At 41.4% G+C, this 282,481-nt stretch overlaps 3 protein-coding genes and 1 pseudogene across 4 annotated transcripts; 2 read left to right on the top strand and 2 right to left on the bottom strand.

Moving 5' to 3' along the window:
- Nucleotides 1-17,673: 17,673 nt before the first annotated feature.
- EQTN (equatorin) lies at nucleotides 17,674-18,749 on the bottom strand (the record flags this gene model as incomplete). Its single annotated transcript, XM_004600370.2, has 2 exons — nucleotides 17,674-18,103; nucleotides 18,577-18,749. Coding segments are annotated over 2 exons (456 nt in total), but the record flags the coding sequence as incomplete, so codon positions are not given.
- Nucleotides 18,750-51,535: 32,786 nt separating this feature from the next.
- MOB3B (MOB kinase activator 3B) lies at nucleotides 51,536-274,154 on the bottom strand. Of its 2 annotated transcripts, none has more exons than XM_055147183.1 (4): nucleotides 273,884-274,154; nucleotides 201,962-202,577; nucleotides 93,095-93,297; nucleotides 51,536-56,980 (listed from the first exon to the last, which is right to left on the bottom strand). In XM_055147183.1, the coding sequence occupies exons 2-4, from the start codon at nucleotides 202,377-202,379 to the stop codon at nucleotides 56,951-56,953; spliced, it is 651 nt and encodes a 216-aa protein (XP_055003158.1). In that variant the 5' UTR covers nucleotides 202,380-202,577; nucleotides 273,884-274,154; the 3' UTR covers nucleotides 51,536-56,950. The 2 variants fall into 2 exon arrangements, with proteins under 2 accessions (XP_055003158.1, XP_055003167.1); XM_055147192.1 differs by having other exon boundaries at nucleotides 273,898-274,154.
- On the top strand, nucleotides 246,883-246,978 carry LOC129401456 (U6 spliceosomal RNA; annotated as a pseudogene).
- Nucleotides 262,542-268,510, top strand: IFNK (interferon kappa). The gene is made up of 2 exons (XM_055125425.1): nucleotides 262,542-262,620; nucleotides 267,945-268,510. Exons 1-2 carry the CDS (start codon nucleotides 262,542-262,544, stop codon nucleotides 268,508-268,510), a joined length of 645 nt encoding a protein of 214 aa, XP_054981400.1.
- Nucleotides 274,155-282,481: the final 8,327 nt, after the last annotated feature.

Raw genomic sequence — 282,481 nt, 5'->3', positions numbered from 1 at the left:
GTTACAGCGCTTTCAGGATCAAGTCTCAGTCATACAATGATCAAACACCCATCCCTTCACCAGTGCACATGATCCACCACTAAGAACCTCAGACAGCCTCCCTCCCTCTCCCCCTCTGCCTGTGTGGCAGATGATTTTCAAATAACTCTCTCATTGCTATGAAAACATTCAACTTCCGACCGAAAACTGTCAGAATGGCATCATTAGATCGTATGTTTTTAGAAATTTTAAATTTTAAATTCTGAAAAATAGCTGAAGAGATAGTACAGCAGGTAAGCTGCTTGCCTTGCATACGGCCGACCTGGTTTTGATCTCCGGTATCCCATTGGTCCTATAAGCACCACCAGGAGAAATTCCTGAGCATAGAGTCAGAGTAACCCCTCTGGTGGAGCTATTTTGGAGGAACCAAAAAAAACAAATAAAAATAAATAAAACAAAGTCTGCAAAATGCTTTAATTAGCTAATTATCAAGCTTTTTGCTTTTTTAGCATTCCATTATTAACCAGAAGCATCAGAAAATATATATTATATATTCATGTCATTATATATAAAAGTCATTATATAGGTTATATGTCATTATTTATAAATTAGTATATAGAGAGAATGTGTTTTTGATAAAAAACTCACATTTTGGAAAAGGATAAAAAGCAACAACAAACTTAGTAGTCAGTTCCTTAAAAGCATCATTTTCAATGAACTCATAGAAATTTTGAAGACATTCCCTCCCACTATAATCAGAACCTGAGGGAGTGTTATGTTTAGTATAATTTTTTCATCAAAATAAAATTCAACTTCTTGTTATCTTTAAAAATAATGATGCCGGGGCTAGAGCAATAGCACAGTGGGTAGAGCGTTTGCCTTGCACACGGCCGACTCAGATTCGATTCCCAGTATCCCATATGGTCCCCTGAGCACTGCCGGGAGTAATTCCTGAGTGCAGAGCCAGGAGTAACCCTGAGCATCACTAGGTGTGACCCACAAAGAAAAATAATAATAATAATAATAATGATGATGATGCCTTGATGACTATCTTATATTCTCACTTTGTCTTTTACTTGAGCATCTGAATATAAGCTTTAGGTTTGACTTGGTGAGTACAAACATTAATTTTTTTCCTTTTGAGTACCATAAATTTTTTACATGTTTTTAATCCTGTTGATAATGTTCATTATAATTTTCAATCTATATATCATTATCATTAAGAAGTGCACATGATGAGCATTCTTCTGAACTGTACAATCCTTTTACTTGTCACTAAAACCTCCCATAGTAGAAAGGTTGATTGTTTTTCTATTGCTGTTTTTGGTTTATTGTTTGGTTTTGATTTGGTTGGGGGACCACACCAGGCAGTGCTCTGGGCTTATTTCACTCTGCACTCAGCAATGACTCCTGGTGGGCTGAGGGGATCATATGGGGTACCAATGATTGAACCACATCATTTGTGTGCAATGCAAGAATCTTAACCTTTGTACTCTCTCTTGCCCTGAGAAAGATTGTTCTTCTAAACACAATTTACATTATCTTTTGTTATTCAGTATGGTTTTCATGGAAAATTTAAACTAAATCTAATTTCATTTCTGATCTGTTACTTTTGTCATCTATTTGTTCATTGATTTTTTTTTCCTTTTCTGTGTCACTAATTTGATTATTTCCCTTTTCCAGGAATATCACATTTGTCATATTAACTATACTTTGGTACCTGAATCCTTTAACTGGTTTAGATTTCTTAGAAGTAGGCATGATTGGAAGTGCATTGATTATAAGGTCATCTTCATAAGATTCTTGGAGATTAAAATTCTTATTGGTGACACATAAGGTTTTTGACTCTCCCAGCACTGAGGGCAATTTTCATCTACTCTTTGCTTTTTTTAAGCTTCAGGAAGCTTTATTTCATTCATATCCTGCTTTGCTTTAGAATCCCCAAGCAGTGCTGCAAAGTATCTGAGCAAGGGGTCACAAGTTTATGGCCATTTGTGGTCTGCATTACATACCTTAGAGACTCTCTTTGTTTGGTAATCCATTACACTTTTCTTTTGGGAATGGGCTATTCGCAGGAAAATCTTACCTCCTGTTTCTATTACTCAAGGAGCCCAGCGGGCCTTTTGCTAGCACTAGGGCTAAAGTAAACTTGGGAGAGTCTCTTCTGCTTTTCCTCAATCTCAGTCTTGATGGACTCATTTCCTTTGTAGTTTCTTTCCAAGTCTTTAACAGTTGTGCTCAGTGTGGCTGATGAAAGATGAGTTTTGTTTTACCTTTAAAATGATTGAAGATGAACCGCAGATTTCAAAATACTCTAAACAAGTATTTTCCCATGGGAAGTCCATTAACTCAGTCATAAATGCAAAGAATTATTCCCTAACTGATCACTCTGTGGAAGGAGAATGAGAACTTAATAACTATCACTGTTTAAGTCTTTTCATACCCATGATTGATTAAAAGACATTCAAGACTTATTATTAGAGTGACTACATCAAAGGCATAGAATAGCCTCAGACATAATTACCAAATTGTTTCAAAGCTGACATGGTTTGGATATATATTATTTCCATTATTATTTATAACAAGCAACATTTGGGGGAAATTGAATGGCTGAATGCCACTTACACAGAATCATATGCAGTTTTTATATACTATCACATCTCTTCTAGCATATTCTATTAAGCAGTAGTATTAACTTAGCATGCCTCAAAATTCTCACCAAGGTCAGTCATGTGTTCTATAGAATGTCTCAAACATAAAACAAACCGCAGTGAAAACCATAAAATGCATAAAAAAATTAATGGAGTAAAACCTCAAAGCATCTGGATCTACATTTCTGAAGATATCCAGGATGGTGACAAAAAATAAAGCTTGCAAAAGGCTATTCACAATACCTGACAACTCATTCCTGACTTTTTACAAGGGAATTACAACATTTTCTTCTTCCAAAGATACACTTTTTGGGGGGGTGGAGCGATAGCACAGCAGGTTGGGGTCTGCCTTGCATGTGGCCGACCGGGATTTGATCCCATATGGTCCCCCAAGCACCGCCAGGAGTAATTCCTGAGTGCAGAGCCAGGAGTAACCTCTGAGCATCGCTGGGTGTGATGGAAAAAAAATAAAGATACACTTTATTTTTTGCTTTTTAGGTCACATCCAGCGAATACTGGGTTACTTCTGGCTCTAGCTCTGCACTCAGGAATTACTCCTGGCGGTGCTCAAGGGACCATATAGGATGATGGGAATGGAACCCGGGTCAGCCGCGTGCAAGGCAAATGCCCTCCCTGCTATGCTTTGCTTCAGCCCCAAAGATTCACTTTCTTGTATCAGTTACGGGATATAGGATCACTTTTCCCCTCTGTTGGTATACAACTTCCCATAATCTCAGGCCTAGCTAGGCTTGGATGTAAATATCGTTTTTCTGTTACTGTTACTTTAACTGACTATACTTCCCATGTAACTGACTTTGATACTGTTTTTGTTGACTAAGTTAATTTGCATATTCTGCATATGTGGCTGAATATCATTGGTTAAAACATCAACCTAGTTAATAAAAGGGGGCTGAACAGGCTACTCTCCTGCAGGCCACAGCACAAAAAACTCTGGAGACGGTTACATGATCCTTCCAGAAAACATAAATTTCTTTCCCATACATATCTTAAATGCCTCAGACTGTCTAACCAAATCTTACTGCAACATTGTTGCAACATCCTCTCTGAAACATAAGATTGTAAGTCTGAGATGTGATCAAAATAATGCTTCTTGTGGCTGGAGCAATAGCACAGCCGGTAGGGCGTTTGCCTTGCACACAGCTGACCCTATTCAATTCCTAGCATCCCATATGGTCCCCTGAGCACTGACAAGGGTGATTCCTGAGTGTGTAGAGACAGGAGTATAACCCCTGTGCATCGCCAGTTGTGACCCAAAAAAGCAAAAAAATAAATAAACAAGTGCTGCTACTTAAAAAAAAAATAACGCTTCTTCTGAAACTTTGAGATTTTAGACCACCTTGTGTTTTGATAGCATGCCATACTTCCTTTTTACACACATGGCTTTCCTTTAGCTCAGTTAGTCTTTCACTTTGCCATTCATTTCTATCAAAAAACTGACTATTGAACGTCAAAATGTGTAGGTGGGTGGGTGATTACATATGTATGTGTGTGATAAAGGGATGTGAGATTTTGGTGAAGGCAGGGATTAGGGAGCAACCAGCACAGAATTGAAAATTATCCCAATGTCCAAATGTAAATGCTGGGTGGAAAATAAAATAAATAAATAAATATAGGCACAGTAAACCAATCTTACCCCACTGAGTAGAGATGATTAGTAACAGTGTCTCTCGTTTTAAAAATACTTCTTGCGTGGGTCTCACCATTCTTTCATCCTTAATAATAATTCCACACTACAGATGGGTGGCAAAGGAGATGGGTGGCAGTGAGGTCTTGTGTGAACAACAACAAACATGTATTTTACAAAAAACAAACCTGTGCACATCTCCCAAAGATCATTTGCAGGAACTGGCAGCCATAGGTCCTTCTACTTGTCTTTCACCCCTTTGACCATAGAACCTTGGCTCTGGCCCACAGACTGTGAGGTGACACATAAGCATAAAGTGGGGCGAAGTGCACAGTTGTTAGCATCGTGCATAGATGTCTTCTTCCAACCAATGGTGGAGACATTCTTGGGACTGGTGGTTCCTGGCAACCATGTCCTGGGTTATCATTGGCAACCCCCCTGCTGGAACCTCTCAAAGTGACAGGATCAGTGTTACCATCTGAAAGACTGCCCCCCCCCAAACATAAAATAAGCACTAAAGGGGCTACTATAAGACAAGAAAAAGCCCATACAAGCACAACAAACTCTTACAGAAAGATGGCAAAAAAACCCATAACAATAATCTCTCTCAATGATAATTGTCTAAATTCACCAATTAAGAGACACAAAGTGGCAAAACGAATTCAGAGACTGAACCAAACATTTTACTACCTACAAGAAACACATCTGAACAGTCAGAACAAACATAATCTCAAAGTCAAAGGATGGAAAACAATCTTCCAAACAAACAACTCCCTCAAAAAAGCTGGGGTGGCCTTAAGTATCTGACAATATAGATTTCAGGCTGAACAAGATTAGATGGGTCAGTGAAGGCCATTTTTTATTAATCAAGGGATATGTACAGCAGGAAGAAATCACACTCCTAAATGTGTATGCACCCAATGAGGGAACAGCTAAATACCTACAACAACTGCTAACAGACCTTAAGAAATACATTGAGGGGCCGGAGTGCTAGCACATCGGGTAGGGCGTTTGCCTTGCACGCGGCCGACCCGGGTTCAATCCCCGGCATCCCATATGGTCCCCCAAGCACCGCCAGGAATAATTCCTGAGTGCAAAGCCAGGAGTAACCCCTGAGCATCACTGGGTGTGACCCAAAAAGAAAAAAAAAACAACAACAACAAAAAAAGAAAGACATTGAGAGCAACACAATAGTAGTTGGAGACTTCAACAACACCCTATCACTTCTGGATAGATCAAGAAGATTAAAACTCATCAAGGAAATACTGGCTTTGAAGGAAGAAATGGAAGAGAGGGCGAATAGATCTATACAGGACTTTATATCCCCCTTAAAATACACATTCTTTTCCAGTGCACATGGAACATTTTCCAGAATAGACCATATGCTGGGCCACAAAACATACCTCAACAGAATCTGGAAGATAAACATTGTATCAGCTATCTTTTCATACCATGATGCACTGAAGATAGAAGTTAATCATGTACAGATGCAGAAAAAGAAATCAAACACCTGGAAATTAAACAACTCAATGTTGAACAATGAGTAGGTCAGAAGGGAAATCAAGGAAGAAATCAAAAGGTACCTGAAAACAAATGAGAATGAAGACACGAGCTACCAGAACCTGTAGAATGCAGCTAAGGGCAAGTTAAGGGGAAAATTTATAGCCCTGCAAGCATTTCTCAGGAAGGAAGAAATTGCCCACATAAATAACTTGACCTCACAGCTCAAGATTTTAGAAAAGAACCAACAAAAGGAGCCCAAACCAAGCAGAAGGAAAGAGATAATAAAACTTAGAGCAGAAATCAATGAAATGCAAACCCAAAAGATAATCTGAAAGATCAATGAAACCAAGAGCTATTTCTTTGAGAAAATAAACAAGATTGATAAACTAGCAAGACTCACAGAGAAAGAGAGAACCCTAATAAACCAATCAAATGAAAAGGGGGATATCACAACAGAAAACAAAGAAATTCAAAAGATCAACAGAGACTACTTTGAAAGTCTGTATGCCACAAAACAAGAGAACCTAGAAGAAATGGATAAATTTCTGGATTCCTGTAATCTCCCAAGGCTGAATCAAGAAGACCTGGAATATCTGAATAGTCCTATTAATATCAAGGAAATTGAAACTGTAATCAAAAGTCTTCCCCAAAACAAAAGCCCAGGTCCAGATGGATTCACGAGCAAATTCTTCCAAACATTTAAAGAGGATCTATTGCCAGTTCATCTCAAGCTTTTCCAGGAAATTTAAGAAACAAAAACTCTCTCAAAGAGTTTCTATGAGGCTCATATCTCCCTAATACCAAAAGCAAGCAAAGACACCGCAAAAAAAGAACACTACAGGCCAATATCCCTGATGAATACGGATGTAAAGATTCTCAACAAAATATTAGCAAATAGAATTCAACAACTCATCAAAAAGATCATACACCACAACCAAATGGGATTCATCCCAGGGATGCAAGGATGGTTTAACATTCAAAAATCAATCAACATAATCCATGATATCAACAAAAGAAAATATAAAAACTATATGATCATATCAATAGATTCAGAGAAAGCATTTGACAAGATCCAGCACCCGTTTGCGATGAAAACTCTCGTCAAAATGGGTATAGAAGGGACGTTCTTCAATATAGTCAAAGCTATCTACTACAAGCCTATGGCAAGCATCATCCTCAATGGGGAAAAGCTAAGAGCCTTCCCTTTAAGATCACAGACGAGAGAAGGATGCCACTCTCTCCACTTCTGTTCAATATAGTACTGGAAGTACTTGCACTAGTGGTTAGGCAAGAAAAAGATATTAAGGTCATGCTGGTAGGAAAGGAAGAAATCAAGTTCTCACTATTCACAAATGACATGACACTATACTTAGAGAACCCTAAAGCCTCTTTCAAGAAACTCCTAGAAACAATAGACTTTGTATAGTAAAGTTGCAGACTATAAAATCAATACCCAAAAGTCCATGACTTTCCTATGTGTAAATAATGAGAAGAAAGTTACATGAAAAAAGCAATCCCGTTCACAATCGTACCTCAGAAAATCAAGTACCTCGAATCAGCTTAACTAAGGAAAAGAAAACTACAAAACGCTACTTCAAGAAATAAAAGAGGACAAGAGGAAGTGGAAAGATATCCCCTGCTCATGGATTGGGAGAATAAACATTGTCAAAATGGCAATACTCCCCAAAGCATTGTACAAATTCAATGCGATTCCCATAAGGATACCTATGACAGTCTTCAAGGAAATGGAACAAACACTCCTGCAATTCATATGGAACAGTAAGCCTCCACGAATATCTAAAGCAATTCTTGGGAAAATGAAGATGGGAGGAATCACCCTCCCCAACCTCAATCTCTACTACAAAGCGGTAATAATTAAAACAGCATGGTACTGGAATAAAGGCAGGGCAGCAGACCAATGGAACAGGGTGGAATATCCTGACACACATCCTCAAATAATGATCATTTAATCTTTGATAAAGGAGCAAGAAATGTGAAATGGAGTAAGGAAATTCTCTTCAACAATTGGTGCTGGCAAAACTACACAGCTACATGCAAAAAAAAATGGGCTCAGATCTCTACCTAATACCATGTACAAAAGTCAGGTCAAGGTGGATTATGATCTCAAGATAAGACCAGAATCCATAAGGTACATGGAAGGCAAAGTTGGCAAAACCCTCCACAATATTGAAGCTAAAGATATTTTCAAAGATGACACACCACTGATCAAGCAAGTGAAAACAGAGATAAACAAAGGGGACTATCTTAAAGAAGCTTCTCCACCTCAAAAGAAACAGTGACCAAAATAAAAAGACAGTCTACAGAATGGGAAAGGATATTCACCCAATGCCCATCTGATAAGGGACTGATATCTAGGATATACAAGGCACTGTTTGAACTCTATAAGAAGAAAACATACAACCCCATCAGAAAATGTAGGGTGTAAATGAACAGAAATTTTCTCAAAGAAGAAATCCTAATGGCTAAAGAACACATGAGAAAATGCCCTACATCACTAATCATCAGGGAGATGCAGATTAAAGCAACGATGAGATATCATATCACACCACAGAGACTGGCCCACATCCAAAAGAACAACAGCAACCAGTGTTGGCACGGATGTGGGGAGAAAGGGACTCTCCTTCACTGCTGGTGGGAATGCCGACTAGTTCAGCCCTTTTGGAAAACAATATGGACAATTCTCAAAAAATTAGAAATTGTGCTCCCATTTGACCCAGCAATACCACTCCTGGGAATATATCCCATAAAGGCAAAAAGGTATAGTAGAAATGACATCTGCAGTTGTATGTTCATTGCAGCACTGTTTACAATAGCCAAAATCTGGAAAAAACCAGAGTGCCCTAAAACAGATGACTGGTTAAAGAAACTTTGGTGCATCTACACAATGGAATACTATGCAGCTGTTAGAAAAGTGAAGTCATAAAATTTACGTATAAGTGGATCAACATGAAAGTATCATGTTAAATGAAATGAGTCAGAAAGAGAGAGACAGACATAGAAAGAGCGCACTCATCTGTGGAATATAAAGTAACAGAATGGGAGACTAACACCCAAGAGTGGTAGAGATAAGGATCAGGAGGTCTGCCCCACAGCTTGGAAACTGGCCTCACATGCTGGTGGAAAAGGCAACTGAGATAGAGAAGGGAACACCAAGTAGAGGATGTTGGGAGGACCCATTCAGGTTGAAAGTTGCGAGCTGAAAGTAGAGTATAGACCGAACATGATGGACACTCAATATCTCTATTGCAAACTACAACACCCAAAAGGAGAGAGAACACAAAGGAATACCCTGCTGCAGAGTCACGGTAAGGTGGTAGGGGATGGGGTGGGGGTGGTGTGAGTGATACTGGGAACACTGGTGGAGGAGAATGGGCACTGGTGAAGGGATGGGTAAACTGTCACTGTATGACTGAAATGCAAACACGAAAGTTCATAAGTTTGTATCTGTACCTCACAGTGATTCACTAGTAAAATTTTTTTTTAAAAAAAAAGAAATAAAAGAGGACACTAGGAAACGGAGAGACATTCCCTCCTCATGGATAGGGAGAATTAACATTATCAAAATGGCAATACTGCCCAAAACACTATACAAATTTAATGTGGTCCCTATCAAGATACCCATGATATTTTTTAAAGAAATAGACAAAACATGCCTGAAATTCATATGAAACAATAAACCCCCATGAATAGCTGAAGCAATCCTTGGGAAAAAGAAGATGGGTGGTGTCACCGTCCCCAACTTCGAACTCTATTACAAAGCAGTAATAATTAAAACAGCATGGTCCCAGAGGCACACAAACCAATTTCAGAAATCAGCAGCTGCTGGCAGAAATGCTCCTGGACTTTGAACAGCCTCATGCAGCCTCATGCAGACCGGAGGGGAAGGGTTTTTGTCCCTCGGCCCTTTCCCCTATGCGGCAGCATGACAACTGCCACATTTCAGAGTCAATTGGACAGAGAGCTAGGAGCTTGCAGTGATGGGGCACGTGGAAAATCTTGTGATGGAGGGGGTGCAGAACCGGCCCTGCTCCCCATCCAAATGGGATCCCGAGGGGCCACCCACGAATTAGCTCCTTTGCTCCTGAACAGCCATGATCCCAGAGACACACAAACCAATCTCGGAATGCAGAGGCTCCTGGCAGAAATACCTCTGGACTTAATTACTAAAATACCAGAATTCCAAAACCATGTGGCTGCTGTCGTGGCTGTGTGACATCATATGCTCTTCATTATCAGCAATAGAGAACAAACATCACATGAGGCTGACACCCAAGGACAGTAGATACAAGGGCCAGGAGGATTGCCCCATAGCTGGAAGCCTGCATCATGAGTGAAGAGGAGAAGGAAGATGGAATAGAGAAGGGATCACTAAGAAAATGATGACTGGAGGAATCAGTCGGGATGGGAGTTGCGTGCCGAAAGTAGATAATGGACCAAACATGTGGACCTCTCAGTGTCTGTGTTGCAAGTTATAATGCCCAAAAGTAGAGAGAATATAGGGAATATTGTCTGCCATGGAGGCAGGGGGAGGGTGGAAACGGGGGGGTTTATTCCGGGGATATTGGTGGTGGGGAATGTGCACTGGTGGAGGGATGGGTGTTTGATCATTGTGTGATTGTAACCCAAACATGAAAGCTTGTAACTATCTCACAGTGATTCAGTGAAATTTAAAAAATTAAAAGGAGCCCAAAACAGGCAGGATGGGAGAAATAATAAAACTTAGAGCAGAAATCAACGAGCTGGATTCCCAAAAACTATCCGAAACATCAATGAAACCAAGAGCTGGTTCTTTAAAAAAAAATTTTTTTTAATTGACAAAACAAGATTGATAAACCACTAGCAAGACTCACAAAGAGAGAGTGAACTCTAACGAATTGAATCAGAAATGAAAAGGGGACCATCATAAAAGAAACCTAGAAACCACAGAAATTAAAAAAATTATCAGAGATTACTTTGAGAGTTTGTATGCCATGAAACAAGAGAACCTAGAATAAATGGCTAAATTCCTGGATTTCTATAATCTCCCAAGGCTGAACCAAAAAGATTTAGAATAGCTGAATAGACCTATCTCTATTGAGGAAATTGAAATGGTAATAAAAAGTCTTCCCCAAAACAAAAGCCCAGTCCTGATGGATTTACTAGTGAATTATTTTAAACCTTTAAAGAGGACCTATTTACAGTCCTTTTCATGTTCTTCCAGAAAATTAAAGAAACAGAAACACTGCCAAACAATTTCTAATATTCACATATCACCCTGATACTTCAGAGACACCACAAAAAAAGAAAATTATAGGAGATTTCCCTGATGAACACAAATGCAAACCTAGCAAATAGAATCCAATGACTTATGAAAACGGTCATGCACCATGACCAAGTGGGATTCATCCCAAAGATGTAAAGATGGTTTAACATTTGCAAGCCAATAAACATAATTCATCTTATCAATATGATATAAACCATATGATCATATTAATAGATACAGAGAAAACATTTGACAAGGTCCAGCACCCGTTTATGATGAAAACTCTCAATAAAATGGGAATTGAAAGAACTTTCTTCAATATAGTCAAAACCATGTACCACAAGCTCACGGCTAGCATTATTCTCAACAGGAAAATTACTAAAAGCCTCCCCTCTAAGATCAAGGACAAGACGAGGATGCCCACTATCGCCACCTCTCTTCCATATAGTACTGGAAATTACTACAGCCATAGAAGTTAGGGAAGAAAAATATATTAAAGGCATCCAGATAGGAAAGGAAGGAATCAAGTTCTCACTATTTGATACTATGCAGCTGTTAGGAAAAAGGAGGTCATGAATTTTGCATTTAAGTGGATCAGCATGGAAAGTATCATGCTAAGTGAAATGAGTCAGAAAGAGAGAGAGACAGACATAGAAAGATTGCACTCATCTGTGGAATATAGAATAACAGAGTAGGAGACCAAAACCCAAGAATGGTAGAAATAAGTACCAGGAGGTTGGCTCCATGGCTTGGAGGCTGGCCTCACATTCTGGGGAGAGGGCAACTCAGAGAAGGGAACACCAAGTAAAATGTGGTCGGAGGCCATGCGGGGGAAGGGTGATGCATGCCGAATGTAGACTAGAGACCGAACACAATGGCCACTCAACACCTTTATTGCAAACCACAACACCTATTTAGAGAGAGAGAGAACAAAAGGGAATACCCTGCCACAGTGGCAGGGTGGGGTGGGGGGAGATGGGACTGGGGAGGGTGGGAGGGATGCTGGGTTTACTGGTGGTGGAGAATGGACACTGGTGAAGGGATGGGTTCTCGAACTTTGTTTGAGGGAAACATGAGCACAAAAATGTATAAATCTGTAACTGTACCCTCACCGTGATTCACTAATTAAAAATAAATAAATTTTTTAAAAGTTCTCACTATTTGTAGATGACATACTATACTTAGAAAACCCTGAAGCCTCTATCAAGAAAGTCCTAGAAACAATAGATTTATGTAGTAAAGTGGCAGGTTACAAAATCAATACCCAAAAGTCCATGGCTTTCCTATATGCAAATAATGAAGAGAAGAAAGCGATATTTAAAATAAAAGCAATCATTCACAATTCTCACTGTCACTGTCACTGTCATTCCGTTGATAATCGATTTGCTTGAGCAGGCCCAGTAATGTCTCCATTCATCTTAGTCCTGAGATTTTAGCAGCCTCTCTTTACTCATCTTTCTGAATGGTGCCGCCTTAGAGGCTCTTCAGGGTCAGGAGAATGAAACCCATCATTGTTACTGTTTTTGGCGTATGAATACACCACAGGTAGCTTGCCAGGCTCTCCCCCCATGTGGGCAGTAAATTTTAGGTAGCTTGCCAGGTTCTCCAAGAGGGAGAACTAGGCTATCAGATGTCATGTGGCCACATTGCAACTGTGCGCTTCAGGGAGCTTGGTTTTATAGTCTCCGGATGTTGGCCATTGATGGAATTACATGGCACCAGGGGCAGTTTCTGGGTGTGACCGCCTAACTACTGGAAAATGGGAAATCTCTGTGGAAGAGGCCCAGTCCCGATCCAAGCAGCCTTGGAGTTCTCGGCCCCGGGTCCCACACACCTGGGTTCCTCTGCCAGTTCCTTCATGTGTGAGGCTCGTCCAAACATGTTCCAATCCCAGGTAAGAAAATACCTCAATTAATAGATACTTAAATATTCACACACATTGTAGTATCTTCATGGTTATACCATTGCCCTGAGAAAGGTGTAGTAAATGCAAGTCAATAGCGTGGCTTTTGTTTCATGATTTTTACAAAAAGTATAATTTTTTGTACTTTTATATTATACCTTATATCTATATAAGGTGGTTCTCTTATATCCACCTTGTTCATTTTATGAGTAATAACGTGCATTAATGTGATATATTTTTCATAATTCATGGGCATGAAAAAACCAGCAGAGGAACCCAGGTGTGTGGGACCCGGGGCCGAGATCTCCAAGGCTGCTTGGATCGGGACTGGGCCTCTTCTACCCAGATTCCCCATTTTTCAGTAGCTAGGCAGTCACATCCAGAAATTTCCCCTGGCGCTGTGTAATCCCTTCAATGGCCAACATCCAGAGACTATAAAACCAAGATCCCAGAAGAGAGCGACACAGAGTCTCTTGCCCCTGCACCTGGCTGTTTTCATCAGGGCTCTCGGAGGGGGCAGGTTGAGTTTCTCTCCCCATCCTGAGCAGAGCCCCGTCAATTGAAGACCTCCAGAAACCAGCCACAGCCATGCTCATTCACAATTATTCTTCAGAAAATCAAGTACCTTGGAATTAGCTTAACTAGGGAGGTAAAGGACCTATACAAAAAAAAACTACAAAACACTACTTCAAGAAATAAAAGACATAAGGAAAAGGAGACACATCCCCTGCTCATGGACTGAGAGAATTAACATTGTCAAAATGACAACACTCCCCAAAGCATTAAACAGATTCAGTGTGGTCCCTATAAGGATCCCCATGACATTTTTCAAATAAATTCATCAAAAATTCCTGAAATTTATATGCAACAATAAACCCTCGTGAATAGCTAAAACAATTATTTGAAAAAAGAAGATGGGAGGCACTACCTTCCCCAACATCAAACTGTACTACAAAGTGGTAGTGATTAAAACAGCATGGTATTGGAATAAAGACAGACCCACAGACCAATGGAATAGGGTTGAATATCTTGACACAACCCTCAAATATATGATGATTGAATCTTTGGTAAGGGCACAGGAAATATAAAGTAAAGCAAGAAAAGTCTCTTTAACAAGCGGTGATGGTACCACTGGACAGGTACATGCAAAAATATGTACTCAGACCTCTATCTAATGCCATGCACAGAAGTCAGATAGAAGTAAATTAAAGACCTCTACATTAGACCCGAATCATTAAGGTAAATGAAAGAAAATGTAGGCAAAACCCCCACTATATTGAAGCTAAAGGTATCTTCAAAGATGAAACACCACTGACCAAGCAAGTGCAAACAGACATAAACAAATGGTACTACATTAAGCTAAGAAGCTACTGCACCTCAAAGAAACAGTGATCAAGATACAATGACAGCCTACAGAATGGGAAAGTTTATTTACCCAATAGCCTTCTGATCAGGGGTTAATATCAAAGATATACAAAGCACTGGTTGAACACTACAGGAAAATATGCCCAACTTCATCCAAAAGTAGTGAGAAGAACAGAAACTCTCTCAAAGAAGAAATTTGAATAGCCAAAAAGCACATGAAAAAATGTTTTTATCACTAATCATCAGGGAGATGCAAATCAAAACAATGAGATATCATCTCACACCAGAGACTGGCACACAGCTAGAAAAACAAAAGCAATCATTGCTGATGCAGATGGGTGGAGAAAAAGACATTGTTGGTGGCAATGTCGATACAACCCAGCAATACCACTTCTGGGAATATATTCTGGGGCCCCCAAAACACACTACAGAAATGCTATCTGCACTTCTATGTTTATCGCAGCTCTATTCACAATTGCCAGATTCTAGAAACAATCCATGTGTTCGAGAACAGATAACTGGTTAAAGAAACTATAGTATGGTTACACAATGGAATACTATACAGCAGTTAGGAAAAATTAAATCAAGAAATTCGCTGATAAATGCATGGACAAGGGTAGGGCATTTGCCTTGCACGTGGCCAACCCGGGTTCGATTCCCAGCATTCCATATGGTCCGAGCACCGTCAGGAGTGATTCCTGAGTGCAGAGCCAGGAGTCAGCCCTGAGCATTGCCAGGCGTGACCCTAAAAGCCAAAAAAAAAAAATGGATGGACATGGAGAGTTGTAGGATAACATACCTTCAGGTAGTTTAGGTTTATTGGGTTACTCCCATCACAGTGCTCCCATTTCTCTTTGTTTATTTGTAGCTTTTTCTTAGTGTTCTGTTGACTTGTAAACATTGTTTTTCTCTTCTCCTTGATTCCTTTGCATAGTTTATTCAGAGCAATGTTCTTTTTGTATGGATACAGGAAGACTTAGCAAATGTTATGCTTTTGTAACCTGGGAGTCATTTGACTCTACGTGATATTTTCCTCCTGGGCATCTGTTCTCTCGACCTAAGCCTCAGCTGCCCTTACTTCCTAGCACCCCCAAAAGCAGGGTGCCGACGAGGGACAAGACGGACCAAGGGCAAGCGGTGAGTTGTGTGCTACCCTGGCATCGAGATGGGTCTGGCCAAGGTGCCTAATACTTAACTATAAGTTAAGAGCTTGATCATGGACAAATGTTGTTATGATTCAAACAGTGATAACTAGATTTGGACCATGCTAGGGTGAGGAATGATTAATCTAGCCTGAGTGCTGTGGTCTGAGTCTGTGGCAAGATGTTGCCAGGAGAGCTGCCTTGCAAGCCTCAATGTATCTCTTACTATGTCCATACAAAAATAACTAGTATTAAGATGTTATTAAGTGTTTGGACTAAGGAAAGAAAAAAAACCTTAAGAGTCAGGAAGGGCTTTGGAGTGCCCTGCCCTCAGGAATAGCTTTCTTATGTTGATTTTGCTACCTGGCTGGGTGTAGCCTAGAGGGCAAGGTGGGAGAGAGAAGGAGGAGGAGAGATGAGAGAAGCGAGAGAGGCTGCAGTTGATCCAGAGAGAGGACGGAGCTGCGAGTGCGGGAGATGAGAAAGATGGAAGATTGAATAAACGGTAACTAATCAGCAACCAGCTTGGTCCTCGTTCTTCCTTCTCCTGTCCTTGGCCATCGGCCGTCCTGATCCAATCCACACACAGCGGTTCCAGAGCATCGAACGCGGGCGGTGAGACAGAGCTGCCCGGAGAGGCCTTGAGTGCACGCGCCAGTCGGCAAGCCTTATTTTTTTTCAGAGAGTATCATGCTAAGTGAAATGAATGAGAAGGAGAGGGACATACATATAATGATTGCATTCGTCTTGGGCATGTGAGTTCATGTTTACTCACATGTTTACTCTCCTGGTCCTTGTTACTACTGCCATTGATTATTAGTCTCATGTTTGACTAATAATCAATGGCAGTAGTAACAAGGACCAGGAGAATTGATCCACAGTTGGAAGCCTGTTTCAAATGGTTGGGGGAAAGGCAGTTGGGATAGAGAATGGACCACTACAACAAAGATAGTTGGAAATGATCAGTCTGATAAGAACTGCATGCTGAAAATAGGTAAAGGAACAAACATCATAATCTCTCAGTATCTGTATTACAAATCATAATGCCCAAAAGGAGAATAAAAGGGATAAAGAAAGAGGGGGATGGGATGTTGAGAAGGAGAGAGAAGGAAAGAGAGGAAGAGAGGGAGAGAGAAGGAAAATACCTGCCATAGAGACAGGATGAGGTGGTGGGTGGTGGAAAGAGGAAAATTGGGATAATTGGTGGTGGCAAATGTACAGCGGTGGAGGTATAGGTGTTGGAATGTTGTATGACTGAAACCTAATCATGAACAGCTTTGTAACTGTGTATCTCCTGGTGACTCAATTAAAAAACAAAACAAAACCCTTATCCATTGCTTTAAATAATTTATCATCTCTTTATTGAGAATTGTAATTGAGTATAAACAGTGAAACCGAATCCTTATGATGTGTTAATAATACATATGTTAAATAAATAATTTTTAAAAAATAGAATCATGGATCCACCCATGTAGGAAGTTACATATTGGGATACTGGGATTGCCTTTTCTTCTGAAGTGTCAGAAATTGTTATGATACTTTAGAATTGTTAATGGTCTGTTTTCCTTTTTGTTTGCCCCGATAGCACTGATGACTATTATTGCAAGAGTGCTGTGACTCTCTAGCACTAATTTTATCTCTTGATGACAGCAAACAGATTTGCCAGTAAAACATAAACAGGTGGTTGGTTCTTGCTTGGTTTTGCTTTGGTGGTATAGAGGGACATTGGTAGAAGTGATTAGCTTAAAAGTTCTCAAAATACCCCACATAAAATGGATATCTAGACTTTGTCACTTTAAAATAAAGTAGCTGGGACTAGAGCAATAAATACTACAGTGGGTAGGACACTTGCCCACTTGCCTTGTAGGTGACAAGCAGGGTTGGATCCCTTGCACCCCACATGGTCCTCCAGGCCCCCCCAGGAACAATCTCTTAGTGTGGAGCCAGGAGTAAGCTCCAAGCACCTCTGGGTGTGATCCCCTAAAATGAAAAAATAGGGGGAAAAGGAACCAGCTTAAGTGTTTGCTTATTTTCTTTCCTTTTATCTTCCACTTGAGTGAGGGGATGTTGTATTTGTCTTTCTCCACATGGCTTTTTTCCACTTAGCATAGAAGTCTATGTTATAAGCCAGTGTTACATCAATAAAGAAATAATTTTATCACTTTCCAGAATTATTTCAACTTGATGAAATTCCCACACCTTATATTATATCCTTTATTTTTTTCCCATTACATGGTCTAACTGAGAAAAAATATCCTCCTCTTCACACAGCAGAAAAATTAAAGTTCTCTGAATCATGGTATTAATGTAAGCCACAGAGGTTTTTATGACCAAAAATAAATAACTGAGTAAAAAAGCTTTTTAGTCATCTATTTATTAGTGCGAGTTCCTTCACTGAGTTCCTCACTCTGAGGTATGTCTGACTCCTCAATCAAGCCTGTTTCATCTGATTCTAGGGAAGTGTCCTTCGAGATGGTTTTTATCTCTATTGTCTCTGATTTTCTCATTTCTGAAGAAGTGTTTCCCCAATACGTGCTGCTCTCGCCACTCTTAGAAAAGGATGTATCCGATATGCCTTCTGATGGATGGAAGTATGATATTTCAGCCAGTTCAGGGTTGACGGTGTATTCACTGGCACTTGCCTTATTATAACTAAAAGAGAAAACATATGTATCAACATTGTTTGTGTACTTTGTTAGTCAACTCAGAATAGCAACACAAAAGTGAAAATAATATATGAATTCTATCAGTGATTTTGTAACTTCAGTAATGTTATATGAATGAATGGAAAATGTTAGACCCTCCCCACATCTATTTAATATTTAGAACAGAATTCATAGCCCTTTTATTCCAAAACTATCCAAAAAAAGGATACATGTTTAGACTATCTTTTCCAATTGACTACGTTTATTTCTACTTCTAAATAACTATATAAATTGTTGTAAGAAAGTTCAAAGGGAATGCTCCCAAAGAGTTTAATTCTCCTTTCTAAAAAAGAGGTATGGTGTCAGAATGAATGTCTTATAAATTTCAGTGTCCTGCATCCCAGCTAAGAATTGTACACTGTACATTGCAAAGAATATACACTGCACATTGTAAAGACTCCAGAGGTGTTGTAGACTTACTTTGCTGCCTTCATTTTGTACAAAAGGGCACTACAGATTGCCAAGAAGAGGACAAAAAGTAAGAGGGTCAGCAATGAGACAACAAGCATTAACTTTAACTTGATGTCTTCTATATCTTCTGGGTTTACTTGGTATCCACTAGTCACATCTATGTCTAAGAGGAAAGAAAGAAATTACAATAGATAAAGCACCTGTGTTCCACATGTAATTTTTACTGAAGAAATGAGAATTGCAATCCCCTCCACCTTGGGAATACTTACTGCCTGCTTCACTCCCCTCAATCTTCACACACCACGCAGAAAGCTATAGTTTATTTTTTACAGACAAGCACGCTAAACTTTTCTGTTAAACCTTCTGGAAAATCCTGGAGGAGCTGTCCTTAGTTCTGTTTTATAAAATCTCCAGTTTATGAATTTTCCCAGGGCACCTTGCTAATCAGTGGTGAAATCGGGTTTACACATATTAAAATGTTTACGTAGAAAAATTCCTCTCAATCTGACAAAAACCAGTTTAAAGCTCTGAAAAGATTACTATATAAAATGTGATGTATCTACACACAAGTGACTAAATAGAATTCTATTGTTGAGATACATATTTAGTTTCCTCCAGTGATAAAATGATGGTGTTCTGGATGCTTTCTCCATTGCCTTGCACATAGCTGACCTGGGTTCAATCCCGAGCACCACCAGTAGTGATCCCTGAGTGCAGAGACAGGGGTAAGCCTTGAGCACCACTGTGATTGTGTGTGTGTATGTTGGGGGGTGGGGTGGGGTTGTGGCAATCAACAAAATACGGTGTTATGGAGATAAAACCTAGTGTCACTGAAATTTTTTTTAAAGGCTGGGGTATAGGATTTACTTAACTTTCTAATCAAGTTATATAGTCAAAAAATCATGTTGGGTCAAGAAGTGCTAAAAGTTTTTTTGTTTTTACTAACCTACTAATGCAAATTAAAAAATTAAAATAAATTATTTTCCTAAGTAAATATGACTTAATAGATATTTTATGGTGATCTTAGGTGATTATGTTGATGTTGCTTTAAGTGTCAACTTGCCCCACTCAGAAGGTCCATTGATTTTCATTCTCTTCTGGGTAGTCATGTTTTGGAAGTAAGAAATGACAAGATCCCATATCTATATTTTATGTTTTAAAACTACAGTCATCAAATCATAATTCTAAACCAAGTGAAGTAGAATGTGTACAGTTGTCAGTCAGTGACTTAAAATCTTGAGTTTGAGGCAGATTTGGTAATAACAAAAAATAAACTGTGTTCCTGAATTGCTTTGCTATTCTTAAATAGTTTTTTATAAATAAATATGCTTTAGTATGTTTTTTAAAATCAAGTTTAACACTATTGTTGTGACCATCTTACCTATCATTTAAATTAAATAAATAAAATTTATTTATTTATTTATTTATTTATTGGTTTTTGGATCACACCTGGTGATGCACAGGGGTTACTCCTGGCTCATGCACTCAGGAATTACTCCTGGCTGTGCTCAGGAGCCCATATGGCAAATGCCCTACCCGCTGTGCTATCACTACAGCCCCAAACAAATAAAATTTAAATGATAAAATCAAGGTGATAAAATTAAAATGATATTCCAAATTAGGGAGAAGGGATTTCTAACTGCTGAATGTTATTAAGAAGCTAATTACAAGTTTGGGCAGCTTTTTTTCCTTTCTATCTCTATATCTTATCCATTAAAAATTGAGAGAATACCAAATTCATGAAGTTGCTATGAAGATTGATGCAATAATTTTTGCAAAGCACTTTGAATGTACTAAAACATGATAGAAAATCAAACATACTCACTTAGATTTAAAAAGATAAAATGTTTCTAAAGTAATCCAGCCTTTGTAATTTCTATGTATTTTTCCTAGACAAAAATAACAAACTTCAATTTCTTGAGGGACTGCAAGTCAAAGTGACTGTACTTGTCAAATAATTTTGCACAAAAGTGAGGTTACAAACCTAAGACATGTTATCAAATACTATTCCTTTTAAAGTCAGGTTTATTTATATGAATTACAGGTTTGGGGGGGCAGTGAATATATTAACTCGTCATGAAACTTTCCTGACTTTTTAAGTCAGGATTTTTTTTTTACTCAAATAAAATTTATTGATATAAACCTCCACATTTAGCAATAGGATTTTTCTCATTCATGTCTGGTAGGAACGCAAAATGACATAGCCACTTTAGAGAACAATCTGGTGTAGTCTTTTACAAAGTTAAACATAATCTTATAGTGTGAATGATCCCTTATTCAAGTAGATTGAAAATTTATTCCACACAAAACCTACATATTAATATTTATAGCAACTTTAATAATTTCTAAAGGTTCAAATCAATAAAGATATCAAGTAGGTGAGTAGATAATTAAACTGTTTTATACAGACTATGGTTATTTAATGATTTAAAAAATAAATGTAATACCAAGCCATGAACATATAACTAAATGCACATTACTACGTTAAAGAAGCCAATCTTAAAGGTTACATATTGAATGTTTCTTACTAAATGACACTCTGTGAAAGACTAACTATGGAAACTGTAAAAAGACCAGTGGTTGCCAATACTTGGGGAAGAAGGAAGGCTATTGAAGCATATAAGTATTATTGTAATGATAGACATATCACACTATACATTTGTCCCATAAAATTGTATAACACAAAGAGGATCTCTATGTGAACTGTGGGTTTTAGCTGTTATATATATAATTATAACAATACCATAACCATGTCACTGTCACTGTCACTGTCACTGTCATCCCATTGATCATCGATTTGCTCAAGCAGGCCCAGTGACATCTTCATTCATCCTAGCCCTGGGATTTTAGCAGCCTCTCTTTACTCATCCTTCCAAATGGTGCCACACTAGAGGTTCTTCAGGGTCAGGGGAATGAGACCCATCATTGTTACTGTATTTGGCATATGAATACACTACTGAGAGTTTGCCAGGCTCTCCCCTGTGTGGGCAGTAAACTTTAGGTAGCTTGCAAGGTTCTCCAAGAGGGAGAACTAGGCTATTAGATGTCATGCAGCCGCATTGCGGCTGTGTACTTCAGGGAGCTTGGTTTTATAGTCTCTGGATGTTAGCCGTTAATGGGATTACATGGCACTTATGGGATTACATGGTGCCAGGGGCAGTTTCTGGGTGTGACCACCTAACTACTGGAAAATGGGAAATCTGGGTAGAAGAGGCCCAGTCCCGATCCAAGCAGCCTTGGAGTTCTTGGCCCCGGGTCCCACACACCTGGGTTCCTCTGCTGGTTCCTTCATGCGTGAGGCTCATCTAAACATGTTGAGAGTGGCCTTGAGCATGGCTGTGGCTAGGTTCCAAAAGTCTTCAACTGCTCAGGGTGGGGAGGGAAACTCAACCCACTCCTCTGAGAGCCCCAGTGTAAACGGCCAGGTGCAGGGGCAAGAGACTCTGTGTCCTTCTCTTCCGGAAGCTTTGTTTTATAGTCTCTGGATGTTGGCCGTTGAAGGGATTACACGGTGCCGGGGCAGTTTCTGGGTATGACTGTCTAGCTACTGGAAGATGAGGAATCTGGGTGGAAGAGGCCCAGTCCTGATCCAAGCAGCCTTGGAGATCTCGGCCCCGGGTCCCGCACACCTGGGTTCCTCTGCTGACTCCTTCATGCCCACGAATTATGAAAAATATATCACATTAATGCACGTTATTACTAATAAAATAAATAAGAGAACCCTGTACTTTTTATATAGTTTTTCTTTAAATCTAAAACTGCTCTAAAAATAAAGTCTCAATTTTTATAAAAATCATGCTCTACATATAATTCAATTTTCTCTCTCAAATTTATGTATCAGGAACAAAAGTCATGAAACAAAAGCCATGCTATTGTCTTGCATTTACTACACCTTTCTCAGGGCAATGGTATAACATGAACATATTACAATGTGTGTGAGTATTTAAGTATTCATTAATTGAGGTATTTTCTTACCTGGAATTGGTTGAAATAATTGTTCTTTGTCACCTGGGTTCCCATTTTTTGTACTTATAGCTGTTAAAAACAACAAATTGGTGTTATGGTAAACAAAAGTACCTCGCTAAAATTATTTGTTTTATATGAGTGAACCCAAGTAATGCGGAACTTAGTGATCTTGGACTCTGGGCTCAAAGGGACTCAGGAGCAGAGATCTTCTGCCTGCTTCCCCCAGTCTCCAGTGACCCAGGGGTCATACCTATAAGCCACCTCCTGCCAGCACCAAGTATTCTCCTCATCGCCACCCTCCAGAACTCACAGCTGCTTCTCCCAGAAGGGAACATAAAATGAGGCCCCGATAACCATGCCACTGGACTCCGCATCAGGGATGCCCCAGAGGGGGACAGGTGAGAGCCCTCCCCACCCCAATGGACCCAGCCCCGACAGCTGACCTCCACTACCCCACCGCTGCCACGCTCCAGGCTGCTTTCCACATGCTCGGGCCAAGCCTTACACATGAGTGAACATATTCCTGGACCACACAGACGCAACACATCATCACAAAGGGGAATATATATATACGTATACGTATATTAATATATATTTATATAAAATATAAATATTTATAAATACACATACACATACACATACATATACATATACATATACATATACATATACATATACATACATATGCCTGGCAAGCTCCCCATGGCGTGTTCAATATGCCAAATACAGTGACAATAACAGGTCTCATTCCCCTGATCCTGAAAGGAGCCTCCAACCATTGGGAAAAACGAGGAAGGAGAGACTGCTAAAATCTTAGGGCTGGGATGAATGGAGACATTACTGGCACCCACTGAAGTAAATCAATGAATAATGGGATGACAGTGATACAGTGATACAGTGAAACGTGTGAACACATTTTATTGTCATTATTCATGAGTTATTATTCTACAAACTCACCATGAACCCTGAATTAGTAAATACTAAACTGCTGCTCTTAGGCAAAGTATAGGATTAAGTTCCTGTAAGTATTACATCGCATCCATCATTTTCAGCAAGCATATCATACATAACCTTTGTTTAATATGTGTATCTGTCTAAAGATACTTTATTTAGATATTGCTGATTAATTAGCCTTGAACTCATGGTCAACAGCATTAAACCTCATGCCTGAACAAAGCTTATCTAAACATATTTTCAAAGAACGATCCCAGTCCTCTCGTGCTTACATTTAATAGCCTTATTGTATGAAGCACACTGGCCAACACTTTTAACTACATTGAAGGAGGCATTTAAGCAGAAAAATCACTATTGGAAAGCAAAATAATACAAAACATGTAACACTGAAAAACACCACACCTTGAGAGCTGAAAAAGAGGCAGTATTGTACTACTCAGTCGGAAACTCAAGTGTGAGGCAATTAAAATATTTTGTTGCTCTGTGCATCTGTGTATATTTATAAATGACCACAAAAGTGCAGCAATCATTGCATTGGGGGATTCCGAACACATTTTGACATTCAGATAAATTCACAAGCATAGAGTACAGAAATAGTGAGGTTCAAATGAATATGTGTGTAAGAAATTTATAATATGTGCTCCTGTGTGAGAAATAATGATATTTATTTTATATATTATACTTCTGCATGCATACATATATATGCAGCATATATACAAAAATATTTTGAGTATTTTTGATTTATAAATTTTGTGCATGCATATATTTCAATACTTTGCATTTTTTGTATCTTTTATCTGATTCGTGTGTTTACTACTCTAAACCCAGAAAGGAATGTTGAAAAAAAACCTTGTTTAAAATGTTTAAGCCTAAATAAATTTAATGATTAGGTTTCAACATTCATAGAGTAAGAATTTTGGGAAGAGAATGAAATTGTGTGACACTCAACAGCTGTAGGGTTTGTTTTGTGCTTACTGTTACATGAAATGATGGCAGCAAAATATTAACTTAGTGACTATGCCAATCTTGGTTTTCTTACACAGTATTTTAGAAAGGCAAAACATTCCAACTTTTTATGAGTTTACCGTTAGCTATCATTGTCCAAAATTCAGTGTCATTTGGACCCTCGGTTGGTTCTGTTTAGAAAGAAAACAAAAACAGGAAAAGAAAACATGATTATTCAGTTTTAGTAAATCTGTGACAGAACATTTACTTCTTAGCTTATTCATTTAACAGCTACATCTTCAGCTCCTACCATGTGTCAAACTATGTCAAACTATGGTCAAACTAAAGTTATGTAAATTATGTAATTATGTTACATACTTTAGTGTATGTAAATTATTTACACAAACAAAGCAATTATGTTCAGGGAACACAATTTTGAAGGCAGATAAGAATCAACTATGTTGAAGTATGTTGAGAGTGTTAATAGACATGTACAGATGGTATGAAATGAAAGGTCTAATTCTACTTGCAAATGATGGAAACCCTTCACAAAGGGAGCTGATGCTCCAGTTAAAGGTTTAGAGGACTGGATCTGAAGCGATAGCACAGCGGGTAGGGCATTTGCCTTGCAAGCGCCCAACCCGGGGTTTGATATGGTTCCCCATTCCATATGGACCAACATTCCATATGGTCCCCAAAGCACCGCCAGGAGTGATCCCTGAGCATCACTGGGTGTGACCCAAAAAGAAAAAAAAAGGTTTAGAGGACTAGAATTTTTTACCAGATAAACAAGGTGAGGTAGAGGTCATTCTTGTGAGCACATTATTCAGAATCATGAGTGTGTTTGGTAAACTCTGGGAGCTTGAGATTGTCTGGAGAAAAGAATTTGGAGGGAAAATGTGGCCAGAGATATGACTGTAAAATTCTTCAGTGGTCATGCGTGTTCCTTCATGCGTGAAGGAACTTGAAGATCTAGTTAAGTTAAAAATGAAACAAACAAAATAAAGAAACACCAAACCTAATAATAAGTTCACCATCATCATCATCATCATCCCGTTGATCGTTGAATTTCTCGAGCTGTCTCAGTAACGTCTCCATTCGTACTAGCCCTGAGATTTTAGCAGTCTCTCTTTACTCATCCTTTCCAATAGTGCCTCATTGGAGGCTCTTTTAGGGTCAGGGGAATAAGACTCATCATTGCTACTGGTTTTGGCATATGAATATGCCATGGGGAGTTTGCAAAGCTCTCCCATATGGGCAGGAAACTCTCGGTAGCTTGCCAGTTTATCCCAGAGGGATAACTCCAATATAAGATGTCGCTTCTGGGAGCTTGATTTTATAGTCTCTGGATGTTGGCCCATTGGTAGGATTACACGGCGCTGGGGGCAGTCCCTGGGTGTGACTGCCTAGCTACTGGAAAATGGGGAATCTGAGTGGAAGAAGCCCAGTCCAGATCCAAGCAGACTTGGAGGTCTCAGCCCCAGGTTCCACATACCTGGGTTCCTCTGCCGGTTCCTTCATGCGTGAGGCACGTCCGAATGTGTGGAGAGGGGCCTTGAGCATGGCTGTGGCTAGGCTCTGGAGGTCTAGGCTCGGGAACTCTGCTTGGGGCGGGGAGGAAAGCTGAAATCCACCCCCTCCGAGAGGCCCCAGGGAAGACAGCCAGGCTCGGGAGCAAGAGAGATCACTCCAGATTACTAGGAGATCCACTCAAGGGTGGGATCCAAACAAGGATGTGTCACTTTCTTCCTTCCTCAGCTAGTAATCCACTTAATTACTTGTAGTAAATCTACTTCTAATATTTTTAGCAATGTCATTCTGTATGAGCACAGTAAGAGATATATCAAACTTAAAGTTTGGTTCTTCCTGAGGACATTCACTATATATTCCAGACCACAGTCCTCAGGTCAGGTTAATCTTCCTAACCCCAGCAGGGTCCTAGTCTCATCTAGGATCATCACCTTTGGATCATAACAGCATTTGTCTATGACCATGCTTTCAACTTATAGTTGAGTATTGTGGCACTTTGACCTGGCCCATTTCAATGCCAGGGTAGCTCACAGCTTGCCCTGGGTCCATTCTGTCCCTCGTCAGGACCCTAGTTTTCGGGTGCTAGGAACTAAGGGCAACTGAGTCGAGAAAGCAGATGCTCAGGAGTAAATATTATTAGAATCAATCAACTCCTAGGTTACAAAGCATAGTATTAACTGTCTTCCTTTGTCCATACAGAAAGGACATTGCTTTAAGGTAAACTAAGTTCCCTGTGGTAAGACTGAAAGGACAAACTCAATGTTATCCTACAATCCATAAAATAAATAAGATATTGAGAAACTTTAAAGACCAAATTATTTAATATGTATAAGCACAGAAAACTTGCATCAGATAACCATCACATTATTAACAGCTTTTTGAAACTCTAAAAAACTGGAACAACGGTTATATAATGCCCACAATATAAACAAAGAAAAACTCTAGTCATAAAAAATGCTACAGATAGGGCCAGATTGATAGTACAATGGGTAGGGCTCTTGCCTTGTACATCCCCAGCATCCCATATGGTCCCAAGCACTGTCAGTAGTAATTACTAAGTGCAGAACCAGTTGTAATCCTTGAGTATTGCTGGGTGTGAACCCCTGCCCAAAAAAGTTGCATATTTAGTAACAAGTCTCTCAATGAGAGATGTTACTGGTGTCCACTCGAACAAATTGATGAGCAATGGGATGACAGTGACAGACAAGTAACATTTGAACTCAGTAAACATGAATGATTCCATCTTTCTCTAATATCTTATAAGTAATAAAGTTAAAATATATTTACTATATTTATATAATATATGTGTTTATATATAAATATACAAAAGATTATGTACATATTTATATGTATAATTATATAGTGGTAAAAGGCATTAAATAATTTTAATTACATATACTATATATTAGTTATGAAAGTTAAAATTCAAATTTTGTGAGTATCTTCTTAATTGGCCTAATATAAAATTCAAATATATGAATACAAGATAGTTTGTTTATATGACTGATTTTCTTTAACTTAAAATATCAATGTCAAGTGCCTTACATATGATAAAAGCAAATTTAAACTTAGTTATCTGATGCAATAAGCAAAATCTTCCCTTTATTTTACATGTATTCATTTGAAAAACATAATATATTCTTCTTTGCCAAAAAAGTAACTCTTTAAATGTCTTTTATTTTTCTGGAAAATTGTCTAATTATTGGTTCAATTTATATATTTTTTCAATATACTTAATATACTTTTTCAAATATACTTAATAATAAGTTACTAAATCTATTTAACAAGGGGGTCAAAAACTTCTCTTTTTAATGTCATCTAAAAAAGAATTTAAAATATATAGTAGCATTATTAAAGATGCAGAAAAAATTTAGAGTAATATTAGAAACATTTGAATTGCCTGAATTAGAGAACATTGTTTTTATATTACAACAGGCTCATAGTCTTCAATTAAACCATAAATTCAAGATCTTAGGCTAGAGTCATTCTAGACTTTTAGGATTTTGCAAAGATTTTATAAGGAGAAATGTTCTAGGCAGGGAAGTAAAATTTTGCTTTTGCAAACACTTGCTCCCCAAAATGTCCCCCTCATGATAATCTTAGAAAATATTAATAATGTATTTAAACAGAAGTAAGCTTATTTCTCAAGAAGATAAAAGCTTTTGATATTTTAAAACTGAAATACAATTTTATGTATTTATATTTATGATTTATGGATTTATGATTATTTAAAGAAATACAAATGTAATGCACTTTATTAAAATATTTAACAGTTTATGTCCTATATCTTGTCATGCAAATGTGAAAGTTTACTCTGATTTTGCCATTATAATGATTTGATTGAATTTAAACTGCAACTATACAAATTCTTAAAGCATGCTATTACATTCTTTTCTTTCTTCTTCTTCTTCTTTTTCTAAATTGCAACTACAACCAGTGGTGCCAGTGCTCTGCGAGCAGGACTCACTCCTAGCTGGGCCAGAGACCAAATGTGTTGCTGGGGATAAAATCTGGGTCCTCTGTGTCCAAGGCAAGCATCCTATCTGCTGCATTATTGCTATGGGCCCATGCTATTACTTTTTGAAATTAAGTTATATAAAGTTATAGTCCAGGTATGAATACAGTATATTAATTTTAATACTTGGAATATTTTTTTCAAGGCGTTGTTGAATATTTTCTTCAGTAGGCTTTCCAGAAGGCTGAGTTTTATTCATGATTTTATCTAGGAAAAGGGATAGTCAATAATTAGCATGTAAAATGTTGAATCAACATCTGTGATTAGGCATATTTTTAAAGCTAAAAGTACAACAAGTAGAGAATAAGGAGAAAGATGAAGGAAAAGGATGAATAAGTTTTTCAGATGGTGGACTGCCCAAAGGAGTGGGAAAGGGAACCGGCATCACTGGTGGTAGGAAATGTACATTGGTGAAAGGAAGGGTCTGTTAAAACATTGTATGACAAATCATGACAATCATGAACAACTTTGTAGCTATATCACACAATGATTCAACTAAAAAAAAAAAGACAAATGAGAGAAAGAGAAGAGAGATAAGTAAAGTGGGTAGGGTGCATGTCTTGTGCAGCCTACTCAGGTTCAATCCTCAGCATTACATATGGTACCCTGGAAACCACTAGGAGTGATCCATTAGTAAAGAGTCAGGAGTAAGCCCTGAACACAGCTAGGGGAGGCCCCCAAGTAAAATAAACCAAAAATGACAGCAATCCTTATCCCAACATAACTTTTTGACAAAATTTGGGAAACAATACATGGAAATATTAGGATTTTTAAAATTTCACATGGTCCCTGTAGTCCTCACTCTATCTCCATTGGAAATTGTGAGGTGCCTGGTGCATTTAAGGGATAGTTCTCTGGGATCTTGTCTCCAAAAGTCAAGATATTGTTTGTTATATACAAGCAAAACTCCTAAAAGCAATTTGTCTCATTAATACATGCTCTTGGAGGTATGAACTTGCAACAGCAGGACGCGCGGGTGATCTCGGGACAGGGGCAATACCGGCTCGCTCTCCACCGAGATGCAACCTGGGTGGCTGCACGTGTGTGTGGCCGCTCCGCTGTTGATCGACCATAATCCGGAGGCCAGCTAGACTACTTTTGGTACCAGCAGCTTCTTGCAGAAATGTCTCTAGACTGTGAACTAAGCCATAGCCCCATGTTTCTCCAGGAAGGGAACTGATGCAATTTCTAACATAAATTTCCTGGACTTAGTTACTAAAATATTAAAATACAGAAATCCCAAAAATAAAGGCTTCATATCTCTTCATTCTCAACAATGGAAAAGTAATTATCAAATGCTTCCAATTCAGCAGGGCTGTTTATTGTGGGGAAACTCCAACAACAATAGTGAGTTTTGTGTTGAAATATGGAATGTAATCAAGGTAAAGAGAAAGTGAAGTGAAATTTATCAGCTACGCAGAGGGGTGGAGGGGTGGGGGGGGTGGGAGGTATACTGGGGTTTTTGGTGATGGAATATGTGCACTGGTGAAGGGACGGGTGTTTTAGCATTGTATAACTGAGACATAAGCCTGAAGGCTCTGTAACTTTACACATGGTGATTCAAATATATATATATATAGATTGATAGATATAGATATATATGATCTTGAAATATCCCTATCTAAATCCAAATTATTAGAATTACTCAAAGATTTCCATTAATGAATAGTCATGTTATTAATGATTAAGGATTGCTGAATTTTGCTTTTCACTAATTGAAATGTTGGTACCCAGAAACATCCTTCTTGTCTAGTAATTTTCATGATATTTTTATTCCTCTGTTCTAGGCTTATATGTTTCATAGAGCTGTTGACATTTCAGGCAGGGTGAAAGACATGGTATAAAGTATATACTTTAGAGACAATTTTTATTGCTACCAAAATCACATGCTGCCAACAGCTTTAATCTATCAGATAGTTATGTTTAGTGGAACAGTGCAAAATGGAAATAAGCACATTTGAAGCTGAAAGTATGGAGCAGAAAGGAGTGTAAATGTGGGTTAAGAAAAATAAAATTTTCTAGAGAGTATTAATAGAAAGAGATATTTTTCTTTCCATCAATACCCAAACTAGAAGAAAAATAAGAACCTTTGGCTTTTGGATGCCATCAATATAATAGAAATGGAGAAACAAGTATATTGGTGTCAAATGAAGTGTGAGCAAAAACCTAGGGAATGACCCATAATTCAACGTGGCTTTGAGTTATAGAATTTACTTCACAGGAAAAACTTCACAGGAAAGTCTTATTTAGAAACTAAGACTTTCTGACTTTGTCTCCACTAAGACCTTTCCCTACCCAATTCTCTGTTGCTGTTTTGAAATTGTGCTTTAAGGGCTTCTCATACTTAATAAAGGAGCCTTTCAGTACTTACAGTTTTTTAGTGTGAATTGTAGATGAGTTGTTGCTTTCACAGATATTTCAGTACCATTTGAATCTTGAGTGGTGAATGAATCTAAAAAGAGAAGTTTAAATTTTCAGCAGGAGCTGGAGGAAGAGCACAAAGGGACTAGAGTATATGCTTTTCAAGTGGGTAACTCTGAGCATTGAGAAGAGTGACCATCCCCCCACCTCCACTCCATCCCTAGCAATGTGCTGGAAGTAGTCTCTGAGTACTACTGGGTATGGCCCCAAAACAACAGCAAAGAGATTTCAATAGTTAATTAAATTATTTCTTGTTCCTTTACATTTTCCCTCATCTGATTTTTTTCCTTTAAAACATGCAGACTAATTCCCATAAAAGAATAGTGAAGAATTCTTCATCTGTAAAGTAAGAAAGTAGAGAAAGGACAAAAAAAAAGCTCTACAAGCAAAATGGTCAAGAATTACCCTTATGATCACTAAGAAAATGATGGCTGGAGGAGCCAGTTGGGATGGGAGATGCATGCCGAAAGTAGATAATGGACCAAACATGATGACCTCTCGGTGTCTGTGTTGCAAGCTACAATGCCCAAAAGTAGAGAGTATGGGGAATATTTTCTGCCATAGAGGCAGAGGGAGGGTGGGAAAGGGGGGGTATTCCTGGGATATTGGTGGTGGGGAATGTGAACTGGTGGAGGGATGGGTGTTTGATCATTGTGAGATTGTAACCCAAACATGAAAGCTTGTAACTATCTCATGGTGATTCAATAAAATTTTTAATTTTTTTAAAAAAAGAATTACCCTTATGTCAAATGATTCATTTACTGAGATTTTTGCGATAATGGAAAACATGTAAATGCATAATCAGACTGAATTAGATTTATAGATGTATAATAAATATAATAACATTATGAGTTAAGTAAAAAGCATTCATTTTTCCTTGAATCTTCTGTTATGAATGTAAAACTCCTCAGTTTTAAGTTTCAATAAAAACCAAGATCTCCCATATACACTCATATTTACATATGTACATCATAAATAATTCTTCCCTTAAAAGTGAAAGTTGCTAGTAAGTTGGGTTATTTTTAGATCTAATGGACATATTCACCTAATCAGAAACAAAATTAACTGGATCAAAATTATATATTGGTGGATCAATAAAATTATACAGTAGGTAGGGAATTTGCTTTGCATGTTGCTAAACCAGATTCAATCCCTGAGACCCCATATGATTCCTTGAACATTATCAGAAGTGATCCTTGAGCTTAAAGCCAAGAATACCTCATTCAAAGTACATCCTGAGACATATATTTTTCTTATTTCCAAAAATCCATGAAGTAACAGAAAATTATGTATCTCTTTGTGTGTATACACATATATATATATGAATGTATAGGTATGTCTAATACATATCTCTATATTTGCTATCTCATTATTTGCATTTGCAACACTTCAGATGGTGAAATTAATGGGTTTAAGAACTTCTGAGCTGTAGCTACAGGGGAAAAAATGAAATAATAGTTCAAAACTCATGTTGAGAGATGAGAAAATATAACTGAAAACACCACGGTATTTTTTCAGAGTCTGTCACTGTTGGTGTCATCCCATTGCTTATCGATTTGCTCTATCGGGCACCAGTATCATCTCCATCGTGAGACTTCTTGTTACTGTTTTTGGCATATTGAATACGCCACGAATAGCTTGCCAGGCTCTGCCGTGCTGGCGAGATACTCTAAGTAGCTTGCTGGGCTCTTTGAGAGGGGTGGAGGAATCGAACCCGAGTCATCCGTGTGCAAGGCAAACACCTACTACTGTGCTATCGCTCCAGCCCTTTTTCAGAGATAGATCAACAAAATAATAAAGTGACAACTGACCCATTTCAAATAGAAATTTAGATCATGTTAAATGTGTGTTATATGGTTCAAGAATTGCTGCTAGGCATTTAGTGATCTTTATCAACAAATACAAAATATTACTATGCCTATTTTATGCACAACCAGAAATATTTTGATTTAAGGTTTAAGAGTTTAAAACAAAAAATATGAAATTATTAAAAAATTGGGGGATAATTCAATATCTTGGATTAGGTAAAGGGTTATTTAAGCAAGATACTAAAGAGTACTAATCATAAAGAATAATGAAAATTGATCTTATAAAACTTAAAATTTTCTTTGTGATTAGGTGCTTAAACAAGAGTTGGAGAGGGGGCTGGAATGATAGCACAGAGGGTAGGGCATTTGCCTTGCACATAGCCGATCCAGGTTCGATTCCCAGCATCCCATATGGTCCCCATGCACTGCCAGGAGTAATTCCTGAGTGTAGAGCCAGAAGCAACCCCTAAGCATCGCCAGGTGTGACCCAAAAGGAAAAAAAAAGAAGTTGGAAAGACTACTCAAATGTCCAAAATACATATTTTGTAGGCAGAAGTCATGGCACAGTTCTCAAGACACAGCCACCAATGGCCACCAACTCCCCCATTCTCCCATAAAACTTAAAGAGGTTTCAAGATAATCGCCCTGGACAAAATACTTATTACATTTTCATGAAGAAAAAATTTTAGTATTTATATATAAAATAATCCTGTAGATAAGCCAAAATACAACTTAATGGAAAATCATGTCAAGGATATGTACAGGCAAATGACAGCAGTAGAAATAAAAATTAAATGTTTTTAATTACCAAGAGTTTCTTGTAAACTTTAACTATTTAGAGTAGTGTACCTTTTTAAGAACTTGGAAAGAAAAAAATCATATAAGGAATGGTGAATAAACTACATTTTGATGAACCTTCTAGATATCTTATGATATTATACAATGGGTTTTGTACCATTATCCCACCCCAGAGGATATATTGATATTCTAACTCTGTACCCAAGTACCTCAGAATGTGACCTAATTTGGTAGTAGGGTCATTGAAGATTGTAATTAGATGCATGAAATCTCACTGGAAAATGATGGGTTCCTAATCCAATATAACTGAACCCTTAAGAGGGAAATTTGAACACAGAGGGAAAATGACATTTGGAGACAGAAGTAGAAACTATGATTTTTCAACTATAAGTCAAGACTGTCTGGGGCCATCCAAAGTTGTGGGAGGCAATAAAAAGACCCTCCCCCATACGCTTTGGAGACATTCTGGCATGGACTAACTTTTTATTTTGGATTTTTAACATCTGGAATTGTTGAAGAATAAATTTCTTTTGTTTTGAGCTACCTAGTTTAGGATATCAATGTTGTTTTAGTAGCACCAATAAAATGATACACATCTCTGAATAAATTTTGGTTTACTCAACACAGAATTAGATCAATTCTTAAAGGGACTAAGTAACCATGATGAATGCTATGTTTATAAAATATTATCGAGAAAAACTTGTCAAACTTTGTAACATCTCATTTAAAAGGTTGAAAGAGAAAAGAATTTCATTGTACACAGAATGGTTTATAAAGTAAATTAGAATATCAGAACATTGAATGACTGTAGGGATTTTTAAATAGTTAAACTAAACCTAGTATATGTATTGCTATTTATGTCAGGATCTTACATTGTTTTGAATCTTTAAAACCTTGGTTATTTTTGTCCCTAGCTTCTGCTTCTGGGTTTTGTACTTGACTCTGTTTTTCATCTTGTTCCTGATTTTGTACTTGATTCTGTTTTTCATCTTGTTCCTGGTCTTGTACTTGATCCTGCTTTTCATCTTGTTCCTGGTTTTGTACTTCATCCTGTTTATCTAGTGGCTTTTTTGCAGGTTTTTGCTCCATGTTAGGTGTGTTCTCAGCTGCTGGTGACTCCTCTGGAAGGGCTGATGGGTCCACTGGTTGGGCTGCTTGGTCCTCAGGTACTTGATCCACTGCAGGTGGTAGCTCTGTTGCAGATGGTAGCTCTGTTGCAGGTGGTAGCTCTGTTGCAGGTGGTAGGTCTGTTGCAGGTGCTGGGTCCTCTACAGTTGCTTCCTCTTCTGCCTGTATTTCTTCTTTATCTTGCATTTCACTGGATTCAGGCATTAAATCAGCGTCTAAATAAAGGATGACATGTGACAGATCAGAAGTAAGCTAATGTCTTGGACTTCTTTCTTATTCTAACTGCATTTTTATTTCTCCACAAAAACATTGGGGGGGGAGATTCAGAAATCAAAATGATATATTTCCAACAATAAACATTACACCTAGCTGTAGATTGACACATACCAATTTTCTAAAACAGATATTCTCTCTTATCTGCTTTATCTAAGAAAGTTTTTGATGCTTACCTTCGTCAGACATTCTCACATCAATAATTCCTGAGGCAAAAACCCCAGATAAAAAAATAAGTGATATAAAATTCATTGATAAAATAATGTGATTTATCTAGCAGTGTACTGTGTCTCCTCAGTTCCCTTTTGGTTGTTTGGATCCTACAACTAGGTAGGACACTATGACATCACTGCCAAGCGGAGGTTAGAATGCTGAGGAGTTTTCAAAACCTTTGTGACTTGGACTGATGTCTATTTTATCTTCAGTTCCAGTACGGCTTTTTTTAAAAAAATACAAAGCATCATAAGATTTTCCTTGAAAATTAAGGGAGATGTTCTCATAAAATAATATAAATAATTATTAAGAGTTGAGGGGAAGCAGAGAGGATTACCCTAAAGGCAATCAGCCAATATCGTCATGATCAAAGCCTTTCATGCAAAGGGAGAAGGTCCTGTGAGTAGCCCTGTTTTTCTTTTAGATCCTTTAGCCCAGTGTTTTGACCATTTTCTGGCCCCATTTTCCCACCCCTGCCATCCTACCAACTGGCACCTTAGTCTTTTTATTTTTTTATTTGTTTATTTATTTTATAAAGAAGTTCACAATATTTGATTAAATTTAATATTTGAACACCAATCCCACCACCATTACACTTTCCCACTACCATATTTTGGATGTTTCCATCCTGAACACCAACCCCTGCCCTAAGGCAGAATCAAAATAATTTATTTTATACTCTTTGTTGTTCGATTCCTCTGTCCCTCTCAGAGAGCCCGGCAAGCTACCGAGAGTATCCTACCCACATGGCAGAGCCTGGCAAACTCCCCATGGCATATTCGATATGCCAAAAACAATAACAACAAGTTTTACAATGGAGTCTTACTGGTGCCAGCTTGAGCAAATCGATGAACAAGTGGAAGAGAATGCTACAGTGCTACTGTTTGTTATGAAAAACTGCCAACAATGCCACAAAAAAGTTTCCTTAGAGGAAAGAGCATGAAGATTGTTGTATTTCACCCAGGGGCCATTAAGCCCTTCTATACAAGATCACTTCTCAGGAACATAATCTCAATTTATGTTCCTCAGCTACTGGAATTATTTTATCCAAAGACAAAATACCAATCCTATTTTTTTAAGCTGTGTGGTTTTTTTAATTGGAACATCAGCATCTTAATTTTTTATTTTAAAATTTGTGTGTAATAAGAGAAAATTCAAGAGAATTTTTGACATAGATAAAAAATTCAGTACTAATATGAGTAACATTAAAAATGGTTTCTTTTCATAATTAATTTTCTGTATCACTGTCATCCTGTTGTTCATCGATTTACTCGAGCGGGTACCAGTAACGTCTCTATTCCTCCAAGTCCTGAGATTTTTAGCAGCTTCTCCTTACTCGTCTTTCCCAATGATTGGAGGCTCTTTCAGAGCGAGGGGAATAAAACCTATTGTTACCTTTTTTGGCATATCGAATACTGGACTCAATGGGACCCAGAAGCAGAGATCCTCATAATTAATGAATGAATCAAATTATCTTATGAATATTGATTAACTGAATAAGAAGACATAATAATTTTATGTTGGAAAGAAGACTTTTTAGTATGGGTCCAGGGAACTGAGTTGAGTATAGCCAGACAATGAAATCTTTGGTTTGCTATCAGTTTCTGAAATTGTGTTGTCAAACTCTCCATTATTTATCTTGTCTTATGTAAAAATTTGCCTGTGGAATTCTTTGTCCTTACATTAAAAATTCTTTGTAAGGACAAAGAATTAATCTGTTCTTAACATAAACTAAATAGCAGCTGTATTAAATATCATTAGCTAATAACTATTTTCTTGTTCCTGACAGCATTTGTGCTATAAAACAGTTCCCACATTTCCTCTCATTAATAGGCAAGCCTGGCAAGCTACCCATGATGTATTCGACATGCCAAAAACAGTAACAATAACAGGTCTCATTCCTCTGACCCCAAACGAGTCTCCAACACGGCAATATTGGGAAAGGCAAGTAAGGAGAGACTACTAAAATCTCAGGGCTTGGACGAATAAAGACATTATTGGCGCCCACTAGAGCAATGATCAACGGGATAACAGTGATGACAGTAATACAAGATCACTAACTGTGCATATATATGTGTGTATATATATATATGTACATATATATATATTTCCCTCTAAGATTGATTGTCTCCTACTTTAAACCCCATCAAATGTGGTGCAGTACTCTTGGAGTATGGGATACCCTAGTCTTACGCTACAACCTCTCATATAGACAATTTTCATCTATGACCAACCCTCCCCCCACCCCGGGGGAATGTCCTGGGGACCCACTGGCAGGCCTCCAGTTGAGATGTACTGCTATAGCCCAAAGTTTCTTAACCTGAGTGGTGACTCCATAACTTAAAATGAAGTGCATGAAGTTTTGGCAATAGTAAAAGGTTTCTTAGCACACACAGATTAATTCAGTATCAAAAGAGTAATGAATCTGAGGTGTTTCTGGCAACTCTTTCTCACCTGTTGTGCATTGTAGCCAGGGTCTCCAGTGGAAAAGGTTAAGAATCGATACTTATGTTAGTGCTGGGAGGGAGAGAAGAGGAAGCATGTGAAGAAAAGTCTCTCCGCCTCCCCCTTTCCAGCAGAATGCAACCTGGAAAAACTGAAAGAGAAACTGTGAATAAGCATGCCCTAGGTCGCTGCTTGTTAAGCAATCTGTTAAGACACATGTCATATCCTTTTAGATACATTTTTAGGATCCAGGTGGTGAAGCATGTTTACCAACGTCTGGCAGAATGCTTTTCAAAGAATAGGTGCTTTAAAAATGAGGGAATAAAAACACTCTATTTAACTGAGGAAGCACTTAGCTGCCAGAAATCCACTATGCATTTTAAATAGCATAGGTTTAGAATTTTCTTCATTGTTTTATCACATATCCTCATTGCTGAATTTTTCTTTAATCCTAGGGTGGTTGTTTTATATTCCAGAGTGACACAGCACGTACCAGAATAGTTAGAAGGCAGAGATAATTCATTTTTTCTCTCTTCTGAACGTTATTATTTTTTAATTTTATTTTATTTTTATAAAGTTGTTCACAATTTCTCTACAAGAAGAAAACATCCAACCCCATCAAAAAATGGGGTGAAGAAATGAACAGAAACTTTACCAAAGAAGAAATACGAATGGCCAAAAGGCACATGAAAAAGTGCTCTACATCACTAATCATCAGAGAGATGCAGATCAAAACAACCACAAGATACCACCTCACACCACAGAGACTAGCGCACATCCAAAAGAACAAAAGCAACCGCTGTTGGAGAGGATGTGGCGAGAAAGGGACCCTTCTACACTGCTGGTGGGAATGCCCACTGGTTCAGCCCTTCTGGAAAACAATATGGACGATTCTCAAAAAATTAGAAATTGAGCTCCCATTTGACCCAGCAATACCACTGCTGGGAATATATCCCAGAGAGGCAAAAAAGTATAATCGAAATGGCATCTGCACATGTATGTTCATCGCAGCACTGTTTACAATAGCCAGAATCTGGAAAAAACCCGAATGCCCTAGAACGGATGACTGGTTGAGGAAACTTTGGTACATCTATACAATGTAATACTATGCAGCTGTTAGAAAAAAGGAGGTCACAAATTTTTTATTTAAGTGGATCGGCATGAAAAGTTTCATGCTAAGTGAAATGAGTCAGAAAGAGAGAGACAGACATAGAAAGATTGCACTCATCTATGACATATAGAATAACAGAGTGGGAGACTAACACCCAAGAATTGTAGAAACAACTACCAGGAGGTTGACTCCATGGCTAGGAGGCTGGCCTCACATTCTGGGGAAAGGGCAACTCAGAGAAGGGATCACCAACTATAATGTAGTCGAAGGCCATGTGGGAGAAGGGAGTTGCGGGCTGAATGAGGGCTAGAGACTGAGCACAGCGGCCACTCAACACCTTTATTGCAAACCACAATAGCTAATTAGAGGGAGAGAACAGAAGGGAATGCCCTGCCACAGTGACAGGGTGGGGTGGGGGGGAGATGGGATTGGGGAGGATGGGAGGGATGCTGAGTTTACTGGTGGTGGAATATGGGCACTGGTGAAGGGATGGGTTCCCGAACTTTGTATGGGGGAAGCATAAGCACAGATGTGTATAAATCTGTAACTGTACCCTCATGGTGATTCATTAATTAAAAATAAATAAATTTATTTATAAAAAAATTAAATATGACTTAGAAAATCCAAAAAAAAAAAGTTGTTCACAATTTGATTACATTTAATATTCTAACACCAATACCACCACCATTACACCTTCCCACCACCATATTTGGAATGTTTCCATCCCAAACCCCAAACCCTGCACCCAAAGCAGAACTTAAATAGTTTATTTTGTATTGCTTTTATGACTGGAATGATAGCACAGCGGGTAGGGCATTTGCCTTGCATGCAGCCGACCCCAGTTCGATTCCTCTGTCTCTCTTGGAGAGCCTGGCAAGCTACCGAGAGTATCGCACCCGCATGGCAAAGTCTGATAAGCTACACGTGGCATATTCTATATGCCAAAAACAGTAACAATAAGTCTCACAATGGAGACATTACTGGTACCCGCTCAAGCAAATCAATGGGATGTCAGTGCTACAGTGTTATGAATAATCTGCTACAAATAATACAAAAAGAATGTTTCTTAGAGGAAAATGTGTGAAGATTGTTGGAATTCACGCAGGAGACATTAAGCCCTTCTATAAGAGATTAGTAAGATATTGTTAAAGGTTGAATCTTGTGTGCTTGAATATGTGTGTATATGTATATATATATATATATCTGTATAAATATATTTTCCCCTAAGATTGGTTTCCTTCTACTTTAAACCCCATAAAGTGTGGTGCAGTATGTTGGTATGTTGGTAACTCTTGGTATGTTGGTGATGTAAATTATGAAATGTCCAGGAATATACTCATGGGTGCGGCTCATTCCAGCATGTGGAGAGCGGCCGTGAGCATGGCAACAGTTGAGTTCTGGAGGTTTGGGAGCCAGGGCAGGCTCCTTTGGGGTGGGGAGGGGATCTAACCTGCCCCCCTCTGGGTTGTCCCGAATGAAACAGCCTGACATGGGGTCCAGCAGCATGGCTATGGCGTATCGTTTTGTGCTCTCTTCAGAGAGATTGATTGGTAAGTCTGTGGTTCATGGCCCTTAATGAGAATATAATTCATTTTTAAAGGGTTTCATGAACTTAATTTGTTAAAACCTGATTCCAATTTGTCCTTGCCCCATGATCAGTACCCTTTTGTGTAGATATCAGACAGATATAATTTGTTGAATTGTGTCCCTCCTCAGTTCACATGTTGAAGTTCTAACTCCCCCATCCCCACCCGTACACATTAGATTCTGGCCATTCCAAAAATGGCCTGAAACTCATTGCAGATAGGATTATGGACGTTGAATTAATCCCTAATACCATATAATATCTCCACTATCCAGATACCGCCATGCTCCAGGCAGCTTTTCAGACCTCTTCGCAGCCACTTGACACAGCATAAGACACTTAATACCCGTTTTCCATAATTTTCACACCATATTTGATGGGCTTAAAATATGGTATGAATCATGGGAACACCTGTAAGGGCAATTGGAGGCCGCCCTAAAAGCCTCCATCCCTCTTGGAGAGCCCAGCAAACTACCGAAAGTACCCTGTCCACACAGCAGAGCCTGTCAAGCTATCTGTCACGTATTCGATATGCCAAAAACAGTAACAACAAAGGGCCTCATTTGCCTCACACCGAAAGAGCCCCCAATACGGCATCGTTAAGAAGGATGATCAAGGAGAGGGTGATAAAATCTTAGGGACAAACTAGACTGCCAAAACGAAGAAAGGCTAAAATGACTGTCTGTACTTTCAAAGCACATACGCTGGTATCAGAAGCATCCACTGAGGACTTGATGGTGCAAGTGCAGAAGATCAAGTATGACATCATTGGTCTGACTGAAATGAGAAGGGGTCAATCACATCATGCCATTTTTGACACTGGAGAAGAATCGTTCCTTGGAACATGCAACAAAAGAGGCATCGGTGGCATTGGTATCCTTGTCAACACGAACTTGGCCATGAGCATTGATTCATTCAAATGTCTAACAACCCAAATCAGATGATTATGCTTGAATAGATGTGGCTCACTGCCAGCACTTTCTATCTTCGTCGTCTCTGCACCAACATCCAACTATGATGAAGAAGAAATTGAGAAGTTCTACATGGAGCTAGAGAAGTTCTATAAAGAAAACCACACCTTCTACAAGATCATTGTTGGTAATTTTAATATCAAAATAGGACAAAGAAGGTTGCCTGAAGAACTCCATATTGGGTCCCATGGCCTAGAATGGAACGAACAGGGTGAGAGACTGTCTGAGTTCATTATGTCGACCAAGATCATCTATGGTAACTCTCAGTTCCAGAAGGCCAAATCTAAATGTTGGACATGAGAGTCTCCCAGTGAACAGTTCCACAATGAAATTCACCACATCATATTCAATTTAAGGTTTTGCCTGAACGATGTCACTGTTGTCCCCAAATTCCAAACTACCATCTCCTTCGTACTTCACAGAGCAGAGAGAAAGGACTGCAAAGTTTAAGTTTAAGAAGAGAACTCCCAGAATGACCAGCAACTGGGAGCTCTTTGGCACTATTGTGGCCATGTGGGAAGATGCCATTGTTGACAACATCAACGAGGAATATGATCAACTGGTTCAGCACATCCATGATTGCCCGAAGAATGCCAAGAGTGGGAAAGCCACAAACAGATGCCTGTCTTTGGAAACTCTCGAGCTCATTCGCCAGCGTGGTTTGGCATGAGCCTCAGACAACCACAAGCTAATGTCCGAGCTCAAAAAGCTGTGCAGAGAAGTGATAAAGGAAGACCTTAAAAAGAGAAGAGCAGCACTGTTAGCCGATGCAGCAGAAGCCAGGAAAAGTATTCGCAATGCTCGCCTGTCCTTTGCCAAAGCAAAACCAAGATGACTGCCTTCTGACATTCTGGATCTATCACATCTTCCAGAAGTGCAATGGAGAGGATTATTCACGACTTCCACTCAGATCTCTTCGACAGCCACATCCACCAGCCCACATACCAAATTGCGCAGGATGGGTATGTCATTCACAATGTCCTCCTGAAATCCAACACACCATTTCTTCAGTAAGATGTGTACAGCACCCGGTCCAGACAAGGTCAGACCTAAACACCCGAAGAATCTGCCACTAGTATTCATCAATACACTGGCTTGGCTCTTCCACATTACCTGTCCTAATGTAACGTTCCATCCCAATGGAAAATCAGCAGGACCGTTCTGTTGTACAAGAAGGGAGACATCCACGATATTGGCAACTATTGCCCAATTTACCTGTTATCTGTCATCTACAAGTTGTTCACTTGAGTCATCCTGAATAGAATAGGCAGAACACTAGATGAAGGACAACCATGGGGGCAAGCCAGGTTCTGAAAAGGATTCAGCATGATCGACCATATCCACACAGTGACCAAACTCATTGAAGTTTCGCGAGAGTTCAAGATGCCGCTCTGTCTAACGTTCATTGATTTAAAGAAAGCCTTTGATTCTGTTGAGACTGAAGCAGTTATTGAAGCCCTAGCCAAACAGGGCATTCAAACTCAGTACATCAAGATCCTCTGCAAGCTGTATCATGGATTCACCACCAGGATCTCACCATTCTACAAGGAAGTGATCAATGACGTAAAGAGAGGGGTTCGGCAGGGTGATACCATTTCACCGAAACTCTTCACTGCCACCCTCAAGAACATCATGCGATGACTGGAATGGGAAAAAATGGGAGTGAAGATAGATGGTCAGCAACTACACCACCTCCACTTCGCTGATGACATCGTTCTCATAACACCAAACATTAGCAAGTGGCACAAGTGCTGCTTCGACTCTGAGTGTGGACAGGTCAGATTGCAGCTGAATCTCAGCAAAATGATGTTCATGAAAAACGAACTAGTCCCTGAAGCTCCATTTGCTCTCAATGGAGTGAACATCTCTGAATGCAGCAGCTATGTGTACCTGGGTTGAGAACTCAACATGATGAACGACTTGGTGCCAGAACTGTGCAGGAGGAAGAGAGCAGCTTGGAACGCCTTCAAGCGTGTCGAAGAAGTGGTTAAGAGGATAAAGAACCTCTGGCTCCCAGCACATCTTTTTGATTCCACCAGTCTTCCTGCAGTAACGTATGCCTCAGAGACCTGGGTCCTACACAAACAGGATGAGGACGCTATTCAGGTATCCCAAAGAGGTATAGAAAGAGCTATGCTAGTAGATTCATGTTTCACTCAAGTGAGAGAAGTAATCTGGAGTTCTGACCTCCATCAATGGTCAAGAATCAGGGACGCTATCTCATTTGCAAGGCGTCGAAAATCAGATGGGCCAGACACGTAATGTGATTCAGAGACGACCGCTGAACTAGAGCTGTTACTGACTGGATTCCATGGGATGTCAAAAGACTGTATGGCCACCCACCAACGAGATGGTCAGACTTCTTCGTCAAAACCCTGAATGAACGGTTTGAGGCTTTCCTGTTCCTGAAGCGAGCAGATATCATTGGGCTACACTAGCAAGCGGCAGGGACAAATGGAGACATTACTGGCACCCGCTCGAGCAAATCAAAGATCAACGGGATGACAAGTGATAGAAGTTACACCATATAAGTGGTAGTTTTAAAAAGGGAGAGTTGTAAATACATACACACAGGGAGAATGCCATGTGAAGTTGAAGGTAGAAATGAAGTAACATAGCAGAACACAAGTCAAGCTTCAGATTGATGATAAATCAGTAAGAAAATGAGACAGGGTCAGATTTTCCCTAGAATTCTAAGAAGAAACTCACCCTGATCTCATTTTGATTCTGGATTTCTAGACTCAAAAACTATAACTTTTTGGGGGGTGGGGTAGGGATATGCCTTTATTTTGCAATATCAAAAGTATTGCTTTAGGTGGAATTATTTACAGTAGGGGCTGGTAGAATAACATTTCAAGGCTGAAACAGTGAAGTATGATCATGAATTCTAAGAACATGACTTTAGAGTGGTGAATTTGATTAGCAGGGAAGACCATTGGCATTGGGGCACCAAATAAACTAAGGAACATCGGTCTCGGCTATGCACTTTCCATGTGGCCACTGAAATTCCCATAGGAAGTCTGTAGCACTGTTGTCCCGTTGTTCATAGATTTGCTCGACCAAACACCAGTAACGTCTCCATTGTGAGATTTGTTATTACTGTTTTTGGCATATTGAATATGCCACGGTAGTTTGCCAGGCTCTGCCATGCAGACGAAATACTCTCGGTAGCTTGCTGGGCCCTCCGAGAGGGACAGAGGAATCACACCAGGATTGGCCACGTGCAAGGCAAATGCCCTGCCGCTGTGCTATAGCTCCAGTCCCATAGGAAGTCTAAACTTGGAAATGAGAATAATAGTAGGATAAAAAGTTCCAAAGTCCTCAATTAATTAGGGAAGGTTCAGAGGACAGAACATGACAGAGGTGGGTGTGTGCTGGTAGAGAGTGGTATGTATGGCTTGAAGGACAGAGTTAACCTTCAGATTAACTGGAGGAAGAGCATACAGGTGGGGGAAAGGCCTCTGCAAAGGCTGCTAAACTTGAGTATATCCAGTGTTTAGAAGACCAGAAAGGAGTCTGTGGATGGGGTTGGGAGTGAGGGTATGGGTGGGGAGCTAAAGTGGAGGAAGAAAGCTGGAGCTCAGTGTAGAATGGAGACTTGCAGGGCTTTGAGTAGAGAAGGGAGCACACTCGCTTTCACAAAGCTTTGGTTTGCAGCCTCATTTCCTCATTTTCAGCTAACATTAACTTTTCCCACTAGACTTTATCATGATTTAAAAGCCTCAGATCTTTACCAAGGTTTTGTCTTAACAAACTCATGAGATTTTACCTCACAATTGTACCATCATATGAATAGACTTCTGATTAAGTGAAACAATTAAACTTGAGACATAATAAGCAAGTTTCTAGATACTGCTTCGTCTTACGGGTTGCAATGTATAGCTTTATTTTTTTTTCTTTTTGGGTTACACCTGGCGATGCACAAGGGTTACTCCTGGCTCTGCACTCAGGAATTACTCCTGGCGGTGCTCAGGGGACCATATGGGATGCTGGGAATCGAACCTGAGTCAGCCGTGTGCAAGGCAAATGCCCTGCCTGCTGTGCTATTGCTCCAGTCCCTGCAGTGTATAGCTTTTGGCAATACCAAATACATCATTGTAGTGACATGAGCACAGACAGAGTAATTATTCTGTTGGTTCCTTTCCTCCTCTGTGTAATATATTCATTTGCAAATGTTTAGACTCTTCTACTTTACTGAGTGGATAACATATGAGGTCATTTCACAAATATAATTTCCCCTGCAGCAGGTATTAAGCATAATCTAGGGGCCAGAGAGATAGTATGGCCATTAAGGAGCTTGACTTACATGGCTGTCTTTGGTTTGACCCCCAGCACTGCATATAGTCCCCTGAGCATACCAGGAGTGATCTCTGAGCACAGTTTAGAGTAAGCCCTGATCACAGCTAGTGTGCCTCCCCTCCCCTGCCTGACCAAAAAAAAAAAGAATCTGTTTGCAGAAATATCACTATAAACTCAAACATTAATTCAGTTGAATTGGTTTTCCTCATTTGGTTTTTAATGATTTAGTACTAGGGTTTTTACTTGTTTTCTTCATGATACCTCCGATAATACATGCTGCATTAAAATAGTAAATTTCCATTAAAAGATTCTCAGAGCCAGATAGGGTGCTTGCATTGCATGTGGTTAATCCCCAGTTGATGGATCCCAGGACAATGTGGTCCCCGAAGCACTGCTGGGAGTGATTCCTGAGTACAGAGTTAGAAGTAAGACCCTAGTACAAAAACTGTGGCAAACCTCCTACAAAGGAAGCTCTGTTAAAATATGCTTTTACGTGAATCCAGACCCAGCAACACCTCTTTCGGCATGGGCAACTCCTCGCAGAATGTCTCCAGCCTGAGAAGCAAGCCTCGGCCCCGTGCCCGCCCAGGAGGAGAAAGGTATTAAGGTATTTCTCTCTCTCTCTCTCTCTCTCTCTCTCTCTTTCTCTCTTTCTCTCTCTCTCTCTCTCTCTCTCTCTCTCTCTCTCTCTCTCTCTCTCTCTCTCTCTCTCTCTCTCTCTCTCTCTCTCTCTCTCTCTCTCTCTCTCGCCTCTTTCTCTCAGGGGATGAAGGGCGCGGTGTCCGCCATATTATGACGACCACAGATTGGATTTTCAAGCCTGCAATGATCCAATATCTGGAAGAAATCTCCCTGGACTTAGTTGTTAAAGTATGGAAATTCAAAACCGCGCAGCTGCACTAGCGGGCGCGCGACCTCATCTGTCTTCACAGTAGGTCTGAATCTAGTGGGGTACTCCTAACAACAATAGTGAGGTTTGTGTTAAAATATGGAATTTAACCAAAGTAAACAGAAAGTAAAATGAAACTTATCAGTTACAAGGCGGGGGTGGGGGGCGGGATGGGAGGTGTACTGTGTGTGTGTTTGGTTTTTTTTTTTTGGTGGTGGTATATGGGTGCTGGTGAAGGGATGGTTGTTTCGCCTGAAAGCATTGTAATCTTCCACATGGTGTTTTAATAAAATTTTTATTAAAAAAAATAAAAAAATAAAGTACTGATACCTGTAAAAAAATGCTTTTAGCTTAAAAATAAAAATCAGTTATACACATATTATATATCTAATTGTTATAAATGATACTATCCATTGCTTTCCAATGACATTTCTTTATTGTTTTGTCAGAGTAGCAGTAGTGGAATTTCTTTGGAAACACAGACAGTTTTTTTGTTTGTTTTGTTTTGTTTTTATTGTGGAGTAACCACTCCCAGTGGTGTTCAGAGCATATTCCTGGCTCTGCACTCAGGAATCACTCCTGGTGGGGCTCAGGGGGTCCATATGGGGTGCTGGGGATTCAACCCACCTCAGCTGCATGCAAGTTAAGAGGACTACTCACTGTTTTATCCGACCAGCTCCAACACCAATTATCTTTATAATTTATCCTAAATTAAAAAATTTAGAATAATGGAAAAACTGAATAGATTAAATAATTTAATTTCTGAGAAGAGAGCTTATAGGATATTGACTCTTAATGGATACAAATACTGAAGACATCTTGAGTGAATTTATTGTCTTTGAGATTATTTTGCATTACAATGAATGGCAGGCTATCAGAAAAATACAATAGCAGAATTTTCATAATGAGTGGGGACAAATTAAAAAATATGAAAATTAAAATAGTAGTTTTCTCAGTGGCTTCTCTGGTCACAATTTGGAAGTAGTTTCAACTTGGAATGCCTTTAGAGGACTCAGAGTGTAAGTGAGTAAAGAACCCAGTAAAAAGATAAAAGTAATAGTGAACTGTGGTAAATTGGAGATAATATATTTCATCTAAAAGTGCTGAGCACTTCTCATGCTAATTTCTGCCAACTGAAAACAAAATCTATATTATCAGATCTTGGGATTTGACAACAGAAAGCAGACATTTTAATTTTTATCTGTCAAATTTCTCAATTTATATTTTTTTCCTTTTGTTTTGATTTTGTTTTGGAGTAATTCATGGTGGTTCTCTGGGTGTTACTCCCTGGGGACTCAGGGAACCATGTGGTGTTGGGGAATTAACACAGGCCTACTACATACAAAACATGCATTCAACACATTAAGATCTCTCTGCACCCAAATTTCTTAATTTTTAAATGTTGGTAACTATTTTTAAGTTAAAAATACTATCGAGATAAGAGACCACTATGACAATAACAGCTGGGAATGATCACGCTGGACAAGAGCTGAGGGTTAGAAGTAGGTAAGGGATATTCTGGATAACCTTTCAGTAACAATATTGCAAACCCAAAGGAGAAAGAGAAAGAGAAAGAAGGAAAGAAAGAAATAATAAGAAAGAAAGAATGAAAGAAAGAAAGAAAGAAAGAAAGAAAGAAAGAAAGAAAGAAGAAAGAAAGAAAGAAAGAAAGAAAGAAGAAAGAGAAAGGAAGGAAGGAAGGAAGGAAGGAAGGAAGGAAGGAAGAAGGAAAGAAGGAAAGAAAGAAAGAAAGAAAGAAAGAAAGAAAGAAAGAAAGAAAGAAAGAAAGAAAGAAAGAAAGAAAGAAAGAAAGAAAGAAAGAAGAAAGAAAGAAAGAAGGAAAGAAAGAAAGAAAGAAAGAAAGAAAGAAAGAAAGAAAGAAAGAAAGAAAGAAAGAAAGAAAGAAGGAAAGAAGGAAAGAAAGAAAGAAAGAAAGAAAGAAAGAAAGAAAGAAAGAAAGAAAGAAAGAAAGAAAGAAAGAAAGAAAGAAAGAAAAAGAAAGAAAGAAAGAAAGAAAGAAAGAAGAAAGAAGGAAAGAAAGGAAGAAAGAAAGACAGAAAGAAAGAAAGAAAGAAAGAAGAAAGAAAGAAAGAAAGAAAGAAAGAAGAAGAAGGAAAGAAGGAAGAAAGAAAGAGAAAGAAAGAAAGAAAGAAAGAAAGAAAGAAAGAAAGAAAGAAAGAAAGAAAGAAAGAAAGAAAGAAAGAAGAAAGAAAGAAAGAAGAAAGAAAGAAAGAAAGAAAGAAAGAAAGAAAGAAAAGTGCCTGCCATAGAGGCAGGCTGGGGGTGGGGGTGATGGGAGGGAACCTGGGGACACTGGTGGAGGGATGGGTGTTAGAATACTGTATGACTGAAATCTAATAATGAACAGCTTTGTAAAAATAAATAAATAAAATTTTAAAAAAATTAAGAAGATCTAAAACCATAAAAAAAATTTTAAAAACTTATCTGGGCCAACAAATATGCCTGCAGCTCAAGTTTGGCAAGAGACTACCTCTTTGTCACATAATGTTAGACTTTTAGATAGTGAAACTGTGGAGCAGAGGGTCTTTTTATATATGTTTTTTGTTTTTTTCTTGTTATGTTTCTGTTAGTTTTTTGAGCCACACCCAGAGGTGCTCCTGGCTCTGAGTTCAGGGATCACTCCTGGGGAACTCAAGTTATTGTGTATACTGCCCAGGATCAAACAGAAATTGGCAACGTGCAAAACAAGCACCCTACCTGCTCTGGACCCCTATATTGTATTTTTGGGGAGCCCTTCATATTTGTTATTTGGTTCCAGAAGCCTCATTCCTCACTACCCTATGTTTAGAAACCATCTTGTCATAGATAGCTTTTGTGAGATAGCATTGTATTGTTGCTGTTGGCAACAATGGATGGCTATTATTAAGACAGGAGAATGGCTAGCATAAATATGTTTGAGATGGAAAGGAATCAGAATACTTTTCCTCTTGGAAAACATTCCCTTGTGTATCACTGCAAGCTTAACAACTAGAACATTCTGCTGTTTCCTTCAGCAAACATCTATATGCTTATATATGTATAAAATATACAAGCATATATACATATATATGTTTATATATAAACATACATCACCGTCACTGTCATCCCATTGCTCATTGATTTGCTCGAGCGGGCACCAGTAACATACATATATTTATATATTTATATATATATATATATAAAACAATAATGGTTCCATCCTGTCTTTTAACATGTCGATCACTTCCCTTTCCCATTCTTGATTAATTCTCATTTTTATCAGGTTTTCTTACAACTCAGGCAACAAAACTCAGAAGCCTGGTATGTTTCTGCCAACAAAGTTAAATGAGTTACAAATGATGAAAACAGTAAGGCTTAAGACAGTTAAAATCAGATTAAAGGACCAAGTGACAGATAAAACCTCCAACTTCATTATGCACCATTTTAGTATATTTACATTTTAGTATATTTAAATTTACATATAAATATTCTGTCTCGTTTGCCAAGGCATCAAAAATCAGATGGGCCGGTCATGTAATGCGATTCAGAGATGACCGCTGGATTAGAGCTATTACCGACTGGATTCCACGGGACGTCAGAAGACCTCGTGGCCGCCCACCAACTAGATGATCAGATTTCTTCGTCAAATCTCTGAATGAATTATTTGAGGCTCTTTATGTTCCTGGAGCAAGCAGATATCATTGGGCTGCATTAGCATGCGACAGGGACAGGTGGAGACGTTACTGGCACCTGCTCGAGCAAATTGATGATCAACAGGACTACAAGTGATAAATGTAAGTGGGCTGGAGCAATAGCACAGTGGGTAGGGCATTTGCCTTGCACTCAGCCCACCCCAGTTAGATTCCTTCGCCCCTCTCAGAGAGCTCGGCAAGCTACCAAGAGTATCTCGCCTGCATGGCAGAGCCTGGCAAGCTACCCATGGTGTATTTGATATGCCAAAAACAGTAACAACAAGTCTCACAATGGAGACAGTTACAGGTGCCTGCTCGAGCTAATGGATGAGCAATGGGAATACAATGATACAGTGATAAATGTAAATATATAACTGCCCCCCCCCTCCCCGCAACACCTCATGGTCTCTGGCATTGCATGGTCCTTGGGAGTAACCTCTACGAACCACCAGGTGTGACCCCCAACCCCCCAAATAAAGAGTGGATAGTGCTTGTTTTCAGAAAATCTCCAGAATAGGAAATTTTCAAATCCCCTATTCTTTAAATATCACTCCTCAGGAGTGATACTTGAGTAGAGGCAAAACTGATATCAAAACTTAGATATATATTTAACATGGGTAATCATATTCTTCTAAAATGTAGATTTTTAAAAATGCATTTTCACGCCAACTTGTTGCCAAATTTAATAGTGAAACTTATCGTAAGAAAAATGTATGCCTAATACCCATGGTTTTCCTCCTAGGAACTTCTGTAAGATATAATAGTGAGTTTTTTGTCGAAATATTGAAGGTAATCAAAGTAAAGTGAAAGTAAAGTGAAATTTATCAGCTATACAGGCGGGGTGGGGGGCTGGGGAGGTGGGGAGGTGGGGGGAGGTATACTGTGATTCTTGGTGGTGGAATATGTGCACTGGTGAAGGGATGGGTGTTCGAGCATTGTATAACTGAGACTTAAACCTAAAAGTTTTGTAACTTTCCACATGGTGATTCAATTAAAAAATAAATTAATTTTAAAAATTAAAAAATAAAGTTATTATATGATAAAAAAGATAAAAAGAATTGGTAAAGTAGCAATGTGTGCATATGATTCTCAGGTAAACCTTTTTTTTTTTTTTAAATAGGGAACACACCCAGTGTTGCTGGGGAATTGGAGGCCACTTCTGGCAACCCAGTAGTGTGGGCATGAGTGTCTGGTGATGCAGTGCTTTTCCAGAGGGTGGCGCTAGGATGGTTATCAGAGCTACAGTCAATGGCGCTGGGGCATGGATTAATGAGGATCGAGCCTGGGGTCTCAACACATGAGACACTTGAGCCACAGCCCCAGTCACTCAAATAAACTTTAAACTGGTTTTAAGAATTAACAATTTTCTTTTCACCTGTTTCAGGACAACCACAAGGCACAGAATATATTTGTTGAAGAAATAAATCGAGACAAAATAGATGATAGTTACATATCTTTTATTTGTGACATCTGAATTCCTAATCTCACATAGAAATGATTTCATAAATATCCTGTGATATTTTTTATCTTGCTTTTCTCATTAGTTTTATTGAATTATTCTATTCTTATAATTATTCTATTCTTTTAATCACAAATGGAACTAAAATATAGTAACTATTTTTTCTGGTGCATGTATTTAGAAAAGATACTGAAAAATTTAAAATTATGGTAATTAAAGCTATTAAAGCAGTTTAGCAGATTAGAAATGGGCTCTTCACCATAAAAGTTATAAAAACATTATTTATTTGTTGAAAACATCCTACCCAGAATTACTAACTGCCCAGAAGTAATCGGCAAATCATAAAAAGCTTTTTGTTGTTAATTTAATTTTTTAGAAATCTGGAAAATTCCCCACATTATTTTCAAAACACGTTTTAGCTAATTCTAGGAGCAAATTCCATTTCATCCAGGACCAAAATGATCGTAGCACAAATGACAATAGTATTTCCCAAGTGATACATCATTTTTTTTTCTTTTTGGGTCACATCCGCCGATGTACAGGGATTATTCCTGGCTCTGCATTCAGGAATTACCCCTGGCAGTGCTCAGGGGACCATATGGGATGCTGGGAAGTGAACCCGGGTCAGCCGAGTGCAAGGCAAACGCCCTACCTGCTGTGCTATTGCTCCAGCCCAATACATCAATTTTTTTAAGTGATTTTTCCTTTATCCATATTTCTTGACATGGCCATGTATTTTTCTACCCCACTTATTTTTCTTATTGTATGACACCCACAGTGTATGGAAATAATTTAAGACTAGGGAGCATTAGAAATAATGTGTGACCACCAGTGATCAGAATGACCAACTGGCACAAATTACTATGAAAGGATGAAGTAACTCACCTAACGCTTTGCCTATTAGAGGTGATTAAAACAAAAGGAAACTAATTTTATGAGGAATGATAAATGTAGAAAAGAAGGACTTTCAGGAAGATAAACCAAAAGGATCAAGTATAATTTAGAATAAAACCTCGATAAGGCTTTGTAAGTGGGAAACTATCATAAGAAAGAAAATTTATGAATATTAAGAAAAATTTCTGGAGAAAGCATGCATCATTTCTTCTATTGCAAGAGAGAAAGAAAAGAAATTATGCATGCTGGTTATATCCATGATGCACAGCCACAGGGAAAGCTTTGGAAACTATTCATTTCAAGCTCTCAGAAATGTTAGCAATAGGTGGTGCAGACTACCAAGAGAATTCTGTCAGCAAGAGAACTCTAAAGAAGCTGAAGATTAAGGTTATCTTATATGTTATGTTTTAACTTGTCCTGGCTCTCTAGAGTTAAAAAACACACCAGGAAGAGAGAATTCATGTAAGAACCAGAACTGATACTAGATGAGTATTTCTTATTTTTTAGATGAGTATTTCTTGACCAGTTAAAAACATTATCATCTCCCTAAGGAGTCTTTTCAGACATTTTATTCTTAATCATCTCCCTAACACCATGAAATTTTGGTGGCACTCATATACTTCACATTTCTTTATATGGACTGTCACCCTCTGAAGGGATATAGTCACATTATAGTATCTAAGATCCTTGTCACCCAAATAAATTTTGTGTTTGTGGGCATTCTCCTTCAATGAAAATGTATGCTCCCTAAAATAAACCCAGGCTCTAAATCCAAGTTCAATAAGGATGGGAAGAAAAGTTATATGTATTTGAATTGTGGTTACAGGGACCATGCAGATTTTCACTGGGAAGCATAATTGTGCATGCACAGCCCTTTATTGCTTTGCATATCCTCATTCCCCCTTGTCTCTGTTAAATGGGAAATATTAATTCTTTGCCACTGCTATACCAAACTGATAGTTGTAATCTTTTGAAAGTTTTGGATATTTCTGAGGATATCAAGGAAAAAATGTTTATATATGTAGACTCATTCTTTAAAATTCATGTACTTGAAAAATTTCATATCTTTATTATGAATTCTAGGCCTTTATAATAAAGTAATCAGGCTGACAGCACCTGAACTCACCTGGCCAAATTTAATATCCTTAAAAAAAGACAACTATGCATTATATGCTAACATCCCATGTGTAGTGTTCTAACAAAGCTTAACCTGAATATAATGAGGAAACAATCAAAAGAAAAATCCGGGTTGTGGGACATTCTATACACAAACTGCCCTGAACTCTTCTCTCTGTCTTTCTGTCTGTCTGTCTCTCTTTCACTCAACACACACACACACACACACACACAGACTGAGAACTTTAATCTACAAAAAAGACAACTAAATGCCATGTGTAATACTTGATGAGGTCTTGGATGGGGTATATAAAAGAGGCAAGTGACATTTTAGGACTATGATAATAAAGTATCTTAAAGTTTTACAACATCTTCAACCTATTTTGAAATTCTTAAGCAGTAAGAACATATACTTATGTTCTTATGTTGACAGTTCGAAAACATTAACAATTGTGTAGAAGTGAAAGGTTTATTGGTGTTCATTTTATCTTCCAGAAATTTTTACTTTGAAATTTCTCAAAACTAAAAAGAAGGAATAGAAAATGAAGCGAACAATCCTATCTGGTTAGGAGGAAAAAGCAGGGTTTCATTTTTTTAGATCCTAAGAACAATAGATGTCTAAAGAAAGGACTTCAGGATCTGAAAGACCTCATTTGCAAGAGACTTATTTATAATGTAGTCAGGCCCAAGAGATAAAAATGCCTACAATGATTTTGTTTGGAACTTTCCAGAGTTCTGTGCAAATAGGAATATTCTGTAATTAAACAAGAGTGTGTTTTTTTTTTTTTAATTAAGAAGTTATCCAAAGTAAAATGGGCCAGGAGGACTGGTCAATTGTTGGTCAATATTGTGGGGGATGGAGGATAGTTAAGATAGAGGAGGTCTCATTATGACAATACTAGTTGGAAATGATCACTCTGGACAAGAGCCGAGTGTTGAAAGCAGGTAAAGGGATATAGATGATAACCTTTCAACATCTGTAACCCAAATTATAATGTCTAAAATGAGAAAGAGAAAGAGAGAGAGAGAGAGAGAGAGAGAGAGAGAGAGAGAGAGAGAGAGAGAGAGAGAGAGAGAGAGAGAGAGAGAGAAGAGAGGTGCCTGCCATAGAGGCAGACTGGGGTGGGGAGTGGCTTGAAGGAGTGGGAGGGAAACTGGGGACACTGGTGCTGGAAAATTACACTAGTGGAGGAATGGGTGTTAGAACGTTGTATGACTGAAATGCAATCATAACAAATTTGTAATGCTCTATCTCATGGTGAGTCAATAAATTTTAAAAAAAAAAGAAGAGGTTATCCCAAAGAGTGGATTAGTCCAGTCAACAAAATACCAGGAGGAAATTATTTTATGAAGTTTAAAAAATATTTGGATTTTTAGGATTGAGTGGAAGTTCAGATGCATAAATAGGGAATAGAAAATAAGCTCTAAAAGCATTTTAAAATCTGATCAGTATCCTGTTTGACTAGGCATTATTGAAATGTAGGAGCACAGCCAGGTTTTTAATGTGAAATTCTGGTGGTTTCCTATGGGTCAGAGTGCCAGAGTTCTTCCTCGTGCAAGGGCCTCATGTTGTCAACCATGCATGTTCAACACTTCCAAGTGGTGCTTGCTGTATATTGCATATGTCAAGAATAGGGGCATTTATTTCTGAATCTTTAGGACAGTTAATTATTCTTCTAGTCACAAATGATACTGAGAAAAATATTATCCTCTCAAATGAGGATAATGGGGGGGGGGTAAAAATATATATACATGCTGTGGACCGAAGTGCAACAATATGGAAAGAGGTAGCAGCATTTGGGTTCCACAGACAAGGGTCAGTTAGCCTGTTGGGTTAGGTCCATGCAGAGAGTCACCATATTTAGACCATCAGCTTTTTTCCTTAGTTCGCTCAAAGAAAAATTTCATGTTTGCCAGACTGTTGTTACACCCACAATTTAACTAACACATTCCACATAATAAAACAAAATCAGAGTTGCTTAGTTATACTTTAATCAATATCACATTAAAATGCACTAATACATTCTTATCTACTTCCCTCCACCAACTGATATTTTAATCAAGTTCAAATGATCCCTGGGAGTATTATTTCCCTCTCGTCACAGGCTCTTAGGACCACCACAGTTTCGTGAATGAATCAGAGAAGGCAGCATTTCTTCTATTAAAACTCACTTAGGTTTCAAAAGGCAAGACATAGCACAGAATGCGATAGTCTGTCTACTGGAATAGAAAAACTGGGAAGGAAGGAAGGAAGTTAGTTTAAGCGCTACTGTTACCTTGGCAACTGTGGCACAATCATAGGAGCTGATAGTAATTCTGTGCCCAAATATAATATGGCTAAGAGAAAAAAGGGGGGAGAAGAAGAAAGAAAACATTGACTGGATTCAGAAGCTCCGCCAGCTGGGCTGGTTCCAAGTCAATAGGCTCGGCTATTGAGCAGTGTGCACCAAACAACCAATTGTACTGTTGCTTTTTCACTGAAATTTTAGTTTTATGCAGAGACAGCCGTGACTCCCTATCCTTAAACAAAGAACAAACACTGCACTAATTGGGCTCAGGGCTTCTGCTGACCATTCTTGGTCATTTCTCCTCTGAGAAAACAGAAGAATGATCTTGAATGGAAGAGACTGGAATGAGTGTGGTTATATTTTAAACACACACACACACACACAAACACACACACATACACACTGTCACACACACTCTGTTGAGGGTGAACTGGCAACTCAGACTTATGCTGGCAACCAGTATCTGCCCTGGAATTAAGATCAAGTTAGCAATAATTAAAAAAAAAAAAACAATCAAGTTAGCAGACCCTGTTCGGGGTAGCGACAAGTCACCCCATGGTATGGTCCCTGTCCAGAAAGCCTGCTAAGTGGGGTCTTGGGTCTCTCTGGAGCCACAGCCCTGAAGGAAGGAGGTTAGAACACACAGTCGGTGCGGAAGCTTCCAGAGACAGAGAAGACTTGTTATAGGAAAGCTTGCTGCACAACCAGAGCTCCAAAATTCATTCGGCACTTAGAAAAACACATTACAGGAGTCGGCCACCTGACAAGGCAGGTAAGTATTTCAGTCTCAAAACCTGAATTCCAGTAAAGCTTAGGTGGCAGGCAGAAGGGTGCCTGCAGGCTAAGTGCCAAGGCTTCCCTTTGAGCCCACGGCCCGTGTCTCTCTCTCGCTGGGGCCAGTCGGGCCCACAGATCGTGGCTAGCAGCACTCAGAGGGTTAAGAGCACACGAAATGAGTGGGGAATGTCTCTCGGGAGTCACTGCTGGTCTCCACCTGCTCCCAGTAGGAGAAGGGGCACTTCCGCCCGAAGGTCTCCCTCCTGCCCACTTGGGAATCCGGGAGGAAACAGCTCTCCTCTTTCTTCCGAAGCGTGAGATGGGGTATTAGTGACACATCCTGCTGGTCATCTCTTTCTGGAAAGCAAGGAGAGAAAACGACCATAAGCAAAGCAATGGCTTGTTGCAGGTATCTGAAAATAACCCAGCATCCCCCAGAGCTTTTAAACAACAAGTATGGCCCAGGAATAAAGATCAACACGGCTCAGCATGTGGATGGTTTGTTATTGTTGCTTCCTGAAAAGTTGCAAGATCTGGAGCCACTGGGCAGCTGGAGTTGCAAAATGACCAGCCTCTTCAGAGGAAGAATCTGTTCTCCAGTTCCCTGTAGTACTTCCCATGCCCCACTGCCCTGCATCAGGGAACACCTGACAGCACTTACCCACTGATGGGATCATTGGAGTTAGACTGTTTATCTCAGTCAGCAGACTCTCCCCTCTCCCACCTTTTCATTTACTTTAAAATATTTTACTGAAGGGGGCTGGGGCGATAGCACAGCGTGTAGGGCGTTTGCCTTGCATGCGCCGACCCGGGTTCAATTTCCTGCATCCCATATGGTCCCCCGTGCACCGCCAGGAGTAATTCCTGAGTGCATGAGCCAGGATAACCCCTGTGCATCGCCGGGTATGACCCAAAAAGTAAATAAATAAAATAAAATATTTTACTGAAAAGTACTCTCACATACATCAGTAGCATTGATAATGTACAATGAATTGAATCATATTAGAAGTCTTCTGAGTCTTAGAATTTTAATTTCTGTCGAGGTAACATTGCATTATAACATTGTGCAAGTTGAATACTGTCAGCCAACATTTGTAGATACTACATTAAGTCACTCTTAAGTTTCAAACCCAGAGAGAAGAAGTGAAGGAAAGCTTAAGTGAATTGAAGTGAAGATACAGTTTGGAGGACTTTCAAAATTTTGTTGTATCACTTCATGTTTTCTTAACATTATAATTATTATGTGTCTTTTGTTTCAGTGGTGGGCAAACATGCAATGTATGGGAGTGAATCACAGCAGCGCTCCGGGGGGGTCCACACAGAGCAAAGGTTCAAAACTTGCAAAGCATGCACTGCATCCTTTGAGCTGGCTCCCTTGCTCTCTTGCTTATTTAAAGAAAATATGGATCCCATTCTTTGTGGTGATATTAAAATGCAGAGCACACATATTTATGACACTTTAGTAATCCAGTTTTTACTGCACTAGTATCTTCTGGCATCTTTCACAACAACTCAGTTTTATTAAAAGATGTTAAGTGGAAATCTGGCTGTAGAATTCAAATCTACCCCCTTTGGCAGAGACAGATTTAAGACCGGAATGTAGTTCTCCATGACAACCTTATCAGCATTTGTGATCTCCTTATTTTTAGGTACCATGTTCAGGTCAAGTGTTGCAACTAAACTTGTTTCTATTTTGACCTAAGCTTTGGGCTTCAGGCTAAGCAAGGATTTACCCAGGATAACTATTACAATCTCTGCTTATCAAACTGGAGCTGGCATGATATTAAATAAATCTTGCAATAAGTGGCACAGAAATATTGAATAAAATGCTAGCTTTTTTTTTCTCAGTAAGCTTTCAAAAAAAATTTCAAAGATATGAGTTTAAATTGAGAGAAAGACAAGACTTTTTTGGTTTTTGCTTTTGGGCTACACTTGACAGTGCTCAGGGCTTAGTCTTGGCTCTGCTTTCAGTAATCACTAATGGCGAGCATGGGAGACCACGAGGGGTGTCAGGGACTGAAGCCGGTTGGCTGTGTACAATGCAAATATCTTCCCCGCTGTACTATCTCTCTAGTCACAATTAAAATGAAGAATGTGTCTGACCCACCTGGTGTTCCAGGCATCTATCTACCTCATCTGTCTGCTTCTTAGGGGCACTCAGTGACCCCAGACATTCCATCTTTTCTTCTCTCTGCCCTTCTACTTGAGTTTAGACCTGGACTGTGGTCTGTACCTATCACATCTTCCCCTTTGACTTGGCAAAATTATGTTGATTTTCCCAACAGGGACAAGATGATTTTCAGCTGCTTGGGAGACCTTCGAACCCTCTTTCCCCTTATCCTTCCACCTGTGCCCCCCAGATTCTTACAGCGTGGTTTGCACGTGTGTGTGCGTGTGAATGGACTCTGTGGATACATGTGTCAATCCTGGAAAACTGTGAGCTACTAAGTGTCAGAAAAAAATAAATACTCATTGCTTCATTACATGTGCTTTTATCTTGTCTGCATCACTTCTAGCTCCGTGCCTGGCACTGGGCAGCACCTCCTCTTTCATCTCCAAAAACGGCTTAGAGAGAAGGCTGGAATTCGCCCTGAGCTCTGGAGAAAATGGAAGGGCAAGCTGAGTGTCATTTTAATTAGATGAATGAGCTGCTGGCAAGAGGCACCTGCCGCAGCGCTGATTTCAACCTATACAAATATTGACGCTGGCTATCCCGGCTTACCAAAGAGGACAGATCTTAGCTAGGAGGAGCTTGAGAATGGGGAGAGGCTACATGCTCAGAGACTACTAGAAAACTGTATCACAGCTGGCTAAAGACACGGTAGAATCTAGGCACTGTAGCACCACTATAAATAGAGTTAGCACTGTAGCACTGTGGTCCCATTGTTCATTGATTTGCTCGAGCGGGCACCAGTAACGGCTCCATTGTGAGCCTTGTTACTGTTTTTGGCATATCGAATACGCCACAGGTAGCTTGCCAGGCTCTGCTGTGCAGGTGGGATACTCTTGGTAGCTTGCCAGGCTATTCGAGAGGGACTAAGGAATCTAACCCGGATTGGCTGCATGCAAGGCAAATGCCCTACCCCTGTGCTATCGCTCCAGTCCATGAATACAGTTAAAGATACTTATGTTGAAAAATTAAATGACCACTTATAGCCACGTGTCATTTAATGACTTGTATTCACTGGACAGATGTAGCGTTAGGTGATTTGTCATTGGGTGAACTAATTCAGGACACCAGAAATTTCTCCAGATTTGATACAGACTCTTATGGAATTTTGTTAATTTTGTTGCTTTCAATGATGTCAATCCTTTACAGCTTCCATCACTTTGTTATTGTTCTTTAAGATCCTAACAATGCAGATAGAGAGGGGTAATATGTGATTGTGATTGGAGTAAGTAATATGTGATTGGAGATCCTGCGCGGGAAGGGAGATGCATGCTGAATGTAGACTAGAGATTGAACAGGATGACCACTCAATACCCCTATTTGGAACCACAACACCCAAAAGGAAAGAGAGATATCAAATTGGAATGCCCCCCCACAGAGGTGGGGTGGGGTGGGGGGAATGGGACTGGGGGGGTGGGAGGGATACTGGGGTAATTGGTGGCAGAAAATGGACACTGGTGGAGGGATGGGCTCTTAAACATTGCATGAGGGAAAAACATGCACGAAAATGTGTGAATCTGTAACTGTACCCTCACTGTGACTGACTAATTAAAAAATTAATAAAAAATAAAAGATCCTAACTATGGTGTAATGGGACAGGCATGAACTGATTAGAAATAATCATCACTGATTCTCAATGTTTATAATCCTTATCACATTCAATTTCATTACCACATCAATCACTCAACCTGGTCTCTTACTGGCAATGTTAGCATTGGACTTTGTATACTTCTGTGCCATGATGAATTTCTATCATGCACATAAGAGAATGGTGCTCTCAAGAAATGTGATAAAAATATGAGACTGCAGCTGATAAACTTCCCTGAAATTCCAAAGGCTATTACATCATTAGGTGATAAGTTCTGGGAACCACTGTTAGTTTTATAATAGGATGTCATCAATGGAAAGGTGATTATGCAATACATAACTTACATTTATGATTTACAATATGTACCTGGACTGGGGACTGGAGCAATAGCACAGCAAGTAGGGCGTTTGCCTTGCACATGGCCAACCTGGGTTTGATTCTTCCGTCCCTCTTGGAAAGCCTGGCAAGCTACCGAGAGTATCCCGCCCGCACAGCAGAGCCTGGCAAGCTACCCATGGCGTATTCGATATGCCAAAAACAGTAACAAGTCTCACAATGGAGACATTACTGGTGCCTGCTCAAGCAAATCTATGAACAACGGGATGACAGTGCAGTGCTACTATGTACTTGGTACCTGGGAAACAAGATCTCTGTTCACAAGTGGGAACAATCTATCAGGGAGAAGGATTTAGATCACAAATTAAAATACAATGACACAGATGCAAATATTTAGAGATGGGGATTCTGGGAAGTAGGGTAGAATCTAACCACCCAAATTTAGACCGACTTCTGTCCCTCTTACCTGTGTGGCCTCCCTGAGTCTTAACTAAAATGCCCCCTTTTAGGGTCACATTCCCTAATTTCCAATATGGGCTTAACTACCTGTTCTTTTTTCATACCGCATTTCTTCACAATTGGGACAGCCCATTAATTCCTCCTGGAATCACTCCATGTCCTATAAGACACATGAATGAAGAAACTGAGTCTGCTCTTGCCACTGAACAGTGCCTGGCAACTGAAGTTCAATCAATGTGAATCAAGCAACGAATGAGTCCTCAGTCTCGTCATCTGTAAAATGGGACAGCTCTCTATCTGAAAAAGCAACTAGAAAATTTTTAAGTATTAACAAATGCACAGACTTAGTGCACAGTGATTTCCTTCCCTGTTCCCTGCTGACGCCCAAAGTAACATTTTGTGCTGGAGGTTCGTGTCAGGGGAGAGGTTTGAGAGCACTTCTCTGATAATGGACCAGCTGAGACGGACTCCAGAATTCAGAGGAAGATTCTGACAGAGAATCTTTGGGAGAGAGAAGGGAACTGGGGGATAAGGGCTATAGTCAGAAGGGGTGGAACCCACTGGAAGTGTGGTGTTGCTTAAGCTAGAGCAGAGCTGAAGAGCAGGATAGGCTGAATGAAGGTGGAGAGACAGATAAATCCACAACTGTTGATGTAAGGACTCGCATATTTGGTGTGAAGACTGGACATAAAACAATGAGACTCTTAGGAATAAGTTGGAATTCCTTTCCCAAGCTTCCAAAGATTCTTGTGTTTTTTTTTGTGTGTGTGTGTAAAGTTTAATGATAGAAATGGACAAAATAGGGTGGGAACACTAAGTGTGTGTGTGAGTGTGTGTGTGTGTGTGTTTGACAGTATTAAAAGACAAAGAATGAGAATGAGGGAGAGATCATGGGATGAATCCAGTTTTGACTTAATAACCATTCTTTAATCATTTTCAATGTGTCAGTACTTTCAGAAGGAAAGAATCTCACATGTTAAAGAGAACTTTGGGGTGCCAGGTGCTTTGATTATGTCACTGAATCGATAAAACTAAAAACAACAAAAAGAAATTACAAATTGATCTGAAAGAAGAGAGATTTGGACTCACTGATGTGCTCAAGGTGAAGAGTCAAGGTGCAGCACCTAAACAGCACAGTTGCTTCCATTAAATAAATGTCTAATATGGCACTTTTCCATGACATTATAATTACCCTGTGAAGCAACAGTTGCCATGCAACTGACTGAAGAGACATGGAGAGTGACTTGTTGAGGGCACTCAGAAAGGGGCAGGAGTCTATCAACAGTGCAAAAGACCAGCTCTTTCTACCACACCATGCGATTGTGGTCTCAAGACTCGGGAGACATTTTTATGACTCTACACCCCCATGACAGCAGTCATAAATTTTCAAACTGCAAAAAGTATTTCCTCTCTCTCTCTCTCTCTCTCTCTCTCTCTCTCTCTCTCTCTCTCTCTCTCTCTCTCTCTCTCTCTTCTCTTCTCTCTCTCTCTCTCTCTCTCTCTCTCTCTCTCTCTCTCTCTCTCTCTCTCTCTCTCTCTCTCTCTCTCCCTCTCTCTCTCTCTCTCTCTCTTTGCTTTTGGGTCACACCTGGCTATGCACAGGGGCACAGGGGTTACTCCTGGCTCTGCACTCAGGAATTACTCCTGGCGGTGCTCAGGGAACCATACGGGATGCTGGGAATTGTACCCAAGTCGACCGCATGGAAGGCAAACGCCCTACCCACTGTGCTATCGCTCCAGCCCGGGTATTTTTCTCTTTACCCAGAATAATAATGCCAATTTAAACTAAAGATGCAAGTGGGTAAAAATTAGAACAAAGTAAGCTATGAACTCCTGAAATCTAGAAAAGATTTTTTAAAAAAGCAGATGAAGGAACAGTGGGAGAGGATACGGGGCTTGTCAAAAACCACTGAGTTAGTCTGTGAAATACCAGAGTAAAAGACTGTTTATTGTGATGTCTCTTAACATTCCTACAGGGAAAAAAAAATGTGTTGAAATAACCCACCATAAATTCGAGGAAGAACAATTCAATTGGATCCACCCTTCAAATACCTTCAAAACTGTATTATACCACTTTTCCACTAGATGGCACAAAAGAACTGGGTAAGAAACAACTGGTTCTAAATTTAAAAACAACTCTCCCAAAGCCCGAAACCAAAACAGCAAGCAAACAAAACACCCTCACAAAACCCGGACAGTGCTGGTTCCACAGCAGCAGAGCCCTTCTGTAACTCATCCAGCGGTGCCAACACATTCTACTTTCCATACAGTGTCCTGAACTACTATTCAAGTTGCTCTTTAACGACTAACTTGTCAAGTCATTGAATATGCATGAAGGTGGTCACGAAAGAGCTCCAAACTGAGTTTCTGCTGAGGTGATGACAATTTTCTGAGAAACTGTTCATAAAGACCATAGTAGCCTTGTGTATGAAGCATGTTAAACACTTAGATTTAACCAAGCCCATTCTTAAGGATAAACCTGTTTTGCTGTGCTTTCTGCCAATCTTATTAAAGAGTATACGCCTGTAATTGATTTCGGTGAAGACCTTGGTTTCCACTGTCAATAAAACAAATTCCATCTTCTGGAGCCCAACAAGCAAAGTTTTTCAGAACGGACCCACCCCTCTCTACTCACCTCTTCTCGATCCCCACTCACTCAACTCACCTGACAGGAAAACTAGCTTTGTTCCTGGTTTCCAACAGACCATGGTTTATCAAGGTTTCTAATTACCTCTTCCACATCGTTCCACACCGGGAAATACTTTATGATCATTAATGCATGGAAAATTTTTACATTCTTCAAGACTCAATTTTCAGCAACTAAGAAAGGGTTAATTCGCTTTCTCCCTTGGTTCTGCCATCACTTTGCACATAGTTATACACACTAGTTTCTCTCAGCACTGAAAACAAATAATTCCATTTTTGTCTGCATCTAAGAAGGCTTTCAAACTTGGGAGTATGTATATTACTGAATGGTGAGGGGTATTATACTTTAGTCACCTAATATTATGTATGGTTTGATTCAACTATTTTGGAAAAATAAGGATTTAATATAATACATTTATATCTGGGTGAATAAAATTATTTGTTCTCTGATAATTTTGCTCTCCATGTAGATGCTCTGGGTTTTTAGATACTTTTGATACACATGTAATTTTTTCTAAGATAATGAATTTCAGTAATTTAAAAAATATTAAAATGAAAAACAGACTAAATCTCCAAATTAAAATTGTATTTAGCCATAGAAATAAGTGAAAATGACTTTTGCCTAGTTTTTTTTTGGAAGTTGGTGGTGGTGGTGGATAGTCATATCTTTTGCATAAAATACTCAATCTCTTCTTGTCTAAGCACTTCACTGAAAAAGAAATAATTACTAGTTGTCTTAAGTATTTGGGGGAGTGTCGGCCACACCCACTAGTATTCAGGGGACAATGACATGTGCTACTGGGGCCCAAATCAGGGTTACCTCCTGTACTATCTCTCTGACCCACCCCAATTTTTTGGTATACTTAGTACACACTTGCATTAGCTTTTAAGAATAAGATCTTTCTCTTATTTTTCATTTTTAGAACTGGTAGTGGTGCAGACAAGTAAAATGATTTGTTGTAGGTCACACACACATGTTTGACCCAGATAAGAGTACTAAGAAACAATTGACTCTTAGTGTATTATACTATTCTATCACATATTTCAGTATGAGTTTTTCCATATAGAAAAAAAAAGCATCTTTAGGTGTCAGTCATGGTAGCAAAGCAATTTTCATACACTATCTTAGGAGTTATGAAATGAGCTCGAAGGTGGGGACAGAAACTGACATGATCTCAGAACCACAGCCAACTGAAATCAGCAAGGAAACCTGGATGCTATCTAACCCAACACCTTCTCTTCAGAAACGTGACATGCAGGTAACTCTTCCTGAGGTGCCATAACTAATGGCATATCTAGGACTCCTGGCCTGGAGAGAGAGAGAGAGAGAGAGAGAGAGAGAGAGAGAGAGAGAGAGAGAGCAGGATTTCTTATAATTAGCTCATTGTGCTTTAGGTAATATCCTTCTCATATCACTGGCTATCTCTCTGCAGCCTGAATTCCTGTACTCCTGTCTGTCTGTCTGTGTGTCTGTCTGCCGCTCTCTACAAATATATACATACATAGATATAGTATATAGATATAACAGCCATGGTGGGATCAAACCCAGGGCTTCACAGATCCTAGGCAGGCACTCTCCCACTAACTACACCCTATTTCACCCCACAATTTTCAAACTAAGCCTCAACCCTCACATCAGTGTTGAGTGAACTCCCTACCAACAGGCCTTGAGGTAGCACCAACACCCCCAACTTTGCTCTTTTGCTGTTGAACAAACAGTAATTCCCTTCATTTTAAATGCAATATGCCAGAGCTGGGGGCTGGAGCAATAGCACAGCAGGTAAGGCTTTCGCCTTGCATTTGGCCAGCCGGGGTTCGATTCCTCCGTCCCTCTTGGAGAGCCTGGCAAGCTACCTGTGGTGTAATCGATATGACAAAAACAGTAACAACAAGTCTCACAATGGAAGGTTACTGGTGCCTGCTCGAGCAAACTGATGAGCAAATGGGATGACAGTGATACAGTGATACAGTGATGCCAGGGCTGGAGTGATAGCACAGCGGGCAGGGCATTTGCCTTGCACATGGCCAACCTGGGTTCAATTCCCAGCATCCCATATGGTCCCCTGAGCACCTCCAGGAGTAATTCCTGAGTGCAGAGCCAGAAGTAACCCCTGTGCATCACCAGGTATGACCCCCCCCAAAAAAATGAGCCTCATTTACTCCCTTTCCCCCTCAACTCCGACATTCTTTAAAGCAGCGATCAGAGTTGCCTCCTCAGAAGCATCTTCTCCCATCTCCCCATCCTATTTGCAGGATGTCTGGGGTGATTCTTTTGGGTCTTACTCAATACCAGCAGTATTTTCCATGTTTCTCTGTGATCTTTCCTGCTTCCCAGCTCTTGAAGAAATGACCAAACAGTATCCATGGGTGACACAGTCCAAGATCCCAGGTGGATGTCTGGAACTGTTTGATAGTAACACGCCCTACAAATTAATGTTTTTTATATGAATATTTTAGGTGTCATTTAGACAACTGACAAATTAGACACAATAAGAGATTAATAACAATAGACAGAATATAGTGTAGAAAGGAAAATGGGGACTCCACCTGAAAAGGCACTCCATTGCTCTTCTTAGCCACATGGTGAGTGCACCCAGCTCTGTGCTTGGAGATCACACCCTGGCTGTGCTCAGGGGCCCATATCGGGTGCAGGCGATCAAATCCGAGTCAGTTGCGTGGAAGACCAACGCTCTACCAGCTGTCCTATGGCTCCAGCCCCTGTTCTTTCTCTGAAAGATTTCCTGGCTCACCAGCAGCCCCCTGAGCCTGGGGGGGCACATCCCCTGTCCGCTCAGTTCCCAGGTTCCTCTAGGGGATGGATATTGTGGGGGTGGGCTTGAACTGCAGCTTCTAGTCCAGGCCATTACTGCTGGGTAGGGTTGAGGTGGTGGTGTGGGCAATACTAATCCATAAAAACCCTTTAATCAGGACGCCTTTCCTTCCTGATGGCAATGTAACCTTTTAGAGGTCCAAAAGCGGGCTTTAGGGGTGTATTTCAAGACATACTGTATCACTGTACCACTGTTATCCCGTTGTTCATCGATTTACTCGAGCGGGGACCAGTAACGTCTCCATTCATCCCAGACCTCAGATTTTAGCAGCCTCTCCTTACTCGTTTTTCCCAATGATTGGAGGCTCTTTCAGGGTCAGGGGAATGAGACCTGTTACTGTTACTGTATTCGGCATAATGAATACGCCACGGGGAGCTTGCCAGGCTCTTCTGTGCAGGCGGGATACTCTCGCCAAAACATACACATTCTGAATTCCATTTTGTAGAGACTTAGAAATCTCTGAGTTATATCCACATTATTTACTTCTTTCTCTCATTATTGCCCCCCTCCCCTAAATATGTGTGGATTGAAAACATTAACCATCTTAAAACTTACAATTCTTTCATGCCTTCTCTTCCCTCTCTTCCTTCCTCCCCATTACAAAACAGTGGACTGGTAAGATAGATGCTAAGATTTCACTAGAGCCACACCCAACCCAGGCAGGGCCTTTAGTTTGTGGCAATATTTACTTCCCTCAGGCCATGTTTCTACACTGGAAAAGTAGTTAGCTTTCTCTCTTTTTTTTAAAAAAAGTAGTTAGCTTTCTCGCTTAAAAAAATTAATTTTGCATTTAAAAAAATTTAATACCCTAATTTACAATACTATTAGTGGCAGGTTTCATGCACGCATCAAGCTATTTTCGAATCCGTAGATCTAATCCACTGATAGCAAGACCAAGTCTCTTTGGAGTTAAGAATTTTCCTGGAGGAGCAAATATGAGGCAAACCAAAAGGCAAGTGATGGGAGCCAGAGCCATATACAGTGGGGAGGGCGTCTGCCTTGCACACAGCTGACCTGGGTTTCCATCCCCGGCATCCCATATGGTTCCCCCGAGCACCACCAGGAGTAATTTCTGAGTGTAGAGAGTAACACTAGTTAATTTCTGAGTGTAGGAGTAACCCCAGAGCAATGTCCGTGTGTGACCCAAAAAGCCCCTCCCCTCCCCTGCAAAAAAAAAAAAGACAAGCAAGTTGGCACCCAGGTTGAATGCTGAGACAGCTAAACTGTGAGTCCGTTTGAGATGGTTTCTGACAAAGAGTCCATGAAATTTCTTGCAGCATCATTACTGTGGGGAACATGGCCAGCTGATGTCAAAAGAGCTCCAGGAAAAGGCCAGTGTGGCTTTAGGCAGTGTAGGATCAGAAGAGGAAGTGGCATTGTGCTCAGACATGTGATTTTCAGAATAAAAATCAGCTGTTGTCTCCAAATAATCTAGTTTGAAGGACTTGGAATTTCCTGTGGATAACACGTTTCCTTCTAGTTCCAGTGTGGAGCCAAGCTCTAATCTAGGAGCACACACTCGAGCCCTGCTGAAAAGGTGCTCAGGCGCCCAAGAGGCGTCAAAGTTGTTTCCAGTCCTCACCACGTCCCTCCAACAATGTCTCAGGAGCCTGAAGTGGCCACATAAAATTCTGGAGCTATCTCTTTTTTTTTCTTTTTGGGTCACACCCGGCGATGCACAGGGATTACTCCTGGCTCTACACTCAGGAACCACTCCTGGCGGTGCTCATGGGACCATATGGGATAGTGGGATTCGAACCTGGGTCGGCTGCGTGCAAGGCAAATGCCTTACCCACTGTGCTATCTCACTCCAGTCCCTGGAGCTACCTCTGTGCGAGCATCTTGCTTCTGGTGGTGTCTGTATCACTCTGCGCTTATTTCTGTCTATGGTCTCCCTGACCACAACACTTTTGTTCCTCCTTGAAGGCGCTGCCTACCTATCTATGGGCGTTACAAGCACAGCAGCCCAGGAAAGATACATTTGGAGAACAGAAACAGGATCCAGGAGGAGAGGAAAAGAGACTGAGGAGGCCTGCGAGTCCCAGAGCTGTTTGTTACGAATGGCCTGGCAGCTAGCGCCCCTTCAGCCAGGAGGACAGCTCTGCGTCAGGAAGGGGGAAGTGTCTTACTCCAAGAGGCAGCACAAGCAAACAGCAGGCTGCAATCAAATCTCCAGGGCAAGTGAGGAGAGAAGAAAGGAAAAGGGAAAATAAACACATAGATACACTCTCTCCAGCCATCCCCTGGTCTCCTCTGAGGAAGCTGGAACTACTAAAGATGGCAGCCACAGTGGGACGGCTCCTGTCAAGCCTCAGCCTGCATGGTTGTTTCCTGCATGGTTGTTTTCTGGATAAGGCCAGGCCTCCTGTCTGTGTATCCTTACCTGCCCTCCCTCCCTCCCTCCCTCCCTCCCTCCCTCCCTCCCTCCCTCCCTCCCTCCCTCCCTCCCTCCCTCCCTCCCTCCCTCCCTCCCTTCCTTCCTTCTTCTTTTTGGGTCACACCCGGCAATGCACAGGGGTTACTCCTGGCTCATGCACTCAGGAATTACTCCTGGTGGTGCTTGGATGACCATATGGGATGCTGGGAATCGAACCCGGGTTGGCCTCATGCAAGGCAAACGCCCTACCCGCTGTGCTATCTCTCCAGCCTCTTTCTCTTTCTTTTTCTTTCTTTCTTTCTTTCTTTCTTTCTTTCTTTCTTTCTTTCTTTCTTTCTTTCTTTCTTTCTTTCTTTCTTTCTTTCTTTCTTTCTTTCTTTCTTTTTTTTTCTTCCTTCCTTTCTTTTCTTCCTTCCTTTCTTCCTTCCTTCCTTCCTTTCTTTCTTTTCTTTCTTTCTTTCTTTCTTTCTTTCTTTCTTTCTTTCTTTCTTTCTTTCTTTCTTTCTTTCTTTCTTTCTTTCTTTCTTTCTTTCTTTCTTCCTCTCTTCCTTCCTTCCTTTCTTCCTTCCTCTCTTCCTTCCTTTCTTTCTCCCTCTTTTCTTTCTTCTTACCTTTCCTTCTTTGTTTCTTTATTCTTTTTTTTTTCTTTTTTGGATCACACTCAACAGTGCACAGGAGTTACTTCTGGCTCTGCATTCAAGAATTATTCTTGGCTGTGCTCAGGGAACCATATGGGATGCTGGGAATTGAACCCGGGTCAATCATGTGCCAGGCAAATGCCCTACCCACTGTGCTATTGCTCCAGCCCCCTCTTTTTCTTTTTTTGTTTTGTTTTGTTTTGTTTTTGAGCCACACACAGCCATGCTCAGAGAGTATTCCTGCCTCTGGCCTCAGCGATTACTCCTGAATTTGGTCTCAGGACATCATATGGGCTCCTGTGGTCCAAACCAGGGAAAGCTAAGTGCATGGCAAATGCCCTACCTGCTGTACTATCTCTCTGGCCCCTCCATGCCTTCTTTCTATCATCCTATAAACCTGTGAGCTGCTTAATGGATCATCGCAATGGACTTACCAGGGGAAGTGACATTGGCCTTTTTCCAAAGGCTTTGACAATTCCAGGGGAAGGGCCCTCCTGGGAATGTGCCTTTCTAAAGAGCCCTCTACGTGACCACAATGTAGGGCAAACAAGTGAGAATGATTCCTCCTTTAGCAGGGCCAGAGGGTGAGCAGGAAGCCTTAGGATGACTGACTTAGGATGACCCTAAGCTTGTTCCTTTGATGCTGAGGGAGTTGGTGGTACCAGGCCTCCCTCTGGAGCATGTGTCGAGTCTTCCCTTGCACCCAGAGCACTTCACTGGGCCTTCTGGGCTGTTCATTCAAGAGGATGCAGCTCCTTGACTGCCCAAGGAGTAAAGTGCAAGTGCCAGGGGAAAGGATCCAGCCCAGGGAAGCATGATTTTTATTTTATTTTATTTTTTTTTGCTTTTTGGGTCACACCTGGCGATGCACAGAGGTCACTCCTGGCTCATGCACTCAGGAATCACCCCTGACGGTGCTCAGGGGACCATATGGGATGCTGGGATTCGAACCCGGGTTGGCCGCGTGCAAGGCAAACGCCCTACCCGCTGTGCTATCGCTCCAGCCCCGGAAGCATGATTTTTAAAAGCCATATTTCTTAAAATGATTGTATCTGTTTAATAGACACCACAAGAAAGAATTCCAGTGTATTGATACTGGCCACCTTAAACTAATTTGTGAACGAGACTTTATATAAGAAGTCTATGCATGCCTGCATGAATAAATGAATGAACAAATGAAGAATTGTCAGGCCGCAAAAGGAAGAGTAAGACAAGTGGTATAGAACTTACAAGCATATAATTTATTAACATTAATTAATTAATTAAATTAATATCTATATAAATAATTTACAAGTATATAGTGATCCTAATGGAGTAGAATCTATCAACTTCATTTTTTCCTGTGTGCCAGGCACTATGCTTAATGCTTTACATTCATGATTTAATTCAGCCCAGCACAGCAGTCTTATGTGATGACAATGTGTTCATTTCCCAGATGAAGGAACTGAGGTTAAATGCCCTGGTCACAAAGCTAGGAATTAAGGTATCCACAATTGGAACTGAAAATCTAGTCTACAGTATCCATGACATGGTGTCATAAAATTTCAATTCATATCTATACATATTTTCTGCTACTCTCAGAGTTATAACAAGCCAACACTGGCCTTACAAGCTGATGTGGCTGATGGAAATATTAAATGAGGGCTAATATCTGAGCTGCTGTCTTTCTTTGCTGGCCTTCCAAAGTCCGAATTCTTTTGAGGCAGGCAGGATAGGCAAACTACAACATTTAAGAAAAAAAAACAAAAACTCTCCCAACACATAAGTATACATTGGACCAAGTCAGCACACTGGAATTAAAATACTTTTTTTTTTTCTGCTTTCTTTTAGGAATGTGGGCGGCAAAAAAGCCATAAGAAATAAAAATAGAAACATGGAAAGCCAGACCTCCCTAAACAGGAAAGGACAATATTTATTTGATTAATTTTTTTCCTAAACAGCAGCCCACATCACTGACATGTAGGGCGTTTCCCAATATGGTGTGTGTGTGTGTGTGTGTGTGTGTGTGTGTGTGTGCGCGTGCGTGCGCGCGCACTCTTCCAAGCACATGTATACATAAGTATGGATAAACACACGGACCTGCCACCCACCGAGCAAATTTATTCATAATGATAGAAAAATCAAACCATTCTTTTTGGTCAACTCCTGCAAACATTAAAAATAAGACACTTGTATAAACATGGGCAGCCTCTTGAGTTACACTCGTTGTTATAAAGGCAGAGCTGCATATTTCTAAAGTTCACTCATATAACCACAGGAGAGGGGTTATTGGACACCTGGCAGACTGCCACACCATGCATCAGGAGAACAGGATCATGAATCAAAATGTTTCATCACTGTGTTTCTCCAGGTCCATCAGAGTACCGACAGCCCTCCCAATTCTGCTCATAGTCTCCTGACAGGTTGTGCACCTCGGCCTGCCATGGCCCCTGGTTCCATCCATCTTACTGGTACTCTGCTTGCTCCTAATCAATTCATCATTGGATGTCTAAGACCTGGGATTTGCTCCTAGCGATGCTACCTATAACCCTCTCTGACTTCTGTCAGCTCTTCCCCGTTTCCCATCTCTGCCTCCCTCTCCCCTCCACGGCCTGACTTGAGGTCTTCTCTCAGCTCTAAGGGCCGGCTCCCTCTGTCCTACACACACTGCAGCTGTCAACATAGTTCTGGGAGCTGCTCCTTATGTCCCTTGTTCTGGGATGAGCAAACGGTGGACTCGGAATAAGTCCCCTCCTGGAACTGATTGCAATGGGGCCCAGTGCCAAAGTGTTCAGTTGCTCAGTTCTTTGAAGAGGGAATATGGAAGGGCAAAATAAGAAATCTTGTGCCCCCACTCCTTGGATGGAATAAGCACAGCAGGCAGGGTGCTTACCTTGTACTTGGCTGAGCTGTATTCCCTACCCCTGGCACTATATATGGTCCCCCAAGCATTGTCAGGAGTGATCCCTGAATGCAGAACCAGGAGCAAGCCCTGAGCACACCCAGATGTGGCCCATACAAAACTAAACTAAATTCCCACCCCCACACGTACCCCTTTTATTCTGTCACCTGACTTTTTCATGGGATTGGTATTTGGGGCAGAGATGAAGTGCGGAGAGGCAAGTTACATAGTAGATTAGGTGGTAGACACCGAGTTTTACTATTTATTCTGAGAAAGGCTTAATGGGTCCAGTTCTTAATGACATTCCAGAAACCCTGGAGAAATATGATTTGTCATTTAGGGTGTGCCCTGGACTCTCAGGGAATGGGCTCCCTGGAGGAAGAATTTATCTTCCCCAGGGAAAACAAATAATTTCATAGAAGCTATTCAGCTTTGCTGAATTCACGCAGGACAGAGCTTGCCATCACTTAATAAGACCTCTATTGTGTGTCCAATGAAAACATATGAGGAGGGGGGTTTCTTCTCTAGTGAGCCTATAATTTAGGAAGTTTGTCATTTTTTTTTCTTTAAAGAATCTCATTACTTTGGTAGGGACAAAATATGTTGATGGAGTAAACAGCCATGCAACAAGGTAAATTTCCATTAAAAAAACTAAGATCTACTACTAGGCAATAAGTCTATTGGCACTGATGCCTATTATCATCATTGACCTAAGATAGGATCTTAAGCTCCCGTAGCAAAAAATTTTAACCTCATCAGAACTTTAAGGGTTGACCACTGTAAGCCATGTTGTCACAATGGTTTCTATGGGGTCGCCTTTATGCTTAACCTTGAAGAAAAATTAAAATTGGAAAGGTCAGTGACTTGCTCAAGATAACATGGTTAAACCTTGCAGTTGGAGGATTTGAAGCAAGAGCTGTCATATCAGTTTTGTCAATGGGCCCTGGAATTCTGTTGCTTTGCTTTATTTGAGGGGTCACACCCAGCAGTGCTCAGGGCTTACTCCTGGTTCTGTGCTCAGGGATTACTCCTAGCAGGCTCAGGGGACCATATGGGAAGTATGAGATAGAACTTGGGTTGGCAGCATGCAAGGCATGTGCCTAACCCATTATACTCTCTCCAGCCTCTGGAAGTTTATCACAAGACAATTGTTGAAAAATATTCAAATGAATAACATTTTATGACATCAGAATATTATATGAATTTCAAATTTCAGGACCATACACAAAGTTGCACTGGAACAACAAAGGAGAATGTATTTGCTGATGCCTCCATTGGGTTCTCCTGAGAAATCTGCAATTTTGAAAGCAGAGTTGAGTAGTTGCAACAGAGATCACTTAAGGCTAAAAGATTTCATATCTAGACCTTTTCAGATAAAGCTTACTAACCCCACTCCGCACCATACTGATATCACAACCAGTGCGATGCTCTAGCTTTAAAACTCCCATCATTATAAATGGTTCCCAAGCAACTCTTCCAAAATTGACCTGGCCATGAACAGTCTCATACTTCTGTCTTGGGAGGGCAGTGATGCCACAACTGTAGTAAAACACATAAAACAAGAATAAAGTAATGCTGTCTGCACCAGCATCGTTCAGAACTAAATTTCTAGTCACTTAGAGTGTGACAGGAGGCATGTCCCTTTCTTAGTCTCAGATTTCAAGCTAATGAACCATGAAAACAATATGAATTTTACACGGAGAGAATGTGCTTTGTAGGACAAACACAATTTTTACTTGTTAAGCTCCTCTCTTTGTTAAGCTCCTCTTTGCTTGTTAGGCTGTTTTTCTAATGTTTTATTGGGAACCTGGAACTTTGGATCTTTCAGCACAAGAGGTCATTAAGCGCTACTCTTTTCACGCTGCGCCTTGCTCTCAGTAGAAGAGGAAAAGTATTGAATGTATTAAAAGTTGGTAGCAGCACTGCCTCATTTAAAGATAATTAAGCAGGGCTATTTTTTTTTTTTTTTGCTGTACACTGCTGATTCTACTTTCCAGCCTCAAGTGAACATACTAAAGGTGGCTTGTATATGAAAAAAAAAGAAGGAAAAAAGACAACATTTGTATCAAGATAAAGGGTTCTGGAGAGGATGGTACATAATGGTTGCATAACAGTTTGACTTTAGTAATTGCCACTGAATGATATACTTAAATAGTTAATATAACCACTGTATCACTGTCATCCCGTTGTTCATCGATTTACTTGAGCAGGCACCAGAAATGTCTCTATTACACTCAGCCCTGAGATTTTAGCAGCCTCTCCTTACTCATTTTTCCCAACGATTGGAGGCTCTTTCAGGGTCAGGAGAATGAGACCTATCGTTACTGTTTTTGGCATATTGAATACGCCACGGGTAGCTTGCCAGGCTCTTCCATTCAGGTGGGATACTCTTGGTAGCTTGCCCGGCTCTCTGAGAAGTATGTATATATCTTTTACTGTATTTGGGATATGAATATGCCATGGGGAGCTTGCCAGGCTCTCCCATGTGGAGACATTCCGTAGCTTGTCAGATTCTCCAAGAGGGAGAACTAGGCTATTAGATTTTGAACTAGGCTATTTATTAATATAATAAATTTTGTTTAATATATTTTTTACTCTTTTTATTATATTTTGCTATATTTTTGTGCTCTTCAGTTCAATTTAAAACAAAAAGCCCCCACAGGTTTTTTTGACACTAGTATCAAAGTGTCAAAGAAGATTTCTAGTGTCAAAGAAGATTTCTCTATGCAATTCCATTAACAAAATCAACAACGACAACAAAATTCTTCAGAAAAATGGTTTTGATGGATTTGAAGTGTTACCAGGGTGAGAAAGGTTGTAGTAATATGTGTAGGCCTGGTCATGTTTTCAAGAACATAATCTACATCGTTCAATTCCCACTGTTATTTCTGTCAATATTGGAAACAAAAATGTTTGCCTGAATTCTACGTAAGATAATTTCTCTCTATTAATACAAATGTCAAGCATCCATCAACACCAGTGGAAAGTAAAATATAGAGTAACTATATCTGAGAATCTCTTATGACTCCAACATCTTACACCAAAGACACATCTTACACACCAAAGGAAAAAACACCACTTGATGAACACCAATAGTCTTCTGTTAGTGCACATACAAAGGCTGTTGTTATCACTTGGGAAAGGGTAAGTTCCAAAAAAGGAAACCACAAGAGAGACCATCTATTAAAAATAAAATTTAGATAAAGTTAGGAGTGCCCACCTTAATGAAACGTCTTCCTCTTCAATCATTAAGCTGTAAAAATATACCCGACACGTGTTGAATATCACCAAACATCTTACTTGACTCTTGTCCACTTGCCAATGTTTTTAAAAGGCTAATAAGATCAAACCCACTGAGTGTGTGCTGGGAGCACTCTGATACTTTCTCCCAGTTCCCCAGAGAAGAGGTGATGTAGGGTGGATTTCTGAAGGCTCTCTGTTTGGAGTAAGCTATAAGGTAACAACGGCTGCTAACAACTCAGGCCTGGCAGTGATGGGGTCAATGATCTAAATGCCCACTGGCGATGACACTGGTCAGTGTCAAGTGAAGTCAATGACAAAGGAACAGATGTGCTCTGTGTCCCTTGGTGCCTGCAGCAAGACAGTTCTTGTAGACAGCCAGAGTAAAGAAACACAGAGCAGCATGGTGTGAAGTTGACAATTGACTTAATCAAATAACCATTGTCAGGTCTAATCTAAACCCTATACAGCCAACACACACACACACACACACACACACACACACACACACACACATAATTTATTTCCTATGCTTCAAAGTCCTGGGCTCTCACGATAAGGTAAAATTCAAAAGTAATCGTAAGTTGAGGCTGTGAGGATATGTTACTGGATTGTAATAGGACAGCCCATTGCAATCTCTTGCCCACCACATATGGCAAGAATACAAAATGATGGCCACTGTACAAATGGATTTCTAGGCAGATTTTCATTGATTTTATCTAACTTGTCCTTAGGAAAAGTCTATGGATTTTATTTATTGACAGTGGGGGTGGGGGGAAAGGTTGGGGCTACCCCTGGCAGTGCTCAGGGATTACTTCTGGTTCTATGGGCAGCTATTATCTTTGCCGATGCTTAGGAGACCATATGTTCAAACTGAAGTTGGCCATGTACAAGGCAAATGCCTTTATCTTCTGTACTATCTCTCTGGCCCAAGTCTATGAATTTTAAAATAAAATAAAAATGCAAAAACTGCTCTGGTCAGTTGCCATCACCTGCATAGTTCACCATAAATGTTGGCGCTCTTGATTTGGAAACCGTGGGTCTCATCACACCCACCCTCCCCCACAGTAAACCATTAGCTAAAGAGACACAGTATCTGCTCCCAACCACTTCCTAGTTCTCCGTCCCTGCTTGACAACATTTCTTTACCACCTTCCTAGCCTATGAAGTCTTTGGATTTGGGTCTTCTGATCCATAAATACTAATGTTCTTGAGGCAGGGGTGGGGGGGCTGTCTTCTGTCTTTTCAGTTGCTTTAACATTTAGCATCAATCCTTTACACACTGTAAAAAGAGCAACGTTCTTCCCATGGGCTCAAATGGCTGGCATGACTTGACCATGGTTTCACAGCCGGAAACTGCCGAGGAAGACCAAAGCTTTCGGAATAAGCCAACAGTTCATCAGAACCCACCTGAATGAGTCTGTCCCTCAACAAAAAGTGCCACCTCAAATGAATTTCTTTTTTCTTTTTTTTTTTCTTTTTGGGTTACACCCAGCAATGCTAGGGGTTACTCTTGGCTCATGCCTTCAGGAATTATTCCTGGTGGTGCTAGGGGGACCATATGGGATGCCGGGGATTGAACCCGGGTCAGCCACGTGCAAGGCAAATGTCCTTTGCACTGTACTATCATTCAGGCCGTCGAATTAATTTCTTAGGCAGAGACTATGTGTGGGTTATGGAGTCAGACTCTGTGTGTACAATTTCCGGCTCCCCAGAGCTCAGTGTCATTGGACACGCTACTTTACTTCCTGCTCTAATTTTTCCCCCTCAGTCTGAAAGAGCAAATGAAAACAGTATTTATCTCATTGAACTGTACACAGATTAAATGATGTAATGCATAAACACATTTCCTACAGCACCTGGCCAATAGCTTTACTCAAAAATTTCCCCTGTTATTATATTCTTAAAAGCTGAACATAACACTTTTAAAAAGTAGATCATTATTACAGGCTTTTTAAAGGTCTCTGCTGAAATGCTTTAATAAGTTATGGACATAAATCTTCATCATAAATCTCAGTTTTAAAGTGATTAAGCTACTAGTGATAAATGATATAAAAGGAAAGACAGTGACAATCTCTGTCATTCTCCACAATGCATCCGAGTTGAAGGGAAACCTAAGCCTTTCCTAATCCGGCGGATTCACAACTTATTTTAAAAGCAAAGAGACGGTTCCTTCTCATGTAATCTTAAAGCAGAAACTGTTAATGAGATAAATTTGGCAGCTGCAGTGGAAGAAAGGGAACTCCCAGTACTGGGCTTGGTCTTCACCCTGCATGATCAGAAACCCATTGCTAAGGACCCCTAACTTTGGTTATGCCACCTCATTTTATCATTGGAAAAACAAAGTTCATTCACGTGTCTCTCTGCACAGGTCAAGGATCAAAATTGGTCCATTTTTATCTCTAACTCCAAGCCATGAGCCTGGAGCACAAAAGGAAGTCCTGAGGCTGAAGGTTTAAGGGCTACTCAGTAAGTTGATCATTGTTTCCAGCAGGGGGTGACAAAACATTAACAGCTTTTGAAGGGGTATTGGGTGTAGGTTTTATTGCTAGGGGGAAGTGGTGGTTGTGGGGAGAAGTCTTGATTTAAGAAAACAAAGTGGTTCAGCTGCTAGATGCCATTGAAAAATGTCACAATGAAGGGCTCTTGTTGGACCAAGTTCAACCAAGACATTAAGTTCAGTCAAAAAATTAGTTCTGCCAAGACATTTGGGAACCGGAAGTATTTGTTTCAAAGTATGATGACTGGACCACCTGCTACAGAGTTACCTGGGAGTTTAATAAATATGCAGATGCATGGGCCCCATCTCAAACCTATTGAACTGGAATTTCCAGTAGTACAACCCATGAATTTACATCCTTCACAAGCTCCCCAGATGTTCTTGTGTAAGAAATAAGTCTGAAAAATATCATACTAAATCTCACTGAAATCACCTACATTTTCACAGGAGTGCTGGCTGGAAATCTTTGTTGTGTTCCAAACTCTCCACCCTCAGAGATGCTGTCTGAATAGGACGGGCTGGGGCCTGAGGAGTGAGTTGCTTTCTCAAGTTTCCCCAGGTGATACACAGCTGACCCGTGTACCATGCATGATAGATTTGCCAGAGGGAAGGACACCAGGACCAGAGTTACTCTTGTTAATTATGATCAGTTGAAAATGCAGATATCTTCATTGGCAACTTGGTTCAACAAGATACCTTAGAGATAAATTACTTTTTCCTCTGAGTTTTTCTCCTTAAACACCTTGGCAGCAAAGAAGCTAAAAATATCAGTTATGACCTATCAAAATTTTGTCCTGGTGATAATGGAGTATTTTTTTCCTGCCCCTTCCCCTTCTGCTACTCCTTGGTTGTTGGTTTAGTGATGGTCAGGAGGAAGATGATGGGGCCAGAGAGAAAGTGGGTAGGGCACTTGCCTAGTGCCAGTCAACCCAGGTTCGATCCCCAGCACCCCGTATGGTCCACTGAGCACCAGCAGGAGTGATTTCCTGAGTGCAAAGCCAGGAGTAACCCCTAAGCATGGTCAGGTGTGGCCCCCCAAAAAGCAAACAAACAAAAAACCAAACAAACCAAAAAAAGGAGGGAAGATCACACACTTGGTTGAGGGGGACTCCAGGGAGCCAAATGACTGTGCTGCCACGTCCAACCAAGTTTCACGTATGTGGGGAGGTGCCAGGGATCAAGGGAACTCTCAGTCTCAAGCTTGCAAAGCAGGTGTTTTACCACTGAGCTAAACCTGGGGCTTAATGAAACTGTTTAAAAATATGGTGAAGCACTTACCAAGCATGCTGTGACTTTTTATTTTATTTTGGGGGATTTGGGGGCCATACTCAGTGGTGCTCAGGGTTTACTCTTGACTCTGTGCTTAAGACTCACTCCCTGGAGTGCTCAGGGGACCTTATGCAGCGGCTTTAGCCCTTGCACTATCTTCTGGTCCCTACCAAGCGTACTTTTAAAATACAGAATATAGAGGTGCATTTTGTTTTTAAGTTGATGACTTTTGGCAGTACCCAGAGAAGCATCATAGTTAAGATACAGGACATTTTTATCACCTTTGAAAAATCCCCTGGTATCTCCTCTCAGTCAATTCCCTACACCAATCTAAGGCCTCAGGTCAAGATGATCTGCTTTTTAATGGAGAGCCATCAAATGTTTCCTTGACAGTGGGACTGTCTTCTCTTTTTTGGGGGGAAACCCTAGCAACAATAGTGAGTTATGTGTTGAAACATGGACTGTAACCAAGATAAAGCGTAAACGAAGTGAAACTTATCATGTACAAGGGCGGGGACGGGGGGGGGGCGGAGGGGGCGGGAGATATAATGGGGTGGTTGGTGATGGAATATGGGCACGGGTGAAGGGAAGGGTGTTTGAGTATTGTATAACTGACATAATCCTGAGAACTATGTAACCCTCCACAAGGTGATTCAATAAAATTTAAATTAAAAAAAAAAAAGATGATCTGCTTTTAGATATTGATTTCACTGTCACTGTCGTCACCCCGTTGATCATCGATTTGTTCGAGCAGGCACCAGTAACGTCTCTGTTACTGTTTTTGGCATATCCATTATGCCACGGGTAGCTTGCCAGGCTCTGCCGTGCGGGCAGGATACTCTAGGTAGCTTGCTGGGCTCTCTGAGAGGGGCGGAGGAATCGAACACGGGTCAGCCATGTGAAAGGCGAACGCCCTACCGCTGTGCTATTGCTCCAGCCCCAGATATTGATTTCAAAGTTTATAATTCATTTAAACTACTAGACTTATACTTTATAATTATATTATAATTTAATATAAAAGGTATCAAACTATGTACTTTGGTCAGGTTTCTTTGGCCCAGTGAATAATTTCAGTCAGTAAAACAAATCATTAGTAAATTATATCATTCATTTTCTTTTCTTTCTCAAAAGTAAGTGCCTGAAGTACCACATCTGGAGAAGGAACAGGTTTCAGCAGTGACTGGAGGGCAGATTACCAAGAATTGTAGGGGAAGTGATAGTAGTGACAGTAGTTCAAAGTCTGGACTGGGAGGCACTGAGATAATGAAGTTTTCACCACACTGAGGCAGGTTTCTATAGCAGTGGATACTCTGGAGTGGTATAGACCTGGGTTGCACGATGTGGGCAAGTAAAGGAGAGGAATTCAGGAACCAAAGGCAAACCACCTATTGAAACATTCTGTTCCCTCTGGTGATTTCAAAATACGTCCCCAAATTATTTGATACTAGGAGATAGTGTTGAATATAGACCTGAATATAGACCTGAAGTCTTTAATATAGACCTTTTAGCTCACTTCTGGGGATAGAAAATAATGGAAGGGGAGTTTAGTACTTCTGACACTCTTCCTTAAGGATATGGTGACTTCTATTTTGGCTTCCCTTTGGGAGCACGGAGCTTTGCCAGAATTCAGCAGAGACCTAACATGGTGAAATGAAGGACTTCATCTCTCAGGAAGCAAGAACTAAACAGAGGTTTGCAGGACCAAAAAGACTTAGGAGGATCTGGAAACAGGAACTTAAGATGGTCCATCCGAGGAATACTCAGAAGTTGCCTTTGGAGTAGTTTACAATTCTCATCTATTGTCTAGATCTATTTCTATGCATTTGTTTTTAATTTATCGGCTTCATTACAATCAGATTCAACATGGAATAGGGACCTATTAGCAGCAATCACTGTCACTGTATCACCGTCATCCCGTTGCTCATCGATTTGCTCTAGCGGGCACGAGTAACATCTCCAAGAGGGGTGGAGGAATCGAACACGGGTTGGCAGTGTGCAAGGCAAACACCCTATCCGCTGTGCTATAGCTCCGGCCCAATACCATGAAATTAAAATTGACTAGTACTATGTTCTGGTAACTTTGGTTACATAACAGGCTTTGTTGGTGGTTTATGGATCTGACATTTATGCATAAAATTATTCCATGATAATAGAGTTCCTGGGTACACTGGTGAAGGGATGGGAGCTGAAACATTATATGACTGAAACCCAAACACCAACAACTTTGTAACTGTGTAGCTCACTGTGATCCAATAACAAACGTTTTAAAACTAAAAAAATTTTAAAAATATTTAAAAAAAAAAAAGAAAACGGTGCTCCTAAGAACACACAAGTAACAACACAAATCTTTATGGTATGGCAGATATGTAGTGTGAAAAAATTTATTTTACTATTTCAATAAATACACTTCTCATGTTCAAATTTCAAGTTAATATTCATTTGATATCTTCAGGAGTTAAAGGATCTACTCATCATCATTTCTTTTAAAAATTCTGCCAAAGGGAAGGAGACCTTGAGACACTGGTGGAAGGATGCCTACAGTAGAGGTGGGTGTGGTGTTGGAACATCATAGGCCTGAAATGCTATAAGTAACAGTGTGTAAATCACAAGACCTAAATAAAAAATAAGGGGGGGGGGGTGCCTGGAGCAACTGCATAGTGGGTAGGGCGTTTGCCTTGCACAAGGCTGACCCGGGTTCGATTCCCAGGATCCCATATGGTCCCCTGAGCACTGCCAGGGAAACTTCCTGAGTGCAAAGCCAGAAGGTAACCCCTGTGCATTGCTGGGTGTGACCCCAAAAGCAAAAAATAAAATAAAAATGTAAAAATTAATAAAAAATGGGGAGTGGGGGGACCACGATTTACTCTTATCTGACTGGGAAATTTGAAGCAGTCTAGACCACACATAGCAGCCGAAATTTGGCAGGCTGATGACTTGGGCTTTAAGCCATACTGACTTCACATTTCCATATAAATGCTCACGAGGATGAATGAATTCCTGCTGTGATTGACATTCTGCAGCAATTTCCAACACTGCAGAATGCAGTCAAATAGAAAAGTGCCATTATGATTCGGCACCCCGGAGATCAAAGTACTCCTGAGGTATTGAGTTGCCATCTCTCTGAGATGGAGATTCTGACAAAGAGAGCTGGAGAAAAACATTCAGCAGATGGTTCTGAGTATTATCTGGTCTTCCTTTATGAGTGGCTAGAGAAGTGGCTCAGCAAAGGGGTGCAGCCCATACTCGGAATTTAAATGCCCCTGCCTTACTGAGTCAACAGGAGGACAATCCTGAACCCAGCTGGCAGCCATTGATAGTAAGACAGAATATGAATAGTGTATTGTAGGACTAACTCTTGAGAACAGTACCTCTAATGCAGTGGTAATCCACCGAAGGCTACAAGATGGTGAAAATATTCATTATGTCCACTTTTCAACATAAAATCACTAGACATGTGGACTGAGTACTTACAACATGCCCAGTAAGATGTAGAAATTTATTTCTTTATTTTAGGGACTGTCTCACTGAGCATGAGAGTTCAGTGCTCAGCCTGTGATGTGGGTGTGTCCATGTGGTGCCAGGAATTGAGCACAGAGCCCTTTCAGCAACCCTCCAAGGTCTATCTTTATTTATTTGTAATTAGCTTAAATTTAACTAGTCTACAAGTGGCCCATGGCTAAGTGGCTACTGTATTAGACAGTAGAGTTTTAAATGACAGGTTGCAAAACTGGAAAATAATCTGACAGGTCAGAACAAGAGAAAACTGGAACAGAAATAAGATTTATAAAAATACACTAATAATTTTTTCAAGGTCTGGTACTTTCCAATTTAAACCCCATATTTTAATTGGTAATTTTAACTGGGAATAGCCACCCCCATATAACAGAATGCCAATCCAGAGAAACCAGTGTAGACCTCTGGAAACAATGAATAATATTCTCTGAAAAGATAAATGGTAAAACAAGAATCTCATAGAGTCCAGGACAGCGAAATCTTCCTTTGCCACTTCTGGTCTTGCTTTTGCTAGCACCTTAGAAGGAAGAAATTGAAATTAACTACAGGCCCAGCTGAAATTTGTACCGGTTGCACGTACACTTATGCTTCAGTTTAACAAACTATTCCAATGGTTTTCAACTATGGATGGGAACCAAACCACAGATGTAAAAGATTGAAAACCACTAATATAGATAATCCCATGATATGGATTGCTTTTTTTTTTTTCCAACAAATTCCTTTTGTTCTCTTGTAAAACTTCAAGTTAGAGAAAAGCAAAAATCTCTTCAGATTTAATCTGGAAGGAGAAAACTTTATCCAAGACTTTCATTCAAGAGCATGGAGCCCAGCAGAAGAGCACTTGCCTCACATGTGAGAGACCCAGAACATTCCCCAGCACTTAAAAAAAAAAAAAAAAAGGAAAAGAAAAGATGAGACTATGATGCTCTTGACAGAGAGGTGGCTGGAAAAAGCCTGTTTCTGCAGGGATGGACAATTAACATGTGAGAAACCTGCAAACTTCATCATATGCTTTAGAATGGCTGAGATGACCCACATAAAAGAGGGACATCAAAACTGAAAATGTGCACATATTATAAAGAAAAGACACCGCCTCAGTGTTAACTTCCCCCATTCTCTAGGTAAAGCTGAATTGTTGAGTCCAAGGTGAGTAGCACACCCACCTCCGAGTAAGCTGCCTGAGTACCTGCTTGCTTCTCTGACTGCCTGAGTCCCTCGCAGCCCTGAGAAGTGGGAAGCAGAGTTCAGAGTCAGAGTCAGGAGATGCTCAGTTGGAGTCCTTAATCCCCCACACACAGGCTTGTCATGTCAAAGCTTTTAAAGGTGGGGGCTGGAGAGTGAGTACCAGTGGGAAGGTGCTTGCCTTCCATGCTGCCAACCCGGGTTTGCTCCCCAGTACCCATATAGCCCCCGAAGTACTACCAGGAGTGATCCCTGAGCACAGAACCATAAGTAAGCCCTGAGCACTGCCAAGTGTGGCCCCCAGACCATAAATTAATAAAGTATAAGATTTTCTTAAATTTTTTTTTATTTTCTTAAAAAAATATTTAAAAATATTTTATTTTCTGACTTTTAGAAAAGTAGCCTATGTTTGTAATAGAAAACCTAAAAAGCCCAAATAAATATTAAAAAGAACAATTACTCATAATTCCAAGAAAGAACCACTCGACAGTTTTCTACTGCATCTCCTTTCTCATCTATGATTCGGTGATTCTAAGAGACATACTAATAATATATAGGAATAGGGTATTTTTCAATACATTTTGAATTATGTTCTTATTGCTTAATATTATTTGCTGACTTCATCCATGGCAATTGCCTTCAACTCTGATTGATCACATTTTAGGTCCTGAGACAAACCAGATTATATATCCCTCCTGGCCCAATTAAAACAAACAAAACAAAACAAAAACAACCATACTATAAACTAGAAGCAAAATTTCCCTCTGAACATCAGTAAAAGAAGTAAATAAATAAGATGGAAAACGACATGTGTTTGATTTTTGCCACTTTTCCAGTAACCGAGCACAATGCAGTAAATTAAAAACAATTCCACATTTCTCTGCTATTTTTCAAATTGACACTTTAGAATATGTCTGCCAAAACTCCACACATGATCTCTGGTAGCTTTTCCCACTCATCCCTGGCACTGGGTTGCCCTGAACAACCACAACCACCACCAACAGATGCCAATCTGGACACGCAGGAGTGCGCATGTGCGTGCACACACACACACACACACACACACACACACACACACACACACACACACTCTCACATGTGCAACATTTTCATAACATCACATGAATACACTCCAATTACTCTCTGTCTCAGGGCTCCCCTCCTGTGGCTCTGATGAGCTGTACTTCATAAACAATTTTCTAAGCAAAGGGAGGAGGTTAACTTGTATAAAAGATGATAGAGTTCAAGATATATGATTTCAGTGATTATAATCTCAGTTGGTGAAACTAGCAGGATTCTAGAGAGGATCTCTTTCACAATCACAGAGGGGAAAACATGGATTGTTCAGGGTTGGACAACACGAATAGGGAAAACATCACTGTAAAGGCCAAATTGCCAGGCTCACAGGGTGAAGCGCTTTCTTCCCCAGTGCCAGTGTCCATGTTCGAGCCATTTGGTTGAAAGTCAGGGAACTCGCTTGACAAGAAGCAGCCCAGAGGCCTTTTCACTGATGATGTTTAAAAGAAAAGGTTCTTTGAAAAGCCCCACAATGGCTCTTCATTGCTGCCTATTTTGGGGAGTTGGGCTGGCTCATGTGAGAGGCCCTGCTTCTTTTCACAGCCCTGACCTGCTCTTGTCATTAGAGGCCAACCTTGGCTAGTGCACATCCCGGTATCTGATCAGACCTGCTCGGGGGAACATAAGGTCACCATATCCTTGGGATAAAAAGGGCAGTTTGTGAAACAAAGCTTTCCAAATTCTTGTTCTTCAATCTGTTTTTCTCCCCTTTGCTCCTGAAATATTCACTTTTAAAGCAGTAGTTTTGGTACTAAAGCCTGAAATCATTTGGCGCATGAACCCAGATTGTTAGCTAAAAAAGCTCTGCCTATAAACTGGAGAATAGTGGGAAGCTTTGGTGTGAAATAATAGATGAACTTAATGGAACATTTGGAATTCAAGAGATGGAGCTATTGCTTATTAAAAAAAACATTTGTATGCTTTGCACATGGTACAAAGAGCTCAGTGATGGGGTGTCACCCAGTGATATGGGAGGACAGAGGATGAGAATGAACAGGACTGGGTTCCTGTCTCTTCCTGTGACACCCTTCCATATGAGGCATTCTACTTCCTGTCTACCTTGATCTCTTCCTCCCTCCTGCAGCAGTGGGAGGGATTTGATTGGGGCTGGGCAGTGGCAGGGAAAGTAATCTCAGTGATATATCATCAGGATGAACAGTGTTGCCCAAAGCCTGTCTTTAGAAGACATCAGTGAAGGCTACCAAGAGAAAAAGGTCAGAGTCAAATGTAGACAAACTAAGTGACTATACAAACTCAAACCAATCTCTTCACTTTATGGTTTTTGGAAAACTTTAGTTTCCTCCTATGTATGATTGAGCTGTCAAGGATAGAGATGATGGCAGCAGATATATCTTGTAAAATAATTTGATTATGAGAAAAAAAATCTTTCACTGAGCATGATTTAGGGCTGGCATACTGAAGAATACTTGTGGCAACACTGATTCTTAGATTTTTTTCTTCTTTTGTTCTACTTGCTCCTCTCTTTGAGTTAATCCTCAATTCTAGAGAAGGAAGAAAGGGAGAAAGATAATATTCTAAGAAAAACTGAGGGGCAGGAGCTGTAGTACAGCAGGTAGGGCGCGTGCCTTGCACAAAGTGAGTTTAATCCCTAATACTCCATATGGTGCCCTATTCCCACCAGGAGCAATCCCTGAGCACTTCTGGGTGTAGCCCTAAAACAAAAACCTAAAAATAATACTTCAAAATTGAAAAATAATTCTCATCCAGAGTCTTGTCTCTCAGGGTGTGGCCTGAGGAACAGCAACACCAAAGTCACGTGAGAGCAAGAAGGACACATTCAAGGCACGTCCCAAGGATACGAAGTTAGAATCTGTACTTTGACGAGATGCTCAGGTATTCTTAGGTGTATGAAAAGTTTGAGAGACAGAGAGATGGCACTTGGAATGAGGTGCTGAACTCAATACTTCTGAGTCAGGTGCATCAGTGTTAAGGCATAACCAAATAGTACTTTTAATTTGGAGGGGTGACACACCCTGTGGTGCTCAAGGGTTACTTCTGGCAGTGCATGGGGGACCACATGGGATGCCAGGGATCAAACCTAGGTTGGCCACATGCAAGGCAAGCACCCTACCCACTGTACTATTGCTCCAGATAAAACCGTGCCCCAAGTAGTACATTTTAAAATACAAGATGGCACGGGGATGGATAGTGGTACAGAGAATTCTTGTGTGCTTTGGGGGATGGGTGCAGAAACATTGACTATCAAATATAAGTACGCTACCTAAATGACAGTCAGTAAATAAAGTAAAAGTACTATCTCAAGGGGATTCTGATGTAGTGGGGTGATGACCTCTACTGAGCAACCCTGAATTATGACCCAAGCTTTAAGGTAACCAACAACGCTATGCTCGCATTTGGTTTGGAGACAGAACTTTTTCAAGGTAGCTGTTGATATAATCATCTTGATTGTTATACATTTAAAAAGGGAGAGAGAGAAAGAGAGAGAGAGAGAGAGAGAGAGAGAGAGAGAGAGAGAGAGAGAGAGAGAGAGAGAGAGAGAGAGAAGGGAAGTGGCCCAGACCAAGGTCACCTAGAGGTCAGTGGATGCACTAAACAACCTTCCTCCATCTTTCCTACCTTGCCTCCTCCTTTTGTCCTCCTCCCTAATCAGCTCTCTATTCACCCTAAGGCCCGGCTAACAGCTTTCCCTAGTCTGCTTTTGTTTTCTACTGAAAGATCCACTAAATGCCATCAGCCACTTGTGGTTGCTAATGATAATTCTGATCAGCTCAGTTCTGTCAGCTGATTCCCAGGCTGCTGGGGCCCACAGAAGCCTGCTTATTCAATCAGCACTTGGCTGATTTTTCTCATTACTGGCATCATTTGGGCTCTTTCCCTCCAACTGTAAACTTGTTTGAGTTCAAGTCATCATCAGCTGTTGTGCTTTCATGAGAAATGGATCATTTGTTTCCTCAGAGTCTGTGTGCCTTGACCTCTCAGAGATCAAATGAAATGGCAAGTGTTTCCCTGTGTTCCTGGAGCATGGAAGACCAGCAGGTCCCAACATAAATCCCTGCCCTTCCTCACTAGGCAGGTGACCTCTTCCCAGTGTTGAATTCCCAATTGTATTCCCACTCAGAGGGTAATACAGTGTCCAAGGTGTCCCAATTTGCCAGAGGGAATTTTATTTAATGAGACTAATGCTTCCTCCTATTGTCTTAGGAGGAAGCATTATTCTCATAAAGAATAAGCAGAGGTTTGCAAGCCTGTTCTAAGATGAGAGTGGACAAATGAAGGAATGACTGATGTATAATCCCTTTCATTGAAAGTGTTTCATTCTCAAAGTATTACTCCCAGCTGGAAAACCCATCAAGCATTTATTAGATATTTGGAAACATGGACAACATAGGCATACGTCCTGTATACTCTCAACACTCAAAAAGTTGATAATCTGGTAGGAAACACTAATGCAAAAATAATAAATATCTGCTACAAGGCTATCTAGGGGAACACTAACAAGGCCAAAGACCACAGAAATTGGAAAGGATAGCTCTGCTTGTTATATGCCAGTTACTTTTTTATATTTGTTGTCTCATTTAATATATAACCTTTCTTAGACACTATCTTGTGACTAACCCATGACACTTGTATAATAATCCTATTATTACACCCATGCTATAAATGAGGGACTGGAACTGGGAGGAGCCAAGATTCTTGCTCAAGCTGCATGTTAGTAAATTAAAATTCCAAGGTTTGAACCTAGATAGTCAGAGCCTTGTCTTAAGACCCCCTCTGAGGCTGAGTCTCCTGTTTTTAAGGAGTCTTTTAAGCGTGCTGGCCCCTGAGTCAAGATCAGATAAAAGCCGAAGTTTAGGCTTTGAGAGCAGAGACATGGCCATACATGGCAGTAGACACACAGTAGAGAGAAACATGAGTTGGAGTCTCAGTTGCACAGTATGGAATCCCCAGCACTTCACTAGGAATGCCTCCCTGGAGGTGTGGGAACTCTGGGAATGCTGAGGTCCTGAAGGAAAGGGCCCAGATAAATGGTGTCCTTCTGGCCTCTCCCTGCATTAGTTCCAAAGAATGTAGCAGTAGAATGTGAAGCTAGATGCCCGACTTCTTTGTTAGCCTTCAAGGACTAAAGATGAGTGACAGTCATTTTTTTATATTTTCAAACTGCGCTTGTAAATTCTCAAAAGCAAATCTTTCTGAGTCACTTAGAGCATCTGAACAAGTTGATTTGTTCATAGGAGGTGATTGGATACTCGCAAATTTAATAAAGTGTGCTAATTTGATATGCCATGACTGACTTGAATATGTGTATTCCAACAACAGACTTCAAAGTTAAATATTCTACACTATCAACTACTGCGAGTATTCATTTCATTAATAACAGTCCACAAGTATTTTAGGACACTGGACTATACTAAATATCCAGAGATATTTATTATATAATTATTATTCTTAGAAACACGATCACTATTGTTGTCTATTACTTTACAGGTCTTGAACTGTGTGAAATTAAGATATAAACTCAGACTATAAAGCATAAAAAACACCAGTCACAAGTATATCAAACATAGTCAATCTCCCAGTAATTATAATTAATGAATTAAAAACTGTAGGAAGGTTCCTGTTTCAAGAAAAATATCAAGAAATATAATAGAACTAATTTAAAAATAGATACTTGGCTCACTTCCATTGCTGATAATTGTGGTCAATTTAATACAAAATTTCCTCAGTACTTCAGGAACCTTATATCTAAAAGGTTGCTTGGGGCTGGAACGATAGACAACAGGGAAGGCGTTTGCCTTGTAAGCAGCCGAGCTAGGTTCGATCCCCGGCATCCTATATGGTCCCCCAAGCCAGGAGTAATTCCTGAGTGCAGAACCAGGAGTAAACTCTGAACATTGTTGGATGTGACCCAAAAAGAAAAAAAAAAAAAGTTGTGTTATTCAGGACTTTCCTGTGCCTCTAACTCTTAAGGCAGCTCCTGGCACCGCCTGGGGTCACTTTTCAGTAACAGAAAATAAGTGAGTATTTTAATGACTAAGAGAGTCCTTCTCTATTTATTAACTAGTCTCAAAATTGCCTGACAAAAACATTTGTTGTTCTGCAAATAAAGAAATTGCCTTTCAGATCCAGCAATCCACGCTGATGTTTTGCTCCTGTAGCTCAGTGGAATCCAAGTCCCGCATGCTTAGGAGACGCTCGTCTTTATGAATGACCTTTGGGAAAGGTGTTTTGCTCCCTCCTGACATGTTCATTAGAAGAGAACTTAAACTTTTTGGAAGCAGATGCATGTTCTCACAGGTTCACGTAGTACTTCCTTCTCCATCCTTTCATTTTCATAACCCAAATCAACTCTTTCCCGTTGTCCTGAATATTTTCTGAAATCAGCTTCATCAATTCTTTCCCAGTCCTTCCATTCCTTTAATAAGAGCTGCTGGCCTAACCATTTCTTCTTGTGTGGCTATTTCACTCTCAGCCCACTTTATATAGGACAAACCAACAAAATTCAACTATGTCGCATTTGAGCTATTTTCAATACGATCATCTATCTAACTAAATTCAGAGACAACTCAGTTCCTGCCCCCCCAAGAACTTTCTAGGAAGCTGTTGTGAAGAAAATTAGGTCTTTAGGAAATATTCTCTTAGCCACACCTTCGTTTAGAACTCTTGGGTAATACAAAGAATATTTTTTTACTGTGTACTCTCATAGAGCAATAGCACAGCGGGTAGGGCGTTTGCCTTGCACATGGCCAACCCGGGTTTGATTCCTCTGTCCCTCTCGGAGAACCCAGCAAGCTACCCAAAGTATCTTACCCGCATGGCAGAGCTTGGCAAGGTACCCTGGCATATTTGATATGCCCAAAACCAGTAACAACAAGTCTCACAATGGGGACATTACTGATGCCCGCTCAAGCAAATCGATGAATGGGATGACAGTGATACAGTGCTACAAAGGTGGTATCTAAAGCTTGCCAATCTGGGGACTTGGAGCAATGGCACAGCAGGTAGGGAATTTGTCTTGCATGCGACAGACCCGGGTTCGATTCTCAGCATCTCATATGATCCCCTGAGCACCGACAGGGGTAATTCCTGAGTGCAGAGCCAGGAGTAACCCCTGCGGATCGCTGGGTATGATCCAAAAAAGAAAAAAAAAAACACAAAAAAACCTGGCAATCTATTTCGCCAGATATAGGTATTGCAATGTATTGAGTCAGTCCTTCATTTTTTTGTAGTTTGCTTCTTTAATAGCTGGAGACTTGCTGACTCTGGAGGAAGTGCCCTACCCAGGGCTACTTAATCCTTAGAGAGAATGAACAACTTGCCTCCAGCTCTGCAGTCACCAGCAATACACACCCACCTTCAGTCACCAGCTCTCTCAGCTTCCTATACTTACGGCTATTAACTGCCCTATCTTAATCATTGCAGGTCCAACTAGGAGCCAATTCAGACAGTCCCTATGCCCCAGAGCCCAAAGGAAATTATTCAAATTCATCCATCTTAAACCCGTTTGCCTTGTCCCTCCTGTTTCTTCCCAGAGGAAAAGTAATAAAGGCTGATGCCTTTGTTTTCCCAGATGCCTCTGATTTCAAGGGCTTCTTATGTGGTCCTGTGCCATGCCTTCTGGTCTGTTGGCCTCAGTGAATAGCAATATTTATATTTTTTTTAAAAAAGACAACATTTAACAAGGGAGGACACATTAGCAAAAAGGAAAGCCTGGCCCCTACTTTCTGGCTATTATCCAAATGCACTTAGATTCAGTGTTCTTTCAGCAATATTTAGCCAAACTGCCTCTTACCTATTTCATATGATTTTACTATTAAAAACCGCATCATAGTGGATAGGAAAAGTAGAAATGGCTGTGATTAGGGCATCCACAAGAGCACAGATGGGGAGGTTCTGAGGAATCCTTGATTTCAAAAGTACAGATCGAGTCTAATGGTAAAGACTATTTTTGAAGATCCTGGAAAGACAGTACAACAGGTAGGGTGTTTGCCTCACATGTGGCCACCCCAAGTTCCATCCCTGGAATGCGATATGGTCTCTGAGCACTGCCAGCAGTTATCCTTGAGTACAGAGCACAGAGTAATCCCTGAGCACTGCCAGCAGTTATCCTTGAGTACAGAGCAGAGTAATCCCTGAGCACTGCCAGGTATAGTCCCCAAACAGCTATTAATGAAGAGGGGGAAAAACTTTCCTCTACCATCAGAAAATAGGGTGTTTATTAAATGTTCTGGATTCAAATACATTCCCTTCAAACTGTATCACAGGAGATTCTCTACGAAAAGCATGCAGGTGTATGAATGCAGTCTCATTCAAGGGCTTACGTCTATCCCTCTGGACTAAGAGTCACTCAAAGGCAGTTTGACTTGATTTCTTATGTTTAGCGGCCAGCAGTAGGGACTTATTTACTGAAGGAGGATGTGTTACTGGTCCTTTCTGAATAACAGTGTAAGAGATGCTGTGAGAGATCTGAGATTCCCATTTAAGGCATGAAATAGGTGAGCCATTTTAGAGTTGGAAATTAAAGCTACTGCTTCTGACTCAAATCATTACAATCCCACTAACACTCTGTCTTCTCTCAGAAAGAAATTTAAGATCTTTATTGGGGGGGGGGGGGAGGCAGTTTCCTTGGCATTTAACTGAACTCCAAATCCTGCCAAAATCTGTAATGCTCCAGCTTACGGCTAGCCTCCAGCGCCATGTGAAGTGGGTCCGGGCAGTGCACTGTGATAACTAGTTGAGGTCCTGAGGGTAACTTGGGGACCACCATTGCATGGGAACACTTACCAAGGGCTCTAGCTCCTTGCGGTCTATGAGGTTCATCTCTGTGACAAAGTAATAGAAGTGTTTGTAGCAGGTGTTGACGTGGGCCTCTGCGCCCATCACAATGACCCGGTCGAAGTGATGGATGTAGACATGGACAAAGACCCGGAAAAGGCGACAAAGGATCTTCTTGCAGATCTGAAGGAAGTTCTTTGGGAAGGGCACACCTAGGGAAGAAGGGAGAGAGGAAATCAAATCATCACAGTCAAGCTTTGGTGGCCCTGGAAAGGGGTATGAAGGTAGTGAACACTCCACAATCTGAACTTTCCAGCCAATCTGCAGATGTCTAGGTCTGTGTGGGCAGCTGTGTCACAGGGATAAAGTAGCTAAAGTGGATTCGGGTTAAATGGCAACCATGACCAGAAAAAGAGAAGAAGAGAATGAATGAGGAAGTCCAGGCCTTTTCTCATTTATCTATTTATTTATTTTGGTTTTAGGGCCACACCCAGGGGTGCTCAGGGTTTACTGCTGACTCTGTGCTCAGGGATCACTACTGGACCGACCACATGCAAGGCAAGTGCCCCTACCTGCTGCAGTGTCTCTCCAGCACAGCTCTTATTATTATTTTTTTGGGGGGGAAGATGCAGTTGAATATGCAGAAATATTCTCTTTTACTTATACCTAGAAATATATACTCTCTTGGGATGGAGTGATAGTAGAGTGACTGCGACCACTTGCTCTGCTTTTCAAGGTCCTAGGTTCAACCCCTGGCACCTTATCAAAATAAAATGAGTGCTCCCTTCTAATGTCACTTCGGTTTTTCATCTACAAAGAGAAAAAAATGGCATCCTGATAAGGTTTCCTAGCTTTTTCATGGGTATTAACACCAGTAAAATCCTTAGAATGGTAACTACCCATTAAATAGAAATGATCACACCCCTTCTCTCATCAAGATAAGATTTGGAGTACTTTACTGTTGTAAGGACAAGAAAAGGCAGACTATGGGGCTGGAGCAATAGCACAGCGGGTAGGGCATTTGCCTTGCACACAGCCGACCTGGGTTCGATTCCTAGCATCCCATATGGTCCCCTGAGCACTGACAGGGCTAATTCCTGAGTGTAGAGCCAGGAGTAACCCTGTGCATCATCGGGTGTGACCTAAAGAGCAAAAGAAAAAAGAAAAGAGAAGAAAAGAAAAGAAAAGAAAACAGAAGAGAAGAGAAGAGAAGAGAAGAGAAGAGAAGAGAAGAGAAGAGAAGAAAAGAAAAGAAAAGAAAAGAAAAGAAAAGAAAAGAAAAGAAAAGAAAAGAAAAGAAAAGAAAAGAAAAGAGAAAGAAAAGAAAAGAGAAAGAAAAAGGAAAGAAAAGGCAGACTAGGCCAGCAGACTTGAACAGAATTGCAGAGCTCTGCTCAGAACAGGCCTCTGGTTCTTCAGAACCCAAAGCCTGGTATTTCGCTTCTGCAGGCTCCCAGTGGCAGCTGTCTGGTGAGAGACACTTGTCACAGGATCCCCTGGGGTTCCCTGGGATTTCAGGACAGGAGGAGAAAGGGGGGCACCAAAGGCAGCTGGCCTGAGGCCCGGTCTGCTTTCCCAGGGCCCAGCATTGAAAAGGACTCTTCCTTCACAAAGCGGCAACATATCAAATGAAGCCAAGGAGCGAGCGAGCAGGACACAGCTTGCCAGCTGACAGGCAACAGATGCTGGATGTTGAGGGTAAGAGTCAGGTAAGTATGCAGAGAAGGTGGCAGGCGGCCCTGCACATAGCGTATGGCTATTTTCTCTGTTGAAAACGGGGCAGGCAAAACCACTGCCATAGCCTAGGAGAGGGGACAGGGCAGCTTTTCTCAACTGGCAGCCCTACGGTTGTCCCTGCGGCCCCCAGGGATGACGCTAGAAGGCACAGGAAGGAAACAAAAGGGGACATCCTCTGGGGATGCTGCCATGATGAGGTCTGATAATAGTTTCAAATGTAATGGAGGGGTGCTTTCTATTTGTTTGCTTAAACAAGGTAGATTTCAGAGGGAGAGGGCATTGGGTGCTGGGTGCTGAGTAATTTTTCTTTTTCTTTTTTTCTGAAAGCGGGCAGTATGCCAAATAAGTTTGGGAACTTCTAGTTTAGTTTTTAAAGAAACCTGAAGTGATGGGATGTCTTCCACAGAGAGGTGGTTCTTTTATTATTTATTTATTGGTTTGGGGGCCACACCCAGCCGGGCACAGGTTCTGTGCACAAGGGGTCACTCCTGGCAGGGCTTGAGGGACCATATGTGATGCCAGGGATTGAATCCATGTAGAGCACATCAAGGCAAGTGCTCACCCACGGTACCGTCTCTCCAGCCCCAGCGGTAAGGTGGTCCCTTTAGAAGGGGAATCCTGTAACTCATCTGGTGATGATGCCACAACAGACGTATATTACATCTACAAACTTTCTGGAAAGTAGTTTTAACTTTTTCTAAGTCTAAAACCAATGACAGGAAGATTCTAAAGCAAGGAGAAACACAATTAATTGTGCCAGGTTACTGAGTTAAAAGTGGCAGCTCTGGGATTGGGATCAAAATCTGCATGGTTCTAAAATCTAGAAGACCAGGTTATATTTGGAGTGTCAATCCCCCCCTCTCTCTCCCTCTCTCCTTTCTCTCTCTCTCTCAAGAAGAGAGGCACGGTTGGAATGCTAAACACAATGAAGCAGCTAGGGAGATACTTCTATGGCACCGAAATCTAATTTATAAGAGGAAACAGGGAGGACAAAGAGTGCAAAAGTCCATATCCTGCAGGAATCACGGACCCGAGATGATAAGAAGTCAGCTTTAGGTCTATTCCTTCCCAGGAGAAATGTATTTGCTCTACCCCTGACTGAGGACTGGCCATGGGTCTTAGAGCAAAAGCCTGTATTTCCTGAGCACTTTCTGTGTTCTAGTGACGGTGTCAGGTAGGTACTGTACATGGATTAGGTGTCCATGTTCTTAGAGTAACCTTGATGATTAGATGCTACTATTGATTCCACAGCACTGATGAGGAAACAGACTGAGGAAAATTTAGTTGCTGGCTAAGATCACCCAGCAGGCAAACAGTAGAGAAAGGGACTGGACCAGCTCCGTCTTACTCCCCAGAGCGTGGCCCTTACCTATACCATTGTGGAATTCTAAGCAGCTGGTCTGGGGTTATACACATTCCTTTCAGCTCTGTGACCCTTCTGAGGGCAGGTTAGAAGGGGGGCTGAGCTGAACACTTTCAAGTGTGCTTACCTTTATCTTTTCCCAGCTCCAACCTCAGGGAGCTCACCAGTTAAGGGACATGGGGGTTTCTGTGGTGTCAGTTCACCTGCTTGACCTTTGAAGCCAGCCCCGCATCCCACACCGCCTGTAAGCAAGTCAAAGTCTAGAGCACATAATGATTCACAGCAGTTTCCAGGTTCCTCAGCTGGTCCCCAAGCTTCATCCCCACACTCACCCTTGTCATCTACTCAGCTCTTGGCTCTGCCCTTCATTCCAGACCGGATTTCAGGCCTTGCCTTTGGCCTAAAACCTGCTTTGCCTCTTACTTTTTCCCTCTTGTGTTATGACTAGAAAATTTCTTTAGAGAAGTTAAAAATGAGTTGGTTTTAGATATGGAGGATTGCATTAAAAAAAAAAATCCTACCTACCTCTACCATTTACCACCCATACATGCAAGATATTTCATCACTCAATTTTATGATTAAGTAGGAAAAAAAAAAACAAAAATGTACTCTGTGCCTTTTATAATAGTATCCATACTATGTCTCACAGAGAATGGGAACTTTGGGTCCAGGTTCTTATTTTACTAATTGACACCTGGACTCTTTAGGTAGGAAGGACCTGAGACTCTTTAAATTGGGCCTGATTCAGAATCTCTACTGAATTGGACTTGGCATTTGTACCATTACCTCATCTACTTGTCATTTACTTTAAAAAGGTAAAAATGGCAAATGGTTCAAGTCAGGACAAGTTCTCTGTGGGCTGTGGACCAATTCTCGAAGTTGGGAAGAGGTTGGGAGTTTGAGTGAACCCAAGAACTGAAGCAGGTTCTCTGCTAAGCTAGAGATAAAACTACAACACACAGTGTACAGTGTAGGATAAAGAACAAGAAAGTTCCTGGGTAAGATTGGGGGTGAGGGGAAGGGCAGGGAAATGGTTCAAGGTATTGGAGTGTATGCTTTGCATGCAGGAGTCGTGGATTTAGTTCTTAACACTACATGGTCCTCTAAGCACTGTGACATGACTAACAACTGAGTACTGCTGGTATGAAACAAACCCACCAACTCCAACTTAGTGCTCAGAAAATCCATTTAATATCATTTATGATGGGGCTGGAGCGATAGCACAGCGGATAGGGCATTCACTTTTCATATGGCCGACCCGTGTTTGATTCCTCTGCCCCTCTCGGAGAGCCCGGCAAGCTACCGAGAGTATTGCGCCTGCATGGCAGAGCCTGGCAAGATACCCGTGGCATATTGGATATGCCAAAAACAGTAACACAAGTCTCACAATGAGAGACGTTACTGGTACCCCCTCGAACAAATCGATGACACTGACAGTGGCAGTGATTATTTATGATGAGTAGGAGGCTAATTTTATATACTATCTTAATCCTTTTCTTACCTCCCAAGTACTCAGATTATGTGTGTGTGTGTGTGTGTGTGTGTGTGTGTGTGTGTGTGTGTGTGTGTGTGTGTGTGTGTGTGTAAGTAAACCTCCTTTGGAAGCTGGGAAATGGAAATGGGAGAGACCTCCCCTCTGACATAGAGAGTTGGATCTCCATTCCTTCAGAGGGCTACAGAACTCTCCCTCATTCTACATATTTGACCTTAGGGCTGCAAGAGGCCAAGATCCAGCCCTGCCAGTCCATTCATTTCTCTGCAGGGCTCAATGGACTAATTTGCAAATACTGAGTAGTGAAAGATTTAAAAAAAAATCTTGCTAATCCTCCTAAGAAGTCTCCAATTTCTGTTAAATAACCCAAACAATGGGAGCCTTAGTGATGCTGGATTTGTGGATGTGTGATATCTGGCAATCCCAGGGGCAACAGGATAGTGGTCCTATTACTTCAGTTAAGATCAAACAAATAAACAAACACACACAAAGGAGCTTAGCTCTGTTCAATCATTTGCGTAGTTCCACAGTTCCAGGGGAGTAGAAACTTAGTTCCAAAATGCAGGTTCTTTTCTTACACATTCTGTTACTATTACCAGGATAAAAAAAATGAGCAGGAAATCTGACTCTTGTTCATGTGCTTCTATTTATTTGTGTTTATGTTTTTTCTGGTATGCTTTTATTTATTTATTTTTGGTGTGTGGGGGGAGGACACCTGGCAGTGTTCTGGGGTTATTCTAGACTCCGTGATAAGAGGTGGCTTCTGATGGTGCTTGGGGGACCAGGAAGGTTTGGGGAGTCAAACGCTGGTCTCCGATATGCATGGATTCAGCCCTCTGAGCTATCTCTTGGATGAAGGAACTTGATGTTCAAGATCACCATTTTAAAACCTGGACTTAGCTCAGTAGTTCAGTTCTTAGAAGGAATTTTAAAATGTTAGCCAGTTTTAAGTGCATAAAACACAAGGAACATAAAATTTGAAAGGCCAATGAATGACTTCAAATGGACAGAGGGATAAGTTGAAGTACAAGGCATCACTGATGTGGTCAGGACCAGATCCAACCCTCTCTTGTTATACTTCTGCTGCACTTAAGAGCATAACAGAGGCTTGAATCTCTACTTGAGTATCTCCCAAAGTGTTTTAAAAATACTGAGAGACACATGGCGAAAGAAAGAGGGTTGTGGCTTTTTCCCCAAACTCCATTATTCTCTCTTGAAAATCTCTCTTTCTTACTCGCTCTCTCTCTACCCCCCTCTCTTTCTTTCTCTGTCTCTCCTTTCACATATACCAAGAAAGAAAGAAAGAAAGAAAGAAAGAAAGAAAGAAAGAAAGAAAGAAAGAAAGAAAGAAAGAAAGAAAGAAAGGAAGAAAGAAAGAGAGAGAGAGGAAGGAAAGGGAAGGGAAGAAAGAAAGAAAGAGGAAGGAAAGGGAAGAAAGAAAGAAAGAAAGAAAGAAAGAAAGAAAGAAAGAAAGAAAGAAAGAAAGAAAGAAAGAAAGAAAGAAAGAAGGAAGGAAGGAAGGAAGGAAAGAAAGAAAGAAAGAAAGAAAGAAAGAAAGAAAGAAAGAAAGAAAGAAAGAAAGAAAGAAAGAAAGAAAGAAAGGAAGGGATAGACAAAGGGTGATAAGTTCCAGTATATTTCCAAAAATGCTACTTTCATAGACATTTTATACACAAAGCACAGAAAAGAATATGAGAATTCCTGCAGCATAAAGTCACATTTAACTCTGGAACCTCTTTTCTCCCATAATATTTATTAATTTAAAACTCACTCCCGAGGTTTCATTTCTAATATCTATTTAAAAAATCAATGCAAGTGGATTTGAGTCTCTAAGCATTAGTTTCATCATCTTGAAAGAAACAAGGATGCCAACGTTATTTGTAGGTTCAGTGTTGCTGTGAGGATTAATAAATAAAATACGTACACAGAAAAGGCTTTGCCTCATACATCACAGGTAGTAAGCACTCTCTTGTGAATTGACAGTTTAAGTATTCTATGGACTAAATATTCTTTGGAACACAGTCTGCAACTAAATTCCAATCCCAGCACACAGTACCCCAGTATGTGTCCCCAGCACACTGCAGCAATAACAACAGAAAATAAGGGAAGGGGAGAAAAAGTTATAAAACATTTCCTACTCCACCTTTATTTTCAGGAAGGCAGTCTTCATATGAACGCATCAATTCTAAACTTGCTAAGAAGTTACAGTGGCAAGCATTCAATGAACACTGGGCTCTATTCTTATCTGTATTATCCTCGACACATTTTTTCAGACTTACCTCTTTAGTATAATTAAAATCTCCAGATCATAGGAACCAATTTTTTGTTTTGAATTTACTTTTGAAAATACCTGCACGGGGCTAGGTAAGAAATATGGACCAACAAAAACTGAGTCATAAAATTGCAGTGATCGTAATTACTTAGTTAAGATGTGAACTCACCATCACCTTTGGAGAAAGGAGAAAAACATACAGCAGAGAGTTTGTGTTGCTCCTCCCCCCACGACCCTCTTAGTCTTGACAAGGTTCTGGCAAGGAAAGCTACAGTGCTTTGTTAAGAAGGGTGTAGAACTTTCTGATATCTGATAAGAACTTTGATCTCTTTTGTATAGGGAGGCAAACAGAATCCAGAACATCTCTCTTTTTAGCCTTAAAAACCTCCCAAACTTTGGTACATCTATACAATGGAATACTAGGTAGCTGTTAGAGATGATGAAGTTATGAAATTTGTATATAAGTGGATCAACATGGAAGATATCATGTTGAGTAAAATGAGTCAGAAAGAGAGAGACAGACATAGAAAGATCACACTCATCTGTGGATATAGAGTAGCAGAATGGGAGACTAACACCCAAGAGTAGTAGAGATAAGAACCAGGAGGTCTGCCTCACAGTTTGGAAACTGGCCTCACATGCTGGGGGAAAAGACAGCAGAGATAGAGAAGGGAACACCTAGCAGAGAACATTGGGAGGACCCACTCGGGTTGAAAGTTTCATGCTGAAAGTAGACTATAGACCAAACATGATGGCCACTCAATACCTCTATTGCAAACTACAACATCCAACAGGAGAGAGAACAAAAGGGAATGCCCTGCCGCAGAGGCAGGGTGGGGTGGTGGGGGTTGGGGTGGGGGTGGTGGGAGGGATATTGGGAACATTGGTGGTGGAGAATGGGCAGTGGTGGAGGGATATAAACAAAATACAAACATGAAAGTTCAAAAGTTTGTAACTGTACCTCACAGTGATTCACTAATAAAAATTAAAAACAAAAAAAAATCTTCCCTGTTGGCCTTTCAGTCTAGCTTTTTCAGGTAGTGACAGTTAATTTTCAGTCCCTGTATTCAATGAGAAAGTTAATGTCAGACAATATTAACCCACAGTCTTAACTGAAATAGATTACATGTCTGAAGGATTTGGAGTTAAACTTTGACAACTCTTGGAAGAAGCCAGACCGACGACCCCACCACAATTTCAGACAGATTAGTATTGGCGATACAGAAAACAACTTTTGATCAGTAGATACATAACTGATTTGAGTCTCGGGCTCTCCCCTCCCTCAATCCTATTTTGAGCCACATCCCACGACTCTCACATGCAAGTTGGGAAGGAGTCCCAGAAGTTCATCACAAAATGTGTGCCGATAAGTGTTCCATAAAAAGGTAATAAATATCAAGTGCTCAAGCATGACCTTTGGGTCCTGTATGGTGATCTGGTCTCTGCTAATGGAATTAGCACCCCTAAACCAGGGCAAGGCTGAGCTCAGATTCCAGAGGAAGGCAGGCAAGATGCCTGGGCCTCAGAGGTCAGAATCCCCAACCAATCTTACTCAGAGGTGGTTCTACAAATATTTGCTCAGCAATTAGACATAGTACAAGGCCCAAGTGTGCCAGCTGATTGGGCCAAAGAGGAAGCAGGTCAGAGAGTGAGATGAGCCTGCAGGGCTTGGAGTTTCTCCTGAAGGCCTGAAGAGCCGCCTCCCAGTTCTGCCTCTGTGGCTTATGAAGACTTTGTGCTCGGCTGGGAACCAGCATCTGACAGAGCCCTGCAGATTTTATGAATGTGTCTCACCACAATGTTCTGATCTCCAAGCCACATTCGGTGTGAGAGCTAAATCGAGCGTGGAGGATAATCATTTCTCTGGGGCCCCATGTAGCTGTCCCTTTCATCTTTGACTTAGCAAATTTCCTTTCTCACAAAAAAAATTTTTGTTTTTAATAAAAGTTCCAGTAATTTCTGAGTTTCAATCCATTTTCTTTTTTTCTCCCTCTCCATTCTCCTCCCTTTGACTAAGTCCTCAGATGCCCTATTCAATTATTCTTTTGGGGGCACCTTTCAAAACAAAAATGTCATCTAAAAATGACTTGTATTTTCTCTCTTTTACCCTGTTATGGAGGCCCCACGGGGAGAGTATCCCTCAGAAAATGAAGAAATGCAATGGATGACAGGGCCACAAACAAAGGTTTCAAAGACCAGTAAAACCCAGGGGGCAGTTTTTGGGCTAACTCCTGTTCATTTCCTTTCTTCTTGGAAGATAAGATCCAGTGCTTGAGGATGAGACTCTGGTGTGTGATCCTGCAGGCTTGGTCCTGAGGTGAAATGGAGAAATGGAGAGTAAGAACTGAAAGGGAATTTCCAGGGAGAGGAGAGAACGGCCTCCCCCAAATCTCAGATTGCCCAGCAGCTGCTGAGTTATTTCACCTCACCATTCACCTGTCAAATGTTTCTCCTTTCTTTAGTGCTCAGTTCAAAGGCCACTTCCACCATCGACACAGATTTCCTGGCCTTTGCTATCCTGCTCCTGAAATTTTCCTGAGCATGGGTCACTTATATGTGGGACTCCCTGGAACAGGCCTGCCACCCACTCTACATCACAAATTCTCAGGGAGCAGATTCCTCATAGAGGGATCCTTCCGACCTACCACAGAGTCTGGAGCAGAAGAAAATGTGTAAAATCACATGCTTGCATGCCTTCTGCTTATTCTGAAATATCAAGGTTCCAGAGAGCAGACTGGCTCAGGAATACTGGCAGCAGCGAGAGGGGTATAGATTCAAGGTTGTGTAATTTCAGAGACTGTTTCCATGCTGCCAGGAAAGTGTGCAGGGTTCTCAGAGTTCCTTTCACCTTATTCCAATCCAAAATGCAGATGAGGGGAGCCAGACTTGTTAAAAGACTAAGGTGGAGGGCCGGAGTGAGTACAGTGGGTAGCATGTTTGCCTTGCATGCAGCCAACCTGGGTTCAATCCCCGGCATTCCATGCTCCCTCGAGCACCGCCTGGAGTAATTCCTGATAGCCAGGAATAACCTCTGAATATCGCTGGGTATGAACCCAAAAAACAAACAAAAAATTACTAAAGATATTTAAAAAAAAAAAGACTAGGGTGGATAGGATGGTTTGCCTCTAACTTCCTCAACAAATGGAAGAAAATGAGGAGGATGGGTCTGGTTGTGGAGTGGATTTGCACTGGATACTAGCGGCTTACCTTTGAGCAGGTTGACTAATTAGAAAAGTTTCAGTTTCCTTGTATGAGGATTAGGGATAACACCTTGTACTTTGAGAGACTTGAAGATCAAACTCAGACTGTACACAAGGAACCCAGAAGGCGGTCAGTATGTTGGATCCCATATCACTATGACAATCACTATGACTGCTATAAGATGACTTCTATTTATTTACTTTTATTTTTTCTTTTTAGGTTTTGGGACTACCCGGGGTGGTTCTCAGGACTTACTACTGGCTCTGTGTACAGGGATTCCATCCAAGTCTGTTGCATGCCCTAAAGAGCCTTGCCCACTCTACTATATTTCTGCACTCATAAAATGGCCTTTTGTCCCCATCAGAACCAGGAGGGTAAGGCAAATGCAATGGCAAGATAAATGGGATGGGTAAGGCAGTCTTTTCTCAAAAGGATAAACTCTTTCTTAGAAAGTGTCCTTATTGTCTGCCATGGAGGCAGGGGGAGGGTAGGAAAGCGGGGGTATACCCGGGATATTGGTGGTGGGGAATGTGCACTGGTGGAGGAATGGGTGTTTGATCATTGTGAGATTGTAACCCAAACATGAAAGCTTGTTTGTAACTATCTCACGGTGATTCAATAAACTTAAAAATTTTTTTAAAAATAAAAAATTAAATTAAATTAGAATAAATTAAAAAAAAATAGAAAGTGTCCTTAGAATCAAGGTGATTTGCGGGAACTTTGTATTTGCCATCCAAGGAGAAGTTTAACATGCTAAACTTCACGTCATATTAAATAAATATGACACAAGGTTTAATGACTGGCCAATTCTCTGCTGGAATCACTGGTAGCATATCAGAGATAACCCCCCCCACCCCCTGGCTCCAAGCCCACCCTTTTCCTTAAAACCGTTGCATGTGTCTTAAGAGTCCAGGAAGAAGAGTACACATGTGAAAATCCTACTACAAGTCATAAATATCACTCAGTCTCAACAACTTGCGAATAAAAACACATCCCACACACAAGTGGGGAAAAGAAAACAGACCTTCTCTGGCAGTGTGGCTGCGGACATACCATTTCTAAAATACTTTTTAAAAAAAACCAAATGCAAGTTCACAAGGGAGAAAATGGACCCACGCAGATCTGCTACTTAAAATGACACATCCTCTTCTGCCCATTCCATGCCCATTCCTCCTGTGAGATGCGCATACATGTATATGTACTTATGTGTGTATATATAGGAAGAAGCCCCGCGCTTTTGCTGATGCTGATGAAAATTCAGCTGCAGGACCGATTCCTCCAAGCAGATGTTTCGTGTTATCTCGGTATGTTCCTCAAGAAAGTGTCTGTTCATCATGCCAAGGAAAACAATCCTGTGCAGCAAGACTTTGTTCCTCTGCCTAAAAAATAAAACGTCCCCAAACAAGCTGACAGCTGCAAATGGTTAGAAATAAACTGGCTGCTGCTTTGGTCTCCACCTCCCTCTGCCCTTCTCCAGTCCCCCTTGTGTTTCTCGCCGACCTATTATCACAGTGGTTGGACCCAAAGAAAAGAAAACAGACGAGCATGTGATTATATGCTCAGAGCAGATTGTTAATTTTTTTTTTCAGACATGCCATTTTCGGAGCAGAGGAAGTGCTGCTTCAGCCACCCGCAGGCGCGACTGTAAATGCACTGAACATGCGTGTCAGGCTTCCCTCTCCCCCTTCCCTATGGCACTTCCCCGTGGCAGCGGATTGTTCCTTACGCCCCTCCCCATCTCCAGGTTGTCCCCCTTGACCTCTTTCAAGAACAAGGGTACAGACTAAGACAACCCCGAGCCAACCCAAGAAAAAGATTCACTGTGGATGGACAGTAAAAGCCATCACAATGAACTCAGACCAGGGCAGAAGTTCCTGGCTCAGATCTAGCTAAGAATCAAATGAGCCAAGTGAGACCAAGGCAAGAACAGGATGTTAATGAATGTCATTAGTGCTGGGAAGTTAGGCAGAAACTTTGATCCGGGGTCCCATTAGAATTTGAAAAATAGCTCAACCCACTTGTCATTGATGATATATATCATCCGCTCGACAAAATCGACGATCAATGGGATGATGATGATGATGATGATATAATATATAGACACACACATATACATGCACAGACATACACAAACAAACAACAAACACATACACACACATATATATGTATGTGTATATATGTATGTGTATATGTGTATGTGTTTGCAACAAACACATACACACACACATATATATGTAGCATTTTCACAACTAAAAATTTTCCTTATTTACTAGCACAAGTATTGGCATTCTCTGGCCTGTGGTAGAATCCAAGAGTTTCTAGGTATGTCCAGGACTCAGGTACAGAATGACTTAGAATTTTTACAGTATCGATCAAAAGGAAGCTGCTCGAGGAATAAAGGTTTGTTAGATTTCCCCGCCTCCACTTCCCCCGCATCCACATGCATTTCTGCTCCATTCTCTGGTTCCTCCCAACCTGCATACAGTCTCATCTCAAGTTGGTGGCGCTTTATTCTTTACTCTCTACTGGCAATGCTAGATGATACACTTTTCAACAGTGTGGAAAGGAAAACTGGCAAACACTTAAGTTGAAGAGGTGATCATCAATCAATATCGGGGTAACGGTCTATGCCTTTGAAACAGTATGATAAAAATGTCACTTTACCTTTATGGTCTTTCTCCCCCTAACCCATTAACCAAAGTTCAACCATGAGGAAAATATTATATAAACCCAAACTAAAGTCCATTCCACAAAAATATTGACCAGTATGCTCAAAATTGTTGAGGTTTTCAAAAGCAAGGAAAGTTTCAGAAAACATGTCAACTAAATATAAAGTGATATTCTAAATTAAATCCAGCAAGAGAAAAAGAACATTAGGCAAAATATACTCAATAAAATCAGGATAGTGTTAATATTTATGCACTGATATTAGTTCCTAGTTGTTTCAAATGTCTTTTGAACATAAATATACATGATGTAAAGCATTATCTGTGAGGTTAACACTGTGGAAAACTGGGTGAGGGATACAGGGGAATGCACTGGACTATATCTGTAACTATTAAATAAATCTAAAACTACCCTAAATGAAAATTCCTGTACATTGAAAAATAAAATTGTGGGCCAAAAATATTCAATTGGATTTGGGGCCCTGAGTTGTACCCTTTGCCTCGTGCCCTGACATTTCCATGTCTATTGCTGAAACTCTCCAATCATCATTGTCTTCATAATTGCAGAGCTCCTTGTTAGAGAAAATGACAGCAGAAGGCTCTTCAGAGGGCTGCCCTGTGAGATTATCCGGATCCCATGCCAGGAAGCTGGCCGTGTGGCATGGTCCGAACAGAGGTGTGCAGCCAGAGGTTACCCTTGCTGCAACAGAACTGGAGAACTGGTCGACATTACTTAGCTCAGGAGGGTGGGGAGGAATAAAAGGGATCTTTGGGAACTTGGTGGAGGAAAGTGGATACCCTGTTGGTGGGTGTGGCATTGAAATAATTTATGCATAAAACTGTCATTAGCAGTATTGCAAATCACAATACCTCAATAAAGGTAAAAAAAGTGACCTTTGCCAGATAAAAAGTACTTCCACAAACTCTTTATTCATTTATGGATAAAAAAACCTTTTATTTATTTGGGGATTTGCTATATGTTGTTCATTAAGCAATAAATGAAAACTTTAAAATTGAACTGGTAAATCACAATGTCATCTTATATGTGACTCAGGCAACAAATTTGACTCTATGACCTTTTTACTGACAAAAATACCTTGGAAGCTTACCCTTTCACTTTGCCTTATTTCCCTTTTTCTTTCAATCTCATTTATAGCACAATTTACTATAATGGGACTTCTGAAGAAGTGGATTTCCCCCTTAATTCTAAGATTAAATAGGTCTGGAGAGATGACAATATTTCTCTCTCTCTCTCTCTGAATATATATATGTATGTATGCATTTACTTAATGCATAGATTGTTTATATGCTCTTCTTTGATCACGTCATATAATGAGTTTTACACTGTCTTTGAGTAGGGGGCTAAAGAAATAGTAGAGCAAGTACTCTCAATTCCTGGCATCTCGTAAGGTCCCCTGAGCACCGCCAGGAGTGATTCCTGAGTGCATGGCCAAGATTAACACCTGAGCATCACCAAGTGTGACCCAAAAAGCAAAAACAAAGAAACAAAAATAACAACAAAAAATACATTGTCTTTGAGTAATGAGTTATCATGCACCCATTACACAAATTTAACAAGTATCAAGATGAAGCAGCATTTGGATGACTTTCCTTGGGCATATGTTAGGCAGCTATGATCTGACAATTTTCCTTGGTTCGGTTCTTAGGAGTGGGGTTAATTCCATAGGTTAAATCAATAGTTCCTGCATATTTTAATTTAAAGTAGATTCATTTTTATAGAATATTAATATTTTCCTATACTGGAGCAATAGCACAGTGGGTAGGGTGTTTGCCTTGCACACGGCCGACTCAGGTTGGATTCCTCCATCCTTCTCGGAGAGCCCAGTAATCTACCTACTGAGAGTATCCTGTCCGCATGGCAGAGCCTGGCAAGCTACCCGTGGCATATTCTATATGCCAAAAACGGTAACAACAAGTCTCACGATGGAGACATTACTGGTGCCTGCTCCAGCAAATCGATGAACAACGGACAACAGTGCTACAGTGCTAATATTTTCCTAAATCTTGAAATTAAAAGAGTGGGCTTTATTTATAGTGTAGTGCCCTGGCACACCACTGCATTTCCCAGCAGTATTGCAAATGTTTCATTCGGAAAAGCATTGACATAAGACTGAAGAATTAAAGCTGTGAACAGCAATTACTGGTCTTTTTCCTGAGTACAGAAGTGGTTCTCAGCTCTAGCTGAGAACCATATATCCCTGATACTAGCGTTATCAGGGATAATATGGGTGGGGTGAGGAAAAGAACAGCAGTATCCCACACTAGAACAATTGAAATTCTCAACTGATTCTACTTCACAGTCCTTGGTTGAGAAACAATGGCCTACAGAAGTGATATTTTTCACAGGGGGAGGGGGGGCGAGGAGGTGCTCTGCGAGCTGAACTACAGTGAGTGCTGAGGGGCTATTCCTGGCTTAGTACTCATAGGTCACTTTTAGCTGTGGTTGGGGGACCATGTGGTACAAGGGAAAGAACCAGGGTGTCCTGCATACAAGGTTTTCCTTCCAGTTTGTGAGCAAATTTATCCTGTCAACGTGGAACCAGCAATCTGTAGAAACTAACTTTATAGAAATGCAGATTCTAGCTGCTTAATCTAAATGTTATAAGATGCCCTTCAGATAATCCTGATCCATGCTGAAGTTTAAAAACTAGTACCCTTTCTGGGCTGGAGCAATAGCACAGCAGGTAGGGCATTTGCCTTGCATGCGGCCGGCCCAGGTTCGATTCCCAGCATCCCATATGGTACCTTGAGCATCGCCAGGAGTGATTCCTGAGTGCAGAGCCAGGAGTAACCCGTGTGCAGAGCCAGGTGTGACCCAAAAAGCAAAAAAACGAAAAACTAGTACCCTTTCTGCTATTCAGGCAGGCTTGGGTGGTGATTGGGAAAATTGGAAATAATGGTGGTGTGGCAAGGTGCAATGATGATGGGATTGGTGTTGGAATATTGAATATAATAAATCTTCTTGGACTTTATAAAAACTAAAATAAAATTTTAAAAAATTACCCTATTTAAGGACTGGAGCAATAACACAGTGGGTAGGGAATTTGCTTTGCACACGGCCCACCTGGGTTCGATTCCTCCGTCCCTCTCGGAGAGCCCAGCAAGCTACAGAAAGTATTTCGCCCACATGGCAGAGCCTGGCAAGCTACCTGTGGCATATTCGATATGCCAAAAACAATAACAAGTTTCACAATGAGGACATTACTGGTGCCCGCTCAAGCAAATTGATGAACGACAGTGCTACAGTGCTACCCTATTTTTTTTTTTAAGCTAGTGCCCTATAGCTTGGAATGTGACTCAGAGGGAGAGTATGTCTTGCCTGTGTGAGGTCCAACATTTGATACCAAGCACTGGGAAAAAAAAAATCACAAAAAAGCAAAACAAAGAACAGCAACACGACAACCTAGAATATTCCTTTTTTTCATATTCCTGGATCAAGGAATGTCTCTATTTAACTGTGTGGGGTTTCACTGAAGGTTGACAGAATCTAGTGTCAAATAGACTTAAGGAATGATATCAAGAGTACTTATAGGTGTGTTGTGAAGACTAGCTGGGGAAAATTATGATGAAAACTAATAAATAATAATAATAATAATTATTATTATTATTACTCATCAGAGACACCATTAAGTAGTCAGATCAGAAAGAAAGCTTTCAAGGGGGAAGAAGTCGAGTGATCTGGCAGTTGAACATCCAAAACAGATGTACGCTTCCTGACCCATCTCAAGTCCCATGCATGGATTTAGATTACACTTGCTGTTGGCATGAACAGATGAGTCTCCCAGGATGAGACTATAAATCATTCTCTCAGGAACTGTCTTCAAACTGTGTAGACACTAAAAATGGCAAGAGACATGTGCTTGGTCATCTGGATCTAAAAAGTGCCAGTTATGAGGTGGGGTAGAGAAGGGGGAGGGAACCCTGCTAACTCCCTGATCGATGCTCTCAATGAGAGCCTTAAGAAGCACCTGGGGGCTCATTAAAATACAGTGTACTGGGCGGTACCCCAGACTTCCATCAGGTATGGGGTGGGGTCTGAGGTTTGGCACTTCTAGTAAGTTCCCAGGTGAGGCTCATGCAGCTGGTGGAACCACATTTTCCATGCCAAATTGAAACTTCCTGAAACTGAAAGACATCACTAAACTAATTTATACATGCAGAAAGGAAAAAACGATCTCCAAGACTTTTATATTTCCTCTGTTAAATTCAAAATTCCTGTTTTATTTTATTTTTTTGGTTTTGTTTTTGGGTCTACCCAGCTGTGCTCAGGGCTTATTCTTGGCTCTGCTCTCAGAAATTACTCCTGGAAGACTCAGAGGACCATAGGGGGTGTTGAGGATTAAACTCGGGTCAGCCACGTGCAAGGCAATCATCCTACCTGCTGTATATCTCCCTAGCACCTCAAAAATTTTTCTTTTTCCCCTTGCTTTTTTGGTTACACCCAGCAATGCTCAGAAGTCACTCCTGGCTCTGCACTCAGGAATTACTCCTGGCGGTGCCTGGGATATGGGATGCCGGGGATCGAACCTGGGTCGGCCAAGTGCAAGGCAACCACTCTACCTGTGGTGCTATCGCTCCAGTCCTCAAAAATTATTCTTGATATGCTTATTTAGGGACTGGAGCGATGGTACAGCGGGTAAGGCATTTGCCTTGCATGCGGCCGACCCGGGTTCTATTCCTCTGTCCCTCTTGGAGAACCCCCACAAGCTACCAAGAGTATTCCGTCTCCACGGCAGAACCTGACCCACGGCATATTTGATATACCCAAAATGGTAACAACAAGTCTCACAATGGAGACATTACTGGTGCCCGCTCGAGCAAATCTATGAACAATGGGAGGAGTATGCTAACAGTGCTTATTTAGATCTATTTTGGAACAAGATGGCAGCTTTATAGAAGTTTCGGTGGCCATGTCCTTATTTGACCCCAGGAGGGAATGGGGTGGGTGGGGTGAGGGATGATGTTGGATGTCCACAGATCTCAGGCGGTTCTCATAATTGGCAGTGGTGGGATGAGAAATCAGCGATTCTCAGTTATACTGCCTGTCTCCTTCTAAGAAACTGACATGTGGCAGTCACTTAGATGTACTAACTGTATTGGAGGACATAGTATATACCAGTGTTTCTGCACTGGTACCAGGATATTCCAAGGGAAACACAGGTGAAAACTGCATGAACACAGACTGGTGCAGAGGGCATAACACACCAGAGGGTTAACTGGTAGTACAGGGTGGTGAGTACAGGAAGAAAACATGGTTGAAAGGGGGCCATGGCAATTGAACGACGTGTATGTTACTTGTATCCCAATTTTAAAGATGAAAGAACAGAAGCTTCAAATTACACAAATGTTTCTGAAAATACACAGTAAAAATAGGCAGATATCAGATCTCACGATCTCTGAAAAGAGAAATGAATCATTTCTCTTTTCAGCTTGCACAGTGGTTAACAGGGTTTTCTGACTCCCTACCCAAGGGGGTGTTCAAAATAGAACACTTGGAGTATTGCTGAAGAGGTGATCCAGGTGAGAGAAGGTGGTTTCCATTACTGACTGCAAAGGACAATTGCCTGTTTGTTAACAGGAACCACTCCCAGCCCACACCCCCTTCTGGTTCCTGGGGTCTCAGATGCAGCTTGGAAATTGGCATTTTTCAAAAGCCCCTATCAGGGATTCTAAGGCAGCCACAGGAAACCGTTGGGGTTAGTTTCAGCTAAGAATCTGGCTGCAGACACGCTGATCAAAGAGAGCCAGCTTAGGGGATCAGTGCTACCGTTAACAGTGACAGCAATGCTAACTACTGTCAGTGTCTCCTCTGTGCTAGGACCAGTGACATCCCTCACTAAGTCCTCACAAAACCCTAGTGGGTGCTAATGTTGTCTGGTTTCATGGAGGAAAATGAATTTCCCTGTGCCAGTTTACACCACGAGGAGTTAGAGGACCCCATCTGTGACCTGAAGTGGTTGACCTCTCTTTTTTCTTAACTATAGGAGACATCAAACGTGACTCCATGCAAAACTGTTCAAGACTAGTCCTGAATAGAGAGACAGTACAAGGAAGGCACTTGCCTTGTCCACAAGCCAAACCTCATATGGTTCTCCGAGCCCACCAGGAGTCATCCCTGAGTACAGAGCCAGGAGTAAACCCTGAGCACCTGAAGCAATGCTGGGTGTGGTCCCAAGAACAAACAAAAAGGAAAGACTTGTCCTGAATAGCACCCAGTGACCAGGGTTGGTAGGAGGGCAGTAGGGAGGAGGACCCATGCTAACACCTAGAGTAGATCAGTGTTTTCCACTACTGGGTAGGGGGGTCACTGAAATGATCCAGGGGGGCAGCGGTAGCAGCAAGTGCATTGAGAGGCATTTCCTGTTTGCTTGCTTAGAGAAGGCAGATTTCTATGGGGTGTCTAAGCTTTCTTTTTTTTTCCCTAAAAAGGGAGTAGTAGACAAAATTATCTAATTTAGATCTAGACTAATGTTCTCAAAAGGGAATAAAAATAATAAATCTTCCAAACAACAAAAACTGCACAGCACAGGAAGCACCAAGAGAATAAAATAGTCTCAGACCTTGAACTGACTGTAAGAATGGAAAGAGTTGCAACACTCTCAAGACATAAATCTAGACATGTCTTAGTCTAAATATACCACATTTGCGTTTTATGTTTTGAAGTCTTCAATACAAAATTCTGCCGGGTTTTTCCTACTACCATCCCCTCGTTTAAAAAAAAAAAAAGAAAGAAAATTTGTTGCTTTAAAAATGGTTTAGTTCTATCTTGGAATGTTCAAACCAAACGGCATTATTAAGTGTATTATTGACATAAGGGTTAAAACATTAACTTGAGTGAAACTCCTAATGTGCTAATCAAATAGTACCTGCCTTTGCCATTCTGGGAAAAACTGGTCACCTGCTATTGCTTGCAAGGTGTGTCTAAATCTCACCTACCATGTGCTCTAGAGGTCAATGCTAGGGGGTCAGCTATGGTGCAGAGCCGTTCTTAGCCAAGTGGGTGTTCATTTCCTCTCTCTAGAATCTCAGCATCTCAGGAGGCTCAAGTGAAGAAAAGAAGGGCTCTCTGCACTATTAAACTAACTCTCTCCTTTGACTGGGCAAAACGGATGTAGGAGGCACAGGCGGCCTATCTTGTGTCATTCCTTGAATCTTAGGGCATCGCAAGTTACACTTGTTCTATAGAAGCTTCCAGATTCTTTTTTTTTTTAAATTTATTTATTTTTAATTAGAGAATCACCGTGAGGGTACAGTTACAGATTTATACACTTTTGTGCTTATACTTCCCTCATACAAAGTTTGGGAACCCATCCCTTCACCAGTGCCCATTCTGCTTCCAGATTCTTATGCTGATCTCGATGCTGAGTGATCCTCTTTCTCCAAGTTGCTAACTAACTTATGAGATTGGATCACACTCCCGGGATATTGGAGAGCAACCCAAAGGAGACGTTTCCTACCTTCCAAAGCTGAATTAAACCTGGGGATAAGATGTGGCTGAGGCTGTATCACAGTTTTAGTCCCAGAAATCACCCGAGAAACCTCAGATCTACTTTCTCTCATGAGGCTAATGATTTGTATGATATTCGGAAGAACATGGTTCATTTTCTTGTGTGTGTTTCCAGCTCAAACTCTTTACTGCAGATCTAGAGGAGCGCTGAGGTCCAGTGAACAGGGCACCTCTCCTTCCACCCTTTTCTCCTTATTAATATTCAAGTTGTAAGTAAGATTAAAGTTGGAAAACGCCTGGCCTCAGTGACTTTTTAAGTACCTTCCAGACTTAACATTCTATGATGCCAAGATTCTTATTTTCTGCCTACCCTCCTCCCCACGCCCCAAACTCTATGATTTAGGGCAGAGAAAAAAATCACCTAATAAATCAAGACACATTTTGAGTTCCTTTGTGTTGACTCACATAAATTGTTCCTTAGCTTCTACCTGGGGTGAGAAAAGAGAAAAAATAAGAATTCCCTGTACCTTACCCTCCCAGCACATAACAAAACACCCACGAGAGATAAAAGGCTACTCGGGAGAGACTTCATAATGCACACTACAGAACAGAACGGGCAGAAAGAGGGTGCTTCCTGCTAGCTCCTTCTGGGATGTAAAATGAGCCTGTTAAAGCCAGACAACAATATAGTTAAATTCCAGGCTTGATGCTAGTCTAGAGCTGAATAGGGGGAACAAATGGGCAGGGAATGGAAAACATTCATTAATATACACCTATTATGGGAAGTAGGAAGAGCGTGTTGGATCTGGCACCCACGCCTGCCCACTCTCACAGCCTGGCACGCAGCCACCTATACCTCTTTGCGCCCAGACTGCAAGGAGGATGATACAGATACATACACATTGGCACTCTCGCAACAGAGCTTGGCACACAGGAAGAATTTGCTGTTATCCACTGGTTTCTCAGTCAAATTCTCCATCTCATTTCGGTCTTTCTGAGGTGAGCCAGCGCCCAATTTTACAGCTTGAGAAACTGGGACACATACTTTAGTGAGGGTCACATAGAGACTAAGTGGGAGCTGGCAATTCAAACTTGCCTCAAATGCTTGCAAGTAACACATCAGAGCAGTGACACTGACTCATGAAGATTACATGAGAGAGAAGGCGGGGCAGTGTATCAGTGGGGCTGATGGTGGTGGGGGGCGCAGGGGGCTCCTCAGTTCAGTCTAGATGAGAAGAAGCTTGTTCGATCTGTGGGATGTGCGTGTGCACGGATATTTATCAGTGGAAGCAGGTTTTCTCTTTTGAAAATAGAATGAAGCGGCTCTGTCAGCCTCATGAGTCAGTTGCTTTGAAGAGTGTCTGGTAAGTTTGTAGCCATATGCATTTCTTACTCAGATGCTGACAGACTAAATTCTTAATTTGCTATTTATATTGTACTCTACCCAAAATATAGTGGGCATCTAAGAAATGATATGATGACCATATTACTATATGTTGCTGTGAGGTTAGGTTTACACAGGTTGCCTACCATTCTCTGAAACTGTTCTCAGAGGGCTAGAGAGACCTTAAAAAGGAATATATATATATATATATATATATATATATATATAATTTTTTAAAAGTCCTATTTACTCTAGCTCTCTCCAGGATATTTTCTGATATAAGTAAAAGGCTCTGAAAAAATCTACAGTAAAAAAATCTCGTTAGATTTAATGCAGTGTCTCCTAAACCTACTTGGCCACATTCTCCCCCACCCCCATCCCACCACACACACATACACCACTGTAGCATTGTCATCCTGTTGCTCAACTATTTCCTTGAACAGGCACCAGTAACGTTTCCATTGTGAGACTTGTTGTTACTGTTTTTGGCATATCGAATATGCCATGGGTAGCTTGCCAGGCTCTGCCGTGCAAGCAAGATACTCTCAGTAGCTTGCTGGGCTCTCTGAGAGGGAGAGAGGAATCGAACCCAGGTTGGCCGCATGCAAACCTACTATGCTATCACTCCAGTCCACACGCACATATAAAAATAGATATTTTGAGGAAAATACTAAAATAACCTGATTAAAATTTCACTTTCTTGCAATGGCGATCATTGTTCTCACTTTCTAATAATAAAACAGAAACTCATCCAGTAGGTGGTAGAGGCTCATATAATTTTGTCTACCAGATATATAAGCATTCACATTTTTATTTTATTTCATTTTATTATTATTATTATTATTATTGTTGTTGTTGTTGTTGTTGTTGTTGTTATTTTTGGCTTTTTGGGTCATACCAGGGACTGAACCCAGGTTGGCCACATGCAAGGCAAATGCCCTACCCTCTGTACTATTGCTCTGGCCCCAAATATTCACACTTTTAAACTACACTATAACGGGTGAAGGGGACAGGGTGGGGGTGGTGGGAGGGATGCTGGGACTATTGGTGGTGGAAAATGGGCACTGGTGGAGGGATGGGCACTTGATCATTGTATGACTGAAACGTAAGCATGAAAACCTGTAAGTCTGTAACTTTGTCTCATGGTGATTCAATAATTAAAAAAATAAAAATAAACTGCACTATAAATGCCGCCATCCCAGGAACTGTCTTCTGCTTCTTAAAAAAATATACATATATATACATATATATATGTGTGCGTGTGTGTGTGTGTGTGTGTGTATGTGTGTATGTGTTAGCAGAATTAACTGATTTAGCCAAAATCACCGAGCTGGTCAGACTAAAAAAGGGGACTAAGCCTAAATTCACTAATACCTTCAAATATAGAAACAGAAGTAAGCTACCATAATTTGTCATGTCCAGTGTAAGCGCCTGAGCTAAGAAATGGACCAGCAGTTCAACTCTGGAGGCATTTGGAGTTTGTTCCAGAAACAGCACTGGGGCGATCCTACCACTTCAGACTCAGTATCTGAAACCATCTCAGTTCGTTCATTTCAGCCACTAACTGGCACAGACCTCTCTGGACCGATGAGAAAGATCTGGTCTCATTAAAGCCATTTTTCTGCAGTGGCTCTTCTTACCCCACAGGAAACAACAGTCAGTGAAGGTGAACCTGTGTTACAGTCCGAATACCCCCGCCAAAATACTGTCCCCTCTCTCTGTCAACACCTCCCTCCAGCGTTTTCCTCTCACATCTGAGTGTCAGATAGTGCCTTCCCAGCTCCTGCCAACCACCTCCCTGCACAGACCCCTGAAGGGTTTTGCTGAAACAGATGAGTCCTTTAGTCCATATGGCTGGGGACTGGGCCCTGGGAGGGGAATTTGGGCCAAGGCAAGAAGGTCAGCCTGATCTTCGATCCCCAGCCCCCAGCCTCCAGTCCCTTCACTAGAAACCACGACCCTTTACTAGAAACCACGATCATCTCTCAGGAGATACACAGGCCTGTCAAGCAGCCCTGACAAACGGAAGCAGGATGCATCTGGGGGTTACTCGGGCTAATGGTTTAAAAATGAGCATCAGCCAGAACTATTCAATTACTGCCCATACGCCTGCCACAGGGCAGGAAGCAGGCAACAAGAGGCGGAGAAGGAAGAAAAGGGAGAGTCTACATGCGTGAGTGAGGCGCTAGGTTTGACCACCCTTCACCCAGTCACCCCCACCTCAGACGCACAGTTTAAATGCTTAGGAAAGGCATTTCTAGCGGAGTTTTGTTACCCAGAATCAACATACTACTCTGAATTGGAATGATATCCATACTATTTCCATTTGGTTTGTTTCGGTTTGAGGGTGGCCATACCCCACAGTGCTCCCGGTTGACTTCTGGCTCTGTGCTCATTCCTGCTCATTCCAGAACATTCCTGAAAGGGGATCATTCTTGGGGGACCATCCACAGAGCTAGCATGGAACTTGGGCAAGCCAACTGCAAGCAAGCACCTTAACCCTTCTATTCTCTCTCTGACTCCCATACAATTAAAAAAAAAAAAAAGAAAACCACGAAACAAATCACCAGGCCCAATTCTGTATCCTTTGAACCTCTGCTTGATACCCGACCTTCCCAGGTGGGATGAAACTCTTGGCTATCTCCCCGAGGGTCTTTTTGGAACCAAAGCAGAATCTCCTCCAGTCCAGCTAGGTCCCAGCAGACTCCTTACTCCATCTTCACCAAATCAACAGGCTCCACATGTCCTGCTCCCTGTTCCGCTTGCACTGTTCATAGTTTCACTTCCTGTCACTGGACGAAGACAGCCAGGAAAGGGAAAATGTAACTCCCAGCCTAGTCTTTCAGGGACCCCCAGATTCACCTGCAGCACAACAGGGGCACAACAAACCTCCTGGGAAAGACCACCAATGAGCAAAAACAATAACACAGAAATCAATAATGACAGCAATGACGGGTATGACAGGTCACATATCTGCCTCAGTAGGAGGAAAAGAACAAGGAGTGCTAAGATGAGGAGGAAGCGTCCAGAGAACAATAGAAGGTAGAGAAAAGTCTGGAAACAAACTTGGGTTCTTGCCCATGCAAGGCATGTGTCCTTGACCACAGTTACCTCCCCCAGTCCCTCCGCTTACTCTTGACATAAGGAAAAACACACCATATTGTATATTCATTCTGTTCCATGTACTACTGTCTAATCGACCACTTTTATAATTTTAACAAGTAAAATAAAACAGACCATACGAAGGAATGATTATGCTTACCAATTCACATCTAGTCAATCAAACATGTATTCAGTAGTTCAAGAGTGTCCTGCCCCAGACTGGGCTCCCTGAAACAGGGACTGTAAGATACAGAAGATAGGACAGAACTGAGCAATGGTTTTGAAACTATTTTGTAGGGTTATAAAGTTACTTACGGGGCACTGATGGAATATGTGGTGAGAAGCGGAAAGTTTCGGTTTTCTCTTTCTACTAACACAAGCAACTCTACTTCAATCTGGTCGATATCCTTGCAAGGAGAGCTGTTGGAAAAACTTAATTTCTTGGTGTTTATATATGCCCTCTGGGAATATTTAAGCTATTTTCTGCAGGACTCATCCTGGAACATGACTCCTAATAAGCATGCAAAGACAGATGCCAATATTACTTGCCCTAATGGGTTCTGGCAGAGGAAACACACGGTGTTCGTTGAGAGCTTTGGAGTGCACCGAAGCTCTCTCTAGCCCTGGCACTGCATCAAGCACCTACTTGCTCCCTCTGACAGTTTGCTGTGGCAGCTGCAGGGATGAGCCTTGAGGCACCTTGAGGTTTGGATACTTCTCCATCTAATGAAAGTGCCTCTGGGCCTGGGGCTCAGGAAAAAGAGGCCGAGAAAAAGGATTCAAGACACTTTCTCTGCAGACATGTTTAGGAGAAATAACATGTTCAACCTTGTGAGCTCCGGACACCTGGATTGCAGCATAGACAAGTGCTAGAAGCACATAGACAATCCATCCTGCTACTGTGTTTCTTAGGCCTATGGAGTTCATTGCTGAAGGCAACACAGTAACACTGGGTACCCAAGAAGGTGTTTGAAGTTTGAAGTTCAAGTCCTGGCTGCACCACTGCCTCATTTGTGATCCCAGTCAGGGATTATTTTCTTCTCATTCTTAACTTGTGACAGTGGCCATTCATTCCTAGCTTGAAGGTCTGGGGGTTCAATTATCCACGTGGGGTGATAAACATATTAGGTAGACCAGCCCTAATACCTAATATTCTAACATACTTGATCGAGATTAGAGAAATATTCTACAATATTATGGCTTTGATCTAGAAGTAATGCTCATCAAAAGCAGACGGAAGAAACGGGTGTGTTGGTGGGAATTTTGTATCCTCTGAAGAACAGCATAAAAGATATATTTTTTTCCGATATCAGAATGCTTAAATGCAAGAATATTTTCCTTTTAGAGGTTCACTGACTGAAATCTCGTTTTGAAGGAATTTCGAAACCTATAAATATAGCAGACACAGTGTCCGGTGGAACCCTCAATCGGTTGCCAACCCATTTAGCTGGGCCATAAGGCCCATCAATCCACGTTCCTGTGCTCTTATTCATTAGAGGAACTGCATTTCACATCACCTTCTGAAGGAAGATGTCATGTGCTTATCTTTCCAGAGGTCACAGCAACAAAGAATTAGCTCTTGACTCATGCTCTATACCTCACCAACATGCATTTTCCTCTGCCCTCTTCTTGCTCCTGGAGGAGTTTAGGGGAAAAGTGTGAGTGCTCATCCCTCCCAAATCACATAAATATGGAACACCTGTAATTTCACAGCTGCCTGCAGTTGCCACAATATTGAAAATGTTTGTATTGGCTTCTCCATGCAATCTGGAACTAGCAGCAAAAGGTGGCAGACTTGCGTCTGAGTGCCAAAAATAAAGTAACCAAGTAGTGAAAATGAGTCCCTGTGATTCAATGAAATCTGTGGACTATGAAATTTAAAGTCAGATACTTTTTTTTTAAACAAACTGAAGAAAAATAAATGCACAAATAGATGAACATTCACTTAAAACATTCATCATCACCAGGAATTAAAGTTTCTAAAATTATGGGAATCTTGTGCTGATGAGAATTTGCAAATTAAGAAGTTTGACTAGAAATGAAAGATGTGGGGAACTGGATCGTACTTGCCTTGCACGTGGCTGATCTGGGTTTGATCCCTAGTACCATATGGTTCCTAAGGCACAGAATTAGGAGTAACTCTGAGCACAATGGATGTGGCCCCCAAACAATGACAAACAAAATCGGAATGAAAGATGAGGTCATTTTATACCGACCTGCTTCAGATATTTTCTCCCTTAGGTACCCACCTTCTTTGGAAGCAGTACAATTGCAAGAATGTAGTGGAAGTGAGTAAATATAGATTTCCTGAGTCTAAACTGGACAATATAAATTATCTGTGCAACCCAGGCAAAATCACTATCCCTGTTTCCTCGTCAACCATAAAGATCATGCTACCAAAGTCATCTTATTCTCTGAGGAATGAGCCAATATTTTGAAATATTTAGGTCAATATAAGCAAATATCTATATAAATGTTAGCCACTGTAACTAACACTGTTATTGTGACTGCCATCAGTTTTCCCCATTCATTCTCCTAGAAGCTGCCCTAAAATTCCCTAGATCAGAAACATCACCTTCTTCTTCTTCATCTCCTCCTCCTCCTCCTCCTCCTCCTCCTCCTCCCTCTCCTTTTTTTTAATCACCAACATTCTTGAGTCTAGAGATATCCTTCCCAAAACACTGTTTTCATGCCTCCTTCATCACTTATCTGTATTCACATTTTACGTTAATTTAAAGTCACCTTGAAAGACAGGGAAATTGGAGGTGCTGGAATGGAAAGCAGGTATATTTAAAGGAGACTATATTTTGTCTTGTGGCAAGGGTTACCAAAAGGGGTTCACATGTGGAAGAAACAGTCTTTTAGAAAGCTTCTCTCTGAGGGGTGGCAAGGGGGGGTGCTATTGGTGCTGCCTGGAGATGTTTTGGTTGTCACAATTAAGAGGCGGGAGGTGCTAAGTAAGTAGAGGACAGAGGAAATGCTGAACATTTGACTATACTCAGGTTTGCCTCCAACAGAATAAATATCTGTGCAATCCAAACATCAGCAGTGTCAAAGTGGAGAAACCCTATGTATGCTAGGCTAGTTGCTAGGTAGAAGCAGCTTGCCACGCATAGTTTGCCTGCTGTGCATAGTCTTCCATGGAAGTTAGTTTGGATAGGGTTTTAACCTCCAGAGACCGGGCTGGTGAGATAGTTCAGTGGGTAAGGCAGTTGACTTGCACATGGCCGACTGGTGTTTGAACCCTGGCATCACATATGGTCTCCTGCATAGCCAGGAATGATCCTGAGCGCAGAGCCAGGAGTAACCCCTGAGCATCGCTGGGTGTGTCACCACCCTGCAAATAATAGCACTGTCGCACTGTCCTCCCGTTGTTCATCGACTTGCTTGTGCGGGCACCAGTAACATCTCCATTGTGAGAATTGTTGTTACTGTTTTTGGCATATCGAATACGCCATGGATAGCTTGCCAGACTCTGCTGTGCAGATGAGATACTCTTGGTAGCTTGCCGGGCTCTCCAAGAGGTATGGAGGAATCGAACCTGGGCTGGCCGCGTGCAAGGCAAATACCTTACCTGCTATGCTATCGTTCCAGTCCAATAATAATAATAATAATAATAACCTCTAGCTATCAAAGAGCTAATTTAGTGTGCAAAGGGGCCTAGTCTGCTATCAAATAGTTTCCAGAGGGGGCTGCTCTTTAGTGCAGTAGTGGTGAATCGTTGAACAGATACTCATTCTCAGTACCTGGGCTGAAGGGGTAACTCAAGTTCCCAATCATCCAGAGATTTTTCATCTTAGCAATAACAAGAAGGCTACAGCCTTCAACATTTCAGTTCCTGCATTGACGCATTTCTACATGCTGGGTTCTAAGCTTTGAGAGAGGAGTCTTCAAATTTAACATGTCCGAAACCATGTCAAATTCACTCTTTCCTTCCCTCTCCTTCCCACACTAGCTCCAGCCCCAGTATTCAGGGGAGTCTGGGTAATGGGGGAATGCTACGGCTTCGTGGCTTCAGCCCTCTCTTTACCACTTGCAGAAGAGTTGCTCCATCCCAGGAGCCTGGGTCTGAGGGTCTAAGCAGCTAAAGTAGGAGATCAGCCATCTAGGTAGGAATGGCACCCATTTCAGCTGTCCCTTGATTACAAGAACCTTTTTACTCCTTCTCAGGGCTCTCATCCCTACATGGATTCTCCTAGTAGCAGCCTCTTTCTGGTAATAGTGGCCTTGGCCACTCACTTCTCTGTTCTCCAGTTCTCTGCTCTCTGGTGAGGGGTGGGGGGAGGGAGGGCAGCAACTGGGCTCATCTCTGCAGCCAGGCGCAGATCTCCTTAACTGAGACCCTGAACTCTTGCTTACTCTCTTCTAGGGGACAGAACAAAGCTGACTGTGTCAAGGTTTAGGCACACACACAAGAATTGAAAGTCTCGTTGTTTTGCCTATGTTCCATTTCCAAGGTCCTCCTGATTTGCCCAAATCAGGACTTATCCCATCCTGGGCTCCCCAAACATGCTGTTTTGCACATAGTTCCTTCAGGGCAAAGGCCTAACAGTGCTTAGTAGTGGGAGAAAAGCCTAATACTTCTATCCAAAGCCCCACAACCATCTTTCTTGTTCCCCAAGTCAGAAACCCAGATGACGTCTTCCAGTTCTCTTTGCCTCAACCACCATAACCGTGGTTGAGGCTGAGCAACCCTCAGGCTGCTTCTGTTGCTACCATCTCCCAAATACATCTTACCCACTTCCTCTCCTCTTGGTGTATCTGTCCTGCTGGACCACTCTGAACAACTCACTAAGTGGACTTCCCATTTTTATTCTTGACACTTTCTAATTAATCCTCCACTTACAGCCTTGACTAACCATTTAAAAAAATAATAATTAAAGGCTATTGTTCTTGATATCTTTTGATGGCTTCCCACTAATGAGTCAAATAAAATGCAAACCATTAAATTCAAAGAGTGATTCTCTAGAATAGTGCCCAGACCAACGGCCTCACATCACCTGGAACTTACACAGAAATGCATATTCCCAGGCTCCACCCAAGATTACTGGATGAAAAAAATCAAAAAGTGGGCCCTTAGTGATCTGCATTTTTAACAAGCAATTTGGTGAAGGTCATGCAATATTAAGTTGGAGAATCCACAGATTTCTGTGGCCTCGCTCCTGCCTCCCTCTCCAATCTCATCTCGCTTTGCTCTCCATTTCCCCATTATATTACAGTTCAGTACAGTTCAGTCAGCTTCTTTCCAATTTCATGAACATGCCAACATGTTTTCAAGAGCAGGTTCTTACCCAGGTGTTTTTGCTGCCTCAGATCCATCTCTCATCTCCCTCCTCAGGTTTCAGATCTCAGCTAGAGGCTGCTCCTCTGATCACTCTTTTTATTTTTATTTTTATTTATTTTTTTATAACTTTATTTATCGAATCACCTTAAGAGCAGTTACAAAGCTTTCGGATTTAAGTCTCAGTCATATGATGATGAAACACCTGTCCTTCACCATTGCATATTTTCCACCACCAAAAACCCAGTATATCCCCCATCCCACCCACCCCCTACTACCAGTGTGGCAGATGATTTCCACATTACTCTCTCTCTCTACTTTGATTACATCCAGTATTTTGACATGAGACCCACCATTATTTTTTGGGATTTTCCCCCAACATGAAGACCTGCCGAAAAGGCAACATTAGACCATTTGTTTTCTATTGCTGATTATGAATAGCATATGATGTGATAGCAGCTGCGTGATTTTGGAGTTTTGATTATTTTAATAATTAAATCTGGAGGGACTTCTGCAAAAAGCCAATTGGTTCAGAGATTCATTTGTGAGTCTCTGAGATCATGGCCGCTAAACAGCTTAATCAGTGGCTGGGTGACTCAGGGTCTTGTTGGGGCAAGGGAGGACAAGGACCAGCTCCATCCCCATCCCGTGAGGCCCCATGTGTCTCGTCACTGCTGGCCCATACCTGACTATCCAATGGCCTCTGGAAGATGGTGGCCACCAAGTCGCCAGGGGGAACAGGTGGAGGGACAACACCTTTTCCCACCTGGAGTGGCCCAGCACTGGCAATCTAATGTGTAGTCTGTATGCATTTCTGCCAAAAGCTGCTGAGTTCCGAGATTCCTCCTCTGACCACTCTTTCTCATGAACATTCCTGGCTATAACTTGACTTCTCCAGGGACTACAATAATGTGTTTTTCTTCATAGCATTCCCATTATTTGCTGTTTCCTATCTTTATTTTTGAGTGGGGTGCCCATGTTATTATCTGATTCCTTTGCCAGTCTTAAGCCTCCACAAGGCAAGGAGACTTTCTGCTTTTCTCATTATATATATATATATATATGTATATATATATGTATATATATATAATGAATGCCTGGTACATAGTCAATGATCAGTACATTATACGGCACAAATGTTACTCTTTAGCAGAATACAGAAAGAGAAAGTACATGTCATATTGCCTCTATCCATCACGTGAATGAGGCTAACTAACATAGCTAATTTGAAGTTAGTTAATATAGCTAACTTCTTCCATTTATAATTTTATATGGCCTCATAATTTTTCATGACTCTTCACATACATACAAAACTCAGAGCCAAAGATTCAGGACAGGGATTAAGGTCCTTGCCTTGCATGAGGCTGACCCCAGTTTGATCCCAGATCCATAGGGAGCAATGCCAGGAGTAATCCCTGTACACTGCCAGGTAAGACCCAAAAACAAAATAAAATCAAAGTTGTTACTGCAGTGGAAGTAGAAAAGACAAGTGCATTAATTTTCTAATCCATATTTTAATTTTCATTTAATTGTTAATATTAGTTATATACCTGACACTTTGCTAACATTTTATAAGCACTATCTTATTTAACAATCACATAAGCCCTATGTGGAAAATACAATTATTGTTCCCAGTAAGGATGAAAGAAAATTGAGTTGCAAAATATCATCTGTCCAACTAGATAGCATGGATAAAGAGAAAACCTAAGAGACCATCTAAAGCTCAGATGACCTGAATGCAGCATTAAACTCAGCCGAGAATCCTTTGATTACAGTGAGAATAGTATAAGCTACAGTGAAAGACTGAGAACAAATATCTTACCCACATTCAGGGGGGAATTCGAATTCAGTAGGGGCTCTTGGATAGGAGTGAGATCTATAGAAAAGCAAAAATAGCTGACTTCTTTGCAGGGAAAACCAAAGTGTAAACCCATTGCTCACACCTATTCCTTTCTTAAAGGATGGAACCTTTTGGCCGAGTAGGTGTAATCTTTTGGCTGAGTCTATTCAATTCAGAGGTGGTGTTGCTGGCTGCCTCTCACCTCTGAAATTCTTCAACGATAATCTTCTTTTATGGATATTGGCAGCATATTTGATCTCTGAAGTTTATTCTGTGAACTAAATGAATACTGGGGTGTGGTAGGCACTACTTAAAAGCCTTTCTGGGAAGGGGGCAGAGCCTTCCAAATTTTACTGCGTCCCAGTTAATCAGATTTATTTGGGACACACCTGGACTAATAAGCCCTTCATTTAATTAGATTATTGTTGGAAGTATGGTGTTCATGTAAAAAAAATGTGTTCTGGAAACCATAATTATCAAAGTATTTTAATAAAAGTAAAGGCTTGCATCAAATATCATCTGAGTGTGATCCAAAAGAGAACCTACTGCTAAACTGCATACACTAAAGTAAAATTGGCATGGAGGTGGAATTTAAAGCACAAATTTCACTTCCATGGCAACTGACTGATGTCACGGGCAGGATGGAGACTATTCTCAAGGGCCCCAATTCTGCTTCGTTTGTTTAGTTAAGCATAAAAATTATTTCAAATTCAGGAAGTAGGGTTTTTTTAAAGACTGATTTTACTTAAATTGTTTCTGAAAGGAAGTGCTTAAAACAAATCAAGACAGTTCTCCAATATTTTAATCAGAAATGGATGTAAAATAGTATACAATTTACAAAATTGAGTTTCATATGATTTCATGCCTCTAATGTAACGAACTAAAACTCAATGCAGAGAAGAGATGATTGCATGTGCGGTCCGGTAATTTCAGATGAGAAGTCCTGAAAGTATTACTCCCAGATACAGCAACAGCCTCCTCCAAAGGCTGCTAGAGACTCAAATTTGGGTCTCATCCCAGAACAACTGAATCAACATCTGAAGGCAGGACTCTCCAGTTTGAAATTTTAATGTGACTTGATAGGAATCCTTTTCCGGTATAATCTGAACAAAGGATCAAGTCAAAGGCAACATCCTTTATCATGTCTGGCAATAGGTGGTTCATGAGCATTACTATGGCTTAGAAGAACAGCAGACTATTACCACATTCTAGATCATTTCTATGAGAAGTATCATAGAGGCGGCTGGAATGATAGTACAGTGGGTGCTTGCCTTGCACGCAGCCAACCCAGGGTCATTCCCTGGCACTCCAGGTCCCACCAGGATTGATCTCTGCATGCAGAGCCAGAAGTATGCCCTGAGCACAGAAGTAAGCCCTAAGCACAGCACAGCTGACAAAAGTGGTTTAGCCACTTTTGCCCTAAACAACAAAAGTATAATAATGGATACCCAGAGGCATAAAAAACATCCACACAAATTTTGAAGTACTGGATCTTAAGGCTTAAAAATCTTGTAAAAGTTGGGAATATAGCACATGTTGCCTCCTTTATTTTTTAGAATATATTTATGTATTTATTTGCTTCTGGGCCATAACCAGCAGTGCTGCAGAGTTATTTCTGGCTCTGTGCTCAGAATTCTCCTGGCAGTACTAGTGGGACTATATGCAGTGCCAAGGACCAAGTTGAGGTCAGCTGCATGCAAGGCAAGTGACTTCCCCCTTTTACTATTTCTCTGGACAACAAGAAAATTCCTCACCAACTCTTACTGTCATTTCATTTTTAGAAAGGGAATTTTTTAACATGAAGAAATAAATAAACAGGAAATATAAAATGTGACCACAAATGACTTAACAAGGACTGGCCAATGGTCCCAGAGATGGCACTCACAAGACATCCTTCTTACCTACAATCTGCTAAGAATCTTGATAGATTTGGGAAAAATACTGGCTAAAAATAAAAAGGAGGAAAACATCGTTGCTAGTGTTGTCTCTCCCTCTCTTCTTTTAGTTTGTTTTCTCTTTTATTTTAATTTTTTAATTGAAATGTTTCTCTTACTTTCATTTTCTTTCTCTTACTTTTAGATGCCATTGGACTTTCACATTAAATAGATCCTTGTTACAACTGTTACTGACTAAATGAAATAGCAATTCTCTCTTATTTTTTAAATTTTATTTTACTGAATCACCATGAGATAGTTACAAGCGTTCATGTTTGGGTTACAATCTCACAATGATCAAACACCCATCCCTCCACCAGTGCACATTCCCCACCACCAATATCCCGGGTATACCCCCCTTTTCCCACCCTCCCCCTGCCTCCGTGGCAGACAATATTCCCCATACTCTCTCTCTACTTTGGGGCATTATGGCTTGCAACACAGACACTGAGAGGTCATCATGTTTGTTCCATTATCTACTTTCGGCACACATCTCCCATCCCAATTGGTTCCTCCAGCCATCATTTTCTTAGTGATTCCTTCTTTCTCCCATCTGCCTTTTCCCCTCCACTCACTCTGCCATCTCATCCAAGTATCAGCCAGGAAATAGCAATTCTCTGTCTAACGAATGTGAGAGAAAATTCCTTCCACACATATTTTAGATGAGTTTCAGCTTTATCTGTTATTTACTTATTTATTTTCTTCAGAGTTGGATGATAGAAGGGAGAAGAGAAACTCCCCAGCCAGGAAGGAACTTAGAATATGTCTAAGTTCTCTTTTCCTTTTTTTTAATTTATAACAAGTTATTTTCTCTAAGTAAACACAGGTTAGGTGATTGGCTATAAATAGTTCCTAAGTATGTGTGTGTGTGTGTGTGTGTGTGTGTGTGTGTGTGTGTGTTTGTGTGTGTAGGGAGAGAAGGAGGAGGTGAGGTCAGGGCTATTGTACTGCAAATTCCAGGTCACCACATTCCTATTGTTTACATATGAATGAATAAATGATAACACTCAGGGAAGCATGGTACACAAATAAATCTTATTTCACAAACAGCCACAGGGAGCCCTTCGAGGCATTTAATCTCTTCATAGAAACACTTGTTTTATATATCATGCATTATGCTAAGCACTTTACCTGCAGAGTCACATTTCACCCCTCATAATAATCTGACAAAACCAAGTCTTAAGAATTCACTTGCCCAGGATCAACTCTGGTCAATGATGAAGGGAGACTTGGAATCAGGGCTAAAAACCCGGAGCCTAAACTCTACACCATTTTGCTAAAAACACCTGTCCAAGGATAAACCAGAAAGGGTGGTTTTGTTCCCCCTGCCCATCTCTTTTTTTCTACTAAAAGGAACATTGTCCATCTTTGGCTTATGCTTTCCTTCCGTGAAGGTATAAAACAATAGCAATGGACCATCTCCTTTAGTCCTCAGTACCCAGAGGAAGAAGAGCGTTTCTGCTTTCCTGGGACAGGTGGCTCTTGTGTTTGCAGCCTTTTCAGAATAAGTTGGTTACTATATTTCCTACAGGGATGGATGACCTGCCTTTCTTCAAAAAGTAATCACTCTTGCCCTGGTGAACTGGACAGAAAACAGTAGCCAAATATCCTGTCATCAAGCCTCCTCCAAGACAACTCTGGTGAGTGGTTATTTTGGAAGTGGCTCTAATCTGTCATGTTATGCAGCTTTGCTAAGACTCACTTTATTAGCTACCACCAAGAGCTAATAAAACATGTCAGGAAGTTTCTGTAAGCTGTAAAAACATTTCCAAAGGTCACTGCCGACACTCCGGACTTCAATGACTTTTGAAAGCAAAAGAAAACAGAGGCAGAGGCCTGGAGTTCCAAAAGACAGAACTATCAAAAGAAATGGCCCCAAATGGGCTGTAAAGGCTGACAACTCCATGCTTCGCCAGTCACTGAAAAACTGCCCAGAAGGAGTCTTGAAAAGAAAGGTTTGAAAGCCACAAAAGAACAGCAGGGATAGTGACAGGAAAGGACAGAAGAACATCCCTTGCTTGATCAATGAGAATTTCTTTCTCTTGATTATTTCGATTCAGCATGGAGGGCAGCTAATAGTTATTTTCTGGCACGTACAGTAGCCTTTTGCAAGCGATAGTGTAAATGACAGAAAACTGATTAATCTTAGATTAACTGGAGCACATGAGGTATCTAAAAATTTATGACTTTTTCTATTATAAAATATACGACTTAATATTACAAAAGCAAATAATTTTTTTTCTAGTTCTGGGGATCAATTACACATGTACCACATGTACTCAACAGTGAAGCCACATCACTAGGCCTGTAAAGTAAGCATACTTAAAAAAAAAAAAACAGTAGAACACTTATAAGTGGCAATAACCAGGTAACTGTAAAAATTAGAAATAAGTCTCCTGATTTATGTTTCAGGAGTCATGCTTTGGTATTTGGGATGTTGCCAGACAAATGACCAAGAGCCAATGGTTCTAGTGAATTGGAAACATTTATAATGACTGAGGTGTCTGTTCACTGAGAATAGACAATAACATTCTTCACCTTTTCCTCTTATTAATATTCCCCCCCTCACTTCCCTTTGTTGTTGGCACTTTGATGATAGGATTGAATTCTTTAGTTGCAGTGTTCACACATGCCTGGTGCAGTGTGTCCAAGACTGCACACTCTCTAAGCCCTAAGGGTGTCTGAGTGAGAAAAAGCAGAGCCGCAGGAGGCATTGGGGGTCAGGGTGGGGGTCAGGGAGAGGAGGGTGATTCTGCAACCTCAAACTTGCCAGGGGAGTTTTTCCTCCTTTTTCTTCTTCTTCTTCTTCTTCTTAATACCACTGAGCCATCCTCTAACTCCCCAAGATTAAAAAATGTGGCCATGAATTCTGAAATTTGCTTAGGAGGCCTTTTCACCCTGTAGAAGCTGAGTGAAAAAAGAATGATTGCAAATTTGGGGTGCCTGTTACAGACACAGACAAGTCCTGTGTGCTGTTTTGGAGAGCTGGCTGGTCCACGCGAATGTCCAGACTGTGCAGTGCTGCCCTCAATCAGTTACTGCAGGTTTCAGTAGGAAGTCAACATGATTCAAGTCCTTGATGAACTTTGCAGTGCTCAGCAAAAAAGTGGTCAATAACCAGAGCAAACACCAGATTGAGCTGCTTCTTTTCTTCTTTTTTTTAAATTTTTTATTAGAGAATCACTGTGATGTACAGTTACAAACTTAGGAACTTTTGTGTTTGCATTTCACTCATACAGTGATCGTTTACCCATCCCTCCACCAGTGCCCATTCAGCTCCAGCAACGATCAATGAGTGCTTCTTTACTTCTGTTTTATCATTTTCTCTCTCCTTTTCTTTTCTTTTTGTTTTTTGTTTGAGGCCACACCTGGCAGTATTCGTGACTTTCTCCTGGCTCTGTGCACTTGGATCACTTCTGGCGGGCTTGAAGGATCCTATGGGATGTTGGTCGGTCACATACAAGGCAAGTGCCAGACCCTCTGGGCAACACACAGCAGTAATAGGAGCCTAGGACTCCGAGCCAAATTGAGCAGGGCTGAGTTCCTGTTCTGCCCTTCCTGTTTCCTCACTTCAGCATTTTCTTTCCTGCCTCTTAAGGGCATCTACATATTTGAGGTTACAATAGGACACAGCTTTAAAGAGCACTTGAAAGATAGAGTGAGGTGTGTTTTGAAAGCTCTCAGCCTGCAGTTCAGCACCCAAAAGCATTCAATATGAAGAATTCAAAAATAACTTGGTATTGAACTAGGAACTCTTTGAAGGGCAGGGCTACATCTTTTAAAAAGAACAAAGTACCTGAGCACTTGAGAGGAAGCAAAAGCATGAAATATGCTCAAAAATAACTTGTTTCGCTTCACTTTCCTCTTATACTCCCCCATCTTCAAAACATTTTCTTTTACTTCAAAAATACCCCATTCACAATGGGTTGAGACTGATCAGTTCTCTTCCAATTCAAAACTTTATCTTAATACTATTATTATTATTAATTATTATTATCATCATCATCATCATCATCATCATTATTTTGGTTTTGGGGCCATACATGGCAGTGCTTCCTATTCCCACCTCTGCACTCAGGGATCACTCCTAGTAGGCTCAGGGGACCATATGTGGTGCTAGATGGAACCAGGCTGACTGTGCAAGGCAAGTGCTGTGTCCACTGTACTATCTATCTCTCTAGCTCTTATATTATTTCGGATACTTTCTCTATTCACAACATTGAGGAAAAAGCTCTTCTGTCCTTGGCAATTGGTATTCTGTAAAAATGGACATTTTCTTATTCCGCACCACCCCCATTGTATCCACCCCAAGCACTGAGGTAACCTATTTTGTGGAGTTTCTTTTTCCTACATAAGAGTTCATTTCTGTTGCTTGCAACTCAGTGGCTCTAGCCAGTTGTATATCTGTTTTTTCCCCCCTCTTAGTAATATTTTCTTTCTGTGTCATGGGTGATTTCCCATAAGTCTCCTTACCATTTACTACCAAACCAAATCTCCTTCCTCACTGAACATGGCAGAATGAATTTTGTTCTGTGAATAAAGATGGAGTACAGTGGTTCCAAGAAATTTAGTTACTGTCAAAGCAATCTGACTTTTTTTTTCTGAGCAAAATATTGATATTGACATCCTGAGTGCCCTAAGACCTAGTTATATGATCTTAAAGTGTCAGTTTGTGAGAACAAACGGTTGCTGTCCATTTGAATGCTATTTATTTTACTGTGCAAAACTTAAAAGATTTTTAATGAGATGTGTAATGCTAACTGCCACAGAAGAAAGATTCTAATGCAGGCTTCAGGTACATGGTACGCTCTCATCATCTTATTGGGCAATTATAAGAAACTACTATTTTGGACCCAATCCAAGCAAATTTTCTTCATGAAGAAGAAAAGCCTTGACCAGAAAACAGTAATATTTTAAAGACAATTATACACACAGAGAGACATACACACATACAGACATACACATATACACCCCAAGAAAAGAAAAGAAGGATCTAAGAACTGTTTAGAAGGAATAGGCAATAAAGATAAAACTAATGCAGAGAAAAAGTGCTAAGGAAAATGCCTGATACTATTTACTCTAAAGAGAGGTACAGAGGCCCTTCATACTGGAATGATTCCAATTCATTCTTCAGTCAATACACATTTAGAGTGAGTTGTTTTACATTTGAAATATAGAGCAAACTTATTATGCAAAAAAATAAGCACTAGATAACTGACCTAACCAATGAATCAAGAAAACAGTACTTTATTTTAACTTCATATATTTTAAAAGTTTCCCTTTCTTTTATCCTTTAAGGAATAAACCACAGTTCTTAAAATCTCTCAGTTGGGGAGTGAAGGAAATGAGGAGGTATATACAGGTCTTAAGAAGTGCATTGCATAATATAAAAGTAAGTCTCCAAAAATTTCTGTTACATAACACTACCCAAATGTCATTAGCTCCAAATACGAACATCAAAGGTACTTGGGTAAAGACATTTATCTTTACATTTCTGTAATCTGTCACTGTCACTGTTATCCCATTGCTCCGATTTGCTCGAGCGGGCACCAGTAACGTTTCCATTGTGAGACTTGTTGTTACTGTTTTTGGCATATTGAATACCCCACGGGTAGCTTGCCAGGCTCTGCCGTGCAAGCGAGATACTCTCGGTAGCTTGCTGGGCTCTCCGAGAGGGGCGGTGGAATGGAACCCGGGTCTGTGATTCTAAAATTCTGCTTCACTGCAGTTATTTTCTAAACAGAGGTGTACGTTGTATAGCATGTAGTGTTTTACATTGGCCTTAAAAATGAGGCTTGTGCAGCTGAAGAGATAGCACAGAGGGTAGGGCGTTTGCCTTGCATGCGGCCAACTCTGGTTCAATTCCCAGCTTCCCATATGGTCTCCTGAGCACCACCAGGAGTAATTGCTGAGTGCAGAGCCAGGAGTAACCCCTATGCACCGTCGGGTGTGACCCCCCAAAAGAAAAAAAATGAGGCTTGCATAATCTAATGACGTAATTAATGTCAGTTTTTCAAGCAGTTGAAACTGAAGAAAGTTAAGAGCTTTTGTCAAAAATCTTTACTTTTTTAAAAAAATGGCTCGAATTCAGAGAGCATCTTAAGGACTTTGGAGGATGGTGCTTAACAGTTAAACACATCAAGCAGGGTTGTGCCCTATGCAGCTTACACGTCACCAAGCTCCCCACCACCCCCACAGCAGACACCCTCAATGGATCACAACCCTCTGTTCTACTTAGACCAAACAGTCTCAGAATCATCTGAGCACAATATAACCAACAGCTATGGGCTCGTGGTTCTGCTGTCTGTGCTCCCCATTCAGCACCACAAGCATTTTCTGGCCACCCTGCAGCCAGGGGTGAGCAACCCTAACAAGCGGTGCAATTCCAGCCAGCACTGCAAATAAAGAAGGTGTCCACCGCACCAGCAAGTGTGAACCCTGGCAAGCAGGTGTGTGAGCAACACACAGACACTCCTCAAGCACTAAAATCAGTATGTACATGAGCATCGAAATTAAAGAAGTGCAGCCCTTGACAAGCGCCATGGTCAAATGTGTAAGCACAGCAACCTAATACCTGATCCCCAGCAAGCACCACAACTAAAACTCATAAGCAATATAGCCAGGTTGTGAGAGAACCCAGTTCTCTCACAATCTGGAGCAAGAACCGGGGGTGGGGCGGGGAGGTGTGGAGAGAAAGGATAGTGGGTATGATGCTTGCCTTGAATGCAGCTAACTTTAGTTTGATTCCCAGCACTGAATGTGGTCCCCTGAGCACTGTCAGGAGTGATCCCTCACTAAGAAGATGATGGCTGGAGGAACCAGTTGGGATGGGAGATGTGTGCCGAAAGTAGATAATGGACCAAACTGATGACCTCTCGGTGTCTGTGTTGCAAGTCATAATGCCCAAAAGTAGAGAGAGAGTATGGGGAATATTGTCTGCCATAGAGGCAGGGGGAGGGTGGGAAAAGGGGGGTATACCCGGAATATTGGTGGTGGGGAATGTACACTGGTGGAGGGATGGGTGTTTGATCATTGTGAGATTGTAACCCAAACATGAAAGCTTGTAACTATCTCACGGTGATTCAATAAAATTTAAAAAACTATAAATAAATAAATAAAAAGATTAAAAAAAAGAGTAATCTCTAAATACAGAGATAGGAGTAAGCCCTGAACACTGCTGGTATGTTCCAAAAAAATAAAAATAAAAATAATAAAGAATTAGGGGGGAATTTTTAAAGTTCAGAGAAATGTTAGAAAAAAAGATAAATGATTCTCACCCCAACTTTTGCCTTTTTTTTCCTTCTTCGAGGAGGGGCATTTGGACCACACCTGGTGGTTCTCAGGCCTTGCTCTAGCTCTGTATTTAGAGATTACTCCTAGCTATGCTCAGGTGACCATACGTAGCACCAGGGATTGAACCCATGTTGAATGCACTCAAGGTAAGTGCCCTACTCACTATCTCTCTGGCCCCTGCCTTCTACATTTTTATTTAAGTTATTTATTTTGGTTGGGGGGAGGGACACCCAGTGGTGCTCAGCACTTACTACTGGCTCTACACTCAAGAATCATTCCTGGAGAGGCTCAGGGATCTAACCTAGTCTGGGGCAGGGATCTAACCTAGTCTGGAGACGTACAAGGCAAATACCTTACCTGTTGTACTCTTTCCAGCCCTTGTTATTAAGTTTTTTGTTTGTTTGTTTTATTAAGGCACCACAATTTACAAAGGTGATCATAATAGAATTTCAGGCCTATACTATTCTAACACTCATCCTACCACCATTGTGACCTTCCCTCCATCAGTGTCCCCAGCCTGCCTCCTAGGGAGACACAATTTTTAAGTTTAAATGTTGTAGTTTGCGTCTTCTGCTTACAGTACTGCTGGCTCTGCAGTTCAGATATATACATAAACCACCGATGTGCTGGAGGCCCCTGACCTCCACCCCTGTTAGCGCTCATCTTCCTCTTCTCACTTCCCTCCCCAGTTTCTTTCCAAGGGAGGAAAACCTAGATTACTTCTTTTCATTGGGGAAATAAACTTGAACCAGAGGACTTCATACCGCAGGGCAAGAACTAACCTAGAACCCTTTCCAAGGTAATATTGGGTAAGTTATCTAATCTCTTTGAGCATCAGCTTTCCTGCTCATAAAAAAATGAAGATAATAATTTTTATCTCTTAAAGTTGTTGCATGAAATTGAGGAAATGACACATATATAAATCCCTTAATACTATTCAGTGATGTTTCTTAGCCTTTTCCCAACCACGGCACTCTTCTGACTTTCTGATTTTGTTTCCTTCTTGTAGCCTCCCCCAAAGCCCCACACACACACCTTTTCTACTAGTTGGCCCCTAGTGTCATGGCCTAACGTTCATGCAGTTTTCACCTGAGATCCTCTTGAAATATCCTGGGACCCCACATAAGGCCATATGGTCACCAGCTGAGAAACACCATTGCATATATGATAGGCATACATAGTAAATGTTAGGTCTTTCATTCCCTCCTTTTTTTTTTACCATCTTATTTATTTATTTATTTATTTGTTTGTTTGTTTGTTTATTTATTTATTTATCTTGCTTTTTGCATCATACCCAGCAATGCTCAGGGGTTGCTCCTGTGGCTCTGCACTCAGGAATTACTCCTGGCAGTGCTTGGGGGACCATCTGGGATGCCAGGGATCGAACCCGGGTTGGCCGCAAGCAAGGCAAACGCCCTACCCGCTGTGCTATCGCTTCAACCCCTCACTCCCTCTTCATGGCCTGCCTTGCACCTGAGTGACCACATGATTAATGTGGACATTGTGATGAAGACAGGAGAGCTATGTGGAAAAAGCAAGCATTAGTGTGCCACCCAGCACAAATCTGCATGCACTGGGATGCTCAAGCTGTCAGAGAGCAAGAATGTCTTTGAAACAGAATTACTGTGTAAAACTGCCAACTCTTTCTACAAATAAATGATTACATATAATTAAATACTGTGATGCCTTTTTAATAGTCATGTATGCTTTGAATTAATTTAAAGAGATATCTGTGATTGTTGTGACTAATTACCAAAAAGGTACATAAAATTTCTCATACTTTCACCCCCCACCCCTTTCTACTGGCAGAATAAACTGTATGAAATTGCTAGTATTTGACTAATTGTTATTTATAAATTGATTATTTATCAGGGATCAATCTAAGTGTGGGCAAAGGAGAGAGTAAACAGATCCAAATATCTAAACTGTCAGGTTCTCATGTAGCAGTCACATTATTTTTAGGTATGTGTGGAAAATTCTGAGGAAGTCCCACCTACATGAGAGATATTATGAGTGAAATTTTACCCGTCCCCATCTTTTATAAATCTAAGATGTAAATTTATAATGTTTTCAGAAGACCCAACAGCAAACGATGCAACTGCTTGATCCTGTGTCCCAGAGAGCTCAGAATAATCTACGATAAAAGGGGTCATTCATCTGAAAGTGTGAATAAGTTACAAAATGAAAGGCTGGGTATGCATGCCACACTAGTACAAGACGAGAAAGAAGGCCATGCAGCACAAAATATCAGATGGAAATGCCATTAAACCCATTAGGGATTGGAAATTAATGATCATCCTACCCGCACCCCCCTGCTCCCACAACTTCCCCACCCGTCCAGCTCACTCCCACTCTCCTAAGGAGTAAAAGGACCACGGAGATGGAGTTAGAACTTCAGGGACTTGACTGCAAGAGGCCTGTTATTTTAGAGCATTTGTATACCACAGCACCTTGACTGATGTGCCTGAACTCTCTTCCATTAATATAAACCATGTACACTTTTGTGTATATACCTCTCTATATCCTTGGTCCACAGTTGGAAGCCTGCTCTTAAGTGCCTGGGGAGAAGACCGTTTGGATAAAGAAGGGACCACCATGATAATGATAGTTGGAAATGATCACTCTGAATAAGAACTGCATGCTGAAAATAGGTAAAGGAACAATCATGTTAATCTCTCGGTATCTGGATTGCAAACCAAAATGCGTAAAAGGAGAGAGAGAGAAAGAAGAAAAGTTTCTGCTGTAGAGGCGAGCTAGTGGGGGGTAGAAGGAAGAACTGGGGATATTGTTTTTTAATTTTTTTTATAAGGTCACTGTCACTGTCATCCCATTGCTCATCAATTTGTTCAAGTAGGCACCAGTAACGTCTCTCATTGAGAGATTTATTGTTACTGTTTTGGGCATATACAATATCCACGGGTAGTTTGCCAGGCTCTGCCGTGTGGGCTCCATACTCTCAGTAGCTTGCCGGGCACTCTGAGAGGGGCGGAGGAATAGAACACAGGTTAGCCGCTTGAAAGGCGAAAGCCCAACCATTGTGATATGGCTCCAGCCTATTTTATAAGGTAGTTCACAATACTTGATTACATTTAATATTCAAACCCCAATTCCGCCACCATTACAGCTACCCACCACCATATTTGGGATGTTTCCATCCCAAATCCCAATACCTGTTCCAAAGCAGAACCAAAATAATATATTTTGTATTGTTTGTTATGAAAAACCGCTGAAAATGCTATAAAAAAAATCCACAGAGGAAATACTGTGAAGACTGTTCTATTTTGGCAGAGGCCATTAAGACCTTCTATAAGGTATCACTTACATGTTGTTAAAGGTTGAGCCTTGTGAACTTTGGTATATATAACTGTAAATATATGTGTGTGTGTATATATATACATATATATAAATATATTTCCCTCTATGATTGGTTGCCTACTATTTGAACCCCATCAACTGTGGTGCAGTGCTCTTGGAGTCAGGGTAGGGTGTGTCTTATAATGTGTTGCCCAGCCGCATGGTCCAGGAATAGGTTCACTCGTGCATGAAGCTCAGCTGGAGCAAGCATATAGAGAGCGGCCCAGCACAGCGGATATTAGGTTATGGAGGTTTTTGGCTGCCAGGGCTGGGTCCCTTGGGATGAGGAGGGGTCTCACCCATCCCCCTCTGGGGCTCCCTGCGTGAAACAGCCTGGTGTGGGGTCCAGTGGCATGGCTATGGTGAGAATCATGTTATGCTCCCTTCCGGGAGAGAAGGACATGCAATCTAGGATGGTGGCCGATGACGAGATTATCTGGTGCCAGCCAGAGAAGGCTTATGGGTGCAACTGCTGGGTCACTGAATATGGGGAGTGGGGACGGGGGGATACGGACAGAGGCTCTCCATTCCTGGTCCCATTGACCCCAAAGTTCTCACTCACAAAGTCCTGCAAACTAGGGACATTGTTGATGGAGGGATGGGTATTAGAACATTGTATGACTAAAACCCAACCATAAACAGATTTGTAACTGTGTATGTCATCGTGATTCAATAAACAAGAAGAAGAGGTAGAGGAGGGGAAGTGCAAATAGAAGGAGAGGAGAAAGAGGTGGAGGAAGAGGAGAAGGAAGGAGGAGAAGGAGAAAGAGGAAGAAGAAAGAGGTAGAGGAAGAAGAGGATGAGGAGGAAGAGGTGAAGGAGGAAGAGGAAGAAGAAAAAGAGGAGGAGGAGAATGAGGAAGAGGAGAAAAAAGGAGGAAGCGTAAGAAAAGGAGGAAGAGGAGGAGAAGGAGGAGGAGAATGAGGAAGAGGAGAAAAAGGAGGAAGAGGAGGAAAGGAGGAAGAGGAGGAAAAGAGGAAGAGGAGGAGGAGGAGAATGAGGAAGAGGAGAAAAAAGAGGAGGAAAAGGAGGAAGAGGAGGAGGAGGAGGAGGAGGAGGAGGAGGAGGAGGAGAAGGTTTAAAAGCTTCCAAATCTAAATACATTGAGCTAGTATATTTAATTCTAATTCCTTATCAAACATCAGAATTCCTCATCTGACTACAAATACACTTTCTGTAGTCAGATGATCTTTTATTAGGACCTCCAATGGAATATGTCGTGAAATGAAATCATACCCTCTTTGTACTTCTATCTCAGTTAGTGCTATCCTTACTGACTCCATTTCCAAAGAGGAAATTCCTCAAATCTAATGAGAGGTTCTTTCTCACTCCCTTGGCACATTTATCAGAGCTTGCCTGGGACACTGTATAACTGAAATGTAATCATGAAAAATTTTGTAATGCTCTATCTCACAGTGATTCAATAAAATTAATAACAAAGGGAAACAAGTGTGGGAAATAAAATTAGTTTAAAATTTTTTTAAAAAGTCATGTTTCAAGCCCACCTGCTCTTCTCAATCCTGCAATTACCATTATAGATCTTGTACTTATTTCTTAACCAATTACAATTACCAGCTTATTGCTTACCCTTCCTGCTCTTCATCTTCTGTTCCATAATCTTTCTTCCAAACTGCCCTCAAAGTCCTCATCCCCTCCAAATTCAACTTTTACGTTGGTTGGATATTGTCCATAACAAGTTTCATTGGTAATCAATTGAAAGTAATATATATAAATGAATTACTTTGTCTCTAGTAGAAAAAAACAAATAATACTTATAATAATTAATCTCCTGCCCCCACATCAGGCTGTCTTCACAGGGTCCCCTTGGAGGGGGGTGAGCTGAATCTCTCTCTCCACCCCACGCAGTACCCCGGCAGCCAAAAACCTCCAGAACCCAACCACAGCCATGCTCAAGGCCACTCTCCACACGCTCAGATGAGCCTTACACGTGAAGGAACTAGCAGAGGAACTCAAGTATGCGAGACGTGGCTGAGATCTCCAAGCCTGCTCGGATCAGGACTGGGCCCCCTCCACCCAGATCCCCAGTTTTCCAGTAGCTTGGCAGCCACATCCACAAACTGCCCCCAGTGCCATGTAACCTCATCCATCCCTCTCTGAGAGCCCGACAAGCTACCGAGAGTATCCCACCCATACAGCAGAGCCTGGCAAGCTGCCCATAGTGTATTCGATATGCCCAGAACAGTAACAATAAGAGGCTTGATTCCCCTGACCCTGAAAGAGTCCCCGATAAGGCAGTGTTGGGAAGGCCGAGTAAGGAGAGGCTGCTAAAATGGTTTGATGCTCTTCATGTTCCTGGATCAAGTATTCGCCATTGGGCTACACTAGCACACGACAGGGACAAATGGAGATGTTACTGGTGCCTACTCAAGAAAATCAATGAGCAATAAGACGACATGTGATACAGGTGAATGATTAATAATTGCATTATGCATGCAGTTCTAATTTCTAATTTTTTGTGTGTGTGGGGGGAGAAGGTTTGAGTCACACCCAGCGGTGCCTGTGCTCAGGGCTTATTGCTGGCTCTGCACTCAGGGATCACTCCTGGAAGGCTCTGGGGACATGGAAGAGCCAGGGATTGAACCTGGATTGTCTACATGCAAGGCTAGCATTCTACCCACTGTACTGTTGCTCTGACTCCTGCAATCTAATCTTAACCTACTATCACTCAGAACACTTTCCCCCCCTAACAACACTGACCGCCCTATTTCAATGAACTTTTTGGGTCATGTACAACACTGCTTAGTATATCTTAGTACATTCTGTTCCTCTGTCTAGTATTCCTGCCTCTTTCCTTCTTTTCCAGGCTGCCAGACAAACATGTACTCATCTTTCAAGACAGCTCTACATAATTTCTTTTTCTTTTTTTTTTTTTGGTGGGGGGGTTTGGGTCACACCCGGCTATGCTCAGAGGTTTACTCCTGGCTCTGCACTCAGGAATTACTCCTGACAGAGCTCAAGGGACCATATGGGATGCTGGGAATTGAACCCAGGTTGGCCACGTGCAAGACAAACGCCCTAGCTGCTGTACTATTGCTCTAGCCCTACATCATTTCTTAAATAAAACCTTCTCCAATATCCCCAGACCACCTTACTCATTTCTTTTGCTGGGGAATATTTTTATATCTGTGATGTAGAAACTCCCACATCTGATGATAATTTGTTGCTTTTCTCCCCTGTGTTAGACTATGAACACCTCAAGAACCAGTGCAGCACTGTATTCCACCCATTTTAATTGACCTAGTTCTGGAGTGGAGCCTGAGTTAGAGAAGATACAGATAACAGTGGGTGAATGGAATGGCAGGCAGCATAATGATGGCTCTTCTAGTCTTACTTATTTAATTCCTACTTAATTCTCTTTCGTGAAAAGATAGGGAACAAATTATCTTTATTATGATAGGCAAATTTTCATAAATCCTTTATATTCCTTCTTTCAGTGTTTCTTTGAGAAGAGAATAATATGAAGAATATGAAATATCTTTAGAGAGGGAGGAAGCATGTGAGACCCAGAAGAGGACCTTATGGGGTTCCACTATTCCCCCCAGTTGTGTTACAAATGTGCAACTTTGACAACTTGGGTTTGATATATCTATTACAAGGAAGAGACATCTATCTTAGCTACGGAAGTAAGGGGTGACTGTATTGAAACAAGGTACCAAAAATAGGCGATAATGGGGCTGGAATAATAGCACAGTGGGTAGGGTGTTTGCCTTGCACATGGATGACCCGGGTTCGAATCCCAGCATCCCATATGGTCCCCTGAGCACCGCCAGGGGTAATTCCTGAGTGCATGAGCCAGGAGTGAGCCCTGTGCATCACCGGGTATGATCCCCCCCAAAAAAAGCAAAAAAAAAAATGAATAGGCGATAAAATACAGTGATGAAACTTAGACTGAAGTGGGAAACACATGCTATTTGTCTCTCATGAGTCTTATGCGTTGACTCCTCTATCTCTCTTTAGACTTGGAGCCTTTTTCTTCTTTTTAGTCTCCTGTGAGACTTGACTTTCTTCACTTGACATGTACACAAGTCCCTGAATGACAGTGTCAACCTGGCCCCCAAGACATAACAACTCACAATTTCCCTCTGGGACTTCCTTCTGGTAAATCACTTAATCAAGGGAGTCATAAGACTAAGGTAGCTCTAGTGCCTCTGTAACCTACAGAAACAAATCAGAACCTATGCCTCAAATGTTTCAAGCTTAAGAAATGAAAACCTAGTGAGAAGAAATCACAAACTGCCAGCTATTCTTTCCCCAAAAAAGACAACCCCTCAAATGGAGGCCAATCAAATAATTTTCTTGCTTTGCTTTTCTTTGCATCTTTATATAAAAGACTTTTCTCTAGCTTCTGTTGGTAGAATGTTCCCAACCACTTCTTGGCTGGGTTTCACCCAATTTGGAATGATTTTTGTATAAACAAACACTTAAAAATGTAAATGCACTCAGTCAGTATCTTTTAACAGTACAAAGGTTGGGGGAGAGGTGCCCTAATTGGCACAGCTTTCCTTTTGCTGGCACACAATTCACATGGACATGGATAAATAGCATGACACAGTCCAACTTATTAGCAAGTCTCGCATTGATCAGCTGTCTACCCTAGTCTAGATCAGCTGTGTCAAGAAGAGACAGGTATACATGGAAAATTGGCCTCTCTCTGAGGTTTCAAGGAAGGACAGATAATTTAGAGAAGGGTCATAAATGATGTAGCTATCTCCAAGGCAAACCCTCTGACATCCCCGCCCCCAAATGTCGCATACATCTTTCTGCTTCACTCCCTATTGCTGACAGCTTTGCTACCTTCTGTTCTAACATCTATAATGCTGGACAGAGCCTATCTAGATGCCAAAAATTAGCACTGTAGCACTGTCGTCCTGTTGTTCATCGATTTGCTCAAGTGGGCACCAGTAACGTCTCCATTGTGAGACTTGTTGTTACTGTTTTTGGCATATCGAATACACCAAGAGGAGTTTGCCAGGCTCTGCCGTGCGGGCAGGATACTCCTGGTAGCTTGCCGGGCTCTCCGAGAGGGATGGAGGAATCAAACCTGGGTCGGCCGCGTGCAGGGCAAATGCCCTACCCACTGTGCTATAGCTCCAGAGGACTGGAGCAATAGCCAAAAATTAAACCCTCTTAATACAATAAAGGAGTTAAAATCCTTATAGGAACATCAAAGAAAATTAAAAGGAAAACATGGTGAAACTAAAAGTTAAAGACATAATGAACACAGCAATCTATCTCCAGAGATATTTTAAAACATGGCAACCATGATTTCAGAAGCTACGTTTCATTTCATCCATTATTCCACAATAATAGGTAAGCATTTTCTCTACCAATTTTCTTCCTCCTCCCCAAGCCCCTGCAACAGCCTGACTCTCAATGTGTAGACATTTTTGCACCACAGAGAACAGAGCCCAGAGCTGGAGTCAGATTTCTGTCACTGAGTCCTTACAATCTGAAGAATTTCTGCAAACTTTTTTGTGTCAGTTTCCTCATCTATCCAATGGAAATAACAAAATCCACTTTGCAGGGGTTTTGTGACTAGTAATAGTGAGCCCCTATAAAGCACTATGACTGAGATACAGGGTACAATCAATAAGAGTATTAGATTGAATCACAGGGAGTTGACATTTGGAACATCAAGGTAATATTGTCTTTTCCCTATTAGAGGGCTTACTGCTTTTTTATCAAAATCATTCAACCCGGGTGAAGCCACATATCGACATGGCAGCCACCAGGACCCTCCGATGCCAGTTGTGTCCCCCGCAGTGGCACCCCGACTCACACTGCCCCTGAGCCTTTTCTGTCTCCACAGGGCCTTCGATCTTGGGGAGATGCAGCCTGCGCCAGCACCGCTCAGCCTTTGGGGGAAAGTGAACCATGAGGCTGCTGGCTGGGTCCTGTCCTGTCCAGTGCAGGCACTTTCTCTCGTGCTGTCGGGACTCAGGCACCACCTGTGGGACACCCCCCCTCCCAGTCACATCATCTTTGCTCCACTGCTTCCTCCCAAAACATGTGCTGTATCCCCACTGGAGCCTGGGGACCCCCTTAGCCGGCCTCCAGGTCAGACTGGCTCCCTCCCTCTTAGCGGTACCATCTCAACCCTGGCCCTGGGCCTGGCTAGGAGGTCAGTGCCCACCTTGCCCTCCTCAACCCTCCCATGAGACGGGTCTCAGGAAAGATCCAATAAACTCCCTCACTCGCAGGTATGAGCCGTGCAAACCATGAAAAAAAAAATTTTTTTTTTTTAAAATTTCATACTGAAGTACAAGCTCTGCTGGGGCTAGCAAGATGTCTCAATGGACTGAGCTTTGTATGCAGGAGGCCCAGATTTGGTCCCCAGCGCTGCATGGTCACCTTACCAGAGTACTGCCAGAAGTGATGACTCCCTTCGCCCCCAATAGAGCAGGGAGAAGACCCTGGGGACAGCTGAATGTGGATACAGACAACAACAAAATGATAAAACAAAAAGAACAATGAGCTCTATGAGAAAATAAATTCTTAGTAGACGGGTATTTTATCTGTAGTTTCTGTGTTTTTGTGAGGTGTGTGTGTGTGTGTGTGTGTGTGTGTGTGTGTGTGTGTGTGAATTAATGTGGATAATGATAGTGACAGTACTATGATGTAGGAACTTCTTCTGGACTATCTATAAAGGGAATAATCACAGACAATACAGTCGTTTATTCCATTGCTCGGCATACATAGGGACATAAAAATATCTATTAAAGAAATACATGTAATAAATAAGAAAATGAATTTCAAATCTATACATAGGTAGTTTGTATACTACCTATATGCATGACACATCATCATAGAGGGAAATATACATATATGCACATATGTATATATATACATATATATGCATATGCTTCTCGGAGAGCCCAGCAAACTACTGAGAGCATCCCACCCACACAGCAGAGCCTGGCAAGTCCCTGTGGCATAGTTGATTGCTGAAAACAGTAAAAATAACAGTCTCATTCCCCTGACTCTGAAAGAGCCTCCAGTCGTTGGGAAAGATGAGTAAAAAAAGGATGCTAAAATCTCAGGGCTGGGATAAATGGAAACATTACTGGTACCTGCTCGAGTAAATCGATGAACAACAAGATGACAGTAGTACAGTGATACAGTGATACATAGGTAGTTTAATGAGGCTATCAAGTCGGTAAATATTTAAGAAACTGGATCATGGTCGTTGCCTTTATATTCACAAGTTCCCAGAAGGCGCTTTGCTGTTGTATGGACACACAGTCAGTGTTCACTTTCCCTCGGGGCCTCTCCAAAAATAAAAGGCAAAGTGCCTAAACCACAGTCTGATTCAGTTTGTGAGAGGCTTCCAGAAGCCAGTTGGCTTCAGTCTGTCCCAAGACAGCCAACTGTCTGCAACTGTAAGATAGCCCTTTGGATGGAAGAAGACCTGACAAAGGAACTTGCAGTGGTTTGTAGTTTTTAATGCTGTTTTTCTCCAGAATTGATATTTTAAAGAGGTGTGTGTGTGTGTGTGTGTGTGTGTGTGTGTGTGTGTGTGTGTGTTGGGTGTGTGCAGAGGGGGGTGTCGGGAAGCGAGGGATCTGGTACTTGATATCTAGTGGCTGACCCTGGTGGCTTCCACGTGCACAAGAACAAAAACATGGATTGATCAAGGAGACAGAAAAACAGATCTGTGGTGAAAAAGGAAAACCTGAATCAACTATACCCATGTCTGAATTTCAAGAAGGGGCATAATAACTGGCTTTAGAACAACGTCATCTAGAGGGTGGGAAATGTTATTTCTGGATCTGACTATAAATAGAGGAGAAACAAAACAGGAACACTGGACTATAATTCCATTTAAGAGATCAGTCACTTTCAATCTTTGAAACCCCAGAAAACCACAAATATGCACTGGAGGTAGGGCAGAAGGAAAGACTCACTGTGTCTCATAAAGACACACACACTAAGATGTTATCTCCAAGCGAGTCCAACACTGCTTACTGCCTGTGTTATCTGGCAGGTCTGGGGAAGACTGAAGCACCCTGCATTGCACCATCTGCGTTTAGGGCAAAAGCTTAATAGAGAAACATCAAGGCGCTGTTCCCAGAGAAGCTGAGACTCACTGCCATTTCTCACGATTCAGGAGCTGGTCTTTTCAACTCAAGCTACTGTTTACAGAAGTGTTGCCACAGGATTATAATTACAGGTTTTGTTTAGTTATAAAGAGTCCTCCATCAAAGGAAGAGGAAATAATTCACTCAGAGGTGTGGAGTGAATCTTTCACATTCACTGCTCTCTGGAATGCCAGTGGTCTACATGGATTTAAGCCAAAGCCTGAGCCCTTGAGGCATGGAGAGCTTTGAACTCAAGGAGAGTTGGGGGGGGAGGGGTTCAAGAAGAAACAAGGAGCCCCTATGCGCTCTCACCCGCCAGTGCCAGTTCTCCCACCTAAGAAGTCAACCTTCAGCTCCTGCGAAACTGGTTACTCTCTTTTCTCCTGCACAAAACCAGAGATACCCACGTGCATAAAGCAGAGGCTGTCTTGTCAGAGGCCATAGGTTTTTGGGGACTCAGGGGATTCCTCAGAATGTCAAATATTTCTAATACTACTTCCTCTTGACTTCTTTTCTTGACTTTTCTCCCATTTTTTGGGAGCTTGATCCCTGAATTTTGGACTCTACATTCTATGATAACCCATGAGGTCACATCTACAGTGTCCTGCCTGTCTAGAGCCAGTGCCCTCACTCAGTCCTCACAAGACTTCTTCCACCACTAGAAATTATTTCTGGGCACTGAGCTCACCACTGCCCCAGGGTGTCCTGCCGACCATGGCTTATGTGTCAGATTTGATTCGGGCCCTCTAAAACAATGTGATAAACACAGGGTAGGATCTTGGGACCTTCTGCCCCAGGAGAGCTGCAGAGCCTAACATATAGGGATTCAGCTGCCGGAATAATATATAACCATTTTTTTAAATGCCCCAGCAAGTTCTGTTGCGTTAATTAGTCAGAATAATCAGACTGGAGGTTCAAGTGAAAGTTACAGTGAAGGAGATCTGCTTGGTGCCACACAGCTTTAACCCACTGGAAATGCAACAGCCCGAGCTAGAACCTAGTCTTGAACCTACCAGAATTCCCAAGACCCTTGATTCCCAAGAACCAGAGGCGAGATGAATTTTCTATTGGCACCTGAGCAAAGCAGAAATCTCCAGCTTAACCCGTCCTTTCAGTCAACTTCTTTCTGGACCTACAACACTCACATTCCATTCACATTTCGTTCCATGAAGTAACATTTTCCCCTCCACGTGACTATGCATCTTGAAAGAATATGGTAGCTGCAATTATAAGACTGACCATCAATCACTGGTCATTAATCCCCATGACTGTTCCTCCTGCTGCAACCTTGCTGGGCCTATTTTGGCTAAAGGTCCTGCTGGCTGGGCCTGTGGAGAACGTGCCTTCTGATTTTCCTCTCTTTGCCTCTGCCCCCACCCCTAAATCCCCCCCAGCCCAGCATCCTTGCCAGCGAGTGCATTTGTTCTACGTAACTCTGGGCTTAATGGATTTTGTAGTACTTCCCCTTCCTTCCTGCTCTAAGGCCCTGGCTTAGCTTGAAAACCAGACACCCAACTTGCCTTTTGGAACTGATCACCATGCTTCAGACAAAGGTTCAGCATTGGCCTTTGTCAGTCAAATTCCCTGCTTGTTCATGACAAGCATACTATACACCACTGTGCTTTCCATGTGCCATGCACTGTAAAAAGGCACTAAAGATATCATCACATTTAATTTTTACACAACCCTGCCAGAGGGACTATCATTCTTCCCCGTAGTATGCTTGAAGAAGCTGAGACTTAGGCTATTAACTTAAGTTTGGTCATGTAGCTAGGAGTGATATAAAGAGAATTTATGTATTCAACAGGTATTATTACGTACTTATAATGAGCTAGTCACTGTTGTTGTGATTAAAGATATGTTCGTGGTCAATAAAATTCCCTTCATTTAAGAGCTGATTTCCTACTAGGGTTCAAACTTATGGCTATTTGTCACCAAAGCTGAAGTCAGGCAATGAGTAGGTTATACTACATTAGTTTAGAGGTAGATATGACCATAATGGTTGCTTTAGAATGTTTGCTTATAACAATTCATTTCACACCCATTAAAATGATCATTAAATTTTTTTTTTTAAAAAAAGATCAAAAAGAAGTGCTGGTGAAGATGTGGAGAAACGGGAGCTCTAGTGCACCACTGGTGCAAAGGTAAAATGGTGTAGACACTATGGAAAATAGTTTGCCAGTTTCTCAAAAAGATAAAAAGACGTAGCATATAATTCAACCATTCTATTTCTAGGTAGATATCCCAAAGAACTAAAAGGAGGGACTTGAACAGATACTTTTACATAAATATTTATAGCAGTATTATATGCAATAGCCAAAAGGTGAAAACAACCCAAATGTTCTTCAGTAGATGTGTGTGGATACAAAATGCAGTATATACAATTGCTATCATTCATGCCTAAAGAAGCAATGTATTTCTGATCAAGTAAATGGATGATGAAAACACTACACTAAGTGAAATAAGCCAAACACGAAGGAACAACTATTGCATGATTCCACTTATGTGTAGTATTTAGAAAAGTCAAATTCATGGAGACAGAAAGTAGAAGTTCACCAGGGCCTGGTTGAGAAAGGAATGAAGATGTAGTGTTTAATGTATAAAGAACTCATATTTGGGCATGATGAAAACGTTCCAGAAATGGATAGTAGTGGTGATGATCAAAGAACATTGTATACACACAACATAGTAAATGTACTGACTTTACATTTAAAAATAGTGAAAATGGTAAACTTTATGTTACTTATATCTTTGCACGCAAATGAAATAAATTCCTCGCAAAGTTTGATCCTAGAGAAAACATTCCCAACCACAAGTTAGCAGTTGTGGGTCCTAGCCTCTGGGCCTGTATATATTCATTCTGTCATTGGCCTTTATATATTCAATCTGTCATTGGATTTCAAAGTGAACAAAATATTTCTGCCTCAAGACACTTAGGGAAAAAGGATGCCAGTTTCCCAAAAGGCCTCACTCTGCTTGTTCTTTTTCTACTAGGGTCTCTTGTTCCTAACTGTCAGCATTGTACATATCTAACAAACCCCTGTGATGATGATGATGATGATGATGATGATGATGATGATGATGATGATGATGATGATGATGGCAAGAAAATATTGGAAATGGTCAAATCGAAATCACCCAGTTCAAAATAGTTTTTAGCATACCTGGTTAGGAAATTATTCAGAAAAGAGAATTTTGTCTGTAGTTTCTAGAAATTCTTTCTTTTGAGGAACACAGTGGCTTTTGTGGTGAATTAATATTTTGGGTCTTTATCTAGAGTCTAAGTATAGTCAGCTCCTAGGATTTCTTTTTCTTTCTCTTCCCTTCCTTTTCTTTCCCCAAAATTAAAGTACTTAATTTCACATTCCCCAAAGCAAGCCTGCTGGATTTATAGAAAGAAAAAAAAAATGATGCAAACTTTTCCTCTCAGTCTTCAAAAAGTATGTCAGTTGGTGCTGAGGATTTATGTGGCATCAGTTTGGAACGAAGGTGAAGGTGATAGCCCTTCAAACAGAATCAGCAACCTCAGCCTATTAGCTTATGACAGCCGGTCCTTAAATCATTAGCCTTCCACTGTCTACTTTCCAGTTAAATTCCTACGAGCCAGGCATATCTGGTGTGGATACCCCAAGGTATCAGGTCGTCACCCCTGCACAGTTATTGGTTGTGAGTGAAACCAGTTTGACTGTGCATTCAGATGGATTCTGCATTGAAAATGTCTCTTAAACGAGTTAACTTTAGCCATGTGCAGGGCCAGAGAACATGAAGCCACTTCACTCATTAATAACATTCCTATCCTCTGCCTCCTGCTTCCTCCCTGAGCTTTGACTCTGGCATGCTTCAAAAATAGCCTTCAGCAGTGGGAGAAGAAGGAAGTCCTGGGACAGGACTGGAAATGCGCATATTTCCATTGTTCCACTCCCCAAAAGCAAACAGCCCAAGTGTCAATCTCCACTCCTGGAGGGGGAAGAAATTTGTCTTAGAAATGTTATGGTTGTTTTGGATTGGACTTGTTTCTTACTAATGAACCTGAACTTCTGTGTGTGTGACTTCTGTGTCTGTGACTTCTTTAAAATGGAGGCTGGAGCGATAACACAGCAGGTAGGGCGTTTGCCTTGTACACGGCCCACCCGGGTTCGATTCCCAGCATCCCCTATGGTCCCCTGAGCACCATCAGGGGTAATTCCTGAGTGCAGAGCCAGGAGTAACCCCTATGCATCACCGGGTGTGACCCAAAAAGCAAATACATAAATAAAGTGATATAAGATTATTGATACCTGAGAGTGACTAGAAAAGCAAAGCCTGGGAAAATTTTATCTAGTAGATAAAAGGGAAGGACGATCTATAATGGAGACCTTTTTTTGGTTGGTTTGTTTGAGGGACATATCTGGCTATGCTCAAGGAACACACTCCCAGATTTGTACTCAGTGATCACTCCTGGTGATACTTAGGAGACCATAAGTGGTGCCAGGGATTGAATCCAAGGCAAGTGCCATAACTGCTATGCTTGCTCTCAAGTCCCTGGAGTGGTTTGTTTGGTTTTTTTTTTTTTTTTTTTTTTTTAGAGAAACGGAGGAAACAACGGATAAAACTGCATTTAGGTGCAACCCCAGTTATCCCCACTAATGACCTAGACATGTGCGTGGATAGAATTTTGTTTTTAAGTTTTTCCTTGAGTAGTTTTGAAAGAATAGACTGTAGAGGAGGAAAAGAGAAATTGGGACACCTAAGTGGAGGGTGTTGGATAGTACAGCTGAGAGATGATTACAGAAATAGCACTGAAAAGCACAGAAAAATCTGACATGCACTCGAAGGGATGAGTGATGGGGTTTGAGAACACATTAAAAGTGTGGATACTGGAGTGGGCACTTGCAAGGGTTTTTCTAGGCTTCTGGCCTGAGCAACTAAGTAGATCTGCATAGAACTGTGAGTTGGAGTGTTGCAATAGGAAGAGAGGAAGTCCCTAGTAAATCCAAGTTTTATCAAGTTTCTAGTACTATTTTACTTCTGTGTTAGTGTGGCTGGGGGACGAAGGACTCTCAAGCAGTGCTCAGGAGGTTCAGGGACTTCACTAGGGATTCTCCATCTACTGGACTGTGTTTCGGTGCAAGGGCCCAAGGAAGCGATGCTGCTCAAGCCCTGGGTGCCAAGCCATCCCAACTCCACCTGAAGTGCTGGGGACCTCCAGGACTGCATCCAGGGATATAACTTGGAGAACCATGTGGTGCCAGGAATTGAACCCCAATCAGGTGCATGCCAGGCACAAGCCCTTCATGTTGCACTATCTCCTGGTCCCTAAGCTATTTTTAAACACTCTTCTTTGGTTTCTTTAAGGGATGTCTACGAACAGAAGGCAAACCCTGAAATCTGAAATGTATTGTAAAAACTGACATATGTGTTGGCTGGAGTCAAGCCTTCATTTAGCTGGGGAGCCACAAAGTATCCTGTGACATCTCTGCAACATGCCTCGCTCTATAAATCTGCTGTGGATTTTGATGGAGAAATACATCTGATCTCTCTCGCTGCCGCATTCCAAGAGCAAGGCTGGCTTTTCAAAGCACAGAATGTTTGCCTGCTCTTGTCAACACATGCCAAATTCTTCCGGTACCATTAAAACGGCTTCAGAGAATCGCAGAGGACGGCTGTGAAGAGCCGTCGTCCTGGCAATAAGCTGGGAAACTGCGCATTCTTCTTCCCAGTGTCAGAGCATAAACATCTGTCTAGAGCCCCAAGGCCTTGGTGAATGCAAGCAGCTGAAAGCCCAAGCCCGTGGGGCTCATTCATTTTCACACCAAGACGCTACAGATGTTTGCAGCAGTTGAGAGCCAGTTCCAAAACTCCTGACCTCCATTCAACTGGAGCCGGGCGGTGGAATGACTCTGAGGATTCCCCACTTGAGACACAACACTCACCTCCTCCTTCAGCAGAGCTAATATGGGGATTAGGTTTAAAATGTCAGCCGAGAATGAAAAGCAGTTTTTCCTGGCTCTTGCTACTGAGGTTATACTCCCTATGGCCCTGGATTTGATGATAAAGAACCGGTTACACATGGTGTAATTTTCAAAGTGCTACTTCACTCCTTAAATCAACAACATAAACATGAGATGACTCGGTCAAGATTTTTTTTTCCTCCAATAAGGCAAATGCATGTAAGCTTTCCAAACAGCTGTTTGTAGATACTGCTGTTTAGAACTTCAGAGTTGTTAACCAACATGGGGGAAAAAAATCCTGAAAGAGAGCTTGGCTGAACTGTTCTCTACAGTTTTAAAGTCCTTTGGAATGAGAAAAAAAAATTATAATCTAGCTTTGTGTGTGTGTGTGGACACTATAAAAACAAAATATTGTTTTTTTCTAAGACATACCAAAAAAGGTGATTTTTACTATTGGCTTTCAGAAAATATTTTGAATTATAACTTAATTTTAATTAATGATGAACCGGTAGGTCAATAGCTCAAGCACACCAGAAACATTTGAAAGTGTGGCTTAGTCAAAGTCAATTTTCTGGGTTTGAAAATACTTTAAGGTTAAGTTAAATTAACATTATAAGTAGTGTGAACAGCATGTACTATTTTTGAAATTTATCTCTATATCACAGCGGGTAGGGCGTTTGCCTTGCACGCAGCCGACCCGGGTTCAATTCCTCTGTCCCTCCTGGAGAGCCTGGCAAGCTACCGAGAGTATCTCTCCCACATGGCAAAGCCTGGCAAGCTACCCGTGGCATATTCTATATGCCAAAAGCATTAACAAGTCTCACGATGAAGACGTTACTGGTGCCCACTCGAGCAAATCGATGAGCAATGGGATAATAGTGATAGTGATCTCTATATTTACAATGATTTCAAATGAATTTTTTCTGTATTTTCTGAATTTTCCCATTTACAACATCTCTTTCCATTAGCATTCTTTCCCACTGCTGAAAGATTTCTCATCAATTTTTGATGGAATCATGAAAAAAATTAATGAGGTGAGTACTACATTTTATATCAGTCTAAGCTTTGCAGTAATTACCCCAACATGCTCGCAGAGCACTATCCCCTGTGTGAGAAATTCTCATTTTTCACTTTTAAATGGAAAAGATCCTGGCTGACTGAAATGGATCTGGCTTTAGATCTGAAAACCACTATATCATCTGGGGACAACAAAGCAGATGTGAGTCTACTTTACTGCAGTGCTGCCTTGCAGAGGAAAACACAATTTCACCACAGCTGGTTCTAAACTGCAAGATGAGTGGATTCTATCACTCATATAAATTTCAATGTGGAGTCTTAAATGCATGGATTTACTTAGCTAATTCATACCGACAACGAATAAAATTAGCTTTTTATAGTCTGTTACATCTGAGTTATCTATAAATAAAAAGTTGACCTACAACTCACAATGTTTTATCCTTTTGTGCAAATATGCATTTAGGAATAAACACATTATTCTCATTTTGAAACAATGTATACTATATATAAATATTACTGAATTCTGAAAAATTAGAATTTAATGAACTGTTGTTTCTGAGGAAAAACTTATTTCTATTGTGCATTCAAATGTCTGTTTATGATTTTGAAAGACCCCAGTACCTTATTAGAAACATGAGTAAGGATCAGTTAATAGACCATAGAGATAGAATAGCAGGTAGGGTACTTGTTTGCCTTACATGCAGCTGACCCGGGTTCCATCCCCGGCACCCCATTTACTCCCCTGAGCCCTGCCACAAGTCATTCTTGAACACAGAGCCAGGAGTAAGACCTGAGCACTATCATATATAGGATTAAAAAAAATCAGAGAAATTCATTAATAGAAAAGAAAGTTTTTCTTGAATTTGAATATGAGCGAATTTGGTGAAGTGGCAACAGTAGAGGAATCTAAGATAACAGAGGTCCAATTTCCAATGATGGTTAATATTAGAAAGTATAGAATGGTTGGGGCTAAATTTGAGATTAGCATGGGATACTAGCTCCTTTGATAATGTGATAAATTAACATATAAAATGCTACCTATAAAATGTTGAAAAATAAAATCTGAGGTGGTTCATGGAATTCCTGGAGACTTTTATTTGCTTTGTAAAATAAGACAAGCATGACCACAAATCCATAAATATGTAGCTGTGTCTCTGACTCTTTGAAAAGACTGGGATAAATTAAAAATAAAAGATATACATTAAATCTTGGCTGGAGTGATAGCACAGCGGTTGGGTATTCGCCTTTCATGCTGCAGACCCGAGTTCGATTCCTCCGCCCCTCTCGGATAGCCCGGGAGAGTATCGAGAGTATTGAGCCCGAGCGGCAGAGCCTGGCAAGCTACCCGTGCATATTGGATATGCCAAAAACAGTAAAAATAAGTCTCTCAATGAGAGATGTTACTGGTGTCCGCTCAAACAAATCAATGAGCAATGGGATGACAGTGACAGTAACAGTGACATTAAATCATTACATTATGGCATTTAGAATAGGGATCAATGAGAGGGGGGCAATGAAAGAAAGTCCTTAATATATTTATTGAGACTTTAGATATTGAGTAGACAGGGAAGAAAGGAAAGTAGGGAGAGTGATAGGAGAGGAAAGAGAGGCGAATGGGAGGGGAGGAGAGGAGAGCAAAGAGGAGAGAGGAGAGGAGAGGAGGGGATACACTTTCTTCTCAATGAAGTTAAGTTCCTTGGAACAGCTTCTTTGCTCACAGTTCACAGGAGCCATAGGAATCAGCAGTCTTCTTCCCCTGGGACTTTAGGAAACACTCTCTAAGCCTCTAAACACCATTGGGAGAAATTGGTCAGTACTTAAGACTTCACACAGGGTGGTGAAGGGAGGTATGTTCATTCAGCTCCTGCCAGGAACTTTACACATATACACTCAAAGGATCCTTACACCACCCTAAGGGGTAAGAAATAGGAAGGGGCACTTACTGTGTCACTGACACTGAGCTTCACAACAATCATAAGTATTTCTTTCTTAGTGGGGGGTGGGGACAGTTGAGGCAATGTGGCACTTGGGAGACCTTATATGGTAGAGGGACTGAACCAGAATCAGTCTCATGCAAGGCAGGCACTTTATCTCCTATTCTATCTGTCTGGACCCAACAATGATACCTTTTTTTTTTTTTTTTTTGCTTTTTGGGTTACACCCCATGTTGCACAGGGGTTACTCCTGGGTCATGCATTCAGGAATTACTCCTGGCCGTGCTCAGGGGATTATATGGGATGCTGGGAATCGAACCCGGGTTGGCCATGTGCAAGGCAAGTGCCCTACCCGATGTGCTATCACTCCAGCCCCCAATCATAAATCTTATCTGTGCTCTGAGAACTTGACTTCACAGTGGTAGCCTTGCACCCACATTATAGATCTCCATTTTACAAGGAGAAGCTGAGGTCTGTAGTCAAAAAGCTAGCTGACAGTACCGTCAATATAAATCTCTTTGCATACTACATGCTCCTCTTAAGCTATACAGTTTTCTGTAAAGCAGTTAAGTGGTTGTTTTTAAAACCAGGGAGATAACAAGGCTGTCCATTCTGCCCCAATTCTCATCCCCGCCATGAGCTCATATCTCCAATATAAAATCCAGACTCTTGGGCCGGAGCGACAGAACAGTGGATAGGTTATTTGCCTTGCACATGGCCGACCCGGGTTCAATTCCCCGCATCACTTATGGTCCCCCAAGCACCACAAGGAGTAATTCCTGAGTGCAGAGCCAGGAGTAACCCCTGGGCATTGCTGGGTGTAACCCCAAAAGAAAAAAATCCTATTTATAGAGGCCTTATGTAATCCGGTTGCTCAATTCTATTTCTCCACTGCAGCTGCACTGATCTTGCTTCTTCAAATATTCCAAACTTCATCCTCCCTTAGGGTTTTGGCATCCGCTTTTCCTTCCCTGGAGTAAGTCTTGGCCATATGTCCAAAAACTCTCCCTACTATGTCCCTAAGGCTTTCCTTTTTTTCACTTTATTTTTATTGTAGTCAAAGTAACATGATTATAATGGTGTTAACATTTATGGCTTTTATGTCCAAAGTTACCGCACCACCACGGAAGTGCCCAAGCACTCCACCACAGTCCCTCCGTCAGCTTCTTCCTCCCCTTCAAGTCTTCTTTCCCTGCTACTTGGTTACCTGAGTTTTGAAGTTAAAGGTTAAGGGTTTCTCATCACTCAATCCTATCAACTGCTTATTTTGCTTCACTATTTACCACAGATGCATGAGATAGTCTAGTATTTGTCCTTCTCCCTCTCTCTATTCTGACTGGTTATGCTACCCTCCAGTTTTATACAAGTTACAAAAAGCAGCAAAATTTCATTGTTTTAAGTAGCTTCACAGTATTTGTATTCATATAGATAGATAGATAGAGATTCATATATATGATATAGACTCATATATAGGCTATACCACAACTTCTATTCAAATGCTATTGGACATTTGAATTGTTTCCACACCCCAATACTGTGCTTGAACATAGATGCGTAAACACAGTGGACTATTACTACTCTCACTGTAAGAAAGAAGGAATCTTGCGGTTTGCTGGGACTTGGATGGAACTGGGAGTATCATGTTAAATAAAATAAGGAAGAGAGAAAAAGACATACAAAATGACCACGCTTATCTGTGGTATATAGAGAAACAATTGGTGGTGAACGAAGAGGTGAACTAGAAGTGACACAAGAACAGTAGTAGAGGGCCTGGAGTAATTGGTGGTGGTGAAGGTACAGTAGCTTTGAACATTAAAACGATAAACTTTAACACTATTGCAACCATGTTACCTAAATGACTGATCCTGATTTGGTCCTATACCATATCACAGGAGAGAAGAGAAGAGAGGGGAGGGTAAGAAGATTGGGGAGAGGGAGAAATAAGAGAAGAGGAGAGGGGTGGGGAAGGGAAGGGAGAGGATGAGAGGAGAAAATAAGAGAGGAGGGGAGAGGGGTAGGTTCTGTTCTTTGTAGAACCTATCACTGTCTGGTTTACCTTTTTTTATTCAGAGTACATATCACTGACTAGAATATTTTTTGTTAGAGTCAGCCTCAGCCTATCTGTACCATTAAGATAGAAGTCTAATAAGAGTGAGGACTCAGTTTTTATTGTACTCTGCTGTCCCCAGGAAGTTAAAATGGTGCCCAGAACCTGGTAGGACATTTATCTGTGTAAGTAAATGCATAAGTGAATGAAGGCTGGCTCTTCTCCAAACAATAAGTTGCTTGTCCACCACTGACCAAGCAAGTGGAAACAAACATACACAAATGCGACTAGATTAAACTAAGAAGCTTCTGCACCTCAAAAGAAACAGTGGCCAAAATACAGAGAGCCCATGGAATGGGAAAGAATATTTACCCAATACCCATCTGATAAGAGATTAATATCCAGGATATACAAGACACTAGTAGAATTGTACAAGAAAAAAAAACTCCAATCCCATCAAAAAATGGGGATAAGTAATGAACAGAACTTCTTCAAAAAAGAAATACAAATGGCCAAAAGACACATTAAAAAATGCTCCACATTGTTAATCATCAGGGAGATGCAAATCAAAACAACAATTGAGATATCATCTCACACCACAGAGATTGGCACACATTCAAAAGAACAAAAGCAACCAGTGTTAATGTGGATGTGGGGAAAAATGGCTGCTCTTTCACTGTCAGTGGGAATGCCAACTGGTCCAGCCTTTTTGGAAAACAATATGGACAGTCCTTCAAAAACTAGAAATTGAGCTTCTATATGACTATGCAATACCACTTCTGGGAATATATCCCGAGGGTGCAAAAAAGCACAGTAGAAATGACATCTACACCTGTATGTTCATTGCAGCACTGTTCACAATAGCCAGAATCTGGAAACAACCTGAGTTCCCTAGAACAGACAACTGGTTAAAAGAAACATTGGTATATTTACACAACGGAATACTATGCATCTGTCAGGAAAGATGAAGTTATAAAATTTGCTTATAAGTGGATAGTCATGGAGAGTATCATGCTAAGTGAAATGAGTCAGAAGTAGAGGGACAGACATAGAATGCCTGCACTCATTTGTGGAATATATATCATAATATGAGACTAACACTCAAAGACAGCAGACACAAGGGCAAGCAATATTGTTCCATAGTTGGAAGCTGTCTCATGTGCTGGAGATAAAGCTGCTGGAATAGAGAAGGGATCACTAAGACAATGATGATTGAAGGAATCTTTCGGGATGGGAGATATGTGCTGAAAGTAGATAAAGGACCAAATGTGATAGCCTCTCAATATCTATATTGCAAACCATAATGCCCAAAGTAGAAAATATGGGGGAAATTGTCTGCCATAGAGGCAAAAAGAGGGTTGGAAAGGGGTGGGTACACTGGGGACATTGGTGGTGGAGCATGTGCACTGGTGGAGGGATGGGTGTTCGATCATTGTATGACTGAAACTCAAACATGAACGTTTTGGGGGCTGAAGCAATAGCACATCGGGTAGGGCGTTGTTTGCCTTGCATGCGGCCAACCCGGGTTCGATTCCCAGCATCCCATATGGTCCCCTGAGCACCGCTGGGAGTAATTCCTAAGTGCCGAGCCAGGAGTGACCCCTGTGCATCATCGGATGTGACCCAAAAAGCAAACAACAACAACAAAAAAAACCATGAACGTTTTGTAACTGTATCTCAGGGTGATTCAGTAATAATAATAATAATAAAAGTTGTTTGTCCACCATCCAATCCACCCCCAAAAAGTCCTTTTAATTGCAAAAACAGTCATGAGGTGACAATGAAATGGCTTTTGGGAAGGTCACATTTCTCCATGGAGGAAGTGGCAGATAGTGGTCCTTTCTCAGAGAAGCTGTTGGCCACAGAGAAATGGCCAGACTGCAGGATTCAGGCCCTAACCAGGTTCTAATCCTGTCCCTGTGTTTCACCAATTCTACAGCGGAAGTGAGGATGGGTGGGTGGAGGTGGGCAGAGAGATGAGGCACCAAGTTACAAATGAAAAATGGAGAGGAATAAATACTGAGTTCGGCTTCTAAGTATCAGGCTGGTTTTACTTTCCAGAGCTGGCAAGCTCAAGTTCAATAATTTACACCTGTACTCTCATTTCCAAATATTTCTTGTGTTCACTCATTTCATCTTCTCTGCATTAAAATTAATCAAGCCCCCAGATTTCATGCATAAATTATATTCAGCCCAATTGTGCCACTTACTTCCCAGAAAGTTCTTACAACAGAGGCATTTGGTAAATGTGAGATATGCCAAAGGCTTATCTTGGTATCATTTTTATAATTCTACTGATGAAAGCTGAACTTGGTTAAAATTAGAGGCCCTATAGAAATTAAAGATAATAGTAAAATGTAAGCAAAGTGAGTCCGAAGAGTTGAAGACAGATTTTATCTTTATGCTCTTATGATTTGCAATATGTAGTTTTATATTTAGTCAAATTTTTCAGAAGTGATACACTGCCCAAATTTATTTCTATGGCAATACTTGTGATACCAGCTTCTGATGAATATTAATAGCTTTGAAAGGATTGTATCTGACGAGCTAATCCTAGGATTAGTTGAAACATGTCTACCAGTACTACTTTACTGGTAAACCATAGTTACAGAAACATTGTATTGTTATCTTTAAAAATAAATTATTAGGCTGTAAAAATATATAAAAAAATAAATAAATAAACTGAACTTACATAATCATAAAGGATATGACTTAAAATTAGTTTTTTATGTTTGAATCTTTAGGCAGAAAAAATTGTGATATACAACTATCTATGTGCCAATATTATATATCACCGTCTTTGGTAATGATAGGATCGAGGATAAAAGAAGTATTGTTCAGCTGTTATCTGCCAAGAAACAGTATAAATAATCCCAATAATAGTAAAATAGCTTGAAAGCTGAAAATACTAAGAGTTGAGGTTTCATTTGTGTTCTGGATAGAAAACCATAAAGAATACTATATAGTCAGTATAGTCAGAACCTAGATACTGTTCATTCACCATCTGATACCAGTTCTGTTCATGTAACTTGTGGCCAATCATCTGGACATAAATCCTGTTGACATTGTAACATATTTATGACAATTAAGGGTGAAGAATGAACATTACAAGTCTTCTGGTTATTGTGTTTAGCATTGCAAGTACAATAACTTCATCTGTTCTATAGATATCTTTAACCCACACATCTAAGAAAGTAAAGGTAATGAATCTTTCTAAAAAGATTCAATCCAAGATTTAAACCACTCCTTGCCTAGCCAGGAGGTCTGCTCCATGGTTGGAAGATTGTCTGAAGTGCTAGGGGAGAAGGCAGTTGGGATACACTATGGAATCACTATGACAAAGATAGTTGGAAATAATCACTATAGAAAAGAACTGTGTGCTGAAAATAGGTAAAAAAAAAAAAGAGGGAAACAAGCAGGATAACCTCTCAGTATCTCTATTGCAAACCGTAATCCATAATGTCCAAAAGAAAAGAATGAAAAGAAGCCAGAGAGAGAGAGCAAGAAAGAGAGAGAGAAAGTGAGTGAGTGAGAGAAAGAGTGAAAGTGAGAGAAAGCGAATGAGAGAGAGATAGAGATATATAAATAAAGAGAGAAAAAGAAAAGGAAAGTGCCTGCCATAGAAACAGGCTGGGGAGAGGGTGTTGAGAGAGAAACTGGGGGCATTGGTGGTGGGAAAAGTACAGTGGTGGACGGATGGGTGTTGAAACACTTTAATGAAACCCAACAATGAACATCTGTGTAACTGTATCTCACAGTGATTTGATAAAACTAACTAAATAAATAAACCACTCCTTGTCCAGAGGAAACTATGATAGGCCTGAGTATTCTTCTCAGACACCCTCACCTCTAATTATAAACCTAGTATGTGTACAGTATTAAGTATAGAGTATTTAAAGAGAAACTATAATACAGTTGGATTTATTATTATCTGCTTTATCTTAAAGTCTTTAAAAACATTTAACACTGTGTTATAACTTGTTTAATATCTCTCTTCACTGCAAGAAAAAACATGAACAGTTCACCTGTTCAAACACAATACCTTCACCTGTAGACACAAAATACATAAAATACGCGTGTTTAATGAGTGAGTAAGAGTCTAACGTAGACTCCATGCTTTTAAGAAGTATCAAATATTTGTCTAGAACTTATTATATGCCAGTAGGAATGCCTTTCTAAGTGTTTTTGCTTATATTAAGTCATTTAATCCTTTAAGGAACTATATAAAGTTGATGTAGGTGCCAGTATGCTTACTTTCTAAGTGAAGGAATATAGATCAAAAGAAGTTAAGTCACTTTCCAAAGGTTTATAAGTGATAGAACAAGATATGAATTTAGAAGACGGGCTTGAGTCTACATCTTTTCAACCCTAAGCTAATACAGACTGTGTCTACTCTCTGTGCACGTATCACAAAGCTTCAGCCTCTTGATAGTAGAACATCACTCATATTGATTTAGACCCTTGACATTTCATGCCAATATATGTGTGTTACATACAAGAAGAAAATGGGACCAGGGTGTCTAGAAAGGTTCCTGGACTTCTTAAAGATACTAAGACTAGGGGCTGGAGAGATAGTACAGTAGGTAGGACACTTGCTTTGCACACAGCCCATCTAGGTTGCATCCCCAGCACCCCATGTGGTCCTCTGAGCATCACCAGAGTGATTCCTGTGTACAGAACCAGGACTTACGCATGAGCTGGGTGTGGCCCCAAGACAAAAACAAACAACAAAGATGCTAAGACAGTGAATTTAGAAGGAAAATTACTACACTAAATTAAAATTTCATTCCAAATATCCTAAATAGTCCCAACTAAGCAAAGTCACATTCCAAGGCCTCCCAACCTGGGACCAGCTAACGATAGTGGAGCTCAAGCACCAGGCCTAGACAATACTAAGGAACGGGGTAACAGGTTAAGTGCTGAGTGAGCTGCTTGTTGGAAGACAAATGCTTGTTTCCATCACACTCCCACTTACTGTATTTCTCCTAAGTTCTTATAAGGAAAACCCCACATGGTAAGTGGGTTAGATGAACTCCAAATGAGCTTTGCTAGTGCCAAACCCAGTGAAAGCAGCAAGAGCATTGGGGAACAGATGGGAGAGGGGGAGCAGACCACAAACTTTATGGAACTCCATGATGCTCAATTAACAAGATTGATGCTCAGAAGCCTATGAGTTTAGCAGAACCTCAGGAGAGCACCATAATCACATTCTGTTTTAAAAAGCAAATTCTGCTAATGTGCTTAACAAGAAAATGCTATTTGAGTTTAGTATGTTGTACAATCTAGGATATATTCCTGGTGCAAGCATGAAATATATCAGACTAGAAAGTCAATTCATCAATTGACAGATAATATGAAGTTCCTACTACTTCTCCAAGGTATTTAATTACTGCGCTAATGATAGCCATTCATGTTCATGCCCAAAGATGCAAAACTCTAAGGAGGATATTCTGCACCTGCCAGGAACGCCCACCAACCCCTCTGTATTTCTGTCCTGGGTTTTATGGAGGTTTTCCTGTAATCTCTGAACTAAATTTCTCGTCCAATTTTTGTTTACACTACTTAAAATAGGTTTGGGGGACATAAAAATACTTACTTCAAATCACTGGGGACAAATTTGATTCCAGAGATCAAAATTTTTCAGAATTTAGTATGGTAATATGGTACATGGACTGCCCATTACATAATAACCCCCAGCAGGTTAAGGGCAGCATCCTGAAATCAAACACAATCATATCTTTGCAGCAAAATGTACAAGTATGTTAAAAAAAAATTCAAATAGCCTCCTCTCATATGAAAACCCTAATGATTTTCAGTCGTTTTTGGACTCCAGAATGATTCTTAGAAAGAAGAGTCATATTTATAACCTGACTCACATCCATTGGCTTTACAAACCTGGACATGACTCGCAGTGTGGAAGACAGGGTTCAGTGGTTCCTGAAAGTCTGTGGACTCTCTGATCAGACCTTTCCTAACACCCCCCGAGGTATTTTCATATTCATGATATTGCAAGCATACATTTTACCATCTGCTTATCCAGCACATTATAGAAAACACAAAATGTGAGATAGGAAAAGCACAGAAGAGACCAGGAAGGTTGATGAGGCATTGGCGTGCTGGGCACACAGAGCTGACTGCAGAGGAGGAACGGAGATCTTCTCCTTTTATGAAAAGAAGCCTGGTATTTACTCAGTACTCAGTAGAGCAAAGGGCTGTGGTAAGCCTTTAAATATAAGGTTTCCTTTTTGTGTTTTAGCCTTTCAGCATTCCACTTTTATCCTTTCAATTTTAGGATGCTATTATTATCCTCATTTTACCTATGAGGACATGGAGACTCAGTAAGGTTAAGTAACTTGCCAGGAACTGGCAAGGCTGGGATTTTTAACTAAGACTGCTGAGACCAGCATCTACCTGCCAAATCTGTTTAACGTGATGAAAATTAAGTCAGCTATACTGAATGGAGCTTAAACCTGTAAGCTGTACTTTGTGACTGTAACTGTGATTTTTTTTTTTCAGTTACATGCCTCATTCAGGAATGAAAAACTCCTATGTTTATTTTGCTAACGTTTTTGCTTGGTAGGAATAGGGTGGGGACTATGTATGTTGACAAGTAGGGAGGAGCTTGGTGGAGGGGGGCTGAGGAATAGAGATTTTCAAGCCCTTATCAATTAAGATATATCGGTAGAGCTGTGCCCACAAAGCTCCAGGCAGGTGAGCAGCGTGCTGTAAAGCAATCTACAAAAGATCCCTTGTTTGGGCACATGATTCTGCAAAGATTCCGTCAATGCCACTGCCTGCGACAGAACTCTAGTTTATGCCCCAGCAGCAGCTGCTGCATCTTCAAAGAGAAAAAAAAAAAAAAAAGAAAAAACATGCCCAGGCTCAGCTTAATTCTGATCTTGGAATAATTCATGACACTCTTGCCCTCTCCTAACTCAGACTTCAAGGTGACAGTCTGCAGCCTTGAGTTGTCCAGGACTCATTTTCCTGTCTTGAACTATTTTCTTTTCTGTGGCCTCTAATTAACTCGGCAGAGGCCTGGTTTCAATCAAAGCCTATTGTCTTCCTATCCTTGTTTGTGCTCTAGAAGCAAGGTCTAAGGGTTCATGGAGAGCACAGAGAGGAGGAAGGGAACAGAGTGGGCAAGAGCACTTGATTTTCTTGGCAGAATCTTAGGCTGTACAGGGGCTGGAACAATAGTACAGCGGGTAGGGCGTTTGCCTTACACGCAGTCGACCCGGGTTCGATTCCCAGCATCCCATATGGTCCTCTGAGCACTGCCAGGGGTGATTCCTGAGTGCAGAGCCAGGAGTAACCCCTGTGCATTGCCAGGTGTGCCCCCACCCCCCCAAGAAAGAAAAAAAAATCTTAGGCTGTACAGACAAGATAGAATTTTCAAGCACATACTGGGTGATCTCAGGTGCCAACATCAGCAGTGTTTGTCCAACTTTGTCACCCACAAAGGCAGAAGGAGTGCTACATGCTTCCCGGAAAGCAGGGCCAGGTATTCTAGGATGTACATATGCAAATCCCCCTAGGGTTTATCTTCTTGCCCTTTTGTAGTGGAATTCGGAATCCCAGGATTCATTCTTAAGACATTGCTACTCCATTTTACACCTCACTCTAGATTCACTACTAAACATTCCTAGTACAGTTCATGGGATTTATATTCAACCAAAAGGAGAAAGTTTAATTTACTGAGACGGCAAATTACAAATGTGCATTGTTCCCAAAAGTATTTGGTCATAAATAAATAAATGATTTTGCTTAATTTTATATTTTTTTGGTGGAAATGCCAGTAAAAGCAAAGTATACTGTACAATTCCTGGTGACTAAAGTAAAACATTCCATCAGAATGACTGATCTGAAGAAAGAAGTCTGCACAGACAAGCAACGTCTTTTTATTGCCTGCCGCCCCTCTGGCCTTGTGATTCTAATGTCAGCCAAGGTGGTCGGGTCACTATGATTCATAAGTGTTTAAAAGCTGCTACTAAAATCTCAGATTTCCAAAGTAATTCTAGAGAGGGATTTAATTCCATTTTGGGCTCTTTTCCCTGACCCTGAAATTTAAATGTGTAAAAGTTATGCACAGAATAAGAAAGATACTGTTCATATTTTTTGCAATGTCTTTCTTCAGAATCTGTGTTACAACACTGGATAGGAAATGAATTCTGTTGGAATTTCAGTCTACCTGCCCAAACTCACTTCTTGTCAGGCCATTCATGGATTCCTTCACATAGGTTGCCCAACCGACTTTCTGCTCCTATAGCTTACGTTTTGCTTCCCTCCCTCCTGGGTCAGGAAATCCACCAGAGTCTCTCTAACCAAGTCTAATTGACCCCATTTTTTCCTATTTATTATGGGCGTTTGCCTTGTACTGGGCTAACCTGGGTTTGATTCCTCCGCCCCTCTCGGAGAGCCCAGAAAGCTACCGAGAGTATCCCACCTGCACAGCAGAGCCTGACAAGCTCCCCGTGGCGTATTCAATACGCCAAAAGCAGTAACAACAAGTCTCAAAATGGAGACGTTACTGGTGCCCGCTCAAGCAAATCGAAGAGCAACGAGATGACAGTGATATAGTGACAGTGATACAGTATATAATTATATATGTGGCTACCCACCCCGGACCAGCCTACTATTTCTGGCTGCATTGATCAGTAGCACGAGAACCTACTTCCATCTTCAATGTGGTTCAACCAGAAGCACCCAGGTCTCCCTTTAGACACAGTTCCTTCTCTGAGAGCAGCCCATCCAAACTGAATGTTTGCTCTATCCCATTATTATTGACTATCCATGAATTCAGCAGCTATTTATTGAGAAATTGTCATGGATTAGACACTATAAAGCACCTTCATAGTAAAAGGAAAATGAAACCAAAATACAATCCTCTTGTTATTCAGTAGCTCGTGATCTTGCTACTAAGTGGCTCATATTGGGTCTGTGCTTCTCACACTTTAATGTGCAGACGGGCAACTCGGGATCTTTAAAAATGAAGATTCTGCTCTAGTCACTTGATCTGAGTTGCTGTCTGAGATTCTGGATTTTTAATTATTTTCCATGTCATCTCAATTTCAAAATGACATTTGGAGCGCAAACCAGGAGAAATGTGGAAGGCCAGATAGAGGTAGTCAAGGGTATTATCCGTGCACCTCTACTTTGCTCAGGAATATTTAAGTTGAAAAAGAGTTGGACAGAAAGAAACAAAACTCTTTTGAACTCTCTTTGAGTATGAAGAGGAGCAGAGACAAAAGTAATAGAAAGTAAAATTATTAACTTTCCATACATGAAAGTCCCAAAGCCTGAACAGAAGATGGAATTTTAAGTTAACTTATTGATATAACTTTTTGGCAGAGGATATGAGTCCATAAAAGGTGATGACTTCCAAGTATATCTAAGATATTTAGATGACAGGTATGGTGGGTGTCAGCTTTGCCAGATTCATGTGCTCCCAGCTTGGTAGAGGACATGAATGCAACATAGACAAGAGGACCATGCAGGCTGGGACAATGACAACTCAGTGGTAACCAGTGCAGATAGCAGATAGGCTGATTTTGGTACGGAATCAAATCTGGGACCCTTTTCCAAACTCCGAGGAAAGATAGACAGTCTCAGTAGTGTCTGAGACAATGTAACACACCACCTGGAGGAATAATGACTGTATTCAGACATAAGCTAACAAAAATAAATATGGCATTCCATTCAAATTCTCGTTTGTGTTTTGAACTCATACACACCATATAAGCTGAAATTATTTAAAATGGTTCAATCAGTAGCTGTGACTCATAGATCTTTAGATGATACTCTGTCTTTAGGGATATGCTATGGATGCCAGATCATCGGGGGAAATTCCCAAAGTACTTCTCATCAAACTTAGGAACCCTCTGGCTACATTCATTTCAACGAACAAAACCTGGTTGTGTTTGCAATGCCAGAGCAATGTTCTAAAATAAACCATTTGGAAAGTCCAGTTAGATAAAGCAGTCAACAAACCAGTGAACATCACAGTCCCACCCTGAAATGCGTGATCTTTGGAAATATCACCCATGGGAATATGTGCAGTATCTCAGAGCAGACATCAGATGAAACCTAATTTCTGGAATCATCACGATCACGAAATCCCGTTAATCACTGATTTCTCGGGCGGGCTCAGTAACATCTCATTTCGTCCTTTCCTTGAGATCTTAGAAGTCTATCTTGACTCGGCCCTCCCAATGATGGCACACTGAGGGCTCTTTCAGGGTCAGGGAAATGAGATCAGGCATTTCCTCATTTCCTGATGAATGAAATGAGGAAATGAGGAAATGGATTTTGCATATGAGTACACCATGGGAAGCTTGCAAGGCTGTCCCATGTGGGCAGGAAACTCTCAGAAGCTTGCCAGTTTCTCCCAGAGGGAGAAGTAGGCTACAAGATATCACTTCTGGGAGCTTGCTTTTTAAGTCTCTCTCTGGATGTTGGCCGCTGATGGGATTACACACACCTGGGTTCGTCTGCTAGTACCTTCATGCGTGAGGCCTGTCCGAACATGTGGAGAGAAGCCTCGAGCATGGCTGTAGCTAGGTTCCAGTGGTCTTCAGCCACCTGGAGCTCTGCTCAGGGTGGGGAGGGAAGCTGGAGCCCATCCCCTCCGAGGGGCCCTGTGGAAGACAGCCAGGCATGTGGGCAAGAGACTCTCTGGAATCATAGGAAAGGAAAACAAGGCAGGGGAGCAATCTAAAAATATTGATATCCTACTTAGAGCAACTTAAAATACAAAAAGTCACAAAAAGGACACATATTCTAAAAACTGTTAAAATATACAGAGGAGAAGCTCTTAGGAATCAATGATTTTCAACCACTGGTCCTCAGATTAATTCACAGATCAGTGCTAATATGCAGGTATGAAAAGATTAAAAACTGGGCTAGGGAGACCGTTCAAAGAGTTTGGGTTTATGTGCTGTATGCACGAGGCCCTGAATTGATCCCATACCCATATCCTTGGGCTAGAGCGATAGCACAGCGGATAGGGCATTGGCCTTGCATGCGACCGACCCAGGTTTGATTCCTCCACCCTTTGTGGAGAGCCTGGCAAGCTACCAAAATATGTCGCCTGCATGAAAGAGCCTGGCAAGCTATCTGTGGCATATTTGATATGCCAAAAAACAGGAACAACAAGTCTCACATGGAGATGTTACTGGTACCCACTCGAGCAAATCGATAAGCAACAGGATTGCCTCATAGCTGGAAGACTGTTTCATGAGTGGAGGGGAGAAGGCAGATGGAATAGAGAAGGGATCACTAAGAAAGTGATGGCTGGAGGAACCAGTTGGGATGGGAGATGCATGCTGAAAGTAGATAATGGACCAAACATGATGACCTCTCAGTGTCTGTGTTGCAAGCTATCATGCCCAAAAGTAGAGAGAGAGTATGGGAATACTGTCTGCCATAGAGGCAGGGGGAAGGTGGGAAAGCGGGAATATACCAGGGATATTGGTGGTGGGGAATGTGCACTGGTGGAGGGATGGGTGCTTGATCATTGTGAGATTTTAACACAAACATGAAAGCTTGTAACTATCTCACGGTGATTCGACAAAATTAAATAACAACAACAACAAAAAAAAACAGGATGACAGTGACAGTGACAGTAACCCATACCCTTGACATGGCTTTGTAAGCAGCCAGCCAGGAGAAGCCCAGAACATTGGCAGGTGTGACCTAAAAACTGCAGGCGAGAGAGGGTTGAGGTGAGTCTGAAAACCACTGAACCAGACGATGATTCACTTTTTGTTTGTGATGGCAGCTTGTGAAAGGCAGGAGGATGAAGCATGGGTATTAGAGAGTTAGGATTCTACGAAAAGAAGTAGTGAGACGGATGCTATGGATGATATATGGACAGGGACCCTAAATCAATCTGTGTGCCTGGGAAAGGTTACTGAATTTCGAGGTTACTTCATGGCTCAAGGCCATGAATCATCTGCTGTTATCTTTGCCATTCAAGGAATAAGCACAATCATCAGAAGCATGATAAAATTCTTTCTTTTGGGGGGTAGTGGGTGGTTTTGGGGTTATACCCAGTTGTGCTCAGGGCTTACTCATGGCCCTGGCAAGGGTTGGGGAAACCACATGGGGTGCCAGAGATCAAACCCAGGTCAGCTGTGTACAATGCAAGTGCCTTAGCTCTGTAGTAGCTCTTCGGTCTCCCCAGATGATCTTTCTAATAGTTACTGTGAAACTAGAAGTCAGGGAGAGAAATCAGGACTCAGGGAAGCAAGGATATGTTGAGGGTCAGAGGATGTAGAACAGTAGGAGATACAAGAGGAGTATTTGCAATTGAGAGATTAATGCAGAAAAACCCTTGGAGCCCCTTTGCGGTTGCAAGTTCCCAAATAAAGCTGCAAGAATGTCAAACTGCCTTGGAGTAGTTTTCCAGAGCTGTTCCTTAAACCACCCGGCTTGATCTTTCTGAATTGAAGAAGATGCCGTTACTCCTGACCTCCATGTCTTGGGTCAGCCATACTTCCAAGAGAACATGGAAACACTTAAAGGAATGACCGAGAGTCTCAGGAACTGTCATGTCTCTTTCTTCTTTCCAAGCGGCCTCCATTGGTCTGTGATGTCTCCCAGGCTCCCAATAACAAGAAGAAAAGGTAGCCCACAAGGGGAAATCCTGTGTGACCACTGCTTATGGAGCAGGAGTTTTCAAACTATGTTCCCTGAAGCACTGGGAAAAGTGAGAGCTGGGTTCTGGCTAGACTACAGCACTACAGTCAAAGAAGATCCAACTTTGCTATTTTGTTGAAGGTTCTATGTCTTTTATTTGCTTCTTGGTTTAAAAAACGTTAAGAGGTTTTTGGAACACTGGTGGCGGGAATTGGGCATTCATCTGATGGTGGGTGTGGTATACTGAAACAATCATTATAAAACTATCATTAACAGTATTATAAAATGTGATACCTCAATAAAAACAGGGGAGAGAAGTTAAAAGTTTGAAGCCAGTAAAATGGTCGGTAACATCACAGAATATTTTCTGAATTTAAAACAACCGAAAGATTGAAGCCAAGAGAAAAACAGAGCATGTCCAGGTGGAAAGCCAAGGAAATGGAAAATTTCTAAACCAGGTCATGGTGAAATAAATAAGCTCCTAGAGCCAAACATTTTGCCTGTTAAGTGAAAGTATTTATGGCCACTGATTTTAAGTATTTTCTGTCAAAGGAGACACATCAATCCCTGGAGCAATAGCAAAACGGGTAGGGCGTTTGCCTTGCACATGGCCAACCTGGGTTCGATTTCTCCGTCCCTCTCGGAGAGCCTGGCAAGCTACCGAGAGTATCCCGCCTGCACGGCAGAGCCTGGCAAGCTCTCCGTGGCGTATTCGATATGCCAAAAACAGTAACAACAAGTCTCACAGTGGAGACATTACTGGTGTCCACTTGAGCAAATCGATGAACAACAGGACGACAGTGCTACAGTGCTACCACCCTACGGCTAACCTTCTGAACTGTGCCCTTCAGAAAATAAATGACAAGGGTTTGTTTCACCAAATTTAGCTGCCATGCTGCTACCTGCCAGGAAAAAAAAAAATTCCAGTTGAGGATAAAATTTCCCCTGAGACTGTTTAAACCCCAAGAATTTCACCACCTTTAATTCTTCCTATCCCTAAACAGGTTCCTCCACTTGTCAATGGCTAGAATTTTGTACATATCTTTAAAAAGCTAACATCTGCAATTGGGAGGGAAATTAAAAATTAAATTTAAAATATTTTAAGAGAAAAAATTCTTTTCTTCAGAGATTCTTGTTTGGGGGGCGGAGGGGTGCGGGACTTCAATCTTTAAATAATCTTTCTGAATTGAAGAAGTTGCTACTCCTGACCTTCCGTGTCTTCCATCAGCCACGCTTCTCCAGAGAACATGGAAAAACTTGGAAGAATGACTGTGTTGCTCAAAACATAAAAAGGGAAAAAGAAAGGGTGACATTAGAGACCGGAGAGCATGCTCTGCAATGTGGAAAAGCCCATATTGGAGCCCTAGCACCATATGGTCCCTGGTGACACTTAGGAGACATAGGATGCAGGGAATCAAATGGGACAGGAGTAGGGGTGTTTATGCATATTAGATAGTCCTTTGAGTCATTTTCCAAGTCTTAAATTTTCTTAAATTCTTCCCATTCTTGAAAGAACATTTCTCTATATTCCCCAAAGATGAGGCATTTAATGACCCTAAAACTAAAATTTAAAAAAAATCCCATGAATCGCATCCAAAGAATGAAAAGCTAAATAAACAACAGCATTTTCCTCACTTAACTAGAGGTATGTGGCATTTTGTTCTGTTGTTTATTTAGTTGGAGATCCAGGTTAGAAACAGGAGAGACAGATGGGGGTATTGATTCCCCTTGTCCATTTAGTCCTTTATCTTTGCAGAATTCAAAGGGGTTTTGATTGCATCAAGAAGACAGGCTGGTGGCCAGAAATGTGCTTCATATGGCAGAATATATGTCCTGCACATACAAGGCACTGGGTTCGAACTCTGGCACTTCTAGCTCCTAGGCATATTCTGGGTATATCCCTGGGAGTCCTTCCTAAACTAAGATCCCATAATGTTAGAGAGGTTCAAGTACTTTCTCGATGTGAGTTCCCTTGGGGAAAAGAACTTGACCTTAAGTGAGTGGGAACAGGAGCTATCTACTGTTGAGAGAACATGAAGACTATGGGATGCAACTATCCCCTGTGAATCAAAGTACAACACAGATGCCTGGGGGCTACTAGGGAGGTGTGAAGCTGGGAACACAGTCACTCTGAAATGCAAGACTCTTGAGGCAGCCCCAGAGGAAGGAGGAGAAAGAACATTCTTTGCCACGTGACACCAAGCAGCCTTACGGAAATTTGTTTATTGAGAAAAGGTCAGTAAAGTCATGCTTTTCCCATTAAAAAACTGCACACAACCAACAACATGAGAGATAAACACAGCTTCATGGATGAAGAGACATAAAACAAGCTAAAAATTCTCCCCCAAATCTCTAGGGTACCAGGCTGATGTATCACACACAGAAGAGATGAGCTGAGTTTGGGAGCAACATAGTAAAGGGGAGCTCAGAGCTGAGTTAAAACTCTTTTAGGGCCAGAGCAAAAGTACAGTGGGCAGGGAACTTGCCTTGCATGTGGCCAACCTGGGTTCAATCCCTGGCACCTCACATGGTCCCCTAAATTCTGCAGGCGTGATCCTTGAGCACTGAGCCACAAGTGCCCAGTTGGTTGTTATTCACAAAGCACTGTAGCACTGTCGTCCTGTTGTTCATCAATTTGCTGGAGTGGGCACCAGTAATGTGTCCATTGTGAGACTTATTACTGTTTTTGGCATACAGAATATGCCACGCGTAGCTTGCCAGGCTCTGCCATGCGGGGGGATACTCTTGGTAGTTTGCCGGGCTCTCTGAGAGGGATGGAGGAATCGAACTTGGGTAGGCCATGTGGAAGGCAAATACCCTACCCGCTGTGCTACTGCTCCAGTCTTATGTTTAAAAAAAATATCATGCAACTGGCTGCTACCTGAATGGATATGGAGAGTATCATGCAGAGAAGTTAGAGGAGAAAGACCAACACAAAATGATCTATGTGTGGGATACGGTGGAGGAAGTATTTAACTGGGGCGGGGGTGGGGGGGGCAGCTGAAAAGTATTAAGGTTATACTTGAGTATCAGCAACAATACCATAAACCATAGTGCCAAAAGTCATAAAAATGTACCTCTCAGTGCTGCTGCAATAGTACATCGGGTAGCGCATTTGCCTTGCATGTGGCCGACCCGGGTTCGATCCCTGTCATCCCATATGGTCCTCCAGCACCGCTAGGAGTAATTCCCGAGTGCAGAGCCAGGAATAACCCCTGAGTATCACTGGGTGTGACCCATAATGCCAAAAAAAATAAAGCGCCTCTCAAAGAGGCAGACTGGTAGGTAGGAGGCAAATGGGGACTGAAGCACACAAAAAGGAAAAAAGAAAAGGTAACATTAGAGGCCAGAGTGCATGCTTTGAAACATGGAAAGCCCCAGTTTGAGCTCTAGCACAACTTGGTCCCTGAGCACCACTGGGAGTAAGCCCTGAGCACAGGTGACAGGAGGAGCCTCTAAGCACTGCAGGTGCAAGCGGAAGACGCAAACCCAACCAAGCAAAAGGTCAACATCGAAAAAAACAGCTCAACATCGCCAATGTGATCCACAAAAGCTAGAGAATTAATGAAAGGGGGGCAATCAACCTATTGTTATAATGCTTATAAACATAAGGGTGTATGGGTACAAGGTTTTATTCCCATATAAATAACTTCGATCACTCTGTCCAATAAGAATCTTCTTTCTTATTGTAGTTCTTTCTTTTTTCTTTTGCTTTTTTTGGGGGGATGGGGGGTTATACCTGGCGTTGCTCAGGGGTAACTCCTGGCTCTGCACTCAGGAATTACTCTTGATGATGGTTGGACGAATCATATGGGATGCTGGAGATTGAAACTGGGTCGACTGCATGCAAGGCAAACATACTACCTGCTGTGCTACTGCTCCGGCCACTGTAGTTCTTTTTTTTTTTTTGTGAGTTGTGGTTTATTTTTATTTTTATTATTACCTCTTTATTCTTGGGTCACACCTAACGATGCACAGAGGTTACTACTGGCTCTGCACTCAGGAATTACTTCTGGTGGTGCTCAGGGGACCATATGGGATGCTGGGAATTGAACCCGGGTCAGCCACATGCAAGGCAAGTGCCCTACCCTTTGTGCTCTTGCTCCAGCTCCCCCCCACCCCATAGTTCTTACTACTACAATTTCTTCCCTTCTATAAACTGAATTTCCTTCCCAGTAGAGCAGAGACTATTGTCATATGATGTGTTAATTAGAGTGATCTGTACATTTAAAAGATTTTTGTTAATACTGCCATGCTACAAAACTTTTATCTTCATTAATGAGTTACATTTCAAGGCAGCAAGCTCAAGAACAGGGAGTCACTGTCACTGTCATCCCGTTGTTCATCGATTTGTTTGAGCGGGCACCAGTAATGTCTCTCAATGTGAGACTTATTGTTACTGTTTTTGGCATATCCAATACGCCATGGGTAGCTTGCCAGGCTTTGCCATGTGGGTGCGATACTCTTGGTAGCTTGCCGGGCTCTCCAAGAGGGGCAGAAGAATCGAACACGGGTTGGCTGCGTGAAAGGCGAACGCTCTACCACTGTGCTATCGCTCCAGCCCAAGAACAGGGAGGACTTTGTGTTTTCTACCCCCTGAATTCCCTTACCTGATGCCCAGCACACAAGGATCATTTAACAAGTTTGGGTTGATTTGAATTCCAGTCCAGGTTGCACGTCCCTGACTCCTATCCCATCCTTACATCAAGGACTATCATGGACATCCTTCCCATGTCAGGATATCAGCATTATGTAGAGGACAGAAATCACGTTTCATCTCTTCCCAACCAGAAACAGTAGTGGGAAAATCCAGAATTCCTACTTTTTTTAAGGCAAATTTCCTTTCTAAGCTATGCATAAACTAGTGTCCTTGGAGGACATTTGCTCTCTTGATTCTATATTCTCTTGTGCAGGAAAAGAGAGCATCCAAGTAAGACCTCAAGAATGAGATTAAGTCTGAAGAAACTATTTCCCAAACTTCACTGAAATTACATCCCATTAAAATCAAATTATCCATACATCTGGAATATAGAGAATGAGACCAGGCCCGAAAGAGTTTTAGCAACCATGACATCCTTTCCTCTTTGAGAAAATGATCTTCTCTTTAAGAAAAATCAGCACTTTCCTTTTTTAGGGAATTATTTTCTAAATCAGATTTTCAGCAAGCATCCTCAAATTTGAAGTCAGAAATTGCCTACTCCCTATCTCCCTTTTCTCTAGCTCCCACCCCTATCTATGCTAACAGTGTTATTTTCACCCACCTTGAGCAGCAAGATGGTTTTAAGTTGAGAGATAACATGAGTTAAGCTACAGAGAGGTGAAATTGCTCTTAGATGTCCAGTTAGAAATGGGGCATAATTTCATTTACAATCTCAGAAATGAGAGTATGTCAAGTCTTACATAAACCAGCCTCATGTCCTTCCTCTTTAGAAAGAGAGTTATTCCTCTTGCTTCTTCATATAGAGCCAAGGGTATAAAAAATAAGATTGCAAAGCTGCACTTCCACCCTTCTGGTTAATCAAGTCTAAAAAAATTCTCGGAAGCAGAGAACCTACGGAAGGGTGCACAATGAATTGTCAAAGCTGTTGGAATGCCTGTGATTTATAGATGAGAATCCAGCCTCTCTGTCCATGCTGAAGGTGCTTGGATTCTTAATTTATGACTTAGAAGTTGCAGGATATTGCTGCAAACCTGCTGAGCTACTGAATCTTTGCCAAGGGTGGCCACTAATAAAGCCTGCAGAGGTCGAATAGCCCTTTCTCTGTAGTCAGAGTTCTTGGCTCATCCAAAGTTCTTTGGTTGAACAAAAAAGGGGAAAAAGACATGAGACAGAACAGGTTAATACAGGCCACTTGGAGAAAGGAATTAAGAACATAAAATCTAGTCCTGCATGAAGAGGGAAAGGAAGTAGAATTGTCAAGACCCACAGAAGGGGAAGGGAAAATGGGATTTAGAGCACAATGAGAGAAAGCAAGAGGGGTAGAGAGCGTGGACATCTGGATCAAACTGAACATACATGTGGCCCATTTAATGTAAGCCAACATATTCCTTTTAACTTCAACACATTTAAGATGTGTTTCTTTTACTCACAATCTAAGAGAATTCTAATATGCTAGCTGTAAGAGTTTTTATAAAACTAAAATATTTGAAAGCCTGGGCCAGAGACATAGTATAGCCAGGTAGGACAATTGCCTTGCACCCAGCTGACCCAGGTTTAATCCCTGGCACCCCATAAGGTCCCCCAAGCCTGCCAGGAGTGATTCCTCAACTCAGAGCCAAGACTAAGCCCTGGAGCATGCTAGGTGTGGCCCTCCAAAAAAACAACAGCAAAAAAATAAAAGCCTTTGTAGGCACAAAATATAAAAACTGCATGAATGCTCTCTGGGAGCTAACCTTCAATCTCTCTACATGTCTTTAAAGTGCATAATAAATATTATTCCAGGCATGGGGATTCATTAATGATGGAGAAAACCTTCAAATCCCCTTCCTCTGTTAATAACTCTGTGCAGATCATTCATTAAATTTGGGAAGGAAGGAAGGAAGCAAGGAAGGAAAAAAGGGAGGGAGGGAGAAAAGGAGGGAAAGAAAGAAAAAAAATAAGTAACTATGCTAAAATAAAGGGCAGAGGATTCTAAGACACAAGCAACAGAAAGTACAAAATAGCCTGACTGGAGAATAGAGCAAGACCTAAAGGGGATTATCTGAGAAGCATAAAGACAAGAATGGTCAGGGTCCAGTGAGCTGGCCAAATAGTGCAAACAGAGGTCAGAGAAAATCCAAGTTTCTGCTCAAGAACTGAATATGTCTCAGGCCAGAAGAACGACTTAGGACTTTTTCTAGTTGAGACGAGTCTATTTTTTTCAAAAGCAGAAAGTGAACATGATCTAATTTTTTAAGGAAAAGAGTTATCAGCTATGGCAGCAGTGGTCCAAGAGGTATGCCCCTGAGAACATTAAGATCTCTTAGAATATCAAAGACTGTAAGGAAAAAAGAAAACCATCTTGATGTGTAAAAATCTGGTTTTAAAGTGGATCAAAGACCTCAATATCAGACCTGAATTCATAAGGTACGTGGAGGAAAATGTAGGCAGAATCCTCCATGACATGGAAGCTAAAAGCATTTTAAAGGATGAAACACCACTGACCAAGTAAATGGAAACAAACATAAACAAATGGGACTACATTAAACTAAGAAGCTTTTGCACCTCAAAAGAAACAGTGAGCAAAATACAGAGAGCCCATAGAATGGGAAAGAATATTTACCCAATACCCATCTGATAATGGACTTAAACCCAGGATATATGACACTAGTAGAATGGTACAAGAAAAATACCTCCAACCCTATCAAAAATGAGGAGGAGAAATGAACAGAAGCTTCCTCAAAAAAGAAATACAAATGGCCAGAAGGCACATAAAAAATGCTCTACATCACTAATCATCAGGGAGATGCAAATCAAAACAACAATGAGATATCATCTCACACCACAGAGACTGGAACACATTCAAAAAGAATAAAAACAGTGCTGGTGTGGATGTGGGGAGACCGGGACTCTCTTTCATTGTTGGTGAGAATGTCAAGAGAGAGCCATTTTTGGAAAACAATAAGGGAATTTCTTCAAAAACTAGAAATTGAGCTTCCATATGACCCAAGCAATACTACTTCTGGGAATATATTCTGAGGGTGCAAAATAGTACAGTAGAAATGACATCTACACCTGTATGTTCATTGCAGCACTGTTCATAATAGCCAGAATCTGGAAGCGACTCGTGTGTCTGAGAACAGACAACTGGTTAAAGAAACTTTGGTACATCTACACAATGGAATACTATGCAGCTGTTAGGAAAGATGAAGTCATGAATTTGCTTATATGTGGATGGTCATGGAGAGTATCGTGCTAAGTGAAATGAGTCAGAAAGAGAGGGACAAACAGAATGACTGCACTCATCTGTGGAATATAAAATATCATAGTATGAGGCTAACACCCAAGGATAGTAGAGACAGGGCCAGGAAGAATGCTCCATGGTTGGAAGTCTGCCTCATGTGCTGAGGGAGAAGGCAGCTGGGATAAAGAAGGGATCACTAATTCAATGATGGTTGGAGGGATTGCTTGGAATTGGAGATGTGTGCTGAAAGTAGATAAAGAACCAAACATGATGGCCTCTCGTTGATCTGTATTGCAAACCATAATGCCCATAAGTAGAGAGAGAATAAGAGGGAAACTGTCTGCCACAGAGGCAAGAGGACAGGTGGGATGGGGTTAGGGAGGGGGGTAGTGTGTAGGGATACTGGGAACATTGGTGGTGGAGAATGTGCACTGGTGGAGGGATGGGTGTTTGATCGATCATTGTATGACTGGAACTCAAACATGAAAGCTTTGTAAGCGTAGCTCACAGTGATTCAACAGAAATAAATAAATAATGATTTTTAAAATATGGCTTTATGGAGGGAGGGGGGCTGTTATCTCATTATAAAAGTATTTGTTGACTCTTGTCCTTTTTGGTGAGTCCTTAAGGGAAGGGGACACATTTCCCTTTTTACTGAATATTAGTTAAGAGCTCATAGCCTCTCATCAAATTTACTTATTTAATCTACAATTTATTTATTTAATGAACATTGATGAATCTGATTCACCTGATGAACATGAAAAAAGAAAAACGACAGAGTTGTTTCTGATCACATCTCCCTTCACCCGCTACAAAGTCTGTAACATTGTCACCGGAGCTTCTCCTTTTGAAGCTCACTAATGCATCTTACATTTGTCAAACTCATTATTTATGAGCAGGGAGCTATGCAACAGAAGTGAGAGTCATCCTCAGGGACATATCTGCCTGTCCTATATCTGAAACTGCTCATCTCCAAAGGGGAGAAATACGAGTTCAGTTTTGTATCATGTCCTTTGGAGGGGAAATAAAATGTATTGAAGTCTTTTTAGCCTGAAACCTTCTTAAAGCAAAGAATGGGATTATGCTAAATCCTATGAAAACAAAAACACATCTAGAAGCTATAAACAAGCAGAAGTCACATAACTATTTCTTAAATTGAGATAGCCAGTTGAAAAAGAAGACCCCTATACAGTATATTAGGATTCATTTTCTTTTTCTAATTTAGTTGCAACACCATCAAGACAGTGCGATACAAATCAGTATGCCTTTTGGAAGCTACTTTTATTTAGCTATGTAAATAACTAATAGTACTGAGAATTCTCTTTTTATAATTGACTGAGTTTCTGTGATTTATAATACTGTCAATGACTGTTTCTCATGCACATAATCGCAATACCAGACCCATCACCAGTGTAACCATATTCCTCCCCTAAGGACTCAATGCCCCTCCATTTCAATGCTCTCCCCAACTCAAATGTTTGGATAAGTGTATCAATTATGTTGCCTTTGGCTCTTTGTTGCTACTTTGCTGTGTATCTTTAAGTCCCACATATGAGAGAGATCATTCAGTATTTGTTCCTTTCTTTTTGTCTCCACTCAGTTCCATATTCTCTAGTTCCATCCATGGTGCTGCAAATTGCATGATTTTGTTCATTCTTAGAGCTGCATAGTATTCCACTATGTATATACCACAACTTCTTGATTCATTCATCCATAGTTGGGTATTCGGGTTGTTTCCGTATCTTGGCTACTGGATTAAGCGCAGCAATAATCAGAGGCATGCATATATCCTTTTGAGTCAATGTTTCTGAGTCTGGGGGATAGATGCTACGAAGTGGTATCACTGGATCATATGGTAGTTCTATTCCTATTATTTTGATGAATCTCTATATTGCTTTCCATAGAGGCTGACCCAGATGATATTCTCACCAACAGTGAATGAGAGATCCTTTTTCATCCATAACCAACACTGGCGGTTTCCAGATTTTTTTTTCTTTTGATATGTGCAATTCTCACTGACAATTCTTTTAAGGAAGTGACCATGCCACACTCTAAGCAATACTGTTTTCTACTATTGCTTCAGCAAGAGCAAAGGAGCAGAGCACTAAACTTAGAAAAAACAAGGCCCTGGGCTGGAGCAATAGCACAGCGGGTACATTTGCCTTGCACGCGGCCAACCTGGGTTCGGTTCCCAGCATCCCATATGGTCCCCCTGAGCACCGTCAGAGCTGATTCCTGATTGCAGAGCCAGGAGTAACCCCTGTGCATCGCCAGGTGTGATCCAAAAAGAAAAAAAAAAAAAGAAAAACCAAGATCCTAGCAGCTGAAAGGAAATTTAATTCAGAGCCCTGTGTCTGCCCGAGCTGTATTAGGCAGCTCTCATTGCTGCCTGCTAAGTGCCTTGTGCCTGTCCCAAGGATGTGGTGGGCTTCAAAGTGCTGCTGCTGAGTTTTGGTAGGAGCATCTCCTCAGGGGCAGGAAGCTGAGGTCCTCTGTTAGAGCCATAGGACGAGGCAGATACTTGGGGGAACAGTTGCTTCTAGAGACTGATTAGTGGAAACAAAGGAGGACTGACATCAAGTAGTAGGGATCTGGCTCTCTCCACCCTTGGAAAAGCCCGCACTCTCTCTTGAGCACGTTACTCTACTCTCTCCCACATTTGCTCCCTCTTTCTCTCCCTCATTCCCCTTCCTAAAACCTCCAAATAAAATCTGTTTTACTTAAAAAAAAAAGTAGTAGAGACCTTGAATTGAGCCAAGACCCTAGATGTATGGCTCCAGTATGACATAATTAGGAAAGAAAAGACAGATGCCAAGATCTTTAAATGCCTGGAGTACCTAGGAGAGCTCTAAGCAAGAATCTACTTCTTGTTCTTAGAATCTGGGTAGGAAATTGGCCCTATAAAAGAAATTAGGAGGGGCTGGAGCGATAGCACAGCGGGTAGGGCGTTTGCCTTGCACGCGGCCGACCCAGGTTCGAATCCCAGCATCCCATATGGTCCTCTGAGCACCGCCAGGGGTGATTCCTGAGTGCATGCATGAGCCAGGAGTGACCCCTGTGCATCGCCGGGTGTGACCCAAAAAGCAAAAAAAGAAATTAGGAGACTATATTCCATCAACATGCCCCTGGAAGAGCCTGTAGGGAGTCTGACTCCAGGAAGAAGTCCATGGCCAGGCACCAAGGCCGGGCAGACTTCAGATCCTTCTGCCTAATACAGCACTCGAAATATGTTGGTGCTTCACAAAACAGTTGTTAAATTAATAATCCTGAATTTAGTTTTGAAATCTAGCTGTTCCAAGAAACTCATCTATCCAGATCTATTTATTGGGTGATTCAGACTCTCACTCTGATAATATCCCCTTTCAGATTGTCCAGAGAAAGGCTCGACTCTTTTATCTAGATAACCCGAGCCCCAGTTCCGGTCGTATTTCTCATGAGCTGACAGAGTGCCCCATCCAGCCCAGCCACTGAATAGCACCCTCGGGAGGACAGAAACCCCCGATGCAGAGCTGAAATGGATACCTGGGGCACCTGAAATAACACGGAGTCCAATCAGCCCTTCGAGTCATCGCCAACTGATAAGAGCAGCCAGACTGCATGGCTAATTTAAGAGACAAGATGTTTTCTGGCAAAAATAAATGGCATGGGCCCCAGAGTATCAACTGTCTAAGAGAGGCCTGCAAAGTCCCGCTTTAGACTCTTCACGGCTATAAAGTCCATCTCAGCAAGAAGTCCCCAAACCTTCCTCTGACCTTGCCTGTCCAGGGGCTTAAGGTCATTTGGGGAATGTCAATCATTTATGTGAATCTTCTTACATGGGAGGAAGAAAAAGAGAGCAAATACTTTAGAGAAATATTTTTAGTTCTCACATGAATTGATATCATCAAACATTTCCTAGAAGTCCTATGTGTTATCTTATTAAGATATCATAGTAACCTCAGGACCGATGTCACAGGTGGGAAGCAGAGACAATGGGGTCAAATGAATAAGAAGTAAAAGGGAGAAAGCAAACTCAGGAATGTGTATGAGAACTGTGTACAATGGATGAAAAATTAAAGACAATGTTAAATTGGTCTGCTCATTTGTTCAAAGTGAAATCCAAGATACTAAGTATAGTTTGTTGGTACGTCCTTATCATTTCCTTCTGTACTCCCCTCTCTTTTCATTTCTAAGTAGTGTTAACTTTTATCTTTAAAAAGCATCTAAGTACAGTCAGTCCTTACCACACACATGAAACTTACTGAACTGTCTCATTTCTTTAATGGGAGTTCTGTACATTGGCATCCATCTTCCTATTTTCAGCAGACCATGTGTCAAAAATTCAAATATTCATAGCATAATAAGAAAGCAACAAAATCATGACTTGCAATATCTTTTTTAATTTTTTTTAAATTTTATTGAATCACCATGAGATAGTTACAAGCTTTCATGTTTGGGTTACAATCTCACTATGATCAAACACCCATCCCTCCATCAGTGCACATTCCCCACCACCAATATCCCGGGTATATCCCCCTGACTCTATGGCAGACAATATTCCCCATACTCTCTCTCTACTTTGGGGCATTATAGCTTGCAGACTTGTAATATCTTATTTTATCCACACAAAATGTCTTCTGGAAGGGCCTCGTGCTTTCATGTCATCAATATATCAAACTTTTCCCTTATTCAAATTATACTTTTATAGCTTTCTTCCAGTCTTTGAATATATTTATGTGTGTCTATGCAAAGATATACATGCACATACTAAGAATGCACCTATCATAGAGGTTCCTGTAGAGAGAAAGAGCACAATGAAGGCAGAAATGTTTGGAATGGTGACCAGTGTCTTTCAGGTTTCTCACTTCAAAGAGTGACCAAAACTAAAACTTCCTAAAAGAGATTAACAAGTGAGCTTCTTTGTAAGGCACCTAAGCTTTAGTAGACAAAGAAATGACAGTCAGAACTGCATATAATGCATCAGTTGCATATAATAAAGATTATCTATGACATAATCTGCTTAGCGGGGCAAGTATGAGATACATCTGACATCTCATAAAAGTACATTTTATGTAAAGTTACATTTCATTTGACTTAAGGTGCTTTATTAATGCCACTCCAAAACTATCTAACCACAGATGGTAACTCTGACCGGCTCATTTGAGGTTGAGCAATGTGTCAGTGTTCCTTTAATGCTGATTGGTGGTGGCTGGAGTGGAAGTACAGTGGGCAAGGTGCTTGCCATGCATGAGACCATCCCAGATTCAATCCCTGGCACCCCAGATGGTCCCGCTAAATTCTGCCAGGAAGGATTCCTGAGCACAGGACCAGGAATAAGTCCTGAGCACTGCCAGAAGTGCTCCCCACCCCCCCAAAATAAAGCTGACTGTTGGTCATCTTTATTATACCCTAGTCATAAATGTTGCCTTCATTAGGCTGTGTTGAGAGAGCAGAAACAAAGTACAAGATTACCCAAGAAAGCAAGGCATTCCGAATTGTTCATTCCTTGTTGTTTTCATATTAGCTATCTCATAATATTGAGTACATCAAGTGGAATATTATAATATAATTGGAACTAGTAGCATTGGGATATTGAAATATGCCTCAGTTGATGGTGAGACTTTGATCACCCATCTGATCTTGACAGAAAGCTCTTGAACTTGAATACTACCATGTAAAATTTTCAAGGTGAAAATTGGACAGTAGTTTATCACTCTTTATTGCATGCATAATAACTATATCATGGCCATTTCATTCATATTTTTTTTTTTTGCTTTTTGGGTCACACCTGGTGATGCACAGGGGTTACTCCTGGCTCTGCACTCAGGAATTACCCCTGGCCCTGCTCAGGGGACCATATGGGATGCTGGGATTTGAACCCGGGTCGGCCGCGTGCAAGGCAAACGCCCTACCCGCTGTGCTATCTCTCCAGCCCCAATTCATTCATATTTTAAACTATTTCCTATGTACACATAAAGTATTGCTAGGTAAATATAAGCTAAAATAGGCTAGGGAAATCAGAAGGTTCATATTTTTCCGAGATTATTATTTTCTTCCATGGTCCAACAAAAGATTGTAGTAAGAAAACTGATTATGGGATGAAAAGCCTTTAGTGGTGCTGAATAAATACACAAAGTATGCTTTATAAATTGACAAATGAGACCCTGAGAATAATGCTGTCCAACTGGTTTAAAAAAACACTATGTCACCAACATCATCATTTATCACAAGGGACATTGTGAAGCAATCAATGCAATCTTCATTTATGTCTATTCAAGCACTTACTAGATGCAAAGCCTGGTCAACCCATGGCTTTATATAATATATATATGTATACATACATATATATGCATGGCTTTATGTATTATATATGTATATATAATACATAAAGCTATGTATATATTATATGTATATAATATATATGTATATATGTGTGTATATACATATTTGAACTAAGTCTGGTTAGTTCAGATTTGTAACTTGATTGAATATATCACACATTAGATCAAATAGAACAAAATGTGTTTTCTGTTAGAACGTTTTACAGAGATTATCCAAAACTTACAGCTATATTTTATTAAACTATTTATGTTAATATCAACCGCCAACATCCAGAGACTATAAAACCAAGCTCCCGGAAGAAAGCGATGCAGTCTCTTGCCCCGACGTCTGGCTGTCTTCACTGGGGGCCCTCGAAGGGGATTGGTTGCGTTTCCCTCCCCCCTCCATCCCCCAGCAGAGCATCGACAGTTGAGGACCTCTGGAACCCAGCCACAGCCATGCTCAGGCCACTCTCCACACGTTCGGATGAGCCTCATGCACAGAGGAGCTAGCAATGGAACCCAGGTGTGCAGGACCCGGGGCCAAGATCTCCAAGGCTGCTCGGATCGAGACTGGGCCTCTTCCACCCAGATCCCCAATATTCCAGTAGCTAGGCAGCCACACCCAGAAACTTCCCCCAGCACCATATAATCCCGTCAATGGCCAACATCCAGAGGCTATAAAATCAAGCTCCCAGAAGCGACCTTTTATAACCTACTTCTCCCTCTTAGAGAACCTGACAAGCTACCAAGAGTCCATTGCCCACTTGGGAGAGCCTGGCAAGCTCCCCATGGCATATTCATATCCAAAATACAGTAACAGATATATGCGTATTGGATATGCCAAAAACAGTAACAATAAGTATCTCAATGAGAGACGTTACTGGTGCCCGCTCCAACAAATTGATGAGCAACGGGATGACAGTGACAGTGACTGCATTTGCCGATTGGCATTTGATGATGATGAAACTAAAGGAGGTAGGAGACCAACATTTTGAAAAACTGAGAACCACTCATGTAAATGTTACAGCATCCTAGGGGACCAGGAGATGGATCTGCAGCTAAAGTGCTTGCTTTGCAAGCTTAAGGCCAAGAGTTCAATCCTTCATTCCACCACAGATAACAAACTTGATCTTGGCAGCTTTTCTGTTTGAGCCTGGGAGCTCTACTACTGTGATCTCTGCTGCCATAAGTGATTTCCAGCACACACACAACCTGGTCTATGCTGCAGCCAGTTGTAGCAAATAAAAAGTGTGGTCTTCAGTGAGCCCTGTGTCAAGGAGGGACTCAGAGAACACTAGAATGTCCATAAGCACATGTGCAAGCAACACAGCAAAGAATGTGATCTTCATCAAAATGGACTGCCATGCCCAGTAAGCATGCCCAGTCGTCTGCAAAATGTACAAATACCACAGCCTGATGGGCAATCCCGCTCCCTCCCCTCATAAGCACCACAACAGAATTTTTGAGCATCACAACCGAGTGTGTGTCTGTTCCCATCACTGCAACATCAACAGAGGGATGGATGGGGGCGAATGGGTAAATCACATAAGAAAATCATCCAGGCAGCATTCTAACTCCCTTTTCAAACTTCCTAGAATTACCACTACCTAAAATTATGTCATATATCTGTTTTCTCCCTAAGCCAGTCTTTTGCTTATTTGCTCTCAATTCAGACATCTGATTCTATTTTCCTTTTTTAAAAGTCAAGGGGAACCACTGGAGGGGACTGAAGAAGGAAAGCAGAGATCTACATTCCTCTCCTGTCACCTCTCCTTTGGACTCCAGCAGCATATCTCTTCCATGATTGGAAGAAATAAATGGGCCCTTCCACCATGCTCCCTGCTCCCGCTTAGGCTCCCTGCCTCCCAGAGCCTATCAGGCTGCCTCCTCCCTTAACCCAATCCAAGAATGGCAGTAGCTTTCTGCTCTGGTTACTATCTGGTTGCTTACAGTGTGGGTTTCCAGCTATCCCCACACTTTGGGAGAAATAAGTTCAATTTCCTCATTTGAAAACAGGGTCAATAATAATAGTCAAACAAGATTTCTGGATCAGGGAAAGGCATACATAAAAGGACTTAGCATACTACTTGGCCAAGAATAGGCAAGTAATGGTCATTTCCTATTATTACTATTTTACAACTGTGAAATTACTACCTCACATGAAAACATAAAATCGCTAACTTTCAGCTGGTATTCAAGTTTTGATTATTAACTGATATTTGAATGAATGTGAGCAATTTTTTTCCAAGATAACTGCTACAATTATGATATAATCAATAGCTTTTTATTAATTTTTACTTCAGCTAGGAAGTAAATGTGCAGAGAATACTGCAAAAGAAATTCTCCTATGTAATCAAGCATTGCAAACTGCAATAAATCAAAGGTCTTACCTTTTTATATCACTGTGAAAGGAAATAAAGCTCAAATTTATGCCGCACTTAACTCTCCTGTGATAACTAAGAGTTTTACGCCCATCATGACACATAATTTTCATAACTTTACAAAGTGGATAATATTATTATTACTCTAATTTCCGCAAGAGGAGATAAGCTCAGAGAGGTTCAGGACGTGCCAAGGTCATGAAGTACATAAGGAAAAGATTTGAACCTGGGCTGAATATAAACCAGTACCTAGACACTATTTTCAGAAAACAAAAACATATAGGGGACCGGAATGATAGCACAGCGGGTAGGGCGTTTGCCTTTTGGGTGTGACCCAAAAAGATATATATATATAAATATATATATTATATATATAATAAAAATATATAAATATATAATAAAATATATATATTTTGCTTTTTGGGTCACACCCGGCGATGCTCAGGGGTTATTCCTGGCTCTGCACTCAGGAATTACTCCTGGCGGTGCTTGGGGGACCATATGGGATGCCGGGGATCGAAACCGGGTCGGCCGCGTGCAAGGCAAACGCCCACCCGCTGTGCTATCGCTCCGGCCCCTATATATATATATATATATTTATAGTTCTCACAGGCAGTTTCCAAGAGGCCCTACTACCTACTTTAATACACTTTTATATTTCTCTTCAGTAACACAGAAAGATAGATGCCCTCAGCTTGGAATGGCCATAACAATTCACCCCCAGTAGTCAATAACTTTATTCTCTCTGTTCTTAGTTGTCAAGATAGGATTCCCTGGCTGGGCCAATCAACAAGAAAGATGCTGAATGAAGTCATCCACAATAGTTCCTGGTGTCTTCAGATGCTAAGGTTCCACTGCATGGTCATACCAGTCAGCATGACTTCCTCACTTCAGCCTGCACTGCTACCAGATTCCCAGAACATATGCCTCAGGTATCTTCTGGACAACAAAGTAGATACCCAGTTATTGGCTGAGACTTCTCCCTGGATGCATCATTGCTCTCTGGCCTTGTGATCCTGGATTGGATAACGTAGAGCCACTGAAAACTGATTCTTTTTAGGAATGATCTTTCTTCTGAAAGCAAACTAACATCCCCACTTGCTTCTCCATAAAAACAGACATTTTTGGGGGATAGGTGTCAAGAAAAAGACTTGATTGGTCACACTGAAGCTCTAGTTTTACTTTTATGAGAAATGTCCATTCTGTTTTCCACAGGATTGAACCAGCAACATTCACACCAGAAATGAATAAAGGTACGAAGGGTCCTTTGCACCACATCCCCACCAACACTGGCTGTTTCCAGTACTTTCAAAGATGCTGTTCTCACTGGTATATCTCACATTATGGGTTTAGTTTGGATTTCCTTACTAACAAGTGACAAGTAATTTTCATATACTGGCTAATTATCCATATATTATTTTCAGGGAAGTGTCTGTACATCTCTCCTCTCCATTTTTTTGATCAAGTTATTAAGTGAAGTCAGAAGAACAAATACCCGATGGCCTCACTTGTCTGTGATATGTAGATAAATAAAGGATGGAATGAACAGTATCAAAAGATGAAATACTCTTGAATAGATTTACAAATGGGGGAGGATGGACAAGCAAGAATGGAGAGGTAAAATACAAATGACATTAATATTAGGTCCTTGGTCTTGGCACTATGGTGATAGTGAGGTTTGGTAACCATGTACATAAAGATCTTAAGTTTAATATTACTGTCAACTTGTTACCTAAAAGATCATTTATTTAAGTAATCTCTAAAAAGAAAAGAATCATTTTGAACTCCTAAAGGCATTTGCTATGAACCTAATTAGACACATAAGGAAGTAGTCACATAATTAAGAAAATAGCTCTTTGCCAAACTTTCTTGAAATATTGAACTCTGAGAAATGAAAACATTAACCAAGTGACAAAAAATTTCAACCTGCTTCCCAATTTTCAGGAAAACATCTGTTCTGTAATATGGAAGTTTTACATGGCACTTGTCGATCAATTTACACTTGCCTTGAGGCAAGTAGCTCCCCATGTGTATACTGAGTGCCTCGTGTCATGCTTGGTGCTGCAATCTGTAGCAGAAACAAGAAGGTGGAGCTGGATGGGTGCAGTTCACATACACGGGCATGTGACACATCTCAGATTATTTTGTTTTTTTGTGGGGGCAAGGGATGAATGGTTTAGGGGCCAGCAATGCTCAGGAGTTACTTCTGGCTCTGAATTCATGAATCACTCTTGCAGAGCTGAAAGACCGTACGAGAAGCCAGGGATTGAACTGCATGCAAGGCAAGCTCACAAACAGTGTACAATCGCTCTGGCACACATCTCATGTCTTATTGTGGGCCCTTTTTTGGTTCTGGCTGCCAGAACAAGAAAAGTTAATCATCACAGCCCAGGACTGTTTATCTTTTCTTCCACTGGCCCCAGAAAAAATAACAAAAGATGAGAGGAGCATGAAAGATCATTCAACAGCAAAAAACAATAAAATTACGGATTTTTCATCCCAGATTCTTGCCTTTCTTACATTGATAATGTTGGATATGTGGATATCAAGGGAACTAACATTTAAGCATACCCACTTGATATCCCAACAGTGTGTTTTAAATGGAATCTTTTTAGTACCCTTAACAATTCTCTTAAGTAGGTACTTTTACTGCTGATAATTTGCTAGTAAAAGTTAATAATTAGGATTTAAACTCAAGTGCTTCCATTCCTTTTGACCACCTCCACCCCCAAAACTAACTTGTCTTCCCAGAATTACCATTACAGTAAAAGTCTAAAAGAGGTGGGAGTGGGGGGTGGTGGGAAGGAGAAACCATAGTAATATAAAGAAAACCTGGATAGAATTATCACCTAAAATCTGAAAATGGCTTGACTTTTGAAAAAGTCCTGTCTGCAGAGGCCTTATAGAACAACACACATCCTCTAACCTACAACGGTATTTTAAAGACCCGGAACTTAGGGCAGGTTGATAATTTGGCCTCCCTTCAGAACGTCATTATTTAATTTTCTATGCTGTCTACCCACAGGGGAGGCAGTGCATGGGGGGTCAGAGGTGGGGGAGGGGAGAGTAGAAAAAAGAACATCTGTGGAGCCTGGCCCCTGTGATATAACTTGTCAGCTAAAACAAAGCAGTAATCAACATGAACACGCAATTCCCAAAGATTCCTCTTTATTTAGAATTCAATTAGGATCTCATTGATAAAACCAGAAGGCCCTTGGGAAGTCTCATCCTCACTTCGAGGGATTCCTCACTGACACAGTTGTTCCTTTCCATTCCACACTATTCTGAGCGAGTCATCTTCCTCATCCCATTCTACTCTCAGTTGCACTTCTTCTCTTACAGGGTGGTGCTGAGCTGCCCTTTCTCTTCAGGCAGCGCTGGCCTCTCCAATGCAGTGTTTACGGAAGGGCGGACTCCAGCCACCAACCAAGTAAAAGCAGCAGAGATGCCCCCTCCACCCATTCCAGCTTGTGTTTTCCGAGATCACATATCCCTTTTCACTCCGCAGCTGATGCAGAGATGTAACAACTTGACACCTGAGACATGGGTCATTAAAATTACATAGCACGGGTAATGGAGAACAGTGCAGGTTGGCGTGGCATGTCATTCACCTGAGCTTCTAGGGCAGCTGGAGGCCCTTTGCGTTACCTGTCTCCATCCCTTCTCCTTTTTACTTAGCTTACTGGAGACTCTCCCCATCTTTCAGAGGTTTCTGGGATTTGGTGAGTGGGAGGGGGTGTTTAACAGTGTCATTAAGTCACTACCACGTCACTGCAGTACTGGATTAAAAAGACAAGAGTGGGGGATTTTGACTGTCAACAACTGGCATCCGTACTCCAGTGGTCAGTGGATGTTGGAGTCAGCCTCCGCATGTGTTCCATGAAAAGACAACTAGCTATATATATTTGGGCAGCATCAGAATCTTAAAGGAGGCAGTTCTTAAAGCAGGACTTTCACATTCCCATCAGAAAGGACACAGTAGAAATTCCATCAGAAAATTAAATGCAGAATTATACGCAAAGCCCGTGTCTGTCCTCCCATATCCTTATAAGGCCTGTTGGTTTGTCTTAGAGCACTCCCCAGAGAGGACAGAGCACCTGATGCAACAAACTGGGGTAACTCAAAGGTGATGTTGATTCTGGGATAGGAACACTATAGACAGAGATGCTGGAGGAGTTGAGAGCATGTGGAGTTGGGCTGTCTGGAGTCTGAATCCTAACTCTGCCTGTGACCCCATACAAGTTGCTTAATCTTTTTCATCTGTGAAATGTAAACCATACTGCTTGCCTTAGGGGTTGTTTTTACAGATTAAACAATATAACACAAGTATTTCAAGTGGCTCATTTGGGCCATTTGTTCAGAAAATGGCAGTGTTATTAAAAACCCTTTCAAAGAATACATTTTTTAGGTAGCAACAAAAGTAAGTCAGATCAGAAAGACAAGTCATCGATCCAGAGCGTGATAAGCTTGTCAGCATGCAAGACTATCGCAGTGAGTCCACTCCGGGCATCAAGTTGTCACAGAGCATTTCCATCCTCTTGAGAGATCAAACCCAGCTAACTCCGCCCCACAGTGACTAGAATCAGTAGCATGTCCCAGATGTGACTAGAAGCTCTCTCTGTGCTTCTCTCTCTCTCCTGTCCATAGATAGCCACTCTTTGCTGAGGTTAAGACGTTTGGCATCAGACACGGACAGGTTTAGTATTCAGTCTTCCGAAAACCAGGGTGAACCTGTACTAGAGGACGTCTCTCCAAATAATTAGACTTTCATTCTTGAAACCAAGAGTTGGTCTAGCTCATAAAACCAAAACAAAATAACCAACATTTTCCAAGTCTTTTAAGAGGCTGCAACTTGAGGTTGCGTGATCTTGATCATGCATGGATTCATGATCCCAGTCACAGAGTAAAGGATAATGGCTAATTTTTTTAAATCTTATTGATGGGGGCCAGATCAATAGTACAGTGGGTAGGGCATTTGCCTTGCATGCGGCCAACCAAGGTTCGATCCCCAGCACCTCATATGTTCCCCAGAGCACTGCCAGGAGTAATTCCTGAGTGCAGAGCCAAAAGTAACTCCTGAGTATTGCCGGATTTTACCCAGAGAAGAAATAAATAAATAAATAAATAAATAAATAAATAAATAAATAAAGGAAGATCTTTTGTTTGTTTGTTTGTTTGGTTTGGTTCTTTGCTTTTTGCGGGGGGGGAGTCACCCGGCATTGCACAGGGGCTACACCTGACTCAGACACTCAGGAATTACTCCTGACGGTGCACGGGGAACCATATGGGATGCTGGGAATCGAACCCCGGTCGACCGCATGCAAGGCAAACACCCTACCCGCTGTGCTATATCACTCTAGCCCCAATAAAGGAAAATATTAATGAGGCCTTTCCAACTAGGTTCCAGCAGCTTCCACGCCTGAGCTACATGGATCAGAGGGCCCAGCTCCACATCTCCAATCTTCTGCTTGTTTTCCCACCCTTTCAGGTGAGATTAATTACCTTATTAATCTCTTGAGGGGGTTGGGGGGGCTTTAGGGAACAAAAGGTTGATTCCCTTCCCTTTTCAGCCAGATCCAGCAGCCTCAATGTCTAACCTCTGCCATAGCAACAATCCCAGCTCACATCTCCTGCTCTACCCATGAATTCTCATACTTCTCACAGTTATAGTTCCTGTTACTGGATGAAGATGGGTGGGAAGAGAAAAGAGCAACTGCCAGCCTAATCCCTCAAAGTTAGCCTGTGGGAGCTAACTCCAAAGATTCATCTTCAGCACAACAGGAGCACAGCAAACACAATGAGGAAGACCTGGAGAAGCCCAGTAAGTTCTATCAGTGAAGACAATAACAGGGAAGGCTCAATCAGCATCGATCCATTCTGCAAACCCTCAGAACATGACTTTAGAGACACAGTGTTGGTGATGCTTAGTGAGCTCAAAGAAATGATGGCTCAAGTAGTCAGCAAAGCACAAGAAAGTATGAGAGCCAAAATGAGAAAACTACAATCAGAAAATACAGGAATGAACAGTATGGTAGGGGATAGACAAAACTTGAGAGAAGGTCTAAGCAGCTGAATAACAGCAGCTGAGAAAACGATTGAGGTACTCCAAGATGAAATGGAGAAACAACAGAAGATGGGGTAAAGTCTGAAAATAAATGAACAGTACAACAGAGAGACCTGTGAGATGAGTTCAAGCGGAACAAAATAAGGATCATCAGAGTCTTGAAAGGTGAATGCAATAAAAAGCGAATAGTCAAAGAAATCATAGATAAGAATTTCTCAGAGTTGAAGAAAACAGGCACCCAGATCAAAGAGGCCAAAAGGCCCTAGTGAAAACAGACTCAAACAAAAACAAACAAACACCCTCCAAGACACGTTGTACTCAAAATGACAAGATGCAAAGACGGAAACTGAATATTAAAAACAGCAAAATCAAAAAAGGAACTGATGGGGGTTGAAGAGTTAGCACAGCCCAGTAGGGCACTTGCTGTAAAGGAACTTAGATGTAAAGGAAAACCCATAAGATTCACAGCAGATCCATAAAATAAGACTATATAAACCAGAAGAGAATGGAGAGATATTAATACAAAAACTTCAATGAAATGGACACCAATAATACTCTATCCAACTAGATTATCATTCAGATTGGAAGGAGTAATACACTTTAGGGACAGCCAACAGCTAAGTGGAATTCATAGCCCTGAAATCAGTCTTGCAAGAAGTATCAAAGGAGTTTCTTAAAAAACAAACTTCTCAGCACTTGACACTGGGTATGGCATTCACTTATGGCACTTACGGTTGCCCTCTGTTAAGAAAGTTTTGTTTATTCCTAACTTGCTAAGAGATTTTATATGTTTTCAATAACAAAAACAATGTTTTATTTACATTGAATGTTCTATATCAAATCAGGTATTGTTTTTATTTTTTAACATCCATAGAGATTTTTGTTATAATCTTTTATTTATTAATGCAGATGCTTAAGTAGCATCTATATTTTCAAATATAAAGTGAATATTTCTCTTTCTTAAGATAAAACAAACTTTTATGATTTTACAGAGCTTTACCCTTTTGTTTTGGTTTGTTTTTTATTTTCTGGACCACACCTGGCGATGCTCAAGGGTTACTCCTGACTCTGCTCTCAGGAATCACTCCTGGAGGTGCTCAGGGAACCAGGGTTGGCTGTGTGCAAGGCAAGTGCCCTACCTGCTGTACTATTGCTTGAGGTGGCCCCCCTTAAAATTTTCTTAGTTCTCTTCAGTAGGGCGTTTGCCTTGCACGCGACCAACCCGGATTCGATTCCTCCATACCTCTTGGAGAACCCGGCAAGCTATCGAGAGTATCCCACCCACAGGGCAGAGCCTGGCAAGCTACCCGTGGTATATTCGATATGCCAAAAGCAGTAACAACAAATCTCACAATGAAGATGTTACTGGTGCCCACTGGAGCAAATCAATGAACAATGTGACGACAGTGCTAACAGTGCTATGTAAATTTTAAAATGTATTAGCACAGAATTATTCAGATTAATTTTCAAAACTTATACATCTAAAAAAAGAAAGACACAGTTTTTAAAATTTTACTTTATTAATCACTGATTTAAAATTTTGTGGAATTTTAGGAGTTTAGTTCTATTTATCTATGTGTGTAGATGTTGCATGACACCTCCAAATTCTGTAACACTGACAACCCCATTGAAACAAAGAGATTAGATGGAAAAGTAGCACAAAAGCCCACTAAGTTCAATAAGTGAAAACAATGACACAGAAGATTCTGCTAGCAACAAAGAGCTCAGTAAATCCTTATACAATGACTTTTATAACACCATTGTGAGATATAACAATTTTCATTAATTTTCTTCTACTGAACTATTTTTTGATAATTTCCATGACCATCTTGTTGTAACAAGTAATACCAAATAATTTCTTTTGTGTTTGCCAAGGGGGCAAGTTGGAGAGCTGGGTGGGTAACTGAGGACAAATGTAGAGGGAAGTTCACATAGATAGTGGAATTAATGCTGAAACATTGAATGTCCAATACTACTGTATTTTGAACAATTGTAAACCATTATATTTTTATAAAGTTGGAAAAAAACAAATCTCTCCCATATGTGGGGTAAAAAAGAAACATAAAGGGCTGGAGCGATAGTACAGCGGGTGGGAGGTTTGCCTTGCATGCTGCCAACCGGGTTTTACTTTTGGCATCCCATATGGTCCCCCGAGAACCGCCAGGAGTAATTCCTCAGTAAATGAGCCAGGAGTAACCCCTGTGCATTTCCAGGTGTGACCCAAAAAGCAAAAAAAGAAGAAGAAGAAGAAGAAGAAACATAAGAAAACGGCGCCATCTTGCCACAACCAGCAGTGAAGTATCAGGGCCGTTCCGGCAGCACCACAAGCCAGAGATTGCTCCGGACCCTAGACCGGGCCAACAACACCAGGGTGCTAGACGGAGAGGGTACAGTCAGCACGCCTTCTCTAGATGGAGCCCCTGAGACACGGAGCTTCTCCTAACACGGCTCCAGTATGTGGGACTGGGACATCTCCAAACCTAGCGGCTGCTTATGTGGTTATGCGCGACCTTTCCTGATAGACAAAATATACGCTCAGGAATGGCTTCACCACCCCTGAGCATCATCCCAGAGGCACATAAACCAATCTCAGAATGCAGCGGCTGCTGGCAGATATACTCCAGGACTTTGAACTAAGCTACGGCCCCGTGCAGCCCCGGGAGGGGAAGGGTTTCTGTCCCTCGGCCTTCTCCCCACTGCAACAGCGTGGCGACTACCACCATTCAGAACCAATCGGACAGAGAGGTAGGAGTTTGCAGTGATGGGATGGGATGCATGGGAATCTTGTGATGGGGGTGGCAGAACCGCCTCTGCCTCCTGCCCAAATGAGACCCCAAGAGGTAGCCCATGAACAGCTCATCCGCTCCTGAACAGCCATGATCCCAGCACCACAGAAATGAATCTCGGAATGCAGTGGCTGCTAGCAGAAATACCTTTGGACTTAATACTAGAATTCCAAATCTGGGCGGCCACTTTCAAGACCGTGCAACATCATATGCTCTTTGTTACCAACAATAGAACACATACAATTGAATGATGCCATTCTGACAGGTCTGACTGTTGGGGGAAAAACTCCAAATAATGACAGTGAGTTTACTGTCAAAAATTGAATGTAATCAAAGTAAGGAAAGAGTAAAGTGAAAATCATCTGCCACACGGGCAGAGGGGGAGGGGGAGGGGGCGTATGCTGGGGTTATTGGTGGTGGAACATGTGCACTGGCGAAGGGATGGGTGTTTGAGCATAGTATGACTGAGACTCGATCCTAAGAGCCCTGTAACTGTTCTCACAGTAACTCAATTAAATAATAATTTTTTTAAAAAAGAAAGCAACAAATGGTCAAAGACATTGGATCTGAAGATTCTGTCTATAGAACTGAGCTTGTGTGTATGTGTCTCTGTGTGTGTGTATGTGTGTGTGTGTCTGTGTGTGTGTGTGTTTGTGTGTAGGGGTCGGAGGGCTGGGAGGGGTCCTTCTAATCATGGGTGTGGTGTTGCAATGACGTATGCATGAAAAGTATAACTATTGTAAATCCAAGTACCTCAACAAAAATGGTTTTAAAAAATCTTATTGTGTCTTTTTGCTTTTCTGAGGCTACTTTTCAGAAATTGTCTAGAAGTCACCATGAGTTTTGGTTCACAGGCAGAAAGGCGAGTAACACATTTGTTTTACAGCACTTCTTTTGGGTACTTACAGCTCTAGGCTCAATAGTTTTCCTAGTGTTGCCTCACTTAATCCTTAACATAGCCCTGTGAGATCAGAAATGCAATCTTTAGTTTACAGAGCAATGTCAGCTCAGAGGTTATTTATCTATGAACATCACACGGTGTTTTATAATAGCAGAACTTGCTGAATAAATCGAAGTGTCTGTCTACAAATCCAATGTATACTACTATACAGTAGTATAGTAGCCTATACAACTATAAGATATTTTGGAAACATATGTTCTGTCTTACCAGTTTTACATCAATTTATATTTTAAAATATGAGGGAGACACAAGATAGAAAACAAAATTAATATTTAAAGGCCAATTAGAAAGTCTCTTTCTCAACACCTCTAATCATCCCTACAAACGTTTTTATAATCTCGTATTTCCTGCCACAATGTTTGGAGAGGATAAAACTCAGGTGTAGTCTCACGAGAAAAGTTGAGAAAGGTTGAGAATAGGATACAACTATTTCCATAGTGCATTTGACCACCAAACAAGCTATTCATTTTAGAAAAATGAGCAGAGCAATTTGGAATAACTAGATAATCTGGACATGCTAAAGACTTCTAAAAAATAAGCACTCTAATTTGCCCGACAGTAACACTTAATAGTGTCACTATTAACACTAGGTGTTAATAGTGCATCACTATTAACATAGTCATGCAAGTGCTCAACAAACATTTATTGAATGAATGACAAATGAAGGATGGCCTTAACAGGTATAAGAAGCACTGTCTGAGGATAAATCATCTTTTATCCTTGTGAGAGAATGTAGGGGCAGTTACAGAGTCTGACCATACTCCTCAGGCATTTCAGAGGTGGTTTGTCTTTTTTCTTCTTCTATTTTTTTTTCCCCTATGGAACAAGAACAATCCAAACCAGAAAAGAGTCATTTCTTTTAAAGCTACAGCAAAAATTGGGAGTTTTGACATTTTTTCCATCCTAACTTCCTAAAACTACTCATTGGGAAATCTTTGAAGATTTCAGGTGAATAAAAATTGCAAAAGAAAGACTCATGCCATAGCTGACAGAAATTTTTGGCCAGACACTCACCAATTCAGGTCCAGACTTCTCAAATCTTGTGCAATCTTAGGAAAAGTCCCTTAGCTTGCTTAAAAATGTCAGTCCCCTCATGCTAAAATGAAATATTAACTTTGTTGAGCAAATGTAAAAATTAAAGAAGATTAATCATGGCAAGTACAATGCCTGGCACCCCAGGCTGCATAGATGAGCATTCCTTCCTAGCATGTCCCTTTTCTTCCCTTCTTTGACGCCCATTTGTTCCAAAACCAGAGGTGTGGGTGAGATGATGTAATTATTCTTTGAAATGTTTTCATTCCTTCTATTCAAGGACTTCAAAAAGAAAAAGAAAAAAAAAAGCATGAGTTGGAAAAGTTCTAGGCTTTCTACTATATTTTTCCTGTCAGGTCTAAGATATCAAATCTTATTACATAATTTATTTTAAATGTTGGTAAGATGGAGACTAGAACATAAAAATTATTATAACTAGACAAGCAAGAGAATGAGGAGAAAAAAGGCTTTCTGTGGTTTCTGTGTTTTCTGTTCTTATCTCTAGAAGTGGTGAAAGAAAAGCAATCTAAGAGGAGGTGGCCCTTGCTTTAGAAGTTACTGCTCTCTTAGGAGCTTTAACAAGGACATCTGTTGGCTTTTTCAACAAAAGAAGCTGGCTGGAGGAGATCAAGGGAGAGTGAAGGAGACTGGTTCACAAGGGAGTCATATATGTTTGGTATTTTCCCAACTGCAAAACCTCTGCTTCTGAAAGAGCTAGGCTAGCCTAGTTAGACAAGAATCTATAAACAGATGAAAGCTTTCTTCCCTCCATGTTTCAATAGTAGTGATCAACAGCTGTTTATATCCTTTAATACCTAACTAAGGATGAAGCTTTCACATCTGCCAATATTTTCCGGTTCTACTTCCTTGGATCGCAGTGGGTAGGAGGTGAAGTTTGAAACCCTCCCAATTCCCAGCCAGGAACACAGAAATATGCCAAGGATTCAAAGCCATAATGCTAAGCAGAACTCCCCATGGCTCATTCACCCAGGGTCTGCTGTTTGCTGAGAATTCCTCTTCCACTTTATCCTGACAGACATCTTGATCATTTCCATGATAATGACTCATGGCGGCACAAAGATCAAAAAGAAGAAAAGTAGGCTGGAATCAGGGGGAGGAAGAAGAGAAAATGAGTTCTAACAGAAAGAGGCTTCTAAAGGTAAGTTCTTTCCAAAAGCTAGCAAGAATTTTTTTTTTCTTTTTGGGTCACACCCAGCGATGATGCACAGGGGATGCACAGGGGTTAACTCCTGGCTCTGTACTCAGGAATAACTCCTGGCAGTGATTAGAGTGGGGATGGGGGCGGGGGGTGGGGGGACCATGTGTGATGCTTGGAGTCGAACATGGGTCGGCCAAGTGCAAGGCAAATGCCCTAACTGCTGCACTATCGCTCCAGCCCCAACTAACACGAATATTATCCGATAGCAAATAACAGTAGTGAGTTGGATGCTGATGCAGACCCTCGGGGGATTGATGAATGATGGTGATTTTTACTGGCCCCTAATATTTCACCTTGGAAAAGCTAAACAAAGAAAATTAAACCCTGTGTACGTAAGGTGAGACCTGACAGTGACAGTGATACAGTGAAAGTGACAGTACGTAAGGTAGAGAAAATACCCAGGCACAGTGAGAAACTGACTCAGAGATATCTGTTTAGCTTCACTTTGGTTACCAGTGCCACATATATGTTGAAACATTAGAAAATTTGGTTTTGATCAATTGATCCATCCATGCAAGGAATGGACTTAGTTCTTAGTTATGAAGATTTAAACAAATAAGATAAAAAAAAATTTTTTGGGGGGGGTGGGTGTTGGGTCACACCCAGAAGTACTCTGATGTTACTCAGAAATCACTCCTGGAGTCCTGGCAGGGATATAGGAGGAAGAGTTGGGGGCAGGGGAGAGGGGAGTGTAGGGAATGCCAGGAATAGAACTCGGGTTGGGTTGGCTGCATTCAAGGCAAGTGAAGTGCCCTACCGTTTGTATGGCCACAAGATGAAGCAGTTTTCTTTTTTCTTTTTTTTTTTTTTTTGCTTTTTGGGTCACACCCCGGCAATGCACAGGGGTTACTCCTGGCTCTGCACTCAGGAACTACCCCTGGTGGTGCTTAGGGGACCATATGAGATGCTAGGAATCAAACTCGGGACAGCCTTGTGCAAGGCAAACGCCCTTCCCACTGTGCTCCAGCCCCAATGAAGCAGTTTTCTAAGGACTTAACATTCAGACAGAAAAAAGGACATGATATAAAGAATGCATGAGAATTTACTACATAGAGAAGGTGGGTGATTCCAGAATGCAAGGACATCACGAATACAACCGGAGAGGAAGACTCAGACTGTTTGTTGATGGAGGAAAAGCATTCTGGGTGATTATATTATAGAGAGATGTGGAAACTGACTTCTAAAAAGTGCAGATTCTTAGGTCTTACCAAGAGATACTGATTTAGTTATTTAATGTGGGAATAGAGAGAAGGGTAAGGGGGAGGGGTTAGGGAGAGGGTGTTATTGGATTTGTATTCTGAACAAAATACCCAAGTAATTTCCATCCACACAACTTTGATAAGCCTCACTTACATATAGTAACATTTTTAAAAGATGCTAATATTATGAAATCCCACATACTAAAATACTCCTTTACTGAAGATTTATAACATACATTACTATATTAAAAGTGCTGTAGTTCTGTTTACAATAGCCAGAATCTGGAAAAAACCCGAGTGCCCTAGAACAGAAGACTGGTTGAAGAAACTCTGGTACATCTATACAATGGAATACTATGCAGCTGTTAGAAAAAATGAGGTCATGACGTTTGCATATAAGTGGATCAACATGGAAAGTATCATGCTAAGTGAAATGAGTCAGAAAGAGAGAGACAGACATAGAAAGATTGCACTCATCTGTGGAATATAGAATAATAGACTATAAGACTAACGCCCAAGAATAGTAGAAATAAGTACCAGGAGAATGTTTCCATGGCTTGGAGGCTGGTCTCTCATTCTGGGTAACTCAGGGAAGGGACCACCAAGTAAAATGTGGTTGGAGGTCATGTGGGGGAAGGGTGAGGCGGGTGGAATACAGACTAGAGACTGAACACAATGGCCACTCAACACCTCTATTGCAAACCACAACACCTAATCAGAGAGAGAGAACAAAAGGGAATTCCCTGCCATAGTGGCAGGGTGGGGTGGGGGGAGACGGGTCTGGGGAGGGGGGGAGGGATGTTGGGTTTACGGGTGGTGGAGAATGGGCACTGGTGAAGGGATGGGTTATTGAACTTTGTATGGGGGAAGCATGAGCACAAAGATGTATGGATCTGTAACTGTACCCTCATGATGACTCTCTAATTAAAAATAAACTAATTAAAAAAAAAAGAAAGAAAGAAAGAGAGAGAAATAAAAAAGGGAAAAGAACAACAAAAAAAAAAGTGCTGTAGTCGAGAAATCAATTTTACTTAGCATTTCTCAGACTTACTTTCCCATGGGGATTAATGCCCACAGTGTACCTATTAAGATCTCTCAGATCACTTGTGTACTTTGGAAAACAGACCAGAAAGAGCTGAAACAGAAGATTCTGATCAGCTGAGTTTATTCTTCAAGCACACTAAATTGCTAAGAAAAGAAAGTAAAAGCATATTACTCTGAAGATATGGCACATCACTGATTTCCTCAAAGCAAAGTCTAAAACTACTCGTGGTATCTTATCGTAGAGAAGTTTCCTTACGTTTAATTAACACACTATGGCTCTATGATATTTCTCGTCACCGACTCTGTGGTAATCACAGTTGCCAGAGAAAACAAATTCAAAGAGTTCAGCGGGAGGGATATTGGGAACATTGGTGGTGGAAAATGAGTACTGGTGGAGGGATGGGTACTCGATCATTGTATCATTGAAATGTAATGACGAAAGTTATAAATCTGTAACTGTATCTCCTGGTGATTCATTAAAAAAAAGTAATTTTAAAGAATTCAAAGAGTTCAAAGCATCAAGGAGCAGAATCAGAAAAGGAAAGACGAAGAGTGGTGTCCCTGCCCACATTTGTCTTTAGTGCTATCATGTTGGGCTCAGAATATTAGCAATACCCATTGATACAATCTTCTCCTTACAATGAGAAAGAAAAAGGTCTTCCCAACAACAAAAGAAACTTCTGACAGTCAAGTGCAATGAGAAGCCAATAAAGCCCATCCAAAACCCCTCAGGGGAGCCTATTATATAGCCAGGGGGTTGATGCTGGAGGAAAAGAGAGTTGCACTAACACACACATCCCATCTTCTGCCTTAACAAGGGACTGCAAAGAGAAAGAGCAAGAGGAAATGGGCAATCAAGACAACACCATGACTCTGAGCAAATTGCTTTGTGTGATGAATATTTCAAGATGTACGTACTCTCCTAGTCAATTTATACCTTTTTCTTTCATAAGCTTGGTTATTTCCATATGCCTCACTTTAACCTATCATATGCCACACACACATACACACATACCATCTAAGAGGTTATATTAACAGTGTGTTTCAAGGACCTTTGATCCAAATGATCAGAGCTTTTCAAAACTCTTTTTCAATAGTGGTGTTTTGCTGTTTTTTTTTTTTTTCAATTATTCTGTAAATACCGCCTGAGAATCTACAAAGATTTTAGGAGTCAGTGCTAGGCAATGGAGGTCAATCTGTGGAAGCAAGTTGTTGATTCCTGCTGAACATAATACTAAACAAACAACCTCCTGAATTGAAATTCTCTCAGTTAATGACAACTCCAATGATCAGCAACATAAAGAAATATGAAAGTTAGAAAAATTGACTCAGAGAACAAAGAAAACAAAAGCATTTTTGTTTCAAGTGTTCTTATGGGCTTAGCAGCTACCCAGGCTCCAAAGTTAACTATACAGTCTGGAATCAATAATATATGACCAGGTGAGAGATGTCATGATCAATATATCCTCAGAATGTCACCTGGTTCCCAACAAAGTCATGGATTCTCATATTACGATTTCTTTTTTCTTATGTTTTTTTCAACCTGAGATGAATATGGACAATTTCATTATAGTTAGGTAATTTTTAATCAATGGACCAGAAAATAAAAATCTATCCAGGATAACAGGATCGGTGGGCTTGGAGCCTAGCCCTAAAAAAAGTTAGCGGAATCGAATCTAACATTTGATCAACGTTGCCTGGCATATATGGCCTATGTATCCTGAGATTCATGAAATAAGATAAAGTGGTCCACAACTGAGTTTTTTAAAAAAAAATTTACTGAGGCTCTGAGATAGAGAAAAACAAGCTGCCAAGTAAGTGATGATGATCTTTAACAAAACACTGATAATGGTGTTATCCAGCACTGAAAGCAGTCCTGGAAGAAGCCTCTAAGACTTCAGGAGCTTAGGTGGGACATGACACACTCATGTGGAAGCTGGTCACAGACTTACCCACACACGTTGGAAATATGTCCTCATTGTTGATCTGGACCTCAATCCAATCCATAAGAAGGTTCATGTACTGGGGGGCTGGCAGTGCCGTAGGCTTCTTGTACTTAAGATCATCCTGCCACCGATACTCATATTTGGGGCCTCCTGACATCACAGGGCAGGTGTGCTCCGTGCAGAACTCACAGATGGTGCCATAGATGAGGTTGATCCGATTAAAAAAGTCTACCACATGCACCGCCACCCAGTCATTCTGGTCTTCCCCGCTGGGCAGCTGCACGGCTGCCTTCAGATCCACGCCTGAGTTGAGGGATGCCTGAGCCCGTTTGTGAAGCTCAAACCTCTGAGTCCCGGGTTCAAATTTCCTCTTGGGACGGAAGGTCTTGTCCTTGTTAAAAACCTGCTTTAGAGCAATGGACATGGTCTTCTCTTTCTCTTCCTTTCTTTTGCAAGAAGTAAAAAGGCACCTGGGACTTTTCAGTGACAGGTCACAACCCAACAGAGTTTTCCACTGCCAGCCCTCTGGCCCCAGTCTTGCGGTCTAAAGTTTCGAATCTCTTTTAAACAGCTCCTTCTATCTTCCTGTTGAATAACGTCCAGGGAAACCTCATGTTCCTTCCTAAAAGCAGGACAGAAAAGAGTCATATTAGTGCCCGGTATGCATTTAAGAAATGATGAAAGTCGGTACTGGAGAGACAGTACAGGGATTAAGGTGCGTGCCTTGCATGAGTCCAACCCCATTTTGGTCCCCAGCATCATATTTCCTCACAAGCACATCTAGGAGAGACCCTGAGCACAGACTCAGAAGGCTTAGATCCTACTTTCACCTTGTGCCTGGTTGTACCTACCTTCAGTCAAGCATAATTATTTTTTTGCTTTTTGGGTCACACCTGGCGATGCTCAGGGGTTACTCCTGGCTCTGCACTCAAGAATTACTCCTGTCGGTGCTCAGGGGACCATATGGGATGCTGGGAATCGAACCTGGGTCAGCCGAGTGCAAGGCAAACACCCTACCCACTGTGGTATCACTCCAGCCCCTCAAGCATAAACATTTTGAGGATAGCGTAGTCCCTGAAATTTTGTATCGGGTAGCCAAACCGTGCAAATAAGCAAGGAACAGAACCATACCCTTTCCTATGGACTTAGTCAAATCTCTGGCAGTTCTGCCCTGTGTGACCCGAAGTTCAGTGAGATTCTCTCCAAGTTGTTAAGACAAGCATGTTAGCCAGTGAGTCATAGGTCCTACAGTGGCAAACACTCATGCATATTTAAATAAGTATTAAATTCTTGCTTGAAGTGTGGAATTTTATTTTTTAAAGGTATATCTTGTGAACTTTAATCAGTCTCTTGAATAGGATGGCATCATTTCAAAATGTTAACCTGCGTTCAAGTCCCTCATTGCCCTGGTAAAACCAGCTTACTGAGGGAAAAATCATCTTTGGAACTCAACCAAGTTTTTTAATGTACTCCTGACTACCACTTATTAAACTCTACTGTGCACCAGATCCTTTTCATACATTTTAGACATTTTAATTCTCAGTAAATGCTTGCAAGGTAGATGTTTTTACAGACATTTTTAAATAAAAAGTAGAGACTGAACTTGACGAAATAATCTATTAGAAATCACAAAGATTTGTTAGAAAAATAAAACAGGGGCTGGAGCAATAGCACAGCGGGTAGGGTGTTTGCCTTGCACATGGCTGACCCGGGTTCGATTCCCAGCATCCCATATGGTCTCCCAAACACCGCCAAGAGTAATTCCTGGGTGCAGAGCCAGGAGTAACCCCTGTGCATTGCCGAGTGTGACCCAAAAAGCAAAAGAAAAATAAAACAGTAAATGCTAAGGCTCAATTTTGAATGCAGAAAGTCTCTGGCACTGAAACACATATGATTTTTTATTTTCATTACAGCTGTTTGAATAACTTATAAACATTTTTATGTTTTTAAAATTCCTTCACGTGTAGATTTCAAAACTTCTCACAGCAAGAGTATCAAAAGAAGCTAGAACACTGCTATTATTATCTCCACATTACTGATAAGGAAATAGAAACTCTGACCTGATAGTACTTGTTCCAAACATATTTATCATTCTGACATTCTGACATTCTCACACATAAGGATGTCTTCTCTGTTTTTTTTTGGTTTTGTTTTTGTTTTTTAAATCTAGAATGAAGTTCTCTGGAGAATGCCTAGGTTGAGAGATAAGCACCCATGTTTAAAGACAGGGCTGGAGCAATAGCACAGCGGGTAGAGCATTTGCCTTGTACACGGCTGACCAGGGTTCGATTCCTTCATTCTTCTTGGAGAGCCTGGCAAGCTACCGAGAATATCCCACCTGCAAAGCAGAGCCTGGCAAGCTACCGGTGTCATATTTGATATGCCAAAAACAGTAACAAGTCTCACAATGGAGACATTACTGGTGCCCACTCAAGCAAATCAATGAACAATGGGATGACAGTGCTACAGTGCTATAGTTTAAAGAAAAAGGCAATCCAGAATGGATTAACCCTTCACCCTACTGCCAAATGGCTAAACACAAGCATCTGTCTGATCTTTTTTCAGAGTGTCAGATGCTATATTGGGATAGATACCTACAAGCACAGTGGGTAGGGTGTTTGCCTTGCATGTGGCTGACCCAGCTTTGATTCCTCCGTCCCTCTCGGACAGCCTGGCAAGCTACTGAGAGTATCCCACCCATGTGGCAGAGTCTGGAAAGCTACCCATGGCATATTCGATATGCTAAAAACAGTAACAAGTCTCACAATGGAGACATTAATGGTGTCTGCTCAAGCAAATCGATGAACAACATGACAACAGTGCTACAGTGCTACTATAAGAGTTTTAAAATTAAAAAGGAAATAGGAAACCTACTTGGCCTTCCTTCCCAACCAATTCCATTATAAGCTCAGCTTGTGCTCTATCAAGAAGGCTTATTATCAGGCTATAGTATCGCCATCAAATGCTGTAACATAGGGTCTTTCAAAACTGCAGATTTTGAACCAGTAGGTCTGGACTGACTGTCTAAAAGTCTGCATTTCTAACAAGTTCTCCCTCTCTGGTAATGACATTCTGTAGACTGGGTCATGGATGGCACTTTCAACATCAAAACTAATTCAACTACAAAGTTTGTTAGAAAGGCAGAGTCTCGGGTCTCACTCAAGACTTAGGCAATCTATGTCAACATCTTAACAAAATCTACGCTTAGGAGAAGATGCTTTGAGGAATATTGATTGGCTAAGTAAAGGGATACCTAAATAAACTTCCATTTGTTGTTTAGCAAATCTTTACTTTCAAAACATCATCTGTAGCTTGGTGTGTGTATGTATGTGTCAGTGTATATGTGTGTGTGTTTGTGTATGTGTGTATGTGTGCAAGAGAGAGACAGAGAGAGAGACAGAGAGTGTTGCAAAAGAAAATGAAAGACACAATGTTGAATACAGCCACCTTGACAAATGGTGACAATGGTCTGGATTGATTTGGATAGCACAATACCAAGACCTATAAGGTCCCCAGTGAATGCTTTTCATATGAGCCAGATGGAATGTGTTTGATGCTACTGCTGCTGCTACAGCCACTTGCAGAAAAAAGTTCTTGGCTAAATAAAAGAGTGTCATTAATAATAGCACAGTAGTTAACTCTGTTCTTGCCCAGTCTCCAGAAAGAAAAGAAGAACTCATAAATTTTTGCCTACTTGGTGCTCGATAGAAACTGTAAGCAAATTCTATCTAATAAAAAGCACCCACTACAATGCCAACACTCAATAAATATTTAAAGCCGCCTGTTCACTCAATCAATAAACATTTACCAAAAGTTCCATATGTGCCAGATACAGAGAACTAGGCCCTAGTACAGAGCTAATTAAAACTTGGTCTTTGTGTCTTTGAAAGTTTATGGCTGCTTCTGAGCATATTATTTTTGAGCAAAACTGTCTTGTACAGGGGCTGGAGTGATAGCACAGCAGGTAGGCGTTTGCCTTACACTCGGCTGACCAGGGTTCGATTCCCAGCATCCCATATGGTCCCCTAAGCACCGCCAGGAGTAACTCCTGAGTGCAGAGCCAGGAATAGCCCCTGTGCATCACTGAAAAAAAAAAAAAAAGATTTAAAACTGTCTTGTGCAAATAGCTTTAAGATTATTTATTGGATATTCACCGTAAGCTAGTTTTCTGTAGTGATGCGATTCCTTCAAAGTACTACTCAGGTTAAGAACATAAAGGATTACAGAGTGAGATACTACGGAAAGAGAAAAACGGAAATCCAAATAAACAGCATAAAATTGACAGAAGCTCATATGTTCTCCTTATTTTCTGCCTAACAGATCAATTATAGCTCTAAAACATGTGCACCAGAAAAATAGGCAGAGAAAATTTAGCTGCAAGGGAATGTTGACAAGGTAACTAAGCAACGCTGGCAAGGGACATTCTTATTTTTCTTTCTCTATTGATGTCTTCTGCCTTATTAGTTTAAAACTCAAAAAGCCCTTGCCAAGCACAAAGGCGAACTAAATTGCAACTCCCACTTGCTCCTAGGAGATCCATCTGCTCTAGCTGGAGTGGCCTCTAAAGAGAGGCCGGGTGGCTGGAGGAAAAGGAGAGGGCCTGAAGCTTGTGTTAGTTGGGAGAGAAGACGTTCAACCTCTCATCTATAAGCTGGGGCATTCCTTGAACCAAATCAACAATAACAACAACAAAAGAAAAAATGCTTGCAAAGTAACCTAGCAAGGGACACAGTGTTTCATCGTTACTCCCACAAATGAGGCTGGTGTCTGGTACCAAGTCAACACCATGAAGTGTTTATTGAATAAATTGTTAAACTGAGAACCAATGAAAAACACTTGGCATCAAACTAAAACTAAAAAGTGGGAAATCAAAGCCAGGAGTAAACTCTGAGCACAGCCAGGCACAGTCTAAGGGAAACTAAACTGGACTGCCGAGCTTTGGTTATTGGGGGACTCCCAGCGCATCCTTTAAGCACACTGCCAATTCGCCAAGGTCAGGTGCTACTAGCTGTTGGGTTGCTCCGAAGCAGCCTTCCCTACAGGAAGCTCAAGATACCTGTCCAAGTCGCAGGAGAGATAGTATGTGCACTATGGGATTTGCCTGCAGAAGCTTGAGTCTAGCTCAATCGCCCCCCAAGTGGTTCCCTGAGCATCCCTGGGTGCAGCCCCAGGCGGCCCTGAGCAGCACAGTTCCACACCTTCAGGGCTGTATGTTGAACTGCCATTGTGGTTGCTCAAGAATTGTGAAGAAAGATCCAGAGCCTCCTGAGCATTGATTGGGGTCCACACCCGCCCCACCCGAAAAAATATATTTGCTGGCAATAGTACAACAGGTAGGGCCCTTGCCTTGCGTGCAACGTGGGTTCAAACCCCAGCACCACGAATGGTCCCCCAAGTCCACCAGAAGGATCCCTAAGCACAGAGCCAGGAGTAAGTCCTGAGCACTGCTGGGTGTGACCCAAAACAAAAACAACATTTTAAAAATATGTGATTCTATCAGTTATCTGGTAGTGTTTTACTTCTGTCTACTCTTCAAAGGCTCTCTCCGTTCATATGTCAATCCCTATATTGTAGAGATTTCTGCCTGAGAAGCAGTTTTCTTCCTTTTTGTTTAATTTTTGTGTGTAATTTTTGTGTGTAACCCTCAAAGTAGGAGTTTGCCTCATTTCAGCCTTCAAAGAAATGTATGACTTAGAGCTAGGGATGTGGTTCAGATGTCTAGCCACAATCCTTTCATGTGTAAATCCCTGGTTCCGGAGAGGGGGGAGGGGAGGGGGAAGGAGGGAGGGAGGGAGGGAGGGAGGGAGAGAGGGAAGGAGGGAAGGGAGAGAGTGTGTTATTTGTGAGCACAGTAGCCAAGAAGCAAACCGCCTATGAAAGTCTGTTATGTGACTTTTTGTTGCTATCATCTTCCAGCTCTTTGGTGGCCATTCAAGTTGCATTCTCATTGCTTCACCTGTCACCTGCTTATTGAGTCATCTGTGTGGACATCCTGGCATTAACAAAAACATCACGTGTAGCAATAGCAGCTACAGCTACTCAGTGCACAGGTGGTTGCAGTAGACCCATAGCAATTCTTCATGTCACAGACTCAGAAGTGGGCACTTGGTGGTGAAAAAGAACTTAAAAGGTGGCAGAAACATAAATAAATCATGATTATTTTAAAAAGGAAAAGGTGGGTAAAAAGAAAGGAGTGGGAGGAATTTATAGGTTTTAATCCACCATATATATTCAATTGAAGAAAGGACAGACTTTAAAAAGAATATTTTCTTAGTGAGAATAATTTTCTTCTAAATAAAGTCCTTCTGGAGACAAAAAGAGACTGGTTTGACTTCCCAATAATGAAGAAGATGGTAAGTCTTTGGTCCATCCTTGAATAGGATTGATCCAATCATGGTTTAAAATAGTAAAAGTATTGTAAGACAAAAGCTCAGTTGGTCACCATAAAATTTATGAAAGACATCCTAATAATTTTAATAGTTGGGTTTGTGTGTTTGTGTGTGTGTGTGTGTGTGTGTGTGTGTGTGTGTGTGTGTAAGTGTCAGGGGAGGATAGGAAGTAGTGCCAAGTTTCATACTTAGTCTTGGTGCTCTGGTCTTGCTCTGGGTACCTGGGGACCACACAGTGCTGGGGATTAAAGCCAGACCCCCAGTATGCAAAGTATAAACTCTAGCCCTCTGATATAGCCCAGTCCTGTATTTTTTTAATTTTTTAAAGGAAAAGAAAACTTACATCAAGTTTGTAGCCATTTTGACTATATTCAGATCTTTGGCTCTAGTAAGAAATTCTTAATTAAAAAAAGAAGAACATGGCTTGAGAATATAACAGCTAAGGCAGTTAGAGGGGGGTAATGGAGAATGGGGAACAAACTACATATAGTTAAAAAATACAGCAAAATAAAAATAAAAGATTAAGATGGGTGAATCACATTTAGAAAGTTATCTGTCAAAAGGGAAGCTGGAGAGTGGGGGAAGGAGGTATGGGAGGGAACCGGGGAACATTGATGGAGGGAAGTTGAGACCGATGGTGGGATTGGTGCAATATTATATGTCTAAAACTCAACTATAAATAAATTTGTAAATCATGGTGCTTTAATAAAATTTTGGAAAAGAGCAAGGTGGGTGAAAAATGTATTTTCCCCTTTAAAGTGAGATTTATACTAATTGCTATGATATTATTCAAGGTGTCCATCAGATCTGGGATAAAGATTACTGTCAATTATTATTTCTTTTTTTTTCTTTTTGAAAACATTATGACAACTCTTTCTTAGCAAAATTTTTGCTTTCAAAGGAAAATGCCCCAATTAACAAAAGTTAGTTACTGTAACTTTCAACAGACTTATTTACTCATAGCCAGTCTAAGTGAATTGAAGACTCAGGATCTGGAATTTTTTTTTCCCCTGGCACTACAAGAACTTAAATGTATGACATCTGGAACCATTACAAGAGATCTTTGAAGACAGAGTACCCAATACAAAAAGGACTAAAAAGCTGGAAATTAGAAAATTTAGTTATGGTCTTCAAAAGGATATTTAGGGGGCAGAAAGATACTACAGGAGTAAAGGCACTTGCCTTGCAATGGCCAGCCTCAGTTCACTTCTGAGCACCACCAGAAGCGACTCTTGAGAACAGATCCAAGAGTAGCCTCTGAGCACCACCAGGGGTGGCCCCCCAAAAAAAACAAAATATGCATGCCAATGTAGACTAGAGACTGAACACAATGGCCACTCAACACCTTTATTGCAAACCACAACACCTAATTAGAGAGAGAACAAAAGGGAATATCCTGCCACAGTGGCAGGGTGGGGTGGGGAGAGATGGGATTGGGGGGGTGGAAGGGATGCTGGGTTTACTGGTGGTAGAGAATGGGCACTGGTGAAGGGATGGGTTCTCGAACTTTGTATGAAGGAAATATGAGCACAAAAATTTATAAATCTGTAACTGTACTCTCACGGTGATTCACTAATTAAAAATAAATAAATTAAATAATAATAATAATAATAAAACAAGACTGAATATTTTAAGCTTAAAGGGTAAAATTTAAGCTTAATGGGTAAAATTGACAACTATCTCAGTCGTATTCTCAAAGTGAATTCTCAAGAAACCATGGAGACACTATGATCCAAAATTTCAGTTGAGATTTTGGATCATAGCGTCTGCACAGTTAAGAATTCAAGAAGGGGGGCTTGTGAGATAGCACAGCGGGTAGGGCATTTGCCTTGCACGTGGCCGACCCAGGTTCGATTCCCAGCATCCCATATGGTCCCCTGAGCACCGCCAGGAGTAATTCCTGAGTGCAAGAGCCAGGAGTAGCCCCTGTGCATAGCCAGGTATGACCCAAAAAGCAAAAAAAAAAAAAAAAATTCAAGAAGGGTGGAAGGATGGGTAAACGATCACTGTATGAGTGAAATGCAAACACAAAAGTTCATAAGTTTGTAACTGTACATCACAGTGATTCTCTAACAAAAATTTAAAAAAAAAAGAATTCAAGAAGGCACATAAAAAAACGTTAGAACATAGTAGACACTGACTAATGTGGTTGCTGCAATCATAATCATCACCTCTGAATCATATTACAATGCAAATTTTAATAGAGTCAGACTTTAAAAAATACCAAACAGACTCTTAGAGTTTAAATGTTTTCAAATCTTAGAATACTTCATCTGTTCAACATACTTATAAAACAGTAACAATAACTAGCATTCATTTTGCTCTTTACTTATTTTCACAACCCTATGAGTTAAGTATTATTATCATTCTCATTTTACATTTCCATAAACTAAGACACTGTGAGGTTGATGTTTTGTTTTAAGTCACAGAAACTTTAAGTAGTCATGAAAATGTACCTAAACCATTAGGAACAGAGTATAGTTCAGGGGGCAGGACACTTGCATTACACGTGTCAGACAGGTGTTCAATTCCATTTCTGGCACTCCATATAGTCCCCTGAGCCTCACCAGGAGTGATCCCTGAGAGCAGAGACAAAAATAAGTGCCAAGTACTGTCAGTGTGGGCCAAAAACTGAAAGGGCAAGGCTGGGGGCTTGGGGGTTAGAATCCTGCTTCTTTAGACTATGAGTAATATCTAGTTCACAAGAAAAAGAACCTCTATGGCATATTAAAGGCTGGAGGAGAAGCTGGATGAGAGAAATACAGGCCCAGCCCTATAGACATGGTCACAGGCCACTCTCAGTGACATCTAGCTCTTAAACCATGATGATTTAGAGTCAGCAGGCCAGGGTTCAGATGCTAGCAATGTCTTTGAACAATGCGGCATTATGAGCTTCAGTTTCATCTTCTTTAAAGATAATGGTGCTTACTTCTCAGGGTTAATGTGAAAATGTAAAGATATATTGCCTCTGAAAACACTTCATAGAAAGACATTATAGTTAATGATATGTCGTTATAGTTACTCTAATAAAGGGAACAGAAACCTTTTGTTTTGTTTTGTTTTGTTTTGTTTTGTTAGGGGGCCACACTTGCTGTGCTCAGGTCTTCCACCTGGCTCTTAGTTTAGTGTTCACTCCTGGCTCAGGGGACAAAATGAGGTGCTGGTGATAGAACCTCTGTCAGCTGTGTGCAAAGCAAACTCCCTACCTGCTATGCTATTGCTTCAGCTCAGGGAACTACAACTTTTTATATAAACGCAAGAAATACTATAAGTGATGGAAGATGATTCATTTCTGAGCAATATGCATTTATGAATAAAAGATTTGCAAGGAGTGGTGAGGGGCATAGAGTTAGCAATCAGAGCCCTGCAAGAGGGGAGAAAATAATCAAATGCTGTATTCCCCATGCTTCTCTCATAATCTCCCAAGCATATTTTATTTTATTTTTGTTTTGTTTTGGAGTCACACTTGGCAGTGCTCAGGGCTTACTCTGTGTTGGGGGTGGGGAGAGGAGGGGGTGGTTCAGGGGACCTTATGTGGTGCCGGGGATTGAATCTGCGTTGGCCACATGCAAGGCAAATGCCCTACCCGCTGTACTATTACTCTGCCCTCCCCAACACCTGATCATGTTTTAGAATGGAGATAAGTCATTTAAAAATTTAAGTTGTTCTTCATTTAAACTATACATCAGGTTCTAACTCAGTCACGATCTGTGTTCTGATAACAGGAATGACTTTCTAAACTGACTAGAAAGTTACTACTATTATTATAACACAGAAACCTGGCAGGATGCTTAGGGCTGCAGCCTCAGAAACTCTCAAAAGAGAAAAGACCCATTTCCTGGAAGCTTTTAAATTTGCCTAGGAGAAAGCAGATAGACATAGAGGGCAATGATGAGATAAAAATGCAGACAAATAATGGTGTTATCATCTCTACCCTTCAACCCTGAACAGTCACAAGTTAAAAAAAATAAAAGATTTAAAATAAAATGGAATTGAAGAAGAAATTACAAATAACATGATCACCTGGAGGGCTGAGACAAGTCACATCTCAGAAAAACGAGGGCTGGAATCCATATTCTGCCCAGTAACTAGTTACACTCTTGGACACAACACTGTATGCTCCAGTGTCTTCTTTGATTAGATGAGGGTACTAATGCCAATCACACAACATGATTCAGGGAGAAGTGAAAGAATGTAAGATGGATCAATGTCAATTTTGGGGGGTGGGGATAGGGTAGGGGTTTGGGACCACATCCAGCCATACTCAGAGATCACTCCTGGCAGTGTGCAGGGGAAAATATGTGGTACACAAGGTTGGCCGTGTGCAGGGCAAGTGCCCTACCAACCATACTATCTCTCAGATCCAAATGCCAAATATTATCTTTATCAAGTTTCTGGTGGCTTCATCACCAACAAGAATCTCAGTCAGACCTGGAATGTTTGTTGATATTTTTCCCTAAGCATTTTATTTCCCCCAAGATGCTGAGGCACCTGACACTCAAAATGTATGATATCTTGTGAAATTTTGGAGGAACACTCCATTTTCTCATGCATGGTTTTTAGGAGGAAGAAGCGTTCCCCACATACCCACTGACCTTTCTCTGTGCTTTTTTGGACTGGCATTGCCCTAGTAGAAGTAAAGGGACTCATCCATTTTGATATTAATGTGAGAAAAATTAACTGGGCTTGCTCAACTAAATGTGCTGGGAGGTGGGAACCTTTGTGGCCATGCTATTTGCTGCTTCCCTAAATTTTGGGGAGAGTGATGCAAATCTTGAGTTAAGATTTAGCAAGTTCCTTTAGCTACCCACTATGTAGCCAAATATGTAGTCTAGATTCTCTAAGCAATAAAGCTGATATTTTGTGCTATTTCAATTAAGTTTTTCAGAAGCCTGCAGAGTGGTATGATTTATTAGCTGGTGGCCCTATTAGAAATTCCAAACATTAGACTGTCCAAACTGGCTTGCCTATGCAAGGTTAGCTTTTTTTCAGTAGAACCTTACTGTTAAATCAATTCAAGGCCAGTCCTGTTTAAGACACTTATCTGCAGGTCTGCTTCTATGCAGCAGGAATGCATTCCATTCTCCAAAGGCTTCCCAGAACGAAGTTAACAACCCACTCTCCGAGAGCATCTGTCCCTGTGACTGCTCAGCTGCAGGCACAAACTGTGAGAATTCTCATCCATAAGGTGTTTCTAAACATTCCCCAACAGTCAGTGAACACGACAGTTGGCAGTCCCCTGCTCCTAGAGGTGGCTACCGTCCAGGAACATGGCAGTGCCATTGGTCTCCATGGGGGAATCAAAATTCTGCATTGCTCAAACTGTTTCCTCCAACCTGTCTGGGTTAACTTAGACTCTGGTTAAGAAAAGGGAAATACAGTGGGAGAAAGAAGAAATGTAGGAGTAATCATCCCTACCCATGAGGTCTGCATGTCTATGCACTTTGCGTTAGGAGATCACTCCTAGTGGACTCAGAAGACAGGAGGGGGGTTCCAGAGAAAAAACCCAGGTTGGCCAAATGCAAGGGAAATGTCCTATCTAATGTACTAGTTCTCTAGACCCAGCCTATGCGCTTCTCTCTAACATACACACTCTTCCTCACATAAAGCTGCAGTCCTATGCATGATCCGCCAGCCCATCAGTCTCTGAGGGCTGCTCATGCACCCAGATATCACCGCTATATCAGCACCTAATCTCGGATCCAGTAAAAGTAGAAGGCCAAATCTGTCACTTAAGCTACATAAAAATACTGCTAATTCAATGCAACACAGAGAAAACAGTTGTTTGGGGGCTCTGCTCCCCAAATCATGATGAGATATCATTTACAAAAGAAGCATTTTCAGAAAACTAACCTACTTCTCACAAGAGTAAACAGCACCCACTGGACATGAGGTTCCCTGGATAAACCTAAACAGCTCATGGGTTTTCATTTCCAGCATCTACTGAAAAGTTAACTCTTGGAAGTAAGACCTTTTTAGAATGTTTAAAAATGGAGAGATGGGTCAATGAACTGAACACACGTGAGCATGCTTTGCACACTGAAGGCTTGGGCTTGATACCTGGCATCACATAGGACCCCAAGCACCACGGGGATTGCCCCCTGAGCAGAGTGCTGGGAGTAACCCTTTGCATCACTGGGTGTGGTACCCAAATAAAATTCATGGAAATGTTTGTACGAATATTTATATGGTTGTCAAATAACCTCTGCCTTTATACATTGTGTAAAAATACATCTGTAGGGCTTGAGAGATAGTACAAGGGTTAAGGCACTTGCCTTGCATGAAGTTGACCTCGTTCAATTCCCAGCACCACATACGGTCCCTCAGACCACTGCCAGGAGTAATCTCTGAACACAGAGCAAGGAGTAAGTGATGAGCACTGTCTCCTCCACACTCTCTCTACATATATATACATGTATCCCCCCAAAAAAAATAATACGGAAGAGAAGGCTAATCAGTTTGAAAATTGTGGGGTTTTTTTTTGCATAAGAGGAAAGAATATCTTATATCCTTTAGTGCAAGCTATACTTCCGTGACTTTGATGCCAATCTCCAAGTTTCTGCCTTTGCCATATTTGCCCTCTTTGTGCCCTTCACACGAACTAAAATTTCTCAATTCATACTCTCTCTCCTTGAGTCACATTCACCCAGAGCATAAAATTCCTCAAGGCAGGATGCTGCCATCCAGCCCTCTGTGTGTACTGACAGCGAGATATGGCTGATAAAGATTTTCCAGCAGAAAGAATCCTCAACATTCCATCAATTCCGTTCCTTAAAGTACAACTCAAACAAACAAACAAACAAACAAACTCACCTACTGACATGGGAAGCTCCAGCCAAGGCAGTAGAGAGCAGAGCCTCACCAGACCGTGTTCTAGCCGCTAAGTTAGAGGATCTTCAGTATTTGGACACACCTAGAGCTTAACTACACTTCAAAATGGCCCCCAACTTAATTACCTTTCCCAATACTTCAACACATACCATACATATAGTTTGTTGAAGAATACAGATAATATATATGTTTTCTTCTTTTTTTTTTTTTTTTTTTTTTTTTTTTTTTTGCTTTTTGGGTCACACCTGGCTCTACACAGGGGTTACTCCTGGCTCTGCACTCAGGAATTATCCCTTGCGGTGCTCAGGGGACCATATGGGATGCTGGGAATCAAACCCGGGTCGGCTGCGTGCAAGGCAAACGCCCTACCCGCTGTGCTATAGCTCCAGCCCCAATATATATGTTTTCTAATATGCTTGGAAGTTTGTTCTTTTTTTTGCTTTTTTTTTTGTGGGGGAAGGGATGTCACACCCGGCGATGCACAAAGGTCACTCCTGGCTCTGCACTCAGGAATTACTCCTGGCGGTTCTCAGGGGACCATATGGGATGCTGGGAATCAAACCCGGGTCGGCTGCGTGCAAGGCAAACGCCCTACCCACTGTGCTATCACTCCAGCCCCATATGCTTGAAGTTTTATCCCGCCCGCATGACAGAGCCTGGCAAGCTCCCCGTGTTGTATTCAGTACGTCAAAAACAGTAACAAGTCTCACAATGCAGACGTTACTGGTGCCTGCTTGAGCAAATCAATGAAAATGGAACAACAGTACTACAGTGCTACAGTGCTTGGAAGTTTGTCTTTCTTTTGCCAGAACAGTTTTTTTTTCCTCTTAATGGGCTCTTATTCAGCACTCAATTGTCACTGCCACTGTCACCCCCTTGCTCATCGATTTTGCTCGAGCGGGCACCAGTAATATCTCCATTGTGAGACTTGTTACTGTTTTTGGCATATCGAATACGCCATGGGTACCTTGCCAGGCTCTGCCGTGCGGGCGGGATACTCTCGTAGCTTGCCAGGCTCTCCTAGAGGGATGGAGGAATCAAACCCGGGTCAGCTGCATGCAAGGCAAATGCCCTACCCGCTGTGCTATCGCTCCAGCCCAGCACTCAATTATATATTTAAAATGTTAAAATTTTCTCTTCTGTGGACTAGACCAATAGCACAGCGGGTAGGGTGTTTGCTTTACATGTGGCCAGTTTGGGTTCAATCGCTGGCATCCCATACGGCCCCCTGAGCACCACCGGGAGTAATTCCTGAGTGAGGATCCAGGAATAATCTCTAAGCATCAGTTAAGTATGATCCAAAAAGTAAAATAAATAAATAAAATAAAATAAAATAATCTCTGCTGTGGTTAAAACAGAAAAAGCAAAACAGATTTCATCCTCTCCCTCCCAACAGCCACCGAATCCTCTTCTGAGGACTTTCAAGAGTCAACAGCACCCACTGGACACGAGGTTTCCTGGGCCGACAGAAACAGCTCACATGTTTTCCTTTTCAGGTTGGGTTCTATCAATTCAACGCTTCACTGGACCCCTAAGGGTGGCTGCACTTGTCAGAGACCAGAGCTCTAACCCAGCCTTTCTCATGCTCTCTCATCCATGCCACGAGCCTTCAGCCTCTCTGCTTGACAGCTGCTGCAGCCTCCAGGCACTTCTGCTTGTGATCTTAGGGAGAAACTCTTGCCTGTCCTTTGCTCCGATGTCCCAAAGCTGTCACCGTTCCCCTGGATGGTCGGAATCATTCCTTATTCTCATGCCTCACCCCTACCTCCTGGCTTGTTTATAATTAGGGCCCTCCATTCATCTGGCAGGCCCAAGGGGCCCATTGAAGCTGGTTTCTAACACAAGCTGCCACTCACTCTTGACCTTCCCTCCTGGCCTTCCTGGCCCTCTTTCTGCTCATGCTTAAGTGTTCATTTTGAGCCTTTAGCTTCTCGGCAAAAGTGTGTGTGTCTGACTTTCTCTTCTTGATCTCTATACGCTCCCCCTATACTCTTCACATTAAAAAAAAAAATTTCAGTTTTGCCCCTTCTTGAACTTGGGAGACTCTGGTAGAAGAAGGGAGGTAACTGGAAGCAAAATAGGACCCTAACTCATCCCGAACCCTCTGTCAAATTTCACCTGGTCTTAGGAGGTCTGCCCCACAGCTTGGAACCTGGCCTCACATGCTGCGGGAAAAGGCAGCTCAGATAGAGAAGGGAACACCAAGTAGAGGATGTTGGGAGGACCCATTCAGGTTGGAAGATGCGAGCTGAAAGTAGACTATAGACCGAACATGATGGACACTCAATACCTCTATTGCAAACTACAACGCCCAAAAGGAGAGAGAACAAAAGGGAATGCCCTGCCACAGAGGCAGGGTGGGGTGGTGGGGGATGGGGTGGGGGTGGTGAGAGGGATGCTGGGATCATCAGTGCAGGTGAATGGGCACTGGTGTAGGGATGGGTAAACAATCACTGTATGAGTGAAATACAAACACAAAACTTCATAAGTTTGTAACTGTATATCACAGTGATTCTCTAATTAAAAAAATTTTTAATTAAAATTAAAAAAAAAAACTTCACCTGATCTTTCCCCAGAGATGACAGGAAAATGAAGATCACCTGAGAGTTTGTTTTAAATGCAGATGCTCTGGCCTAACCCCTCACTTGAAGATTCACAGACTGCAGCATTCCCATTTTTAGGGACTTTCTGAGCCAGGGAACTTCACACAGCTGGTAGGGCCTATTCAGGAGTCTATGAACCAAGAGTCAGTTGCAAAGAAATTCAGCCAGATAGATATGTGGTCATTTGAAGAGTGGATTCCAACAGTAAGAATGACAGCAAAAAAAGTCCACCTGGAAAAAGAGGACTAATCTGAATCACAGATGCAGATGGAGGGTGTGGCCCTTGCCTGACTGGCCGACGAGTTACACCAGGACTAGAGAGGATGGCTGAGTGGTGCACCCTGTGCTCTGAGTCTGTTGCCCTGTATTTTACAGAGTAGCAGTTAAGTGAGTCTGAGATCAGACAGCCTGAGTTGGACTCCTTAATCTATCATTTTCAGAGCTGTAGAGAATTGAGCTTATGACGTACCAACACTGAACTTTAGATTCATCTCTGTAAAAGAGAGATAAGAACATCTGTCTTGTAGGCATGGCGAAAATGAAATGACATTATCCAAATAAAATTTGATGTAGTACCAAGCATAAGGTAAGCCGGTAATAGTTACTTTAATTATTTTTGGTTTTGATTTTGGTTTGGGGCCATACCTGGCAATGCTCAGGGATAACTGCTGACCTGTGCACTCAGGAATCATTCCTGGCAGTGCTTGGGGGACCATATAGGATGCTGAGGATCAAACCTGGGCTGGCCGCATGCAAGGCAAGTGCCCTGCCCATTCTACCACTTCTCTAGCCCCTTATTTAAATTCTTGTCATTAATAGAATACTTTCTTGAATTCACTCACTTATACATCTCTCCTCGAACAAGGAATCTCCTAAATCTTTTGTTTTCTCTCTTTCAAAACACCTTTAGCAAGCTGAAGGGACAATACAGGAATTAAGGCACTTGAACTGCGTGCAGCTGACCCTGGTTATACTCTTGATACCACAATAGACCAAGTACAGCCAGGAGTGACCCCTGAGCACAGAGTCAGGAATAACACCTGAGAGCCCTCAAGCCCAAGAAGAAAAAACATAAATACTTTTAGCTCAATCACACCTCCCAGATTAAAAACAAAAACATACGGTGCATTTACACAATGGAATACAACTCAGCCACCAGGAAAAATTAAATCATAAAATTTGCTTATCATGCTGAGTGAAATGAGCCAGGAGGGGGACAGACATAGACTGATTATACTTATTTGTGGGAATCTATACATATATATATATATACATACATACATATGTATCATAGTGTAAGACTAAATACCCAACGACCACAGTGGGGGAGGGAGGAAGAGAAGGTGGAGGGCATAAGGACCAAGAAGGGATCATTATGACAGTGATGGTTGGAAATGGTCACTCTCAACAAGAACCGAGTGCTGAAAAAAGGTAAAAAGATTTGTGTGATAACCTATAACCTATATTTAGTACCTATATTGCAAACTATAATGCTCAAAAGGAAAGAGAGAGCAAAAGCAAAAGAGGGGGAGAGGAAAGAGAAAGGGAGGGAAAGAGAAAGAGAGGGGGGAGAGAGAGAGAGACAGATAGGAGGAGGAGGAGGAGGAGGAGGAGGAGGAGAAGGAGAAGAAGGAAGAAGAAGAAGGAGAAGAAGAAGAAGAAGAAGAAGAAGAAGAAGAAGAAGAAGAAGAAGAAGAAGAAGAAGAAGAAGAAGAAGAAGAAGAAGAAGAAGAAGAAGAAGAAGAAGAAGAAGAAGAAGAAGAAGAAGAAGAAGGAGAAGGAGGAGGAGGAGAAGGAGAAGGAGGAGGAGGAGAAGGAGAAGAAGAGGAAAAGGAGGAGGAGCAGGAGGAGAAGAAGAAGAAGGAGAAAAAGGAGGAGGAGGAGGAGGAGTGGGAGAGGGAAAACTGGGGACACTGGTGGTTGGAAATGTACACTGGTGAAGGGATGGGTGTTGGAACATTGTATGACTGAAACCCAATCATATCACATTGAGTCATTCAAATAAATAAATAATTTTTTTTCCCTTTAAAAGGGCAGGGACTTGGTATAAGAGGCATTTCCAGGGACCACCCAGAGAAGCTGGCCGGAAAGTCCATGTTGACTGGACTTTTGTGCCTATTATTTTATGACAGAAATTTGAGCTCTCTCACAGCAGTGCCAGGAAAAGTCTTCCCCCCAGTCAAGGGGTGCCTTTTAAGTACCAAATATCTCCATTTTGATTTCCTTATGCAACTATAATGTGTGGACTTGCTAAAGAGGCTAAAAATAGAAGACAAGCAAAAAAAAAAAATCAAAGAGAAAAATCACCTCCTAGTTTTGAAACCAACATGGATGGAAACAGTTATCCCACACAAAGCGTGAGGGGTGTGAATTCTTGCATTCATGCTGGCGAGTGGTGTTTGTTTTTTTCTGGTTTTATTCTTTGGGCAGTTCTAGTGATTCTTTCCCATACTTCTTTCATGAGAAGTGACCATGACAGTATTTTTCCTAAAAACAATAAAAGCTACAAGATGGGGCGGGGCAGGAGGGAGGGGGGAGGAAGTCACCCCCCCCCAAGCCTCCAAGGGCAAAGGGAACCTTTGCCCAGAGACCTGTGTTGCTCCAGTCGCCGTGGAAAGCAGCCCAGGCCACAGGCATGCCGGGCTGAGCCAAGCCCCTGCGGTGAGGCTTTGCTTTATTTTTGGTCCAAGCACAGAGTTCAGGAAGCCACATCCAACCAAGTTCTTTTCCATTTAAGATTCTACAATCATCAGTAGGTCTTGTGGAGAGAGTCTCCGAGAGAGATTTCCTCTGTTTGTTCTAAGAGCAAGGGGGGCGGGGGCAGAAAACAGAGTACCATCCCTAACAAAACAGCACCAGCCCTCAAGAGACTAAAGCAGGTGCTTGCTACTCAGCCTGACCCTGTTCTTTCTTTCTTTCTTTATGTATTGGTTTAGAGGCCATGCCCAGCAGTGCTCCGGGCATATTCCTGGCTCTGCCCACAGGAACCTCTTTTGGTGGAGCTCGGAGGGAACCTTATGGCATGCCCAGGGATCAAATCCTGGTCCGCTATATGCAAGAGAAGCTCCCTACTCATCGTACTACTTCTCCACCCCTAAACTGCATTTTATACTTACGTATCACTGTATCACTGTCACCCATTGTTCATCAATTCGCTCAAGTGGGCGCCAGTAATGTCTTCGTTCGTCATAGCCCTGAGATTTTAGCAGCCTCTCTTTATACTTAAGAAAAAAAAAATCAAAGCATCTCCCTGCATTTTCATAGTGCTTTTCTTTGGAGGTGGGGAGTTATGGAGACTCCCAAGCAGTGCTCAGTGCCCCTCCTGGCAATTTTCTGCCAAGTAGGACAAGGGTTCAATGCAAGGGCCCAAGGATGTGGTGCCTCTTGGGCTCTGCACTCAGGTGAGATTGTGTCCTTCAGTTAATCTTCTAGAACTTCCCCTGCAGAAGTGGCTCTCCATCTGTTATGACAATGTTCAATCCCACCTATATGTGCCCCCACGCTTCATGATTTCTATATAACTATGCTGTAAGGAGGGAGAAAGAGAAAATAAATTACTATGCTATAAGGGGAGAGATCAAACTACACTGGGCAAGAGAGAGAAATAAACTGTCTACCAACCAGCCTGGGGCTTTGTTTCTCAGTTTCACCATTACTCCGGTCCTTCGTCCGTCTGTCACCAGGGGCCGGGCAGGAGAATGGTTCTTGGCCATCGAACGCTCATGTCTTGCATGCCCACACATTTTTGAAACTCACATCAGATGATTTAAAATGTAGTTAAATAAGGTGGAATAGGTACCTATAAAAGTTCTCATATACTGGGGCTGAAAAGATAATACAGTGGGTAAGGCAGTCACCTTACATGCACTGACCCGGGTTCAATCCCTGGTACTCTATATGGTCCTCCAGGCCCTGCCAGGAGTGATCCTTGAGCACAGAACCTAGAGCAAGCCCTCAGGACAGTCTTGTGTAGCCCAAAAAACAAGAAAACCAAAAGAAAAAAAAACTGTGATATACATAATCAAAAACATCTTTTCAGCCAACTCTAGTTGATTAAAAAAATTTCAGAGCTTCAGTATAGTTGAAGACTGAAAACTGCAAAGGAAGTCATTGTATTTTAAAAACGAAAAATGCTAACAGCCACTCTAACATATCCCCCAAACAGGGCTTTACATAATTGATCAAGAAACAAACATTTATGGACTTTTATGTTGTAACTCACAAGACAGCTATTTCCACAATAAGCTGGTCTCCCCTCATTCATCCTATCACAAGGACTAGAGCCCACAGACTAGAGCCATATAGCCAAGGGGCCCTGATTTATTTCAGCTCTGAAAGGCCACTACACTCGGATTCTTATTTCCGCATGGAATGCAATCCACACAGCCGGGCTTGCTGTCCTGAATAACAGTACACCTTTTTCTCATCTAGCAGAGTGATCTTGTGAAATGTGAGCACAACTTGTGCAGGCATCTGAGGGCGGGCAGAACGGGAGGGCAGGGCTGTGCTAAGTCGCAGAGTCACTCCAGCGTGGATTACTTTGCCCACAAGCCACCAGACTTTCGGGGAGGGCCCAGACCATGCCTCAGCCTTCAAAATGTCCATTTTCTTTTTTTTCTGTCTAAACAGTAAAGTTGATGATGGACTTATCAAGATGTTCCCCCAACATTTTCACGGTTCACACACTTCACTTCCCTTGTCCCAAAGATGGCCACCCACCCCATCATCCCAGTGGGTGAAGGCAGAAGGCTTCTTGGCATTCATGTAGGAAACTGGCAAGAGAGTCTAAGCTTTCAACTGGGACACTTGATAGCAGCCACAGACAACTGGGACAGCGCTTGGTTAAGTTTTACAAAGCAACTGCAAATGACGTGGGAAGAAGATAAAGCTTCCTGCCATTTAAATATTCCTTGAATCCTCTCTAGCTAGGAGGGTGTTTCCAAGAAAAGTACTTTCTGACTAATAAAGAAATAAGTGTGTGCTTCTTATTCCATGTTCTGCTTGAAGCACCTGTGGATCAAGGACTGAGAAGAAATGACTCAAGTGGGGTTTCCCTAGCCTTCAGGAGCCAAATCTACCTCTCCCAGCTGCCCTTTTTATTTCATCTTTCTTCTCTCTTTTTTTTTTCTTTCACCCTTCTCCCCAAGGCTGGCTGGATTCCGTTCAGACAGGCCAACAAACAAGTGAAGGCAATGGCTTTTGTTTTTAAACGGCATAACTCAGGTCAGCATAACCTAGACAAGTCACAATGACGGGGATGGCATGTGTCTACTGGTTAAAACTGTTTTATCATTTCTGATATGAGACACAGCTATTTCTGTGCAGAGAAATGTTTGGAGGAGCAAGAGAAAGGAAGAGTAGAATGAAAGAAAGAATCATTTGATAAAATTTGGCTGTGGAAATCAGGTCAATGGGCTGAGAGCATGCCTTGAAGGCAGGAGGTTTGGGTTGAGGTGGATCCATGGATGTATGAAACCTTCAGGCGTGACCCCCGAGTACAAATTTGGGAGAAGACTGTCCTAGGCAGCACTGGAACTAAAATAAATGAAAACCAAACAAATAAATAAGATTTGGTAGTGGCTCTTTGAGGAACTACAACTTCTTCTGAGGTATTAGCAAGCAGACTAATCACAATAAAATCTGAATCCTGAACAGGAGATTTTAAAAAGAAAACTGGCAGCAGTAAAAGTTGCATGCAATAACCTAAAAATTAATGCAAAATCAACGGCATAATGAACCCCAGGTGTTTCTGGAAGCACTGACCCATGTTCTATTTTGGGTGAAAAGAAGTCACAAATGGGAAAAGTTTAAGAAGCCCTGTACTAGCTTAATTCTGGTGAAAAGAACACTAACGGGATGACGAACATTTCTGAGACAGGTAATACAAGACTGTGATTTCTATCTCATTCATATACTCCTAAACATGCTTTGTGAGGCCAGGTGTCACTGTGTGCTCTTCTGCTGAGAGACCCACGATGTACGCAACAGACAGTATCAGTCTTCCAGTCAGCAGGCAGGGGAATGAAGGCTCTCAGGCCAATAGACATTGAGTAAATTCAGTCAACAGTTGGGAAATGAAGGCCCTCAGGAGAACAGACAGTAAATTCAGAAGCAGATCCTTCCCCAGTTGATCCCCCAGATGAGTGTAGCCCACCCCAACCACTACCTCAGTTCCAGCCCTGTCAGTACTCAACCCTCAGTTGAGGAATCCAGCTAAGCTGTTCTCTGATTCCTGAACCAGAAGACTGAAATGAAGAACTGCTTGTATACCTCTCTTTACATAAAAATAGGGCTGAAAAATCTATCTGTTCCTCATTAGCTCAGGGAAGAGACAAGCATATTCTGCCCGGTCTGAGATTGAAAACAAAATATATGTGATTTAAAAAAAAAAAACAACACCAAGTTTGGGTCATGCACCTGTGTGTTGTGCAATTTACACAGCTTCAATTGTTGAAAAAGTATGTGGTATTTCTATGTCGTATTCCTAAGAGGAGAGGACCTTCTATAGAAGTAGACTCAAATCTCTTTGTAGGAATGGTTTCATAACACAAGACAAACAAGACTCAGAATAAAAACAATTACTACAACAAAACAATAAACAATTGAGCAAATCAGTCAAATAATCCACTTAGAAGGAGAGGTCATAATATGCAAAATCAATAGTACTCCCTCCCAGAACTGATGGTAACAGAGTAATCTGAAGAGTACATAAACAAATTATGTTTCAAAGCACTTTTTAATTGTTTTATTTATTTATTTTTTTCTTTTTGGGGAACCATATGGGATGCTGGGAATCAAACCCAGATCAGCTGTGTGCAAGGGAAATGCTTTACCCACAGTACTATTGCTCTAGCTCCCAAGCACTTTTTAAAATAAAAGGAGTACTGTATGACTGAAATCCAATCATAAGCAGCTTTGAAAGGTTCTATCTCACAGTAATTCAATAAAAAGGTTTTTTTTTAAAAAAAGGAATAAACACTCTAATAAAATTATCAGTCTCCATGAAAAAAGCAAAGGATAGATATGGAAAAAGAACACACTAATTAGGGCTGGAGTGATAGTACAGCTATTCAGGCACTTTTGCCTTTTAGACAGCAGAATTTGGTTCAATACCTGGTAACACAGATGACCCGCAAGTCCCAACAGGAATAAACCCTGAGCACTGCTGGGTGTGGTTCAAAAACCAAAACCCAAATCGAGAGAGCACTAACTAGAACTTTTAAAAAAATGAAATATATGATGTTGACCAATAGATAAGATCATGGAAGATGCATCTGAAGAAAGTGTTACAATTACTTAGAGTGCAGCAGAGTGAGGGGAAAATAGTGAGAATGGCTATAAAACATGGAGAATAGCACTGTAGCACTGCTGTCCCATTGTTCACGGATTTGCTCAAGCAGGTACCAATAATGTCTCCATTGTGAGACTTGTTACTGTTTTTGGCATATCACATACACCTCGAGTAGCTTGCCAGGCTCTGCCGTGCGGGCAGGATACTCTCGGTAGCTTGTTGGGCTCTCCGAGAGGGGTGGAGGAATCGAACCGGGTTGGCTGCATGCAAGGCAAATGCCCTACCTGCTGTGCTATTGCTCCATGGAGAATACATTGAAAAAAATAAAACATATATTTCAATGGTGTTGGTGTAGGCAGGTAGATTTGGGAAGGGCAGCCCCACACCACAGCAATGGAATTCCTGGGAAGTAATAAAGCCACTAGTCCTAAGGCTGATCCAGCTTGAGGGTACAGAAAGCAAGACTGTTAAGACCTTCTCCAGCCCACCCTGAGGAGACTGGACCCCTCCCTACAGAAAGAGCCTGAAGGAAATTTCTGAGAACTCTCAAGTCCTTCCTTTAATCTGATTAACCATTAAGGCTCAGACTGCCCAGATCAGAGAAGACCGGACTCACCCTCCGAGATAAAACTCAGTAGGAACAAAGGTCAAGAACAGGAGTTTTTAATGAGGATCATCAACCACTCCCAACTCTACCCCTTTGGCAAACCTTCCCTCCTCTCCCAACCCCCAGCAATGAACTCTTACCTAGCTAGAAAGCCCCGCTGAGGCAGACTGGAGAAACCCTATAAAAGCCACCTTGGACAAGGAAGGGCATGCACATGCTGCCTAAGCCCATGTGTTCCTTGCGCCCACACGGCTGAGCACATGTGGCGCCTAAGCACATGTGTTGCCCTGCCCACATCTCTGCTCTTGAAATGTGTACTTTCATGCTTCCATATCTAATGCTGGGATGTATGTAGGGGCTCTCTCCGCCTTTGGAGAAAGAGATAGCCCCTACTCTCTCAAGCACATTATTCTCTCTCTTTTTCTCTCCCTTCTTCCCCTGACTAAAACCCTCCAAATAAAATCTGTTTTACATCACTGCTCATCTACTCCTGAAATTTTGTTCTGTGAGGCAAGACAAGAACCTGGTAACCCTGGGTAAGGCCTAAGACTGACTTTTCCTTCCCTACGAAGAGCAATTCTTCACTCCAACCTGAGTCTGTGGCTTTCCAAGAAATCGGGTGTGGGGATCAACTCCCATGCAGAAGAGACCGAGTAGACGCTAAGTGTGACTGACAGGCAGCACAGGAGGAAGTGACCATCTCTCTCCTCTCTGCCTCATAGAAGCCATGCATAAGACACTGATTTCACTGTTCAGTGAACACCGACTTCAATGTCCCAGAAGGAAGGAACAGGAGACTGTGAGAAAGACAACAGTGAAATGAATAGTGCTGACAATCTACACATATATCTGGACACACTGTGGTAAGCTCTCTAATCAAAAAAGGAAGTCAGGAAAGTATACAGAAAGAGAAAGGTAGGTTAATAATACAAACCTAATAAAAGAAACCAGATCGAAAGCTGATTTCTCAAGGACACAGATGGTAGAAAATGATGGAGTAACAATTAAAGTGGTCGGCCAAAACAGTAGACAAACTAATATTCTATACCTGACTAAATTACTGCTCAAAATGAAGGCAAAATAAGAAAATACTCATAATAAAAAATAAATGAATAAATAGGAGAAAATGTTGAAATCATTGATCTTCTCTATAAAAAATATTAAATGATAATAAAGTATTCCATGTTTAAGAAAAAGTATTACAGGTAGAGGGGCTGGAGTGATAGCACAGCGGGTAGGGAGTTTGCCTTGCACGCGGCCGACCCAGGTTCGATTCCCAGCATCCCATATAGTCCTCCAGCACCCCCAGGAGTAATTCCTGAGTGCAGAGCCAGGAGTAACCCCTGTGCACTGCTGGGTGTGACCCAAAAAGCAAAAAAGAGAAAGAAAAAGTGTTACAGGTAGATAGTGGTGGTGGTGGTGGTGGTGTGTGTGTGTGGGGGGTGTCCTTGTATCCTTGTAATGAGTTTCCTGGGGAAATAAAACAAGAAAAAGTCTAGCCCTGAAGTAGCCTGAAGGCATGAAGATCACTTATCTTTGAGATGCAAATTCTGAGCTCTTTGGAGATGGAGAAATAGAGGCATCACCCAGAGAAGGGAGGACAACCCACTCAGAAAAGGAGAAGCTACAGGAGATTCTAAAGGTTTGGGAACTGCTGTATTGTACAGCATCTCTATTCTTACTTTTCAGTAACATCCATATTATTTCCCACAGTGGATGACCAGGTCACATTCCCACCAGCAATAGATGAGAGTTCCTTTTCACCATATTCCCCATCTACACAGATAGCTCCCAGTTTTGTTTTGTTTTGTTTTTAATATGTACCATTCGGTGTGAGATGACAATCTCATTGCAATTTTTATTTGAAAGGTATTCTAAGACCCTTGCATTTTCGGTAGGAGGATAGCAATTCTGAATAACTAAGAAATTTTCATGTAAGCATAAATATTATAATTGTAGGGGTAATAAAGGTGGATATGGGGAGAAGAAATAGAACATATAACTTTTTTTTTTAATTAGAACATATAACTTTAAAAGTAGTAGAGGGCCAGAGCAATAGTAGGTGCTTGCCTTACATGAAGGTGACCTGGGTATGAACCCTGACATCCCATTTGGTACTCAGTCTCACCAGCAGTGAGCCCTAAGCACAAAGCCAAGAGTAAGCCCTGAGCACTGCTTGGTATGGCCCCAAAAGCAAAAAAAAAAAAAAGTGGTACAGGTAGGAAAGTACAAAACAACAATCAAATCAGCAAATCAGACATGTGCAGAGAAAAAAGCTGGAAGGAATTTGTAGTCAGAGGACTTATTAATAAAAATTTAAAGAATGTAGTCCAGGGACCAGAGAGATAGTTCAGCAAGCAGGGCATTTGCCTTGCACAAGACTGACCCAGTTTCAATCCCTGATATCCCATTTGGTTCCCAAGCACTGCCTGGAGTTAATTCCTGAGTGTAGAGCCAGGAATAACATCTGTGCACTGCCGAGTGTGGCCCCCAAACCAAATAAAGTGAAGTGAAATTAAAAGTAAAGAATGTATTCCAGACAAAAGAAAATACTGATACAGATGTAAGACCTCAAAAAGAGATATAAGAACCTACGAGGGTATAATGATTTAAGATATCAACATATAAAAAGGACAGAAACTGGTAAATATAGAGTAAACCAATACAAGCACTGACTTCCTAAAAGAATAGAATACCCAGTGCCTTCTATTTTTAATGCATATATCAACTTAAGTTACACAAAAAGAACTAGCAGAATTGGAAAACATGAATGGGAAGATTATGAGTCAAGGAAAATAAAGATACTGATCAATTTAAAATAAGGTAAGTTAAAATGGGGCTGGAGCATAGCGGGTAGGGCGTTTGCCTTGCACGCAGCCAACCCAGGTTTGATTCCCAGCATCCTGTATGGTCCCCCAGCACCGCCAGGAGTAACTCCTGAGTGCAGAGCCAGGAGTAACCCCTGTGCATCACTGTGTGTGACCTTCCCCCCACAAAAAAGCAAAAACAAAAAACAAACAAAAATAGAACCACACATGCTGTCACTACAAAATTAACCATTGAAAGAATAAAGCCAGTGTAAGTTTCAGAGCAGTAAGAGATAAAAAAAAATGTGAGAAACCAAATACAATAATCCAAATACATTAAAGCATACCAATAATAAGAACAAATGTAGATCAACTAAATGCCCAGGCTAAGACAGTAATACACTTGAATGCCTCCAAGGTGCAGTGTGTCACATAAACGCTGACATAGCAGGCAGAGGAAAGCAGCAGCTCAAGTGAAATCTAAGTAGTAATTCCTCAGGTTAGGCAGCTAAAGTATTTATTTTCTAGTATAGCAAAGCTTACCAGTCAAATGGTAAATATCTGAGCAAAGCTCAGCCGTGTAAGTGTGAGGCCCAGAGTTCAGTCCCCGATGAGGTGATAGAGGAGGGAAAGGCAGGGTGAAATTAGGGAAGTTTTTTTTGTTTTTGTTTTTTCTTTTTTGGTCACACCCAGACCCAGAGCAATAGCACAGCAATTGGACATTTGCCTTTCACGCAGCCAACCCAAGTTCGATTCCTCCGCTTCTCTCAGAGAGCCCCCGGCAAGCTACCGAGAGTATTGAGCCCGCACGACAGAGCCTGGCAAGCTATCCATGCATATTGGATATGCCAAAAACAGTAACAATAAATCTCACAATGAGAGACGTTACTGGTGCCCTCTTGAACAAATCGATGAGCAACGATGAGAAGTGGGGCTCACCCAAAGCTGGAAATTTTGAATTTTGTAGAGAATCGGATTTTATGGAATGCCTAATAATTTTTTAAAAAGAAACCCCTGGGGGTGGGGTGAAGGAGAAAAAAAATATCCATCTAGTGGATGACAGTGACAGTGACAGTGACAGTGACAATGGGCCACACCCGGCGATGCTCAGGGGTTCCTCCTGGCAAAACTTGCACTCAGGAAAAACTCAGTCTTGCACTCAGGAAAGACTCTTGGCGGTGTTCGGGGACCATATGGGATGCTGGGAATCGAAACAGGTTGGCCGCCTGCAAGGCAAACACCCTACCTGCTGTGCTATGACTCCAGCCCCAAGGCAGTGTGAAATTAAAAAGATAATAGCTCAAGAAGACAATTCCTGAGAATGGGCCCACAGTACATCGAGGAGAATCCTTTCAAATACCCTGCTCATCCTCAGCCTATTTATCTTGCCATCTTGTATGTTTTAAACCTAATGCAGAGTGCTCACCTCTTCCCCCTAGTAAAAAGAATATAAAAAGAGAAGGTTTCACATTTTTAACCTTCCTACTTAAGGATACTTCATACCCCAGACTTCCTGTCCTGCTCTTTCTTTCCTCGAATAAAATTTCTACTGAATATTCACCACCTTATCTCTGGTCCTCTGCTTTCAATCGTTTTATTTTTATTTCAGTTCTTATTTATTTGGGGGTGGGAGGGCAGGGGGAGGCAGGGAACAGTGTTTGGAGTCACATACACAGTGCTCAGGGTTTACTTCTGCCTCTGCTCTCAAGGATCACTCCTGGACGGGCTCGGGAGATCCTATGAGATGCCAGAGACAGTACGGGGGTGGGCCACGTGCAGAGCAAGTGCCCTGCCCACTTCAGCTTTCATCTTGACTGCCTGTGAACCGGAACCTGAGGATGCCATAACAGCACTGCCCCACGTATCCCGGGAGACACTGGCAGCACAGCTGCTGGGATCCTTGGAGATGCAACTAAGTATGTGATCCTAGAGCAAGGCCACAGTGAGCACGCGTGCAAGCATTGAAACCAATGGTCTGCAAATCCTAGAGCAAGGCCACAGTGAGCACGCGTGCAAGCATTGAAACCAATGGTCTGCAACCACCAATTCTCACAACCAAATGTGTGTGACCACCAGTTCTCACAAGGGAAGGGAAGGAGACCAGTTTTTTTTTTTTCTTTCAGAAGGCTCAACTCTCTGGGAAACTGGAGGCACATGGCAGGGGTGGAGAAGTGGGGCTCACCCAAAGCTGGAAATTTAGAATTTTGTAGAGAATCAGATTTTATGGAATGCCTAATAATTAAAAAAAAAAAAAACCTGGGTGTGGGGTGAAGGAGAAAAGAAAGTATCCATCTAGTGGATGAAGGGATAGGGTATAAAATGAAACGAGGGAGAAAAGCAAACAGAAAAGCAAGGTTTAAAATGCAAAAACACAAACATAATGAATGGAAGTGATGGCTTATGCCAAAACACTATTGTGACCCACACCCTGCAATTTCCACCCTGTGCAACCTTATCATTTGGCCCAAGAGACCTGCCATTAAGAGATGGGAAAAACATGGAGTAATCCAAACAGAAAGGACATAGAGCACCAGTGGTCACTCAGAACTCCGAATAATGTCTGGATAATGTTAGTTCCACCAGTTCTGCTTACACTCAGCCTCCTCCAGAGCGCACAGGACACCTGGGTTTTTCCTAGCTATCAACCAGTCATGATATGGAAAGATGTCTGATCGGACAGAAGAGGGAAGCAGAGAAGGGTGAAAAGAATCAACAATGTTCACCTTAGGTTACTCGGAGTCTGTTATTTGAGTCAGTTCCTGGAATGTCAGTTCTTCCCCAGGATCTATGAGGTAAGGCCCTTAACATGTGCTCTGGCTTCCAAAGCCTGTCAGACCTGGCTCTTCTCTGTCTCTGCACCTTTTCCAAGGCTGCTGGAGCCCCCGCCAGGAAGCCTTTGTCTCCCTCTCCGCATGGCAAACAAAATCCATTCCCAAGTGAAATGGTCTCCAAAGGTTGCCTGAGGTCCCTGATGAAATCCCTGAATGAGGAATGTACCATGCGGCTATTTTTAAACTTTTCTGGGCTCTGCAAAAAAATATGAGTAATGAGACAAAGTGAATTTTGTTCATCACAATTCCAGAAGGCACGAGGGTAAGTGAACTGGCATGACGGGGCTATTCCTGGCAAGGGAAGCAGCGATGGCAGGGACAGGACGCTTTTCCTACGTCTTGCCTGTGGCCGGGCCTTCTGCCAACGCTGTCTTATTCGTTAGAAAACAGAGCTTGGTGCCTATGATCTAGTCTCTTTATGGAGCACATAAATATTTGAAGGCTTAAAAGATTGTTGTCTCCAAAATGGAAAGAGAAAAGCATAAAAGTTAACACATGGTTAAGTAGATATCTACAAATACGGTTGTTTCCTTCTTCAGTTATTTAAGATACTTTACATGAAAACCATTAACAGTTTAAGTGGCAGGTTGTCACTTTGAAGAACATGTGACAGGAACCGCGCCCCACCCCCGTGTCCCCTCTCCCCCAAGGAATCAGAGCCAATTAGAAACTGAATGAGTTTATAGTCAGTTTCAAAAGTCAAATTACACAAATGCTTTTCATTACTTGCCACAAAAATGGCAGTTAACATGGGGTGTGGGTGCACGATAATATGTTGATATGTTTGGTATGTGAGTGGGCAGAAGAGGAGCCAGGGTGTCAAAATAAGTCCCAAAGACCTGGTCCTGTGCACAGTCCAGGGGACAGGGGACGCTGGCAGGACATGAAGCTGAGCAGGGGAAATGACAAAGGGCTGGCCCAAAGAGGAAGTCAGTGCTTGGGACCCCACATGCATGAAACCATTAATAAACTACAGATCCAGGGAAAATACTGGTCTCCAGTGGATGTCTTGAAATGTATCAAGTAGAAAGCCTGAAGTCCAGGTTGAACTCTGAGTGGATGATGTGATTCAGAATTGGAGGATAGAGGAGGAATATGCTGGCGGGGTGGGGAGGAGGGATGAGAAGGACAGTGAAGCAAAAAGAGGAAGCAAAACAGGGGTGCTGAGCTATGCTGAATCCACAGAGCTTAGGAACTGAGGAACGGGTGTTCAGACCAGTTCTACTGAAGTCTTTATGGAATAGAGGGGACTCAAGTGAGCGAGGTGACCTGCATTTCTCAATTCATGCTCCTCTGAAAATGCAAGACCTCAAGAAGGTCTGGGCTAAAGAAGAGTTCAAAACAGAAGTGATGAGAGTCCTTCCTAAGGGCTCTGCTTCAGAGATTTCAGAGACTGACATTGAATAGAGAGAACGGAGAGGGCTTAGTCATAGAAGACCTTGATTCAACAAAGTCTCCAGGGACTTTACAGCAGTCTGCCGCCTGTCAGGTAAGGACTGACAAGGCAGTCTCTCGTGCTTCCAGTTAGAATGGACTGATTATATAAAGCAAAACAAAGCACTTGGGAGGGGCAGGAAACCATAGGAAGTGTACATTTCTCTCTGCAGAGCCAACGGGTGGGAAGCAGCATGAAGGAAAGAGCACTACATCAAGTCCATGATTTGAGTTTATTTTCACTCTATAGAAAAAGCATAAAGAACCTGAAAAATAAATGCTGTTAGCCTCCAACTTTGGAAACACTCTAATCCAGCCCCACTAAAGAACCACTCAGAGGCTCCCTGGACAGAACCCCAGGATGATTCTTTTCTGGTTTGCTCTAGATATTTTCAGATGCTGTTCCTGCTGCATTATGCACTACGTGTCTCAAACCTGCCCTTACTCCCTCTGCACGCTCCTTTCACTCTCCCTTCTCCCTCTCTCCCTTTCTCTTTCCTAGAACTTAGGATCCCACACATCCTGGGCTTTGTCTGCAGCTACCCACATCCAGGCATCCCCATGGTTCTCCAGCCAGTAAGCTGCATCTATGCCACCAGCTTTGATAGACTAGCTTGGGGATTTAAGTCTAGATGGTGATAGTGACCGTTATCCTCCACTTCATGGAAGCTTGACTTCTAGCCTTCAACACTGACAATACGTAAGCCACCCTGGAAAATTAATCCTGCCACTTTTATTTATTTATTTATTGTTTGTTTGTTTGTTTGGAGGCCACACCGGGCAGTGCTCAGAGTTCACACCTTGCTCTATTCTCATGAATCTCTCCTGACAGGGCTTGGAGGACCATACGCAGTGCTGGGGATCAAATTCATGTTGACTATGTGCAAGACAAGTGCCTTATCCTTTGTACAATCTCTCTGGTCTATTTTATAATAGAGGACTCCAGGGTCTACATCAGCATTTTCCATGACCATATGAACAACAAGAGGCAGAATCTCCTGCCTCTGCACCAGGCTGTCTACATCGGGGCCCCCTCGGAGGGGGGCATGTTGAGTTTCCCTCCCTGCCCCAAGCAGAGCCCTATAGCTGAAAATCTCCAGAACCCAGCGACAGCCATGGTCAAGGCCACTCTCCTCACGCTCGGACGAGCCTCACCCATGAAGGAACTGACAGAGAAACCCAAGTATGCGGGACCCATGGCTGAGATCTCCAAGCCTGCTTGGATCAGGACTGGCCTCCTTCACCCAGATCCCCAGTTTTCCAGTAGCCTGGCAGCACACCCCAAGCGTCATGTAATCTCATCAATGGCCAAGATCCAGAGACTATAAAACAAAGCTTCTGGAAGAGAGCAACACAATTTTTCCTGGAGCAACCTCTTTATTTCTATCTATTTATTTATTTATTTATTTATTTATTTATTTATTTATTTATTTATTTTCCTGCACAGCAGAGCCTAGCAAGCTACCCATGACATATTTAATATGTCAAAAACAGTAACAACAACGTGCTCTTCGTGCTCCTGGAGTAAGTAGATGCCATTGTGTGCTACACTAGCACACAACAGGGCCAAATGAAGACGTTACTGGTGCCCGTTTGAGTAAATCGATGAACAACAGGATGACAGTGATGCAGTGATATAGTGATGAACAATTTTAGCAGAATGTCTCATTGGCATCCAAATCACATGTTGATTGTAGCAAAATATCTATGTATTGACTGACTCTATGTCATTAATTCATTTCATCTTCAAAACCACCTGTATGGTAGGTACAGCTATTCTCATTTTACAGATGAGAACAGTGAAATAGATTACCAAATTTACCAAAGATTCTGCAGCTAGTTATTGGTAGAGCTGAGCTGCAAATACAGGCAGCTGATCCTAGTTCAATCCCCTACACAACATCATCCCCTGAGCAGTATTGGTAGGCAATTCTGAGTACAAAACTAAGAGTAGCACCAAGTACCACCATGTGTCACCGCAAACAAAAAGATTAAAAAAAAAAAACACTAAACTTTGTAAGGACAGGAAAGATAGTACAGCAGGTAGAGAGCTTGTCTTGCACATGGCCAACCCAGGTTTGATCCTGCGTATTATATGTGGTTTCCCAAGCCCTGCTAGTAGGGATCCTTGAGCACAAAGCCAGGAATGAGCCCTAAGCACAGATGGGTAAGAGCCCCACACCAAAACATAAACACCAAAAATCTAAAAAGCAAGCTTTGTGGCCAGTAATTACGGCCAGCCTTTCAACTTGACAGTTCTTCTAAAAGGAAAATAAGTCCTGAGTCATTTTATTTAAGATAGATAGGTCTGTAAATAGAGAGACACATATAGCTTTTATATATATATATATATATATATATATATATATATACATATATATATAGGTTAGCAGTTTACAAGTGCATGATTTATTACTTGCATGTAAATCAAGTTACACCCTTTCTAAGCATCAAGATTTCATTTAGCAAAATAATCAGATCTTTTACAATAAGATCTGGAATAAGGCATCTAAATTACAGTAATTATAGAAAACTGGTCTTTTCTTATTCTGGTTCACGTTCAATCAATCCTGAAATATCATAGATATAAGTAATTTCCTGTATCACATAATTTCCTGAAAGTTACGTCCTAAATAAATAGAAACATAATTAAACCAAGTACTACTGATGCTGGTCTTGAGCATCAAGTATCAGGGTTTCATAATTAATTATGACTTTCACTTGGCATGCAAGGCCCCATGCCAAGGACTACTCTCTAGTTTTCCAGGTTTGCGTTCTGACTTTCCACTGGCAAGAAGGAGAAACTCACTCAGACTAGTATGAGGCAAGAAATGGTACCTTTACAAATGTAGTGGCATAGGGGAAAGGCCAGTTTCATGTGAATCTAAACAGGAGATAAAATCAGACTAGCCTTGTGTAAACTAGAATGAAAGCCAAGGCAGCAAATGAGTCTTTAGTGCTGAGAGACAAATCTGCATGAGGTTTGACACATCTTAGAGCAGACTACCCTTTGGGGTGGGTGTTTGCCTGGTTAGAAGCCTAGGAAGCTAGAGATATTATCCGCCTAGGATTAGAGGACACATTTGTTTCCTGATTAGTAAAATAAAGACAAAAAGCAGCATGGCTCCAGGAGAGACCTGTTTACCCTCCAGGGTCATAAAGATAATGGCACTGTCTCTGGAGGTGAGGATGATCAGATCCCCTATAAAACTGTGATTTTTCCAGGCCAGCACTGTCTGTCACTGTCACTGTCATCCCACTGATCATCGATTTACTCGAGTGGATACCAGTAACGTCTCCATTGTGAGACTTGTTGTTACTGTTTTTGGCATATCGAATACACCACGGTAGCTTGCCAGGATCTGCCATGGGGACAAGATACACTTAGTAGCTTGCCAAGATCTCTGAGAGGGGAGGAGGAATCAAACCCAGGTCAACCACGTGCAAGGCAAACACCCTACCCACTGTGCTATCGCTCCTGCCGTTTCTGGGCCAGAAACATAGTAAAGTGGGTAGGGCATTTGCTTGCACATGGCAGATCTGGGTTCAATCCTCAGCATCCCAATTGGTATATGGTTCCCTGAGCCCCTCCAGAAGTGATCGCTGAGTTCAGAACCAGGAATAAGTCCTGAGCAATGCCAGGTGGGACCCCCAGACAAACAAACAACAACAACAACAAAACACTGCTACAGTTTTCCCTGAGTGTTTGTTGCTAGAACCCATGTGTGCACAAGAGCAGAAACCCACCCAGGCCAGTGAAAGGGAGAAAGGTGGTATCTTTAAGAATGTAAAGGCATATGGGAAAGTACTATAAGTCTTGGGGGGGAGGCTGTGGGGGAACTGATGAGGTGAACATGAAGTTCATGGTACCTGCTGTACCAAAAAGAAGAAATACCTAGTCATATCATCTCAGCTCACTATTCCCTTACTTATTAATTCTACTAGCTTCCGCCTCTAAGCTGATCAAATCAAAGGAACTGCTTAATCATTTGATCCTTGGTAGAAGGAGTGTGTGTGTAGGGGGGCAGAGATGAGGGGTTGTATTTTTTTTTTTAACTTTTCTTTTAGGGCCATACTTGGCAGTGCTCAGGGGACCATGTGTGGCTCAAACTCAGGTCGGCTACATGCAAGGCAAGTGCCTGAAGAGGAGTTGGATCTTCACTTGTCTGCTGGTCAATGACTATCACTTTCATCCCTTTCTCTCTCTTTCTCATCCTGTTGCTCAATATTTTCTCTGCCTAAAAGCACTGTTCGGATAAATCACGGTTCCTGCCTTCTCATAACTTGTTTTTGTTCATGACCTCTTAAGTGCACCCTTTTTACTTTCACTGCCGTCTATAACCTTTACTTCCCACATAAGATCCCTTGAGAGAGATTACCTCAGGGTTTCTGTTCATTTATCCCTTCTCTGTCCATTTATCCCTTATTGGACAGAGATTTTCAAACCAGATCAGTCCAAAGTTCTGTCAGTATGCAGACTGGCTCCCCTTGAGTTAAGTGATGATTCTTTGTCTGCCACTGCTTGACCTCATACCTGCCTTCCTGGACTCTATACAGTCCCGGGGTTAGAAGTCTGCAAATAATTTCCCCAATCTCTCTGAACAACTGGTCTCCCATTACACTCTTAAATACTGGGGGCAGAATATCAGAACAGACTAAATATTCCTGCATTTAGCTCTTACGATATAAAAACTTCTGTTGTGGCAGCAATACTCAGAACACTAACAGCCCCACCTAACTCAGTTCACATTCAATCCAGCAGATGCAGTACACTGCAAACATCAATTTCTTTTTATACCATGATTTAAGGTTAATGTCATGTCTATAAGGGTTCACGATCCACCCCCTGAGTGGCACTGACTTACTAATCACACAGGATCCTCCTCTGCAAACCCCGCAGCACGCCACAGTATCACCGTCAGCACACGGGGTAAAGTGCAGCTTACATGTGGACATCCCAGGCATATGCACAGGGTTACCTGTGCCTGCTTAGCTGTTTCTGAGCTTAGAAGAAGGCTGACACGAGGTTGCAGTCATCCCATGGCAGGGGGGTCTACATTGCTTGGACTTAGTCTGGAAGGCTGGAGAACTTGTAAGACTGAAAGGGTGGTGAGGTGTGATATTTCAAATGAAGGCATCAGTGGGGTTTTAAATTTTCCACCCTCATTTCAGAAAATTGGGATACTGCCGCCAGATTTTCTCTCCAGCCAACTTGGGTTTGTTTTCCTGCTTTTCCCCTGCAGTTTCACAAGGATATGTATCTCTTTGCACTCGAACAGTCTCTCACCAGCGTTACCCCCTATTACTTCTGCTCCATCCTCCTCTTTCACTTGTGGTTTTCTTCCCTTGTCATTTAAGCTTCCTCAGCTATGCACAGAAATTCAACAGAAGCCTTTTGTGTGGGAGATTTCCTCGCTCGCAGGCAGTTCTGAAAGCAGCAGGTGCTTCTGCAAAGGCGTCTATTGGACCTTAGACCTATACCCACAGATGCTAATCCTGAGCTCTCACTCTTAAACACAGTAAAATGGACAAGTCCAAGGCAAGTGTGGTGAGGGCGGGGTCTCATCCTGAACTAAAGCCACCCCCTTCACTTTGACATTTTCAAAAATTCTAAGTTCATTTGTCTCATCGTGGGAAGAGAAAAAAAGATGTTGCTGGTATAAAGTGTAGTTTATATTGGAAGAGGCAAGGCACAAATTTTCTGAAATAGAGTAAACACAAACTATGTGTGTGTGTGTGTGTGTGTGTGTGTGCACAAGCGTGCACACACACCAATTGGGGGGTAGTGGTGAGGGAGAGAAGGGGTCAGGAGGTTAGGCAGGTCATTTGCAAGATGTCCACACTCCAAGCAAAAGCACAACTTTTTCTCACTGGAAATAATCCAATTGGAAGGAAATGGTCACACGACACAAGAATTTGTCTATTTCCTATTTGTCCAGGAAGTCATTAAGGACAAACATCATATATAGGCAATCTCCACTATAAAAGGCTATGCAAACCAGATTCTCTACTCGCAACACAAACCTGTCTCTAAAGACATGTAACAATACAGCAGGTAAAGCATTTGCTTTGCATGAGTCTGACTGGGGTGTGAATCTGACGCCCCATATGGCCCCCTGAGTCCTACCAGAAATAATCCCTGAGCAGAGACTCAGAAGAAGCTCTGAGCAATGCGAAATATACCCCCAAACCAACCAACCATGTAAATTAAACATCTATGAAAATTCATTTTATGTTGTTTATAGATTTATATATACATATAGTAAATGAAAAAAAAAGTGTAATACATCAATGTTTACCAACGTTCAGACAGTTATTATCTCTAAAGACAAAAAAAAAAAACAGAAGAGAAATGAGATTGTAGTCTTGGGTCTATCTGTAATTTTTATTTCTTTAACTAAAAAGAACAAAAAATGAAAAATAAACTAAAAACAAACAGAAAGAGAGAGAAAGGAAGAAAGAGAGAAAGAAAGAAAGAAAGAAAGAAAGAAAGAAAGAAAGAAAGAAAGAAGGAAGGAAGGAAGGAAGGAAGGAAGGAAGGAAGGAAGGAAGGAAGGAAGGAAGGAAGGAAGGAAGGAAAGGAAGGAAGGAAGGAAGGAAGGAAGGAAGAAAGAAAGAAAGAAAGAAAGAAAGAAAGAAAGAAAGAAAGAAAGAAAGAAAGAAAGAAAGAAAGAAAGAAAGAAAGAAAGAAAGAAAGAAAGAACTAAGGGCCTGTAGATGTAAATGTGGCTCAGTGGCAGTCAGACACTATGCAGATATGAGGTTCTGAGCTTGCTCCATGGCACCAGAGCAAATGCAGTCCCCTGACATCACAACAAAACGACAATAAAATAAAATGAAAGTCGGGAGTTAGAGAAATAGTACAGCGACTGTGGTAATTACTTTGCATATGGGAGACCAAGGTTAGATCTCTGGGACCCCAAACACTCCTCAGAGGTCTACCAGGAGCAATCCCTTAGCTCAGCGCCAAGAGCAAGACCTAAGCAATGTCAGGTGTGGCCCCAAAACCAAACAACAAAAAAAAAGAAAAAAAGAAAAGAAAAAGAGGGACCAGGAGTGAGCATGGTGGTTAGAATGCATCCTTCACATGCACCCCACCAGTACATCATGGTCCCCAAGCATTCCCAGGTGTGACCCCGAAAGGCCCCAGGAGCGCTGAACCCAGTATCCTCAGTTCTCACACAAAAGTGTCTGAGCAGCATCATATCCCCTGGGTCCTTGCAAAAACCTACATCTCAGCTGGCAGAGAATTATCTATGTCATTCCACCACTTGGGAGGTCAAATTAAAACAACAATAACAACAACCACAAAAAACACCTAAAGCTTTGGCAGCAAACTACTAGGTGCTATGTACATATTATTCTTTGTATATTTGTTTGGAATGTTTTACAATATAATTAAAATATGAGAAACAGGGATATACATGGACTCCAACTCACATTTATTTTATAAATCTTGAAAGATAAAATTGATAAAGTTATGAAAATAAGTTCCCTAAAATGATTAAAGAGCAAAAAGTGAAAGAGATGCTATCTGTTTCAAAAAGTGTTTTGGAATGAGTCCAGCTATTCGCCATACAGAGTAGCCAGAGCGATCTTTCTGAAGTCCAAATCTGCCCCTGGCCCTATTCTCAGAGTCCTTGGGGCTCTCCATTGCCATTCAGATATAGTTACAACACTTGGACACTCTTGATCGGGAAACTTACTTATCTCTCCTTTGAAGCCAAGGTGCTACCCCAGCCACTCCTTTGAACTTGACACTCCAATCAGCCCATACTTCCTGGATATCCCGAGACCACAATTCTCTGACTACAAAGATTGGAGCATGCTGTAACCTGTATATATCTTGAGCACAGTCCTCTTTTGGTTCTCCATGACCCCTGCCTTGCTTCCTTCCTACTCATCCCTCAGATCTGAGATTAGACTGACTTTGGGGATGCTAGCCCTGCTTCCCCAATATTCAGTATCCTCTGTACTTCTTATATTATGTACAACGTCATCACAATGATAGCAACTGCCTCTGTTATTTTTTTTATTCCCACAAAGTAACACAGAACTCACTCTTCTCCATAAGAGTGGAGAAAGGACCTGTGTTTCGCTGTCCTTTTTAAGTCTAGCACATTACGTGCCTAATGCATGGCTGCTGGGAAATTTCAGTAAATATGTGTTCGTAAGTAGGAGATGGATGAGTGAGTTGGTCCATGAATAGATCTAAAACAGGACTACTTAGTTCTCCAGTTACTTTTAGTCCATTGTGCAGGGGACCAATAATCCGTTTCTTTTCTCTCTCTTTCTCTGTCTCTGTCTCTGTCTCTGTCTCTGTCTCTGTCTCTGTCTCTGTCTCTCTCTCTCTCTCTCTCTCTCTCTCTCTCTCTCTCTCTCTCTCTCTCTCTCTCTCTCTCTCTCTCTGTCTCTTTCTCTCTTTTAGGCCACACCTGGTGGTGCTCAGGGTTTGCTCCTGGCTCTGTACTCAGGGATCACTACTGGTGGTGCACAAGGGTCCAATAGTACAAAAAGTACCCACTGTACTATTTATATGGTTCTAAAATGATCTCTTCACAGGGGAGGCAGAAAGATAATACAATGGGTTACTCACTTTCCTTCATGTGATCAACTAGGGAGTAAGCCCTGAACACTCCCCACTCCCCAAAACAAACAAACAAACTAACAAAAACACAACTTCTTTTAGTTAGTTAATCAAGTCTAGTGGGTCTAATTAAAAACCACTGCAATATTATTTCAAAAAGAGAAATATTTTTTAAAAAATTAAAACTTATTCAAAAACTTTTAGGAAGAGACAGAATAATACATTTTGTACACTTATACATTTTGCAAACTGGAGCGATAGCACAGCGGGTAGGGCATTTACCTTGCACATGGCCTACCCGGGTTCGATTCCTCCGTCCCTCTTGGAGAGCCCAGCAAGCTACCAAGAGTATCTCATCCGCATGGCAGAGCCTGGCAAGCTACCTTGCATATTCGATATGTCAAAAACAGTAACAAAAAGTCTCACAGTGGAGACTTTACTGGTTCCTGCTCGAGGAAATCAATGAGCAACAGGATGACAGTGACAGTGACAGTGATTTTAATAATAACCCCCAGATTTAATTCCATCAATAAATATATATGTATGTATGTGTGTGTATATATATATATGCATATATATATATATATATATATATATATATTTACGTTTTGGGTAACACCTGGCAATGCTCAGGGCTTACTGCTGGCTCTGCTCTCAGGATCATTCCTGGTGGGGTGTGGCAAACCATACTCAGTGCCAGGGATCAAACCCAGAGTGACATATGTAAGGTAAGCGCCCTACCCACTGTACTATCTTCTGGGATTCTATTGATTTTTTGAGATAATGTAAAATATCAGGACCAACAGCATATCTATGTCTCAAAAGAGGTAATGTGTCTCCTTTGTCCACCATTGTGAAATGGTAATCTAAAGAAACTTATTCCATGAACATATTCCTTTGTGATATCACTAGGTCAAATTGCATGACACTGATTTAACACTCTTCCTGTTTAATTCCCTTTGTGCACAGAAGGACACTGAAGACCTATTATGTATCAAAGGGCATTCTAGGTCCTGGAGAGATTATTAAGAATAATACAACATAGTCTTGTCTTGAATATACTTATGATTAAATGAGGGAGATTTAGACACACAGACATACACATCATATATTGTATCACTTTGTATCACTGTATCACTGTCATCCTGTTGCTCATCGATTTGCTCAAGCAGGCATCACTAACATCTCCATTGTGAGCCTTGTTGTTACTGTTTTTGGCATATCAAATACACCACAGGTATCTTGCCAGGCTCTGCCATGCAGGCGAGATACTCTCGGTAGCTTGCCGGGCTCTCTGAGAAGGGCGGAGGAATCGAACCCGGATCGGCTGCATGCAAGGCAAACGTCCTACCTGCTGTGCTTGGGAGACTGAGAGACAGTATGGGCTAGGCATAAATCCAACCCGATTTCAATCTCTGGCACCTCATGGCCCTGGAGGTCTGAGCACTGCAGAGGCTGACCAGCTCTGAATCCTCAAGTCCTAGCATTGAACTGAGTATTTCCCGAGCACGACTTGGGAGCCCTCCTTCCTCCAAAATTTTTTCTTGGGGTCTAAATAATGAGTTTGCCCCTCAGAAGAAATTACTAAAATATTTAAGAGATTCAAAAAAGGTTTTCCATAGGAGATGAGATTTAACTTAAAGATGAGTGCAAGTTTGTCTGATAAGAAAGAGAATTTAGGGCAAAAGGAATCATAAACATAAGCCACTAGTATGAAAGCGCTTGATGTGTTGGAGAAAAAGAAAGACGTTATCATGGTACAGGGAACCAACTAAGGTTAAGTGTCGAAGTGTAAAAACCTAAGTGCCCAAAGGCAAGTGACTGGATAAAGAAGTATGATATAGGTATACAATGGAATACTACTTAACTATTATAAGAATAGATGAAATCTGACCATTTGCAACAGTATGGACGGACTTGGAAGGTAGAATGCTAAAGAAATTAGTCCAAAATTGAAAGACAAATACCCACATGATCTTACTCTGTGTGGGATACAAAGAAATCAAGCAAAGGAAAAGACAAAACTAACCCTTGGGGGACTAGAGACAAAGTACAGTGAGTAGGGGGCACTTCTCTTACTTGTTGGGTTCAATCTCCATCCTTCTACAAGGTCCCCTGAGCCCTGTCATGAGTGATCCCCAAGCACAGAGCCAGGAATAAGCCCTAGGCACTGGTGGGTATCCAAACAAAAACAAGAACAAAACCACAAAAAGACAAACAAAAAACCAGAAAACCAACTTTTGGATTTAGACCACAAAACCAAGGTTTCCAGAGAGGGAGTGTAGGAGGCCCAAAGTAGGAAGGGTCCATTAGTCAGAAGGATTTCAACACTTTATTAATGGGCACTGCCTAACAACTAACTTTTAAAGAGGCGTGAAAATGTATTCCTGAAACATACAATGATACAAATCAGTGTTACTTCAATAAAACATCTCTGGGCTAGAGAGATAGTATACAGGGGGTAAGGTGCTTGCCTGCCTTCCATTTTGCTGATCTTGGTTCTATTCCCAGAACTATATAAGGTTCCCAGGTAATCACCAGGACTGATCACTGAGCATAGTTAGGGGAGGGTCTCAACTCTCCACCCCAAATAAACATTTCAAAAATAGGATTATACATCAGGGAGATGCAGATCAAAACAAAAATGAGATACTATCTCACACCAGAGACTGGCCCACATCTGAAAGAACAAAAGCAACCGGTGTTGGCGCAGATGTGGGGAGAAAGGGACTCTCCTTCACTGCTGGTGTGAATGCCGACTGGTTCAGTCCTATTGGAAAACAGTATGGACGCTTATCAAAAAAAATTAGAAATTGAGCTCCCCTTTGACCCAGCAATACCACTTCTGGGAATATATCCCAGAGATGCAAAAAAGTATAGTAGAAATGACATCTGCACTTATATATTCATTGCAGCACTGTTTACAATAGCCAGAATCTGGAAAAAACCCAAGTGCCCGAGAGCAGATGACTAGTTAAAGAAACTTTAGTACATCTACACAATGGAATATTATGCAGCTGCTAGAAAAGATGAAGTCATGAAATTTGCATATAGGTGGAGCAACATGGAAAGTATCATGTTAAGTGAAATGTGTCAGAAAGAGAAGGATAGACATAGAAAGATTGCACTCATTTGTGGAATATAAAGTAACAGAATGGGAGACTAACACTCAAGAACAGTAGAGATAAATACCATGAGGATTACTCCACAGCTTAGAAACCGGCCTTGCATGGTGGGGAAAAAGGCAGCTCAGATAGAGAAGGGACCACCAAGTAAAGAGTGCTAAGAGGGCCCGTTCGAGATGGGAGATGAAGGCTGAAAGTAGACTATAGACCAAACATGATGGCCACTTAATACCTCTACTGCAAACCACAACACCCAAAAAAAAGAGAGAGCACAAAAGGGAATGCCCTGCCACAGAGGCGGGGTGGGGTTGGAGGAGGACAGGGTGGGGTTGGTAGCAGGGATGCTGGGACCATTGCTGGTGGAAAAAAGGCACGGTGGAGAGATGGGCACTAGACCACTGTATAACTGAAATGCAAGCACGAAAGTTTGTAAGTTTGTAACTGTACCTCATGGTGATTCACTAATAAAAAATTAAAACAAAAAAAGGATTATAGAAAGATAAAATAGAAGTATGTATATTCATGCTATTCACAAAGGAAGATGGTGGTTTTGTTTTATTTTACATGATGGAAGCTTTTTTTTTTAACTGAATAACTGTGAGATACACAGTTACAAAGTTGTTGGTCATGGGTTTCAGTCATACAATGTTCCAAAAGTCTTCCCTTCACCAGTGTACATTTCCCATCACCAATGTCCCCAGATACCCTCCATTTCCCCCTCCCCTACCCCATCCTGCCTCTGTGGCAGACACTTTTTTTCTTTCTTTCTTGAGCTTTCCTTTTGGGCATTATAGTTTGCAACACAGGTACCAAAAGGTTATCACACTTATCCCTTTACTTACTTTCAGCACTCAGTTCTTATCCAGAGGGATCATTTTCAGCTATAACTGTCATAGTGTCTATCATTTAAAAAAAAAAAAAACCTCCCTCCGCCCATCCCACTTGTAGCAAGCTTCCAAGAGTGGACCAATCCTCCTAGACCTTGTTTCTACTGTCCTTGGGTATTAGTCTCCCACTATGGTTTTTTTTTTGTATCCCACTAATTGACTTTTTTATTGTTACTGTTTTTGACATACCAAATATGTCACAGGTAGCTTTCTAGGCTCTGCCATGCGGGAGGATACTTTCAGTAGCTTGCTGGGCTCTCCAAGAGGGACGGAGGAATCAAACCTCAGTCGGCTGCGTGCAGGACAAACACCCTACCTGCTGTGCTATCTATCACTCCAGTCCCACTAATGAGTGCAATCAATATATGCCTGTCCTTCTCCTTCCAACCCATTTCATGCAGCACGATACTCTCCATATCATGGGAGAATTTGAAGTTGTGTAAGAGAGTGCAACAGCAAAGAGAAAGGAGTGCAGCACTGTTATGGGATAACTTAGGCCCCACAGTAACTTTTCCAGAATAAGGCATATTATCTTTCCAAAAAAGAGTCACTATCAATTAAATTGCTTAGTTTTTAGAGAAAGAAAAAAGACGTATCGAATCAACCATTTTTTTCAAGAGTCTGGATTAGAAAACTGCTTCTTTAAAGACCAATATAGGTATTTGCACATAAGCATCGCTGTATTTCTCCCTCAAATCCAGAGATGTCTTCTGTGGCTGATCCCCTCTCAACTAAGAATCTTGATTTTTTTTGTTTTTGTTTTTTTTTTTGTTTTTTGGGTCACACCCAGCAATGCACAGGGGTCACTCCTGGCTCATGCACTCAGGAATCACCCCTGGCAGGGCTCAGGGAACCATATGGGATATGGGATGCTGGGATTTGAACCCTGGTCAACTGCATGCAAGGCAAACGCCCTACCCGCTATGCTATCACTCCAACCCCAAGAATCTTGTTTTGAAGACAGAATTTTGCTGGTGAGATTTAAAAGAAAATGGAGAGATGTCCATAACATATTAAAAGCAAATTGCAAGATTTTTTTCAACTGAAAACACTATATATGCACATATCTGTGTAGGTTTGTATGAGGACAGAGAAAGGCATGGAACAATACAAGTCAGTCTTTGCAGAAAGTGGGAGGAAGGAAGTGGGAAGGAAAATTAAGGGAGTGGTGGTAAACTTTTTCTTCATATGTCCTTAAAATGTTCACACTTGTTACAATGATCAACAAATGTCCAGCTCTTTCTTTAATTGACTAGATCAATTTTGAAAAGAAAAACAGACTTCACTGACAAAACATACCATTGCTAAGAGAATGAACTATCTCTGAAGGCCCAGGTATTAAATAGCTGATCTGCCAGGAAAACACTGTCTATGTGATCCCCAGGAATCTACTTAAAGAATTTCAGAAAAGTAGCTCAATTAATATCAATCACCAGAAGTAAGTGGACCGATGGGATTCAGTGATTGAGCCAAACTGCTTTTGGAAACTGGCAGCCACCAGGAACATTATGAACAAATTTAAAACAAATATTATTGTACTCCTGGAAGCACATACACTAAAATTGGAATAATGCAGAAAAGATGAGCATGGCACAATCACAACAATTATGTGTGAAATATTGCATATTTTTTAAAAGAAAAAAACAAGTATTGTTTTTGTAGCAAAAGATAATTAACTCCGGTTTTAAAGTTGTTTGGGTTTAGTGCACTTAATTTCTATCTGGGAACATATAGGAACCAAAGTATGAAAGCTTATTTCCAGACTCAAAGAGTCTGCCTGGATACTGTAGGGGAAGATGCAAGGCTTTGGAACCAAGCAATTCTAGGTTTACAATCTGGCTCAGCTATTATTTGTGGTGTGACATTGAACTCCTGCTTTAACCACTGTGAGGTTTCGCCTTCCCATGTGCAGAATGGACATAAGTTGCAGGTTGTAGAGACAGAAAAGAAGATGATAAGGTCAAATCACTTAACAGTCACAACTGAAAAGCAAGAGACACAGAATAAAGAAAGATATTACTACTAAATCATTTCAGCACTCACTAATCATGAATGGGCTCTTTGGTCATTCTTTTAAGACCTGGAAAAAAATAAAAAGAATCTACATTGACAATTCTTGTTGATCAATGCATCTTTATAGGACCGTCGTAGATTTTAAGAATCTACATTGGTAGTACAAAGTTCAGAAGCTTGCCTTGCACTCTGAGGACAGGGACTGAGTTGGATCCCCACCACTAGATATGGTCCCCTGAGCCCCTCCAGGAATGGTCCATGATCACAGAGTCAGGAGTAAACCCTGAGCACTGTAATGGTGCATCCTGCATCCCCCACCAAATCTACAATTGTTGGCCAGAGAGAGAGAAAGAGAGAGTACAGAGCTTTAGATATTGGCCTTGCACACAGCTCACTCTAATTAGATCCCCAGCACCACCCACCTACACTCCCTTGAGCACAGCCAAGAGGGATCCCTGAGCACACAACCAAGAACAAGTCCTGAACACAGCCGCCACATGGCCCATAAACAAACAAACAAACAAAAAGGAATCGACATATGTAATGTTGCCCCTCCCCCACCTCAGTCCCATGACAGAACTTGACTACTGAAGATCCTTTTAAAATGCACATCATGATTCCTGAATCTGGATGAGGCCTGAGATGCTGCATATATAACAGATTGTCTGTGATGTGGGTGCTTCTGATCTCTTTGTCACATTGCAGTAATAAGGCACTAGGTCAAATGCATTTGGCATGTGAGAGCACAGGGGTTAAGCCACTTGCCTTACATGTGGCCAGATGCAGTCTGATCTCTGGCACCATGTGGTCCTCCAAACACTGCAGTGCCAGTGCAGGGCCATGGCCACTCTGTATGCTCCCTCCCGGTTGGTTAAGAATTGCCAGATGTCGGGCTAGAGCAATAGTACAGCGGGTACAAGCTAACCTCGCACAAGGCCAATCTGGGTTGGATCCTTGGAGTCCCATATGGTCCCCTGAGCACCACCAGGAGTAACTGCTGAGTACAAAATCAAGAGTAACCCCTGAGCCCACTGGGTACGGCCCCCCAATAACAACAACAACAATAACAACAACAACAAAAGAATTGCCAGAAGAGATCTTGGGGTCTCCTGAGCACCACTTGGGAGCCCCCACCACCCCCAAAATTAACTAATTTAAAAACAGCTATAACATGAATGGACTGGAGTGATAGCACTGCAGGTAGGGCGTTTGCCTTGCACGTGGCTGACCCAGGTTCAATTCCTCTGTTCCTCTTGGAGAGTCCAGCAAGCTACAGAGAGTATCTCGCCCACACGGCAGAGCCTGGCAAGCTACCCGTGGCATATTCAATATGCCAAAAACAGTAACAAGTCTCACAATGGAGATGTTACTGGTGCCCGTTCGAGCAAATCGATGAACAACGGGATGACAGTGCTATAACGTGAAAAACAAAGACTGAAGCTGAGAGAGGTCTGACAGGTCTTGAAGCAGGATGAGCTATGTCATACTCCCTGAGGCCTGCATACAGGAGCATGCATCCAGGGTGAGACTTAGTAGACTACCAGACTTCTGTCTGCACACGGGGCTGGCAGCTGCCTATGGCCCAGGAGGCTGTAGCACTTAGTTCAGACTCTCAATTCCCATATGAGTCACTAAGTCATGGAAGGAGCAGACCCATGAACGTGGCAAATGAATGAAAGTCAGGCAACTGTGGTTGGTCAATGTATAAAAAATTCCAATGGGTTCAAACTTCAAACTTTTAAATTATGGGGCTAACTTCACATATTATTAGAACTGTTCATGTTCAGTACTTCACAGAACTTGATACCCAAGCAGATAAATAAAATCCATTAAAAATTAATCCTGTATGTTCATTCTAAACATATAAATTCCAAGCGTTTGCCTTATTGTAACATTAAAAAAAAAGCAAGCTCCAGAATTCTCCTCTCCTTTCAAGGGGAGTGTTCTGTCCTCAGGGAAGAGTAACTACAGTTCCCAGTATCTCAGTGGGATAACATTTCCTACCAAACAATCATGCAGGCAACATATCAGTATAATTAACAGAGATTAACAGTTTTATCTCTTCATCACCCCAGTTTATATGTTTTCTAAATAGTTTAGAATCACTAAAGGCATATAGAAAAATCTTCAATGTTTTTATGAGAAAATACAGCCAACTTTTCCAACTGAAGTACCATAGCAGACACAGCAATTGGGACCAAGTCCTGGGGTCTTTATATGGTCAATTCCACCATATGAACAACTAGGATTACACTTGCCAACTGAATTTTATAGAAAAATACTGGTTTCGAGGACTAAAGAATTTTGTTCAATTCAGAAGGATGGCTGAAAAGTTAAGTTTCATTGGACAACACTGGGGAAGAACTTATTCAGTTGATCTACTAAAATCTATTATTCCATGATTCTTCTGCTCTCTACCTCAAGTTGTAGTTCAATTGGTCAGCACAGGGTCTGCCTTCCTAGGGCTCTTTGGTTGCAGACTGGGATGTTGCGCATAAGCACAGCACAGTATCTACTTTTTGTTGGTGGTGTTGCTAGTGGGGGAGGGTGTGCCCAGCTGTACTCAGGTCTTACTCCTGGCTCTGCACTCACGGACCACTCCTGGCAGCATTAGATGGGCCATGTGTGGTAATGATGATCAAATATGGCCTGGTACAAAAGGAAAAGGAGAGAGAGAGCAAGAAGGAAAGTGCCTCTCATAGAGGGAGGCTGGGGGGAGGGGGATGTGTTGGGGGATTGTTGTGGAGAAACATGGGACATTGGTGGTGGGAAGTATGCACTGGTGGAGGGATGGGTGCTGGATCATTGTACGACTGAAACCCAATTATGAGCAGCTTTGTAATGGTCTATCTCATGGGTATCCAATTTTTAAAAATTTAAAAGAAAAAAGTAATATGGAGTTCATGCCCAATTCAATCAGCTTAATCAATGTCTGAATAAATAGCAGTACTCCTATATTAAAAAAAATTTTTTTTAATGTAGGCTGGCTACATGCAATAAAAGTGCCTTCACCCTGTACTATCTCTCAGGCTCCTCTACTTTTATTATTTCTTTTTTAATGAGGAAATGGGCTTTTCAGGCCACACCAGAATGCTAAGGGGTTAGTCCTGACTTTTCACTCAGTAATTATTCCTGGTAGGCTCAGGGGACCAATATGGGATCAAACCAGGTCGGCCACATGCAAGGCAAACATCCTATCCACTGTATTATCGCTCCAACCCCGCCCTTTTACTTTTAAACTTCTCCAATGCTATTTCATATTTCAGTTCCACAGCCTAAATGTTCAAACACATGGGCCTGGTTATCTGTGGTTTATCTGCTCAATAGAAAAATAGAATTGCAATAACAAGAGGAATTAACTTATAATATGGGAAACTACAATTGTCTTTTAATCAAGTCACCCCAGGTGGTAAAACATATTAATCTTTGTCGGTAAAGGAATCCACCTACTCTGAACTGAAGCTTTCTCCTGGGGCGCCTACAACACACTGTCCCGAGACTTCTTTAAAATCACTCTTTAATTATAGCTTTCAGCACTCCCGTGGCCTCATTATGCTGTTGTTATTAAGCATTTTATTTTCTTGGTCCCAAGAGTTCTCAAAGCAAATACATGTTCCCCAGCAGACATTCATGTTTTCTTACAGAAGAAGTTGGCTTTCTGCTCACAATACATAACAAATGTTAGTTAGGATGATGGCTAAGATGGGCCAGACTTTTCTAAATAATTTTGTAGATGGTAGCACTTCAAAAAGTCAAGCAACTTAGATGGTTATTCTTTTTTGAGCATTAAAAATGCCATGAGCAGGCAAGAACAAAAGTCCAGGGGGTAGGGCATTTGCCTTGCCCTACTCATTTGGCCTGGGTTCAATCCCCGGCATCCCAGAGCACCGTCAGGAGTAAATCCTGAGTGTAGAGCCAGAAGTAACCCATAAGCATCGCCTGCATGATCCAAAAAGGAAAAAAAAAATGCCATGAGCATTGCTTGAGAGTAACACCCTGACCTCATCAAAACAGAAAAAATGCAAACAAAAAAACCAAAGTAAAGCAGTGGAATATCTAAACAGCTTCCCAGAAATACAGTCTTAGAAAACCTCCCAATTTTGCTCTCTCACAAAATGTCACCACTAGAAGGTTCAATGAATTCCTACTAATGTTCTGGAGTTCGCAGTTAAGCCCAACTGCGCTCTTTCATTCAGTCACTTCTGGGAATGTTTCCAAAGGAAAAGTTATAGATGTATACAAAACGTATGATTATCTTTATCATAGCACTGTTTATCATTCAAATTTGCTACCTTTCCAAAAATTCATCAGTCATGGGTATCCATATACATACAGATTTTCCTGGTTATCCCAAATTTGTGATTTCTCTGCAAAAATTTTTGCAAGCCAAAGGGTATAAAATGAAGATGCATTTTCCATAATTAGATGCACAATTTTAAGAGTGATTCTAGAGTCAAGATATCATTTACCAAGGCACGCTAAATAATACATAAGACATACAATAACACTAACCGATAGTAAAAGCAGAGTGAGATGATATATACACAGACTGAAAAAGTAGTTCCCAGGAAGCATCTTGGTGGTACGACTCACTGCTCAGAATGATGGCTTGACCCTATAATACCTTGATGCAAGACCAATGTTAAACAATTTATGCCTTTTTGTCCTGGAAGCATAAATTCTCTTCAAATTTATCTCAGTTAGGGAAAACAGGTACATTATTAATGTATAGCTTTCATAAAGCCAAGTGGCCTAATCCTGACTTCTGAAAAGCACTGGATACCTATAGCATAATTCTGTGATACATTTTTAAAGAGTTGATTTAAAGACATGGAGTGTTTTTTTTTCTTTTTTGGGTCACACCCAGCAAAACTTAGGGGCTACTCCTGGCTCCGCACTCAGGAATTACTCCAAGCAGTGCTCGGGGGACCATAGGAGATGCTGGGGATTGAACCCAGGTTGGTCGCATGCAAAGCAAACATCCTCCCCACTGTACTATCACTCCGGCCCCCTGGAAAATCTTATAATATAGCATTATGTAAATTGTAGATAGTAAAATAGCATGTCTAGCATGATCTCAATTTCCTATAAACCATACATACATAGGGGAAAAAAATAAACTTAAATGTCAACAATCATTTGATCATTAGATGGTAGAATTGGGGTTACTTTATTTAAATTTAGTTTTTGTACGGTACTGAATTTTGCAGTTTCACATTATCTACACTAAATATGTATTACTTTTGCAATTAGACAATAAAATGTTTTTCTTCTTTTTTCCCCTCTGATCAGCATGAAGATAGTCATCACAGAGGTGGAATTAATTAAAAGATCAGTGAACGCAAAGTTAACTTATTATAGAGGTATGGCATTAGCTTCCTTAAATGAACTTCCCCTAGTAGATTCTCTACCTACTAGCTCCAAATTTTGCTAGCTGATTATTTTTCTGAAGTAGTTCTTAATAAATATGAACAAAAAGCCAAGACAGCCAAAAAAAATAAAATTTACAAAGCAAGCTGGGGTGGGATACAGAGAGGTGGAGAAACCATGAATATGAATGGATGGAGAATTTGGACAACAGAATAAAAGCCAGAGGGAAATGCTATTCAGCTGACAGCTGCCTGCTCCCACCTGCTCTCCCCAAAGGCTCTCACTCTCCTCCCAGCCTTGATTCCCAGCCCACAGGAAAGCTGTGATGCAAGTAGCTTTCATGGTGTTCTCACAATCCAAAAGCAGAGAAGATAAAAAGGCCCAGTGTTGAAAGCTTGTGCAGCCCAGAGTAATGACAGTGTTAAAAGTGCTTAAGAATACGTTGCTACTTTTCATATCAATCACAGCATTTACCAAGCTACTCCCCAATCAACTGGGAGGTACAAGGGTGAGCATTGTTTAATTGGCTTTGGAAATCTTATGAGCCATGTTAGACTATTAATTAGAGAGTTGTTGGAATAAGAGTGTGATGTGTGCATGCTGGGGAGGAGACTGGTTATGCCATGATCTTGGTAAAGTACATTTGCAAATACTCCTTCAGACCCACTGAAGAGAAAGCAGACATTAGAAGGATCCATTTAAGACAGCAGTACTCGAAAGTTTTGAATCGAGTGCCAAATCTCTTTGAATATAAATAACACTTAACTGTGCTTAAATGATTTATTCTCAGCACTAGAATTTTCTCATCGAAGCCAGCAGAGGAAATCTTTATTTGTAGTATCAGAGCCTAATACTCAAATGTTTTTGGGTTGTCAGGTAGATAAAGACACAAGTATTGTTTATTAGGGGGTAGTTACTCAGCCCGAGCAGAAGCTGCTAATAAAGGGATAAAAACCCCAAGTTGCTGGATATTCAATTTTTCAAAAGTAACCTGATATCCATGTTTTATGTGATTTCTCTGTATTTTTAAAGATTGACAATGAAAAAGAAAAGCAATGCTTTGTATGAGCAAACAAAACATCTTAGAGACCCAAAATAGACCTGTGAACTCCCAGTTTGCAAATTTTGATTCAAAAGCTCTTGCCATAGGATTTTTAAAGTGCATGTTACTACATTTATCTGTATGTGCATAAATTACTATCTAATGACTGGACTAGAAAGAGTCTTACATTTAAATTCTGAACTGTCTGATCAACTCATCTAATCAATTTCCAAAAGCGTTTTTATTAAAACTAGGAAAAACGTGCTAAGTTTTTACATTTTGACGTAACTCTGTTTTGTTTTGGTGCCAGAGATCAAGCTTGGGGCCTCACGTAGACTATGTGCTCTACCACTGAACTACGTGCCTACATGTCCCCAGACCCAAATAAATGAGTATTACTGAGAGTGGCCATTATGGTTTGGTTGCTGGTTGTTTGTTTTTTTTCTTACATAAAAATGTATATTTAATACATCCAGAGCAACAAGTGGAAGTTTATTTCTTGTATTATGGAAAAACTGAAGAACAAAGAAAAATCACGTCTAAGTCAGAGATGAGACTGGAATTCAAGAGTCCTTATGATTCAACAAACATAGGACAACTAAGAAAGCAAGCCTATTAACTTTTTAGGATCGTGAAGCAAGTCATCAGGTAAATAAATGACGGTTCTAACATCCCAGCATAGACTCAAGTCCTCATATAAGACACACAGAAAGGAAATGTGTCAGGTTAAGACATCTTATCTAAACCTTTAACAAGTGGAATATTAATCACATCTAATCCAATGAACATTTGAGATGAGTAATTTAGGCCTTTGCAGGCTGTTTAATTTAATAAGCATCTCAGTTTTCTAAACAGATACTTTTTTACTAATTTACTAATATTTACTAATTTCCATATGTGTCATTTCTTACTAGAAAGCCAGCATCCGGTTTGTGAGGAAAGTGAGTCATATTATGCCACTCACTATCCCACCTTCTGGGGGGGCTACTTGAGCAGGAAGTGAGTGTATTTTTTGTGAATGTGCTTCTGTCAATATTACTAAGCAACGGATTCTAATAGTGAAGGATCTCCTGGGAACATTACTTTTTTCCTCACTATGGTTTGCAATTTTCACACTCTTATTTGGACAGAATTATAATTACCATTATAACTATCCTACCACTGTAGCACTGTCCTCCCCTTGTTCATCGATTTGCTCAAGTGGGCACTAGTAATGTCTCCATTGTGAGACTTGTTACTGTTTTTTGGCATATCGAATATGCCACAGGTATCTTGCCAGGCTCTGCCCTGCGGGAGGGATACTCTCAGTAGTTTGCCGGGCTCTCTGAGAGGGACGGAAGAATTGAACCCGGGTCGACCGCATGCAAGGCAAATGCCCTACCCGCTGTGATATCGCTCCAGTCCATAACTATAGTGACTCAATAATTAAGGATATATATAATTACCATTAAATCTTATACTAAAATTGTTTATAATATATGCATTTCACTAAATTATAAATTTTCCATTGAAAATCTTTCTTTTCGGGGCCAGAGAAATTATACTGCAGGTTAGACAGTCAGCCTGGATTGATTCTCAGTACCATACAGGGCTCCCCCCAACCTGCAGTTCCACTAGGAAAGATACTTGACCAGAGTCAGGAGCAAACCGTGAACACAGCTGGATGTGGCCCCTAAACCAAAATTAAATCAATAAATAAAATCCACCTTTTTGATTAGTCTGATATATAAAACAATTTCAAGCTACATGTTTTTCATAACTAACTTAATTGTCGGTTGTTCTAGAATTCTATGACATTGAGGTTAAACAGATAGTGCTTGCTTTGCACACAGTCAACATGGGTTCAATCCCCGGCACCCCATATGATTCACTGAACCCACCAGGAGTGGTCCTTGAGCACAGAGCCAGGAGTAAGCCCTGAGCATCACCAGGTAGGTGCCTGTGCACCCTCAAACAATCAAAAAATTCTGTGATATTATTTGAAGAGACATCAGAATGTTCAAGGATTTTAAAATGGGTCTGGTTTACCTTTTCTGTTTCTTCCAATATCTCAAATTTCCTGTACTGGCAACAAAATGGTGACTCTCTACCTATAAGATATCTTATGAGAAAGGTAAAGTTCTTTGCAAAACTCTGCCTTATCAAGAAATTCAAGTTACAGAAAGCCCAAACAGCTGTCCTTACTGAATAGAGCAAAGGAGTCCTCATTTACAAGTAAGTTATGGTAATCTCCTTTAACAACAACAATAAAAAAGTACTTAAAAAAAAAAGTACTATGTATGAGATGGAAGAATCTCTACTTAGCAAGGTTGTATACTTTTGGCAAGGAAAAGTGTGGTGAAAGAACTGACAAACTATTAGGACAGTCTTTTACATTTTGGCTTATCAAGAAGAGAATTCGCTAGGCAAAAGGAAATTTGGCAATTATAGGTCAAAGTTTACCTATTGTCTTCAATGCACTTTCACGGAAATTACACCCTCAATGAAAAGAATAAAGACTAGAATCTAACTCTGCTTCTCCTCCACTGTAGTAGCAATAGTTCAGGTTTCTCCCACCTTCCAAAGACACACTATCCCTCTCCCACTAGCTCAGCAGGTCACCAGTTTGCAGTCATCATTTGCTAAGCGCGGTATTGCAGACTCTATGTTCATCAGATCAAATAGGATGACATAATGCTCCCTTTCAAGCCCGAAACATTCATGTCAGCAGGTCCAGCAATAAAGGACTCAGAATTATCTTGGTGACCTCAGATCTTTGTTTCCTACACAACATCAAAACCAAGTCACATTTCTACATTCTGGTCCTACTAACTCTTTCCTATCCAAGTGCTCATTTGGGAATGGAATATCCTTCCCTGCTCTCCTCCAGGCTAAGAAGTAGACAACAACTTCTTTAACATCATCCTAGAGCCTACATTTTGTCTCTGAATAATACAGAAAATGACAGTATATCTCAAGTGGATAACAGGTAAATATTAGTCATCATTTTAAAATGCCATAAATAAAAATATTCTTCACTCAACTGAGCAAAGGTGGAAAATTTGATCCACCAGCAGCCACCAACAACAGGTGCCCCGTCCTCCTCAGTCCAGACAGCAATCAATCAGACAGGGGCTCTTTCCAACTTCAGGATCTTTTTGAACTCAAATTCTCCAGGCAGCCACTCCCAATGGGTCATCAGCTCACCTGATGAAAAAGTCTTTGTCAAGAGGATCTCCAAATCCTTAATCCACCAGAATGCCCAGAGTAAATTCTTAACAGACAGGAGCCGCTTCAGACTCCAGAAAGAGATTGCCATAGGAAGCAGGCACAAATCCTTTTTTTCAATCTAGTATTTAGCCTAAGAGCTGAGATCAGCAGTTCCAAAACATGCTGTCAGCCTTTTGTGACAAAGTTTTCTATTCTTCCGTACATTTTTCCTGCCAATGGTTTAGCAACCACCCTCAGAGGCAGAGATGACCTTTAGGAAGGATAAGCAGGATGTTTGTGTGTGTGTGTATATGTGTGTGTGTATGTGTGTTTGTGGTGTGTGAGTGTTGTATGTGTTGTGTGTGTGTTTGGTATATGTGTGCTATGTGTATTGTGTGTATGTGTGTTGTGTGTGTTGTATATGTGTTGTGTATATGTGTGTGGTGTGCAGTGGTATGTGTGTGTATGTGAGTGTGTGTGTGTGTGTGTGTGTGTGTGTGTGTGCGTGCGCCTAAGTATGAGCTGCCCAGTTATTCCTGAGACTTAAAAAGGAGCTCACTCCAGTGTTTTCCAGTTCAGGGACACAGGCGCCAGAGTTCAGGAACTGAATTGTTCATGAATCAGAGTTAGGATGATTAAACCAGAGACACAACCTGCTGCAGACATGGAGTCCAAAATCCAGAAGGACAGGAGGGCAGAAGAGAAAGATGGAGGGGCAGACATTTAAGAAAGAAAAAAAAAAATTTTTTTACCTTTTTTTTTTTAAGTAGACACCTGTTTTTCCACTGGAGACAAACTTACCAAATTCTTAAGATTTTGTCATTTTCACAAGATACTCCAATTTAGAGTTTAAGTGCCCTAAAAATCCAAGGTAAAACCAAGGAACAAAATAAACTACTGGCAAAGGAACAAATTACTACAAATGAAAATGAGAGGGAGGCCAGCTCCAGACCCAGCAAAGTGTCGATTCTTCCATCTATAATGGGGGAGCTCTGGCCTTGAGGATGGCTCACCCTTTCCTCCCAGCCATCCTGGGATCCCAGCCTGTCACCTCTCCTGGGCTCTTCTTCCTGTCCCAGATAATGACTCAAGCTGTGCCAGAAAGAGTCATCAGGCCACTCTGAAGTTTGGCTGTCTGGTAGCACTGAAATTAGAGCAGCCATGCATTATACCATGTAATGTGCTACCCAGATCCTTTCAGGACAGAGCATTTATTTTCCCAGTTGCTGCAAGTGTTAGAGGTTACAATAATCTACTGAATGCTGTCCTGGGAACTGCACTTGGAGAAAACTACGTAGCCAGAGAGAGAGATCATCCCTTGGGGTTGAGGTAATTCATGTCCAATGACTAGCTAACGGAGATGCATAAAGACCTGACCCCTTGCCATTGAGCTATCTCAATTCCAGGACTTGCATCACAATTACCTTCTTTAACTGATCAATTTCACTGTTCTAATTTTCCTGCCAAGAAGCTACTATCTTTAAGCAATATACATAAGTCTCAGGGTCTCAGACTCTGTATTCCGAAGAACAGATATTTTATAATCAGATACAACATTCAAATAGTGCTTCCCTATCTTTTGCTTAACTGTAAATGTACGCACCGTTGACTGTCATCTCTAAGGCTGGCATCAAATTCAGACTTAGGTATTCAGCAGATGCATTCGGGGCCATGCATGTGGGGCCATCCCAGACAGCTTACTAGTCAGCTTCTAACAACTGGACTGCATGATTTGGTCCATGACTTGAATAACATAGCCCTCATTTTTTTTTGCACAGTTTTGATATGCATGCATTTCAATGACGATGGTCCAGTTAAATGACGCCAGTCCTGGGACCTGCTTCAGATTTCAGTAAGCACTAGTCTATTCTATATAGAAATTGCTGACAGACTTCAAACTAGTTCTTCAGCCCACAAACCACTGTCTAAGCCAGAGATACATGTCCAGGACTGGGGAGTGATCCTGGCTCTTGCAGCTGGTCCCTGAGCACCTGAGCAGTACAAGCAAATGTACTGTACAGGGAATGGTTTGACCCCTGGAGATGAGGGAAGTTGAGAAAAAAAAAGTAAGAAACCAGAGCCCACTTGGCCAGAGGATGATTTCCTGTAGGAATTTTTTTTTAAAAAAAAAAACTTTTTTAATTGAATCACTGTGAGATAGATCCTTCCAAAACTGTTCATGATCAGATTTCAGTCATACAGTGTTCCAACACCCATCCCTCCACCAGTGTACATTTCCCAGTACCAGTGTCCCCAGGTTCCCTCCCATCACTCCACACCCCCACCCCCTGCCTGCTTCTATGTTTTCTTCTCTCCTTCTCTCTCTCACTCCTTCTCCCTCTCTCCCTCTCTCCCCTCCTCTCTCTCTCTCTCTCTCTCTCTCTCTCTCTCTCTCTCTCTCTCTCTCTCTCCAGTGTCTGAAGAGAGGCGTCTTTAAAAGGCCACACCCCCTCCCCCCTCCCCAGGCTAGAGTGACAGAAGAGCAAATAGGCCACTTGCCTTGCACACAGCATCCCTGACATGCCATATGATCCCTTATGATCCCACTGCCAGTAGTAATTCCTGAGTGCCGAGCTAGGAATAAGTCCTGAGCATCAATATTTGTGGGCCCTGGACCCCTATCCCCAAAGGCTCCCCTAAAGATGTTCACATGTGCAGATGTGTCACTGGGTTCAATGTCTATCATTAACAACAACAACAAAGTACCATATTGAAATTCTCTCTCCTTGGATACTTGCAATCCTTATGGCTTATCAGAGGTCTTGGAAGTCCTGCAGTAGAGAGCTTGCTTTAATTCTGTTTAACCCTGAGTTTTCGAGACTTGCTTATTACATAATATTTCATAGGACACTCTGGGAATGATGCACTTAATGGCCCTCTGACTCCGAACAATGCCATGGCAACTACAGAATGGAGTCTGCATACTGCTCTGTTCCTATTTTTCAGGTCTAGAGTGTGGCCATCTTTTGGCAGGAATGATTCTTCTCCCCCAGCAGCCCTCAGTTGCCCTTGGGCAGAATCAGCACCTGCATATTGACTCACAAGCAGTGTGAGAACTGACACATTCTTTGTGTGTCTCAGTTTTACTTGGAAATTCATTTCCTGGAGATTTTTTCTTTCTCTTTTCCCTCCTCTTAACTATGGCTTTCATTACTAAAAGGAAAAAGCATCCAGGAAATAATATGTCACCTAGAATACTTATGGGCTTTATTTCCCTCTTTTACCTGTCAAATCAAGTACTTGGGCAGACTGCCACATGAAATTACTAAAACATTTTATTCATTCGGCTCATGGAGTGCTACTGTCAGAGAAGAGTACATTGACTGCCTAGCTGTGCTAAGGTTTAGCCTTGATGCCACAATCCCATGGACGCACTGCAAACCATCTCCGAAATCTCTGGAAATTTGAGAGGAAACACGGAATCTCAGAAGCAGAAGGACACTTAGAGATGGACCACATTAATTTCCCTCTGAAATGTTGGAATCTCCCTTCATTATGCCTAATTATGAGATTCTTCACTTGTGTTTCATACATTTTGCAAGCATCATTTTACTGATTACCCACCCAAACAAATCCTCTGTCCAAGAGGACTGGATAACTTGCTAAGAAGCTCAGACCAAGCAATGCTTCTCTCTGCTTGTGAGATACTTTGTCTCAACTATTCACATTGTTAAATGATAATAGGTATCAACTAGGCGTGGCTACCACATGGTAGGCACCATGCCAGACCTATAAACTATACCATTTTATAATCCTGACTACTCTCCCATTGTATAACATTGCTACTTTACAAAGTGCATAGCACTTCATGTTTTATTCTCACATCTCTGAGATATTACAGTTTCTCTTAAAGAAATGTACCTGTTTAAAAATAAATAAATAAAGGCACTTGCCTCATATGAGGCCAACCCTTGTTCAATCCCTGGAATCACATATACATATGCCTAGGGTAAACCCTGAGCACTGCCATGTTTGGTTAAAAAATAATAATAATAAAAATTAAGTTAAATAAGCAAAAGTTTAAAAGTACAGCATACTCAAAAGACTTATTTCACACTCAATACAATTCAGTAGAATATCAAACAGACCTCAATTTTGTGTAGCCTTTGCCAATTTATATAATTTTGATAGCCTTAATTCCTTAACTTTAAAATGGGGATAAATCTATTTTGCAACATTCTTGTGATAATAAAGTAATGCACGAAATCTTAGCGGCACTATCCTTTTTTTTTTTTTTTTTTTTGGTGGGAGCTGATGCCACACTCAGTAATGCTCAGGAGTTATTCCTGGCTCTCCACTCAGGAATCACTCCTGATGGCGCTTTGGAGACCATGTGGCATGCTGGGGTTGGAACCTGGGTCAGCCTTGTGTAAAGCAGGTGGCTTACACACTGTACTTTCTCTCAAGCCCTGTGACACCCTCCTTGATGTTATTGATGAGCTGTGAGTGAAGATACTGAAGGGTCTTTATCTACACCTTGGTCTATGGGTATTTCCATGGTTCTTTTTTTCTAGAAAGTAAATAAGTCTGTCACTAAAAATAGATTTTTTTTTTGGTAATGAAAGCATACTTTTTAACATTATTAAATCAAATTTTAATGATTTACCATTTCTTTGCAGTACCATAAAAATGTACGGGTATATCTTCACACCTCTATATGCATATGATTCACTATACCACCACCCAAGTTCTAGTGCTATCACACTATCAGAGTCACTTTCTCTCCCCATTCCTCTTATCACCCTACTCCCAAAGCATACTTTATTTATGTATGTTATGCAGGGATTGAATGTAGGGCCCCACACATTCGAAACAGGTGCTCTATCACAGAGCTACATTCCTTCCTGAATGTGCTTTGCTTAAAGATAACATATTGCCAGGGAGATAGAATAGTGGGGAGGGCAATTGCTTAGTATGCATCAACTCTGATTCTATGCCTGGAACTACATATGATCACCTGAACATGGCCAGAAGTTATCCATGAGCTCAGAATCTGGAGTAAAGTTTGAGCACACCACTGGGTGTGGCCCTTTCCTAAAAAAACTAAATGAAAAAGTAAGGTGCCATATAATCATTTCTCTTATTTGCATGCATAACTTTTAAGAAAAAGAAAGTATTTTTATTTCAACAGTGCTTCTGTTCTTCGGGGTGGGGAGGGGTGTTCTGAGGAATTCCACTAGAAAGTTGCCTAAGGCTAGAATTCCAATTCTCTTCAAATTAATTTTTAAAAGTCTTCATTGAGTGTCTATAATGTGTCCCATCATGCCAGTCTAATCCCCAAGCCAACACACACCAGGACCGATACATTTTGACTGCCAGAATATTTTTCCAAATGGGTCAGAAGCATGGAAGATAGATGATAGTTCATCAAACTATTCCTTCTTCCTGAGTACATGGCTGGAGTAAATTTCCCAACATCCCTTACATTTCACTGTGACTATGTTCCCTCCAGGGGGATGCAACTTAAAAGGATGTATGTTCCTTCGCATCAAGCTCATATTACATTCCCTTGCACATGGCTCTGGTAGTGCCATTTTGCCCCAGTATGACACAGATAAGCCCTGAAACCCAGGATGTCACATGAAAGTTATCAAGACCATCAAATGGAAAGTGTCCAAATTTTTGATGACTGGTTGGAAGAATGCCAATTCCAGCTCAGGTATGTCTATTCTAAATTTACACAAATGAGAAGAGTGCTACAATACAGGCCCCATTCTATCCAACTATAAATATGTTTGTTAAGAGTAGCTGATACCTGAGTCATTTGGAAATCCTAGCATTTTAACAAAATTATGAAATGTGAAAGAAATCCTATACTAATGATTCTTAAATTTGTTATGTGATGCCTTTCTCTGTTCCTCATAAACACCAAGAAACATTATGACCATACACAAATTGATAGTAATTCAAAGAAGACATTTTCTCAGCTCTGCAATGCCTTAAAAATGTTTTACACACAAAAATTGACATGACTGAAAGTATTTCAGTGCTGTGTATATGACTCAGTGGTAGACTGTACACTTTGCTTGTGTGAGGCCCTGAGCTCAAACCCTGGCATCACACATATACATACAAGACTGAAATGACTATTAAGATTTGAACAAAAGGACACCACTGTTCATCAACTACTTTGATCATTTCTTTCACGACTACAACACTCTCAGATATGGTCTGGGAGAAAATTCACATCTACTCAGTGTGTATAGTACAGGTTATTCTGATAGGTAAAATTTTTATTGCCACCATATGAAACACTTGTTATTATGTATGTCAGAAGTCAAAGCCCAGAGGGCCAGAGTGATAATACAGAGGGCATGGCATCTGCCTTGTCCTTGCTAAGCCAGGTTGGATCCCTGGGCATCCTATATGGTACCCTGAACCCTGCCAGGGTTAATTCCTGAGGGCAAAGCCAGGAATAACTCCAGAGCATCACCGGGTATGGCTCCAAAACAAAATAAAACAAAAACCCAGAAATGAAAGCCCTATTAGGGTCAAAGTGAACCAAGAGAAGCTACGGTGGTAAAACAACATGCATGGGAACCACTCTACTCACTTCAAATCAAAGTGTGTGTGTGTGTGTGTGTGTGTGTGTGTGTGTGTGTGTGTGTGTGTGTGTGATAGAATAGGGCTTAGGCCACATGCTTTGCATGAACATGATCCATTGCTTTGCATGAACATGGTTCATGACTAATCCCCAGTGATACATGGTTCCCAAGCATCACTGGGTGTGTCCCTAAAGGCCCCTGAGCTCCACTAGCTCCCTTGGCCCCTCAGGGCCACAATAGCACCATTCCTTGGATCTTAGCACTGAACTACAAGCCCAACTGGGGAACCCCCCCAAACAAACAAAGTAGGTTTTACCAGTTCATATTCATTTGCTTAACTTCTTCTATGTTATCTTTCTTTCCAGCATTCGTTTTCTACGAGCTTATATTATTCCTACATAGGAAGTTACCAAGTATATAATGCAAAACTGTGCTATAAAAGAGAAGTGGAAGCTTGTCCAAAGAACCTTCCATGATATGAGAAAAAATGACAGCTGCAGAGAACATCTAATACAAGAAAGTGGCAATACTGAAGCGGGAGGTGAAGGTTAAAGATAGTCTCAGAATCTCGCAGTACTTTTGCTTATACAAGTTTTCATTCACATGAAAACCATAAGAAATCACGCTGTCTTTTCCCCCAATGAGGTTTTATGTAATCATTGTCTTGAATACAAACGGAATAAAATGTATTCCTAGTCTGGATCGATATCTGAGTCAAGCTATGCAATTGCACCAGATCAGAGGTATGATAGTGCTCATCACCTAACTTGCCTCAGGAAACCAAAAAAGAAAGCAATGAGAGTAGACAAGGACAGGGGCTGGAGCAATAGCACAGCGGGTAGGGCATTTGCCAGCATCCCATATGGTGCCCTGAGCACTGCCAGGAGTAATTCCTGAGTGCATGGGCCAGGAGTAACCCCTGTGCATCACCGGGTGTGACCCAAAAGGCCAAAAAAATAAAAAAGAGTAGACAAGGACACAGTATGGATGCTTGTGCCACCAGCTACCATTCTGTGAACTCAATTTCCCCAACTCTGGACTTCGTCCTCCTCAAATCACCATCACAAAAGAATTAGCCCACAAAAATAACTTCCCTGTCTTTGAGGCATGGTTTCATTGTCTCTATTTCAGCCACCAAATAAATTACAAAGAAACTTCTATGAGCCAACTACTGGGAATGGCAGCTGCGGCTGTCTAATACAGGATTTGTAAGCCATAGGTTCATAATCTAGACTTCTTAAAGGTATTGTCCTCAATGATATCACCTATACAGTCATAAGGATACATTTAGGATTAAAATTCAAAGCATATCACAATGTATAGACTCTGGTTTTGGCAATTTCTTAAAAAAGATATAGTTTCAAGCTGCCTATCTCTAGAAGTGATTTAAGTCTCTCTCCAACTCTTTGGGTCATGAATGACATTCAAGAGAGAGACGCAAACAAGACAGCTAACATACTTGCATCATGGTACTTTAGTGTTTAGTGGGGAGACTAGATACCAACTAAGAACGTATACCAAATTGACAATTATTGTGACTTACAGGGGAAGAGAGTGGTATGAATCGAGATTGAGCTGGCAAAGTTTGCACTTTATCTAAATAATCAGATTTTTTCCTGGAATTTTAAAAATAAAAAGTTCTTATATTAAAACTTTTATTATATAACATTGTTATATATTTCAGTATCACATGCATCATTAAGAGAACCTGGTTCCCTAAAGAACCCCCAAGAGACTGCTACCAATGTGAGAGGCAGTGAGAATAAGTAAAAATTATTGGGGCTTCGGGGTAGCTTTTGAGTTAAAATAGCTGTGCTCAACTCCGTGATGACCACTGTAAGCCCCTGAAGAGGGAAGTACTTCCAGGCCTGACTGGCACAGGTGTCCCATACTGAGCCCATCACTTCTGACCTCACACATGGAACAACTTAGCTTCATGTACTGAGTAATACAGATGATCAACATGTTACTCTCATCCTGGCTTGAAATTTTCTTTTGATAGAAAGCAATAAATCTTACCAGAAGATGTCAAGTGTCTCTGAACTGAATCACAGCTATCTCGTCTAGACTGAACTGTCTCGTCTCTACTTTGTCAAATATATTGTGTCTTATTCATTACTATTACCATTTTAACCCACGTGGATTTCACACAACTCCACCAAAACAGAAAGTCTGGCTACATATATATATATATATCATGTCTCAAGAAAAGCTAGAGAAATAAGATAGTTAAAATGAGAACACGTTGGTTATGTCAACACATACTCTGATAATGATAGATCAGACTGTGAAAAACAAATTTGAATATAAGAATAAATTTTTACAAGTCATGCTTTTCAATTTTCTAATTATATTTGAGATATATTCAGATGTCATGTCTTTTATAGAACAAAAGTATGATCAATGATTGTTTATCCAAAAATGCTTCTCATCAGTACGTGTGTGCATGTACTTCTCATCAGTGTATGTGTGTGCGCATACTTGCATGCAAATATTATTTTCCTTTATTATGGGAGGTGCCCTCTTTGGACAATATTAATTGTTAGGAATATATAAACAACAGAGCCAACAAAGAGAAATGCAATCAAATAGACTTCTATATGAAGCTTTTCATCCGATGAGTTTTCCACAGAAAACTTCAAATCCAAATTCTGTTCCATGAGGTCCATAGGAGCTAATACGATGGACGGGGAGTCAGACAGAATATGGGAGAACCCATCAAATTAGAATTTTGGATTAGCAATGATTAAATTGTTTGCATAGTAAATGGTTGCATAGATATTCTCTATTTTTATTTACTAATTAGGTCATCCTAATGGTGATAAAGAGAAGACATGAAAATAACTCATCTTTCAGTAAAAAAAATAAATTAATAAAAAAAGAATCATCTTTCCTCCTTTGTTACATGTATTCATAACATTAGCATAAATAAACATTTAGAACACATTGGAAAGAGATCATACTATCTGGAAGACCTATGGATTATTCCTATTATCTAGCACTTAGAATAGGATTGCTCTTTAAACAGGGACTTCGAGATATGATGAATATATTATATTATAAACATATAGAATCATATTATAAATTCTATCTTATTCATTCTGTAGACCCAGCCTAGTCACTAGCATGTAATAATGCTAAATCTATAATTTGAATTGAATGACAATATGGGATATGATATGGCATGACTATAAAGTGGGGAAATTTTGGATATGATGAACAAAATGCAAAACTGCATGTGACATGCTGCATAGCAACTTCAATAAACATATGCTTAAAAGGAACCCTACAATAAAAAAATTCAAGAAAATGCTATCTTTAATTGTGTCTATTGGAGCAGAAATATTTTTAAAGTATCCTACTTGATCTCCACAAGTACTAAAATGAAATTGTATTTTTTAGGGATTAAGCTGGCCTTGCTGGAGCAGATTAGCCTGTCTGATTCTGTCTTTGCATCAACACTCTCTCTTTCTCTGAAAACTTCCGAATAAAATTTTGCTTTCATATTCCAAAAAAAAAAAAACTTCATGTGACAGAAAATACAGTAGTTTTCCTTATTTGCAGTTTTGTTTTCCATCAATTGAGTTCCCTGTAAATTGTAGTCTAAAACTTTTGTCATTATAGTATAATGTTATAACTGATGTTTATAATGAATGCTTACTATTGTTGTTGTTTATCACTTACTGTGCTAATTTATATTTTAAATTGTATTCAAAGTATGTATATGTAGAGAAAAAAACAGCATTTATGGGGTCTGGCATTTCTTAAAATAACCCTGGAAATGAAGGGTTAGACTGTGAAAGAACTTGAACATGGCTGAAAACAGCCAAATCTTTAATTATCTCCATCACCTATCAGCAGCCTTTCTTAGTAAATGAGAGTCATTTGGTTAAGTTTTGACTAAATCAATGTGAGAAAATATTTGATTACAGGATCAGGTAAAACAAAATATTCTCTTGCGGGGTGGGGGGGCAGGAGATTACTTTCTAATTTGTAATAGAGTTGAATGCGTGAGTGAGTTTACTGACACACGATTTTCAGTTCTTCCTTTTGTACTCTGCATTAGTCGTAATGATGATTCTATCGTACTAAAATGGATCATATGGGCATCCAAAGCAATGGTAATGTTTTGCTCACTTGAGTAAAATATAAATAAATAAAAGATATCTTTTGATATCTCTTTCAAGAACAACATAGTCACCTAAAGAGTTTTTTTTTTCAAGCCTCAGAAGCAAAGGGGCTGAAACCCTTAAATTGAGAAATGAGAAAGCTCCTCCCCATTGAAGGTATTCAGGTGTATAAATACTCAAGATCTAAAACATCATTGCCAGACTTGAACCTGGTTAGTTTTTTAGTTCAGAAAATAGACCAAAAAAAAAAAAAATGAGGGCCAATCCTAGTATGATTCAAAAGTCTCTTTTGTGTGTATACTTTATAGGTCTGCTCATCACCGGTATCCTCTCTCTAGACTGTAACTTCCTACATGTTCACCTGAGGAGACTCACCTGGCAAAATCTGAGAGTTCTGAACACTATGAGCAATTCATTTCCTCTAGAATGTCTTGGAGAAATCAAAGGTTTTGAGCTGCCACATGAACTTCTATCACAACCCCAGTCTACAAAAAGGGACATCACAGAAGCCATCTACGAAATGGTCATACAGGCCTTCAGCATCTTTTATCAGTACACCTCCAAGTCCTCTTTGGAAGAGAGACACCTGAATCAGATTCAAGTTGGACTCGATAGAAAATTGCAGTACCTAGAAAACTGCATGGAAGAAGAGAAGGAAAAGGAAACCTTGGAAGAAAAGGAAGATACAATTATACAGCTAGGAGCAATGGTCCTGCATCCCAGCAACCTAGAAGTGAAAAGATATTTTAAGATGATAAACAATTTCTTAAAAGACAAGAAATATAGCCACTGTGCCTGGGAGATAGTTCTTGTAGAAATGAGAAGATATTTCTACTACCTGCAGAAATTCACAACATATCTCAAGAAGAAATAAGGTATGTTTTATAGACTGAAATTTGATTTCCCTCCTAAATTATCTCCTTCATTTTCTTTTTAAGAACTATTGTACTACCCAATAAGCCTGTCCTTCATTAGGTTGATGGTGGCTTTAATGTTTACCAACTCTTGCAACATCAACCACATTTATCCTGTTTGGAGTGGGGAGATGACTGGGGAAGCAATGTGAAACTATCCCCTGGGTGACAAGAGTCTTCAAGAAGTCTTAACAAACATTTTGAAAGGAGCAAGATACCATTTCCATCTTCTACTTTCTTCTCCTCTTTCCTTTTGCTATTTTGTACTAGTTCAGCTCTACCACTTTTGAACTTCATCAAGTCTAGTGGACTTTTTGTGAAAGTTCAGCAGTTTTCCTTGTGAAAGTTCAGCAAGTTTTGTTTTTTGTTTTTGTTTGTTTGTTTGTTTTTGGGTCACACCTGGCGATGCACAAGGGTTCCTCCTGGTTTTGCACTCAGGAATTACTCCTGGCAGTGCTCAGGGGACCATATGGGATGATGGGAATCGAAACCGGGTCAGCCACATGCAAGGCAAACGTCCTACCCGATGTGCTATTGCTCCAGCCCCAGCAAGTTTTTTTTTAAAAAAAAGACTTATAATACTCCCCTTATTATTATAGCCCCTCAGCCTCCCCCTCCCCCCAAAAAAAGTTGACTAATTTTGCTGTTTGATTTGTTTGAAATGATGCAGTTTGTAGACTGGCATTTTAATAGACTGAAGATCCCCAGTGATAATGAATGACTGAGTTAAACAACCCCTAAATTCTCATTAAACCTTTGTAACTCTCTAATTCTAAAGCAGAGAGCACTATTTATTCCTAATGCATATTGTTTGACTGCACACACAAAAAAGTGAACTCTGCCTTTTACTGGGATGCATGTACATGTAAGAGAGAGTGTGCGTATGTGGGGATGTGTAAGGCTGAAAAGACATGCCAATGGTCATATTATGGAAGAAGTTAACATTGGATTTTCCCAACCAGAAGACCACTCTCTATCCATTAAGTAAAACAATCATCCTAGTAATACATGACACTTTAATACACTTATGTTTTTTAAAAGATTTTTTACCCTTCATCTGTATTGATTTATCATTCAGCTGAAACGATTCTTCTCTTCCTGTCATTTCAGAATCATCTAACTTCAGTCAAGAATTAATGGAATTCGGCTACACAAATGCACAAAAAAGGTGAAATGTACCTAGTTCAGCCTCCTGGGAGACCTCTCTAGGACTTAGCATGCTGCTAAACTGCTAAAATTAAAGATTAATCCAAGTGCAGCACTCAAGCAATATAGCCAAATTTAGAAAAGAAAGTGAAATGTTTAGAACAAGAAAAATGGTTTGAGGATGTGGTTTTAAAAGGAGCAGCTTCAAAAGTAGATAAAGGATCAAACATGATGACCTCTCAAATTTTGGGGCAAACAATAATGCCCCAAAGTAGAGAGAGAGTAAGAGGGAAACTGTCTGCCACAGAGGCAAGGGAAGGGGTGACACTGAGGGTGAGGGGGAGGGATACTGGGGACAATGGTGGAAAATGTACACTGGTGAGGGGATGGGTGTTCGATCATTGTATGACTGAAACTCAAACATGAAAGCTTTGTAACTGTAACTCATGGTGATTCAATAAAAGAAAAAAGAAAAAAGAAAGAAAGAAAGAAAGAAAGAAAGAAAGAAAGAAAGAAAGAAAGAAAGAAAGAAAGAAAGAAAGAAAGAAAGAAAGAAAGAAGAAGCCCCTGACCCCAAAAAGAAAGAAACTGAAAAAAAAAAAAAAGAGGATTAGCTTTCCTCAAATGTGAGAGGTCTTGGGTTCAAGTCCTTGCCCGGAGTGGAAGGGAAGGGCCTTATGGACTGTGGTTGAGGCTTATCAACATTTTGGTGGTAGGTGTGGTATCCCTAATGCATACATTTATTCTCAAGTAAATTGATATTACTTTAATAAATTAATGTCTAAACTTTATAAAACAAGAAAAAGTTGTAGATTGTGTTATATGGTTATCAGCAGATCAAACAAATGAATTAATATGCCATTAATAAATATTCATCAACAGCTTTCTAAACAAAAAGTGTATTACAAGTTATAAAGGAGTTGAAGCATTTAACTACTGTAAAGAAAGTATAGACTTAGTGTTTCCTATGAATGTCTCTAAAAAAGCCTTTGTAGACTCCTGATTTCTAATGGGATTATGTCGGCCACTTTAGTATTGTGTGGTTGCAGTCTTGCCAAATGTTTGCTATGCAAGAAAGAGGAGAAAGAATTTGTACTTCAAATCAGAAGAGACTGACTATAAGGAACAGAAGTTAGAACAGTATTTTTTTAAGTATACTTGCAAGCAGAAAAAGAACAGTCCCACTAAAAATATTTAGAAGAGGGCTGGAGAGATTGCACAGCGTGTAGGGAGCTTGCCTTGCACATTGTCAAATCAGGTTCAATTCCAGCACCTCATATGGTTCTCTGAGTTTGCCAGGAGTGATTCCTGAGTGCAGAGCTGGGAGTAGCCCCCGAGGATCACCAGATGAGACCCCCAAAATGTGTATGTATGTATTATGTATGTATATGTGTGTGGAAGAAGAGACATCACAGAGGAAGGAATAGTAACAGATAAAAAAAAAGTTGACTTTCATTAGTAATTAAAGAATGCAAAATAAAATCTTAAGATACACTTCCATCAGTAGGACAGTGACCAAAAAAAAAGTTAATATAGAATGTGAGCAGGCTGCAGGATATTTGGAAAATAAGTAAGTTAATAAGAAAGTAAGTTGTTGAGTACAAATTAGCAGGTTTTTGACAAGACATTGTGACCATCTTAAATACCCTAATGATATTTTGTATGAACTCCTTTGACCTAAGTACCCTCTCTAGAGAACTTGTTCTAAACATTAATTGGATGATTACAAAAACCATGTTTGGAACTTCCCTTTTCTCATTTTATCTTTCTCTATTTGTATTTTATTCTATCGTGATTATTAGAGGGATTTTTAAAGGAACCGTAGAATAGCTCTACAGCTATTTTCCCATAATTATTTCTCTGTTTTCCTTGCTGAGGTAGGCTGGAACACACATTGCCCTTTCCATTGTTAATGATGCCTTTGGACACTTCTAGAACCACCTAGTCCCTCTTGCTTCTCTCTTGCTGCTAAATTTCAAAAGAATCCTTCCTTGGAGATCATTTTCACAATGAAACCTTTGCAAAGTGCTTTCTAGTGCTTCAAAACTTTTGCCGTTTTCTTTCCACGATCCCACTGATAACACCCAGAAGGGGCAGGAGAAAATGTTCTTTGTCCACGTTACAGATTCATGCGCCCCCTCCACCCCCACCTCACACTGCCGCCCTGGGTTTGTTCTTAGAAGCTCAATGGCTCAATGACTCTGTTAAGTAGGGTTGTGGGAACGCTGCTAGAATTAGTGCAAAGCCAGGTTTAGAGAGTCCACTTAAAATGTTGGAGGGACGCTTCTTCCTTCTCCTAGGTTGGGGGTGGGGGGTGGGATCACAGGTGGGGGATAAAAAGAAAGTAATAGTCTCTTTGGACAAGGGACCGATTGGGTGTCCAAGAGAAAAAGCTGGCAATACCGGTTATATGCAAGGCTATGCGGAAGTATAGGTTCCCACAGGTGCACAGGCTCGGCCACCCCTCCCAAGTGACTGTCCAGGCACCATTTGGGGACCCTGCTTTTTTTTTTCAGGGTGACTGATTTGCTTTGGCCCTAGATCTTTAATAAATAACCCAAGAACTCTCTAGGAAGTTAATGCGAAGGGTAAACCTAAACTTATGAGGCAAGGCAGGGAAATCAGTCTCGCACAGAGGAGCCTGGGGGTCAGTCCCCACCTTCACGTGGGTTCCAGCGGCGGCACGTGCGCTTTGCCTTGAGGGGCCGCTATTTGCTAAGTGAGGAGCCGGGACCTGGGAGGGGTCACCACTATCAGCGAGCAAAATCCTATTTGTGCGCCCTTATTTGCGAGCCAAGTCGCAGGCTTCCCCGTTATTTCCGTCTGAATTCCCTTTAAGGCCACTCCGCTCGCTCTCCAGCTCTTGCAAACTCTGTAACGCAGAAGTGTCCTGATGCCGTGCCACTGCCCTGGCAGCAGCCCGGTCTCCACGCCTTTAGCCCGGAGCCTGAAACCCGCTGACAGCCACCCAAGGAACCCTCCGGGTCGCGGTCGGAACCTCGCCTGCAAGCTCTCCAAAGCGGCACCCCCTCTGGGCTGGGTGCGCTGTGCAGCTCCGGGGATAAGATCTGAGCAATGCGCCCAGGGCCACACGGCCGAGGGGCGGGGAAAGAACAACTTTCTCCCCGCCCTGGGACTGCAGGCCCGGGTGGGGCGCCCCCCACCCCCGGGTCCCGTCGGAGTCCCCCAGGGACTGGCCAGGGGTGCTGTCCTAGACTGGGGGGGGGGGTCAGAGGGTCACCACATTAGAATGCATGGAGGAAAAGGAGGAGAGGGGCTTCCTCTTCTCCCCGGCGCCGGCCAGATGTTGCAAAGGCAAACAATGGGGGTGGGGGAACAAAAGGCCCTTCTCCACGACCTCAATCTGCTCGGCCGCGCGGTCCCGGGAGAAACGAGGGTGTCTGGGGAGGAGTTCAGGAAGGTGGGCGAAGGGAGATGCCGCCGCCGAGGAGTCGGGGTGGCGGGGTGGGATTTCGGCACTCACTGCCTGGCGCCAGGGCGGGTGGAAGCGGGGCGGGGAGGTGGAGGGGGGATCAATGCGGGGTGGCGAGATCCGAGCAAAGTTGCGGGGTTTTCACCCCTCTCCTAGTGCAGCGATCCCACACGTTTGACAGTTGTTGGGCGCAGGGTGCCACGGGATCTGCAAGTTCTTGACACGCTCCCTCCCTCCCAAAAGTGTCCGGGGGTCCGGGGAACCAGCGGGCGGAGCACCGCGCCTGAGCCCGGAGCGCACTTGAGCCAAAGTTTGTCTTCCCGCTCCCCAGGACCCCCCGACCACACCCCGATCTCCCTGCAGCCCTCGGCGCCGGACTCCCAGACACACGGGTGCCCCCCTCCTCCCCCCACCAAGCACAGGGATGGCATCGGTGCGTACGTCTCTGTTTCTTCACCAAGGCCCCGGGCCCCGGGGTGGGGACTGCACGCTCCTGCTTGCCCGAAAAGGGCGCGCGAGTCGCCGTCAGGAGCCCCGGCGCGGGCAGGGGTCCGAGACGCCCTTCCAGTCCCGGAAGGCCGGGGCTCGGCCAGCTCCTGCATCCAGTTCCCGGTGGCGCCCGCCCCCAGGTGCGCCCCGCATCTCAGCGTCCCCCTACCCCCCCCCCACCTCCCGCCACCTCCCCGGGGCGCGGCCAGAAGCCGGCAGCTGCGAGCTGCGCCAGCTCCCCTCGCGGCCCCCAGTTCTTACTCACCGAGGGGGTTTTACCTTCAGCCTCGGGGCCCCAACGTGTCTGATCCGCTGCGGGTGGCGCTAGAGGAAGCACGGTTGGGGCGGGGGGGGGGGAGGCGGGGGGAGCTCGGGGCAGGAGGGACGACGCTGGCCAGGCCACGCGACCGACTCCCGCGCCAGCGCTGGCGGTTCCCGGCGAGCCGGCGAGCGAGCGAGCGAGCGGGCTCCGGGCTCCAGCTGCAGCCGCCGCCGCTCCAGAGTTAGCCCCCAGCGGCACCCGGCGTGCGGCGGTGGCGCAGGGGCGCCGAGTGGGGGTTCCCCCCTGGCGGCCGCCTCGGGAACCGCAGCTCTTTGAGCGAGACCGGTCAGGTGGCCTGCAGGGTCATCTTCTCGCTGGAGGGGAGAGGTAGGGACTTGGACGGGCAGTGTGGAAGGCCCCGAGGGGCCTTGCATCGTTGACCTGGCCTCTGCAAAGGCTGAGAGGATGAGAGAGGAGTTCACCAGAGGAGAATGCGTGGAGTCGAGGAGGCTCACGAGGACCACGCATCCCAACCACTTAGAGAGGAGGCGACTGCCTAGCTTCTCCAAGACAGATGTTCTGATTTGGTGGCACATGCCATAGACTGCCCAACGAAGGTCGGCGAAAACCCTTTGGTTTCTAAGCTATTATAAAGCTACTTTATAGCAATAGCTAGTTGGTACGGAGGGGTTTTTTTTATTATTATTATCTATAGCAATAGCTAGCTGGTACGGAAGTTGTAAGGGGTAAGCTAAACACAGCCAGCATTGTTAGTTCACAGTGGAACTCGTTAAACAGAAGCTTCTCAGAATGTCTTTCTCCTCCCGAGAAGTGTTTACGTGATTAAGTATAGCATTTTACAATTCTATCTTCCACATGTCAAAGAGGTATGGAAATACAAGCAAGTAGATATTAGGATATATGGAGAAAACAGCTGGTCCCTAAAATAGTATCCACAACTACTAAAGAAGAACCACTGACGTCACACACAGCTGTCATAGCTGATGATATTGCTTGAAATTTTTAATAAATTGCCAAGATCTAGTTATGTAAATCCTGTTTTATATGCTTCCATTTGCTCCTGTATCACTTGGGCAGTATTTTGAGCAATGTGTGAAGATACCGTGGCTATAACATTCAAGTCTTTGAGGGGGACAGGGGGCTCCTATACAAAATGGTCCTATACAAAATCCAGTCATAAAGCAATGCATATCTGTAAGGAATATGATCTCATTTTCAAACTGCCTCAAATCTAGCCATTGCTTTTAAAAAGTCCTTTTGTTCTTTTGTCTTCGTGGCTACTAGAAGACTCTACCATCCAAAACAATTAAGATATAGTTTCTCAGGTTTACCTTTAATAATCCTTTTTCTCTGGGGCTGGAGCAATAGTACAGTGGGTAGGCCGTTTGCCTTGCACGTGGCCAACCCGGGTTCGATTCCCAGCATCCCGTATGGTCCCCTAGCACTGCCAGGAGTAATTCCTGAGTGCAAAGCCAGGAGTCACCCCTGTGCATCGCTGCTTGTGACCCAATAAATTTTTTAAAAATCCCTTTCTCACTCATTAGTCCCTAGTTGGGAGGGTGCCTGCTCAAGAGTTTTTATCATATGATATTTCCTATCTTGTCAAGCAGAGGAAAAATAAAGTTTTTCATTTCAGAAACATTGAGATCCAATTTCTGCCCTTGACTAGGCCTCACTCTCCTGAGAGCAGATGTGTAGAACATGGGCAAAGCAAAGAGGGCATTCAATTCTAACTAATAAACGCTAATGAAACTGTCTCTGTCCTTCCTTTGGAATTTGCCTGTAGCAGAAAAAAAGAACTTTTGTCCCATTTCCACCTCCTTTATGACTCCTTCCCTGAGGGAACTGTAAATGTAAGAATTAAAAACTTATTAGGATACTAATCCCACTGTCAGGTTTCAGTGTTTGTGGCCTTTCAAAGGCCTTTTCTCCCAGTACCCTGGGGATTAGGAGTTTCCATATGAATACTGAGGGATGGAAGATGCAAGCATTCAATCAAGCCCACACTCCAGGGCTTGTGATCCCCTCTCTCTATCTTCAAACCTATTTTTAAAATTTGAGTCACAGTGAATCTGCTGAAAATTCTGGTATGCAGATTTTGTGACTGAAATTTCAGGCTGTCCTGGGGTGAGCTACCTCCCCTCACCTCCCTGTAATTCTGGAAGCCCTGGCAGTCACATCCACAACCTAAAGCCACTATCCAGTCGCAAACTATAATGCACAAAAGGAGAAAGAGAGAGCAAGCAAGAAAAAAGGTGCCTGCCATAGAGGCAGATGGGGGTGGAGTAAGAGGGTGTGGGGAGTGGTAGGGAAACTGGAGACATTGGTGGTGGGAAGTATAGACTGGTCGAGGAATTCATGTATGCTAGAACATTGTATGATTGAAACCCAATCATGAATAGCTTTGTGATAGTTTATCCCACGATGATTCAATTAAAAAAAAAAAGGAAATTGCACCACTAACTCATGTTTGTGAGAATATTTGGAGATATTTGGATATTAGTGTTAGATGAGGGAATATGTGTGGAAACTCCATGACAAGATTGGTGACTTTATAAAAAGAAGAAAGGAAATGGATTTCTCTGCCATGCAAGGAAACAATAAGTAAGTTGGCATCAAGAAGAGATTGCCCACTAGGATATGAACTGGCTGACCCTATGATCTTCTGAATGTGAAGTAAATATCCATTGGTTAAGTCAACCAGCCATGCTACTTTATAATAGCACCTTGCACCGAATGATACAGCACTCAATAAATGTTGAACTACTAAATTTATGTAAACTCTTCATTATAGGCATTGCAAATAGCATCCATTAAGCACCTACAGTATGCCTATGCTATATTTCCTAAGCACATTACATGAACTATCTGGTGTGTGTGTGTGTGTGTGTGTGTGTGTGTGTGTGAGAGAGAGAGAGAGAGAGAGAGAGAGAGAGAGAGAGAGAGAGAGAGTAAGAGAGAGAGAGAGTGCTCGCACGCATATGCAATATTAGGGCCCTAGTACTCAGGGGTTGCTCCGAGCTCTGCACTCAGGAATTACTTCTGGCAGTGCTCAGGGGGCCAAATTGGATGCCAGAGATCAAACCCGGTTCAGCCTATGCAAGGCAAACACCCTACCCACTATACTATCTCGCCAGTCCCTGGACTATCTCATTTAATTTTCATGAGATTCCTATGTGGTAGGTACTGGTGAGAAAATTTTAGACTACAAAGTTGAAGTAACTAACCCTAGGTTATAGAGTTAGTAGGCAAGTTTTAGACTTGTATGAAGAGCCCTTGATCTTACTGCTATCACTCTCACACTCCTCTGCTACTCTCTTTTAGCAATGGACAACACTGGATTTTGTCCTCAAAATGCTTAAAATCTAATAAGAATGACAATCACTGTATCACTGTATCACTGTCATCCCGTTGCCCATTGATTTGCTCGAGCAGGCACCAGTAACGTCTCCATTGTGAGACTTGTTGTTACTGTTTTTGGCATATCAAATATGCCACAGGTACTTTGCCAGGCTCTGCCATGCGGGCAGGGTACTCTTGGTAACTTGCCAGGCTCACCTAGAGGGGCAGAGAAATCGAACCCAGGTCAATGGCATGAAAGGCAAATGCCCTACCTGTTGTACTCTTGTTCTAGCCCAAGAATGGCAATGTAAACATAAATACAAAGATAATAAGTACGTACAATAATAAATACAAATCCAGTAAGAATGACAAAGAAAACAATACAAAGAAGTTTATGGGTGGGGGCACGGTACAGAAGAGCTATTTCTATTTCTATTTCTGTAGAAATAGAGATGGGGGAAATTAACTCTAGATGAGAATAAAACTGGAAGATTCCATGCTAAGTGAAGTGAGTCAGGAAAAAAATTACATGGCCAGATGATCTGGTCATATGTGGGGTAAAAAGGAACAAAGAAAGAGGTTAAACAATTCCCCTGTGAAAACAGATCCTGAGAAATAATCAATGTAACTGGGAACTAAGGAGACTAAAGGCAGTGCAGGACTTGGGACAATGGTAAAGGGATTTGGTGAAGCAGCACTGTAAGTATAAAATAGTCATTTTAGTTTTGTTCTAAAATATGATAAGTCAATTAAAAAAATTCCAGATGAATCAAGTGCAGGGAACTTCAAGGAGGAAATGGCATTTGAGCCAGGCTTAAAGATAATAGACATTGTTGGAGATAGATATAAAGGTTCTTTCAGATAGAGAGAATTTTAAGAATACAAACAGGGAATGTAGAAAATGCTAGATATGTTGTGGAATACAAAATTAATCTAGTTTGTATGGGAACTGGCACGTAATTAGATGATAAGGGTTGAGAGATTAAAAGAAATTTAATGATTTTCGGTAATAGTTATAAATGGAAAAAAATTACTTGAAAGAGCTGCCAAAGTAATGTCTGAACCGAAGGAAAGAAATAATAAAAATTAGAGCAGAAATTAATGACATCAAAACCAAAAAAACAATCCGAAAGATCAATGAAACAAAGAACTGGTTCTTCGAGAAAATAAATAAGATTGATAAACCGCTAACAAGACTCACAAAGAAAGAAAGAAAGAGAGTCCTATTAAATCAAATCGGAAATGGAAAGGGGGACATCATGACAGAAACCAGTGAGATACAAAAGATCATTAGAGACTACTTTGAAGGCCTATATGCCACAAAACAGGAGAACCTAAAAGAAATGGATAAACTCCTTGACTCCTACAATCTCCCAAGACTGAACAAAGAAGACCTGGAATACCTGAATAGACCCATCAATGTTAAGGAAATTGAAACGGTAATCAAAAACCTCCCCAAAAACAAAAGCCCTGGCCCAGATGGTTTCACCGGTGAATTCTTCCAAACATTTCAAGAAGACCTGTTGCCAATTCTCCTCAAACTTTTCCAGGAAATTGAAAAAAAAGGAACTCTCCCAAACAGTTTCTATGAAGCACAGATCTCCCTAATACCAAAAGCAAACAAAGACACCACTAAGAAAGAAAATTACAGGACAATATCCCTGATGAACACCGATGCAAAGATCCTCAACAAAATATTAGCAAATAGGATCCAACAACTCATCAAAAACATCATACATCATGACCAAGTGGGATTCATCCCGGGGATGCAAGGATGGTTTAACATTCGGAAATCAATCAACATAATCCATCATATCAACAAAAGTAAAGATAAAAACCATATGATCATATTAATAGATGCAGAGAAAGCATTTGACAAGATCCAACATCCTTTCATGATGAAAACCCTCACCAAAATGGGGTTTGGAGGAACTTTCCTCAAGATAGTCGAAGCCATCTACCACAAGCCTACAGCAAGCATTATCCTCAATGGGGAAAAACTAAGGGCCTTTCCTCTAAGATCAGGTACAAGACAAGGATGCCCACTCTCACCACTTCTCTTCAATATAGTACTGGAAGTACTTGCGATAGCTATTAGATAAGAAAAAGAGATTAAGGGCATCCAGATAGGAAAGGAAGAAATCAAACTCTCACTATTTGCAGACGATATGATACTATATCTAGAGAAGCCTAAAGCCTCTACTAAGAAACTCTTAGAAACAATAGACTTATACAGTAACGTTGCAGGCTACAAAATCAATACCCAAAAATCCATGGCCTTCCTATACACAAACAATGAGGCAGAGGAAAGGGACATGAAAAAAGCAATCCCAAAAAAGCAATCAATCCCCAGAAAATCAAGTACCTCAGAATCAGCTTAACGAAGGAAGTAAAAGATCTCTACAAAGAAAACTATAAAACGCTACTCCATGAAATCAAAGAGGACATGAGGAAATGGAAACATATACCCTGCTCGTGGATAGGGAGAATCAATGTTGTCAAAATGGCAATACTCCCCAAAGCATTATACAGATTCAACGCGATCCCTATAAGGATACCCATGACATTCTTCAAAGAAATGGATCGAGCAATCCTAAAATTCATATGGAACAACAAACGTCCAAGGATAGCTAAAACAATTCTTGGGAAAAAGACGATGGGAGGCATCACCCTCCCCAACCTCAAACTTTATTACAAAGCAGTAACAATTAAAACAGCATGATACTGGAACAAAGGCAGAGCCGCAGACCAATGGAACAGGGTGGAATATCCCTACACACAACCCCAAATGTATGATCATCTAATCTTTGATAAGGGAGCAAGAGATGTGAAGTGGAGCAAGGAAAGCCTCTTTAACAAATGGTGCTGGCACAACTGGACAACCACATGCAAAAAAATGGGCTTAGACCTCGACCTGTCACCATGCACAAAAGTCAGATCAAAATGGATTAAAGACCTCAACATCAGACCACAAACCATAAGGTACATTGAAGACAAGGTCGGCAAAACCCTCCATGATATTGAAGATAAAGGTATCTTCAAAGGTGACACGGAACTAAGCAATCTAGTAAAAACAGAGATCAACAAATGGGACTACATTAAACTAAAAAGCTTCTGCACCGCAAAAGATACAGTGACCAGAATACAAAGACTATCTACAGAATGGGAAAGGATATTTACACAATACCCATCAGATAAGGGGTTGATATCAATGGTATATAAAGCACTGGTTGAACTCTACAAGAAGGAAACATCCAACCCCATCAGAAAATGGGGTGAAGAAATGAACAGTAACTTTACCAAGGAAGAGATATGAATGGCCAAAAGGCACATGAAAAAGTGCTCTACATCACTAATCATCAGAGAGATGCAGATCAAAACAACCATGAGATACCACCTCATACCACAGAGACTAGCACACATCCAAAAGAACAAAAGCAACCGCTGTTGGAGAGGATGTGGGGAGAAAGGGACCCTTCTACACTGCTGGTGGGAATGCCGACTGGTTCAGCCCTTTTGGAAAACAATATGGACGATTCTCAAAAAATTAGACATTGAGCTCCCATTTGACCCAGCTGGGATATCCCAGAGAAGCTAAAAAATATAGTCGAAATGACATCTGCACTTATATGTTTATTGCAGCACTGTTTACAATAGCCAGAATCTGGAAAAAACCCGAGTGCCCTAGAACAGATGACTGGTTGAAGAAACTTTGGTACATCTATACAATGGAATACTATGCAGCTGTTAGAAAAAAGGAGGTCATGAAATTTGCGTATAAGTGGATCGGCATGGAAAGTATCATGCTAAGTGAAATGAGTCAGAAAGAGAGAGACAGACATAGAAAGCTTGCACTTATCTGTGGAATATAGAATAACAGAGTAGGAGACTAACACCCAAGAATAGAAGAATAGTAGAAATAAGTACCAGGAGGTTGACTCCAGGTTTGGAAGCTGGCCTCACATTCTGGGGAGGGGGCAACTCAGAGAAGGGATCACCAAGTATAATGCGGTTGGAGGCCATGCAGGGGAAGGGTGATGCGGGCTGAATGTGGTCTAGAGACTGAACACAGTGGCCACTCAAGACCTCTATTGCGAACCACAACACCTAATGAGAGAGAGAACAAAAGGAAATGCCCTGCCACAGTGGCAGGGTGGGGTGTGGGGAGATGGGACTGGGGAGGGAAAAAACCCGAGTGCCCTAGAACAGAGGGATGTTGGGTGTACCGGTGGTGGAGAATGGGCACTGGTGAAGGGATGGGTTCTCAAACTTTGTATGGGGGAAACATGAGCACAAAAATGTATAAGCACAAATCTGTAACTGTACCCTCATGGTGATTCACTAATTAAAAATAAATAAATTTAAAAAAAAACAAAGTAATGTCTGAAGTAATTCAGAAAAGAAAAGAAAGGTAATTCAAAGACAACAAGTAAATAAATAAATAAATAAATAAATTCCTGCTGGGGAAAATATCCTCAGAGGATACTAATAGTGTTTGCCACACTATAAAGGGCAAAAGTAGATGCATAATTGTGCATCTTGAACACAGCTTCATATATCTTAGACTCAAATGGTTCCAACAGAAAGGGAAAATAAGTTAGAGAGTAATGAAGTCATTACTAACCTTTGGACAATTGTGGTGTCACAATTTCCATTTCACAGGTGATGTTATTGAGGCTGAAAGAATCAGATGACTTTCCAAGACATTATTGAGGCTGAACGAAGCAGGTGACTTTCCAAGGCTTACACAGTTCTAAGTTTGGGACATTAATCCTGTGGTCTAATGACCATTAGTGCTCTGTATATCTTGATACATAATGGAAAAGACCTTCAGGGTGTATCCAAGAGGAAGTCAGCTATTCACCTGCTTTAGATAATCCTCATTAGCAGTTTCTTAGGGAGAAAAGCTGAAGAATTTGAATGGGGACACTCATAAACTTTCCTTCCAGAAACTCTTCTAGGAAAAGGAGAAGCCAAAATAACCTGAAAGGAGGAGACAAAGTGGTAGAACAATTAAAATAATGGGCTTCAGAGTCTGTTAGATTCATGTTATCTGTGTCTAATCTATGAGTCTCGGTGACATAAATGGATATAATGCATGAAATCAATGAAGGGACACAGAAATGTGCTTAGTATGGTTCCTACCACATAGTAAGTGTTCAAGAAATAATACCTATTTTTCCTTCAAACACATAGTTACAGTTTTACAGTAATTGTCCAGTAGCGTAGCAGACCCCA

The sequence above is a fragment of the Sorex araneus genome, chromosome 1, assembly GCF_027595985.1.
Source record: "Sorex araneus isolate mSorAra2 chromosome 1, mSorAra2.pri, whole genome shotgun sequence".
Lineage (NCBI taxonomy): Eukaryota > Metazoa > Chordata > Mammalia > Eulipotyphla > Soricidae > Sorex > Sorex araneus.
Note: the sequence above shows the minus strand (reverse complement) of the source record. Positions and strands in the feature narration are given on the sequence as shown.

Bases quoted from the DNA above. Each gene is read 5' to 3' on its own strand.
- MOB3B (XM_055147183.1), bottom strand. From the start codon at position 202,379: ATGTCCATTGCTCTAAAGCAGGTTTTTAACAAGGACAAGACCTTCCGT. The intron at 93,298-201,961 runs GTAAGTCTGTGA...CTTCTTCCCTAG, and splicing joins CATATTTCCAACGTGTGTGG to GTGTGCCCTTCCCAAAGAAC. The intron at 56,981-93,094 runs GTAAGTGTTCCC...CTTGCTTTCCAG, and splicing joins GCAAGGAGCTAGAGCCCTTG to AAAGAGATGACCAGCAGGAT.
- IFNK (XM_055125425.1), top strand. From the start codon at position 262,542: ATGAAAGTTATCAAGACCATCAAATGGAAAGTGTCCAAATTTTTGATG. The intron at 262,621-267,944 runs GTATGTCTATTC...TATACTTTATAG, and splicing joins GAATGCCAATTCCAGCTCAG to GTCTGCTCATCACCGGTATC.